The 288,358-nt window shown below is 43.6% G+C and overlaps 1 protein-coding gene across 1 annotated transcript; it reads right to left on the reverse strand.

The window, feature by feature from the left end:
- Positions 1-11,063: 11,063 nt before the first annotated feature.
- ALDH7A1 (aldehyde dehydrogenase 7 family member A1) lies at positions 11,064-241,770 on the reverse strand. The gene is made up of 18 exons (XM_069227229.1): positions 241,434-241,770; positions 223,151-223,204; positions 210,603-210,668; positions 209,582-209,662; positions 196,324-196,447; positions 156,767-156,899; positions 153,110-153,154; positions 152,428-152,505; positions 151,496-151,593; positions 132,819-132,860; positions 121,094-121,188; positions 117,260-117,344; positions 103,352-103,458; positions 69,463-69,579; positions 65,532-65,629; positions 65,318-65,391; positions 22,681-22,756; positions 11,064-11,371 (listed from the first exon to the last, which is right to left on the reverse strand). The coding sequence occupies exons 1-18, from the start codon at positions 241,626-241,628 to the stop codon at positions 11,317-11,319; spliced, it is 1,623 nt and encodes a 540-aa protein (XP_069083330.1). The 5' UTR covers positions 241,629-241,770; the 3' UTR covers positions 11,064-11,316.
- Positions 241,771-288,358: the final 46,588 nt, after the last annotated feature.

The following is a 288,358-nucleotide window of genomic DNA, read 5'->3' on the forward strand; positions in this document are numbered from 1 at the left end:
AGTGAGACAGTAAAAACACCCTGACATATACTCACAAACAGGCCAAAAGTGGGGGTAACAAGGCTAGAAAGAGGCTATCTTCCTACAAGCAGTCAATAAGAAGCATTCACTTCAAAATTGCTGTCTGTGAACTCTTCCTGGTGAGAAGACAAAGAAATGTTCCTGTTCCCATAAAGACATCAAAAGCTGATTGCCTAACTGGGGGAAGACGAAACATGGCAAAAGCTTAGATTATTATGTTTATAAAGATGCATGTTCCTAGATTAGGTGGCCTCATTCCTTTTTGTTACAGCCATTTGCCCGAACCTATGCTGTTCTCAGATGGTAGAGAGTTTCTTGAACCTCTCTTTTTGGGAAGTTCTGCTTTTATATATATTTGACTCTAAAGCTTTATGCTTTAACCTCTCTATTTGGAACACTTTATGGGTTCTGACTGACACCTTTTTCTCATTCTCACCAAAGCCATCCTCAATCTTAGAATAGGGTTTCTTTCCTTTATGGAATCCACTTAATGCACTTATTATGACAGATTGATTGCTTATTTTGATTAATTGATTAATGATTTTTATTGCAGATATGATATATGGTGATCTCAATAAAGATGTTCTATAAAAAGGCTGACAAAACTTTGAAACTCACACCAGTTCTCACTGGCTGAAAACATTACTTGTAATCATTGTGATTATTTAATTGATGTAAGCTCCTTGTTAATCTCATCTAGCGTAAAAGGTCCAGTTGCCTAAGGAGCTGGGTTCATTCCCTGATGAGTTGGTAGCTTTACCTCATAAACCAATATTCTACTGAGATCCCTGTTCTGGTAGTTTCAAGAGTGAAGGAGTTCAAAATAGACCTCATAAAGTCTTAGCCGAACCATGTTAAGGTTCCATCCTGGGGCTGCAGGTGTTACTGGGGCATCACCTGCATTACCTGCATTAATCAAAGTAATCATGAAGGGAATGAGTGTTCCCTATTCTGTGTCGGTACGGCTACAGAGAGGGGAACAATAGACGTACATGTAAGATATGCCTTATAAAGATGTAAGCAGTAACAAACTGTACCTTGAAATCAGACTCTGAAGGTGTCTAGTTGCTTTGAGATACAGCAGTGAACAAATCTCTTTTATTAGGCTGCATAATATGCTTGCATAGTGGATCTAAGTGCCTCGTGCAATATGGTCATGCACTTCAACTCTAAGAACCTGAGATACCAGATAGCTTAGTTGAGCTGCTTGGGATCTATGTGCCTGATCTGGCTGTGTTGTGTGAGAATATCTACCTGATCAGTATATTCTCATGCAGACTGATGGACAACTCCAGGAACATTAAGTACCAGGGTGGTGTAGCCCAAGTTGGGGGCCACAAGGATGAGGATCATTGACACCTTCCTCATTTTCTTCTCCACATACAGGATGAGTAGGTGAGGAAAAGAATAAGTTAATATCAGTGACCAGTTCATCCATAGTGCATTGCCCATGGAGTGAGGGTTTGGGTACCTGGAGGCAAAGCTTCAGCATTTTACATATTCTATGGTGGTGAAAAGGTTGATGGCTTGGGTTCTAAACTGCTGGAAGAACCTATGAAGGACCTGCATGTTGAGTTCCCATTTGTGAACTACTTGACGCATCCTACCTAACAGGTCTGCAAATGTTAGTGTCCATCCCTCTTATAGGTGTTCTGCTAAAAGGTGGATTTTTTGTGGGCTGGCGCTGCTAGTGCAGACTGCCGGTGGGAGTAGGAACCCCGGTTTCTGTATGCAATACATGGCTGTCATGCCATCAGTCTTTCAGGATCACTTTGCCATAAAGCTGCTATAAATGGCTTTGAGGACTAGGGAGATGGCCAGCAGCTCTTGGTACCAGATGTGTTAACTTTGCTGGTGAAGGGTCCAAGCCCCTTGCATAGTCATGTTGCGGAGATATGAGTCCCAACCACTGAGTGATGTATTAGTGGTAATATTCATCTGCAGGAGAAGCTCTAAGAAAGGACTGCTGAGAAAAGTTGTTGCATTTCCACCACTGCATCTGGAATCTCCTGTAGTAGAAGTAGAAAATGTTTTTGTATGATTAAATAAAATCTTTACAAGCAGTTAGCTTCTTCTTGCATCATAAAAGTAAGTGGTCATAACCGGTTATCAGACAAGCGATAATACATGCATTCAAACTCAAAGCAGTGCAGCAGGTTCCTTCTCATATTAAAATTATAAAAATGAAAAAAAGAGATAAGGTAAAACCTCGACATACAAGAAAGAATACATAAAAGGCCTCTGGATAATTATAATACCGATCAGCAACACTTTACCCAGGACCAACGGTACAAGCAACACCACCCTCTCAAATAGAATTTGATGAGGGTGTGCTCCAGATAATACTCAATAAAAATGACCAGTATTCTAGTTAGTGTTCTGGTCCACAGTTTGTTTTACCAGGGTGGTCAATCTAGCCAGTCTTAGTTCATTATTTCAAATGTTGTTGTAATTGATAAATATACTTTCCAAATTTGGCCAGAGCAGATGGCTCCTTTTAAGCGAAAACTAAGTTGCTTGCCTCATTACAAGTTCTGCATTCAACAAATTCGGGTAGCAGCATACAGGATCATTAAAAGACTCGGACTGGTAGCTACAAAACCTGCAGGTCGTTATTGTGGAAAGGGAATGCCATTTTGGATTCATGTCCTTCGTTTGGAGGGCCAGCAGCCTCACAGCCATGATGTGTCTCAGACAAGCTTTCCCGATTGCAAACTTTTAGTATGGCTGTGGCAACAGAGGCTGCGGATTTGTGGTGTAAGATAGTGTCACTGCTTCCATCACTGGTGTGCTGTCCAATTTTGCCAGATCACTTGTCGTTGAGAGAGTTCTTATCTGCTTTTTCAATGTCACTTTAACCACCACATAGGAGGGCATCAGCTCACAGGGTTCCTTCTGATTTATCGGGAGGGTTCCAAATGCTTTGGCTAAATAGTCAGTCAAATATTGGACACAGAGCTGCCGTCAATGTATTGGGCAGGGCCATAATGATTCTGTAGTAGTACTTTAAACAAAGCACCCATATTGACTAACTTATGTTGCTCCATGCCATGTTCCAACCTGATCAGGCAGCCTCTTACATATTGGACGGATTAAACACTCTCTTATATGCTTTAAGTTGTAGTTTTTCAACTATTGTAGTAAACTGCCCAGGGAAAGCTTTGTTACCAATAGTTAATGCCAGTAGGAGTGAGGACCTGAACACTTGCGGTATTGGAACTGATGAGGGGCTTTACAGTACAGTATTAAGCTGACATGTTCTTGTGATTATCTATTCAGCATTAGATTTTCCATTCGTAGACAGCCACACTCTTAAGCAATTGTATGATTTTGCCACACTTATTTTTAAGGGGCCCATCCTCCAGTGGTAATGTGTCTTTTTGGGCAGCCCCCGAAGCTTATTCCTTTAACTTTAGCTGCATTTGCCTTCATTTTGTTTAGCTCATTGTAGCTGTTAAGGGTAGATATTGCTTTTTGGAGCCCAATTTTAGAATGATCTAGCAGGACAATATAATCTGCATATTGTAGCAGCATGACTTATCTCCAATTTTTGGTGAAATCAAGTTAGCAGATTTTAAGGCCAGGGGCATGTCCGCTGTGTACAAGTTAAATAACAGTGGGGCCAAAATGCAGCCTTGCTTTAGGCCGTTGTTTGTGCGAATGTTCTTAGTGGTGGTGGTCTGTGCCAGCTTGCCCCTCACCCAGCTCGACATATAGAGTGAAACTATTGCCCGCAGCACCTTATTTGGAATGCCACAACCTTGTAGCTTCCTCTATAGATGGTTTCTATCCACCAAATCGAATGCAGCTGAGTAATCGACAAAGCAGGCATAGGCGGCAACTTCCTTCTTGTTGCTTGGTATATTCGATTAGAGAGCGCCACTGTGTTATCCGTGGTCAAGGAGTTCGACCTGAAGCCTGTTTGGCACAAATTTTCCACCTCTTTTAGGAGGACAGAGACATATTGCCCTTCTTGACATCGAAGCCAAGGCATAAGGCAACAGTTGGCTGGGCCCTTCTTGTCACCTTTCTTGAGTAATGGATGGAGCCTCCAGCTGTTGGGGATGTCCTTACTCGTCACGCATGCGCAGAAGAGTGTAGAAAGTGTAGCTAACCACACTGCTATGTCATTCTTGAAAACTTTGGAAAGGAAGCCGTTAGGGTCCGGAGCGCCTGTAGCCCTCATGCTGCGCAGGATTTTTGCTACCTCCATAGTCTTTGGAGCAAGCTCATCATCCGAGATGTCTTCAGTGCACGATTCCTCCCAAGAAAATCCCAATTATGGCATTATCTACATATAGTTTTTGTATGTGCAGTACTCAGTTGCTTTCATGGATCACATTCAGTGGGGCTTTCTTAACTCATTCTGTTCTTAATGTACCTCCATAGCTCATCCGGATTACGTGTGTTCAACAATGAATAAATATGCAGCCATTTTTTTATCTGCCTGGGTGCATTTTAGGGACCAAACCATTTGCTTATGCTGTTTAGATAGGGCCTGTAACTTTAATAATATCTCTGATTTAAGTACAGGGTTTGTTGTTTTATGGGACTTTTTCTGCAGCCTGCGGATACTCCGCTTGCTCACTGTTTTAGAATGTATCCGTTGGTGGCCTGCGAGATGCCTACAAGATGGCAAAGTGGGTCCTAGGCTCTGGAGGAGATCTGTCATAATTTAAGGCCAGGCACTCTGCAGGTTTTCACCCTTCTGTGACATGAGAAAGGTATCCCTAGTTGCTATCCATGCTTTCATCTTTGTCAGTGAGATTGGCCCATTTTATTTGATTTACTAGTTGCAGATTTTCTTCGCCTTTTGAGGTCCCCAATGTTTCCTGCCTATCGAGGTAAGATCAACACAAATTCAACACTGCACAAAGAGGTAGGTGATCACTAGCTTTTGAATAAGAAATTTTTAAAATTTCTATACAGTGATGATTTCACCCAAGATAAAAAATTAATCAAGAGTATTTTTCCCCTGAAACATTTTTGGGAACATTTGCACTAGCAAGTGTTTTTCTAAGGTGGAATGGATAGACTTGAGATCACATTATTTAAGCAGGCCTCAGAGCGTTTGGAAAGTGGGTATATGAGTTCAGATCACCCTCACTTCCCCCAAGTACCTTAAGGTTCAAATCACTACAAATTACAACAAAGTGGTCGGTGTAATCACATAGCACCTCTTCTAGAGTGTCAGCTAGTCGATGCAGCTTTTCTGCTCTCCTTGGACCAAAACAGTTGAAGTAGAGTTTGATTAATAACATTTTTATCCGATAGTCCAGTGTAATCAATTGCATAATGTCATCATGGACTGCAACTTTTTTCACTTTCCAGTCCCAGCTAATGTTTATATATATATTAGAGAGAGACGGACGACCTGCAGGTCTTCCAAGATGTTTTGCTTTACTGCTGATCGATGTACTTCTTAGTATCCAGGGGTTGTCATGGGATTTGTTCACTATGTTTCTTGAAAGCAAAGTAAATCGGTGTCCATAAAGGTCAGATTAGTTAGGCCCACTTTCAAAAGTCTAGACAGCCCGAGGACATTCCATGACAGTATTTTTAGATGTTGTCTCCTTCCTAGTGTTCGAATGCTAATTCTAGGAATAGTTTTTTTTTTACTTGCTGGATAATACAGGTGAAAGCCATGCCCAGTGTATACACCTTTCTAACTCTTTCTCCTCTAAGGCACCTCTCCAGATTGGAGCCCTTGTGCTTGAATATGATCACAATATACGCATTTTACTGCATGTTAGGTTTAATTGAGAATGCCCTGCCCCCTTGAGAATGCTATCGGTGCAAACTTGCTATGTTAGCGATTTCATTGCTGTTTTTAGCAGAGATGGGTATTTAGGAGACTTTATTCTTGAGATATCTTCCGCTTGAAATTGTGAGATGAACACCAATTCAGCAGGCGCTGGTCCACTTACAAGTTCACTAGGCAGGTCAGTCAGCATTGATTACTTGAATGTCGTTCTGTTGCTCTGAAATGGGCCGATCTCCACTACTTTAGTAGATACCCAAGGTTGCTGCCATAACAGGTGTGTTTAATTCAGTTTCCTGTACCTTAGCTGCTTGAGTGCTTGACTTACATGAGGCTAACTGAGATATTCAAGTAATTCCGTGACGACGTAGGCGTTGCTGGTTTGTACTGCACTTGTTGCGAGGAGACCAGAGGAGCGCTGCACTGCTGGGATGCATCACCCTCATTCTATACATTGGTCGATCCTGACACTTGGTCGCAGTCAGTGCCTTGAGTGATCTTAGTTTATATGTGCGGTGATGCCTTCTGCCACCCTGAGATCTTCATACCACGCTTTCTTTCCCTAAAAATTGGGAAAACATTTGTTACGCTGCAATGCACCAGCCTTTGTTCTTTAGAGTGTTGAGACTGCAGGTGTTGGTTTGCGGTCTTATTTCTTTCCTTTAATCTTTTTTTCACCCTCTTTGATAGAATCTTTGACCACTGCCACTCAATATTGTCGCCATGATTTGGCCGAGCCTCCGGTCTAATTTCGGGTTTCATGAGGAGTTGCTGGACAATGACGTGGGCCTAAAAATGGGCTTCTGCCTCTTGTGGGGTAGGACGGATGGATCTCATATCCTGTTGAGAAGAAGCCCTTATGGGCAAATTTTATAATGTTTATGCCAAGCCATCACAGGTTATTAAAGCATTTTCTGTAGGGTCTGTATGCAAACTTACCAGTTGTTATACTGCGATTTCAGATTCATGTAGTTGCTGCCCTGCTTTGGCTCTAACCTGAAAGGCTAGTTTCCAATGCAAAATCATTGAAGTCAGGACCTCCGGGAGAGTGGATAGTTTATTGATAATTGGGAAGCAAGTGCAGGTTAATGGATCTTTACTAGCAAGACCAAGGGTGGTGCTTGGGAAGCAAGTGCAGGTTAATGGATCTTTACTAGCAAGGCCAAGGCTGGTGCTGAGCCCTATCTTAGTGATTGATGCGGGTAAAGCTTGAATGAGATCCAATTGTACCTCTAGCTTATCTGACTGCCAGGTGACGGCATTTAGTGAAGCAACCAGGGCTGCGTTAATCGAGGCCAGTAGGTTGCCCTTGTCACAGTCACATAGGAGAGCCGGGGACACTGTCCTCTTCTGGCCTGTTGAGCAGCATGTTTGACTAAAATCCTGGAAAAAATGCAGCTGAGTGTGTTCCTGCAGAGAGTCTGTTTCGGGTGACACTGGAACCATCCTCACCGTAGGTGACTGCAATATGACTTGCCGGAGTGCCTACTAAGAACCCCTCTTGCTCTCCCACAAAATCGGACGATTCCGCTATAACTGCTGATGTTGAATCTCCTGCCATGGACCCCCCCTCTGGATGCACACCCTTGTTCTGTTAATTTATTGAGCTGGGCTGGAGAGTCAATTACAGTGGCAGGTGCATCAAGTGAGACAAGTGAAATAAGTGATTTGCATTGCTGAGCGAAGGCATGGGGGTGAAAAGTGCTTAGACTGCTGTTTGTGTTAATAAGATCCATGTCCTGCTCTAGTTGCTCCTGAGAGTTGGAAGCAGGGTCCGATGCAAGATCTGCTGCCATGCTATCTGAGAAGCTTTCTGATGATATTTCAATGAATGGGTAATTCCCCGCTTTTGTAGCTCGTTATTTCTTTGTTCAAGCAGTACAGCTGACTGCGGGTTAGTAGCTACTGTAGTGCTTACAATAGCTGTGGGGCCAGTTGGGGGCCGCTCCATGGCAAGCTTTCGTCTTTCTTCTAAAAAAGTCCAGTATTGATACTGGTGCTGGTGTGGTGTGTTCCGTCCCCTCCATCTGACACTGGCCATTTTGCCTGGCACCTTTTCATGAGGCCCTGTAGCACCGTCGCCAGAAACACAAGATACACATTTGGGCTGCGCACGTGTCCACGTGCTTCAGCTCCTGTAGCCCTTGAGCTGAGAGTTGGTGCCATTAGTTCAGCTCGGGAGACCTCCTCAGCCGCCACTGCCTTTGGAGCAATAATGAGCCTCCCATGTACACGATGTTCCTACCTTCTTGACACTGCTTGTTCTCCTACGAAAAGGCCACAGATAGTATATCCTCCACTCAGCGCAGCATGTGGTCAGTTTGTTTGACGTTTTTGACAAGTATGCTAAGCTCCTTAGATTTGCATCCTTGGTCTTGAATGACCCTTGCGTCGGGTGACGCACCTCGGGGACAACAGAGGTCGGTGTAGCTACAGATATCTGTGGGTTAGTGTGAGTGGGAGTCGGTGGACAAGCAGACCTCGCAGATGCTAATGGGATACAGATTCAGCCGGCAGATTCTGACAGTCCTGGTAAACACAGATCTTGTCTCTGGCTTCATTAATGGTAGCAGTGGGAGTACTAATTAGCTTCAAGGAATCTTTTGGGGAGTTTAGAGTTTTATAGTATGTGCTTTTGTACTTTTAGAAGTCTTGCATCAGCCACAGTAGGTACGCACAGCACCTCATTTCAGGTGCCTTAGGATGCCTTTTAAAGCGTATTTTGAGCGTCCTTTCCACCTCTGCTCCCCTTGAGGCGGTGGCTCTTCCTGCTCCTGTGTGGGTCTGCGTAGCTCAGGCCTATCACTGATGCTACACACTGCCAGGATGCCAAGACAGCGAAGATACCACTGTGAGAGGCGGGATCCCCCTCCGCCACAAGCTGCACCTGCACCTAGCCAGGCTGCTTCTCTGAGGGTGGCCCCCCTCTGCGCCGCAGCACCTAGAAGCTGGGCTCTCACAGCGAAAACACTGGACAGTGGCTCTGCTGCAATCCGTGGCAGTGTGGCGGGCGTCTATATGGCAGGTAAATTAGGCAGGTGCATAATGTGTACAAAGTAAATCATGTGTCTCGGTCGATTAAAAGCCGTCACCAATTCAATCACTCTTGATTACGTCCACCTTCTGTAGTCCAGTGCGCCCGTCCTGACATGCGAACACCCCTGCTACAACACTACCAGTGTACCTCCATCCTCCCCTGCAGTCCTCCTTTCGTACCATCACCGGGACCCACGCACAACCTTCTTAATGAGTTCAAATCAGCCCGGCAGCACCCGCCTTCTATAGCGACATACACAGCTAAATCCTCACCTCATAGCTACCTGCTGCACGAGTCCACAAGTGCAATTAATTAGCATAATTTGTTTATTTGCAGTGCTATCAAAAAAAAATGAAAAGTACAGTTATACATGCATCGCGCAGGACACCTCAGAGCTGCAAATCCATCTTTCCAGCAATCTTGTAGGCAGGCGCTGGCCCACAGGTGCTCCCACAGACTTTAATTATTACTGGGCCAAGGAGGACCATTCCACGCTTCGGTCTTCTAACAAACGGCTCTGCTGAAGAGCCTCAATCTTGCTCTGGGACGACCTGTTCTTTCATTTGTGACCTCCTGCTACAAAGATGCACAGAGGTGATCCACGTCAGAGGCACTATGGTTACATTCAGTACAGAATCTGAAGCGCCCCCAGTCCTCCCTCCACATGCCCTCTTACCCTCCCTCCAGCGCTTGGCACAGCTCCTTTTTTCTGTTTCTTCGGGCCCATGCTGCGCTGGAGCCCGAGGACCACGAAGTGGGCGTACTGTTCCGATAAGTGGGTGACGAGCAACTCCACCACGTCACAGGGCAGGGTGGCCTGCTCCAGCCTGCACTGGCACAGGGAGCCACAAGATCGATACTTTGTGGACTTCTGCAGCATCTTGAAGGTGTGCCGTTCCTCGGCCGTCAGGGCCTGCAGGGTGTTTAGCAGGCAGGTTCTGATGCCCCAGGCCTCTTGTGAGGGCACAGTCTGAAGAGCCAATAACTCACAATAACTAACTGCGCTGGGGAGAGCGATGCAGTGTAAAACTCACCCCCGAAATTACTATCGCGTGCTGTGTCTCCAGACTTGGAAGACTGGAACAAAAGAGGTACAGTAAGTAGCTGTTGTGGCAGACCGACTGCCCTAAAACCAGCACCATCCCAACCCCTCCCACTGGCAGGAAAGTTCTGCCCACCTTAATTCATCTTACATTGAAAACAAAAAGAATGTAGGAAAAGTCAGGCTTTCGTCTCAGGGACTAGATCGAATGAGCTCACCCCCAGTCAGTCAGCCTCAGAAGCAGCAGCCAGGTGGGGTTTGAGTAGAGCAGGACATGGCTCTCTGGGAGGTGTCTACGGGTTAAGCACACGAGTCAGAAATCTGTGCCATTCTTGCAAAGTTTACTCACCTTTTCCGGTCTCAAGCTATGGGATGGAAATATCGCACATAGGATGCGCCTGGAGTCACAACACGAGGCCCGGGCTGTACCTCCACTATGGTGGCCCGCATACTGTACCACCACCCACCCTAAACCAGAGGAGAAATGAGCTTGAAGCAGACAACATAGCCTCCGGCTCAAAAAGCGCTCAGAGTGAGAAGGAAAAAGTATTCCCCAAACTGATGCTAATATTGGGACAAGTGGAAGGATAGAAGTGAAGTGGCCCTGCTTCGTGGGAGTGAACAACCCAAGTAAAGGAGGGGCAAAGAGGAAGGATTGACCACCAGCAAGCAAGGCTTTTTAAAGGACATTGAAACAAATGAAAACAGTGTGCAGGCTGTAAGCCGACAAATAACTATATACTAAAGTATATACAAGAGGTCTTCAAAGCTCGACCTAAACATGATATTTACTGACAAGGATCCATTTAGCGGCTTTAGCATCAGCTACCCATTTATTTTTCTGGGCAGTATTTGTGCCCTATGTTAATGCCAAAGTATCCCTGCACTCATGGTATTCATAACAGATGCTCCTATTTGTGATTTCGGCAATTTAAAATCTTCCGAACTGTGATACTCATTTACCAGTCAATATATCTTGTCAAATACAAAAACCTTCATCCCATCAACTTATTCTTCTTGTGCTTTTTTTTTTTTTTGTTAGAATGACTGTACAATTTTACATTCTGACAAACATCTTAGAACCCTTCTTTACACTAATCTTGTTCTTTCTTTCCTTAACAAGATGATGTGAACATTCGGTCTAAAAAAAGATGCAAATATTTGCCCATTCTATTCAGAATACACTTTCATCAGTGCTAAAATAGAGCCATGTTTGCTTCGTTTATTTTCTTGATGCTTACATGATTGTTGTAAGAAACAAAACAGAGAACAAATAGTGCAAACCGTTGTGCTGCACATGAACACCACAGCAGCAATTACTTTAGTATTTGTATTGCATGTTTGTTGAAGGAAGTACACTGAAAGCAGTCGAGGATCTCTCTTCCACTTCAGGTCATTCGTGGGAGGCCAGGTGTTAAAGTGCAGAGTATCCACAAGGTTGAATCCAAACCGTCTTTACTGAAACTTGATTCCTTGAGCCAGGGGTAAATCATTGCTATAGTTGATTGTGCTGAAAAGACAGGAATGACGTTTACATAAAAAAAAAGTGAGTACTTGTGTTGTAGTCAGCAGCTGTTTAATATACAATAGACATGCGCTGGCGAACAATGAGAGGGCTGTTAGGTCACAAAGGAAGGGTCTGCGTTTTCAACTTAAAGGGCCATTTTTTGTATTTCTTTCACAAACCTAAACTTCTTTACTCCATTCACTTTTTCTTCAACTAACCAAATTAAGAATTAGTTCCAGACAAACTCCTTACAACTTGCTTTGGTTATTTCCAATATCCCACCTGATAGTTCATCTGCTCTAATGATATTTCTTTTGCTCTGTGCACTCACTTGAGCTAACACACATTAGCAGCATTACCAACAGCTTATGACAAATGACATTCGCCAGATATTCCTCACAAAAGCACTTAATCTCTTGTTAAAGTCCCTACCTGCCTCAGTTGTGATTTAATTAGGTATCTAAAAGGCACCAGACCTCACATGTTCTCCTAGTGACTCAATCCCCTACGTCATTAGCTCCTTCACTGCTACCATCACCGGGCATCTTTAGGCTACCAAACCTCACTTCTCACTACAAGTCCACATCTCTATGTCTTCAAAGGTCCATCTCATAAGATTCAGAAGCACTATTGCCCTCACCATTTATCTCATGGCACCGCCATGCTTGTCCAAGTCTCCCTATGTCCACCTCCTTGGCGCCAATTTCTTGACCCAAGTCAGGTTGTATTGTGATGTAAACGGATATCTTCGAAGATCATCCCTTGCAGCTGTCCCTGTGGACAGACCAGCATGATAACCAGACTACCATAATTCAAGATTTTCTGATAAGCACCGACCCCTAGAGTGCATCCAGATGTTATATGAAAATCACTTGATGCTAGACTTGCAAGTTGCTTCTTTTCAATAAATGTGAGCCTCTAATCGTAGAGATGCAGCAAACTTATGTCTAAGGAGGTTAGTGATGGACGTAAATCATGAAGTAGGATTCAGAGCTTTGGGTTTGAAATAGGAACACTGCAGTCAACAAATGCATAGAGAGCACAGCTTGCAACATCTTTCTTATTTGTATCACCTAAGTCGCAATGCACTGAAGATGTTCTTTATTCGCTATCAAAAGCTCCTTAGCAAGTAAAACTCATCAAAATCGTCATGCCAGAAACATTGTTTGAATATGTCCAAAAGCAGAACATACTTGGGCAATAAGACTAGGTAGTACAGGTTAACAATGTAAATCATGCAAAACAGCTCATGCAAAGTACATCCCACTGCGTGCCAGAGACATGACACAAACATAAGCAAGGATGACCACGTAAATACCAAGCAGTCGTCAGCAACAAGGACTACTAATGAAAGAAGTGTGGAAGTTCTTTTTTGACTAAGGCATAGCAGATCTTAATACAAAGGATGCCACAATGTGGATTAGTGCATTCAGTCAGTGTCATGTCTTTTGTTGCACAAGGTAAGCCCACAAAAAGCTGTTCCTCAACCATGTCATGCCACATTTGTCTTCCCTGGTTGGATGCAGAGTAGGGAAGAAGGATAAAAGTCCTATAAAACGAGCCATATGGAATTTGGAAACCCAGTTGGGTATGAAGGAACGGGAGGTGTAAATAACACATTTATAGAGGCATAAAACTGTGAATGCTGGACAACCTGATAAGACCGAAAGTTCACCAACCCTATGAGCTGAAGTAACTGGCATCAACAAAACAGTCTTGTAGGTAAGAAGTCGCACTGGACAACTGTGCAAATGAGGATACAATCAATAAAGACAACATGAGATTAAAATCCCATAAAAAGATAATAAATGGAGTGGGAGGAAACAAGTAAAGCAAACCTCTTAAACTACACCAGTAGTTGTCATGTAAACATAGAAGATTGAGCAGGCAAACAAATGAAAGCAGACAGCATTGCCAAACAGCTGATAACTGTAGCCAGTGCCATGTTCCACTAAGCAAGGGACAATGCAAATTCCATGATGTAAAAAAGTTGAGACCGAAAAGGATTGATTCTTCTTTTCGACTCCCACCACTGAACAAACTTATTCCAGCGACCAGTGTAGACAGATTTAGTAGCAGGCTTCCTGACTGCTGCTGATGTCTTCGACCACATTAGAAAGGCAAACAGACTCATATTGGCACCATTTAATGTCCTAGTGTGCATGTGCAGAGATTCGTGTGGAGTACCGGATCATCCTGCTGTGTGAACAGGTCTGCTCTGTGCACCACAGGAACAGGCTGCAGGCCCCTCATCGACATACCAGATCCTGCTCGTCCAGTCTGAGTCACCTGTGCTCTATTCTCGCTCACTTTTGCAGTACATTTCACAAAAGCAGGACCGGTGTAACCCGTAAAGCAGGCCATGAGACGAGTGGAACCGGAAAGCATCCTCCAGGGAACCTTCAGAGGGAAATGCATGGCACAAAATTGAGGACACTTCCTGTTCTGGGTTATGGCAAAGAGATTCACGAACGGAAACTCCAACCTGAAGATAATCTCTGACATGGTGTGGTCCCTCGTACTCATGGTCCCTCATAATGAGGCAGCCTGCCAGGTAAGCCACTACTTGGATAATCCCTGTGACTACTTTTACAGATGACTTAACACGTAGTTTACAATCCAACAATGCCTTGTTGGATGGGGGTGGTGCTGTCCTAGAGAAGTAGGTTGTCACAACTCCCCGCCACAGCCATTCCAAGATGATGGATTGTACAACCCCTTCAGGCCAAAAACACTCCTAGAGCACATGTATGTGCAATTGCTGCTTTGCACGGACCAAAGACCACAGGCCGTCATGTCACGCAGATGAGCTCCTCAGCGAAGCCAAAAGACATCCTTAACGATGGTAAACAGAGCTTACTGGGGGCAGATGGGTATTCCCCTCAGAATGTTGGAATGGTCCACTCACCCGTGCAGATCCTGATGCACTGAACAGAAGACACAAAGAGAAGCTGAGTGAACTCCTTGGTGCAGCAGCCACTGCCTCCTCAGATACATACTGGAGGGTTCTCCTTGCCACCTGCCAGGAGGCACCAACACGATGGATAAGGCCATAAGGGACAGCAGGCAAACAGCCTGTATGACCGGGAACTGAGCTTGAGTCAGACATCAGAATCCTAGCCTTAATATCTGATCTTTTGAGAAGGGGGTGAGGGTGATCTTCCTATGGGCTTGGTAGGACACCTCCCCAATAAACGGGTCTGTGTGGGGCCAACTGAATACTTGATGATAAAGAGAAAAATCAAGCATTTCTGTGCTTTAATACTATTGCTTTATTATGAATATGGCAGTATTTGGGTGCATGTTAACATGTTCTGATACAGTGTGTTTTTTATTTTCACTTACTTTTTTATATTAACTGGAACAGTACATTAAAGGTAATATGCCTGCTACATTTCATGTATTTCTGAAGCTCAGAAGACGTTTTTATTTGTATTATACATTTGCACATTTCTGCCTCTTGTAGTAAATGTAGGCTTCTTTTCTGGCAGTGCAGTGTAATGATGAGGAAATGACAGGGGCAGCACTTGTGTATATCACTGTATGTTGTTCTTATGGACTTTTCACATTCTTTTTTTTGTAAGAAGCTCTTATCATGCGCACACAGTCAGTTTTGCTTAGCAGTAACAGTATCAATCATGTTCTGCTTACATTTATAAAATTGTACTGACAAAAAGTGTCTGAAAATGCAACTGGAAGGTATAGATTTTAGCGTTCCATGCTCCAAAGTGATTTTGGGAGGATACTCTGGTCCGTTCAGACGGCAGTTATTTATTGATGTTGCTTGCCTGATGGCAATTTTTGCTTTAAAATGCACGTTAGACTTTCATACCTCCTGAAGTGCTGCATTGAGATGTTCTTGGGCCAGCATCTGAAGCTCCACTTTCACCAACACCCAAGTACGGAAAACCAAGAACTCGTGGCCTTCACAACGAAGCTGCCACGACTGCCGCCTCCTTTACAAAGGTCCCAACATGAATCTGAAGAACTGAAAGATGAAAATAGATGTCCTGGAGTTCCAGGGCCACCAATCAATGCCCTGCGTTCAACAACAGCAGCATCTGACTCGAGAACTCATCTTGAATTTTGTTTTTGCCAGATGAATAGCTTCACGAGGCAGAGATCCTGAATGGGCTTCAAGCCTATATCCTTCTTGGGAACCAAGAAATAAAGGGAATAAAACCCATGTCCCTCGTCCCTCTCCACCAGAAGCACCACCCACTTCTATAGCTCCTTTTGCCATCAAAGCCTGGACTACTACCTCCAAGATTGAGACATGAGCCAGCGAGTACGCTCTAAAGGATGGATGATTGCTGTTTTGGGGGGGGGGGGGGAGGGGGGGAGGGGGGGGGGGGGGGAAGATGGGTAAAAATATGAGGGCTGAAAAGGAAGGACATAGCCCTCCTGGATGAGCTGACTGCCCAGTGGTCTGACATGATCACCTCTCAATAAGCAACAAAACTGAGACACCACACCCTCCTCCCCAGGAATGTGATGATCAGCAGAGGAGTCGGAGGTGTTTGGAGGCACCAGAGCCCTCAGAAGGATGTGTTGCTGCTACGCAAGTCATCTCGATCCATACCCGCATTGAAAGGAGTGATGCAGCTGATGTTGCATTTGGGTGGCCTTAGACGGCTGTTATCGGGACTGCACAACCCTACAATAAAGCACAGCATTTCAAATACTGGTGGTGTAATTATGCGAAGGGGGAACCAGGCCCAGGTCACAGCTGCAGCTCTGTCCTTGAAACATTGCAAAGATGAGTCTGCCTCTCTGAATAGCTGCTCACCGGCAAATGGAACGTCTGTCAGCGGAGGCTGGCTGTTTTCTAAAAATCCAATGGAACGCATCCATGCTTGCAGACTCAGAATGATGGCTGTACAGTTCCCATAAAGCATGGACATATCAGCCAAAAAGTAAGTTGTGGCATTAGCTGTGTACACAGCCAAGCTGCTAGAGGCAAAAGCTTAGGTATCTATCTTCTGGGATTTGCTGTCTGGGACTGCCATAATCATTGCCTTAAGGTTCTGCTTTGAGGGTAACGTCTGAACATCCAGACTCTGGTGATAGGTGGTAGGACAAAAAGTGAGTCATGTAGTCAAGTGAGGCCATGTAGTCTGCTTATCTGAGTATGGACTGCCAAGCCTGAAAGGTTCAGGGGAACCTCATTAAACGGAGGAAATTGCTGCGTAGCATAACCTTCTCTACCACATAAGGCACAGTAAATTGTAAAGCCTTCTGAAAGACTGTGCCAAAAGATGACCTCTCTTCACAGGTAGCGCTATACAGGTAAGAAATGTTCCTTCTGCACGTCAACATAGATGCCACATCAGTATTGCAAGGGGGCATCCTCAGAGTTGTCATGCTCTGTATGACCATAGTCCTGATCATCCATAACCTAAGACATGAATCTAACGCAGAAAATCTGTAAGTGGGCAGATCTTAGTGGAGTTTCTGACAATAAGGTTTTACATTTAAATTAGCCTTAACCTCGTTTAACTTGCAGATGATACTTTCCAATATAGACTTCTTGTCCAGTGCCAGAGTAGGTTCTATGGAGGGCATTACCACTGGCATCGAAATAAGCGCTGAGAAGAACCTAAGTGAATGGGGGATGATGCCACAGCCAATTTGGACTTCACCAAAGATCCCAGGGTCAAAGCTGGTGGAGGTTAGACATTGGAAGGGACAAGGGTCAGAGCCGCTGCAGTCACAAAGCACTTGTGAATGGACTATGCTTTGTGAGTGGCCAAAGGGTTGTGGAGCGGGGTTGAAAAGAACCACTTTCGCTATTTGGAAAGTCTCGAATTACATGCAGTTTGCAGAACAATTAGAAAACTCAGATCCCTTCTTTTTAGCCCCCAGGAGACTCCTTCCGTCAAGGAAGAGTCTGGCATTGCGGAATGTTTTCAAGACTTTGTTTGGTCCTGGGAACGGGATTCCTGCAGGGTTAAATACATTTACTACAGTGGATTTCCACGACGCAAGTGCAGAGAATCCACTGTGGTAAGCCCCACTCAAAGGGTGGTGGGGAAGTGGGCATATCAAGGAGTCGTTGCCCTTGGAAATTTGTGGGCATTCCTAAACTACAATTTAAACCTCTTCACACCAGGAAATCACTCCAAGGGCAAAATATGTTCTTTGCAGATAAGGTATGCATTTGCACAGGAGGGCTGAGTTCTAGGCTAAGACTAATACCTCACAGACTGGTATATTTGCCATTATGTTCCCAGAAGCACGCCTGAAGAATAAATTACTAAACATCAGTAAAACTCTTTCTGGTGGGTACTCTAACTTAATTCTTCAGTTTTTGGATCCTCCCAGGCACTAGAAGGGATCTGGAATGTTTTCTGCAATACCCTCTGCGCCAGGTGGAACTATCTGCTATGGTAACTTTATCTCACCTCTGGAAAGGATAAAAAGGAGCCACATATAGACACCACCACTCTGGTCTGTCAGTTTAATAACCAATTACGTCTGCGGCCTCAGACACAGTGCAACTGACCAATTGGGATGTCAATAATGTGCAATCTCTAACTTGGTACATTGTAACCTATCCGACGCTCACACCACAGAACTGGAAGGTGGATGGGTAATGAAGAATCTCTGGTTAGAATATCCACTAGTAAGAAAGCTACTGAATTTAAGTAACTTGGGCATCTTATGAATACTTCTAACCACACTCATCATCCTGTGAATCAATACTAAAGCAGTACTTTCCCCAAAGGTGGTGAGACTGAGAAGTGGATTTTACACTAGGAAGTCCTGGAGGACCAAACTGGTGATATGGCCCTCACTGTAGACCCGAGAGTCAATACACCAGTGGCTGGTGAAGGTATAGACAGGAGCCCATGTAGCACCCTGGCATACCAGAATGCCTGTAGCCAGGGCCATAGTCACTACTTTCACCTTGGTGGAATGAGCATGAAAGGTCCCAGAGGAAGTCTCTTTTCTTGGCAGGAGCATAGCACAGTTTCATACAAAGGACAATCTACCTTGCTAAGGTCCAGTTTGGCAACTGCCTTGCTTTTCTTTGCACCAGAACCTCTCTCCCCCCCTTCCCTCCCAGAAAAGTCCTCTTGGTGTTCCTTAGTCCTGTCTATGAAAAATAAGGCCCATTTAAGATCCAAACAGTGTAGCTTCTCTTCTTCCTTAGAGAGATGTGTTGGCAAGAAGAATACAAGGAGCTTAACAGACTGCTTCAAGTAAAAAGGAGACCCTTCCTCTGCAGAAATGACGCTACAGTCTAAAGCACCAGTTTGTCAAGGTAACAGCGGTGTACAGCAGCTGAGCAACCACCACAGTCTCAGAGCCTTTAAATATAAACAGGGTGTAGAATGTTGATGCTGCTACACAAGAAATCTCTGATCTCCATATCATCCAGCTTGCTTCACCAGCCCTGAGAAGATGTGACAATTAACACGGTGAGCTCTGGATCGGGCAGGCAGATGATATGCTGCAGATCAGGCTCACATCTGTCACCCACCATAGAAGGTTTTGGGCTGCAACTTCTGATATATGAATGATGTCTAAGCGTCGTCCTCAGAGTTGGGCTCATTGAAATTGAAGGATCCACTGCAGAGCCTGCAGAGGCTAATGAATTATGCATGAGGCCAAGGGCCAGAGAAGCCGCAGGACAATTTGAGTCTGAAGCAAGACACAACCCTGATATATGTCCCAGACGTATTGTGGAGATGGAAAGGCCTTCAAAACCACCATGTCCAGGATGGTTGATGTGAAGGCAATCCTCCACATCAACTGAAGAAAAGAAACCCTAAGGCGGACAGCAATTAAACTGTTGATTTCGAGTGGCCCAAGATTGCAAGCTAGTGAGACAAGCAAAATCTGATTCTGCATCCTATATGGCATGTGCAGGGCTAATTAAAGCAACCTGGTGACAGGTGCATTGGGTGAATTGGGTGAATAAGAGGATGAGGACCGCTAAATCAGTGACTCTGGGCTCTACCACCGCCTCTCCCGTTAGAGCCATAAAAAAGCTGGACAGGCTGTGAGGGCTGCCTATGTCAGTAGGCAAGGGCTCTTGATTACTGCCAGATTTTTCATTACTGCTAGTGGAACTGCCTAGCTGGAGAAAGTAATCCTAAGGAGCAGGCTGGAGTAGATATCCCGCAGGTATCCTTAAAGCTCCCCACTACTAAATTGCCTGTGCTCTGAAGAGCCTGGTTCCATGAAAAGGCATATCCACCAATGCCACTAGGGCATATCCAGAAAATCTGATAGAAAGCACCCTAATAGGTTATCTTACAAAGAAGCTAGTGACTGTGGCATGCTCGACAGTCTGTAGTGTACTGGTCTCACTCCGACTGTCAAGTATGGTTTGGGAAAATGGAGCCCAAAGATCGTCAGGAAGAACCAGCAAATCTCCCTTGCCATGTCTGAAATGGTGTGTATAATAATCCAGGAGCCAGACTGTTTAATGAGCATATTGCTAAGCTGGCAGAAGAAAAAACTGTGGCTTAGTGCATCAATGATCTTCTCTATCAGGAATACCTTTGGAGAAAATACCAGGGGTAAGGTGCTCACTGAAGCCTGAATGGTGACTCTCCATAGTCAGACGTTACTTCAGGAAGGTTAGGTTCCCAGAGGCAAACCATGCCATGCAATTGAGTGGTTCATGAATGATGCTGAACAAGACACGCCTTGACAACAGCTCTCAAAACAGCAAAGAACTCTTCACCATCATTAATGAACTTGCCAAACCCAAAGAAAGCAACATTGACCCCGCACACACACAGCCCCTATGTGACGCCCTCTCTAACCACTTCCTCCACAAAATCCTGGACATCCACAACAGCTTCATACCACACACACACCCGCCACACACACCCCTCACTCACCCAACCCAACCCCCACTCTTGACCCCCCCACCACACTCTCCACCTGGACCCCCACCACACACGAAGAAACCGAAAAAACCATGAACTCCATCCACTCCAGATTCCACTCTGACCCCTGCCCACATCGCATCTACAACAAAGCCAGCCCAACCATCGCCGCCATACTCTACAACATAATAAACTCCTCTTTCGACTCCGACACCTACCCAGACCCCTGGAAGCACGCGGAAATCACCACTCTCCTATAAAAAAAAAAAAAAAAAAAGCCCACCTGGAGATCCTCTCCAACTACTGCCCCATCTCCCTCCTCCGTTTCCCCGTCAAGGTTGCAGAGAAATTAGTCAACACCCGCCTATCCCACTTCCTCGAAGCAAACAACACTCTTGACCTCTCACAATCCGGGTTCCGCAAGAACCACACCATGGAAACCGCCCTGATCGCATGCACTGACGACATCAGAACCAAAGTCGACAAAGGCGAGACTGTCGCACTCATCCTCCTAGACCTCTCTGCAGCCTTTGACACAGTCTGCCACCACACACTCCGCACACACCTCCAACAACATAGGAATTTGCCACAAAGCCTTAAACTGGCTCACCTCCTTCCTCACCGACCGGACCCAGAGAGTCCGCCTTCCACTCCAACACTACCAAGATCACCTGCGGAGTCCCCCAAGGGTCCTCCCTCAGCCCCACATTCTTCAACATCTACATGATCCCCCCTAGCCAACATCCTCCGAGCACACGGGTGTCATCTGCATTGGAGAGGATAGTGATTCCAACTCATCCTCTCCCTCACCCGCAACCCCACCACTGCCAAAACCAACCTACACGCTGCTCTCCTCGACACAGCCAACTGGATGACCACTAACCACCTCAAGCTCAACTCCAACAAAACTGAGATCATCATCTTCGGCCCCAACAAAACCACATGGGACGACTCCTGGTGGCCCACCGCCCTAGGCCCCGCACCCACCCCCGCAAATCACGCACGCAACCTCGGCATCATCCTGGACCCCTCCCTCTCCATGACACAGCAAATCAATGCTCTAACCCTCCTACTGCTTCCACAAACTCCGCACTCCAAAAAAAAAAAATAATAATCCTTCAAATGGATTCCCCCAGAAACCAGGAAGACAGTCACCCACGCACTCATCAGCAGCAGACTGGACTACGGCAACGCCTTCTACGCCGACACCACACTCAAACTCAAACTCCAGAGAATCCAGAACACAGCCGCACACCTCGTCCTTGGCCTCCCCCGCCACGAACGAATCTCACCACACCTCAAATCCCTTCACTGGCTCCCCATAGACAAGAGAGTCACATTCAAGATCCTCATCCACGCACACAAATCCCTCCACAACACCGGCCCAACCTACCTCAACGAAAGAGTGAACTTCCACACTCCCACACGCAACCTCCGATCAGCCGACCTCGCCCTAGCCACAGTCCCCCGCATCCAACGCACCACCACAGGAGGCAGGTCCTTCTCCTACCTCGCCCCCAAAACCTGGAACTCCCTCCCCACCAACCTTCGCAAAACCAAAGACCTCCTTCTCTTCAGAAAGAACCTCAAGACATGGTTGTTCGATCAGTGACCCTCCCTGCCCCCCCCTCACATCCCCTGCCCCCCCCCTGCGCCTTGAGACCCTCACGGGTGAGTAGCGCGCTCTACACATTTTTTTGATTGATTGATTGATTGGTGGCTTGGGCCACGTAGCTATAATAGCCTCAGCAAGGACCTTGCAAAATTATAGCGCAAGCTCAGTAGAGTTGATGGCCCAGGTTTCAAAATGTCTGTTTTTAAGTTTGCCTTGGTTTCCATTAAAGGAAAATGCACATCCTAAACCTCTGTGGCTCTCTAAGCAGCAACCGCAAAAGGATACACTCTTCTCAGAAGAGGGGGCAAAATGGTGAATTCAATTCAGTTCAAGTGTCTCATCCGCTAGCATTCTGGAGGTCGAGATAGAGGCCAGTATCAGTGTAAGGAAAGAGGAAGTAAATAGTCTGCCTTCTCATTGTCATCTCTGTTGTGGAGAGCCTGTCCGAGCCCCTTGAAACTGATGTGAACAAGTAGAGAAACTGTTCCTGTGCGACCCAGTTACATAAAGTTGCAAAACACATAAAGGGAATGAGGTGTGAACAGAGGAATTATCGCTTTCACAACTGTAATCTGACAATACTATGTTCAACTGACCCCAGGGCAGATTCCATTGTTTCGTGTCAGAGCAGAAAATGCCTGGGAGTTTAAATTATTATTCACTAATAAGATGACTAGAGATGCTACCGTGTATGTCAACAGCCACAAGCACAAACAAGTTTCTTGAAAATTATAGTTAGCGAGTGCTTAAGAGTCCCTTGCAGCGAAGCTGCCGTTTACCACAAAGAAGTACTTTTTCTACCTAGTGATCACCCTGTACTTTAAAATACCCCACACATAGATGCCACTTACCAAGTAGATCTCCTCATATAATGCTTCCATGCATCGCTGCCAGATTCCCTTCCGCCACCGGTATGCTTCTCGCCACCTACAATGCACCAAAGCTATTACTTTACGCACTGCCAGTATATACGCATATACAAAACTTTATTTGAATAGTAGGCACCCAGAAAGAAGACTAGACGATATTTAATTGAAAATAGAAAAGAACTTTAGAAATATGTGATTTTCTATGTATTTATTTGCAACAGCGCTTGTGCAGCTACAAAGGTTTCAAGAAGCTAACGGACAACAAGCACTGAAGAAGCCAATAGGTCTCACCTTTGGCATCTATTGACTTTTCTAATGCGTTTTAGTCCTGCTGCACATCATCATCATCTCCATGTGCAGCATGGATAAAGAATTTGAAAAAAGGCCTTTGACACAGCCGGTGGAGCCATTTAGATTACGTGCGCATCACGCATGCGTAGCTGTGGTGGGATGGTATTTTGTTGCGCAATGAGTTTGTCTACGCAGACATGAAATACATATCATCTGCATATATAGTACGTAGTACTGGGAAAGAACCCACACCAGGGGTCGCATTCGGATGTTAAAGAACAAGGAAGGTAGTGATGGACTTTGTTAGATGCTGGATAAGTGATGACTTTCATTGACAAAGAGGATGCACAGATTCTGACGTGACTCTAGTTTAAACAGAATGAATAGCACGACTGAAGAGCAGCACCAGTAACTCCCACCCACTGTGCCAGGAGCCTCAGAAGTATTTTGTGGACCAGGATGGGGGAAAGCCACAAATAAATTGAGCAGAATTAGGATTTCTGGCATACTTCGTGTTAAGAGATGAAACAACACTTTCAACGATGGTCGCTATTGTGGTTTCTTTCCCATTCCCTGGTTTGAAGCTTCTTTTTTTGGCTGTTTAGTAGATTCAATATTCTTGGGGCCGACACGTGACTGCTTCCTTGCTGATTTTGCGTATGAATGGGAAATTCGAGATAGGTCTGAAATTAGCCACTCTAGCTTACCGGTGGTTATTAATTTGTTTAATAAGTATTGGTCCAATCTGCAGCCAACACAGCCTCCCTTGCAATACAGAGCTTACATGGTGATTTCAGTCTTGTCCGGGACACATCCTTTCGTGCACCAACCTACAGGGACCCCGCTCTCACAGGCAATCCTTGAGTGCGTCCTAGAGACCCTAATAACACTTACACTCTAGCGACTCTTGTGGTTTGAGGCCCTTTTGAAAGCTCAGTCACAAAACGGAGCCATGACCAGCACCAACCACTCAATATTATTCCATCTCTCCGACTGCTGGAAGCTGCTGAGCACACTAATATCCCTGTCCCATTGAGTGTGACTACTGCTATTTATTTGGACTTCCTGATTCACTAGGAATATCGCTGGAGCAAAGGGCCAACGAAGCAATCTGTTTGTAGTGGGGTTGATTATGGTCTGTCCCTGTAGTCACTTGAATCCTGCTCTTGTATGCACGGTGTCCTCGTCGGAAGGCATTCATTGCTCTGCCTTGCTGACTTTTAAAAGAACCTGGTCTTGACTGTCAGATGATTAATAATATCCTGGGCGCTATATGTACACTGCTCCTTAGGCGTCAGTGCAGACTACTTCAGGAGTGGCTTAAATACCTCCATCTATAATTACTAAAGATTACCCTGTTGTGCAAGAGGTGGTGAAACAAAACGATGGATAGCAAGTGGCTCTAATTTAGGAATGTTCACTATCAGTTTGGCAAATATCAGAATGTGCTCCAGGCTCTGTATGAGGGCATCAATATCTGCAGGGCTCAGGGCGTTATTAACCTGTGAATGTAACTTTCCAGCGCTAACACGTCTCAAACATGTAAATGCATTATTTTGACTTCGATCTAGGAATCCTTAGAATAGTAAAACAGAGCAGATGGAGTATATTAGGCCAACCAGCCGCTGGGTCGGTCTTCCGTGAACAACGAACGACAGGATGGGTACAACACACCTAGACACACATGGAAATAACTGCACACAACCACAACTACCCAGAGGCCTGAAACAAGTCAGGTCAAACATTATTATATAAAAGGTACCGAACTGGATTATTACAGATTAAGCTTGGAGAGCCTTTTGACCTGTTAACTCTGCTGCTACCTATAAACAACACTAAGTCTTTATCCATTATACATTTGTAATAACACTTTGTACATTAGGTTTATGGAAAGTACTTTTCACCACACGGGGGGAATTTTGAAAGAAAGCAAGCAGCAAAGTTAACAAGTGATCGGCAGCATGAACTACACATTCATTTTATGCAAAATCTTCTAGATCGTGGACGTTTCAAGAAGCTGAGAGTCCTGCTCAAAAGGAATATATCCATCAAAATTATACAGCAGAACTTCTGCCACATGAAAGTACAAAAATGCTTGAATAAACACAAAGTTTTTAGAAAACCCCAATCATCAGAGCTGGAAGAAGGCAAAGTGAAAGAGCCTGGGAGCTGCAGGGGAAAAGGTCTGGATGTTAGTGCAATGGAAGTTTCAACCGAGCAGCGAACTGCTGCCATTGTAAAAAGGCATAAAAAGCTCCCAGAATCCGACCAAAATATTAAAATAGGGGTACAAGTACACAAACAGTTGTTGAATCGGAAGGCATGAGGGCCTAATCCCAGCTAGGGGTACCCTCCATTTTGGGAACGCACAGCACTAAGATGTAAACCTTTAGGGTGCCGAGGGGCTAGTGGAAACACTGAATGTTATGAGCCCACATCGTGGTTGGAAGGGACAAGAGGGCAATCACATTTTCTGCTGTTAAAGCCCTGCGCCAGTTGATCACAGCTTCAGCAGGCACAGCCCAATACAGGATTATCACAACATGCAAGAACAGCCCTGACTGGGCCTTTGCAAACAAACTATTTTGGAGCCATGGTTCCAATGTGGAACCATAGGGAGAGTTTGGGGACCTTCTGACGCCCAGCATGCTTCAGCCCTCTGCTTCTCTGGGCACCAGACACCAGGGACGTGGTGCCCGTCTCTCATTTCCAGACAGTCTCTCCTCCTGCAGGGTGGGCTCCTTCTTTCTCTCAGCAGACAGGCTTCAACACCTCAGGACAATTATACAGCTCTTCCAGCAAGAGATAAGGACTTCAGGTTATGTCACTCTCCCCTACGAGAGACCGGCAACCTGGTTGTGCAGCTGCCTTCTAACTACTCTGTGGAGCTCTCCCTTCCTTGGCCAGAGGACTTGGAACTGGACCAACAAGTGGGGTAGTGAGGGTCCCACTTTTATACTTAACTGCCAGACAAAGTGTGAATCCACTGTCTGAAAATGTAGGACTGATTTAGGGCGATTCTCCTTTCAAATGTCCTTTCGAGGTTGTTTTGCAGCGGGTCTTTGGGCAGAGTGAGGTTCCTCAAAGCAGGGCTGTTTTCCTCCTGGAGCACCCACAACAGAAGTACAAATAGGTGTACGGCTTCTGCACAAGGCTGTTGTCAGCCCAACTGAAGGTGTAAGAATAATCAGGGGGAAGGCAAAAGGGGACGCCTCGTTGAAATGTTTTCTACATTTCACAATAGATACTGCACAGTTCCGCTACTCACCCACCAAATTAAAGTGTTCCGAAAGACTAATTAGCAAATGCTTGATAACAAACGATCCTATCTCCCTTCCCTCACTTCTGTGTTTAGGTCTCCCCCTTCTAGCTACAAGAATATGAGCAATACCCTTTATGCGACCACAGCTCTCACCTCCATCTTTCATAAGGTCATGCCAAGGGTGTGTGTGTGTGTGTGTGTGTGTGTGTGTGTGTATATATATATATATATATATATATATATATATATATATATACATACACCCCCCCCCCCCCTTTAAGATGAGGGACCTATATAAAAAGGGCTGGGCACACTATTAGTTCTCAAAACATGATGTTGACACTACTGCTCTACATGTTAAATGAGGGCAAACTTGGTGCACCTCTTCAGAGAACTGGACATATCCAGGACCTACAATAGACAGGGTCAGGTCTAGATCACTGTGCATTTGTTACATTAGTGCGACACTATAACCAAAACGTTAGGTTCTTAGATATAAACAGTCAGGCACTCATGCCAGAGGAACATGCCCTTTTGCCATATAGGGGCCATTATTGTACCAACAAAAACTATGGGTCTCAATGAAACAATTAGATATAAAGGATGTATCTTGGACACAATTGTTGTGACAACACACAATTAAGTGTGACAGCCTTACAGATCGCAATTTTAGTCTATGAACACATTCGTACTACTGGAAATTATATTCTACATTTGAGTGCCCATGATCATATATTTTGGCCTTCCATGGATTGTTTGGAATTGCATACATCATACTCAAACAATACCCCAGAATAAATGTAACTTAAAAGAAAACAACAAATAACAGTGAATGCTGAGAATATGTTTTTAATCACAAACAAATCTATTGTTTAATTGGGGGAGGGGTTGGGGGCGTTCAAAGAATAACACACAGGCTTACAATGCTAGCAGCTCAGGGTAGGAGGAGGAGAAACCTGCTGGAAGGGTAACAAGTATTGGCAAAACCAATACGTCTCCCTTCTTTTGTGTTGTTATTTTTAAGAATAAATTAGCATTCAATTGAAAAGCTACAGTTGCACTTTCCTGAGAAGACTGCAGTACCTTAAGCCATTACTAGAGATCACTAAATAAATATAAACATAAACGATTGCTGAAGCAGGATGAAGTATCTTAGACTGTAACAAGAGATAACTTAAATCAGACACAAAAGAATGCTGGAACAACCTGCAATGCCTTGCAAAGCCATTATTAAAGGTCTCATATGATTCAATAACAGACTACGCAAACTCCGGATACCAGAGAATTATGAACAATGCAGATGAAAGAAAGGAACAATTGTAAATAATCGCGGATGTGCAATCACAGTGAGAATGTGGCTTCAACTTATAAATGTGTGCATTCGCCTTTGCGAGTCTTACGACGTTTACTTGTTTTCTGGGGCCCAAATAGGTACCTCACTGCTGGTTACTGCCGGGAATAGTCTTTGAGCCGTTGGGTGCACCTATTGTACACTTCTCAATAGGTCACTGTAATATTTATATGTAGTACCTATAAATACATTCTCAACGAGCATTTTCCAGAATGTAATGGCAGCAGCCACTAATGTGAAGTGAGTAAAGTGAGAGGAGGGGATGAGCATACAACAGAGTGGGTCAGAAACCAGATACAAGGCAGTGATGGGGATGAACATAGGAGTGACAGGCAGAGGGGAGGGTGCCTTACCTCCACTTGGCTTCTAAAATCATTTTGACGATTCTTGAACTTCTCTTGTTGGGTAATGGTGCCAAAACAACATTGCAACAGATGACATGATGTGGTACTAAAACGTTTATGATTTGATTTCCATGTCAAGATTGGTTCTCAAACAGAACATGTTTGAAAATGCCTTTTTGTATGGCAGTCTATTTTTTTTTTGGTTGATGCTACTGTTTTTTTGGCTGTACATTGAAATACTGCTAACCAGGCCCCAGTGCATGTGCTCTGACCCCTAAACCATGTTGCAATTGGTTACCCTCCTGACTGACATTTAACTTAACTACAACTCCGTAGTACATGGTACAAAAGTGTACCCAGGGCCTGTAGGTCAAGTGACTATGCAAAACATGTCTCCAGGCCTGCTTGTGCAGACCGGGTGTGCGGTTTTAAAACTGCCAATTGGATGTTTATTTTGGCAGGACTAAATCTTCCTCTTTAACACTTATAAGTCAGCCCTAAGGTAGAACCTAAATGCCCATAGGGTAGAATGCATTGTACTTAAAAGTATGACCTGTATATTTTATGTTTTGTGTGTCTTGGCACTGAAAAACCTGCAAAGTAGTTTTTCACTATGTCATGGCTGGTTCTCCCATAGGAAAGCATAGGGTTACATTAGAACACCTTTTAATGCATAAAATGATTGAATGACTCACTTTAATAGTAATTAAAAATCCAACTTAATGGTCAAGTCTAATTATTATTACTATTTTGAAAAATACACTTTTAGAAAGTTGTATATTCCTGCTGAGCAGAATGTGCCTTTCTGCCAGTGTTCACTGTCAACCAGGAGCTAAATGGCTCTTTGATTAGGTGTGATGTGGCTTCCAGAGCAGAGACAAAAGGAGATGGCCTGACCTTCCCTTGACAACATGGCCATATTGGCTGTGCCCAGCAATGTAATTAACTTCAAAAGGATGCCTATCCTGTCACAGGCAAATGTGGCTCACACCTAGGCCAGCCCTCTTTTTTGTCCTACCAATGGCAGAGGTGGCGCCCCCCAGAACTTGTTGTGAGTAACCACAATGGAGGGTTTGCACATTATCAACCCCACACTTCTGGTTGAGTACCTAAATCTCTGCACAGGGCAAGGAAGGTTCTGGAAAAAAAAGGTTCTGCACTGTTGTATTTAAGGAGAGAGGAGCACTGTGGTATAGTTTACAGAAAAACACGAAGTAAGTGCTGCAAAAGTGGATAGGGTCATCCCTGGGAGCTTTCTCCCCATTGTTTAGGGAGTGGCAGGTGTTTCCCCTGCCCATGGGCGTACATTGATCATAAATGAGGCACCCCTAGTACCCTCTCCAGAACGCCTCTGGATCTGTGGAAGACAGAAGAAGGGCTGGACCTGCTCCCACTTGTACCCAGGACTGAGAAGTGGACACCAAGGGCCAGTTGGCTGACGTGGTATGCCATAAGGACACAAATGCTGCAAGAAGCCAAATTTCCTGAAGAGTCCAGCTACCCAGATCCAAATTGACCTGCCCTAGACTCTGCTGGTGACTTCTACTGAAATGATACATGGTGTCCTTAAGGTTCTGGGTCCATCAGATAAATGTTAGTGTGTTCTTCTGTAGAACCATAAAATTTGTGTCTTAGAAACATTTTCAAGGATTTTTGCCTGGAAAACTGACAGAAGACCCGGACAAACCTGGAAATTCAATCCTCTGAAGGTGCATTGCCACTGGGCCAAAGATTTAAGTTGCTACCACTCAGAGCTTTTCACAGAAGCAAATCTAATTCAGAAAGACATTGCAAAAAAGGTATCAAGCCTTATTTGGCTACAGCTTGTAGCCTTGCCATGCTGAAGGAATCCGAGCTCCAAAAAATGAGGCTAAGTCCAATGGGCTGAATCCTCATAGGAAAGAGCCAAAAGTATCTGGCCGGTGAAGGACCTCCCCTTCGGTGTGAATTATGAATTTCTCCCGCTCAGAGCTTTCTTACCAAAAGTCAATGGCTCCAACAGAACTTTATTCAATGCTATCTGGCCTTGTAGAGCCCATCTCGACAACAGCCTGTTGCCTTGCCGAAGACTTTTTACTTCTATTACAGAGACTAAATCAAAAGGGTAAACTCTCCGTCTAGGACAAATCTGCTCTTTTATCCAACCAGTGCTCCATCACAGTGGCCATAAGCCTTACCCTCGTCCTGGTCTAGTGCACCAGTTGCATGCGGTTGGCGCTTTTTTGTGCTGTTTTTATTTAAAACTTTAAAAATTGATATCTCTGGTTTCTCTTATTGGATTTTTGTAGTTTTGGCATCATGCTGTTCATTAAAATATTCTCTACTTTAATCAATCGGAGTGGATTTCTATTGTGTTGTGTTTTCGACTTTGACTGTTGTGGCATTTCTAAATGCTTTACAAATTTTCTTAGTTAAGCCTATGTGCTCGGTGCATTAGCTCCTAGGGGTTGAACTCAGGTTTAAATAACTGAAATCTTTACTGGACCTAACCAGAATAGTAACATTATTACTTGTGGTAGACTACCATCCACCCCAACTAATAATCCAATTTCTCAAAGAAAAGTTATCAAAATCAACTGTTAAAATACAGAAAAGGTTTTCCAATTGACATCAGGTACATGTTCGAAACCAGGCACATTTTCGAAACTCAAAAAGCTCAAAAACTACAGACTTGGAGTAAACCAAAAAATGTCCTGTTCAGATTGAAGTTTTATTTTGAGCAAAGTTTTGTCTTAAAGTTTAAACACATTTTTGTAATGCAAACATCTCACAAGCTCCTGATTTACAGTAAATCAAAAAATGAGCCAAGATGCATCTTCATGTCAATTTTAGTGTCATCCCATTCAGCAGTGCAAAAGAAAGCACCCATACCATACATAAAACAGGCAATGCTACTTTTGTATCATTCCAAGTTACATCACAGATCTGCCAAATTTTGAATGGAAGAATCTGAGACGAATGTGTCTAATGCAACCCAAGTTTTGTCCTGTTTGACACAAACATGCACAATCTATTTTCACTGAAAAAACAAATGTTAGAGAGATGCAATAGTTAGGTGAAAATGTAAGCTACAAAATACCATTTGAAAAAAACAAAAAACAAAAAAACACTGATATTCACCAGGGTGGTGTCAGGGTAGATTTGTTTTTAGGGGCGAGTTGATGGGGTCGGGGTATTTTTTTTTTTTTTTTTTAGGGGCAGGGTGGTCGGTATAATGTGGGTTTAGGGGCGGGGTCAGGGTAGTTTTGTTTTGAGGGGTGGGGGGTCAGGTTAGTTTTTAGGGCTCAGGGTGGGGGTGTCGGATTGTTCAGTTTTTAGGGGTGGGGTCAGGGTGGTTTTCTTTTTAGGGTCGGGTGGGGGGGTCGGGGTAGTTTTGTTTTTAAGGGTGGGGGCGTCAGGGTAGTTTAGTTTTTAAGGGCAGGGGTCGGGGTTGTTTGGTTTTTAGGGGCGGGGTGGGCAGTCGGTTGTTTTTGGGGCACTGGGGGGTTCGGGAAGGATTTAGGGCTTAGTGGGTGCGGGGTAGTTTTGTTTTTAAGGGGATGGAGATCGGGTAGTTTTGTTTTTAGGGGAAGGTGGGGGAATCAGGGTAGTTTGGTTTTTAGGGGTGGGGTTGGTTGTTTTCAGGGCAGGTGGGGGGTGTCGGGGAATGTTTTAAGGTTCAGGGTGGGTGGGGGTGTTGGGGTAGTTTTGTTTTTAGGGGTGGGGTAGTTTTGTATATAGGGGTGGGGGTGAGGGTAGTTTTGTTTTGAGGGGCAGGGTGGGAGGGGTCGGGAATGTTTTAGGGTCCAGGGTGGGTGGGGGTGTTGGGGTAGTTTTGTTTCTAGAGGCGGGGCAGCTTTGTATTTAGGGGTGGGGGTCAGGGTAGTTTTGTTTTGAGGGGTGGTGGGTCGGGGTAGTTTTGTTTTTATGGTGGGTGGGGAGGTCAGGGAAGGTTTTAGGTCTCAGGGTGGGTGGGGGTGTCCGGGTAGTTCAGTTTTTAGGGGTGGGGGATTGGGTAGTTTTGTTTTTAGGGGCGGTGTGGGGGAGGTCGGGGAAGTTTTTTTTTTAGGGGCGGTGGGGCAGTTTTGTTTTTAGGGGCAGAGATGAGGGGGTTGGGGTAGTTTTGTTTATAGGGTGGGGTCAGGGAAGGTTTTAGGGCTGTGGGTGGGTGGGGATGTCAGGATAATTTTGTTTTTAGAGCTGCTGGGGGCTCAGGGAAGATTTTGGGGCTCAGTGTGGTATGGGGTGGTTCAGTTTTTAGGGGTGGGAGGGATCGGGATAGTTTTGTTTTCACAGGCCGGGTGTGGGGAGTCGGGGTAGTTCAAGTATTAAGGGTGGGGTACTGGCAGCCTCAGGACGGGTGGTATGCCGTTCCCACACATGCCTTTACTAGGCATGCTTTTACAATGAAAAATCATTGTAAAGGCATTCGTAGTAACGCGATCGTTGTTCAGGCATGAGTGGTTCCCGCATGTGTTGTTCCATCATACATTCCAACATGCACAGTGATGTCATTAATGGTGTCACTTCAGATGTCATCTGTGATTTTATCAATTATATCATAAAACATGTCATGAGTGATGTAATATGTGAGGTCATAAACCATGCATGGCAATTGTGCAAGTTAGAGTTACGTTAATTTCAGAGTTTTTTTTTCTTCAATTTAAATGGTATTTTAACTGACATTTTTACCTAATTATAACATTAAGTTAGCCTTTGTTTTTTTTCAGTGAATTTTGAACATAGAATAAGGTATTAAAATGACTAACTACATCACTTTAACCTTTTTTCCTGTGAATTTCTCTGGATTTCTGTATCATAAAATAAGAGTTTATTACCATAACTATCTATCCCTATCGTGCATAGCTTTTGGGTGTACAAGGAAGGTAGTTGGAGGCAGGGTCACCACTCTGAAGGCAGCCAAGCACATTTACCCCTCCCCACCTCCCAAAAGAATTGCTGGGCAATAACCCAAGGTTGCTCAACATCAACAGACACCCACCCAAATTATTATTTAAATAAATCTATATATAGTCCCACTGTAATCTTGGGTTAAGTTTGTGGTACTCGTGCAAATTATTGCGGGGGTGAGAAGGAAGCCGTGCTGAGCACTGCAGAGCCACCAAAAATACAAAAGTTTGCACTGTGACCCCATTTTCCCTCACAAGGGCCAGGGAGTCAGGTACCCCTAACCTGCCCCCTTATATTTTGTTTTATTGTAATTTTTAGGGATGAGGACAGAGTCCTAAAATGTCAGCAGCACCATTTCTCTTTAAGTTGCAGGCTGCCAATCAAAGCACTAGTCCTAGCCCCATGGGACCAGCTAATAAGAATTTGTCATTCTTTTCCCTTTGCACTCACTCTGTGTTATTGGGTCACTAGATATCTATAAATATTGATGTTTAATTTCTCTCAAACAGCTAAACTGATTCTCACCAAATCACAAAAAGCACTCTTTCCAGTTAAAAATCAGCCCAATTTGGTGTACTTCCATTCAAATGTTTTGGCTGTTGTGTGGTCTAAAGCTCCCATGGGAAATTTCATGGGAGAAGCATGTTTTGGGACTCCGCTCTATATTGCAACCCCAAAACATTACAGGAAATGAAGGCGGTGGATGAACCTCTTATGGTAATAAAAGCCACAACTTCCCAACTAGACTGCTTATGACCTCACACACGATCTGACAGTTGCCATCCAAATAATCACATAAAATACCTTAAACAAATTGGGTTTTGGAAAGGTGTACATAGAGATGAAAGCTGTAAAAAGTGATTGTAGGCTAGGGGAAAATGTAAGGGCACACAGACGCTGCAAGTCAGCAATTCTACAGAAACCTCCGTGCTCAACAGGAATGATTCCTCCCAGGATCAATATATTCGATCAGACTGATGTAAAGACTTGAAGAAAGGTGCAAAGGACTGAAAAACAACTGAGCTTCTGGTGTTTTTGCTTTTATAGGATAAAGTAAGTATATATTACAATGTGGTCGTTGCCACTATGCAGTTATGTTTCAGCTACACTTTCCACTGAAAAGGTATTTTTTGATTTCCCTGTAACTTTTTACCCTTGTTGATGGATTTGCATGAAACGTAATCTATTAACTTAGGGCCTGATTTAAAGTTTGGTGGATGGAGTTAGTCTGTCACAAACATGACAGATGTCCTGTCAACCGTATTACGATATCCATCACATTTTTGACGGAGTAATCTGGCCGCCATTCTCTAATTAAGGCCCTTTGTGTTCTAGGGCTCGACATACTAAGTTTTGTAATGATTTGTGCAGGGGGGAAAAATTAAGTGGAATGAACATTGATGTGTTTTCCTATTTCAGCTCCCATAAGAAATTTTGCTCAGGCTTACAGCTCAAATGGATAAATGAATTTAAACCAAACGTGTCAGAAAAGCAGACGTTTACTCAGAAAACGTCCTTGTGTGCGTTTGTTATAAATACATTTTGTAGTTTTAGAGATAATACTACTTTAAAAAGGAGTTGGGAAGGACTGAAAGGGTTAACGGTTTTGTATCTCTACCGTTTTAGTCCCTAGAGTTTCAAAGACTCTAAGCCACAGAATAAGATTAAAAGAAGAGGAAGAATTTTTCACTGATTGACCACTGCAGGTCCTCGGACAACAAAACACGTCCTCAGACTCCTCTGACTGGTTGGCTGCATCAGTAAAGTTATTATAGAGTCTGCCATTTCTGGGGCAGCTGCATGATCCCCCCGTGCATAAAAAAGGCAGGAGGAGGCAGGGTAAACATAACTTCATTCCCAATGCATTGATGAAAAAATATATATATAAATGAGTGCAGAAGTGTGGGAATGTGTTAAAGTATACACCAGCGCAGGAACATTATTTAGAAGTCATGTTTATTCACCAACATCGGACATCATAAAACACAGCGTCTCCTGGCTCCCTCCTCCTTTCAACTGTTGTTCCAACATTCCACCAGTTGCCAGGTGGCCACGTCAGTGTTAGAATATCACTAGGTCATGTTGGAGAAAACCCATAACACATCTTTCTCCCAAAAAAGAACAAAACAATTATACATACTTTCCCCAGGTAACGTATTAAACTTAGTATCCTAAGAGAAGGACAAAATGACTGTGTTGAAAAAATATGTTTCCCTACAGTAATATAAGCAGGTAGGTAGGAATTAATGCTCTAAATACTTTTTCTTTAAAATTGTTGCTCAAAATTTCTTTGGTTCAATATAACAAAAACATGTGGACATGGCATCCGAATAACCTGTTTCTACATTGTCACAATATTATTAATACCACTTTAAACTCTCAGTTCATACTCTAAGAGATGCGAGGGTGTCCTTGTTTGTGTGATTCGACACAGAGGTTACTCACTCTTCTGAAGATTCTCATTGGGGGTACTTTCACAAGTGATCCTAATGTCACACCTGGCCAGTCTCGACATACTCCATACTCTTCCATCACACACCTTGACCACATCTTTGTTTTACTCTAACAATGCGTTTAGGGCCCCGGTACTTGGATTTCCCTTTAGATGACCACCCTTGTTTCTTTATGAAACACAATCACCCACACGCCAATTCCTCTTGTAAACCCTGATCTTGTTGTCGAAGAACCTCTTAAACTTAGAATAATGTTCCTCCACTTCTTGAGAGTCCAACACTTTCAAACCATCCACTCCCTTAAGCCAGACAGGATTTAGTTTAAATCCTACTAGTCTTCCCCTCAAACACTGAAAAGGGGAAAGTTTAGACATCATACTAGGTGTGTTACAGTGTGCTCACAATTTCTCTCAAAGTACCCCTTTAGGGGGAATTTTCCTTTCCATACCCAATTGGGCAGCTGCCCTGACCAATGTGTTCATGGCCTCCAACAACCCATTAGCTTGTGGAGAATACCATGCTGTGCGTAAATGGACAACCCCTATATCTTCCAAGAATTCCCTCATTTCCGCTGAGACAAACTGTACTCCACTGTCTGTGATCACGGTTTTGGGAATAACTTCTGAGGCAAATACATCTTTCAAGAACTCTATCACACTCTTGGTGGTCACCATATTTATGCCACACACAGTCACCCAGATTTATAGTCAATAAGGACCAACACAAATCTTTCCTTTTGAGCTACCATCTCAAAAGGTCCCACTGTATCTAGACTTAGCTTGAACCAAGGCCCTTCTGGAACTTCTACTGTTGCGGATGGAGTCATTCTAGTTACTCTTGTTTGGTCATTGGAAGCACACATAAAACAGTCCCTCACCAGCACTTCAACTTGGCTGTCCACTATTGGCCACCAGTACCTCTCCCCGACTCTAGCCATGGTCAAATTCCTGCCCAAATGGCCCTTGTGTGCAAGATTGATAATCTTGTCTCTTAACCCAACTGGAGAGATCATGCTGTGTCCTCTAAATAGATTCTCTTCTTCAATGCATAATTCTTGGCGAACCTTCCAAAGGGCCTAGCTCTTGCATCAAGATCTCTAAAATTAGGCCACCCTGTAACCACCAGTCTCTTGATCAGCTCTCTAGTTTCATCCTTGGCTGCTTCCCTCTCCCATTCGGGTTTCCCAATGGCTGCTTACACACCCACCTCATAGCTTCTCTCTCTACAACTTCCTTGTATAATTTGTTTGAGGGCATCCTGGACAAACAATCAGCTGGAATATTTTTCATATCACGTAAGTACTTAACCTGGTAGTTGAATTCCATGAGACATTCCACCCACCTTTTTATGAGTGGTGAAACATTATCCAGACTTCTGCATCCAAGCAACTGAACTTGGTTTGCAGTCTGTTCTAATGACAAATGGTAGCCCCTATAAGTAGAATGTGAAATGAAGAACAGCCCAAAGGCAGGCCAATGCCTCATGCTCAATCACCGAGTAGCTCTCCTCCGCTCCCTTGAGTGATCGTGAGGCAAAGGCTATCACCCTTTCTTTCCCCTTCAACCATCTGGGACAACACAGCCCCCAACCCTTTAAGGCTTGCATCTGTCGTAAGGTATGTCTGCTTTGTTACATCGAAACGACCAACGGAAGGTATTCTCTCAATTTCATGCTTCACCAATTTGAATGCCTCTTACGCTTCATCAGATCATTCAAACTGTACCCCTTTCTTACAAATCACTCTAATAGGTTGAACCACACTGGCAACTTTTTTAACAAACTTAGAACAAAATTCTGCCATGCCTAGAAAAGATCTGACTTGGTCCTTATTTGTCGAAGATGACACTTAATGGCATCAGCCAGTTCTACCTTGGGACTAATTCCTTCTCCTGAAATTGTGTCCCCAAGAAAACTGACTGACCCTACAGCAAGCTTACATTTCTCTCTCTTGACCGTTAGACCATTATCCCTTAGTCTGGTAAGGACTTTACTGAGGACTTCATCATTTTGTTTTCTGTCCTTCCCAAATAAGAGTATATAATTCTGAAATTACATTTCTGATTCAATGTCCTCCAATACCATTTTCATTAACCTCTGAAAGGACGCAGCCACCGAGGCTAGACCAAATGGCAACCTCTTAAACCTGTAAGCTCTTAATGGTTTGACAAAAGAAGTAAATGCCCTAGATTTTTCATGCAGCATCACCTGGTGATACGCCAAAGACAAATCCATCACACTGAAAACAGTAGCATTTATGATAGATGCCCTGGCTTCCGCTATATTGGGCAAAGGTTTCCGGTCCTCCCAAATTAATTGATTAAGGTTGCTTAGGTCCACAGACATTCACATTTTGGTGCAATTGTCCTTCGGCACAATCACTACAGGAGCAAACCATTTCGAAGATTATTTCTTCGATGAATACCAAGTGTAACTATTTACTGATTTCTTCTTGCAATGGCTTTATCATTAAACTAGGTACTCTCCTCACCTTGTGGACCACTGGCTTCGCCTTTTTTTTTTTTTTAAAGATGATTTCATGTTCGAATCCCTTGAAGCAACCTAATTGTTCTTGGAACACTTCAGGAAACTCATTTACTACATACAGTTCCTCCCCCAATATTACCACCATCATTCCTTGGTCAGGGGCATTTGGGTTACGTATGACCACCAGATCTATTTGGTGCCTCCGCTATAGCAGGTTATCTCCTCTTTTTGCCACGTAAATCTTCCCTACCGTCTCTCTCCCTTTGAAAGTAATTGTCATGACAGTATATCCAATCAGGTCAATCTTCATACCACGCTACCCTTCTGGTGAAATGTCCGGTGGAATGAGAGCAATGCTGCTACTTCCGCAGATCTCTTCCCAAATTTTATTTCTTACCATCTTAAAGGGGGAGCCAGAGTCCACTAGAAGTGTGAGGTTTTTCCCAACAATCTCCACTAGACATTTGGGCATTGTTATGCAGCCTTAATTAATATCTTTATGGGAAGGTCCAATTTGTAGGATTACATCTCCAGAGTCTTGCCACTCATTGACTTTCACACTTCTACATAGGGGTGCAAAAAGGCCCCCTTTTTCCACAATTGCGACACAACAAATTTCTAGCTATGCAACTCTGATTGTTGGATAAATCTAGTGCACTGCAACAGCTAAAACATTCGAATTTAGTATCTCTCCCATTGGTATACCCCCCACTTGTGCCTGGTGCTTCGTCCCTACTGGGTTTAAGAGGACGCTTCTTTGAATTTGGGTTTATAGCTTTCTCTGATATTCTTTTATCTCTCCTACCAGGCTTATCAGACGCTATTGTGCCACAGTTGGAGACTCGGTCCACTCCTACACAAGATGTATTGTTTTTCATTTATTTGACCCACCCTAAGGCACTTTCTACACCTTCCACAATTTCCATTGCCTGCATGTGTGAATGGTTTTTCGCTAACAACTTCTCTTGAACGCTCTGATCATTGGTACATCTCACCAATTGATCTCTGATCAAGGTGCCCGTTAACTCTCCAAATTCGCATGTCTGTGCTAGATATTTTAAGGCTGCAATGTAGTTTGTAACTTTTACATCCTTTGCTTGAATCCTTAAAAACAAATTGTCTCTCTACATGACCACATTTGCGCATGCTCCAAAATGTCTCACTAACATTGTCACAGACATCTCATATAAGTCCCTTAGTTCCCCTTCTACTTTGCCAATCCCTATTTTATCTAGACTTTCATAAATGTTGTGTCCTTCTAATTGTGTAAAAGTACTGCTTGTTTCCTTGCAGCAGAAAATTTCTCCCCACCAATTGCTAAAAAATAAAATAAAATAAAAGTCAAATATTTTCTTCCATTTTATCCATTGTAAAATGGGTTCTCCAGCTTCTGACAGAAATTAAGGGGCTTGAGACATATTGTTTACTGACATCTTTTACACCTGATAAATAATGTAAACACAAACTAAAATATATAACCGATTAAAATAAATAGTTAACACAATAATCTAAAATAACCCAATAAAAAAAATAAAAGGTTCTTTGAGCCAAAGTTACTGGAGTGCCACAAATTCACCAAAATAAAATCTTCAATTCTGCTACCTCTATAAGGCGTTAGAGACTTGCAGTTTTATTTTCCAGGAGCAGACTAGTTGTGCAGACAATCCTCCATGCTTGCTTGAGCTACTGTAGACTCTTGTGATGCTTGCTCAATGAAAACAAGCGCAGAGACACAGGTAATCTTTGTGGGATCGATGATTGTCGGCTCTGGCACAACTCACGAGCCTGACACCGATGTCTAACACTGGAATTTCAGCGCGTGTTTCTTTACGCTAGCACACGCAAGGCACAGACATTTTAATTTTGATTTTGCTGCGCACATTTATTGCCTCGAGCAAACTCCGATGAACGCCATGAAAGGTGACAGTTTGATGAGCATTACCTTTTGACCTTTCCTGATAAGGAATTATGTGCTTACAATGCGGTGCCAGTCTTTACACCAAGATCTCATCCACAGACTATTTAAGCCTAACTTGGCACCAGGAGTCCACAGCCTTGAAAAATAGCCCCAGACTATGGGCATAATTTAGGTATGCTGAGTTCGCACATGAGAAAACATTCTGTTTTGGGTTTCTCCAACGTGACTTACTGACATTCTAACCCTGATGGGGTCACCTGGCAACTGGTGGAAAGTTTTAACGATATTTGAAAGGAGGAAGGAGCCAGGAGATGCTGTGTTTTATAGTTTCCGATGGTGAATAAATGACTTCTAAATACTCTGCCTGTACAGGTGTATACTTTAACATTGTGACAAGCTTTCTGCAAGGGGCATACATAATTTACCAACACCTCTCTGAGTTCACTGAAGAAACGAACATACGTAGGAAATTCTACATGTATCAATCTAGTGACATGCGAGTCCCATGCTTTAAATGTGCAGCGTGTTTAAACTTTTTCTTCGTTAAAAGGGAGAAAAATAATGGGGAGGCTTCATTGTCTCCGAGTAGAGAAGCGAATCAACTTCAAACTACTCGCCCACACCTACAAGGCCTTGCATAACATCGGACCAGTCTACCTGAACCATTGCATCTCCTTCCATAACCCTGCCAGACCCCTCCGTCTGCCCAGCAGGCGCTAGCTACCGTCCCATGCATCCGGAAAACCACTTCCGGAGGAATATCTTTTGCATACCTTGCAGCCAAGAGCTGGAACAACCTGCGCACGCACCTCAGACAAAACCCATCTTCAGGAAAAAAAACTCATAACATGGCTCTTTGAATGAGGCCCAGACCCACCACCAGCACCTTGAGACCCTCAGGGGTGAGTAGTTACGCTTTACAAAAAGTGATTGATTGATTGTGAGCACTTCACTCATGATTAATAGCTCGCTTCTCAGTTGGCCTGGAGACAGAATGATAAGGAATATGAGGATATTACAGAGGTGACTGCAGACACTTAAAAAAGCAATTAAGTAAAAACAATTAAAGGTTTGTTCATGATTAAGCCCCACTACAACTGCCTAACATCCACTTATTAAAACAAGCATAGGTAAATGCATTAAGTTTCACCTATGTGACTAATCTCAGCTCCTGGACATTTTACAAAACCATCATAAATGTTATTTTAAAGTAATATGTATAGTGGAAAGGTGTCATAGGCTATTTGTGCAGCATGTTATGTAACCAAGTCCATGCTCACAGTACTGGGATAACACTTTATGTAGCTTCCAGCCCCATGTGTACCCGATTAAGATCAACCCTCAAGACTGAACATGACCCTCAAAATGTAAGTAACAAGATTTTGTGGCCTTCAATTGTGAACTAGAAGCACCAACAAAATGGGTATCCGCACCATTAGTAGATAACTAATGTGTAAGGTGTGCATCAAGAGCAAGCACAAAAAGGGCCACCTGAGTAAGTGCACTGGCCATCAAATACTGAGTTTGTTTCCAAATCTCAGGGTGGTGGGGCAGTTTTTTGCAGTTCTAAGCAGGCTGGAATTTCCAAGCAGGATCCTCCTTCGGCCAATGAACCTCTTTGCCGTTTTACATCAAACTTATGCCAAAATAAGATGCCAATGGCAAACACATTAGCCTCTTCTGATTAGAAGAGCATGGCTTAATGCATTTCATAAAATTTGTCAGAACTAAGTCACTGTTCAGAGCTGCGAGCTGGAGATAGCAATAAATACTGGACAGCTCTCAAGAGGAGAAAGAAATAGATCTGTAATCTGAAGGCTCGAACATTTTGCATATCCCCAAACCCCGGCTCCAAATGTCGCAGTACAGAGACATTTGGTGGAGAAGACAGTCATCATTTCTTTGACAGGTTTGTGTCGGAGTCTTTTCGCGAACCTAAAAACTGCTTCTATAGCTTTTTGAAATTGTATTGAGCATATATTTACTAAAAATTTCCAGTTAAAATCTACATCAATGGGGACCCCCAAATACGTAAAATGTGGGACCTTGAGTATCTCATGCCCATCTAAAACGATTTTTTTTGTTTTTGCTAGCTTGGGCCCGGTCTTCATCACATATGACTTAGATCTATTTGTTTGGAGTCCAAGGTTCCCCATAAATGTGTTAAAAGCATTCAGTAAAATCTGGAGGCCATTTGCTGTCCTAGAAATAAGTACAGCGTCATCCGCATACAGTAATACCGGAATTGGGGAATTATTAAGAACTGGAGAATCCTTCCCCGATTCACAGATAAATTTCTCGAGCCCATTTATGTATAAAAGAAAAAGAAAAGGGGCCAGCAGGCAGTCCTGTCTAACCCCATTTAATGAGGGGAAACTTCTCTGTTAAACCACCCTCCCGAGAATAGCGAACCCAAGCCATAGTGCAGGCGTGGAGTCTACTAAGTAAAATGATTATATCTTTATCCACACCCATATTCAACATGACCATCCACAATTTCTCTCTGTTAACTGTGTTGAAGGCACAGGGCAGGTCCATAAATGCTAGATGTATGCACCCCCTTTTGGCTTTAGTATAGTTTTGTACAATAAGAGTCAAGTTAAGAGTTTATTCTACTGTGCCCACACCGGGCCGAAAGCCAAATTGAACTTCTGAAAGAGGGTGAAATTCAGTGGCCCAATTTTCCAACTTATTTAAAATCACTCGGCCTAAAATTTTGACCGAGCTGTCCAGTAAAGAAATTGGCCGATAGCATGAAGGATCTGCCCTGTCCCCCTTCTTAAAAATCGGGACGATAATCGCCTCTCTCCAGGTATCTACTAATGGGCCTGTCACAGCAGATCTCAAAACGTTGGTAAGCAATGGCCCCCAAAAATCTGGAAGCGCTTTATATAAATCAGCAGGGATTTTATCTGGGCCCGGGGCTTTCTCAGAAGGACAATCTTGTATAGCTTGTTTTACATAATCCACACTTATGACATTACTAAAGGCCACGCTAGACTGATCAATTCCTCTTGTCTTTGAACAGTTTGTCTTGTCTAGTTGAGGATTAATCTCTATTGCAACAATTTTTTTAAAATAGTTCACCCAAATTTGGGCTGGAATAACAGTGTCCATAGACATATCATGCTTGTCATTGAACAGTGGAGAGTTGACCACACGCCAAAATGCAGTTGTATCTTTGGTTTGGCTAGCTTCCATCAATTCCTCCCAGGCAGACTTGCTTAATTCAGCTTTCCTCTTGACAAGGAATTCCTTGCAATTTTTCCTGGCAACTTTAACAGCTTGTCGGTCTAGGGGAGATGCGTTGGTTGTTTTCTTTAAATTATATAAGGATGCAGTACATGCATGATTGAACCATCTCAGACCGTGTGCTCTATTAGTGCCAGAGGACTAATTTCTCAGCCATATATTTTGTCAAAGAGGAGAATGCACAGACAATTTCATGGGGGGACCTATCTTCGTCCAAGGTTATCATAACATCTGACCATCTTTTCACCATTAGATCTTTAAAAAAAAACTTTTGCAATCTACCTTTTCCCATTTAGTTGTGAGGCCTTTTTGGGCTGAAAACGTCATATCAGGGTGTCGCTTCTCTCTTCTCAAATCACTATTCAGATCCAAACTTATTTCAATAGATAAAGGATTATGATCACTAACACAAGTTGGAGACACCCTAAACTGCCCAACAAGGGAAGATAATTCTCTGGAGTAGATGATAAAATCAATAGTAGTATGAACATCTCCTCTTATAAACGTTGGTACCCCTCTGACTGCTGGTATGGCAAACAGTAAAGAATTTGCTGTTGTCCGGGAGTTAAGAGCATTCCCGTATGGAGAGTGTTTGAAATGCTGGATGGGACTCATTTTCATCCAAAAGTCCACAACAGTCCAAATATTCTGGCTCACACAAATGAGCATTAAAGTCACCAACCCAGATTATTCTTAAGTCCTTTTTGCTAGTGTTTACTGTCTTATGTATTATCATCTCCAAACTACCAACCACACTAGTGTCTGAATTATCAATGGTGTTATTATAATAATTAATCAATAATACATCAAATGGTTCTGCTAGTTTCAGTATCAAGGCCAAAAAAAAAGGGGGATATGCCCACAACACGCGCATCTACCCCCTTAGCCGTTACTGATACAAAAGTGGCCAGGCCTCCCTTAGCCCTGCCTACAGAGGTCTTGATTGCCGGGACAATATATGTGGTATATCCATTAATATGCGGTGGCTCTACAAGCCAGGTCTCCGGTCAGCAAATGAGGAGATTTTCCGTCACTAACTCTAGCCAATCGGGATTTCCAATTTTTGATTTTAAGCCTGCCACATTCCAAAAAATAATCCCTGAGGCTATCATACCACGTGTGTTGTGTGTCAGAAGCTCCCTTGAACTGCAGGAGATTGATGCAGTATATTTGTCTCTGAGGGGGCTTGCAAGAGGGGCCCAAATACTGGTGGTCAATCTATCTGCTCCAGTGAAGCAAAAGGCTCAAATCTTTTAGACAATGGGAGGGCAACATCAAAAGAGTTGGACACCGAAATCGCCAGAATTCTGTTTTCTTAAATAAATTGAATCTGAGTGACATGAGTTTGGTGTTAAGGGAATAAACATAGATAAGCGTTGTACACTTATAGACCCTAAAGTTAACCTTATAGATGAAAAAATATGATACAGATCATTAACTATCCAGGGACTCCTGAAGTTTATAATAATACAATCCACCTGTGAGGCTTTAGGGGATGGGCCGATCCAGGGGACCATTCTTACAGTTAAGATGTCCCAATGGAAGTCTACCCTCCCTCCTGAGTACTTTCCAACCCAGTGCGTCACTTTGTTTAACAGTGAAGCATGAGACTCATGGTGAGTATTTCCTAATATAGGAGCATTTTCCAGAATTAAAATATATGGATCACATGCCAGCGGGATCCTTGGACAAGCTGATTGAGTTCTCAGTCATCTGACCCACTGAACCCTCCCATTTATTTATACCTCGCTGAGGCTGTGCATTTGTGAGATTTTGTATTGCCTCTGGATTCGGGGGTATTGGGGCGGAAATTAGCCTACAATTTTGATGTTGGTGAATTACCGGGACGGGTGAGCATGCAACAACAGTGTGGATCTTCTGAGGTTCAACCCTCGAGAGTGTGGAATTCGATGTCGTTGTTATTGATATAAATTCAACCTTTTCCTGGAGAACGGCCACTTTCTCCAAAACCAGAGAACATAACTTTTTTTATATCCCTGAGTTGGTCCTCAATCTGGGAAAGACAATTATTAGAGGACCCATAAATGGTCACGAGGTCGAAAAGGACTCCGTAGGAATAGAGAAAAAAAAGGGGACCCATTTACCGAGTTTACTGAAAAAAAAAAAAACTACAGGAAAACAGAAAAAAAGACAGAAATATCTTGATATTTCTGTCTTTTTTTCTGTTTTCCTGTAGTTTTTTTTTTTCAGTAAACTCAGTAAATGGGTCCCCTTTTTTTTTCTCTATTCCTACGGAGTCCTTTTCGACCTCGTGACCATTTATAGGAGACCAGGTTGAATCCAAGGAATGTGGTATGGTGTGGGGGGGAATTATTTGCCTACTTTTCTTTGGAGGTGGACTCTCTGGGGTCGTAGGAGTGATTAAATCAATTTGAGATTCCTTGTCGGTTATTACACAAGGATTTCTTGTTCTTGTCTTGTCTGATGGAAATTTTGCAAGAGGTATCCTTTCCTCCCCCCCACCCTTCCCTATTTTCTCAAGGGATGACTAAGGTGGCTTCCACTCTCCCTATCTCAGACTCAATAGCACCCATCACTGAGGTTAAGTAGCTGGTTATCAGCCTGGGGGGTGGGGGGGGGAGAACAACTCCTGGGTGGGATCCCTTCCACCACAGTCTCCTTTACGTTTCCCCATCAAACGGACTGGTCTTTTAACAAGAGGAGGAACACCAAATAATTCTTAACGAGATCCTATGCCCAGTGCTAGATGGAAGTGAAAAACTATTTTATGTTTTTATATTTCCAGGCACAACTTACTGGCACAAATACCCTAAAATTATGGTGCTATAATTTCTCGCCATCTCCTAATGCATGTATGAGGCAGCAATGCACTACAAGGGCTAAGTAAGAAAAAGTCTTAGATATTCAAGATGGTGCTGGCTCTTCCTCTCCTCCCTGACATCAACAGCTCTCCATATATAAATCTTACCCACCGGGCCCCTGATGGCAAAGTTGAAAGGGGGGGGCCCAGCCCAGTCTCTTCCTGGCGGAGCGGGAGCGCGATGTAGATTTAAAGGGCTCCTGCCCTCTTTGACACACCTGTAGCAAGCGTCCTGTGGCGAGCGCGACCCCAGAGATAGATCTAATCTGCTAAGGTGTGCAGTAATGACTGATAATTATCACACTGTCAATTGGACTCCAGAGTCATCGCTATACTATGACCAGCTGTATGGAAACTGGCAAGGACGAATAACACCCTAATCTACCACGTTATTCCATCTACTCTGAGTGCAGCAGTTATATCACAGCTCACTGCATTCAACTGGAAACCATGATATACCCGAGATCAGTGGTTTGTCTGAAGAATACTCTCAGAGTTCTCATTCTAAGACCACATCGTTAATAGATTTAAAAAAAAAAAAAAAAAAAAAAAAAAATCACACATATGGCTTACTTGGATTTCCAATAATTATCAACAGTAAATATATCTTTGTTTTCCAAATAATCTAAAATGTAACTGACATGAATTGTACTTTCATGTAAACAGCCCACCGGCTAATATTCCTCTAATGTCCATGATTAGCAAATGTTGTTAAATCAAGTATCCAGTTCACAAGCGAAATGGGGAGGGGGTAAATGAGCCATCCGTAGAGTTGTGGGCTCAGTTGGAACCCACAGTAACACATTAAAACATACCTTTCAACTTGTTGGCCCGAGAATGATATTAAGGCCGATATTTAATGGGGAGGTTTTATAAAAGGTAATGAAGGATTATAATTTTACGAGGGCGATGCAAGATGGCATAGAGGTTGACTCTCCTAAACCATAAGGAAGCACATTGCTACAAGTGAATTTCACTGAAAAAGACGTACACAACCTTCAAACGAATGTGCAATGACAGGTATGAAAAGTGACGTCACTCCAACCATGATGGGATAGCTCTGCATTTTTGCTTTACTGTCCCTAGGTGGTAGTATTGTGTGTACATGTTGAATAGCTGAAAATTGGCGTTACCTGAGGATGCTCTGAGTGCTGTAAGAAGAGCCTCGATGCACAAAGAGCAACTCTCTCAATGAGGAGCGACTAGCCTGTCACAGGAAACGACTTTACAGTGACTTAGGGCCAAGCATGCAAAGCAGTTGCGCATGCGCATATGCTTGGTACGGCACTGCCTACAGGAGTTCACGTGTATAAGAAAACTATGGTTACTCCCTTGTTTGATAGCGCAAGGGGCAGATGCATTCCGCTGTAGCTGAGAAAGAGAACAAATGAGCTAGAGTGCCGCTCGGAAGACAGTGATATCTGCCATCGGCGACAAGTACTGCTTCGTATACCTCATAATGAAACCTGAGCCACACAATGTCTATCGTCAATTCCGCCCTCCCAAAAATCTCAGGAAAAACTGAATGTATGACTTACAGAAGGTAAATCAAGCTGGACCATGTATGACTGTGTAGAGACTTGGAAAATGAGGGAAAGAGTTTGTGGTGAATTCTGTGGAAATCGCTTAATCACCCCGTACTTAAAAAAAGAATGAGTGAATTAATGAAAGAATGAATGACTGTGTAATGCAACTAGTGCTCATGTAGAGAGCTTTACTATATCGGGTAGAGTTTTCGCCAAATAAAACTGCAAAAAAAAGTGAATTGTGCAATTGCACAGAATAGAAATGGTGAGGCGCAAGCTCCAGACATAAGGGTTGTGCCGGGTTCCAGATGAACCAGACTTCTCAGGGTATTATTTTTGGCTGTTTGTAACTCTTTGGATTGTATACAGCTCCAGAGTTTGGCACAATAAATTGTAGATTCTATGTCAGGACCGGAGGCTCCGATTATGCTATCTCTTTCTTTACGGTCTTAAAATAGCAGCCAAATACAAATAAACAGAAAAACTATACATCCCATGATGCCTCACACAATGTCACATGGTATAATCACCAAGCATGACTTCTGTCCATAAGACTCTTGACCTTCGACGCCACTTCCTCTTTGCTGCTTCGCAGCAGATAAGTAACCCATATTTCTCCTCTTCATTTTATGTGACTTATTGTATTTAAATTGTTTACAGTGTGCTTATTCGGCGTCGCGATTTAGCGCGCTCTGTGTGTTTAAAGCACGTTAAATTAGTAGAAGCCCTTGATACTAGGGTTCAGCAATCAGTGAATGATGCCCTAGTGAGAGCTTTGGGACCCTTTTCAGGACAACTTTTTGATTACGCTCGCTCCCAGGGTTGGGTGCAAGGACAACAACCTCAACCCTAGGGAAAAAAGGCAAAAACTAAGGCAAAAAATTTGGAGGAGTCTCGTGCTGTTAGTGGAATTCACGCTGATGCCTTCGAGAAACATTGCAGGAAGCGTAGTGGGGAGCATAATTATAGTTCTAAAGAAGATGTCTCTTTTTCCCCTTCTTCCTCTGATAAAGATTCATCCTCCGAGGATTCGGATGACTCGGATACCGGGATTCCCAGTAAGAAAGCAAAAAAGACGGTCCTCCTTGTCAGGTTTTGGACTTTGATCCCACAGAAATTATGCACCCAAGAGCTTCCATTTGGGTTCCTCCTCCTGAAGTGGCCCAATATGTTCAGTCTAACCTTAGGAAGAGCTTTGATAAAGAGGTACGATATTGATTGAGAGCGAAATGGCCCAGAACAGATCTTGAGGGTAAAGTTGCTGATACCCCAGATATAGACCCCACTATGGTTAAGTTTAAGAGAAAATTTGCAAAGGATCCTAAAAAAGGTTTGAATAGATCATGGCTTAATTGCCAGGACAAACTTTTGGACCTGTTCGGTCCCCTGACTAAGATTCTCGAAATGGCTTACATGGCTAAAGAGTCAGGGTCTCCTGTAGACACTGATGTCCTTATTGGTTGGGCTCAACGGGCCATTTGTCAACTAGGAAACACTAATTGCGCTATTTCTTCAGAGCGTAGAAAATCTATTTTGATGCACATCGATCCTAAACTGTCAGATCTAGCAACTTCAGAAGCAGGCTCTTCTGAGGGACTCCTTTTTGGGTCCTCCTTTATTAAGGATCTGGCCAAGTTTTGCTCCACCTTTTCCTCACTAGACAAAGCCCAGATGTCTCTCCAAAACGTTTTTAGATGAGGCCTTTTTGTCAGGGCCGGTCATACGGAGGACGCATGGCCGGCCGAGGAACATTAAATATTCCCCAGAACTATTATCCCAGAGGCAGGGGAGGGTGGTATGGTGAACAAGATTCCACCTTCTACCCCACTCGTCCCAGAGGAGGACGTCCACGCTTCCACAGAGGCTCTCGCAGAGGACAACAAGGAGCTATTCGAGACACAAATTTCGCAGGTGAGCATTGTTCATTTTTCTCAGGTCACACTTGGGGGCAGAGTGGCTTTGTTTCTAGGAAATTGGAAAAAGATCACTGGAGATCCTTGGATCCTCCAAACAGTCATGGGTTTTCGCCTAGAGTTTATCAGTACTCCCATACAGCACAAACCACCGCTCCAGATGTGTTTTTCCCAAGAAAATCAAGTTTTTATAGACAAAGAGGTGCAGGCTTTATTAGACAAAGGTGCTGTACATTTTTCCTCCCCTCACCCTTATGGTTTTCTCAGTCCTATTTTTGTGGTAGACAAAAAAGGAGGAGGACACCGCCTTGTCTTGAACTTAAAGGAATTCAACCATTGGATTCTGTACAGACATTTCAAAATGGAGGGCATCCACATGTTGAGAGATATTCTATTAGAAGGAGATTGGATGGTCCGCCTGGACCTAAAAGATGCTTATCTGTCGATTCCAATTTTTTCTCCTCACAGGAGATTTCTTCAATATCAATGGAAAGGCCAGTGTCTGGAGTTTCTTGCTCTCCCTTTCGGTCTGTCATCAGCCCCCTGGTGCTTCACAAAGTTACTGAGGCCTGTGATGTAATGGCTAAGAGCCAAAGGAGTCCGACTGATAATTTATCTAGACGATATTCTTCTGATGGCTCAGTCCCCCCCAAGTCCTTCTGTCTCATTTGAAATGGACCATCAGTTTTCTGCAAGATTTAGGTTTCCTTATCAATGTGCAGAAGTCATTATTGAAACCGACTCAGGTGATAGACTTCCTGGGTTTTCAGATAGACTCAATCCTATGTCAACTTATTCTTCACTCTCAGAAAATTTGCAATATCAAGAGAGAATTGAGGTCGATATTGATCAGTCTGACTGTTTCTCTGAAAAACATAGCCAGGGTAGTGGGATTGTTAGCCTCGTCTATTCAGGCGATCTTCCCAGCCGCGTTACACTACCGAGCTTTACAGAGACTCAAAATCAGACATCTTCAACATGAGTTATTCGGAACAGATTCCATTGACACTAGAAGTAAGATCGGAAATTCAATGGTGGCTTCATCATATGGAAGCCTGGAATGGCAGAGCGATTTTCAGGTCTCACCCAGAGGTAGTGATCGAATCCGATGCCAGTCGTTGGGGGTGGGGAGCCCGTTGCAACTCCCTGGTGACAGGAGGCAGATGGTCGGAATGGGAACAAACCTTGCATATCAATTGCCTGGAACTTCTTGTGGGTTCCTTTGCCATAAAGAGTCTTTCCCTTCAGAAGACAGATTGTTGCATACTTTTACGGATGGACAATGTCTCAGCAGTGAGATATGTCAACAAACTGGGGAGGACGAAATCCAGAATTTTGGCAGAGATTGCCAAGGATTTTTGGCATTATTGTCCGACACAACGCCTAGTGGTTATAGCGGAATATCTACCGGGAGACCAGAACACTATAGCGGACTGGAATTCCAGATACCTGACAGATTCCAGCGACTGGAAACTAGATCCAATGATTTTCTCTCAGATAATCAGGGAATGGGGCAGTTGCGAGGTAGACCTGTTTGCCTCTCGTCTCAACTGACAGATTCCAAAATTTTACAGTTGGCGCCCATATCCTTGTGCATTGAAGACAGATGCATTTCTCCAGGACTAGTCTCAGTTTTGGGGTTATGCCTTTCCACCGTTTCTGATGATTGCCAGGGTGTTGTTTCAGGTTCGGAGACAGAAGACCAAGATTATTCTGGTGACACCCTTCTGGAGAGCACAACCTTGGTTCCCTATAGCTCTGCATTTAACTTGTGCCTCTCCTCTTCTCATCCCTCCTCGTCGGAATCTTCTTCTGAACCCGGAGGGCCTTCAACATCCAATGATCTCGTCAGGGAAGTTGACTCTTCTAGCTTGGTTGATTTCAGGTCAAGATGGAGTACCCCAGGTATTTTGCAACAAGCTGCGGATTACATCAAACAGTCCTGGGCCGGTAGTACCCATAAAAGATATGAATCAGCCAGGCACAGATGGAATAGTTGGTGTGATGGAAGAGGTGCCAATCCAGTGGAAGCACATATTGAGTTGGTCATTAACTTCCTAGCAGAATTAGCAAGTTCAGGTTTAGCATATCGGACAATCAATAATTTTAGATCAGCCATTTCAGTGGGGCATATACATGTTGAAGGTAAACCACTAGGAGAACATCCTTTAATTTGTAAATTACTGAGGGGTATACGTCTCACTAAACCTCCTCAAGCAAAATATTCAGTGTTATGGAAAGTAAATGTTATTTAAAAAATTTTAGATTCTTGGCCTGCCAATAGGTATTTGTCTCGCAAACAGCTTTCGGCAAAATTGACCATGCTTTTATATCTCATTTCTTGTAAGAGTGTCAGATGTCAGAACACTAGACTTAGCTGGTAGAGTATATTCCCCAGAGGGAGTTACCTTAATGGTGACAAGAAGGACTAAAACAAATTACAGGTCAGTATCATATCCAGTGTATCCTGACAATTCCAAGTTATGCGTAGTTCAATGTTTAAAGGAATATGAAGTTGTTACAGAATAGTTTAGACATGATGTTAAAGGTCAATTGTTAATTTCTTTAAAAAAGCCTTTTAAACCAGTCACTTCAGCTACTATGGCTAGATGGATGAGATGGTTAATGAAAGAAGCGTGTATTGATACCAATCTATTTGGAGCTCATTCTGCTAGAGGAGCTATGGCCTCTAAATCATATGCTCTGGGTTCCCGCTTGGAAGACATTATGAATGCTGCGGATTGGTCTTCTGAAAATACATTTCGTAAGTTTTATCACAAACCTGTGTTGGATGTAGCCTCTGTAGTAATGGAACAGCTTTAAACTAGCCTAATCGGAGCCTCCGGTCATGACATAGAATAAAAAAAAATCTAGTTTACGCGTCAAGAATTTTCAATTCTATTAAGGACACGGAGGTGAGGATTATCCCACCCTTAAGAACATTGGTTATTGAGTAAATAATTAACTGTTGAAGTTGTTGAATTATTATTAGTCTTACCCTCCCAATTTTATGTCATTTATATGGATATCAATTTTATTGAAATATATTCAATTTATTTTGGATATTACCTATCTGTTTTATTATTTATGGGTTCTGATCAGAAGAACTCCTGAATTCTTACGACTTCATGAAAAGTTTTGTGCTTAAGCTACTTTAGGGGCTGTTTTTTCCTTTCAAGTTGGATTCTTCGAGTTCTTGTTATCTGATGGGAGTGGATGTCCCTGACTCCTGAATTTCTAGTCTGATGTGAGAAGTTTCGTTTTCAATTTGAACTGTATCTGATTTGATCAAAGAAAGATCAGCTGCCGTTTGTCTGTGTGCTTGAAGGGTCACGTCATGCTGAGCTGCTGATCACCGATCCTCCTATTGTGTCTGAACACTGTGGTAGGAGTCAGTTTCAGGATGTTAGTAATTTTCATACCAGTGCTTAATTTAAGCCGGTGGTTTCTGGTGCGGGCACTTATTTTTCTAACAATCATTTACTGAGAGCAAAAGCCACATATGGGAAAGGTGGAGGAAGAGAAACGCGAAGAAGCGTCACAAAGAGAGAAAACAGAAAGATTCAGGAGTGAGCTGAGGGGACAGGGAAGGGCTGTAAATGGATTAAAGGGGCCCGAGATGCCTCCAGGATTACACTGCTTCGGTATTCCGTGCTTGCACATTTAACTGCAGCAGCCGCATGTTTCAGAGGAGAAGTTTGGGCACTGGCGCATTTTTATTTACATGTAAAGCACTGTGTCATACGTGCCTTAAGTGGGATAAGAAAAACAACCCTCCTGCAGAGTGCTAGTGTAATTTGAGATAAGGAGAGGGGCAGCAGTTTAAAGGAAGGTATGAAAGGCTGTGCGAGGAGCGTGGCGAGTCACCGAGCACAGAGCCTCTCAGAGCCAGTGTTGAACTACAAGAGCCCTTCCCCTCGCCAGTGAACTGTGGCTACGTACGCTACCAGTAGTTCCCATTTACTCATTCTATATTAATGGACAATATGTATTTTCTTTCCATTTAAGAGCAAATCATTATGATAATCTGGTATAGTCCCAAGGGTCCCTTTTCAGGTTTTGCAATTCCAACAGTGCTGCATTACAAGTAGGAACAGAGACAATTGCATTTCTGGGTATCTATCTCACAAAACTATAGATTACTAGTGTGCCACTCGCTCGTATTTTACCATTTATAAATAACCTTAAAGTAATTGCCAGCATGCCACCCTGTCAAGGCCTGAATGTCACTTTCGGCACAGCTCGAACACATGTTAATATTCACTTGCGGGAAACAGAGGTACTTCCGGACACTGCCGCTAGCACAATGAAGTGAGTACTGGAAGCGCAGCCGCGTTCTTATGAATATTGCGCCCACAAGGAAGGTGCCTACGTGCATGTAACCTCTAACTTGAACGCTTATGCCACGTTTGGGATGAACTGTGACGAATGACCTGAGACTGCCTGGGTTGTCAGATCACAGCAGTCTTCAGCAAGCAGGGAGAGAGGGAGTGCGCTGCCCGAAGCCAATGCGAGAATACAAAGTGGTGGAGCTGGGCTCGAGCGGAATTGGGAAGTCAGCGCTGACCGCCAAGGTCATGAGAGGCTCCTTCATGTAGAAGTATGACCCATTGGATAAAGAAAAAAAATGCAGCCCACGAGCACGCTGTAAATGTACACTCTAAACGCATGCACTCAAGACAAAATAAGTAAAGGTAAACAAATGCTGTGCAGCCTGAAGGTAATAAAAAAGTTCCACCCACCAAAGCGGATTAGAATGAGAACTTCGGCCACAGGATACTGATAAGAGAAACAAGCATTGGTAAATGCAGAAAATATGCTACGGCCGGTTGAAATGGAGAAAAAGTAAGTGGCAAGCACAGAAACCAATGAAGAGAAAAGGCAAAGCAAGGGCGTGATGTAAAGTTCCTTTTAAGATTTATATTTAATACAAAAGATTTCCCAAACACAGCGCAGGCAAAACCTAAAAAGGAGGGCCCTCATACTGAAAGCAACTATTTTTGTTACCGCAATTCACTGAGTCTACAAACACGGTTACAAGTTTGAGGACTCAGCGGGCCTAGTAACTTCCTCAGTGGTCCGCAAACTATGTAACTTTTGGCAATTGTTGATTGGCTGCTTGCTAAGGTAACCAAACTTCAGTGCCATTTCTTTGGCAACAAGTCAAAAGGCTCCCTTTTGTGAGAGCCAGGAGAAATGAAGGTGTCTCAGTTCCTTGGAAAAAAAAAAAATCATATGGCTTTCCCATCCATTGTGTGAAAAGAAGATTAATGCATGAAAGATTATATGTAAAATCCATGACCAGAAGCTGAGTCAGGTGACGCCTGGACATTATTCCTTTCGGAAGTTCCCTCGTGAGAAAGCACCAGAAGTCATAACATGTGGAGTATGTGCGATGGCCTCAGGAGAGAATATGTGCACCTTACCAAGTGTGCCAGTAGAAATTTTGCACCTACAGCAGGATGAGGTGAATCCACTCCTCAAAGGCTTTGTATGGAGGCCAAGGTGTATGTGTGATTAACAAAATCGTCATATAGGCAAACAGACGATCAGTGAAAATTTCAAAAAGCTCCATCAATAAAAAAAAGAAAATAAGTTTGCAATGCCAAGAGTTGTAATGAAAAAAAGTAAACCCAAAAAATGCAAGTTAAAATCAAAAGGAAAACAACAAGTTTGTACACATTTACAAATTCATGTTGCAATGGCCAAATTGAAGATGGGGTATCCCATGTGGTGCTTGGCAAAATCTACAAGTTTTTGTTTTAAAGAACAGGGTCCTATCAATGTAGTACATGCGCACACTCAACAACCAGTGTGCGTAAAGCTCTTTCCAGTAACCAGTCAGAGGGCGGGAAGAAGCCAGGCAGCTCAATTCATCGATTCATGTGAAATGGTGACACAATCTTTGGCAGGAACCTGGGACTAGGTCAAAGAATCACTCTGCCCTATGAACCCTAATTAAAGGGTGAAAACCCTGTAAAGACACTTATGCATCAGAGAGTTGATTGCTATGGCTGCCTTACATAAGAACTGGAGATCATAGGAGTGGAGTGGTTCAAAGGGTGGGTCCATGAGCTGTGTAAGGACTACATTTAAGCTCCAAACTGGGGCCATGGGCGTCTTGAGAAGTATAACCTGTAAGGTCTTCCATGAAAATATTAATCGCAGGGATTTTAAAGTGGAACTTTTGTTCCCTGTTGTGCACGTAAGCGGTCACTCCTGTGATATGTAGGCAGATGTAAGTGTATGCTAACCCTACCTTTTAGAGATGTAGTAGTTAGCAAATGATATCATGAACAGAAACCTTAAGGTGGGTATATGTGATTACTGGTTCCGTACTGGACAAACCTATCTCACTTTGCTGCATAACAGCAAGTATAGTGGGCCTCCACAGCTTGCATAAAATGAGCATGCGCTCCTCCCGGAGCTTGAGGTACCCAAATCCTATATCATCAGATGTTTAATTGCTAGGCTTTGCTGGTTGGGATCTGTGTCTCAGCTGGCCGTGGTGCTGTGAGCACAGGGTCAGCATCTTGTCTTCTTCCTGTGTAGGACAACTCCAGAAGCCTGAAGTTCCTAAGTTGCCGGGCCTAGGTTGATGTTACAAGGATGAGGGCCACTGGTATCTGCCTCATTTTCCTCAACATGTGTGGAATGAGTGGGACAGGAGGAAAATCGTAAGCAAATTTCCCAGACCAGTTCACTCAGTGCATTGCCCATGGACTGAGTGTTGGTACCTAGAGGTGAAGCTTTGGCATTTTGTGTTATCAGGGGTGGCAAACTGGTCAAACATTGTGGTGCCCCTCTTGTAGAAGTACCTGTGGGAGATGCGAGGGTTCAGTTCCCATTCATGAATTTGTTGTGTGTGTGCTTAGCAGGTCCACAGTCAATGTCCACTCAGGCAACTGTTCCATTAACAGATGTATGTTGTTGCAAATTGACATGGCAAATCTCTTGTGCCAACAAAGATCGCTGTTTCTCGATGTTATACATAACTGTCATGTTGTCTGTGTTTATGAGGACTGTTCCGAGTTGAGTCTCAGGAAAGCTGTGAATGCTAGATGGATGGCCAAGAGTTCCAGGTAGTTGCAACAGCCCTGGTATGGTGTGGCCTAAGTGCCCTTAAAAGTCATCAGTAATAGTCAACTGCAGAAGAGGGCCGATGAAAGGCCTGTAGAGCAACACGTTTTTGTGGTTCTAGCACAGCAGAGTAGGGTGGGATGTGGCCATTATCAACACTATATCCTTCCACTGAGCCTCCGCTTGTGACCACTGCATTGCAAGGCACTCATGAAGTGGGCGCATATGCAGTTTGGTGTCCAGAACTATTGCAATGCATGAAGAGATCACTCCAAATGTTTCATTATTATCCTTACAGGGAGAGGGTAGTCTGTCTGAAGATGAAACAGTAGCTTTTAGAATGCCATCGCCATCTGTTCATCGGGGGTATGTTTTTCCATCGAGCGCATTCAGGATGGCTGGATCTGTTCAGGCTGGATCTGTTCAGACTGGAGGTTTTTATTTTTGCCCTTGATGGTGAACCCTAGCCTGTGTAATAAGGACACTTTTGAATGTGTGCTAGGCATTGGTGGGTGCTGCTGCTCTCGATCAGCTAGACATTGACAAAAGGACAGACGTGAATGCCGTTCCTATGGACGCACAACCACTGAAAACTTTGTGAATACCCTTGAAGCCATAGAAACTGCAAAAGGGTAGAAATATGAACTGGTGGTTGTCCACTTACCACAGATGTGAAAGTAGGAGCTTTTTAGATTCAATGTCATCATATAACGTCTCTTGTCGGAGCAGAGGAATGACATCTAGCAGGAGGATCATGCTTAAAAGCTTCAACAGGGTGTAGTGGGTGAGTGTCCAGAGTTCTAGAATTTGCCTTCGAGACCTGTTCTTTTTAGGGGATTAGAAAGAGGAACTACACTCCTTGTCCTTGCTGGTGTAAAGGCACCAGTTTGATAGAATTTTTGCAAGGGGCGCTTGTAGCTCTTCTTTGACTAGCCAGTGATGGTCTGAGCTGAGAATATGACAACAAAGCGGGATGTTTGGGAGCTGCTTGTGTTTAACTCAAGGCAGTAGCATTGCCTTATTACTGACACCATCCACCGAGCTCACTTTAATTTCCTTCTAGTGGGAAAATAAATACCTCAGCCATCCCCAGAAAAGTATTCTGTGGTGGCCGTGGGGGGGGATGGCAGAACAGAAGAAGAGTGACTCATAGGAGGTGAAGGTGCCCCCAGCTGCCTCACCTCCTGCCTTGACCATTACTCCTCCCCTCATCTGTAACTCTGGGAGGCCTGAAAGGATTGCTTTGGATGCTGATGGCCCTACCCTGTGCAAACACTGGAGTTTTTGGTTAACCTCTGGGCTGTTGCTTCCCAAAGGTGGATCTCAGAGTAGCAGCTTGTAAGGCACCCACAGATTTTGCAATGCTGGTACTCTTAGCTATTTTTTTTCTTTTTAATCTTTTCAAGTATCTGATCAACCTGTAGGCTGCAAAGATGTTCCCCACTGAATGGTATTTTCAGAAGCTGCTGTTGCACCTCCGTTATGAATCCAGAGATGCAGAGCCATGCGTGGCGGAGTAACCGGGTGCTAGTAAGAATGCCTTGGGAAGCAGAGTCTGTTGAGCCTGGAGCACAGTTGATATTAGAAACGGAAATGATTTTCCTTTAACAACCAGCTGCCATCACCTCTTCTACTTACGTCTTAGTGGTGCCTTATGAGCTCTAACATTTGCTTCCAATCAGGTCTATTGTAGCCTGTGAAAAGGCACATAAAATCATCCAGAGAATGATGGGGCAGCCAACACCACCAGGTGCTTGCCAATGGCATCTATGCACTTGCTGTCCTTGCCAGTTGGAGGTGCGTCGTCTGTGGCTTGTGCAGAGCTGCATTTAAGTGCTGTGTGCAGCGCAAGCAAATCAGGCGGAACCTGGCCCCCGATGTAAAGTGGCTCAGAAGGGGGTGAATAACGCAGCTTCTCTATGCTGGGGTAACAACTACAGCCTTTACTGACTTCTTAATATTGTGAGAGCGGTCTTGAGCACACCCTTTAGCAAGAGGACAGGCTTCTCAGTTTTTTAAAAAGTTGCCAGGAGAAATCCTCCTCATCTTGCACGATGTGCATGTCCAAATTGTGTTGTTAGGCAGCCCTCGGAATGACTGTGCGATAAGCAGTGGTGTCATTAAGCTGAGGGCCACTCATCGACATAATAACTTTATTTCGATCTGCAGAATCACACAAGTACGTTTGCATAAACGACCATAAAAACATCCAAACAAAATCCGAATAAAAATTCTTCCGAGATCCAAAGCACTTTACAGTAGTGCAGATTGGGTTAACATACAGGTTCAAGATCTCAATGTGCTACATATTATATGATTAAAAACCTTTTGTGAGAGGTCTAACAGAAATTGTAAAGTGCAATTTTAAACACAAAAAAGTGCAAGTCCTCATTAACTTTCGTATAAGCACTAGGATATCAAAGTAAAAGCGGGGAGCCCTGATGGGGGTATAAAGCTTCATGAAGTTACAAAGTTTACATTATGCATGGTAATCACAAGCGCCCATTTTGGGACAAGGACAGTTTTTTTTTCCTTTGGGTTTTTCCCCTCAATTAATGAGCATGCAATTATAAATAAGGTGCTGAATCAGACATCCAAAGGGGGCATACGTTACTTTAGGTTATTTCCCCCTCTTAGAGATGTACCATAGGTAATAAAGTGCTGATTCCAAAATACCAAGAAGGACATGCAATCTCACATTTTATTATTTACATCAAGAATATTATAAGTAAAAAGACATTAAAACCATTACCACCATGGGTGAATTGATTTGCCATTTCCTAGACTACTCCTGTCTGTAGACACTTGCAACGCCCGATCCAAGCAGACATTACAAATCTGAAAAAACATCAACCTGCTATTATCAGTATGGAGAATTCTATATGCCTCCATATACCGATCTGTAACCAGCTTCTTACAAAGGGGACCTACCCACTTTCTTCTCTGGTTCCCCTGTATCTGAAATGGATATACAGTGTTCGTGCCAAAAGTGGGGTAATTTCGTCCATGACAGCCTCGTATGAGGGAAGCGGTTTAACATCAATGAAATCCCTTGTCAGGGAGCATCTGCTAGATACAGTCTGTCGAGTGATGGTAAATTCCTAATAGATTTGTTTCAGATTGGGTTTCGCAAGTGACCACGTCTTCGGGAGACTCCCAGATTCCTTAGGCCCGATTTCCCCAGGAGTTTTATGTAACTCAACAACGTGATTTTACATATGCAGACGGGGACAAAAGGTCTTTCAGTCCCCTACAACAGGAGCTTAATTGCGCAGTTGATGCCAAACATACGAACATTCTACACTCCACTTTTCGTTTGATACATCCTTACAGGTAATGCCAGGAACGATCTAATTAATTTATTTTCTGCCAAGGATTATATGTGGGTATTCACACATCCCAATATTTCGCAGCTATACAAAGCTGCACCTAGGGCCTTGAAGTTATAGATTTCAAGGGCTGGTGTGGCACTCCTAGAAACTGTGCACCTTAGAATTTTGGCTATAGTAGCCGTGTTCTGAATAAAAACTGAATGTGATTTGTGAGTTTGCAAACCCCAATTTAAGTTCGGCATCAGACGTGCACCAAGATAGTCAAAGAGGGGGACTTGCTCGATGGGATTACTACCCACAATCATTTGCTGCTGAGTAGCTTTTGCCTGGTAGAGCTAAGGACCATAAGCTTGGTTTCTAAAGTGTTTTATTCGTTTTGCATGGAGAGCAGCTTGGAATATAAGTGACTTAAAAGCTGCTGGGGACCCTGTGGAGATTTTGAGAAAAGCAGTGTATTGTCTGCTAAGAGAAGGGCACGAACCCTCTGCCCACCCACCTTTAGCAAGTCACAGCCATCCTTATCCAGGTATTTCACCACCCCATTGACGTATAATGAAGAGCACAGGGGGAAAGAATAACGCCGCCTGACTCCACCATTTATTCTAAAGCTCTGTCAGTTGACACTGTTCGCCCCACATCAATTATGGATAATTATCATAGTGGAGCCGTACCAGTTACCAGGGATGCCCATTTCCTAGAGGACCTTCCAGAGCTTATCCCTAGGGACCAGATCAAAGACTGCTCGTAAATCAACAAAGGTGACATGAAGTTTGCCTCAGCTGATTAATAATGTTTTCCATTACACGCATATAAAACAAAAGACCTGATCTATGGTGCTAACTTTCTAAAGCCCACATGGAAATCGGATACATCTGCATGGTACTCTGTCCACTCCTGCAGATGGGCAAGCACTTATTTACAAAAAAAACAACTTTTTGTACAGCCTCTACTAGGCTGATGGGCCTGTAATTGACAGAATCACTACGTTGGCTTTTTTGAAAATTGTGAATATATACGCCAATTTCCATGACTATGGTATCTCCATACCTAGCAGGATGGCATTAGACAACAGCTTAGTGTATGGTCCCCAAATTTTGACAACAGCCAAGTACAAGTCGTTGGGGATCTTGCTGGGCCTGAGGCTCTTGTTGCCAAGCAGGATTTAATGGCTACAATCGTTTTATTTAACCCAAATTCCAGCTTGCTGAGGTCACTACAAACTGTGAGTTCCTGATTTATAGGCGAATCTACACTGTGCACCATCATTACACCCATGCAGGGGTTGCTAAAGTGGGTGATCCACTGCTCTGGTTCTACACATAATTCTTTCTAAGTTCCTTCCAGTTCCCCTGGTACATACTGCCACAGTTTTCCAAAAGGCTTTGTTGTCTTTGGTTGTTAGTGCATCGTTTAGACTTGACCACATGGAACTCTTCCATATTCTTTTAGCCTTTGCCAATTCCCTCCAGTAGATCAGCCTGCAGTTCTACAGTTTGCCTTGGCAACTTTCAGGAGCTTGCCTTAAGCTTCTTTGCAAGCTTTGTAGTACCAAGCCACATCCTTGCAGACAAGGGTCTTAGCTCTTTTTTGTATGATATTGATCCTCTAAGGTAGGTGTAAAGCAGATCATGTTCTTCCTGTAGGGCCTTGATTCTCATTTCGGGGGTCCATCAGTTACGTTCCCTACTACCGCCTTAACCTTAGTTCAAACGCCCTCAAGCAGATCTGGGATCCCATCGTTGGAGCGCATGAAATCCCCAAAGTCTGATCGAGCTGTACTCGAAAGCTTAAGTATCATACTACCCTTCATGGTTAAAGACAGTGAATTTCCTCTCCAGGACATCCATAGCCTTTAAAAACGGCCAAAGTCGAACATTAAGAAATAATTAGTTCTGCTAGCGTGCCCCTCTCTAGTGTAAGTAAACTTGCCATCTCTATCTGATGGAGTCCTCCCATTCGCTGCTCTAAGGTCATGGTTGAGTGTCAGTGCCACAGCTTGTGCTGCTCTAGCTGTCCTCTTTATGTAGGGAAGATCAATCTGGGGGATCTGCCATTGAGAATCTTGTTCTAAGGTCAGCTCGGGACTATATGCTACTAGGGGGTCCATAACGGTGTTTAAGTCTCTAGCTACTATAACAATAGGATCGGTAGGGAGTTCTGCCAGAATGGACTCTAGTTCCATTAATATTCTTGGATCAGACGTGTGTCCTTCCACACAGTTATATACATAAAAAATAGACAGGGTCATATCTTACGGGACCTTCTAGCTAACTACCAGGTGATCTGGCAAAACTGTGCTGATAGGGGAAATGACACAAAGGAGTGAAACCTTAACCCAGACTGCTAGCCACACCCGATGGCCTGCCCCTTCCTAGTTGTACTGCATTAGTGCAAAAGGACCAGTACCCATTCCTGTATATGGGGTCCATACTCAGTCTATTTGAAAGAGACAAATATTGTGAGCTTCAAACAACTGCCGTAGTCAACTTCCAGTAGCATACTTAGCATCCCTGCCACATTCCATGAAAATATTTTAATTCTGTTTAATAGATCTTCATTATGACCTCCCTTCTCTATGGGGTCAACTCTACCACTCAGGATCCCCACCAATTTTGAGGCTGATTCTCTGTGGGAATATCCTGTATTCCCCACCATACCCTTCCTGTTAGTCATATTTTCTATTAAACTGGGTGAACCTGAACCTTTAATTCACTTGGGTCTGGCGGAGGCAGCTGGTTCAGGTTTGTCGGGTTTCTCGTGAATTGAGGGGGCTTGTAAGTCATTGCATAATCAATTGCTGATTGAGATTTGTGTGTGTGCATTACAGATTGTACATGCATCTATAGATAGGAGGCCTACCATAAAACCCTTACTAATGAGTACTTCAAAAGGGCCGCTGGAAGGTTGATCCTCTCTACGAAACTAATGTCACTCCTGGTTATAAAATAGGGGTGCTTTACTTCACAGAACCATTGCACCACTTTGTTTATTAAAGAATCCTGATCTTCCATGACACAAACAGATAGTTTGGGGACCTGATTAAGAACGATAGCTAGATAACTAACAGGCCACTGATGGCTGGAATAAACGCCATCGAGCACCCTTCCACGCATGCCAAGAGGCTCTGGTGGTAATGAATAAGGGTCCCGTGCCGGGGATAGATTTACAAAGGGAAAGTTTTTCTGAATAGCCATCCCTAACCCCAAAGGACCCCCCCCCCCCCTTACCACTCATTTTTGATGGTCATATCTGAAGTACCGCTGCAGGTGGAGCTCAGGGTTCTCTCTCTTGTTGCACCCCCACGGCTAGCTTGTTAGCGAAAGGGGAGGGAACTCGTACTGTGACATGCTTGAGTGGGACCGAGGGACCACAAATGCTAGATACCGAATTCTGTGGCAAGATTCTCCCACTATTAGATGCCCCTGAATCCTTCCGAGCACCCCCCCCCCTTACAACTAATATCTCATGGCTGAGGCTTCCCTAAATTTAATTTACAAGCATTCGACTGTTTATTTTGACTTCCTCTTTCATGCCCCTAATTAAGTCAAGGAGACAATCAATGGTTTTCAAACCCCCAGCGTGGACGTCCCGACTGTTTTGGTCTCTACCTCAAGGTTCGCTTTGTTACCACAAAATGCAGAGAAGCGTTTGTGGCACTCCACTAGGCTGTTTTGCTCCCTAATCGGATCCCCTGGGTCAATAAGATTGTCAGTGTACTGTCAAGCACTTCTCTACAAATTAGCTAACACAGCTGAAACAGTCTGCATAGTTTTCTTCTCAAACATTTGGGGTATATGCTTATTACTATTACTTGGGAACACTAGTGGAAGGAAAGTAGCTAAGTTAGAAGCCCTTGGGTAGAGAGTATTAATATCATGGGTAATAGTCTGAATCTGGGTCCTCAGAAAAGCAGACCCTATAATCCTACCAAGGGTCCTTTTCTGCCTTGAGACATGAAGCCTCATGATAGAGGTTGTGAGGATGGTAAGGACTACCTGGGTCAAAATTCCTGAGGGGACTCTAGAGACTATGGTGGTGCAGGTGTGCAAGGGACTGGCAGTGGACGAGAAGAGTGTCTTGGACTAGGGAACAATGGTGGGGGAAACTGTGCCCCTAGCTGTAACCTTTTTAGGGAATGGAGCTGTGGGTGTTTCAACACTAGCGCTTCTTCAAAAGTTAAAATATGCTTCTTTGAGATGCAGAAAGGTCTATGCAGAAGGTCGGCTGGGGAAGGTTTGTGAGGATCTTACTCATGGTAGGGTGTCTAAAGAAAGTATTTTTTCTGAAGTCAAGGATGTCTGGCAATTGCTCAATGATACAGTCCTTAGTGGTGTGAGATGCCGGCGACAAGTGCACTTCTGGCATAACTTTCGGGGTCGACATTGTCTCTGAAGGTTGATGGTCAGAGCCTCAAGGTCAAGGAGGTGTTGATGGATGGTGTGGCTTGTTAGGAGATTGTTTCTTGGCTTTTTTGCCTATTGCGAGCAGAAGGGTTTTGAGCAACCTTATAATGCACCACAATTCTCTCTTAGATATCAGAGTCATTTTACAGCAGAAGGAGAGGCAGAATTTGTAGAAGGCGTCACCATGGTTGAGGAACAAGCAAAAGTTGCATATACCAATTTGGTCTGACTACAGGTCCTTGGTGTTGCACTTAGGGCAGAATCGAAAGGGTGATGTTTCCATAATACCCACCACAATCATATTCCGAAATAAGACCTGAATTTCGTTGAAGCCACTGGTTGAGCAAGACTCTAGAGGTGCTACTTTGAGTGGCTGTCAGTCACAGTGCGTCAAATCACGCATCAAATCATGCTTTAGCAATGTTCAAAGATTCTGGAGACTTTTTGTTGGTATATTTGATTTTAGGCTTACAACCACTTGTTTGAAGGCTTGACCAGTTGTTCCGACTCTTGAGGTTTCCAGTGACTCTCCTCATATTGATCTTTAAGGGGAAGTGACTGAGATAAACCTGGATGAGCCTGTCATAAGAGAAATTAGTTTTTTTTGTGTTTTTTTTTTTTTTTACACAGAAGTTCTAGGCTTCATCTAAAGTTTATCGCAGGCTTAATACAGCTGAGTCCCTTTATGACTGTATGCAGTTTTCTTCCCATGTAGGGTTATACAGTCATCTTTCTGGAGGGCCGTAAAGCTGGATATTGGATGAGAGTAGATGCCTTTCCAATGATACTGTCAGCCTCGATATAAGAGCGAATACTATAGTTAATAGGTTGTTGGGTGATGTGGTATGCACACTCTTCCATAAATACCATACTTTTCCCTGGCTAAAACAGTGTTCAGCAGCAACAATTCCAAGAGGGGCAATTTCATATTATGGGTAGATCACCAAATGTAAATCGAGTTTAACACTGAATATGTTTGTAGAAAGACACACGTTTGTGAAGTTGGGTGATCCTACCATTCAAGCAGCAACAGAAACACCACTGCAGTTTGTGTATACATCAGATATTAAGTAGGATTTCTGGTGTTCATAAAAACAGAAAGGTGGAAATCCTGCACAAATAAACAGGGTGTCTAGAATCCCCTTCTTCCTTCAGTGCGTATATGGCATGATATGAAAACAAATATCAACCTACAAACATACCACACAAACCCATTTAAAAACGAAGCACTTGAGGTCATACTACGGACTAGTTTCACTGCACATATTTAATACATACCAAAGGCTCCCCCGATCTCCGCTCCACTGGTTGGAATGTTGACATTCACAATACCACAGTCTGAGCCTTTAGGCCTAAGAAAGAAGGTAAATTAGAAGTCATTGTGTGCATTTACACTTTTTTGTTAATTGGTTTGAGTTAAATCTGAAAATATGTATTTTTAATATGCATGTGGTTCAATTTCAATGACTACAAAAGTGAATTTGAACAATACCCGAGCCAACGGAAAATCCTGCCAAGATCCTTGGTGAAGATGCTGCTGGACAGTCCTTGTTTCACCTCATTATTCCAAGCATAGACCTCCTCTTCAGACTACAGGAAAAACAACAGCACCACATCGATTCTAGATTTCCACTGTAGACATTTAGCACTTTTAGAACTTCCAATGTATTGAATGCATTGTTGATTTATCATGATCCCATGTCTAAACCTGCATGCACAGCGTCAGTCATTTTACAAATGCATGAAGTATTTTTGTTTAAATATTTTCTTCATCACTGTGTACTTGGGAGTTATTTGTTCATGCTGCATAACTAAATTCAGATAGGATGGAATTACCAATGATAAGGATGCCCTACACATGTGCTCTTCTAAATAGAAAAGTAACTCTCTCGATATGCAGAGCATGTAAATATTATTCATTTCAGTGCAAGGGACATGAAGGTACCAAATCTGCCAACAGAGCAGCGCCATGAGTATCCGCTTCCTTCTTTGGGCTTTGTAGGAATAGGTTATTCTATGACGCTAGTTAGTTACTTACTAGTTAGTCTGCGGGTTATATGGTTGTGATAATGGAAAGAAGAGAGGGCAGAACTATTGCTGAGGTTAGTGTACGGACGGGACATTTTGCAAAAAAGGTGAGGAAGCCACAAAGAGGGTCCAAACAAAAAAAATTGGTATAGAACACACATGCATCCTTTAAAATTCTGATATCCCAAATGTACCAAGGCAGCAGATGCACATGGCTCACTAATGCCGCTAAAAAAGATAAATGAAGTGGACAAGTCTCGTGCTTTGGCCCAGTGCCCACCAGTGTGGCCGAGGGCCTTTCCTGGGCTGTTTACGCCCCTGATTTGGCCTCTACGTATAGGATTTCAGTTCGATTATCAATTTGTGCCTAAAAAAGTAGGAGGACTGTAAAGCAGTACGGGGAACGTCTTAAGTATGGGTGAGGCATCCGAGATGGATGGAATGTGGCAGGGTAGCATTCAGAAGACTGGGCAATGCCACTTCTCCTGCTAAAATAAGTACATGGCCCGATCAAAAATTGTACAGCAGGGATATCAGACCTCATGCGATAGATAGCAATGGAACGAGGCTTGAAGTTACAAGTTGCAACAAAGAAGCCCTAGAGCAGTGGTACCCAATGTGTAGCTTGTGAGCAACATGTTGCTCACAAGACCCTAAAAAGTTGCTCCCCTGATTATTTAAACCTCTTTTTGCCACTGTTGCACTGGACGAGCATTTTTCTTTTGAAGGGCGCGTGGAAATAATTTTCTGATTGGTCGTCTTCAGTGCAGCTATTTTCCCAACACGCTTGGTCCTTAAGTATTTTAACTGGACCCTCTTTAATGGTAGGCTAATTCTAAGAAAACGAGCCCCTCTCGGCCAGTGCGGATGCCTTCTCCTGTGCTAGCAGATGAAGCAGTGGGAACCACGGTCCCAATAAGACGCCATCAACACCTCAAAAAGGCTGACCAAACTAAGAATGTATACTGTTGGCATTGTGGAAGCTTACAAAATGAATTGGAGAATAAGGAAACATGCAAAGACACAGCTTGGGCATTTTGCAAAACTGCAACGTCTCCAACGGACCATTAAAGAAAACTGCAGCTGTAGCTGGCGAAATGGGAAATTCTAATCCCCACTGCTCATTTTTGGTTTTGGACCTTGTAATGCGGACTCCTGCCATGGACGGTGCTGGAACCACCATTGCTTCTACACAATGGCTCACACTGATGGTCACGGGGCAGTTCCTGTCTTGGCTGTCTCAGGGTCTGAGGTTGACACTAGCAAATAATATACTGAAAATTAGCCAGTGAAAATACAGTCCCCCTTGCTAGGAGGCTCTAGGTAAATTGTGGAACTGTTGAGCACAGCATTCTGTCCCACAATGTAAAGTCCATGTTATGCATCTTACAGTTCTGCAACCCTTACTGTTCTGATGCAGGGCCCATTAGAACAAAAAAATAAATAAATCTAAATTTGGATCATGGATTGGTGGAGCCCGAGTGTGGATTTCTCCAATATGGGCTATTATGTAATTTGAAAAGTCTGCACATAAGGGATTGTGGAGGCTTGCAGAGAATTATGGAAAATAGTAAATGTGCTAATACGTGGATTTAAAGTGGGCATACACCCGAACAAGATTTTAAGATGTTACCTTCCTAATGGGTTATGGCAATTTGCCCCCCAAATGCACAATCTGTCTATACGCTAAACAACCTCCCAAAACTGTGAATTACTACTCATTTATAGGGGCTAACGTTATACATTATTGTTCATTAGTGTTCATGCTTCATTCATTTTACCATGAGATTTGCGCTCACAAATACCTTTGTGGTTCGGTTTATGCTCACCATTTCGAATGACGCACAAATGTTGCTCGTTGCTTACAAAATGTTGGAGACCTCTGCCCCGGAGATTACTTTGTTGTCCCCCTTTTCTCCCAGGGGATTTTGACCTTGGCAGGTTAGTCTAGGACGGCCACATAGGATCAACAGGAAAGTCGAACGCAAGGGGGTAGTGAGCACGTGTGGGGGTACCAGAATAAGAATGCTGTGTCAAGTGAAAACCGGCGGAAACACCACCTCTATAGCGAGCATTACAGTGCATAAACTGTGCAGAGTGACAAGCAACATCTTGAGTTAGAGGCCATATAGTTGGCGTAGAGCTGCCCAATTGTGGAGGAGTGTGCAGACTGGATGAAGTGACTGTCCGGCTGGCACGGTATCAGTAGTTTAAATAAATTAAATACAGCCTAAATACTAAGATAAAGAGCCCAGGTGTAACTAAGAAAATTAAAGCCAAAGGTCAGTCGGTACCTTTAGCTCATGAGAGGTTTAAGACTGGAAGACACCAACAGAGCAAATGAGGAGACAATGTCACCCTTCACAAGATCAGCGGGGTACAACAAGGCTACGAGGGGCTTCACACCCAAGCCCAGTTTGCCACTGCTCACCAACACGTATGACAGGGTGCATCAGGTGCGCACTGATAGATGTTTTTAAGAAATCATTCTACTCTGTTTCAACTGATAGGACCTGGTGCAGCCTTTTCTAAACCTGGTCCATCACATCCAAACATACGTTTTTAATTAATCTGGTATAATAAGAGGTCTTCATAGGTTGCTATTTGATAATCAAAGTTTGGAGATAAAACCAAGAGTTAATTAAATATGCAGGTGGAAACACTGGCGAAGATAGGGTTTCTAAACACGATTCTAGAAGGCACATAATCCACTAAATGCACTCTCAGAAAAATCTATTTACTAAGACACCTGGTTGTTTACTGAAGGTCTGACAAAGAAATCTAAAATAACACAGCTAAGGAGTGACTTCCTGCAAACGTATTACTCTTGTAATAACTAACTATTAAGTGGAGCACATGAAGAGGACAATTTGGGTCAATGCAGGCTCTCCCTTAGCCCTCATTATTGAGAGTTTTTCCTCCAGTTTCAGATTGGGCCAAGCTACCAAGGGTGAGCCATGGGTTCATTAAAGAAACCAGTTTCTTTTAGAAGGGGTCAGATTGTGTGTACCTTTGTGAGAGCTCAGTCATAGGTAACATCTAGACTATTGCCTCTTCCCAAGTTTAACAATAAGAGTTATTTCACTGTAAATAAGAGCATATTTTTGAATGAATTACACATTTTTTACCGAATTCCCTAAATATGAATGGTTGAGCCAATCCACTAGGAGTCAAATCTATAACCAACAGCTTGGATAGAGATCTTTGCAAAAACAAATTAACACACTGAGCGACCCTCTATTACATTTGTGTAACGCAATGCAAGGACTCAACTTTGTTTCCAGTTACTTGGGCAAAGCTGCTCTTCGACAAGTGTCTGCTATAATACTTTTTTTTTTTTTTTTTAAACTAAGTGAAAGAGATACAAGCAAACCCATTTCAATATACAAATTTACCTTGAATTTAATAACGTAAAGAATGGGAGCAAACGTCTCAGTGTGCACTATGGGTGAATCGTGGGCCAGCCCAGTCACAATTGTTGGCTCCACATAGTTTCCTGGACGATCCACAACCTGCAAGAGAAGCAAAAGAGAGCGCAAACGTTTCAGTGCTGGTAATGATGCGAGTACACCTTTGCAAAAACCATGCCAACACATAAATGAACCAGGTTATTGAATTTGGGCATGCTGGGTTCGTGTCCTTAATCTCATGTGTCAAGCTATCATGACATTATCCTTTTAGAATCTTCTTTCAGCCAAAGATTTCCCCTGAGTGGGGTTTTTATGGGGCACCTGTACAAGCCAGGCTGTCTAGATATGCTTACATTATTTTTTCTCCGACCTCTGCTGCACCCAGTACCATCCAGCACAGTGCTGCAGAAGTGGCTGTGCTACCACTGACGGCGAACACTTCCTACTTGGGAGTACTTGAAGTTACTATGAAATGGAATAACCAGACTACATTTGGGAGACATGGGGCGGTTCTGCTGACAGAGTGATTGCCACCCTGTCACCATCCAGCATTCTCACACACAGACCCTTCCTTAGGCAGAGGTGCTAAACCGAGGGTTATACCTTTATGCAATAATGGTGATGTTGAAACGCGGAGAGCCCGATTTAGAGATTTCTGCTTACAAAAAAAAGACTAATAACTCGCTGAAAAAAGTGTCCTCATATCTTATTCCATTTATATCTGTGGATCGTTCTGCTTGTGGTAACCCAAAACTATCACGATGTAACGTGGCTTAGCCACACTGTGATGTGGCGCAAGCCATAGCTCAGAATCAATGATTTAGAATGTCACTACCACTTAAACGAAGACTCTCTACCAAGCAAGTGTAGGCCGATCTGCTGCCAGAGTCCCATAAACTCCTGCACAATATGTTCTCCTCATGTGAGAATTTCACATGCACATGCTACGTATTGAATGTGGCACAGTTATCTCTCCATCCACTATTGGGAAGTCTACAATCCTCAGCATAGGATAGTCTACTTCTCCACTGTGGAAAGGAGGAGGGGGAAAGAGAGAGACAGAGGGAGTGTGCTCAAAATAGAAGAGAAAAGTGTGCATGTGTCTGGAAAAAAGCGAGCGCGCGCTCTCCATTTTCCATAAGTATGCAGATCTTAAACGGGTATACTTTTAGGGCGGGGACATGGAGCGCAGTCTCGTTTCTTAGGCCCCTGATAACAATGCACTCTTCTTAAGGTAGGCCATTCATCTTCTCAAATAACATGCTGTCGATGCCATATAAAACAGGCATTAAGTTTAATATGTGAGCTTATACCAGAATAAGAAGGGCCCCTATTAGCCAATTAGATACCTAAAAAAGTGGCCCATTTACAAACCAAGCCACTTTTGAACTTGTAAGGTCACACTGTACAAGTATTTTGCAGGCTTTGAGAAAACGAATGTATCTGCGTTTGCTGCAGGCAATGCTTGTGGTAATACAAGGCAAATCAAAAGTAGCAAGCATTGGCAATGCCAGTAGGCTTGGCTTTAAAGGAATGTTCTATGGTAATGTGAAGCATTACATGCAGATAGCATTGAAATTTATATGTATTCGTGTGGAAGTAAAGAACAGTAGAATTATAAGAAGGAATGTCTCTGCATTTTTAGGGTACAGGATAGAACTAGACAAGTACCTCATTTTATCTTCAGAAATGCTGTTTAAATAAATGACGACTAGCTTCTCTGCGCCTCTCCACCACTCATTTACTCCACCTGGTTTTCCTCCACTGCCCACTGTTATGGCAGAGGCATACACATAAGAGTTATTTTCGTTCTGTGAGTTTCAGTCACATAAAGATCGAATTGATACCACAGAGCTGATCTGTACTGCCATGTACACTTAGGCTCAGTTGTAGAAGCTCGAAGCAGTATCACGAGAAAAGGGCCTCTTTCTAGAACTACGATTTTCCCTCCTACCACAAGAAAAGATCTAATTCAATCCATAGTATCCCTTCTCTCAAAAGCGCATTCTTTTATTTAGCTTTGCAAAATATCTTCCTTTCTTCTTCGTGGAAGAATTCATCTATTTGGGGACTAGGTTTTAGAGGTATAATTTCCATATTCATCAATCCTCAATCATAATCCTTTCTACGTAACACAATATAATACTTAAGCATGGCAAACATATCTTAGCCTGCACCAGCTGATGGCGCCACAGACTGGAGCATAAGACTCGAACTGTCTCGATTAACATGCATACTAGCACCTCGCATCCTCATTAAAACACCTACGGGCTGTGGGGAGAAGGCCCAAGGCAAACTACTTGCACGGTTTTCGCTGAATGTAAAATAGGCCGTAAACTGATGGTGAAGTAAGACAAACATGGCACAAACTCATTTCACATTATGGGAATACAAGCGGAAAATCCAGGTTTTCATTTGTGAAATAGGGACTGTGCGGCACAATCAGTCTACTCCATTTTAGAATACACTCGTAGTAAAAACAGTGAGGGATCTAGTTCTGATTTTTTAAGTGGCTGCTACTGAACCAGGGATAATTTAGTAAACTCCCCTGACACATGTAGAATGTTTTTTTAATATAGCCCGCCATAAAGTACAGTCCCCAATACCAAGCATGGCAGGCAGGCAGGCAGTGTGTTTGACCTACCTATGGCAGTACAGTTTGCGGAAGAGCTCGGTCTCAATCATGCCACAGACATTCACCGCCCTCTTATCCTCTTTCCATGTCGTAAGAAGCTATAATAGTTATCAGGTCCGGTTCCAGGAATTTTCATCTGGATGGACCGAGAGTACATTCGGGTGGGCCAATATGGGCCCATTTTTATCAATTCTGGAGATAGCCTACAAGCCCAAGGTCTACATCATATCTTCTTCCAAACAGGCATTCAGTGCATCTAGAGAGTTATTTGAGATTATGAGCTGATGTCTGTACTCAGCAGCGACAACCCTTATAATTTCAAGCAGGCCAGGCTTCAACACAAGCACATGGATTCCAAGAAGACTGACAGTTGTTCAAGGCTAAGGAGGTCCCTGTTACCACACCCAAGCCTTGATATTTCGCACTAAGACTGGCTACTTACCCCTTGCAATTTGCACGACAACTATTGCTTTGCATATTGGGAACTTAAGTGTTTATTTTCATGGCATTCTTTTGCGGTGTAATTTCATTGATAAAAAAGTTTTTAAAAAACAGCAACACATTTGGAAAACAGCAGTACTATTGACAACCATGAGCAGTTTTCATAACCGACAAGCGTAAAACCAGTAATTGCAATCATACAGGTAACCTGGGGCTGTATTACGCAGAGTGCCCCGTTACAGAAGGGGCTGCAGATGCTTGCGTAGCCTCTTCTGTAATACTGATTCATGTATAGCCAGTGCTATATTCAGAGGATGTTCCCTTATTTGCATGGGGCGTAACCACACACAAACGAGGGAATCACTTTGTCTCTGAGCCCAGCCATATTATGGATGTGGGCAAAGAGGGAAACAGGCACATGACATGGGAAACAAAAGCAATCATCCAGACTAACAGAATACTCAAGTATGGTTAGGTTTTGTACCAGTCTGAACTGAATGCTCCATAAAGTGCATTTTATTCTCTTGTGCCATGTTATGTTGGTTTGTAAAGCGCACTGTCATAAAGCAGGGTATCCTGGCTCTGAGCGGGTGTGAGATTAGCCAAGCCTAGGGCCTAATGTGATGACTTGAAAAGCCAGGTCTTCAGCTTCTTGTGGTTTCAAGAAGTGAGGGGAAGGCTCGGATTTGTAACAGCATTACATTTCAAGGTTTTGGAGTGATGCAGGAGAATGCTCAACAGCTGGGTCTGGTTTTCCATATGCGTGCGGTGTGTGTAAAGAGGAGTGTTGCGAGCTGGGGTGCCTGGAAATTTTGTGAAAGCAGATGGTATCATTGAGGTATGCTGGGCCAGCGTGCTTTTAAAGTTTGGATGAGATGTTTGAAATGTGCTCATTTTTGTACGGGTAGCCAGTGTAGTTCCTAGAAATGGGGTGAGGTGTGAGTGTCATGAGAGGTTGTGAGCGATTCTGGCTGCTGAGTTCTGGGTGTTCTGCAGCCTCCTGTTCAGATGCTCGTTTATCCCATGTAAAAAGGTGTTCATGTAGTCTAGGTTGCTGGTGGCAAGAGTGTGGATGATGACTTTCTGCATGTTGGCTAGGAGCCATTTGAAAATCTTCCTCAGCGTCTTCAGTATTTTGAAGCACAATACAATTATGGCATTGACTTAGACTTGGATTTTGAGCTTGCAGTCGAGGAAGATCCAAAGGTTCTTGGCTTGGATTATTCAGTTCTGAGGTAGATCTAGGTAAATTGAATTTATTGCCCCCATATGTATATCATCCTGCATTGTAGACCTATATTGAACTGAATTATGATCAGTTCCATTGCGAGTAGACGGTTAGATAGGGTATCACCAGGGCCACTGAATTTATGCAGTAGGGGAGGCCCAAATTATGTGACAGAATAGACTAAATTATGCATCTAGAAAAGGCAAATTATGTGATGTAAAACAGTGACATTTTGCGATAGTATTCATTGTGTGTCATTTTTTTTTTTTACTCTTGTTAACACTATCTGGGGCTAGGTTGCACCGACTTAGTACAAGTTTAACATGCATGTGTAGCAATAAGCAACTGAAAGGTCAAAGGCAACTTTGTAAAGTGTCTTCAACTGCCCTACAACATGCATTGCAGCATTTTTTGTATCTTTTAGTCCTTTTAGGATAGAAACATTTATTTAAATCTGCTGTTTATGCAGCAGATGATAAATTATGTGAAATGCGGTAAGAGCATGATTTTGAGGAAAACACGACAGCCATAAACTGCATTATACCAGTGGCGCTGACTATAACCTGGTAATGTGCAATGTACTTTAACAAGATACCAGAATATGAAATGCTCACATTTGTAACTGCCACACTAGTGAGAACAAATTTAGCCCAACACAATATCTTATTCGAGATAGCAGTTATTTACTTTACCTCAGCATCCGGCACAAAACATACAAATATGTTTAGAGCCTGATTCTCGAAGGTAAACGTACACCTTTGTGTAACTTTACTAGTTTTTTTGGAATTCATAAACTACAGATTTGACAGTAACAATAGTGGTTATATAACTGTGGAGATTTCGCCCTCATGGCAGACTCTGCATATAAAAAGTTAGGCTTGTCCAATCTTTTTATGTGCTGAGCTTCCCACCTCGACTGTGGCATCTCCAGAGTTGTAAAATTCCTGCTAGTACAGATAAACTCTTAGTAAATAGTAAACTTACACAAAAGAGTAAGTTTACCTTGTGAATCAAGCCCTTATGCTATTATGCATTTTAATTCCACATTATTCTTGGGGGACATTTATGATTCCTGGTGGCTGCTTATCCAATGAGACATGCACTGCAGCTTTCTGAATAGTATAATGCATGCCCCATCTTACCGTATGTCCCTGCGTGCATCTCACAAGCTAAAATAAATAAACTCTCAGAACCCCCACACAGACTATAATTGAGGTGCAGAAGGCTGTTCACAGGCCTGGGTCCTAATGTCAATGTACCTGCTGCATAAGGTAAACCTCAGTCCTCACTATCCCAACTAGAGACGGGGAACCCAGTGAAAGCTCGATCTGGGCTTTAGCCTGAAGCCTGGCTCTGACTCAGCTTGAGGTCCTGTTGGAACTTTGAGCTCATAAAGAGCTGAGCTTTTATGTATCTTCTGCCTGCCACCCTGAATCTACCCAGGATGTGGTTTACAACAAGAGCTTCCACTTTTGGATCTGAACAATCTAGATTTGAGTCTTGGTGTTGGCTCAACATCCTGTGATTCTAGGCAAATATCCAGTGCCTAAAAGAAATGAATATGTGTGATGTAACTGGTGTTCATGTAAAGTGCTTCAATACCGCCAGGTTGATTTCGCAGGGTATAAAAACTGCACACAAAAAAAAAAACTGCACAAAGAGGTAAAACAAAGCATTAACAAACGGAGAGACAAATAGCCATTTAGTGGCCGATTTGTACAAAGTGAAAAACATAAAACCTGGATGAATTGCAGCTTCCCCACTTAAACTGTGTGATCTTGGGCACTTATTTCTCTAAAACTCACTTTTGTTTATATTTTTGAAAGAAAGCACATTCAAATACATGAATTAGAAAACCAGTTATACAAAAATATATTGTGTTCGATTTAATAGACTAACATTGCTCTATATTGTGGGCCACAAACAGAGTCCATGTGACAACTGTCTTACCTGTTGGTTAACTTATGGCACTGTCACCGATGTGAGGGGGCAAGGATAACTAAACTCCGATTAAAAACTATCACTTCAGTGCAGCTTTATATTCTGACATACTCCCAAAGCTTCTACGTGTTAATGAGATACACTTTTTAAAGCGTGAAGAGACTATCATATTTTACTTGATGTTTGTTGTATGTTTTTTCGTGGCGAACATTTTCAGGCCTTGGCACGTGCATGGGCTTGAAGAGCCAAGCCAGGCACTTAGGTTGGCTCAGGCTCGGCTCTCCCTGTTAACCTATTGCTTCGCCCACCTCTACCCCCAAAATACACAGTCCAATTGCAGTTTTAAAGATAGTAATAAAAATTACAACGTTCTGATATTGTGAGGGAGGAATGACATAACAGATGCCTTCTCCATGGCCTCTTCTGCCATGACTGTGGGCCAAAGCTCATGTTTGGGTGGGCCTGGCCCACCCCGGTCCCCCTGCTAGAACTGGGCCTGATAGTTCACTAGCCAGGTTTGTTGAAAGGATAACTAAGTTGGGAGGAGGGAGGTTCTAACGTCAAGGGGGATTAGTTAGTTTCTTAAGCAAAGTTACCAAGTTTGCCATGCCCACAGTAAGATTCTCATTTTTCCTGAGAGATTTCATCAGGCTCTGTTCTGCCGTGGCCCATTCTATCATGTCCATCACACAGGTATGAAGCGGAGGGGCTTGGGGCCTCAGAGAATAGACGGCTGCTAGTCGTTTGGCTAAATCTGCCCCAGAGCTGTACACCTCTGATTCATACTGGCCGCCTTTTATCCTCTTTAACCTCTAATCAATAATTTTATAAATGGAAGCAAGTTCATGAAATGTTAAGAAAGTCAGCTTCTGGCATCGTGAGCAGTTGTTGGAGGGCTCAGAGCACACGCACTCGAAGTATGGGGTGCTGTAGCACCCCAAAAATAAACATGCTGGAATTCAGAAAGTAAACCAGCTGTAAAGATAAGATACCTTTACAATTTGTTCTTCTCTTGCCACATTTGCAGTGCGCTCAAAGAAAAAGGTCAAATATCAGGCTACTCTTCTGACAAATTGCTGCTTATTCTTTCAAATGTAGAGTAGGGTTTACTTTTCTTTCTCTAAGCGCAAATGGAGTGTTAAGATAAAGGCTATAGAATACCCGTTTTTTTTTTTAAATAACTTTTATAAAACAACATTTTAATACCTGTAAATGAACTGTCCAAATATTTCAAAACGTAGGAGTTAGGAAAGCACAAATGTAATTCTGTAATATTTGTAATTCTGAAATGTGATGAAAATAAAGATTTAATAGGATCAAAACAAATCTAGACACTCATTTTTTTTTTTAAAGAATCTCTTTATTAGTTTTATTGCTTGAACTGCAAAATCACATTACAGTAACGTGAGTAGCCATGAAAGTTAGTAAAAGCAACAAATACAGAAAAATAAACATTTGCTGTCATTCCAATGTCGCCATTGTGCGGGGCCATCATGTATTGACTTATATGCATATCAGGGTCATGGGAAATATAAACAGAATTTTGCATTCTATGTTTGATAGCAAAAGTGACACAATAGGAACCCATCTATGCAGTTCACACTCAACTGCAACCTCACTGGTGTCACCGTTCCTCATCTGACTCATTTCCTCTCCCCGTCCCTCAAATCTCTGTAGCAAATTTGCCCATTTTCAAAGATCTTCAGCTGCACCGCCATCTCGTCTACATATTTTTAAACAAATCTCTCTGCCACCCATACATGCCAGGGCCCGATAAACCCATCCATGTAATAGCCACTCTTCGTTTGGCTAAAAGCAATGTTAACTGCGTGAATTTGTACACTATTTTCCTGCCCTTGCATCGTTTAATGGCTTCCAGCAGATACACCACTGGGTCTTGTGTAATAATTAAATCGCAGCGGTCAGGTAGATAATCTATTACTGTGTTCCAGAATTCCATGACCAATGGGTATTGCCATGCTAAATGTAGAAACGTTGATGATTGGGTGGGACATCTAGGACATTTACTCGGCCTGGCTTAGTCAAGTCTATGGCGCAGGAGTAGTGTATGTACGAAGGTGATAGTTGAAGTGGACAAATTTGAATTACGTGTTACAAGAAAATGTGCGGATAAGCGAGCATGGTCTACCCTATTCTTCATTCTCCATGCAGATTCCCAGCTCCTCCTCCCATGCTGTCCTCGCTGGGAACTCCACCCTTGGTCCATCTGCCAACATGGTTTGATACAAGTGGGAAATCAAATGTTGTGTACCAGCGAGCTCCAGCAGAGCTAGGAAAAGAAGCGAGGACGGAGGGGGGGACCAGGAACTCCAGCCAGAGTCTCGGATGATATCTACAATACTGGCATATCTCACGAATGGACCCTCCCCCACCACAAATGTGTCCTGTGCTGCCTCCAAAGTGATAAATGTTTCATTTGGATCAATGTCGCCTATTGGACACAGCCACCCTCCCTCCAAGTTGTTACAGTCACAGTGTCTGCTAGGTATCGAAACGCTGGTAGATCCCAGAATTCAAGCTCCCGGGCAAATTGCGCCTTCCTCAGGATTATCTTTACCGCTCTTTCCCAAAATGATGCAGTGTGCTTGATAACAGAGGTCTCCATCCTTGGCGTGTCCACCAGAGTATGAGAGTTGTGTCAGGGTCGTACAGCGTGTTGTGTCCGCCAATAGAGTCTTCTCCCAGTTTTCTCCTTTTGCAAGCCAATGGGCTGCATTTTAGAGTTGTGAGGTGAGATAGTACAGTTCCATATTAGGAACAGCCAAGCCGCCCTGTATTGTGGGACAATGCATGTACTCCCTAGCTACTCGGTGTCTACCTCCTGCCCAGATAAGGTCTGTGAGCATAGAGTGCAAGTGTCTGAAAGTCGTCCAATACAATGCGTCAAAGGAATGTTGCAAAGTGGCAAAAAGACCATCTTGGCCACCGTCTTTCATCCCTTCATTGACAATGGCAGAGAGATCCAAAACTGTACAGATGCTCAGAGACTGGCCATGGTCCTATCAATATCATATTGTTTTTGTTTCTGTGGGGTGGGGACCACGTTTATTCCTACGAATCGGAATTGCTCGCCCTCCCATTTGAGGGGTAATGCAGGCAGTGTTGTAATGCCCCTTCCCATTAGTCCTCCTAATGCAAACAACAATGATTTGCGCGGGTTGGCCTTCAGTCCCTTAATTTCACCTAATTGGTCTAAATAACTTAGCAGAATGGGCAGTGTGTGTCTTGGAGCCATAAGATACAATAAAGTGTCTTCTGCGTAAAGGGACACTATATGCATAGTATCTCCAACCTGTATACCCCACTCCGTCATATCACAGTGAATCTTTATCACCAAAGGCTCCAGAGCTATGGCAAATAACAAGAGGGATAGAGGACACCCCTGGTGTGTCCCTCTACCCACCTCCCATGGAGTATAGTCAATCCTACATGGACCCTTGCCCTGGACTTGAGTGTACAATAATTTTATCCACGCACTGAATTGTTGTCCGAATCCAATCGTCTGTAGGAGAGTTAATAAGTATTGTCAGTTTACAGTGTCAAAAGCCTTAGTCATATCAACCGAGGCAATTAATAGCGCCTCCTTTCTCCCCTCAACCCCAGGCATTACATGTATCAGCTTGCGGAGGTTCATAGTCTTATTCGCCCGAGATAAATCCACACTGATCAGGGTGTATTAAATGAGAAAATACTGTCCGGAGTCTGAGGGCAAGACGTTTGCATAGGACTTTGGTGTCTGTTTTTATCACAGTAAGTGGGTAATAGGAACTAGGGTCAGACGGAACGGTTCCCAGGATGGTGATCAAAGTAATGCACCCCTCTATCACAGCAGGGGGACAACAATGCCTGGCATACTTCCTCCAGGGTAAGAGCGGCATCTAGCTCCTGCGGGTGCACCTCCTTGATTCGCTGCAGCGAAAGGGCTGCCAAGTAAGTGGAAATCGGTCCCCTTCTGAATTCCCTGGAGCGGCATAAATTGTCTAGAGATAGTGCCTGAGTGTATTCATAATATTTCTTTGTGTGAGAGCCTCAGTTCCCCCTGGAGTCTTAAGATGCAGAATTGGGGTATTAGGCATTTCGCGTCTAAGTATGCAAGCCAAACGGCATCGATTAGTATCGCCTTCTCTGTGTAATAACTGTCGGTATGATTTAAGAGTGTATTGATCTAGTTTATCCTTTACAGTCTCCAACTGATGTAGCAGAGCTGCCTCCTCACTCCGTAGAGACTTTTGAAATTGTGCCAGTGCTCCCTCCTTAAGAAAAAGCTTTGTTTGTAGTGTCTTTCGAACCTCGCAGGTAAGTCCCAAACATCGGCCCCACAATGTGGCTTTCATTGCCTCCCACTCCGTCATCTGTGTTCCTGAAGACAACCAATTGGTGTCAATATATTTTGTCAAGGCCCCTGCCCCCTCCAAGGGTCTCCCCGCCCACACTGTCTTGTAGCATTTCAGGTGGTAATCTCCATGCGCCACGACCTAGTGAGGCCTGTCCCCATTCGAGTGTACGTGTACATGTAAATCGGGCGTGATCCGACAGATAGTGGGATAAGTGGGTCATTTCTGTGACCCAAGCAACCCATTGTGTGGTCAGTAATATGCAGTCTAATCTGCTATATGTACATTAAGTGGGGGAGTAGCAGGTGTATTCGCATTGACACAGGTGTTTCTCCCTCCATATATCACAGATGTCCGGATGTGTCATGGTCCCCCGTAATTGCACTTTCAGTTTTGGCTTGGCGTACTGTTGCGACAGGAAGCAGTTTAGATCATCATCAAGTATGCAGTTAAAATCCCCCAACCATAGTATGCCAATGTCCGCCGTCAGGGACACCACGTCTTAATCCCATATCTAACACTTGGACCATAAGAATTGATAAGCATCACATCCACTTCATTCAAACCTACCTTGCAACACTATATTTCGTCCTTCTATATCTGCCATATAGGCTAGTGCAAAGGGGACTCCCAGGGCAAAACAGTTTGTTTTATTTGAGTATGGAAGGCATCAGTCTCCGGAAGGGTTGTGCATTCCTCGTCATATCCAGCCAGGTCCACACCTCTGACTAATTATCAAAAAAGTGTGTTCTCCCCTCATGTATTATCTTAAGTTTGGCAGGGCACAACAACATGTATCGGAGGCCCATGGTGCGTAGCCGATGCTTACTTTCCGTAAATGTTTTATGCGTTCCTTAACTTGCAGTGTATAGTCAGGATAGCTAGCTATATTATGACCCTAATATTGCAGCAGCGTTGTTCTCCTGGTCGCCCCCAATATCTCATCTCTGTAGTTCAGTAATCATGCGATTATACGTCGTGGCGGGGCCCCAGAATTGGCATGGATGCAAGTGCTCCGTATGTGCGTTCAATAAAGTGCGCCGATAATTCTTTAGGTTTCAAAATATCGATCACCCATTTTTCCAGAACTTTTTCTATTGATCAGTCCTCCAAACGCTCAGGAAACCCCAGGATTCCCACATTATTTCACCTTGAGTGGCCTTCCGCATCTTCAGCCCTGTCCTCGAGTAGGGCTGCAGAGGAGTTTAGACATTGTACCTATTGTTGGAGCTGGTGCACGTCTTTATGTAGGGCCGCAATGCTAGATTCTGCTTCTCTGACTTTAACAGCCACTTTGCATAAGTCGGCCCGTAATACGTTTACTTCTACTGATACTCCAGCGATTTGTTCTGCAAGGGCCAGTCTCGACCGTTGTATTGCTTCCATGAAGGCAGCCCTTGAGGGTTCCGTCACATATTGTGTGATGGTGTTGCTCGTTGTTGACTTTAGGAGTTTGTCTTTGCCCATGGTGCTTTAAGAGTGATACTGTCGTCGTCAAGTGGCAGCAGCCAGACAGTTGACACCGGTACACCTCAAGTAGGTTGGGCCATGAATTACTCCTTTTTGTCCACAGTAGTTTAGCTAGTTTCCGCTCAGCGTTTACAGAGAGTCCAAGTGCACAACTTTCATTCCTCTATGGCCCCTGATAACCCCGTCAAACGCAAATCAGACTGGTCCCATCCTGGTGCAGGGTATCGTGCACATGTTTGCGGGGAGGGGTTGCACCGCCCTACCGCAGTCCCCCCTCACACGAGGCCAAATGCTGCTCAAGGTCTTCTCAGTTCCAGATCAATGTCCCAGAAGGGCTGTAGGGGAGAACCAGCCATATTCTCAGTACCCTATGTGGGCCCAGTGACAGGAAAATTAAAAGAAAGACTAAGCTGGAGCAACGTACTTTGCTCTGCGTAGCACAGAATCTGTTCACGTTCATCATGTACCTCTATAAAAGTAATCAAGGCATATGTAATACCTTATTAGTCCCCGCGTAGTATGAATCTCATGGAGACCTTGGTCAATTCCCCCACTCCTCACCTGTAAGTGTCTGCAGCCCCCGTGGCAGGTGGAATTGAAAGGCCACACTCACCGTTGTTTGGTACGCTTATGGGCCTGGTCTTCTTCGCAGCTCCGCGTTCAAGGCGGCCTCATTCGCGATCATAAATTCAGCTCCCAGAGGCCCCAGTCGCAAATGGCTCCTCGTTTTACACATCAGCTTTGTGATGTTGGAAGGGGGCCTCTATTATAACTGTGGTCGACGGTTGTAAAGTGCCTCGCTAGTCACAAATGGAGTGAGGGTGTGAAAGCTGTGCTTCTTATGCTGGTCTTTTCACAGGGTAGGGCGTGGGTTGCACCCTTTTCCCCTCAGCATGTTACCCTCTAGATGCCTTCCACGTCACTCCCAGTCTGCCGGAGTTTCAGGGTCTGCAGGGGACTGCCGGAGTCACTCCACTTTCTGCCTTCCCCCGCAGCGGCAACACATCAGGAGGCCCCCCACTCTGCAGCCAGCCAACTGACACAAGGCACCCCAGCCCCAAGTAGGTCCCCGAATCTCAGCGCCGCTCCTCTTTAAGTTGGTCACAGAAGGGCCCACGTTGCCGGTTTTGGTGCCCGTGCAGTGGTTTTCCCAATTTCTTCGTACAATGCGTACATGGGTGTGCATCTGTGAAATAAGAGGGCTGGTTTATGAGTCCTCGCTAGTCAAACGTGACCAGGATTAAGCAGGATCAGGCGGTTGGGAGCGGGAACTCCCCAGGGACGCGTCCTATGGGCCATGATGTTGGCCATGTCCCCTACAATCAATAAAATGGCATGTCAGTGCAAATTTTGTTGCCAATTCAATGGAAAAAGTGTTTTTTGTAACCAAAAGGTGCTACCATACCATGCTGTAGTAATATATTTGAAACAGTGCTCTAAAATGCACCACTGGCTACATACCACACTCTACACATGCTTGCTGAGTAGGCGTGGCTAATTTGCTACACTTGTTCTTTGTGCAACGCTTGAATTTTTACAATGCCTATTACTTCAGTGATGTAACATTGATGCCAGCGCCATCACTCTGAAAATTGTTCCAGCAGCACTGGCTCACAAGAAGTTCAACTAAGTTTGAGGGATGCTAGGTAGGTTTTATGTAGCTAGTTAAATTGAACTAACTGAAACCTTGCGCTGCTAGATAGTCTTTTAATCTTGATACACTTTGTCACTCCTGGTCAATGAGTGGTTCCCAGCATTCTGAAACTCATCTAATCCTAGCTTCAGCACCGTTGCCTTTATTGTCCTGGTCTGAGCGCCCAATAGATGTTAGCAACTAGCTACCCTTCTTGCACCAAACTAAGTTTACGGTTATGTTGTATGATCTGACCAATGGTTGCATGTGATTTCAAAGAAAAACGATTTCACCGAAAACCATTATTGATAAACCATTTCATCTAATCTGTTTAATGGACATTTTCAGAATGAATGGAATTTACCTTTTTGTGGAAACCAATTAGCGTATTTTTTTTGGGTCGAAACTGGCTTTTGAATGCTTATTTTTAAAGTGTAAAAGCAATGGTTGCAGGTCTTACTTTAAGAAACACTTATTTTGTTGGAGATATTTATTTCAGTGCTTTTTACTTCAGGGGACATTACTTCAGATTTATATATTACACTGTCGAATAATTACTTCAGATGCTTTTAATACATTAACCCATCCCCACCTGTAAACACCATCCACTCCTCACAGGCCCTAAACACCATCAAATCCCTGCCCCCTAAAGCCCCTCACGACACACCTAAATTATCATGCCGTAAGACTAAAACCCTTTCTAAACCCACACATCCACCATCCCTGAAACATAAAATCACTCACCCTGCCCACTCCTGAACCCTAAAAACTCCATTCTATGCATTAACCCCACCCATCACATATCCAATAAAACACCTCAGCACACCCAAACTCCACATCACTAAACCCTGAAAGACCCTTACTGCCCTTAAACACCACCTATCCATGACTCATAAGAACTCTTCATCACCCTAAACTACTGAACCCTAAAAACATTTTTACATCTAAGCTCCACCTCTCCCTGAATCCTCAAAACCCCTCTCCACCCTAAAAGCCACCCCTTCCTGAAACCCAAAAACCTCTATCCCACCCAGCCACTATCCACAATTGAACCTTAAAAACCTTCACTAGCCCTAAACTCAGTTTGAACCCTAAACCTCCGCAACACCCTTACACTACGCACATCCCTGAAACCACCTCCTATACTTAAACACCACTCATCCAATAATCCTAAAAAAAAAACCTCAATACCCCTACACTTCATCCATCTCTGAACCCTAAAAATTCTTTCTACGCCTGAACTCCAAATACCCCTTACCCTAAAAAGCACTCATCACTGTAGAATAAAACAATGTATAAATAAGGCTTACTACGGTTTATTTTGAGAGGAAGCTTTACTCCGTCCTTTCAACAGCTGTTCCTAGCATTCTGGAATCCCCCTGTATCGTTGCTACGATACCAGTAGCCTCGATACTACATTTCCCCTCATTCAAAATACATTAAAGAGTAACGAAAACATAAACATACAAATAATAAATACACTAAAAACATTACTGCGTTATTCAATAACTAATTTACCCATGTATAACATGAACAATTATACATACATTCAAGTATATTTAATTCAATATAAACTCCTATCTCATAGGGACTTTTACATTCCTACCAATACGTGCATTGACACATTTCCTTGCCAAACCAGATGACCCATTGTTGTTCAAACCCTCCTTCACATGTGAATCCACTCGGGTTACATTTGCCTCACCTCTGGTATCAGGACTCACCTCCATTGCATCATTCCATAACCAATCATTCATGCAATATCTAGCCAAGTCCTTCTTCATTACATCCCCCCAATCCATAACCTTGTTGCATCTGGACAACCTACTAAAATGCCACACATTATTATCACTTAGTCGTGCAGACCTCCCATAAACCTTGCCGACTTGCAAAGGCTTTGAAAATTTACTGCACCCCTTCCTTGGTTGTGTATCCCACTTTAACTCTTACCCAATCTCCAGGATCCAACTCAACTTCCTTCACTGCATGTTTCTTGTTATGATACTCCTTGTACAACATTTGCATATTTTCTAAATTCCTTCCCACTACTGATGGAGACCATTTCCTATATAATTTCATATCCATCCAAGCCTTATTATCTTTCGTGAACGGTTCTCTTCCCCTTAAAATCTTAAAAGGGTTGTAACCCTGTTAATGTCAGGGTAATTCTATATGCCCAAACAGTCTTGGCTAATTCTTTCTCCCAATCCAGTCCTGCATTTCTGGCCGCCTGAACACTTCCCATTACAACTCTATTAAACCTTTCCACTGTACTATTCCCTGCAGGATGATAAACCGGGGCACGTCTACTCTTGATTCCATTTCTTTACAAGAATTTGTTATACTTTCCAGCTGTAAATTGTGGCCCATTGTCACTAATCAATACCTTGGGGATTCCTCCCCTCAAGAATGTCCTTTCCAAAAATGAAACTACTGTGTTAGCATCCATTAATTCATTTATCTCAGTCTCAGGCCATTTAGAATAATTATCCATCAGGACCATAATATACTTAGCAAACCCTCCATCCATCCAAAATAGGCCCACAAATATCCACACTCAAATCCTCCCAAGGATTTCCCAGATATACGTGTTCTCCCATTGGTGGTCTAAATGTAGTCTGCGCCTTATCTGCACTTGCGCACACTGTACAAGTTCTGACAAATTTCTCAGTCTCAACATCTATGCCCGGCCACTGATTTTACTCTTTCTTTTTTAATTTAACAATACATAGGTGACTCATGATTAAGCTCCAATATTTTGATTCTTAAACCTTTGGGTGGAACCAATCTATCTCATCTTACAATGTGATCTTTTTCACTAAGATAGTTCATCCTTAATTTCCCACAAACATTTGCACTCCCCCTGCAACTTGCTTTCCTCCTTCCATCTGCTTACAATAAATTCTTTCACTTGAGATAAGGTCTCATCTTTGTCCGATTCATTTTTCCATTCATCCTCCAAAATTACAGAGCTGTCCTCATTTATCATAGCTACACCATACTCACTCCATCTATCCTCAATGTGCGTCGTAGGTTCATCTAGAGGCAAAGATGGCCTACTCAATCTGCAATCTTGTTTTTTTATACCTGGTAAATACTCCACATCATAAACAAAGTCTAAAAGCCTTAGTGTCATTATAGCAATACGTGGTGTTACTTTAACGATGTTACTTGATGTTAAAACTTTCACCAAAGGTTTATGATCTGTTCGTAATCTAAATCGAGAGCCCCATATGTATTGTCTAAATTTTTCCATGCCCCAAACTGCAGCCAACATTTCTTTTTCAATCACTGAAAATGTCTCTTCACTTGAGGTTAATGAAAGAGAAGCATAAGCTATAGTGTACTCTTCTCCTAACTCAGTTTGGCTCAAAACAGCACCAAACCCTTTGCTATTAGCATCAGTGGTTACAATGCTGTGTGCATTAATATCAAAACCATGTATTGGTGCAGCAGTACATATGTCTGATTTAATGTTCTCAAAATCCTTCTGAAGATCCTCGTTCCAAACAAATTTTTCTCCCATTTTTATAAATTGTCTTAAACCATATGTTTTTATTGCCAAGTTTTCCACAAATTTAGAATAAAATTCTGCCAGCCCCAAAAACGATCTAACTTCATCTGTAGATGTTGGAGCAGGAGCCTCTCTCACAGCATCAACTATGTCTTTCTTTGGAGAAATGCCACTCATCCCCACTTCATGTCCTAAATATGTTACTGATTTTAGTCCAAATTTACATTTCTTTATTTCTGCTGTTAACCCACTGATGTTCAGTATTCTTAACACCTCTTCCAATCTATTGTCATGTTCCAGTTTGTCTCTTCCCATAATCAGAATTTCATCCTGGAAATATGTTACACCATCCATATTTCTGAATAATTTATGCATCAACCGTTGAAATACTGCTGCAGGAGACGCAAGGCCAAAGGGCATGAGTACGCATCTATAACAACCAAAGGGTGTGATAAATGAAGTCAAACTTCTATCAGGATGTAATTCTACCTGGTGGTAGGCTGATGTAAAATCTATGGTAGAGAACCATTTTACCCAAGTCGTTCATTTGTTTTTGGAAGAGGATGTTTGTCAAACACAATGTTATTGTTGAAGTCTCTAAGGTCAATGCATAACCTCAATTGTCCGTTAGGTTTTTTGGCCACTACTAAAGGTGCCAACCATTCTGCACTCTCAACAGGTTCAATTATTCCTTTCTCCTCTAATTTATTCAACTCTTCAATTACCTTCTTTTGTAATCCCAAAGGTACATTACTTGCTTTGTGGCCTATTGGTACAGCTCCTTCCTTTAACACAATCTTGTTCATTTATCCTTGTAAATTTCCTACTTTTGCTCAAAACACTTCAGGAAACTTCTTTACCACTTCTGCATGTATGGAGTTCATAGATTCATCCAATAATAGAACTTGTTCATTACTGTTAAGATCCAAGGTTATACCTAAATTCCCTTGGTCCATCCACTATAACACCGAGGGTCCTTTCTCCCCTACATATAACTTTCCTTGAGATTTCCTTCCTTGAAACTCAAATGTGACCCATTTAAAACCTACCATAGGAATTTTTTTTACCAGTAAAGGTAACGGGGTGCACATCTGTATCCTTTAACTCAGTTCCTTAAACCTTTGCAAATTTATCCTTCCAATAAGATTGTTGTAGTTTCGTATTTGGAGACCCTGAATCAGCTATTATTTCAATGCCCACTCCAGCAATAGTCATGTTGCACATTGGTCTTTTTTTACATTTGTCAACAACATCCAAAATTGCACTATCTTCAATACTCAAAATACCATCCTCTTCATCCGATTCATTCCCTTCTCCTAGTGTCTTTTTTTCTTTCTCTAAAATGCAATGTAGACTTTTCTCTTCTTTTCCTCCTTCTGCAAACTTTCGCAAAATGACCAATTATCCCACAATACAAACATTTACTTCTCAAAGTAGGGCAGTTCTGATCTCTTGCTTAATGTCCTTTATTTCCACATCTGAAACATTCCTGGTCTTTCCCAAGTAGTCTATCATCATCCTTACTCTTTCCCTTGAATATCCTTTCAACCGATTTCTCTTTTTGCTTATTCTTGAAAGCACTACTGTGCTTAGTCACTTTACAGACAGATTCCACTTCAGTCTCAGTCTTCTTTGCCGCCTCTGCACATCTTCTAGACATCTCCGCCTTCTTTACTATGGCAATCATCTCATTAAGTGTTGCTTCCCCCACATACCCACAATTTGTCTTGTATGTTGTCATTGTTCGAATGCATGGCAATCTGATCTATGATTAGATCTTGTAGTGTCCCAAATTTACAGTTTATAGCTTTATTTCTTCAAATCAGACACATAGTCCTCTATAGATTCCGTCCTATTCTGCTTCCTCTGAAAGAAATTATATCTATCAATAGCTACACCCACTGTGGGTTGATAGTAAGTATCTAAATCTTCGAAAGCATCTTTGAAAACTTCCCTAGTTCCTTCCTCTAAGTTTTTTTTTTTCCATTTGAGTATATAACTGTAAGCCTTCAGGCCCTAAACTGTGTAATAAGATAGTTTTCCTTTGTGATGTAAATTCTTCACCATATTCATCTTCTATTGCAGATAAATAGTTCTTAGAATACTCTTTCGAGTCTGCACATTGCAGTTGCGGCTCACCAGGATGTGGTAAAAAAGGTACTGGTGGTGTTAATCCTAAATTCTGCATTTATTTTCTTATTTATTCTTCAGTATTATTCCAAATTGTCTTCCTATTTGTCTTCACACACTTCTGCTTCCGTGATAGACAATTAAAATTTAAATTCAGTTTATTCATTCAATATACTTCACACTTTTTACTGTTTCCCTAATAAACAATTTTTCCTTAATAAACGGTTCCCACAATTCACAATTATTTTTTCCTTCCAACAGTATCCGTACCGTTCCCTTAACTGCCAAGAGTTAACTGTGCAGTCGAGATCGTCACTTATCCAGGTTGCTCAGCAATGCATCTCCTCCAATCTCCTTCCACTCCGCTTTGAACACTTATCCCAGCAACAACTCAAGTCTCAACAACAGGGGATTTCCCACACTTCCGATCCTTTGTCGGCTCACTGCCTTAGAATTAACCTGCTGCGATGACGACGACTCCTAGTCTGTCTTCATAAACACAAGGATTTTCCTTCATCCTGATCAGCGCCATGCCTCGACAGCAGCACTATGTCCCAACAGCACTTCCGCTCACCATCTGCGCTCCGCGGTAAGTGCTTCGTTGTATTCCATCCTCCGGTCGCCAAATTGTAGAATAAAACGATGTACAAATAAGGCTTACTACTGTTTATTTTGAGAGCAAGCGTTACTCCGTCCTTTCAACAGCTGTTCCTCGCATTCTGGAATCCCCCTGTATCATTGCTATGATACCAGTAGCCTCGATACCATAATCACACTAAACATTACCCATCCCTGAACCCAAAAACCCTCGCAGTAGTCCTAAACTCCACCCAAGATAAATGTAATTTTTGACTTTTACTTAAAATTATCTTTTCTTTAAAATGTTTCCTTTTATTTTTGATTTTTTTTTATTTCCTCAAAATTGACTTTCCATGATTTGGTTTCCTCCAATGTGGTTTCTCAGTTTTCGTTTTCCATTAATTCAATCACATCATTGACCAGAATCAGTACCAAAACATTCCTGTGGTTCAGCAAGCATAACAAATTTGTGATCCAAGCTCACCCACACAATGGTGTATCCTCTTCATCTTTCAAAAGGGCCAAATAGGCCCTAGCTGCTTTCTAGTCATGAATTGGAGGGGGTGTAGGAGGCTGGACTGGCTTGTAGTGAGTACCTAGGGGTACTTGCACCTTGCACCAGGCCCAGTTATCCCTTATTAGTGTATAGGGTGTCTAGCAGCATAGGCTGATAGATAATGGTAGCTTAGCAGAGCAGCTTAGGCTGAACTAGGAGACGAGTGAAGCTCCTACAGTACCACTCAGTGTCATATGCACAGTATCATAAGAAAACACAATACACAGATATACTAAAAATAAAGGTACTTTATTTTTATGACAATATGCCAAAAGTATCTCAGTGAGTACCCTCAGTATGAAGATAGCAAATATACACAAGATATATGTACACAATACCAAAATATGCAGTAATAGTATTAGAAAACAGTGCAAACAATGTATAGTTACAATAGGATGCAATGGAGACACATAGGGATAGGGCCAACACAAACCATATACTCCAAAAGTGGAATGCGAACCACGAATGGACCCCAAACCTATGTGACCTTGTAGAGGGTCGCTGGGACTATTAGAAAATAGTAAGGGTTAGAAAAATAGCCCACCCCAAGACCCTGAAAAGTGAGTGCAAAGTGCACTAAAGTTCCCCAAAGGACATAGGAGTCGTGATAGGGGAATTCTGCAGAAAAGACACAAACCAATAATGCAACAAGGATGGATTTCCAGTCGAGGGTACCTGTGGAACAAGGGGACCAAGTCCAAAAGTCACAAGCAAGTCGGAGATGGGCAGATGCCCAGGAAATGCCAGCTGTGGGTGCAAAGATGCTGCTACTGGACAGTAGAAGCGTAGGTTTCTGCAAGAACGACAAGGGCTAGAGACTTCCCCTTTGGAGGACGGATCCCTCACGCCATGGAGAGTCGTGCAGAAGTGTTTTCCCGCCGAAAGACCGCCAACAAGCCTTCCTAGCTGCAAATCGTGCGGTTAGTGTTTTTGGATGCTGCTGTGGCCCAGGAGGGACCAGGATGTCGCAAATTGCGTCAGGGGACAGAGGGGGTGTCGAGCAAGACAAGGAGCCCTCTCAGCAGCAGGCAGCACCCGCAGAAGTGCCAGAAACAGGCACTACGAGGATGCGTGAAACGGTGCTCACCCGAAGTCGCACAAAGGAGTCCCACGTCGCCGGAGAACAACTTAGAAGGTCGTGCAATGCAGGTTAGAGTGCCGTGGACCCAGGCTGGACTGTGCACAAAGGATTTCCGCCGGAAGTGCACCGAGGCCGGAGTAGCTGCAAAAGTCGCGGTTCCCAGCAATGCAGTCTGGCGTGGGAAGGCAAGGACTTACCTCCACCAAACTTGGACTGAAGAGTCACTTGGACAGAGTTGCTGGATTCAAGGGACCTCGCTCGTCGTGCTGAGAGGAGACCCAAGGTACCGGTGATGCAGTTCTTTGGTGCCTGCGGTTGCAGGGGGACGATTCCGTCGACCCACTGGAGATTTCTTCGGAGCTTCTAGTGCAGAGAGGAGGCAGACTACCCCCACAGCATGCACCACCAGGAAAACAGTCGAGAAGGCGGCAGGATCAGCGTTACAGAGTTGCAGTAGTCGTCTTCGCTACTATGTTGCAGTTTTGCAGGCTTCCAGCGCGGTCAGCAGTCGATTCTTTGGCAGAAGGTGAAGAGAGAGATGCAGAGGAACTCGGATGAGCTCTTGCATTCGTTATCTAAGGAATCCCAAGAGACAGAGACCCTTGTCGCGTGGGCTCTCATTATTCTAAATGAGTCTACTGGATTTCTAGGTAGCAGGATCTATGACGGTGTGGGGGACTGAGTCTGACCCACGTGTAAAGAACTCTGTCACCCTAAATCCGTTTTTTTGCTCCGGCTAACTAGCAGTGCCTCATTTCTCCCATATGGAAGGAATGATTTGGCAGCCGAGCGCATGACATCTTTGGAACTTCTCAGGGAAGTCGTGGTTACTCAGATCCAAACCAACTCTCTTATTTCCAATATGATCTCATATACAAATGACAAAGACAGTATAAGTTTTATATAATGTTTTAATAAAACGACTGTATTTGAGATATTAAGGCGTGAGCCGCAATAACCAGAACGATACAACACAGTAGGATTGTAATAGTTACCAGGAGAGTAAAACATAAAAACAAAGCTATCATATTGTCAAACAGTTTCTACTCTCCCTCTGCTTGTTCTATCTAGAGCACAGCATGTTAAGCTTCTAGCTTGCCTATTAGAATCACTGTGGAGACATCAGCCCTCATACCTGAGCAAAGACCTGTGATCTTGGTTCAGCATCTGCAACGAGGCAGTCAGCGTCAAGTTGTGGTTCCCTGGTCGGAATCTCCCTCTTGCGTGTATTGGGACAAGGAAGTGATTTTATAACTAACATGTCATTGTGATCACAAAATGTCCCTACGCAGGAATGCCAAGTCTAAACTCTTACCACGTCTATCGGCAATGTACCAGACTGTATCCTTGACTGAAGCACAGAGTAAATATGTTATGGAGAACTCCAGTGCTGAAGTAGGCAAAACAGTGTGATATGAATAAAAAACAACACCGTAGAACTGGCTATTTGAAAAATAACAGTACGAAGCCTAATAAAAAGCATGTAGAGCAAAGTACACAGAGGCTCTAAGCTGTCAGCAAATGAATAAAATATATTCAGGGCAAAGTGCACAAAGGCCTAAAGCCTGAAGCTAAAGCGCAATGAATACGTAAAACTAACCACACTACACCCTAAATAGCCAGAAAAGAGGGTTTGGCTACCTAGGAGAGAGGATAGGCTAGCAACACCTGAAGGAGCCTATCAGAAGGAGTCTCTGACGTCACCTGATGGCACTGGCCACTCAGAGCAGTCCAGTGTGCCAGCAGCACCTCTGTTTCCAAGATGGCAGAGGTCTGGAGCACACTGGAGGAGCTCTGGGCACCTCCCAGGGGAGGTACAGGTCAGGGGAGTGGTCACTCCCCTTCCCTTTGTCCAGTTTCGCGCCAGAGCAGGGCAGAAATGGGCACCATGTGTGCCCATGAAAGCATTTCCAGAGGCTGGGGGAGGCTACTCCTCCCCTGCCTTCACACCATTTTCCAAAGGGAGAGGGTGTAACACCCTCTCTCAGAGGAAGTCCTTTGTTCTGCCATCCTGGGCCAGGCCTGGCTGGAGCCCAGGAGGACAGAAGCCTGTCTGAGGGGTTGGCAGCAGCAGCAGCTGCAGTGAAACCCCGGGAAAGGCAGTTTGGCAGTACCAGGGTCTGTGCTACAGACCACTGGGATCATGGGATTGTGCCAACTATGCCAGGATGGTATAGAGGGGGCAATTCCATGATCATAGACATGTTAAATGGCCATATTCGGAGTTACCATTGTGAAGCTACATATAGGTAGGGACCTATATGTAGTGCACGCGTGTAATGGTGTCCCCGCACTCACAAAGTCCGGGGAATTGGCCCTGAACAATGTGGGGGCACCTTGGCTAGTGCCAGGGTGCCCACACACTAAGTAACTTAGCACCTAACCTTTACCAGGTAAAGGTTAGACATATAGGTGACTTATAAGTTACTTAAGTGCAGTGTAAAATGGCTGTGAAATAACGTGGACGTTATTTCACTCAGGCTGCAGTGGCAGGCCTGTGTAAGAATTGTCAGAGCTCCCTATGGGTGGCAAAAGAAATGCTGCAGCCCATAGGGATCTCCTGGAACCCCAATACCCTGGGTACCTCAGTACCATCTACTAGGCAATTATAAGGGTGTTCCAGTAAGCCAATGTAAATTGGTAAAATTGGTCACTAGCCTGTTAGTGACAATTTGAAAGAAATGAGAGAGCATAACCACTGAGGTTCTGGTTAGCAGAGCCTCAGTGAGACAGTTAGGCACCACACAGGGAACACATACATATAGGCCACAAGCTTATGAGCAATGGGGTCCTGACTAGCAGGGTCCCAGTGACACATAACAAACATACTGAAAACATAGGGTTTTCACTATGAGCACTGGGCCCTGGCTGGCAGGATCCCAGTGAGACAGTGAAAACACCCTGACATACACTCACAAACAGGCCTAAAGTGGGGGTAACAAGGCTAGAAAGAGGCTACTTTCTCACAGGGGGGTAGTGTTTCATGACTACCTTCGTAACCCTCCAGTCGTCGTCCCAACTCTGAGAATTTCAAACTGACAGGGGCAGTGTGTTCCAAAATGCATTAGGACACTTCAAACCATTTAATACACAGCCCACAATAACACTTCGCTTCACCATCATGAGTCACATAGATGAGAAATACTGAAAGCAGGTAGTTTCCTACTTGAGGTCTACTACCAAGTAGGTATACTCTTATCCTTCAAACCCGACCAATGAGAACAATTTCTATTTAGCTCTACTGGTGCATAATTCCAACACTTCACCAAGCTGTTTCAACCTTGTTAAGAGAATTGGTATTGTCTGCACAGGATTCCGCAAGTATAAAACATCAGCATACACGGATGCCACATGATTTCATGTTATACTCTAGATTCAACATCTCTCTTACAGACAACAGCCCAGCAATTAACCGCTAACACAAGCAGAAGAGATAAGAGGGGACATCCCAGCCCCGTTCCTGGTTAAAGGGTCAAGTTTTTGGAGCTCTTCCATGCCTTCATAACTCTGGCAGGTGTGCATGACCGTTTAACCCAGTTCAGGTACGTTTCACCAACCTCTGTGCATTCTAGGCCCACCTAATAGTATGAAATGCCTTCTCAATGTTCTGCACCATCAAGTTATTTGACCTTCCACTGACTAGCTCTGCGCAAGACGTTTTAAGTTGTGCAGCAAACTTCTATGGGGAATAAACTTCCATCAGTCATTATTTCCTAGTTGTTCTACAACAATCAACCTATTTGCCAAAAATTACCTGTAACTGTAGTTCTCCAGTGTTGGAATCTTTCCTAGATTCACTCCCAGTCATCGAGATGGAAGTCAGACGATATCCTTTAATAGCAGTGCAATGTTAAACAGGGACTTCAATTTTTTAAAATATCACAGTTATTTTTTAAAATATAAAAAAAATAATAATAATAAAAAAAAAAAATGAACAATCAGGCTGCTTTCCCTTCTAGAATACCCTAGAGCACTCCTGTGAGAAGCTCCAGTTCCTCAGATTTGAACAGCACAAGTTTAGGATATACACAGAAAGGTGAGCTTTCCAGAGGAGGAAGGGGGTTGCATCTGATTCTATGAAAGATTCCAGGACTGGTGAACTATAGTTACAGGGAAGTAACTTATTTTCTTATTCCAGTATGGAAACTTTCATAGATTCACATGCTTGAATCAGATTACATAGCAGTAACGAAGTACATTTAAACAGAAATGCCAAGCATATGTATAATATATATCTGATAAGCGATGTATGTAAACAAACAGATATATTTCCCCATATACATGAATACAAAGAAAAAATGTGGATAACAAGAGGATGGTGGGAAGAAGGAGAGAGCTCACTTTCACTGAAAAAGATGTCCTAGCACGGTTTGAACCACTGATGCATCGCTGTGAACTGCAGATTCCAAGCAGTAATGTTTTGTAAAGGTGTGCCTATTTTTCTAGGTAGTTTCCCAGCAAATCTTTTGAAGTGGCCCACTAGCAAACAGCCCCATTGACGTGGGTATAGTTCTTGTAGAGTGGGTGCGCACTGATGTTTGTAACAGTTTGTTTGCTGCCTGATCGCAGAAGTGCATTGCCCTGCATATCCACCTTCCAATGCTCTGTTTCGTAAGAGAATACCCTTTCCATTGCATGCTGTAAGCCACAAATAATTGATTAGACTTGTCTAAATAGAACTTAAAGCACCTCTTGCTATCTAAAGAATGTAGTGCCCTTTCGGCTGGTGTTGTAGGATTTGTAAAACAAATTTAGGATGACAGGTTCATTGAGAGGAAAGTCTGAAGGGACACAAAGAATTTACTTTGCATTTGTGTGAAGAATCACCCTATCATTCCTAAATTGCAAGAGAGGCTCCTGTATGGTGAGGGCTTGAAGTTTGCAGACTCACCTGGCAAAGGTTAAAGGTACAAGGAGAGCAACCTGCCAGGAAAGTTATTTAATATCCGCTCTGAAGGGGTTCAAATGGGTACTTCATAAGCTGTGAGAACACAATGTTCAGTTGCCAGAGGCCTGACTGGCGGGAAAACTGTAAATAATCTTGGAGGAATTGTTTAACTATTCTGGCAGGCCATAAGGATTATGGCGAAGCGGATTGCCTGAAGCGGGAGAAAGCAGCCAAATTTGCTCTGATGGATGCGTGAGCCAATCCTGAGCACGCAGACTGCAGACAATAAGAAGGACCTCTTCAGGCAAAGAGGAAAGTGGATGTAAGTTAGCACGTTGGCTCTGTGCAGGCTCTGGACAGTATGGCCCTGCGGTCTGGTAATATGGTTAAATGGGCGAATTCATTGTACTCAAGAGCCAGGTCGATGAGTGAAGACAACTGGGATCCAGATGCAACACTTGTTCATTTGTCAGTAGAGAGATTATCTTCTTGTAATGCTATCTGTATTTAACCACAGATTCCATCTTGACCACTGACTCAATTTTGTGCTTAGCTTCAAATGCAGTCAGATCGGTGGCACAGGTAATTTTTCCACGCACAGCTTGTTAACGTGTTTTCGTTTTTCTCACCAGGGAATGGAACGTAACAGAGGATGAAATGCTGATAAGAGTGTACAAGGATGAGAATGTTTATAGCAGATAAGGGTACGGCTCTGTCTTGGGAATACACCCTGGGATCCGGCCAATCCTTTGCGTTTTTTTCAACACTGACCAAGTACAGCCAGCGCATGAATTGTACAAGTAACTCGAAAGGGGGTGGGGGGCAGGAGGGTGCAGGGGTTACCAGAACCTTCCTCTTAAGTTTGTTTAAAGTATATAAGGTGGGTAAAAGCTTGGTGCTGAGGAAGAAGGAACTCATTTCTGAGGGTGGATGCAGTGTTCAGGAAAATCTGAGTCCCATCAGGGAAATTCCTCCTGTCTCAGCTGTCCAGGGTTCCACAACTTGAAGTTAGCAAAGACAAGGATGATGTTGGAATCTATCACCATGTTCATTGTTGATATAATGAATTGTCTCTGATTATTATTATTCAACTGGTGTGATTATTTTAGTAGCTGTACAGGTTCTGCTGCATTCAAATTAAATGCTCATGTTAACATTTGCGTATGCTTATGTTTGAACTCTGGGAAGCACCTTAATAAATTCATTACTCAGACTAAGAGTGCTGCATTCTTTAGCCTTGTCCCCTCTTAGGTTGAAGCAAAGCAGAACATGTCTTCACCGGATGCGAGTTATGCCTGAGAGGAGAAGCAGCTTCTTAAACCAATGCTGGTGTGGTCACGTCGGGGCAATGAGAATTATCCTGCATAGTTCAGCCTTCATTTTCCTGACTCTCAGAAAGAGAGGTATGGGAGGAAAGTCATAAGCAAAGATTCCGGACCATGCAATCGAAAATGCATTCCCCCATGATCCCTGTGACGATGCCAACTCGCGAAGAATTAGCATTTTCGGTTCTTGGGGGGGGGGGGGGGGGGGGTTTGCACTGAGAGCGTCCGCTATTGTGTTTTACTTTCGGGGTACATGTGCTTGCAGATGCACTCTGTGGAGTAAGGGCCACTCCCAGATGCTTTGTGCCTCCTGGGACAGGAGGTGTGATCTCATACTGCCCTGCGTGTTGATGTAGTGCATAGTGGTTGTATTGTCCGTTCAGATATCAACTGCGGAGTTCCTTATTCTTAGAAGCAAAGCCTGCAAGGCTAGGCGCACTCCCTTGAGCCCGAGGAGATTAATATGGAAATGCCGATGAGACGTTTGCCACCTGCTGGTGTCCTGCAGGTCTTGAAGGGATGCTCCCCATCCTTCTAGGGAGGTGTCGATGGTGATGACAAATGGAAAAGCTAGACTTAGGAAAGAAAGGCCGACTGACAGATTCGCCTGCCGCTTCCACCAGGATAGGGCACTGACCATAGCCGGAATGACTTAGATGAGGATGTTGAAAGACTGTTGCCTGAACTCATTGCCTGTGCAGTTCTTCCTGGAGCCGACGTATCTGTAGACGGCAGAACGGAGCTAGAGGAAAGTATAATGCCACCATTCCTGGTAAATCTTTCTCTGATGTGGGGTATGCTTTGCTGAGTGTAGTATCGAGCGTTGCTCCCAAGAATGTTATGTGCTTCGATGGGTGAAGGACTTTTTCAGATTGAGGGTGAGGCCCAGCTCACTGAACAGGGTTATGCAGGCGCATGTTCATCTTTGTGCCGCTTGACTGGAAGGTGTCTTGACTAACCAACAGTCGAGAAACCTGGTGTTTGTGTTTCCTCAAAAAAGCTGCTGCAGGTGCTAAACACTTCATGAATATTCGAAGGACAGACCTCGGGCCAAAAGGAAGAACCTTGACCTTTTAATGGCTGCCAGCTACTTTGAATCGTAGGAATTTCCTGTGCGATGGGTGGATGGGGATGTGAAAATACACATTTTTGAGGATGAGGGTTGACATTCCATCTCCCTAATCTAGAAGTAGGAGAACATTCTGCAATGTTACCATGCAGAATGACTGCTTTTTGAGATAGGTGGTGAAATTTCTCAGGTCTAGAACTGGTCGTCACGTTTTCTATTTCTAGTGGACCAAGAAGAAAAGGGAATAGAATCCCTTCCCTTGTTGTGATGGAGGAACTCTTTGTATTGCCCCTTTCTTGAGCGAGGTTTTGACCTACAACTTACGACGTTGTAGATGTTTCAGAGTGAAGATTTGAGGTGGGCCTGAAGGTGGTGTTTGGATGAGCTCTAATGTATGGCCAAACTGAGCAAGGGCTAAGACCCATTGGTCTGTCATTATCTCTTGCCAGCATTGATAGCTGGATATTCTTCCTTCTAGTTTGAATGGGGAGGAAAGAGGAGTAGCCAGAGCCTATAAGTGACCACGGACGTTGGCCAGTGTTCTTTCCTTGGTGTCCCGCTCTGCCGCTTGGCGAGGACCTATTATAGGCTGCTTGTGGTGGTTGCTTTTGTAAGTCCTGGGGACGAAATTGCTGGGAGGTAGATGAATATGAGGGGTAATGATACTGTTGGTAACCTCCCCTGGAGGAAGGAAGTCCTCTTCCTCGGGCACCCCGAAAGGGCAGTTACCATTTTGAAGTGTCCCCACTGAGTTAGCTGTGTCTGCCATTGAAGGGCAGATTCAGTATTTTGTTTAAGACCTCTGGTCTAATAAAGAGGTAGCTTTCAGCCAGCCCTGTCTGAATGCAGTAGCGGCAATGTACATGGCACAATCTATCACCTCCGATGATGTGCGCTCCCCGCTTGTAAAACTTTCTTGGCCTCTGTTTCAATGTCCTCTGTGAGCTGGTCCAGATATGGAACGATATTGGATTACATTTGGTGCTCATGTCCGAGAACAGCTAGAGAATTTGCTGCCCTTACTGTAAGAGCAGACATAGATGAAAAGCGCTTGCCAAGGCACCTACCCTTCTTGTCCGGAGGTGCCGAGATTGGTGCTGAGGGGTTCTTAGATTTGCGCTGGGTTGACTGTGTGATAAGTAAATCAGGTATCGGATGGCCAGTGAGACATGCAGGCGCATACTACGGAGCCTTCTAGTTCTTATCTATGTGAGGTAGAACCACAGTCACCCTGGCTGGATTCTACATTACTTTTAAGCCTTTATCCCATACATAGCCCATAATGGGCATAGCTCTCACACTCTTTTGAAAGGGCTCTTTAAAATCATAAATAGAGCAGTCCATCTACTTCGCGGACATGGGTAGCTCAAACCTCTTTGCTGCTCATTCTCACAGGTTATAGACTCCCTAAATGCCTTCAAGTGGGGAATATACTGGAGTAGGCAATGGAGATAATGGTTTAGCAATAAATCATCCCATTCCATGTGTAGCCGAGCTCCCCGTTAACTGTCATCTTTGGAAGTTGCTGGGTCCTGGAGCAAAGCTGTTGTGAGTATGTCTTCCCGACGTAGGCAGTAACAATGGTCTTTGCTGTGGAGTAGATGGCTGCCCAAATGGAGATTTTGCAGGAGGGGGAAGCATGTGCAGTAGCAGATGAAGATGGTGGAAAACGCCTTCTGTAATCTGTGAGCATGAACTGTAGGTCCGTAAACAATGAGGACGGCAGACACCATTTCCTTCTGGTATTTATCTTGACTCGTGGAATATTCTTGTTTCTCATATTTACCTTCATCGTACTCATCGTCTTGGCACTTGACAAGCAGGTAAGCTATGCTGTGGGCAACCCCAAAAGGCCCCTCCTCATCAGAGTCTTCTTCATTCAACAGGTGGGCTGGTATCAATGGTGACACCCTGCGTGGAGAGGTATGTGCAGGAGTCAAATGTCTTATCTGTTCTTGTTTTTAATTTTTTTCTCTCATCAACGAGGATGTAAGCAACGACGCAGCAAAAGCTTTGTCTTCCATTGACGGGAAAGTCGCTGTCGTTGGGGGAGCCATCATTGACAGAGGAACCATCTTCACTGCCGTCGACGACAAGGTCAGGGTAATCTTCAGTGTCGATGGTCTAGGTGTAAGAGTTGTCGATGAGGATGTTGTCGTCGAGAAAGACAAGGTCGTAGACAGTGTAGAAATAGTGGTAGCTGTTGTAGACGCTGACACGTATTGCTTTGTTGTCGATTGCACCAACAACAAGATTTTCGTCGATGGAGAGATGCTAGTCGATCTGTCAGTAGATGGTACAGATCAAGGTTTCTTGAAGGAGTGACGAACCTGAGTAGGTGGTGTAGGCGGTTCAAAGCTTGATTTCTCTGGCGTTTTTGAGGAGATAGATGGTCTCTTTCTCCCTTGGCCTGGAAGAAACCTCACCTTCCTGAGGAGATTTGGAAGGACTGCGTCCTCTGAGAGACCAATAAGTGGCCTTTTTTTAGGCTTTTTAGGCTGCTATAGAGGGGAGTGAGAATGGGATGATCTCTATCTCTTTTAGGATCTTGTTGAGGACGATGATGAACAGCCCTCACTCCTTCCTGGTTTTATATTTTTTGAGCCATAGCAGCAGCAATCCTTTACAGTCCTTCAGTGTCTGAGTGAAAAAAGTATAACATATCTGACATTCTTTGGTCTTATGCACTGGGTAAAGGCAGTGTACAAAGTCTTTATGAAGATCATGTGAATGAAGCCTCTTCTTACTCCAGGTACCACAGGCCCTGAAAAGGCTCTTCTTTTCCTTTTCTGACATGATGAAGCCAGATGTGAAGTCCAAAATACAGCAAAAATGATATTAAGGATACAGCTCTTTGTTCTCTGTGACAATAAAAAGGTTTGGGGTTCCCTAGAATAGGTATAACTGAGCAGAGCTTAGTGAGACCCTAACACTGCTAGGTAGAAAATCTGAGGGACTGGAGCTTCTCACAAGAGTGTTCCAGAGGGCAAAGCAACCAGATTGGTTAAATCCTAAGTTTAGTCTCTTTTTTTAAAATGACTATATGTTTGAAAATTGAAGGGCCTAGGGCCATTCTAGTGTATGTTTAACATAGTAATGATATTATAAGGTATTGTGGAAATCATCTCGACAACGATTCATACATGTGAATTTATGAAAGTTCCTATACGGGAATAATATGTGTGCATATGTCTTGATCATTGATCATAGGTGGTATGCTTTAACATCAGTGGGGTGTCTGTCTTTTTTTTGGGGGGGGGGGGGGTGGGGGGGGGGGGAGGGACTAAAATGAACAACGCCTCTCACACAGTGGCTAGCAGATGTAGTGTGTCATATGCTTTCTGGAATATTTCCAAAAGCCTTTCAGGTAGCATCCTAGAAAATTACTTGTACAGTTCAATAAGGATGCCTTCCCTGTGCGGGGCCTTTCCCTTTAGCACATCCTTTATCCAGCATGTTTTTCCCCACCGAGAGCCACAGCAGGGTAGGTTCATCAAGGAACATCTGTATCCAGTGCCATTTTACCCCATTCTGTACACCTCAGCTAGATGAGAGTAAGAAGCTTTCTTAATGCCTATGTGGGTGACAAGGTTCTCCCCACTACCAACTTTCACAAATATTATTGGGATCTTGGGTCTCTCTCTCTTTAGTATTAAGTCAACACTCGTCTTGTTTTCACTCTCTGAAACACCACTATTTGTATACTGTATTAGTAAGCTTATCAAGTGCATCCCATGTATCTCCTTCATTATTTTGTGCCACCATAGCCAGTATCTTCTCTGGACGGAGTACTACTTCCTTCTCAAGCTGACATTTTCTTCTCTAGCTTTCTGAGGTCTTATTCAAGTTAGTTCCATATATTCTGGCCATACATTTCCACAAAGAACTGCAATGAATACTGCCCACTTATTTTCCCAGTGTTACCTCAGTTGTGGGCAAAGAACTGTTCTATAGTGACCCATATCATACTGGAAAAGCCGGTTGGGAATCCAGGTTCTGCGTTGTATCCTCTTGGGCACTATCATCAATGAGGAATGATCTGATAGGAGTTTGGCTTGATAAAGTCTGCTTTTATATTGATGTTCATGCTAATGTTCATGCTTTACCGTAACATAATCCAAGTTGCTATAAGTGTTGTGTGTTGGTGAATAACAAAACGTAGACCCAATTATTGGATACTGCACCCTCCAAATATCAACCAGATCTTTTACATAGCTTCTCTTGAGTACCCGTTCATGCTGGGCTTAGAGTTGACTTTCAGAGGAAGTCTGTCCTTAAGTTCATCAGGACACAATTCACATCACCCACCTACTCAAGCTCTATTTCTATGCAAGTCACTGTAACAAAGTGTTTTAAAAGCAATTTGCATTCAGTATGTCAGATGTATTTGTCATCCATCACACCAGGTACCAACACACATCTCACCTCTGTGTCTGCCTTAACCTTCTTCATCCTAAAGAGGACATCCACAGCCACTCATGTCATCATATCTCATGTTTCTTTGGAGTAGTTCACCATCAACAGATGCTGTGCCATTTTTTAACTATCTTTCCTATCTCCTTTAGGCACACGTGTCTCCTGCTGCACAGCAAGTGTAATTCCATTCCATTCAAGTCCCAATATGTTTATGTAACTAGCAGTAGCCATTGACACCTCCAACATTACACGTGACAGCTTTCCATGTTCCACCAATTACTTCACTAATGCAAAATGTATCTCACCTATCATCTCACTTTGGCAAACAGAAGTTATTTCCCCACCAATGCAAAGCTTCTGTAACCTGGTGCCGACATTCGGAACCCTACATTTGTCTGTGAAAACCCTGCTGCAAGAAATGTACAGCTTCCTGTCATACATACTGCTGCGTATAGGGGCCTGTTAAGGCATTTCTAACTATGCGACCCATCCACTGCCTTCGAGATCACCGAAGTCTACAATGCATCTTTGGTGAAAAAGTGTTCTTTCAAAGTTATCTGAGGGTAGAACAATAATGTCCAACATGACCAGTATGCACAGTAGTGGCTATTACCTTCCCACCGTAGACCACTGTGCCACCTTCCTGTTTAGCATGTTCTACAGCACCAAGGAACATCTCTACAGCATGCTTGGTGTGGAGAGGTCCATACAAAGTGTTAGCTGAAAGACAAGAAACAGAAAAGTTAAGTGACACCTAGGAAAGTGAAGCATCCAGCCCGAAATTCAGGGCCTTAGTGTCCAGTGAACAAAAAAGTACTTTCAAAAGAAATTGGACATCGAAAAAGTATATTTAAAATAAGTAGAAAAAGCACTGTCAATGTCATTAGGTTTCACCTTTAGAATCTATAAGCTTTGCCAATGGAGATACTGGAGGGCACAAGTTATAGTTACTTGACACAACTAACTACAACAGGCAAATTTCCCTGGTTTTGTACGTTTAAAATTTTTGCCTAACTAAAACATCCCCTGTAACATGTTAATACATACACACAATCACATCACTTAAATATAAAACACATTCACATCAGATAACACATCACGTACACACCATCCCACACATGAACCAATCCTAATTAACAGCCAGATGAAAACCCAAACACCAGTCCACACTCGCACCATCACACATTATACCGTAAGACACCATTTCAAACACACACAAATCACCCTTACAGACATGTTAACAACTGAAATCATCACACATTAGATTAACATAATTGCACATACAATAGGGCATCATCTAGATTTGCCAGCCACTGCAAATACAACACCCTGAAAAAACACAACATTGCAAAAATGATAGTCTACACTAACATAGATCTTCAGAACACGCCAAAGATATACCATTGCACATGCCAACCCATCAACATGCACACACAATGACATCCTAAAATTCACAAACAAAGGTCTCCAGTGATGCTGCCTATGCTGCAGTAGGCCTGTGTCTACAAGCAAAGTCTGTATAATATTAAAGATGCTTCTTTCAAACTGAAACAATGCACTCTAAAAGCAGGGGGGAAGATTCTGAGCGCCAATGCAATCCAGATGGCGAGAATACAACTTGCCTAGTAGGCTAAGATGCAGCCTTTCGCAATGCTGCAAAGATAGGCTGCCCACGTGTGCCTCTACATCAGAACTTAGATTACTCCTTTCTCCACAGAGACATAGCTAGTGCGGGCCAGACCATAGCATGGAGGAAGGAGGGGGGGCTACATGGACGGAGAGTGTGAGGGGAAAAAGTGATATGATGCAGCCACAACTGGCCATGTCAGTTTTTTTTGTTTTTTTAACACGGGGTAAGGGCCAATGAATGGGGCAGAAAGCAACAATATGGACAGTGGGTGGGGTGGAATGAGGTGGGAGGGACAGCAACAATGGACAGTGGTCAGAGGAAGAACAAAAAAACAGGCAGAAGAATGGAGCGAGCAACAGACAGCAGTAGGAGTAAGAAAGAGGGGACAATGGGAGGGTGCAAACAACAGCGACAAGTGTAGGAGAAAAGGCGGTACCAAAACAGATGAGAGAAGTACACAAGAGAGCCGGTAGAAAAAGATGCACTGGGGCAGAATGATTAAATACAAAGAAAAAGTAGCACCAAATTAAAAGAGCAGTGGAAGAGTAAAAATAACACATCCATGCTCCAGTTTAAGGACAAACACAGGAAAAGCAAGGACACCTACGGCAGGACCAATAAGAAGCATGGTAATGAGACTGATCATGAAGACAAACAATAGTAATTAATGGACAGGTCTAAGCCCACTGTATACAGAACAAAAGATCTTGTGCTGTCGCAGGCAATACCTAAAAAGCATCTAGACAGAAAATACAATCAGGGGCATCAAGAGATGTTACATAAAATATTCAGGTACAGAATGTGCAAAAGAAAGTACTACGCGATGAAGGTGTGCTTTATCAGGAACCTAGGTCACCTTCTGAAAGATTCTGACCACCTGAAGCTGCTTCTCTTAATCACTTGAAGTGGACAGTTGAGCACAGAATAGTTTAATTGAATGAACACCATCAATTGGAAATAGACTGCTACATAATCCGAGATTATTTCTGGGTGATTAGTCAAAATACAGAGGAAAACATAAGGGTAAAAAACAGGCCATGTGTAGATGTTATGGGAAGGAAGGGGGTGGGAAGTTTCCATTTGGTTTCATTTTGCTACCTCCTCTCTACTATTTTTTTTTTACATGGAGGAAGACCTTAACTCCTCCCCATTTTTTTTTTCATTTTTTTTTTTTTTTTTAACCAAACTTATTCACACTTGCTTCACACTTTTCCATTGACCACCACTTCGTGTATGGGTTGCTTTTAAAATATTTATGTTTTTAATTATTATTTTTTTCTAAATATAGGTAATTTGAATTAAATTATTTAGAGTAATTAGTGCGATTCTTTACTTATGTTTTATTTTATTTGAAAAAAGTTATTTTTCAAAACACTTCTATGTAATTGTGGGGTTCCGCCACACTTTTCCTCTCTCTCTCGACTTCCCCCCTCCTTATTCCACCTTCTACAAGAAGTATTGTCATCAACAATACCACTGCAAGGATGTCACAGAACATGTCATAAGCAATGTAATATGGGAGGTAATTAGCAGTGTATGGCAAGGACATGAGTTATGGTTACTTTAGGCAAGAGTTATGCTAACTTGATGTTAGAAATGGGGTCTCTAGTTGGTAGTGGTTTGTACCCTGTCCAAGCTAGAATCTGCACTCTAGTGAGATTAAGAGAGCCACACAGCTAAGAAAACCCCAGCTCACCCCCTTGGTAGCTTGGCACAAGCAGTCGGGCTTATCTCAGAAGCAATGTGCAAAGTGTTTGCGCGCACACACACACACACACACACACACACACACGCACATGCACGCACATGCACGCACGCACACACGCACGCACGCACGCACACACGCACACACGCACACACGCACGCACACACGCACACACGCACACACGCAGTAAAAAAGTGAAAACGCCACAAAAGTACTCCACACCAGTTTAGAAAAATAGCCAATATTGATCTAATTAAAACAAAACCAAAACGACAAAAATCCAACATATACAAGCAACAATACGAATTTGTAAAGATTAAATCTTAGTAAAGCGCTTATAAACACAATAGCTCAAACTGGGGCTATCACAACGTCTTGACAGTATCGTTCCCAACAGTCCAATGCCACTAGTGAGGGAATGAGGGGCAGTCACGGAGGCGCAAGGACCCCAGGTACTGTACCTTGGAAAACAAGGAAACAAAGACGTTGCACGGAGTCGAGGAGGTGAACCGTCATTGGAGCCGATGCAACGTTGGTTCCTTACTGCTACCGGGGAGGTGAGATCTTGGTTCCTTACTGCTAGGCAGGGGAGGTGAGGCATAGGTTCCTTATGGCTGCAGGGAATGCAGCATCCATCGTGAGACCTCTGTTCCTTATGATCCAGTGGGGTCCATGACTCTAGCAGATGAAGACATGAGGCATTGACTTCATAGAGTCGCGATCACACCACGGGGCCACAGGTGAAGCGGTGGAGTTGGAGTCAGGTATCGCGGAATTCGATGACACAGCACTCGGACACAAGCTGTGGCGGGGCTTCGGAGGTGCCGTGGCAGGCCTGCGGTGTCAATCGCGGTAGTTGCACTCAGCAGGGTCTACGGCTGAGATGCAGGCAGCAGTGCAGAGTCTGACAGCAGCACCAGTAGCAAGTTGCTCTGGAGTCGATGTGCTTGTTTCTTCTTGGTTACACCAGAACTCACTCAGGAACTGGATCTGGCACCAATTGGCAAATCTGGACTTTCAGCTAGAGAGCCCTGGTGCTGGCAGATGAAGTCTTTGATGTTCTTGAGACTTCTTAATAGGAGGCAAGCTCAGTCCAAGCCCTTGGAGACGTTTGGAAGCAGGATGTAGAAAGCAAAGTCCAGTCCTTTCACTCTCAATGGTATTGGTAGTTGGTTTAACCATGGTTGGCATATTTGATTTACTAGTAAGCCCCCCAGTATAATGCAGCATGTGTGCCCAGGGCCTGTAAATAAAATGCTTCTAGTGGAACCAAACAAACATTCAAACCCAGTCACAGATCTGGGTTTAATCCATCAATTATTTTGCTCACTATGCCACCCCAGTTTGGACCCATCCATCTGCAAATCAGCCTTGACCCTGTTCCCCATGGTAACAGTCCAGCCCGAACTGCCAGGCCAGGTCCTCCCTGGACTGGAAACAAGCATCCTGGGACCGGTTTCAGGGTATCCCCTTCATCAGCCAGGCTAGCTTGAATCCAGTGGCATAGTGAGCCTGGGACCCACATCTGGGCATACCAGGCGCACTTAGGGCATCAAAAGCAAAACAAACAATTGAGGAATTTAATGTGGAACCAATCTGTAACTGGGGGGTGAATATTTGATTGGTTACGCATTCCGTCCATCCTTTGTGTTTGTTTATTAGTGGGCCTGCAGCACGGATTGTGCCAGCCACATGAGTAACACTGTAAACCTGTCTCAGACCTGCCACTGCAGTGTCTGTGTGTGCAGTTTTAACTGCCAGTTTGACTTGGCAACTGCACCCACTTGCCAGGCCCAAACCTTCCCGTTTACTACACATAAGTCACCCCTAAGGTAGGCCTACGATAGCCCCATGGGCAGCGTGGAATGTATTTGAAAGGTAGGACAAGTACTGGTGTTTTTTTTACATGTCCAGATAGTGAAATACTGCTAAATTCGGTTTTCGTTATTGCAAGGACTATCTCTCCCATAGAGTAACACTGGGGAAATATTTTTTAAGTGTAATTTCCCAGTGGGAGCAGATCGAGGAAGTTTGGGGTCTCTGAACTCACAATTTAAAAATACATCTTTTGGTGAAATTGGATTTAAATTGTAAGTTTGAAAATGCCACTTAGAAACTGGGTAGTTTCGTGCTTAACCATTCTGTGCCTCTGCCTGTCTGTGGAATACACATCTGGGTCAGGATGAGAGTTGGGCTGTTTGTGAATTCACTAAAGTCAGTCTCACAAAGTGAGCTGAGCTGTGCCCTACATATCCTAACTGCTCTCCCTGGGATAGACTAGTAGGAGAAGCGGACACTTGCACCTGAATAGGGCTGTGCCTGTCTTTACACAAACCAGTCTTCAACCCCCTGAGTGTTTCTGGGGCCAGGGCAGGAAAGGCAGGGTCTTGTGCACTACAAAGACTTTGCTTTGAAGTTTGTCTAGTTCAAAGGCAGAAATGAGTATAAGAATTGGACCTTTGAGATTACAACTTTAGAACACTTCTGGACTAAAGACATTCTGCCAGGGAGAAGAGCTGGATACTGTAGGAAAAACTCTGCCAGTTGCTTTGCTGTGCTGGCCCGCTGATTGATGCTTTTGCCCGGAGAGTGAAAGGACTGGACTCTGCTTTCTACATCCTGCTTTCAAAAGGTTCTCCAAGGGCTTGAACTGAGCTGGTCTCCTGTTCATAAGTCTCAGGGACATCAAAGACTTCATCTGCCAGTGCCTGGCCTGGCCAGAGTCCTGACTTACCAAGTGGTGCCAAATCCATTACCTAGGCCCTTGAAAGTAGAAGTTGGTGACCTGAAGAGAAATACATGCACCTGGCCGAAATCGACATAGCACCTGTACCACAGCTGAAAAACTGACGTGGTGCCTGTCGCGTGGCTAGAGATTAGACGCATCTCCAGCTTCAGCACAGATTCATATAAGCCGCGTGTCTAGATTTTCCAAGCATCATCCCATGGCATCATTTTCTACATCTACAGTGCACCCAGTAAGAATTCCATGCATCACCTTTCCTGCGAGGAAAAGAATCAATGCATCGTCCATCCGGTGGGAAAAGAATTGACGCAGCACTTGCTTTTTCAACACATCTCCTCCTCTGTGGCCCGCATCGTCTGTTTTTGACGCATCCAAGTTACTGTTTTATAAGGATACAACCCTTGATTCTTAAGGATTAAGACTCTTTTAAACCCTAAAAAAGTGATTTCTACTTGAGTATGTTGGAATTTTGTTGTTGTGGTCTTGTTTAACACAGATAAATATTGGCTATTGTTCTAAACTGGTGTTGAATGCTATTGTGGTATTTTCACAGTTACTGTGTGTGTACAAATACTTTACATACTTTACAGATTGCCTCAGAGATAAGCCTGACTGCTTGAGTCAAGCTACCAAGGGGGTGAGCGGGATTTATCTTAGGTGTGACTCCCTTACTCTGACTAGAGTGATGGTCCCTACTTGGATAGGGTGTAAACTTAAATAAAACATGTCTCTCCGCCCACCACTGCAGACTGGCAGAAAAGTCTTGCTAACCAGACTTTGCCATTTAAACCAATGACAAAATCCGAACCTCCCGTTTTAATATATAAGGCACCCATAAGGTAGGCCTATTCAGTCCTAAAGCACGGTGCTGTATAATAAAGCAGGACATTACTTTTTCTGTGTCCTAACAGAAAATAAATACCAAATTGTCGTTTTTACTGTGGAAAGGCTAGTGGCCCCATTTGGCAAGTTTAGGGCTACATGCTGACTATTCAGCTGTGCTAGCTCCTGAATGATACTACCAAAGTTAGAACTTCAAGGTAACTAAAGATTTGTTACATTAAATCCAATTTGATACCCACATCGATTTTAATGTAGCTTTTCAGTAATAGCAACTTTAAAGAAAGTTGCCACTCTGCTGCTCAAGCTTTCCAGTGTCCATTTGCAGATGCTAGCCACAAGACAGCCCTCTACCCTCCTGGGAGAAGTGTGAACGACCCCTCAAAAAGGGAACAATAGAAGCCTGCCATGGAAGAGGTGTAACCTCTTCCTTGCAAAAGCAATACAGGTTGAGAGCCCAAAAGGTGAAATTCCAAGCAGAAACTACATTTGAATGGCAAACCGTGGACACACAAGTGGGGTTACTCTTTTGACCTGGAAGACAGGGTGCATTAGGAAAAGAGAGAGTAAACCAGTTGCTAAATGGGTTTTCCTTTGAGTGTGTAGCCCTCAGGCAGCCACACCTCTAGGGTGGGCTACCAAGCTCCACACACCAATAGAAGGGGTCTACCATTGTGGGAGTGAGTAGAATAGTGCAAACTGGGCTAGCTAGATAACATGCATTGCAGGAAGTCCTCATCAGGTGGGAAGGGATCTAGTAGCCTATTGGCTAGTAACCACTGCATCCCCCACAGACACTTTCTGAGCATAAATATGGTACTTGTGGCACCCAGACCTCTGATCACATCTGGACTGGAGAGAGGACTGAAGGACCGCCCTGGTCCTGCTGTTCCGTGGACCTGGCAAGAGAGGCTGGACTGCAACTGCTGATCCTTGGGCTAGCAAAGAGAGGACTGTGCCCGTCGTGTCTGGCTTGAGGAAACGTTGGCTGACTAACTTTCTGTTCCCAGCCACAGGGCCACAACAAGCTGAAGAAGCCTGTCTGCCTAGTCAGTAGCCATTATCGCTTGATCACCACTGGCTGCTGCCATGCAGCCTGGGAAACAATGCCGACACTCAAAAGTTGGAGACTAGTAGTCCAATGAAAACTAGACTTTTGCTGGACTCACCAAGACTTCAAGGGACATCGACCTCTGTGGCTAAAGTAGTCCCCACCGAACTGTGGAGTAGGTCCAGAAGACACCCTTTAACTGCACAGCAAGCTCAGCATCCTGTATCCCTCATATCAGGACCACTCCACTAACGTCTATTAAGGATCACTCATAGATCTTAGAACTAGACTGGAGATTACTTTGGTGACAAGTTAACAGTTCTCACTAGCACCCTTGATTTGCTAACTGCCGGAGCAGGTCCCACAAAGTGGGCCAGAGAACCCAAACATAACTGTATAAAAGTTTTACAAAGTTTCCAAACTTTCTGCTAACCGCTGTAAATACATTTTTGGCCCTGGTAGGACCCCTTTGGGACCCGCCCCACTAGGTCTAGGGGTGCAGGCATCACAACCCTGCCCTCCATATGTTTTTAAAAAAATGTTTTACTTGTTTTCTCAGGACAGAGTCTCCAAGTCCTAAAATGGCAGCTGCCACATCTTTGTTTATGTGGTGGCAGCTAATCAGATCCACCATGCCCATTAAATTTACATATATTCTGAACCTTAGATTCTCAAAAACTACTGAATGAATTTACACTAAAAAAATCACTAAAGACACACTTCCTGGAACAAGATTTGGCCTTCTGGCAAATTTGGTATAAATCAATTCAGCTGTCTGGGCTGTAACTCGGTCTAAATTTCCTATGGAAAAACACATTTTGGGACCTTCTTTTTTCTCGGCCACCGTCTGACGGATCTTTCTGAAGCATTCTAGGAGTAGTGGTGGATGAGACTTTTTTTTTTTTTTTTAGTAAAGAATTGGGAAGATTTGTCAAACGGCGCAAATGTACAAGCAAACCAGAAAATGCATTTCCTACGGAAATGTGGTCAGTGTGTGTGTGGAGTGAGAGCAGATCTGTAAATATATAAAAGCAGCCATCAGCAATTTTTGCTTTTACACCTTTAATGCATGCAGAGCATTTAATTAGCAAACTTTGTTTTGCAAATCATGCCTCTATAATGAATCCATGCAAAGATTCACTATATAGTTTAATGCCTGGTACAGTCCTCTTCATTATATCGAAACTGGGTCTAGCTTCATGCCTCAAGCTGCTAGCAGTAGTGATTCTGCTCTACTAATGGGTATTAAACTCATCTTAATTTGAACCAATGGCTGTACTTGATTAAGCATTTTGAGGATTAAAGGGCACTGGACCTGAACCAGATGTGCTCCTTTCACTGTGGGGGGAAAAAGAAGGTTGAACAGAAAACATTTATCTTGTAATAGAAGCTGCTGTTTTGCGGTATCCCCAAAAGGTTCATTTCTGTCCTTCCCATTTTTGATTGTGTATGCTTCATCACTGAAGCAGGAGGCAGTGCATTAATTATCTTGTCAGTTGTGCAGTATGTGGATATAACTAAAATCCTCTATTTAGCTTCTCATTTATTTGGCCAACATCCTGATCCCTGTGAATATGTTTGATTCCAGCTCAGCAATACCTATCCAGATTTGGAAAGTAGCTGTCATCAGTTCTGATACCCTGCAAAAATCAATGGATTATTTTGCATAATTTAGTCACGATTACTCAAGCTCTCCTAGCATATTGTAATACATCAGTACTTCAACACCCATCTTCCTCATAAAAGGCCCTACATTACAAGGTGTGCTTCATTCAATGGAAATTTTCAATGAAGTCCATTCACAACAACCATCTGAATACATTAAAGGGTGGAAAATAAGGTATTGAAAAGATTGCTTATTTGTTCCGTGAACAGCAAGAGGACTAATGGACCCAAGAATCCGACTGGTGGAGTCACGTGTGCAGAATACCTAACACCAGAGAAGTGGCCTGCCCTAGCTGGCATCCTGCAATCAGTGAGCAGAAATGGACTACCTTCTGAAATCAGACAATAACTAGACTGAACCAAGAAGTCTGCATCCTTGGTGTAAATCTAGCTTGCCTAAGTAGGAGTGTGGTTCCCTTGTAAAGAAAGCATTCATTTGAACTTTTCCAAATGGTCTGTCTACCTGCCATCATCCCTTAAATTAATCTATCGTCCTACATTTTGGTCTAATGCACACATTTTTCGCAACAACGGAACCGGAGGAGGCATAGCCATCGCCCACAAATCCTCCCTCTAAGTCGACACCCACACCGACGACTCCCTCAAGACTGCCGAACACCTACACTTCCGCATCCACACCGACCCCAACACCACTCTCAGAGAAATGCTCATCTACAGACCCCCCGGACCACGAGCACCATTCAGCGAATCCCTCGCCGACCTCACCAGCACCCACGCACTCACCTCAACAGATTACATCCTCCTCGGAGACCTAAATTTCCACCTGGAGAACAACAACGACACCAACTCCACTACTCTGATTGACAACCTCGCCAACCATGGCCTCAGACAACTCGTCAACACACCAACCCACATCGCCGGCCACACGCTTGATCCCATCTTCTCCTCAAGCGCCCACATCACCTTCAACTATACCACCGTACTCCACTAGACCGACCACCACTGCATCCACTTTACCTACAAAAAAAACATACCGAGCACCAACAACCACCCCGCTGATGCTGGAACAAAGTTACGGAAGACCAGCTTACCAACGCCCTCGTCCAGAACCAACCAGCCGACTCCACCGACCCAGACACCGCCTCCAACAACCTCACCCTGTGGATCAACGACTGCGCCAACACCCTCGCGCCACTCAAAAAACCCACCGACAACCAAGCTAGAAGAAAAGCCACCTGGTTCACCGACAAGCTGCTAAATTCCAAACGCAACTGCCGGAAGCTAAAAAAGGAATGGCTCCTCAAACGCACACCTGACAGCCTCACAGCCCACAAGGACGCCACCCGCAAGCACCACCAACTCATCAGACAAGCCAAACGATCCCACTTCAAAGACCGCCTGGACAACAACGCACACGACAGCAAAGAGCTCTTCAGCATCGTGAAAGAACTCTCCAACCCCAGCGCCAACGTCAACGACATCCCTCCATCCCAAGAACTCTGCAACGCACTGTCCACCTTCTTCCACCGGAAGATCATCGACATCCACAACAGTTTTGACGCCACTCCCACGCCAGACCCCACCCCGAACACTCCACCTGTGCAAGCCACCTGACCTCCTGGACCAACGTGAGCGACACAGACACGCAAGATCATGAACTCCATCCACTCAGGATCTCCGTCAGACCCCTGCCCACACCACGTATACAACAAAGCTGACGCCACCATCGCCCCTAACTACGGAAGGTCATCAACATCTCCTTCGAAACAGCGACATTCCCTGAAAAATGGAAACACGCCGAAATCCGCACCCTCCTCAAGAAACCCAAAGCAGACCCCAACGACCTCAAAAACTTCCGACCCATCTCCCTGCTCCCCTTTCGAGCAAAGGTGATTGAAAAAATCGTCAACACACAACTAACCAGCCACCTCAAAGACAACGGCATCCTAGACCCCTCCCAGTCCGGCTTCAGACGAAACCACAGCACCGAAACCGCCCTTCTCGCCGCCACAGACGACATCAGACGCCAAATGGACAACAGCTAAACATCAGCCCTCATCCTCCTGGACCTATCTGGCGCCTTCGACACAGTCTGCCACCGCACCCTGGAATCACACCTTCATGAAACCGGAATTCAAGGAAAAGCCCTCGACTGGATCGTCTCATTCCTCTCCGGCAGAACCCAGAGAGTCCGCCTACTCCCCTTCCGCTCCGAAGCCACCGACATCATCTGCGGCGTCCCCCAAGGCTCATCCCTCAGCCCGACGCTGTTCAACATCTACATGGCCAGACAACACAACCTCAACATTCTCACCTACGCCGATGACACCCAGCTCATCCTCTCACTCACCAAAGACCCGCGCACAGCCAAAACCAACCTCCACGAGGGGATGAAATCCATCGCCGAATGGATGAGAATCAGCCGTCTGAAACTGAACTCGGACAAGACGGAGGTCCTCATTTTCTGATCCACCCCCTCCGTCTGGGACGACTCCTGGTGGCCCACCGCACTAGGAACCCCACCGAAACCGACCGACCACGCTCACAACCTGAGCTTCATCCCAGACTCCTCCCTCACCTTGTCTAAACAGGTCAACCTCCTCCTGCTACAACACACTCCGCATGCTCCGCAGAATCTACAAGTGGATCCCGACAGAAACAAGAACAGTGACACAGGCCCTAGTCAGCAGCAGGCTGGACTATGGCAACGCACTCTACACAGGCATCCCAGCGAAGACCTACTACGCCTCCAACGCATCCAAAACGCCTCCGCCCGACTGATCCTCAACGTACCCCGCCACATCTCCCACCACCTGAGAAACCTTCACTGGCTCCCCGTGGACAAAAGGATCACTTTCAAGCTTCTTACCCACGCTCACAAAGCGCTCCACGACACCGGGCCAGCCTACCTAAACAACAGACTCAGCTTCTACAGCCCCACCCGTCAGCTCCGCTCCTCTAACCTCGCCCCCGTCCCCCGCATCCGAAGAAAGACCTCCGGCAGCAGATACTTCTCATACCTCGCCGCCAAAACCTGGAACACCGTCCCCACCAACCTGCGACAGACCCAAGACCTTCTCACCTTCAGAAGACTCCTCAAGACCTGGCTCTTCGACCAGTAACTCCAGCAACCCCCACCCTGACCCTCCCCCCCAGTGCCTTGAAACCCTCACGGGCAGTATGTAGTGCGCTTTATAAATCCAATGATTGATTGATTGAAAGTAACATTTGTTAATCTCTAAATAGGATTTAACAAGGTATTTCGAAACCAATCTCAGTTTCAAGTGTTTCACTACGTGTAACCCAGTCAATGTGTGAGTATGTATCCGCTGCTACCAAGAAACTTTGTATTCCAATATGAAGATTTAAGGAGACGGCTCCTGTTCCTGTAGTCAGTGGTGTGTCCATGTATTGAAAGTGCCCACCAAAAATGCCAATGTCTATAGTTTAACATTTCTGTCTGCATATTTTAACAGCATGAGCTTTTGTCTATATATAAAAAGCCCTTTCATTGGTGATTGATTATTAAAAACAGCATCACATGTACACACAGATACGCCTGACTTGTAAGGCTCGCTCCTTTCATCCGTATGTAATGGGTAATCCATTTCAACAGGACCATAAGAAGGCTTTTAGAGGAGGTCAGATACAGATATGAGATGTAGAAAAAAGATTTGCCGTTGTGAGGTGGGAGAGGTTGGGAGGTGAAGGGGGAGGTATCAAACCAAGCAGATGGGATCCTTACAGATGTGAAAGTAAACGTGGAGTCTGTGGGTGTAGAAGACTCCTTGGTCACCACTGCAATAATGATGGATTCACAAACCGATGGAAATGTCATGGAGATATTTATGGCATGATTAATTAAATACAATAATGTTTTGTGGCATCTGCTAAATCTCAACTATCATTACACTCAGGAACTAAAATGCTTTGTACTGCTAATAAGGCATAACGGCTTGGTTTGCTTATTTGGATAACAAGTTGTTACGTTTCAAAAGAGATTGTTTTCTACATCTATTCCGAGATGTTCTTCCTCACTAGAACCAAACAAACACTAAAATTGATGTTTTGGGTTCTATTAAAACAATGTCTTTCATGTTTATCCTGCTCCAAGGATGTCCTTATTGTATTTTTATAACCTTAAATGGTAAGGCACAGGCAGTACAAGTATATGCAACAAAGAAATCTATTATACGTTAAGTACAAAGTAACAGCCTTCCCTTTGCACTCTCGTCATCCCTGGCTTTTCCCTTTGACCTGACATACACTGAATTCCTCATAAAATACACTCCACTGCATGCTGGGGAGATGGGGGGAATCTCTTTCGGATGTTCGAGCTTATTATTGGGCTGTGTATCCGATATCAATAAATGACTGGGTGGTCTGCACCTCTGGATCACTCAACCTACACGTTAGAAAGGGCCCAGCTGCTACTACGTTCCCCTTGCACTATTCTTCAAGCATTGTTTAATAAAGCTACATTTTTTTTCCAGTTGGTACAGGTCATCATCTTGGTTGTGGACTTGAGTATCATCATCGAAGAGACATCTCTTTCTTTCTAATCTTTTTGATGTCACTAACATATAACATAAAAAGGATGAGAAAAAGCTGTGTACAATGCTCCAGACTGTCCAGTCGTTACCAAGGGCAAAGTATATTAACATGAGTTAATGTCTTCTGCAGCCAATTCTCAGACCAGCGCACCTTTGCCGAGCAGTGTCAAAAGCTTTCACAAAATCTCAGCGAAACAAATCAATACAGTTTCATAAGCAAATTCTCTTATCACAGGTAAAATAAATCTGTTTATTTAGTAGTGTTTAGTGTAACGGGTCACAAATGTTTCCACTTTCATGATACACTGCTGCCTTGACTAAACAAATAGGAGTAATGAGTCAGTTTAAAACAAACATAAAATGTACTTACGGTCCCAAGGATCTCCAATCCGCACTTGGGCATATGCCTTTGCTAGCTTTCCAACAATTTCATCATGAATATTTTCATGCAAAAACTGTGCAATGTAAAGAGATGTAGTTAGTATTGTGTACAATTAGCATTAAACTTTATTCACAGCACTACAAAACAGCAGAAAGGTGGTGCAGAGTGCTACATAAAAGCATAATATTTTGTTTTGCTTGTGTTTGATGGTGAAGACAGAATACAGGAAGCTTTCTGTGCATTAAGTACTTGTACGTAATCTGATACCACGACTCTGCAGCAACTACCTCTCCATGCCGACTGTCAATTCATGGGGTGCTTTTTAGGGTTGACAGCAAAGCGCTCTGACCCTGGTGTAATATATGTATGGGCTTTTAACCATGCCATCAGTTTGGTTGGTTCGTAGGCTTGCCTTTTAAACTTCACTTGATTTCATTAGTGAAAGGCATGCACACGTCATGCCTTTTCCGATGATTAGCCCTCCTCGAGCGCAGCAGCCAACTACAGAAAACATACGAGGCTCGATGTTTTCAGTATGGTTTCTGGGCTATTTGTTCTTTTTATTTCGTAGGCAGTGCAATCTCGAGGGCAGTAATCGAGCGCTTAGCAAGACATCGACCCTGTTACATGGATAGTTGCACTTTTGCCGGTTACATGGATAATTGACTTTTGCCGATACGTTTCACTGCGAGTGAACTTGAGTTTCCTCTTGTGTGTCTACTCCATGCTCATGGCGGCCATCGGCTCGCTTATGTGAAACTGTTTTACTTTTCAATTTATGTGGCAAGAGAAGTCTGTTTAGGAGTTTAAAAAGCTAATAGCTCTAACTTGAGCAAACGCAAGACCCACTGCATTGCAAATGCTTGTTCTTTCATGTTTTATGCTTTTGACAAGAAGGTATCTTGTCCTGGCAAAAACTTTACCTTCAAACTGAAACCTAGGTCGACTATCCAGCATGGTTTGTCGTCCTCCTCCTCTCTCCAGTCCCACCTATAGCACCCTAACAATATAAGAATAAGCCACTCATGTAAAGGTGCCTCTCCAATATTGGTACCTATTATAAAGTTGTGTGCCATTAGAACAGTCCTTAATATCACTTTGGGAATCCCCAGGTACAAAAAAAAGAAGCAACAGCTACAAACTGGAGGTGGCAGCCAAAGGGTTGCAAAACACCATGTCCTTTAACACTGCCAGTCCCCCAAGCAGTATCAACCTTTCTGTCATCATCCAAGCAGTTAGAGGTTAGGGCCTTCAACATGCAGAGCAGGTTCGAAAACAAGGCTGCCTCAATAAATTTGGGGTCATTCAGCATTCGCTGATATCGGATATGATGTAGTTTTGATATTTTTTCTCATTGCTCCTTATCAAATTTCAAGACAACACTACTGTATGTTGCTTTTTATACCTTATTCAAAAGTCACCGTACTCACCAGTGTCATGTCTGAGTCAGGTTCTCTTGCTTATCTCCTCTTCTGTCTGCCATGGGCATCTTATACTGCTATCAAGCAGACACCACGCCATGCACCCTACCTAGAAGTCTCAGTATCCCTTCCTTGCTGGGTTTTGAAATCTGGATTTTAAGAGCGTTTTAGGTGCCACTTTACGATCTATTCTTTACTTTTCAGGTTTTTCTCTAAGTTGGCGTGCATCACCATCATGGTTCATTCCCTTCTTGTTACGGAGGAAAAGGACTCTCAAATGTTCCATTCAGTAACATAATGGCCATGTGCGTGACTTTTAGGCAACTAGCCCTGAATACAGTATTTACTTTTTTACGCTTTCGTCATAAACACACTACCTAGTACAGAAACTATGTGAGAATGCCCAGACACAACCCATAGACACAAGGCCCATTTAGTCCACGCAAGCAGATGGAACAAATATGAATTCTTGGAAGACTCCAAGGCACTAGCATTTATGGCAAGAATCTGAACAGAGGATATGCTAAAAGAAGGGGTTACTACAAGACAGTGAGGTATGAGGATGAACTTGAATGACTACAGAAGAGAGCTCCGTCCTGAAAACAACACATATGCCATGCGTTTCTTTTTAGCAGAGGATTCTCAGCTTGACCTAGGGGAACAGTCAACAAGTATGTGAATCTATTAGGGATTACTGCAAGACAGTGAGGTATGTATAGATGAACTTGAATGACTATAGAAGAGAGCCCCTTCCTAAAAACATAACATGTACCATGCATTTAATTTTTTTTCAGGGGATTCCCAGCTTCACCTAAGGGAACAGTCAATAGGTATGTGAATCTCTAAAACATCCAGTACTTGAGAAGATACAATATTGTATATTTGTCACTCCATTATTTTTTTCCACGTACAGACTGCATGGAGTGCTATGGTCAATTTGTAAAGCATTATGGGCCTGATTACAACTTTGGAGGAGGGTGTTAATCCGTCCCAGATGTGACAGATATCCTGCCCACCGTACTACTAGATCCATAGGATATAATGGACTCGTAATACGGCGGGTGGTATATCCGTCACATTTGGGACGGATTACCACCCTCCTCCAAAGTTGTAATCAGGCCCTCTGTGCATATATCCACACCAATACATTATGTTTCCCACCATCAAAATAATCAAACAATCCTGGGGTTCAGCTACCCCTTTAATTCAGGGGCAGTGAAAAAGCTTGCCTGCTTTGAGCAATGGTATCCTGTAATGGATATTGTAAAGGGCTAGAGAAACCTGCAGTCATGAAAAAAGCAGTAGAACCTGCCAAGGCAATGACTCTCTGACCACCCAAGACATGTCTGGGTATGTCTGCATAACTGTGCCAATACTGTGCTCTCTAATCAAGGGGCAAAAGATATGCTATGGCTGAATTTGTTTCACCACCCTACAACCTGAAGTGCATTGAGCAATCTTTAACAGCAGCCTTTACTAATGGCTTAGTGAGTCAATTGGCGCGTCTATGGCCCTGGCCTTGCAGACCTCCCTGGAGGTGAGGGAATCTCATATCACATGTGTTTCCACCAAGCTGCCCTTCCTTAAGAGATCAGGTGTATACCACTGGTTGACTTCTCTCTGACTAAACTGTTCAGAGAGAAAATCTTGATTGCTGGAGCCATCTCCTGGCCAAAACATATTTTAAGACACGTTTAATGATTGGGTTTATTCTTCCCACCTTTTTAACAATTCAGTAACAAAGTGCAGGGTTTCTACTCTGATGCTTTATATTATCATTCACTTTATATAAAACAGCTTGTTTGTATCCTGTATACAGTGTTTATTCTTGAGCTTATAGTGGGTTCTAGTGAATACATTTTGAATAAGTTTAAATTACCCTTTATTTACACCTTAGGCTCTTTATCTCTTGACCACACTACACTGTACTCCCCAGTTTCTGCATTCCTCAGCAGTTCCACTTTGAGCATGGGGGTTCCCTGACAAAGTTTAAAAAGTAGTCTTTCAGTGAAAATGCCAACCTCTAGAGCTGTGGAGGTTTGCACAAGCTTTTCTTTTCGCCACCAGTTTCTCTCCCACCAATTTCCTCAAAAACATGCAATCTACACCTCTCCTGAAACCTCCCACATTACCTCCAGACACACCAGCAGGGGATACAGATTTTCTTGGGCTTAAGCCGGTGAATTCTAGATCAATTTGCTCACATGTAAGCAACCTTGGAAAGCACAGAAAAATGTCTCTTCACTCAAACTGATTATAATTAGAGGATGATTAAATGAACAGGTGGCAGAAAGGTGTGACAGCAAATAGAGGCAATTAAGTTCATAGGTATAAGTAAAAAAATAAAAAGCCATTTAGTGACTGTGACCCAAACACAGAATAACACACTGAAAACACTTACAAGTCGTCGTGCAGTTGTACATCTCTGACCTGCTGTGCCCACGGCAGCAAAAAGAACGGATGGGGTAACGAGGCTAAGGTCTGCATCATCAAATACTTAAATATAAAAAATAAAAAACAAAAACACCAGAAAGTCAACACAATAATGGCTTCAGAACTCTAAATAACTTCTGACAAAGACATGTTTTTGAAAGCTAGAGTAAGGCCACAGACAGCAATCATTTGTAAAACCATAGCTAAACCATTTTTTTCACAGCGCTCCCCAACACTATTAGCAGAGCAATAAGGATTGTTTTCAAATGAAAGAAGTTTCCAACCCACAATAAGTTACAAGTAACTCCAGATAACATTTTCAATAATAAATATCCTAACGGGAAAGTAAACAGGCCTTAGCTCTTTATTTGCCACTAGCCTCAAGCGAGATCACAATAGCAAAGTCCAGCAGTTACAAAACATTGTCTAATAGTCTTTCAGATTGCTTGCCAAGCATTCCAATACAAAAGTACCAACAATTAAATTTTTGTTTCTACTTTATCATCCCTCGTACAATTCTTCTGTACTTGGAATTCTTTTTGGGTTTCTCATTTTCTAGTTGGCCTGCTCCCTGTTCTGGATTTCTTTGTCTTGATTATCAACAGAATTTCTAATGCACTGATTCTGCTTAAAATTTAGAGCATTTGCAAAGTGCAGCACATATTAGCAATGGGGGCATTTGATGCAAGAAGCGAGCAGATCTGGGGAAGGACAGGAACAGAAGTGTGGTGTTGTGACAGGAGCAAGGCTGCACCATTGCACTACATGTAGTTACTTAGATTATGCACCCTAAGTTTACGTTTTAGTGCACCAGCCATCAACCTGGTCCTATGCCTACATCAGTGAGAAGTTATAACAGTGTATTGATATGCACCGTTTTATGACAAGTCGTAGATTTTAGATTAACCCTGCTGTTATGTACCTGTGGACGGTCCCACCATGGTGACTGCATGATTGAGTGAGGCATCTTGTGTAATATTGTTCATCTGTGCAGGGTCATCTTCCTGCTACTCTTTGCTTTGTGAGGAAATGCAGTGAGTAAAAGTGACAGTCTTAGTGAGTTTTAGTTTTCTTGGAACTTTTTAAGTATTTAGTGAGTCTTCTTAGAGTGGGACAAGCATGCGTCACCAAAATGCACAAAGGGGAGGGCATGTTGTGCAAGGCGAAAATGGAGAACGCTAATGGGTTCAAGGAGTTCTACGAAGGACTCTACACAAGGGAGCATATGGACAAGGTGGAGAGAAATTCTTTCCTGGGAAGGGCTGCACTATTACAAGTGTCAAAGACTGAACAGGGACACCTGGAGGCACAGATTACAAAGGAGGACATCCTAAATGCAACTTGAGGCAATCAAAACAATGAACCCAGATGTCTTCAGCGTTATAGCTAACATCAATAAGACATTATGGAGACAACACTCTGATTATTAAGTTGCATAAGCCCTCAACAGAGGGTACCTCTGATGCCAAGCTGCTCATTTCCATACTAGCAAATGGTGTATAAAGCTTGATACTGTCCTTACTTTATCTCACCCAACTAGCCTGGGTGTTCATGGGAGATTTGCTAGGGATAACGTGTTTCCAGAGTTGGGCCTAGAAGCTGAAGATAATGATTCGGGTGAATTGCACTTTTTCCAACTAAATATTGTTAGGGAAGGCAACCAGACAGGAGAGTCTTCTCTTAATACTTACTGCCACAACAAATCAGGTCAAGTACACAGACAAGTGTATAAGGTTAGGCAGTGAATAATTCAAACTCACCATATTGTGAGGACATCTTGTTGACTGTCATAGATCCAGTGTCGGACCTCATGGCAATGGTGGTGATGTTTCATACATATAGGCCTATGTTGCATGTCTATATTAAGGTCTCATATCTAAATATTAGCATGTTGCATGCAGAAATTTGCTGGCTGGTTGATTAGACCTCATGTAGATAGTCCAAGGAGATTAAATGGCTGGGGATCTGTTCGGCCCCCAGAATAATGCCCTATACCCTGCAGAGAATGGTTAAAGAAGAGCTGACATGCTGGAAATATTCTATCCTTTCCTGGGTAGGAAGAAGAGCAGCATGTAAGATATCAGTTTTGCCAAAAATTGTCTATATCAACCAGACAATCCCCTTGAGGTTTGACAGGGAGAGCATAGCAAAACTAAAAGACTGCTGCTCCGATTACATTTTGCAAAGGAAAGGTCTAAGGCTGGAAATGATTTCTCTCCCCCCCCCCCTCAAAGTGTACTGTGACCTAAAGAAGGACGCCTGGTGTTTTGAGACCTGGCCAGATACCAGCAAACAGCACTCCTATGGTACATATATAACTGGACCAAACAAGACATCGACTAAAGATCGTACATGGTTGTCAACACCCTAGAATGTGTATAACACATCATCAGCTGTGAAAAGTTTGGGCGAGGAACACTGATGCCCAGCTCTTTATGGTGCAGGTTTTGTCCACACTCCTAACCTGCTGCTATCAACTGTGAATACTTAATGAAGTATCAGTCTATCTAGACGCACAACATGGGTTCCGATTGGCTTGAGGCTTTATTATGGCAAAGCAACATATCTGGCATTGCCCCAGGTTACATATTGTCCTGGATTTGGCAACAGCCCCTGTAGCTGGCAGCTTGTGGGTGGATCATATCTAACCCATCTTGTATAACCTTTACTGTCTATCAAACAAAAAAAATCAGTTTATACGGTGTGGGTCCCAACTTCATTAAGAATGCAATGTTGAGATGTTAGCTTACGAGAATGCTGAGATCTTCAAGGGGGTCATTTACTAAAAATTCCTAGAAATTCGCAAAGCCCGATCAGACGGCCACTTCTTTTCTGTGTGTGCCCCTAGACTATGGAATTCTTTACCCTATCATCTACATCGTTGACGAAGGTTAGACCTGGCCTGAAACCATGGATTTTTGGTCTAGTTATTCTGTAAGTTTAGTTTGCCTCGGGATCGGTATCTCCTACCCATGCCCCTAGAGACTGTTAGTGGTAATATGCAATGCAAATACCAACCAACATAACAACACCCTTGACAATAGATCCCTCTCTGAGGGTTCATGGGCACCCAGAGGGCTGTAGACTAAATGAGGGTCGGACCCTCCCCCCCCCACCACACACACACACACACACACACACACACACACACACACACACACACACACACACCCCAACACCCAACCCCTGACACCGCTAAATGGAATCACACCAAATTTGGCAGAAAAGTAGTGTATGGGCCACAGATCCGTTCAGAAGTTTGAGATATTAAAGGAAATCCATATTTGCATTTCTGGGTGAGACTAAGCATAGCTCTTATGGTGAGATCTGATTGGCTGTCAGCACTTCAACCAGAAAGTGATGGCAGCCATTTTGAGACCAATATACAAATATAGCACCAACTGAAATGCATTGTAGTAAATGGCAGGCTTTGAGGGTCACAAAAAGGAGACCCAGAACATAGAAAGGGTCATAACAGATTTTAGTTACAATATACATCATTTGTTGCTAAGGTGATTTTATCCTGTGAAAAAGCCTTCTGCTGGGATTTCATTAATCATGTTTGAGCGAAAACTGTTTTCTTAAAATATTCCCATAGAAGTTATGGAAAGTGCTCCAGGGGCTAAAATGACAGCATATTTTCTGTAAATTCACACTAGGTTTCTCAGTCATATGAGAATGAAGTCTGACATTCTCAGTAAAACTAGTACTTCTAACAGAAGCAGCCTGTCAGTCACCTCTGTGTTCTACTGCAGCCTCCCAGAGTGTTCTAAAGAACAACTAGAGAGCTAACAGTCTTACTTATGACAAAAGTGTGGCACACCTGAAGCCATCGTGATTGAATCAAACAGGTAAAACATAAAACGTTTAATTTCGAAAGCAACAAAATGAGGGGTTTCATTTTGTCACAGAAATTGTGGCACATCTGACCACCATCTTCCACTGAGAATACTGCTGTAAATGGGGAGATTAGGGAGCATCATAACAAAGGACTCTCCCAAGATAGCCACCAGACACAAAAAGAGCCCAAATGTAGCACAAACGTACCCCAACCATAGCCCAATAACAGAAGTGTGCAAAACACTTAATTGCTTTTTTTTTTTTTTTGCAGTTTTATATAGTGCAGACTTGAAACGAAAGCATTGGATTGCTTTACATTGGCATCAGTTACATTACACAAGAGTTCATTCCTTTTGAGCTTTAAGCATTGGGAGATTAAGTGATTTGCCCAGAATCACAGGATGTTAAACTGACGCTGAAACTCAAACCTGGTTCCACAGTTGCAAAGTCTGCAGCTCTGGCCATAACACCATATTTCCTCCCCTAAGTGTGACATATAATCAAATGACCAACCGAATAAGAAAACATCAAGATAGCAAATAATTTAAAAAGGGTTTTGTTGCTATTTGAGAACTCAGAAAATATGTCCTCATTTTATTTTTTTACAGCACTAACCATAATTTCTATGGGAATACGACCCATTCATTTTTATAATTTCTAATGGAAATGCATTAAGTATTACAGTTTTGATTCCTTCAAGATGATGTCAGGCGTGCCACACTTTGTAATAAATATAGAATGCTAGCTATCTAGTTGTTTATTAGGATACTGTTGGGGGGCAAATGTCAGGGGCACGGACTCAGATAACGGAGGGTAGGGAGGATGTTGCATTAGCAACAAGTTGACCAAGCTGGGCAGGCAGAAGGGGCAGAGGCAGCACAAGGGACCAAGGAGGGCGGGAGGAAGGGGTCCAGGGGCAACAAACCTACCATGCAGGACAGACAAGAGATGCTGTGGCAATATAACAGACCATTGAGGGCAGAAGGGAGAGGCAGTGGCAGTACAACCATATATGCCAACAGACCAGATTCAGGCAGGAGATTCCCGATGTTTTTAAGCCCAAAAAGGCTTTATTTTATCTGTCTCCTTTTTTTTTCTTTCAAATGTACGTAAAGGGGAAAAAAAATATTTTTTCATAATCCCCCTCTTACAAAGTTCAAAATGTTGGCACGTATGGTACATTGGATCACTGAGGGCATGAGGAAGATGGGCAGTAGCACAATACAATCAATTAATCAATCAATATTTGTAAAGCGCTGCTACTCACCCGTTAAGGGTCCCAAGGCGTGGGGGGGCCTCATCCAAAGAGCCACATCTTGAGGTTCTTCCTGAAGATGGTGAGCAATAGGCTTTGATTGAGGTGCAGGGGGAGTCTGTTCCAGCTCTTTGCTGTAGTGTAGGTGAATGATCGCCCTCCGGCGGTGGTTCTGTGGATGCCAGGGCTGGTGGCCAGGGCCATCTGGGCGGAGCAGAGGGATCTGGCGGGGTTGTGTAAGGAGACGCAGTGGTTCAGGTAGGCTGGCCCTGCGTTGTGTATGGCCTTGAACGTGTGGGGGAGAACCTTGAAGGTGATTCGCTTCTCGACCGGTAGCCAGTGGAGGGTCCTCAGGTGTTGGGCGATGTGTTCTCAGCGAGAGAGGTCTAGAATGAGTCTGGCAGTGGCGTTCTGGATGACTTGCAGTTTTTTGATGTTCCTAGTTGAGGTGCCGGCGTAGAGGGTGTTGCCGTAGTCGAGCTTGCTAGTGACTAAGGCGTGGGTGACTGTCCTGCAACAGCCTACTGGGATCCATCTGAAGATCTTCTGAAGTTTGCGGAGTGTGTGTCAGCAGAGGAAGCGACAGTTTACCTTGCGGGTCATGGATAGGGAGGAGTCAAGGATGCGGGCATGCTCAGTCGGTGCGGGGCATGTGGGAGTGTTGAGGTATGTGGGCCACCAGGAGTCGCCCCAAGCTGAGGTGGCGTTTCCGAAGATGATGAGCTCAGTATTGTCGGAGTTGAGCTTGAGGCAGCTTTCTCTGATCTATGTGGCGAGGGCTTCCATTCCTAAGTGTAAGATCCTTTTGGCCGTGTCCCAGCCTTCGGCGAGGGAAATGATGAGTTATGTGTCATTGGCATATGACACAATGTTCATATCATGGCTTCTGATGATGGCAGCAAGAGGGGACCATGTATAAGATGAACAGTGTGGGACTCAGTGAGGATCCTTGGGGGACTCCGCAGTTGACTCCTGTGGGTCTGCAAGTGTAGGGTGGGATTCTAACCCTCTGCGTCCTCCCGGAGAGGAAGGAGTGGATCCATTCCAGGGTTCTTCCGCGGATTCCTATTTCGTGGAGTCTGGTGCGCAGAGTGCTGTGGGAGACCATGTTGAATGCTGCTGAGAGGTCGAGGAGTAAGAGTGTTGCAGTGTGGCCGCAGTCTAGGAGTAATTAGATGTCATTGGTGGCTGCCACGAGGGCTGTCTCTATGCTGTGGTTGCTGCAGGAGCCAGACTGGGAGCTGTCCGGGAAGTTGTTGGTCTCAATGAAATTCCATAGTTGTGCGTTTATTGCTCCAGTAATTTTTGTGTGTGTGTGGGGGGGGGGGGGGGGAAATGTATGGTGGCAGCGAGATGGGTCGGAAGTTCTTTATGCAAGGCAAGCAGGGCGGCAGTGCAGCATAACGGACCATGGAAAGCAATAGGGAGGGGATAAGGCCATGCACATGAACAACAGAGAGCAGAGGGGAAAGAGGCAAGAGCAGCAAGATGATCACACCCAACAGACAGAAGGGACAGTTGCAGCATAACAGACCCTGAAGGGTAGGAGGGAAGGGGCAGGGGCACGACAACGTACCAGATAAGCCAGGAGGGAGGGGATAGGGGCCTGCACATGGAAAAAAGGAGGACAGGGGGCCAGGGGGCTGGGCTGGGGCAGCAAGCTGACCATGGAGGGTCGACAAGATCAACAATGGAAGCACAACACACCATCGAAGGCAACAATGAGCCTATAATGACATACACACCGGCAAAAGAGAGAATGTGGTAGGGTGTCAGAGGCAGCAAGCTGACCACAAGGGCATGTGGGAGGGGCTGTGGCAGCACCGAAAGCCATACATAGCAAGCGGGACTATTAGTGGTAGCAAAACAGCCATGGTGGTCAAGAGGGAGGGGGCACAGGCATGCACAAAGGACCATGGAGGATTGCAGGCATAGGTAGGGACCTGGACACAGGCAAGAGAGCAGGAAAAGAGCTTCACAACAGACCACGCAGGGTAGGCCGGAGGAGGAGTTGCAGTTCAACAGAGTATGGAGGGCAGAAGGGTGTGGAAGCAAAGTGGACCAAGGATGACAGGAGGGAGTGGATAGGGGCATGGAACTCGGACAGGCAGGGTTGTGGTGGCTGGGATAGGCATCAGTCATCTGACCATGATAGGCAGGTGGGAGGGGCAGTGGGAGCTCAACAGAACACTCAGTTGATAGGAGGGGCAGTGGCAGTGGCAGGTCCATGGAACACGGTGAGCCAAAACAAGGGAAAGGGGCAAGCACACGGACATCAGAGGCCAGGAGGAAGGAGGGTAGGGGCAGCGAGCTAAGCATAGAGGGTAAGCAGAAGGGCAATGATGAGGCATAAAATTGGGCAATGTAGGGCAGGAGGAATGGGGAGGGACATCAAGATAAATGGAGGACAGCAGCAGCACATCGGACCATGCAGGGCAGGAGGAAGCGGCCTGGTGCATGGACTCAGACAACAAAGGGTAGGGAGGAGGTGGAATGGGGAAGCAAGCCAACTGTTCAGGGCAAGCAGGAAGGGCAGTGGCAGAACAACAGCCACCCAGGGCTGTAAAGAGGGAGCAGGGGCATTGACCTGGACAATGGATGGCAGAGAGGAGGGGCAGCTAGATTGGGTGAGGGCAGCACAATTCCAGGCCAGGCAATGCGTCTAACACCCCCCCACCTGCAATGTGATGGGCATTTTAATTAACGTTAATAAACCATACAAATTCACTTTAAAAAAAATTACGTTTACAGGGACGTTATAGTTAGGCTCACTTTGCAAACTGGATAAAACTATAGAAAGTCAGCAGTTAGTTAATTCAAATAACTATAAACTCATGCCCTTGCTATGCATTGCTAATTACCCCAGATCTTACAGCACTCCCGACATCATTTATAACTTAACTGACAATATTGCTGAAACATCTGCAGTAACATTATTGATGAGAATTCTGCACGTGGTGGGGACGCAAGTTATAGTTCCCTTAGGGCACATGTTAGTTACTTGCAATAACTATCTATAACTGCTGAATGGTTATACATACATATATGAGTCATCACCGGGGTGGCACTTAGGGTATGGGACAGCATCTACTTAAACCTTAACGGGTGGTCTAATATCTTTCCCTTCCATGTTTATGTCATTGTGGGGAAATTAACATCTCACACAAGGCTAACTTTGTGCAGTGGCAGGAGGGAGGTGGCTGAGCCTAAGTGAACAGAATAAAGCTATTGGAACAGGTTATGGATGGCTTTGGTTTGCCCAAGACAGAGTATTGTTGTTACTTAAAGATTAGTCTCTGTATGCAGTTCTTTAAAGTAAAATTATGAACCACATGGAAACTCACTCAGTGTGAGAGGTGGCAGACCAATGCAAACATTCTCCAAGACATAACAAGGAGGACAAACAATTCAGATACATAAAAGCATTAGAGATAAAGGAATCGTACTCAGCCAGGACCAACTGAAGGAAATACGTTTTATAGCAACTAACTTTTCCTGACATGCAGAGGAAGCACTGACTTATATAAAATCCTATACTGTTGGTACTACACAGTGGAAAGGCTTCCATATTCTCCACAAGACCACAAGCAGTAAATGTTGAGTGGCTGAGGAGAGAAAGGAACTCTGGCACATATACTGTGAACCTGCCCCAACTGACAGAATTCTGGGAAGAGGTACTAGATGTAATCAAAGAAGCAACATGGTCATGGTTGGCAGAATGTTTGAGGGTATACTAGTGGGATGTCCTTAGGAAACATGTCCACAGTATACCAGCAAAGGCAAAATGAGATTCCATCCAACTCTGGCAACGAAACATATACTGGTTAACTGGGATTCATCAAAGCTCCTTAAAGGTGAATTCTTGTTACAGTAAGTTTGGTGGCTCTCATGGAAAAACGTTTGCAAACGGCACAGAGTATGGAGCAGGAGTTTAGTAGGCAGTGGCATATTTTACAGGAGTACCTTATGAAATACAACATAAATATCTACTGCCCTGATAGGTTTCAAACATACTGGAAGTTCCAACATGATCTAACAGGAAGAAGTGGCAACCCAATCAGAGACAGGCAGGCCAGAGAGCACAGAACCTGGACTACCTGAAATATACTTTGGTGATCTGTTTGCAGGGTGTCTTATCACAGCTCATCAAGGCTGACAAACACAGCAGACATGGGAGGAGCAGCGGGTGAAGTAAGGGGGAAGATAATGGTAGTGATGTTTTTGTTCATTTTATTCTTCCAAGTAAAGATAATTCTCAACATAATCAAGCAGTAAAACTTTGGTAAAATGTATTGAAATTTACAAATTAGTTTATTTACCCTCCCTCTCTTGTCTACATTTTTGTGTGAACCCATTGCCACGCCTGCGTTTTTTTTTTGTATCCATTTCCAGGTCCTGCTTCCCCTCTACCTTCGTCTGCTCTGTGCTATTATATTACTCCTATGTGGCCCAACATGGATTCATAAGGGAACCACTTAAAATATAAATACATTAATATCAAACATTTTACTCTGGCTGAGGATCTTATTTTTGAGTAATTGTATTTCTATTACATTGTTTTGCCACTAAATGGGTTTTTGATTGTTTGGATTTTAAAGGATGTTTTTTTTTCCTGGACCCCAAAGCCAAACTGGCAGGTGAGAAGACCCTTTGCCTTACTACATTAATGTGCTTTCAACACAAAGAGGCACTCTCCTTTGTAAGGGGCCCAAGCAGAGAGTCCAACTCTGTCTCAGTAAACGTTCTAGGCCACTGTCATTTTGTTAATAAAAATACAGGCCAGTGCAATCACAGGGAGAATAAATTACCTGTGTCCTCATTATGATTGTCATCATACAAATGTTTTGAAGGCCATTAAAAAAGTCCAAATCTGACCCAAATAAGTTTGCCACCTTCAGGAGTACTATATCATTGAAGTAGTGTTACTGCCTGGGAGTACTTCCAAGACAGGGGCCTCGCCTTGGTTATCTCATAAAGGGACATCGACTCCAAATCTGCAACAGGACTCTGGGTTGGAGCTGGATATCACATCAACCCTACCCTGATGAAACTCCACTGGCTCCCCTGGCCAGCTCAGACCATCTTCAAAATCAGATGCATCATTTACAAATCACCAGCACCTCCTAGTTGTCTTACAGACAAGCTCACCATGAGAATGTAGACTAAAAAGTATAAAAAAAAGAAAAGAACAAGGCAATAGACCCTATTTATCTATAGACCCAGGATGTGGAACAACATTCCCATTTCCATCACTACAGCCCCAATGTTGCTCTACTATAGGAAAGAGCTGAAATCTCGCCTATTTAAAGAACACTGCATCACAATGCATTAATTGTTCACAACTCAGCATCCTCTCTCATTATTTGCTGACTTTAAGGTTGTTTTTGACAATGTGGAGTGATCCCTACTTTTGGCTAGAATTGCACTAAAGAAATACGTTGATGATCCAGGCAAGAGCCTGGGTTTAAATAAAATATAGTAAATCTTGTGTCAACATCATGGTGGTGATGGGTAAATGGCTCCGGATAGGACATAGGGACACCACGTTTATAGATACAGAGAAAGTTTTGCTCTGCAGAGGCATTGCAGGGGCAATGTGGAGCTGGACCTCTCAGGGGTGCTGGCTTCACCTACAAAGCACAGAAGCTGCCAAACAGTGCCTGCTCTGAAAACCAAAGAGGGGAGAGCTCTCCGAATTCGTGAAGTCTGAAGATAGGTAAAGGGCAGGGTTATGGAGAAGCAAAGGATCTATACAAATTCAGCACAGTGCTTTTCGATCATTTGGTTTTCAGCCTTTTTACATCACTGAATTCTAAGCGGCGCTTGACCCTTAATTTGTCATCTTTATTAATGCCTAAAGGGGTAGTGAATAGAAAGGGCAGTCCCAGAGAACAGAAGATTTTTGTGATGTAGTCCAGCCAGGGGATTGTGCGTCCCTTGTCCAGGCTGAAGTAATCTATGATGATATCGCTACATAATGACGCTTCTGGGTTAACCTACACACTAACCTGTAAGAAGGGTGCTAAATTTACCTTATCCAGTATGTATTGAAAATTTAGCTCTGAATGCAGGATTTAGTTAGAGCTAGACGGCGAGTACAAAAACCTCCAGCAAATACAGTATTCCTCAAGTTGGAGGAGTTACGATAGCCCCAAATCCCTGTCTCATACATGGCGGGCGGGACGCACTGGGCATTGCGTTTAGCAGAGGAGAAATTGACCCTTTCCCCGTGGGTCTTGGCAAGTTAGAAATCCTCCAGCCGCCCTACAAAGTTTACTGCTTTTCAATTTTAATACAAAAGGCAGCAATGACAATTTGTTTGTATCATTATGTTACACTTGACAGGTTGTTTTGCTCAACATCTATGCAAGGCTTCTTAGGGAAATCAGATTCCCCAAACTTGTTTGTGACCCCTTATAGCTGGTTCAGGTTGGAGTACCAACTGAGACAGAATAGACAACACAACCTGGAGCTTCAATGGTTTTAGCCTTCTTCACCGCACCTTCTGTTTCTAACAGACGCATTTGTAAAGTATTTTCAATAATTACTACTGTGACTGATTGCAATCTTCAAAGAAAAAATAATTCATCAGCTTTACCAATAATGGCATTGTTTCCTCCCAGCTCCAGTAACTTTCTTCCTGGCAATGCAAGGAGAAAAAAAGTCAGCATAGAGAGAGCAGTAAATGAGACAGACACAAACTACAATTGAAATATAATACATTTCAGATCTGACATAAATAAACATATACAAAAGTCAGGCTGCCATCATCAACTGACTGCTGCATAACAGCAGCTACCTTTCACACCAGCAATGGAAACTCCAGCGATTCACTTTTTAAGTCTTGCAATACAAGGCATTAGCTGTTGCAATGGCCTCAAGTCCTCCATCTTTCAAAGGTTTACAATAAGAACTAAGAGAAAAGAGGGGCTTTTGGTCAGCTCATTTGAGCCATTAACATTCATGCATTTTTCATGGTTAATCATTGCGTGGATGGTCTGTCTAACAAGGACAAATATTTCGTGGATGGTTACTAAGTCCCATTTGAGTCCTTATTGGGTTTTGGTAATGTAATTCTTTTGTTAGACTGCAAATGCGATGTGACAAGTAAATGCCAAAGTAGGTCTCAGACATGTTCGCTTTGTTAGCATGGTGACATTTTAACTGTGGGTAAGTGGTGTGATTTAGAAAGTTGGTGTGGTTTACATGAAATAGCTGCAATGTTATTCGCTAATAGCCTTAGTGTGCTCACTTTAGTTTGCTGTCATAACATCATTGTTGGGGGTACTTATTTAATTCACAGTGAAGATGCTACACAAATACTGCCCTTGTTTGCCACATTATTAAACATACCATCATTTGCAACTAACATTCTGGTATTATTTCATACATGAACATATACCACTTTTATATTGTAAAACACAGACTTCCACTTTCGCAACAAATGTGCTCACGCAAATCCGTCTTAATAAAATGCCCGCCTTCTTTTACTGTTTTGGGAAACCACATTTATGCCACACATTGTTTCATCAACAATAAAAAAAATACATGGTAGGTATACATTTCACCTATGGGTCGCAATTCAAACAGAAGTATCAACTATGGTATATATTACAGTATATGCTTCTAAAGTCCCCCACTTACAACACAAATGTCATTTTGATATAACACTCATCTCTGAAGGTAAAGCTTAACTCTGTTCAGCAAAGGGGCCGTACCCCCAGGCACCATATTGCTGTAGCCAAAGATACTGCTTTATTATTTGATTTTCTTTGTAGGACTGCTGCGGGGTATGGGGTATCACACAGAAAGTTGGCCAACTATTATTAAACATTTCCTCCAGTACAAAGCCAGACCTAATTGTTTTGCTAATGCTTGTTTATATCAAAGCTACATACTTCCACCACCTTTCCCTTTTCTGCCAGACTGAGGATGTAGTTCAAAACATCTGTACATTCTTTGGGGTGGCGCCATTTTTACTGCACGGAAAGTACAGTTAGAAATAGAAAGGCCTCACATGCAAGGCTTGAGGTCCGTAGCAGATAATTTAGGCAGATCATCTAGGAAACAATGTTGGAAACTTGTCAAGACGGGACGCTGAGAAGGTCTGCAGAGTACCCTTATTGTTTGCCAGAAGAAAGGGAGACTCCACAAATAGTCGCTGTTTCACCCTCCACATAATAATATTCACGAAAGGTGTTAAGTGCTGCCTTAGCTGCCTGATTGCGCTTGACAAACCGTTGAAGTATTACCTTTGAGGTGCGCTTGACGTGAACAGTTCATCTAGCGGACCAACCAGGAAAATCATTTAATAAAAAATAATGATGGGACACAAGGGAAGCACTTCCCTCACATCTCTGCATATGTGCTGCTACCATACACTGCACTGGTGAGGAGGCAAAACCCCTTTCCCAGGACGGCACCATATGCATGTGAGAACCCATTTGTCATCATGTGTATGTCTAGGGATTCAAAGTCCTATTGTTGGAAGCCACAGGCAGTGTTCATAGCAATATTAGGCTGATCCCTGCACTCGGGAACCCAAGAGACGTGTGAGCCAACCACAGATTATCACGTTAGCTGCATCACTTGGGGATTATGTTTTTTTGGGGTGGGGGGATCCAGTGGCATTAAGGGGTTCCTGGACTCTCTACGTCAGAATCAGAGATACTTTCCACTGATGACCTGGGGCTTAACCCTACTACTGGGCACAAAACCAGTTACCAAGTATACTTCTTTAGCACTTGACTCCCTGGGTAGCAAAGTCAAACTCTCCAAGGATTACTTAGGGAGGTGTTGAGGGGTTAGAGATACAGCACAAACAAGAGCTTACATACGTTAACAAATCACTGTCCAAGAAGTACTCTGGTTTATAAAAAGGAAAGTACTTTATTGCTATTACCACAACTAAGACACTGGAATATTAAGAGAGGACAATTCTTTGGGATACTGATAGAGTATTCATGTTGTTCAAGGGGACATTGTCTGGTAGTGAAAGTAACTTGGCCAGTTGGCCTAGTGGTGGGAAATCTCTGGGGCAATATGGTTGACCCGTGTAGCTAAATTTTACTTTACAGTCACTCGTTAGACCCAATAGTTTCCATCCGCTCTCCCACCTCCTGCCTGGGTCCAATGTCACAATACCCATCCCCCCCCATCCTAAGCTCATGTCACAGTCGTGTCTGTCAGTGTCTCTGTAAGGGAACATTGGGCACACCGCTATGGTGGTATACAGCTTGCATGGCCCACAGAACTGAGAAGATGCTGGCACTCTCCAGTCCAGCCGAGGAGTTTAAGCTCTCGCACCTGTAACGTCGATGCCTGTAGATCAGGTCAGAAGCATTAGCACCAGCAGCGGTGAAGAAAAGGATATGTCGAAGTTACAATGCTTGTGGCCTTGGCAGTCTTACAGCTTGGGATTCTTCCTCTGGCTCATTCACAATCCATACCTAAATAGTTAGGTGCCCACACGGGTCACAGCAGTAATGTCTTTGTGAAGCTTCAGTCTTTTTGTGGGTGTTTGTAAGCCTTTCTCATGTGTTCCAACAGCAACATCGGTCTGCTTCTCCAGCAACTGACTGCTTTATGGCACTATATAACTTCTTTCAGAACTTGATGCAGGTCTCTCCCAATACCTCTCGTCCTCACTGAGTTGAATAACTGGGTTGCGTCACATCTCATCTTCATAGCAGCATCTTCCTCTTGCAAATAACCTCCCCTCAAAAGCAGTTATTCAGCTTGGTCCTTGAAGCAGGACTCAAGCCACCTCTCTTGTTGGACTTGCTGAGTCCCCCAAAGTGAATGGTCTCAAACCTGGAAAAGGGAGAAGGCAATCCTTACTCCAACACTGGCGCACCAAGTAGTCTCCCAGTCTCCACTGGTGTAGAGCAACAGGCGTCTGATAAAGAAATTGTGGCACACTGACTGGACGTTTCTGTTTAATCTTTAACCCTAATTGTAGAGAAGCTGTGTTTATTCCAGCAGGACACTTCTGTGATTGTTTCTGGGCAATTCTGCACATTTGTAACTTCAGTCATGGTCTTTGTTCAGATAATTATCAGGAGGGTTCTGAGGTCTTCAGAGTCTCTTTCCAGAAGAAACTGAAAACAAGGGAACAAAAGATATGGAGGCTGTCCCATTCAGCTACCACTCAACCTGTGGGGCACAGCCCTCTCAGAGAAAAAAGGGCTAGGAAGAGGTAAGCAGGGGGGATACTCCTTGACTTCAATGGGACCTGCTGTCTTCTCTTCTAAACACTTATCACTCTCTCTGGCCCACTGCCAAGAGGCCAGGAATCCCTAGAATATCTGAAAGCGTCCTCCAATTCACATCACCGGTCTGGGTTTTCTCAGAAGGAAGCCAGTGTTGTCATTGCCATTGCTACATGCCATTGCTGCATGCACCACACATACTCCATTAACTCCTGCTGCCCATTTAGACAATGTTGAATGAGGGAGGGACTGAAAGTAACAGAAGTTGGAGACTGATACACTGTGGGGCTAGTGCACTGAGGGCACTAGAGCACTGTCCCCAACACAAACGCGCATTACTGAAACATTTGCTACTGCAGTTGCAGGAACAGAAATTAAAACACACTGACAGATAAGTCACTTCATGCCCGATGTCTATGTGAAATGGAAGGGGGCATCAAAGTTCTGTAGACTGCACACTTCTGAGGGGCACTTTACATTTAATCCCCTTCACAAGCCACACACATACTGCTTGTGCGAAAATCACAGTAGCATGTCTCTAGATACGAACCTGCTAATTTCAGCCCAGTAACCCAATCAGAATGAATCCAGGTTAGGGGAGAGGCTGAAGCCAAAACAGTCCCAAGCCCCATACCATCTTCTGATAGGGCTTTCAATAGGCCTGTTTTGAGTGAATAGGTATGCGGTGCCCAATGGGTGCCTAGATAAGAACAACATGACCTGCCATTTCAATCTCTTCCCCATTCCCTACCTGCTGAAAATTTGCATAGCACCCCATCCAAACAGCTGTCAAAAGAAGCTAAAGTACAGCTGGAAAAAAAGTTACGACTTGGTAGATGGTCACTTCCTTTTTATTTGGCACCTCAAAGTGGTAGCAGTTACCATGATGTGGCCACTTGCCTACTTCTGTCTTTACTTCTCTGAATGCTGTCCACTAACAACACTACCATGCCCATGCCGCTCTCCTGTTGTCTGCAGGATATGGCTAAAGATTTAGGGCATCTGGAAACACACTGAATCCTGACAACACAGCACCTCAGAAGTTCTGTGACTGTTATAACTGGTTGTGCCATTCACAGCTTCCAATGTGACTGGCTCGATCCACTGAGTGTGGGCATCAACTCTAAGTACAGCACAAGTATCAATGCGTTCCTAGTCGGAGACAACCTACTGACGACATACATGCGGCATATGGGAGGAAGACGGATGTGGTTTAACCTTGTCTATGGAATAACACCAGTCATTACAACATCATGTAGGTAAGTGAAGGCCATCCAGAAAACAAGTACTGGCAAACAAACCGGCCTCTGCTCTAAAATGCCAAGCTACTACCTTTGCCAAGACCTTTTTCATTTGCATTAACATGCCAAACTTGCCACCAGTGAACCATATACATCATGATGCATTTTCACGCATGTGGACACACTCCTGTCCGTTTTGCAATTGGTTTTCTATTTAGGAAAAGCCATTCCAAGATTGATGCTTATCTACATGTATGTATTTTGGAATTTTTTTCTTTTCTTTTCTAAGATAGTACATGCCCTTTTTAGTTGGGTAAATTAAATATACACACACACATATATACATATACATATATATATACACACACACACACACACACACACACATCTGTTCGTGGCATTAGTCGCTGCAGATTCACATGCTGTGCACATCCCGCCATCTGGTGTTGGGCTCGGAGTGTTACAAGTTGTTTTTCTTCGAAGAAGTCTTTTCGAGTCACGAGACCGAGGGACTCCTCCCATTTCACCTCCATTGCGCATGGGCGTCAACTCCATCTTAGATTGTTTTCCCCCGCAGAGGGTGAGGTAGGAGTTGTGTATGCTAGTAATAGTGCCCATGCAATGGAGTAATGTACATAATGTAGTTTAAAGTAATATATTTACAGATATACAGATGTTCAAGATCAACTTCTAAACGGCTACAGGCTCCCGGGGAGGCGGGTGGGCGCATGTGAATCTGCAGCGACTAATGCCACGAACAGATGTACACTGGGTAAGTGACATTTTCCGTTCGATGGCATGTGTAGCTGCAGATACACATGCTGTGCATAGACTAGTAAGCAGTTATCTCCCCAAAAGCGGTGGTTCAGCCTGTAGGAGTTGAAGTTGTTTGAAACAATGTTCGTAGTACTGCTTGGCCTACTGTGGCTTGTTGTGCCGTTAGCACATCTACACAGTAGTGATTGGTAAATGTATGAGGCGTAGACCATGTAGCTGCCTTACATATTTCGGTCATTGGAATATTTCCTAGAAAGGCCATGGTAGCACCTTTCTTTCTAGTTGAGTGTGCCTTTGGTGTAATAGGCAGTTCTCTTTTTGCTTTAAGATAACAGGTTTGAATGCACTTAACTATCCATCTAGCAATGCCTTGTTTAGAAATTGGATTTCCTGTATGAGGTTTTTGGAAAGCAATAAATAATTGTTTTGTTTTTCGAATTAGTTTTGTTCTGTCAATATAGTACATTAACGCTCTTTTGATGTCTAATGTATGTAGTGCTCTTTCAGCTACAGAGTCTGGCTGGGGAAGAACACTGGTAATTCTACTGTTTGATTTAAGTGGAACGGTGATATGACTTTTGGTAAAAATTTAGGATTTGTCTGTAGAACTACTTTATGCTTGTGTATTTGAATAAATGGTTCTTGTATGGTAAATGCTTGAATCTCACTTACTCTTCTTAAAGATGTGATGGCAATTAAAAATGCAACTTTCCATGTTAAGTATTGCATTTCACAAGAGTGCATGGGCTCAAAAGGTGGACCCATGAGTCGTGTTAAGACAATGTTGAGGTTCCATGAAGGAACTGGTGGTGTTCTTGGTGGTATAATTCTCTTTAGACCTTCCATAAATGCTTTTATGACTGGTATCCTATATAGAGAAGTTGAGTGCGTAATTTGCAGGTAAGCTGAAATTGCTGTAAGATGTATCTTAATGGAAGAAAAAGCTAGCTTTGACTTTTGCAAATGTAGTAAGTATCCTACGATGTCTTTGGCAGATGCGTGTAAGGGTTGAATTTGATTATTATGGCAGTAAAACAAATCTTTTCCACTTATTTGCATAGCAATGTCTAGTGGTAGGTTTCCTAGCTTGTTTTATGACCTCCATACATTCATGTGTAAGGTCTAAGTGTCCGAACTCTCGGACTTCAGGAGCCAGATTGCTAGATTCAGCGATGCTGGATTTGGGTGTCTGATCTGTTGTTTGTGTTGCGTAAACAGATCTGGTATGTTTGGTAGTTTGACATGAGGCACTACTGAAAGGTCTAGTAGTGTTGTGTACCAAGGTTGTCTTGCCCATGTTGGCGCTATTAGTATGAGTTTGAGTTTGTTTTGACTCAACTTGTTTACTAGATATGGAAGGAGTGGGAGAGGGGGAAAGCGTAAGCAAATATCCCTGACCAACTCATCCATAATGCATTGCCCTGAGACTGATCTTGGATGCGAAGTTTTGGCATTTTGCGTTTTCCTTTGTTGCAAATAGATCTATTTGTGGTGTTCCCCAACTCTGGAAGTATTCAGTATTTGGGGGTGAATCCCGAGAGAGATTTTCTGCTAACGGATTCTGAATTCCTGGAATAAATTGTGCTATTAGGCGAATGTGGTTGTGAATCGCCCAATGCCATATTCTTTGTGCCAGGAGACACAACTGTGTTGAGTGTGTCCCTCCCTGTTTGTTTAGGTAATACATCGTTGTCATGTTGTCTGTTTTGACAAGAATGTGTTTGTTGCTTATTATGGGTTGAAATGCTTTCAGCGCTAGAAATACTGCCAATAGTTCTAACTGATTTATGCGAAACTGTTTTTGGTGAGTGTCCCATTGTCCTTGGATGCTGTATTGATTGAGGTGTGCTCCCCACCCTATCATGGAGGCATCTGTCGTTATTACATATTGTGCCACTGGGTCTTGGAAAGGCCGCCCTTTGTTTAAATTTATACTGTTCCACCATTGAAGCGAGGTGTATGTTTGGCGGTCTACCAACACCAGATCTAGAAGTTGACCCTGTGCCTGTGACCACTGTGATGCTAGGCACTGTTGTAAGGGCCGCATGTGCAACCTTGCGTTTGGGACAATGGCTATGCATGAGGACATCATGCCTAGGAGTTTCATCACCATTTTGACTTGTATTTTTTGTTTTGGATACATGGCCTGTATTACATTGTGAAATGCCTGAACCCTTTGTGGACTTGGAGTGGCAATCCCTTTTGCTGTGTTGATTGTCGCCCCTAAGTATTGCTGTGTTTGACACGGCATAAGGTGTGACTTTGTGTAGTTGATTGAGAAACCTAGTTTGTGGAGGGTTTCTATGACATACTTTGTGTGTTGTGAACACTTTTCTAGCGTGTTGGTTTTGATTAACCAATCGTCTAGGTACGGGAACACATGTATTTGCTGCCTTCCGATATGTGCAGCTACGACTGCCAGGCACTTTGTAAAAACTCTTGGCGCAGCTGTTATTCCGAATGGCAACACCTTGAATTGGTAATGTATCCCTTGGAATACAAACCATAGGTACTTCTTGTGTGAAGGATGTATTGGTATATGGAAATATGCATCCTTTAGATCCAGTGTTGTCATGTAGTCTTGTTGTTTGAGAAGTGGGATTACTTCTTGTAATGTAACCATGTGAAAATGGTCTGATTTGATGTATGTATTTACTATTCTGAGATCTAGTATGGGTCTTAGAGTTTTGTCTTTTTTGGATATCAGAAAGTACAGTGAGTAAACTCCTGTGTTTAGTTCTTGTTTTGGTACTAACTCTATTGCTTCTTTTTGGAGCAATGCTTAAACTTCTAGTCCTAGAAGATTTATATGTTGTTTTGACATATTGTGTGTTTTCGGTGGAATGTTTGGAGGGAATTCGATAAATTCTATGCAATAACCATCCTGGATAATTTCTAAGACCCAAGTGTCTGTTGTTATTTCCTCCCAATGTTTGTAAAACTTGGTTAGTCTCTCCCCCCCCCCCCCCCCCCCACAGATGTTATGTGTTGGGGATGTGTGACTTGGAAGTCACTGCTTGTTTTGAGGAGTTTTTGGACTTTGGAACTTTACTCTATTCTTTTGGAATTGTCCACCTCTATATTGTCCCCGAAAACTTCCCCGCTGATACTGGCTCTGGTAAGTGGGTCTTGTTTGGGAGGTTGTGGGTTCTGTGCTTTGTCCTCGAAACCCCCCTCTAAACTGTGTTTTTCGAAATGTGCCTCTGTCCTGTGGGGAGTAGAGTGCGCCCATGGCTTTGGCTGTGTCAGTGTCTTTTTTTAAGTTTTTCGATCGCAGTGTCCACCTCCGGCCCAAACAACTGCTGTCCGTTGAATGGCATATTCAGCACAGCTTGCTGTATTTCTGGTTTAAATCCTGATGTACGCAGCCATGCATGTCTCCTTATTGTTACTGCTGTGTTGACAGTTCTAGCAGCTGTGTCTGCAGCATCCATTGCTAACCGTATCTGATTGTTGGAGATACTCTGTCCTTCTTCTACTACCTGCTACGCTCTCTTTTGGAACTCCTTGGGCAAATGTTCTATAAAGTGTTGCATTTCGTCCCAATGGGCCCTATCGTATCTGGCCAACAAAGCCTGTGAATTGGCAATACGCCACTGGTTTGCTGCCTGTGCCGCCACCCTTTTGCCTGCTGCGTCGAATTTTCTACTTTCTTTATCTGGAGGTGGTGCATCTCCTGAAGTATGTGAGTTCGCTCTTTTGCGTGCTGCCCCTACTACAACTGAGTCCGGTGTTAGCTGTTGTGTGATGTACACGGGGTCTGTTGGTGGCGGTTTATATTTTTTCTCCACTCTTGGAGTAATGGCCCTTCCTTTTACAGGCTCTTCAAACACTTGTTTGGAGTGTTTCAGCATTCTGGGTAGCATAGGAAGACTTTGATACTGGCTGTGTGTGGACGACAGTGTGTTAAAAAGAAAGTCGTCTTCAATGGGCTCAGCATGCAGGCTGACATTATGAAATGCCGCTGCTCTCGACACCACCTGCGCATAGGCTGTACTATCCTCTGGTGGCGACGTTCTAGCTGGATAACATTCAGGACTATTATCTGACACTGGTGCGTCATAAAGGTCCCATGTGTCAGGGTCATCTTGACTCATTCCTGTATGAGTTGGGGATTGCATCATTGGTGGAGTGGCTACCGGTGATGGTTGCGGAGAGCATTGTGGAGATGGTGGCAGGGTTACTTGTTTAGCCACCTTTGCCTGTGGCTGCTTGTCTTTTTCCTGAAAGGCAAGTTTGCGTTTCATTTTAATGGGAGGGAGAGTACTGATCTTCCCTGTTTCTTTTTGGATATGGAGCCTTCTTTGTGTATAGTCTGACTCTATTGTTTCCAATTCCTGTCCAAATCTATGTGTCTTCATTTGTGTGGACAGTCCTTGTTCCTCAGTGTAGGAACTTGTTTTCGGTTCCGAGGCCGGATGTTTCGGTATCGAAACCTTTTCGGCTGCTTTTTTCGGTTCCGATGACACCTTCTTTACTTTCGGCGTCGTGGTCTCTCTGTGCCGACCCATTTCGGTGCCGCTATCTCGGTGCCGGACCTGCACGGAGCCACTATCTCGAGCCAGAGATTGCTGTGTGGCAGTATCTCGACCGGAGTCGGATGACTTCGCCCCCAGCGTGCCCTTTTTCGGTGCCGATGATCGGTCACCTATTTTCCGGGTTAAGCCATGGCCTGTTGGCGGTGGCGTCCCCTGGGCTTTAGTGTTTTTTTCGTGAGTTTTGTGTTTTGACGTCTTACTCACGGTTTTCGCCGTTTCTTCGGGATCGATCACATCCGAGTCTGATTCCTGGATGGAGAATGTTTCTTCCTCCTCCTCGAAACGCTCTTGTCCTGTCGGCGCCGACGCCATTTGCAGTCTCCTTGCTCTTCGGTCTCTTAGTGTCTTCCTGGACCGAAACGCTCAACAGGCTTCACAAGTATCTTCCTTGTGTTCCGGCGACAAACACAAGTTACAGACCAGATGCTGATCTGTATATGGATACTTGTTATGCCATTTTGGGCAGAAGCGGAATGGGGTCAGTTCGATCAGCCTTGAAGAGACACGTGGCCGGGCCGACCAGGCCCCGACGGGGGGGGATCGAAAAAAAAACCCCGAAGGGCCACCGGAGCTCTTCAAAAGTAGGTGTCGATCTGTTGTAACTAACCCGATACCGAACGCAAACAATACCGACGATTTTTCCGAGATTCTAACTAACTTTCCGACCCGAAACACGGAGCGAAAAGGAACACGTCCGAACCCGATGGCGGAAAAAAAACAATCTAAGATGGAGTCGACGCCCATGCGCAATGGAGCCGAAATGGGAGGAGGATGACGGGTCTTCGGAAGCAGGGGAGTAAATAGTACAGGGTAGCGGGACAGAGAAACACGCAGCAGAAAGATCAAAAACTAGCAAAAAACATTAACTCCCATAGGGCGCTGAAAGCAAAGACAAAAATAGTCCCTTGATATACAACCTAGACAACTACTCTAATCAGAACACTCTAAGAATAAAATGCTCCTGGGTAAGAAAAACAGACTACTGAAAGAAGAAACAAGAGCAGACACCTCAGGTAGGCAACAAAGCTATCCATTCTTTAGCAAGGGGCTTGTCCTCCAAGCACTGCTGCCTTAAACTCAGCATCAGCAAACAGATTTCACTGTGACTAGAAGCAGCCCTGCATCCCTCATCACAGCCTGCGAAACTCTCAACAGTGACGCCACAGCATAACAGAACAGCAGAGCGCACTGCAAAATCCCCCATTTTTGTTACATTCATCCTCTTGTCGTCGATGTTGATGTTTTGGTCCATTCCCAAAGCTTCTTTGGAATGGTAGTTTTACTTTAACGTTTAATGAAATGGCTGCTGCATAATAAAGCAAAAGAAGTTAAAGCATAACCCTCACATCCGTGTCCTTAATAGAATTGAAATTTCTGTATGACAGCTAGGTCATTTCTCATTCTGGAAAATTTAGGCCTGTTTTATAATGAGCTAACTAAGACATTAGGGCCTAGAATGCATAGAAAAAACATTGCCTAGAGCAGATAGCCAAGCACGGACCTGGGAATCTTAGACCAGTCCCACTGCCTCGCAAGCAGTGGTCTGTTTTGAGACCTAGCATTTTGAGGCCTCTGCCTGATGAACATCAGAGTGACACAAATACTAGACAGCCATTTCTGAAAACTGGTTATGTAGTATTTAGTCAAGGCTTCTCTCTCTTAATGCCTCAATAAACCACATGGCAGACAGGATTTATTTAAATTGGTGTCAGTGTCCTTTCAGATTTAATAGATTCTTCTGAGGAATAATTGCAAAAACATTAGCAGGCCAGACATACAAACTAATATACCGTGATGAAACCTAGGCTAGTTATTTTGTTTTAACTACTTACTTAGAATAATGAGGACACCATTGAAAACGTCATCACACAACCTTTGGCCAGTGACAAACAGTGGAAATCACATTGCACACAAAGTTAGCTGGATAACCATTTGACATAATAATCAAAAGGCACTATGAGAAATAAATGTAATCATATAGATGAATGAACCATAAGTGCACTGTCCTTTTTTAATCTGTTAACACACCTCTTCATCGGTATGAATGAACAAATGAAAGACATGGTTTTATAGACTGTGACAGCTGCTGCAGCAGGAGCACCTTGGCGCCAACTGAGGATATAAGTAAGCATGAGGACTAGTTAGACTATTTGAGAACAGACAGAGGGAGCATTCACAATTCTTTAAAAAGGTGGGTTTTTAACTGGGCTTTAAACATGGTCCTGTAGGTAAATTCCTGATATAATCAGGAAGCGAGTTATGCAATTTGGGTGCCAGATAGGAGAAGGCCCAGCCTCCAGCTCTCTGTATCCTTGGGCCAACTAACAAATGTTTGTGAGGATGGGATCTTTTAACCTTGTTCTGAATGTAGCTCGGCCTGTCAAGTTCACAGCTCTAAAGGTGAATAAAAGTGCCTTGAATTTAATTATTTGGCTGATAAGGCAGTGGAGTATTTTTAGCCCCTTTCGAATTGAATTCTATTTTGGGATATTCAGGACCAGGCAAGCCGTGGTGATGTGGACCTGTTGTAGTCCATTCACCAGTTCTTGAGGAGCAGAACGTTAGCATAATCCAGCCAGGATGTTATTAGGACATGACTGATGGATTTGCGAGTGCTTGCTAGTAGAAATTTAAATATTTTCCGGAGAGATTTCAGTATTGCAAAGCATGTTCCGATCGTAGCACTGACTTGCGGTTTAAAGGACAGTGAGGTGTAAATTATGGACACCCAAGTTTTTGACCATGGAGGTAGGAGCGGGGGGGGGGGGGGGTCGAGTTAGGGGAGAAATACCCAGCTCGGACTGCCAAATTCTTCCATATCCAGCAGGGAGGAGGTGCCAAAGACTAGGATCTCTGACTTTTCAAAGTTTCGTCAGAGACTGTTCTAGAAAACCTAGTCTGCCACTGCCAGAAGGCAGCTCTGAAAATTGTCTGGCACAGAATTGTCTAGATCGCTGAAAAAAAAAAAAAAAAAAGAAATCAATATTAGTCCTATTTGGTCAAGTAGGACCAATATTGATTTTTTTCGCAATTTGAGAGGAGTCTTAATGAAGTCTGTTACTTCAAGGAGTGCCGATTCTGTGCTGAATCCAAACAATTATTTTCAACTATAAACTTTGTCCATTTTCCCAAGTTTTAAGCTTTTTTCCTCATTGCCGGAAGTAGGGAGATTGGCCTATGGTTACTTGGGTTTGGAGGGTCAGAGTTTATTTTTTTCAGCAAAGAAACACCATTGCTTTTTTCCCTTTTTGTGGGAACGGTTCAGGTTCTAAAGAAAGATCAAACAAGTCATTGATCTGGGGATTATTAGCATTCGCTGCTCGCTTGATTCTATGTGGAGGACAGACATCTCATGGAGTGCCAGACCTAAACTGTAGGGTAGTCCTCTCAGAAATCTCTAATGACAGTGATGAAGCAGATGTTAATTTAAGAAATTTACTAATGATTAATGTGTGTTTACTAATGAGAGAACTGCATAGAGAAATTAATTGTAGAAAAATAATGTGTGCTCGAAAATGTGCCCTCGGGGAGTGGTCACCGTATGTATTAACAGATGCAAAATGATGGAAAAATGTAAAAGAAAGTGTACTAATATGTCATAATGAAATGTATAACCTATGTTTTATATTAATTCATATTCTTAAATTAGCCGGACTAAAGGCCTGGTTTCACTGGGCCGTGCATGCTCTGAACGTGAAGAAATCAATTGCTTCACAAAGGACTGGTAACTGGAAGGAGAGGCCTTGAACCGCTCAGAGTTCAGACGGCTCAGCTAGAACATTCTGCAAATGTACCAACGGACAGGAGATGATGAAGACAATTTGATACAATTTTGTGTAGTGTAGGCTAAATGTACTTTCCCAGGACTTGAACAATAGAGGCAATGACTAAAGACTCGTATGCAACAATTTCATTCCCTGAAGAGCCGGATGATGTTCTCATCGCAAGAAGAACCAATCAGTTTTATGGGACATAAGCCTTATGCAAAAATAAAGATTTGGTAAACAAAAACTATAGGTTAAAGTCATAACTTTCGATGGACTGACCAATTAGCAATTAGTGGGATGGACTGGGAGACCCTAATAAAAAGTCATGACAGTGGAAGAGAAATCAGAACTGCGAGGAGAAAGTTGGTGATGTCAGGAGACGCTGTCCGAGGTGCTGACATTAGGCCTGATCAGTAGCTGTCCATTGATGAACTGAAGACAAAGACTGACTTGTTGCTGATCCATTCTGGATAGGTAGCTATGAAAATGTGACTGACAATTTGTGCCTTTTCTTCTAGGTACCAACTGCGCTGTTTTGTAGATTTTCTCTTTAGGTAGATTTTTTTCCCCCAAATTAATGTTTTCACTAAATTGTTTTCGCATGAAGACCCACATGCTAATGCTAATCTTGGTTAGGTAGGCTGACGGGAGACGTTGACTGTGACAAATGACTGACAAATTAATTTGCTGAATTGCATCATTAATGCTGATATTCATTGACTTATGATCTGAGTTGTTGCTCATGTTTTTCCTTGGATAGAAATGTTTTTTTTTTATTGACTAATAAAGATTGATTAATAAAGATATAATTAACAGTGGATTAGAATTGAAACCAATAGGGAATAAAAGTTGTTAACCTTTTCCACAAGTGATGGTTATTATTGATTAGTATGGTTTTCTTTGTGGTTCCTTAAGTGTTTTATCTTGATCAATTGATGTTGATTGTTCAGTGATCACTGCATGACTAGGATACTCCATGCGATTCAAAAGGTTCATCGACCTATACGCGTCCCCTTGTAAGTTTACTTACTAAGGACCGGGCGCGCTAATAACATTCTATCGAAGGTGGTTAACTGTGGTCTGATGTCTTGTGGTGTCTGTGAGGACATGGGAGAAACATTAGTCTGTCTTTAAATTGGGAATAAGTCTTGAGTTATTTTTCATGGAAAAAGCACGAAAGACTGTCAACAAGTGTTTGTCAAGTAGGTGCATTGTTTACCTGATCCCGGATTTAGGATGGACGTTCTCTGCTTCCTCAATTTGTTTAGTAAAGAAACTGGTTTGGCTTTTCTAATGTTTATCCTAAGCCGTTTCAGTGTCTCTTTGTAATGATGTTTATACTCTGCAGAAAAATTGCATTGTCATTTCCTTTGAAATTTCTTGCACTTTCGTTTTTCCTCCTTTAGTTCTGCAGAGAACCATGGAGCAGAGGACAAGGCTTGTTTTCTGTTATGAGTTTTTAAAGGTGCAATTGTGTTAAGGTGATTCAAAATTAGACTCGAAAGTCATGATGGCCGTGTTTATATCGCTCAAAGGATCAACCTTAATTGAGGAGCAGGTCATGTTCAGTACTGTGTCTGAAACTACATGCCAAAGACGATACCGCAGAGCTTTATGTGCTTTACAATCTGTGGGACAGGGTTAAAGGAATAAAATAAAGATCTGACCAAGTCACTGATCAGGTGACTAAGAGCCTTCACTGCGCTCTTGAATATATGTGGAGGACAGACATCTAATAGAGCCGGAACTAGATTGTAGGATAGTTCTCTCAGAAATCTCTAATGACATTGTATCAAAGGTGGTTAACTGTGGTCTGATGTCTTGAGGTGTCTGTGAGGACCTGGGAGAAACATTAGTTTATCTTTAAATTGGGAATTAGGCTTTAGTTCTTTTTCATTGAAAAAGCAAGACAGACTGTCAACAAATCTTTGGCAAGTATATGTGGATTGTTTACCTGATCTCGGATTTAGGAAGGAGTCTACGATTTTAAATATGTTTCTTGGAACGTTCTCCGCTTCCTCAATTTGTTTAGCAAACAAACTGGATCTGGCTTTTCTAATGTTTCACCAAAGCCATTTCAGTGCATCTTTGTAACTGTGTTTATACTCCTCAGAAAATTTGCTTTCTCACTTTCTTTAAAGTTTCTTGCACTTTCGTTTTTCCTCCTTTAGTTCTGCAGAGAACCATGGAGCAGAGGACAAGGCTTGTTTTCTGTTATGAGTTTTTAAAAGTGCAATTGTGATGCATTTTCCACAACAAGTGAAGTCAGCAACCTTTTGAGCCAAATTAAAATCGGACGTTGCCTCAATCAGCTGTGGGGTGGTCAACATGTATTATCAGTCCCGTAAAACCATGAAATCAGAATATTGTAAAAATAAATGGTATAATGGCATAGGCTAAAATCTCGCTAAACTGAAAGTCAGTTTTTGGCGGGGCGGTACACGTGAATTCCAGAAAGGGTGAAACTGTCTGAGATCTTCAAGGTGAATTCTACAGCCCCAGTTTTGTTTTGCAAATCAACCTGCTGGCAATAGCAGAAGAAATTAGAGCTGTAAATCATGGATACCCCTCCTCCAACTGCTACAGGTCTACATGAGAGATCGAGTAACCATTGGCAATGGCCGATTTGAGGTCCAGATTGGAGCTTTTATTCAACCATGTTTCAGTGAGGAAAATAAGGCCCCAGATATTGTTGTGTAACATATTCCAGAGCTCAATTTTGTGTCATTGACAACATGCAGAATGTATTTTCACCCCTGAATGCACATGTATACATTAATATGGAACCACTGCTTTTGAAACAAATTCTCTACTATGTGGAGAAGTGTGGTTTTCTAATCGAGGTTAACCAGACCACAATTTATGTATAAACATTAGACTTTCTAAAATGGAAGTCAACCCTGCCATTTATGCTCTCCCCCCCCACCCACGTTTCTCCTTGCAAATTCTGCAGCACAAAGTCAAACTGAAATGTACTGGTTTACTTCCACTGTTACTGTTTATTCTGCTATCAAACTCTCTCCAGCTCACTCACAACTTGTAACATTATACCTTCAGCTGGTTCACTGTGGTCTGTTCATTCAAATTACACATCATTGCTAATGCATCTAATTTTGTTCTACCATATCCGGACAACCTTAGCATAGAAAGTGCCGAATAATTATTCATGTAGTGGGTTAGTGCTTAGGTTTTAAGAAAATATAACGCTTAATTATCATGCACTTCGATTTGCTGATGTAATTATAAGTGTGCTCATACCACAATGACTCTGGAGTTTCTGTGCTATAATATGTGAAAATAAAGCACAAAAAAGCCTTGATTTTGGGGGTGAGCCAGAAAGATTTTCCAGTTCCACTCGGGATGCGGTCCCTTTCTCTCCCGGTTTTGCTGCCCACTTGGGACTTAAAATGCCCTGTGATTTTGCAATCTATATATTTTCATTTCTTGAGTCTCCATGACACTGACTCTGCATTCCTTGTTTTTTTTAATTTTAGTAATAAAACCTTTTACCTTTTCTATTGACCTAGGACCCAGTTACTCATTGAGCCCATTTACTTGAGGTTTGCTGCAGTGAATGTGTGCGTTCTGATTGAGGTAAAAATTGAGTGTCTAAAAATAAATGAGCCCTCTTCCATTTCTGTGAAGTCTGTGCAGCGGGGAACTGTAGAGGTGGGTACATCCAAAGGACATGAAACCAAGGATTAAGAGTACAAAATCACTGTGATAACTTGTAATTTCTGGTACAAACAGAACACTTTCCTCCAAATTCATAGGAAGACCGAAACAATCATTAGAAGGCATACAGACTAATTAGCAGCAGCAGCTTATCCACAAACGTCCTTAACAAGAGCTGGGCAACTCACATCCTACCTAAACCACATCTGCAGCAGTCCCACTCTGGACTAGGACCTCTGCAGAAGGCATGTATTGCTTGACGTGTGCATACACAGAGCAATGCACCTAATTCACTACCTTTCAAAGGTAAATATGGACTAGGAAAATACTTCGCTTTGCCTCTTTGGCACCTCCCATCTGACTCATAGGTCAACGTCAATGATAAGCTGCATGCACATCAAAGCAGGATAAGCGAAAGTGAGAAGCACAATCATTTTCATCCAAAGAACCCCAGAATGAGTGAGTGAATGAATGAATATGTTTTTTTGTACTTTATTGTTAGGAAACATGAATGGGCCTACGATGTCCTAGTGGATCCTTTGCTCTTAATAGACCACTTTCCAAGCGTTAGGATTAACATTTAATTTCGGTTGCCTGTTGTACATTAACAAGAACTGTACTCACTGCTTGATGGCTTAGTGAATAGGTTTACTGGATTTGAACACACACACACACACACACACACACACACACACACACACACACAAAAAGTCTCTTTGTGGACTTATATAATATATGACCATATACAAGTTCAAAATTCTGTGTGGAAAGACTCCAAGATCTCCTGATTTATCAGTGATATTACAAAAGATTTTGTTAAAGGGAATGCATCCCAACCACCTTTTTGGAAAATTCCGAAAAGTCCTGGTGGACAAAAAAGATTCACCACCGAGTGTGTGGTTTAAAAATATATTATTGTGATAATTATCAATGTATGAATCTTTCTACTCATTTTCTAATAGGCATATTCTACAAAGAACTGTAAGCAGATAGGTTTTAGCTTAAATATTTAAACACATTTATTATCTAATTAAAATGTTACACAACGCGAAAAAGTTTTTCTTACCAAATCTTTCTTGAACCAGGAGAGCCACCTGCTTTCCCACCTGAGTGCTGCCCGTGAAAGACACCAAATCAACCCTCTCATCCTTAGCCATCGCTTTCCTGTTGATTACAGTATCAGTGGTGTTATTGCCTTCATTCGACTGGACATTTACACATAACTACTATGGTCATTTTGCAACAACCAGCCTTTGCAGTGCCCATCAAATGGTCACCAGAATGGTTATTGGTTTCTATTACTTTTGTGTGCGAGATCCCAGATGCATGCTCATTTTAAACATATTATTTAGATTGCTTGGCATGCATACAGAAATTAAGCTTTGGTTATGGGAATCACTGACACGATGTCCCATGCTATGCACTACCCACCCGTGCGCTGTAGAAATGTTTTCTGATAGGCTTTCTCTTGAATATTTCAGTGCACAAACTGATGTAGTCCAAACAATTTTTATGACACTTCTTTATTTTGATTTTAAAAATCAATGGTCTTGTGAAAAAATAGAGATTACACATCATAAAACATGAGAACATTTCCATCTGGAAAATTCTCAGTTCAATATTACTCAATCCACTTTATGCTTACATACATCAGGAGAAAATTCATTATTTTTCAGAACAGCATTTTTTAAAATCTTTCTAGTTTCCGCTCACCTATGTTCCTGTTAAATGCATAGTGCTCATCTTCGGAAGAGGAGGGTAAACACACTCAGACACACAACATTTCCATAGGATTGTAGAGCACATACAAGAAAGTTCAGAAAGCACTTTTTCAATTAAGTGTCTCTTTTGAAGCAAAAATGCCCATCTATGCGAGCTGCAAGAGCTCTAGCTTACTGAAAGAAGCACTTGTCTCCAGATAAGACGGTAGACTTGCAGTTTAACAGATATAGATATAAGGAAATGCAGCTATTTAAAACGGAGAGATCATCAACTCACCCAATATCAGCTCCCCCACATGTCAAAGAACATATGGCACCAGGCAAGTTATTGTCTTCCAGAACTTGGGCAACAATTCTAAAAGAAAAAACATTTACCTAGTTACAATACAATAGCTTCCAAGTGCTGTTAAGAAAGCAATGAAATAAAATCCTTGCAAACATAATCAAGTGAGGTGAGAATGTACACTCAAGCCTTCTGCCATATCAGTACTAAACCGAAACTACAAAGCAGAAGAGTTCCACCTGCAAACAATATTTCCTGCCAACCTATGAATTTTCTTTAGCTGGTATTCTGAGATCCCACAAATGACCCTGAATGGCGGGAATAAAATAACATTAGTCCTAAATGTATTACCTTAATCTGAGGATGTTTTTAAAAATTTACTTCATGGGTTGGTTCTTTAGTACTGAACAAAGGCATGCAAATCCATACTGGGTTCAGCCCATCATTTCCAGTGATGGCATTAGGCAGGCACTGAACGTTTCTGTTTTTGTTATGTTGGCCTGTCTAGTTTACAATTACAACAGTTCTAAAGGATTACTGTTCAGGGCTAATACAGTTAAAAATGAGAAAAAGTGCACTCCATTTAATTCCTCCTTAAGCGGTCATCAATCAAACAACAATGCTAAGGCAGCATGTAACATAAATACTGGCAAAAGTAGTAGCTATCCAGACTTACTTTGTGACAGCAACACTGGTCAGTGAAGTGGTAGGAGCACCTTTCCTTAATGCAAGAAAAAAATACATCAGCTTTTAGTCAAATTTGTGCCTCAGTTTAAGTTAATACATAGTGTAATTTTATCACTCAAACCGGTCATTCGAACTCAAATTAAAAGGAGTGGTCAGAAACACAAACTTCTAACTGTACATGCTTAAAATGATCCAGCCATTTTCTCCGCACACCCAGCAGACAGAACTGATTAGACTGTTGAAGATGGCACTGTTGTATTACTGTAAAAGTATCACTCATGGTCTCCAACAAAAGGCTGATCTACAAAATTCAATAAGTCCAGAATTAAGCAACAAGGTTTTGCTTCAATATTAAAAATGCAATACCTTCAATACACCTCCCCATTGACTATCAGTAGAGGCTCGAGTTATTTAATAATCCTATGTACAATACTCACAATCTGATGAATCGGTTCATGATCGCTTCAAAAGCTATCAGCAAAGATAGGGCAGCCCAATTTTTTAAGTCATTTGATTAAAATGGGTTAAAAAAATATGGAGACAGACCTTCGAATCCAACGACCACATCTCTGGAGTGTCGTAAAAACCGTTCTTAACAGCAGAGCAACAGAGTCAAGACACTCAACTCAAAGCCACCCTTCTTAGACAGCCAAAACAATAATTAGGTGCAAATGTTGTCCTCTCTAGTTCACCAACTCTGATCAATAGATTAAGCCAAATAGGATTACATAACTGTGTTGTTGACCTCAACAGCAACCCATAACTCCAAAGACTGATGATTAAGCAAAAACATGATGGAATTTGTAAACCAACCATATTACCCTCTATCTAATGATGACTCAAGTTCACAGAACTGGACTGAATTAAAAAAGACTGAAGAACAACAAAATGAAGTACCACTCCCATTTCAACCTCACATATGGACTCTTATCTACAAGCGTTCATTAAGAGAGCCTCTATTTTTTTTAATCACCCATTTACCAATCCCCCAACAATGAAATTCCCATGCATACAAGGTTCATTTTGACACATTAACCAGTGTTATCACTTCCCCACCTTCACATTTCCCTCCATCTCCTGGATCTCCACATAAACAAAAAGGTGATGGCTGCAATGCATGGAATTACTCTCTGCCACTACTAATTACCCTAGCCGCATTCCAGTCTTTTGTTCACTGCCACTATGCCACTCCAAACAGGTGAAGGCCATATGATAATCAGAATTGGTCCTGCTCCAATTGAAACGTCTAGCCATACGTGAAATGTCAGGTCCATTTCCGACAGAACAAAAGCAACTCGATACAGGCTTTGGCCTTTTTAGGCCTCATTGTTGAGGTGCATCTTGAATCTAATAGCATAGGGAGGCTTTCTACAATATTAGCTCTTGGTTTTGGCTGCAACCAAGATCAAACCTACATACATGGTATCCCACAGCCAACAAGATTACTTTCCTAACCCTAAGGATCAGGACATGCAAATATTGCTATTTTAGAAAAAGATATCAACCCTCATGATGTGAATTTTTATGCAAAATGTATAGGAATTATCACAATAATGAATAATTAAGTAATACCTAATATTTTTAGAGTCAATAAGATATAATAGCAGCCCCCTTCACTTCACGTCAACCACTGGAAATTGTTTGTCAAGACCTCTCTGTAAACTATACTTTCGTACAGTTTATCTATGATAGATGAGATTCCTAGACACTACAAACTAATGCTCAAGTTTTGTACCACCAGGAGTATTTTTTAATATAAAATAATTAAAATATAATTTATGAACAGAAATGCATTGAATTTCTGAACTGTAGAGACAAATTTCAAACACTTCCATCACAGCAGCTGCTCTCAATGTTTAATGAATCCAGATTATCCATTCATTCTTTTAATGGCTGAACTCAGACTTCCTAGAGAGTTGCACATTTGTCATCTAAAAAGGAATGTAATGCTTAGGTTCCACGGTCTGTAACATTGTTCAAACAGTTATGAAGTTTAACAATTTTTTTCATATTGGGGCTTATGTTCCCATAAATATTTTGGTGTGCCGTTCCACAAAATCGTTCACATTCATGGTGAAATGCATTACGAGTACAACCTTCCCTGTGTAGGTGGTTGAAAACCTACAACTACCCAGCCCCAAGGCGTCTCTGCCAACTTGCATCCACATACAGATTCTGCCTTTGGTCACCCAGCTTTTCACAGTGACTTGCTGACAGCTTGCAAACAGAGATAGAGTATCTGCTTAACAGGTTACAGGGGAAGGGCTTATGCTGTACATACCACTCAACTGTTACCAGCAACAAGTGTCTTTTCCCTTAGCTGCCAAGACTCCATTTCTGCACACTGATTAGGACCAATACAGACTGCTGATGGGAAAGGACTACGAGAAGGTCAAACGTCTACCATCTTTCTCATCCTTGACAATTGAGTTTAACAGCGTCCCAAAATGATGAATCTGGAAAACTGATGTTTATTTATTTTATGCACTGAGAGAAAGGCCACACCAGAGGGACATAGGTCTTCACCTGCATGAAACCAATCATGAAAGTAAATGCTGCAAACCCTGCACCAGAGGTTACTGGTTCCAATAATGCACTGAAAGGAACAAGGATACTTGTAATAACTACCAATATCTCTCTATCCCTAAGAAGAACTGAGTGGAGAAGATTCCTCATTAACAAAGTTATTTGGGTCAAAAAAAGGATGAGAGACAGGTATTAGTTAAATTAATAGTTTGGCTGCAGGCAGCACCTGATTGGACAATCACTGACCTCCAGGTCACACGTGTCATTCCACAACAGGCTTCAGTTGGGGAAAGAAACTGCCATCAGGTAAATTTAAAATTTGCTGAAAATCTTTCCCAGTAAAATTGCAATCATGGCTCTAAAAACTACACTCAAACACACTTCAATGAAACTTGGTTATTTATCTTGACAAGGATGTTAATGATGACTTGAAAGCCATTTAAAACTATACCGATCTACTGATTTCATAAATCCATACAAAGTTAAGGTACACTGGGACTGTCCTGCTCTATGAATTGCAGGCCTGCTGCCCGTTTTACCCATTCCTGCAAGAGGAGGCAATGTGTTTCCAAAAGCGCCATCACCTTCCCTCACTTTTAGCACTGCATGGAGATTTGATCACTAGCGTGTCCAACACTGCCAGTAATACAAATGTGTTATAGAAAGTATGGAATTTTTGTTCTGATGATCCCTTCCAAGGCAGTATTCTATATTCTAATTGGGATAGTTCTTATTATCTTACCAAAATTTCCACAGGCCAGTCACTCTTTGGTTGCCTCAGAGAACGGACAATCGCAGTAAACTGCAACATACACAGCTGCCAAAGAACTGATTTAGTAATATCAGATTTTTGCAACATATTTGTTACTTTTTCTAAAAACACAATTAACTTCTCTTGTGGGGTATGTGTTTTTCCTTTAAAGCAACAAACAGGAAATAAAGACACACTATAAAATAGTGTGCCAATGGAGTTTAACGCATTTGGTAGAATTGATGGGACTATTAGTTCAGCTAAGGAGAGGTAGATCACAGCAGATTTAAGATCACATGTTCCCATGGTCAGGTGATTTCACATCTCAAATGGAGCCAGATCTGTGACTAAAGCGTCACATCATCTTACCAGAGGCAGACATTCCCACAGATCAGAGCAAGGGCATTGTTCCAACCATAGACTGCAACAGGAAAGTTGAATGCAGTGATGATGCCAACCAACCCCACAGGATTCCACTGTTCTATCAAAGCATGACCAGGTCCTGGAACAGAAAAAGGGTGGAAAATATCAGTTATGTGGTCAATAATGCCTTACTCAGCAAATTAGAAGTGAAATGAATATTTATAAAAAGGTTGTCATGTGCAACAGTCCCACTATCACACTATATATATATATATATATATATATATATATATATATATATATATATATATATATTATAGGCCTCATTTAGATTTGGCAGAGCAGGAGAACGCAGTAAAATGGAGATTCTCATACCTTGCCAAATCTGACGTTTTCAAGGATTATTTAAAGCTGGGAAAACTACTGCTTTACCACTGCCTTCCTATTGAGTAGGAGTCAACAGTCACTTATTTTCACTGAAAAGGTTAAATGGTCTCCAAAGGCAGGTAAAACAAAACATCAACAGGGTCATTTACTTTTTGTTCAGAAAAAACAGACTCCTACTTTGGAAGTTTGCATGCTAAAAAATAAAATAATAAAAAAAAGGAGGTTTTTGAACCTCTTTAATGAGGCTGTCAGCCTATGACCAACAGCCGCACTCCCTCTCAAGTGAGTCTCGCAGTCTTTGGCAGACACTGGGAAGGATTAGAAAGGTTCCTCTGGTGCTTTGCACCAGTGGGTTTCCTTTTTTTCTGCAGCTTGGGAAGAGCACCACAATATGTGTTTTCACCTGCAACAACTGCCGGCTCTAAAGCAGCCAAACACCCACACACCCCCAATAAAAATACTAACAATGCCCTTATCACCCCCAGCCCTACACCACAGCAAACTAGCACGTCAACACCTACTCACATTCATACCTCAACACACAATCACTCAGCAAACAAACAACCAAAGTATGGGAACTGCTGAGTAGCAACACACCTCACATCCTCTTTACCGCGGAGACCTGGCTCAATGCCTCAACCAGCTCCCGATATTGCCTCAGCAACGGCAGCGGGCTACAAGATTGTTGACAGGGCTACCTGTACAAGCCAGGAGGAAGACTTGCTATCATCTATAAGGTATCCATCATATGCACAACATCCACAGAACACTTGCACGTCAAGCAGCACCCCTGGGGCAACAGTCTTTCGGACCACCACCCACCCGCCCATGGGAGAGGAGGGGGGGCAAAAATCCCACTGGAAGCCAGGTAAAAGGTTTTTTTGTTTAGGCTTGTTTAATATAGGGGTGATGGCTGCCCACAATAAACATGGCTATGTCCCAACCCCAACTAAGTGGAGTAACCAATGTTTTTTTCCCTTTTTAAATACAGGGGTGGGGCTGCCCAGAATGGGCATTGCCATGGTCTCACCCCAAATAACAGGGGAACCAGTCTTTCTGTTCCCCCTAATGGCTGATGGGGGTAATTACCACCTATCTGCTCCGTGGGGGCAGAAAGCCTACTAGATGCCATGGAATTGTTTGTTTTAAAAGAGAGGGGTGGGACCTGCCCAGTATGGGAATAGTCATACCCTGACCCAAAGAAATGGGGCAACAGTTTTAATTAACCCAGATCTGCCTGCCCCCCCCGCCCCCCTGGGGTGGACATGAAGCCTACTAGACACTACGTACTGAGTTCATTAAATAATTATTTTGGGGGAGCCCCTGCCAGTCTGGGCCCGTCCTCCTCCCCCCCCCCCCCCCACCCTGGGGCCAATTAGACTGTACCCCTCAAGGAAGGTGGACAGGGTATTCACCCCCAATTGGCCACCCCACTAGACACGAGGGATTTCAAAATAGCGCCGAAACCAACAAAAGGACGGGGCAGCTTATAGCTTACCCTGGCACTGCGCCATACCCCTGCCCCACTGGGGTCAACAGTGTGCCTTTCTGTGCCCCTGGGGACAGATAGGAGGCTTGTCCCAATTTGGGAGGCTGTCCTAAATTTGCCCCCAGGGACTAGAAAATCCAACACACACCAGGGATTTTGCCTTTGGGTCAAAAGAAAGTGGTGCAGTGTCTGGCATTGGCCACATCCAACCCCAAAAGAGACACGCCTGTCCTGTATCCTCCCCTCCCCTCTGGAAACACAAGAGGTGTGTCCCCAATTTGCTCCGGGGGGTGGGGGAGAGAAACCCCACTTTATGTCAGGAATATATTTTTTCTTTAAGAGAAAATGGGCTGGGTCTTACACAGCTAGTATCACTGCGATACTTTGAACTCTTTCTGGGTAAGATAATTCACTTTTCACTCTTTTGCCGGCACTGGAGGGGAACTTAATTTCAAAAACACTTAAGTTTTGAAAAATCGACTGACAACGACCATCGTGGGATGGTCTTAAGAAATTTCTTTGTTTACCGTTACTTTACGAGTAATATATTTCACACATTTTTGACAAATGTATGAATGCCATAACAATGTGTTTTTTTTTGCTGGATATATATATTTTTGGGGGACATCTAATTTGGTACTCATTGCCTATGTTTACCGTTACTTTACGAGCCATATATTTCACACTTTTTGACAAATATATGAATGCCATAACAACGGGGGGCTTTGGCCGTATATATATTTTCTTGGGGACATCCCCTTTGGTACTTATTGCCTATGGCCTCCATTATATTGATTACATAAGGGTCAGGTTTATTCCCCCTTTTTTCTTTTCCATCTTTTTTCATTAGACTCATTAAGGATATTTACTTGAAGAATATTTAAACCATGACCTACCGGATAATATATGCTCATGTTTTTAAAAATCGGCTATTGCATGATTACTTGAGCACCAATTAGGTTTTTTACACTGGGTAACACTTTACTTTCCCTAGCATACCAAACATCTCTTTCCTTCTCTTTCATCTCACATACTTTTTAACTTACTTTTCACTCTTCAGCTTTGAACCTATTTCTTTGGCAGTTTCCTAAGCTACACTATGTTTTTTTTTTTTACATACCGGGGATTTTCAATATACTTTGTGGACTTACTGTTGTGTACCTATTCACACATATATATGTTTATACATTTCCATGTATTGTCCTACGATTTTGTTCTGTTTTTATTATGTATTCAAGTGGTGTTGGTGTGTTTATTATTGTTTTGTTACGTTACAGCCCTGAAGAAGCCCAATGTTGAAGGGCGAAACGCATTGGCTGTTACCATTATGTATATCATGCTTTAACAAGATCATTATGGAAGAATTTAATGGAATTGGAAGAAAATAAAAGATTTGCTTTACTTACACCATAAAAGAATTGCACTCTCTCTACATTTGATTAAATAATTGCTAATAAAGTGGTGCACCGCCAATATAGTCTTAAGTAGTATAGGATATGTTTATCATTTCTGGGTCAACACTGGTAGGGATTCCAGTACTGACCCCCCCCCCTGGTTCTCCGCCCACTTTTGGAGTGCAAAGATTGTGTGGGATCTTGTTAGACGAGTGTTTAACAAAGGTCACCATTTGTACCTAGATAACTTCTACACTGGAGCGTGGTTGTTCAGAGAATTGTTCAGAGTGGACACTGTTGCTTGCAGCACAATCGGTTCTAACCGGAAAGGCTATCCAAGGGAGCTTGTCTGTAAAAATCTAGAGGGGACAGTGCAGCACCTTGCGTAATGATGAGCTGCTAGCTCTGAGATATGCAGACAGGAGGGATATGTACATACTGACTACCATCCATTATGAGCGTACTTTCCCTGTGACGGTTTGGGGTCACGTTGCCGAAGTGCGCAAACCTGTGTGCATTTTAGATTATAATGACCATATGGAGGGTGTAAATAGAGTTGATCAGAGGTTGGAACCTTACACTGCTGTTCATAAGTCTTACATTTGGTATAAGAAGTCAGCTATTCATCTTTTTCATTTGGCAAGTTTTAATGCTTTTGTTGTGTTCAAGAATAGTTATCCAGAGTCAAGGATGACATTTGTGAAATTTCAGGAGTCTGTGATAGAGAGCCGTGTTGTGGTGGAACAGGCAAAAGTTCCTAGAGTAGCAGTGGTGGAGAATTTGGCTGGATTGAAAGATAGACACTTTTCTGGTCACATTCCTCCTACTACAAAAAAAGGCTTTCCAACTAAGAAATGTAGAACCTGTACCCGAAGAGGTATCCGGAGGGAGACTCTTATGTACTGCCCAGATTGTCCTTCTAAGCCTGGGCTGTGTGTGGCCGGCTTTTTCAGAAGTTACCACACCCAAAAGAATTATTGGGAACTACCGTGAGCGTAAACTGCCTTTCTGTATTATTTTATATTTTTTGTTTAGTTTCATGGTTGCATTACTGTCCTGTATTTAGTTAGAGATTTTGTGCTTGTAGGTTTCTACTTATTATTGGTTAGTGTTTTCTTTTTTGTTAAGATAAAAGTGATGGCAGTGTGCGTGGAGTGGCGCTTGGATGGCGGTGTGTAGAGTAGCACATGGCTGGCGGTGTGTAGAGTAGCACATGGCTGGCGGTGTAAGTAGTCGCTTCCTAATGGCTACCATACACTGCTAGCCAAATGCCAGACCACAAACTCCGTCAGTTGGTGCGATTGCTGTGTCAGGCATGTGGGCGTACGACAGTGATGGGCCTTTGAATGGCGCTGCCTGTTGATGTGAGTGTTGTAATGTGCTGGGCTCGCAGCTGGCGGCGTAAATGGTCTTGTGCATGTCACGTATGAAAGGTGTGAGAATGGACAGCAAAGCGGTTGGTGCCTTGAGGTGGCTTTACAGCTCACGAGCTGTGAGTCATTGGTTCAGTTTTTTGGTCTTTCAGTTAATAACCGTGCATTTCATTTTTGTGAAATCTCGTTAATAAAATCTTATCTACTGAACCATCACTCACCCTCGTGCCAAATCCAACCAGTATGTGTGCAAGAAATGAAAAAACTGCTCCGCTATAATCAGGCGTCAAAGCACACCCGTGACAAGCTAGGTGTCTCGGGTGGGACCCCGATGATGAAGCATGCCACCAACTAGGTTGGTGGGTGAGGGGCCTTTTTAACATAACCTAAGGTGTTTCTTTTCACAATTTTCGTTTTTGGAACATCACAGAAGTCAGAGTCTTGGTAGTAGGCTTGCTTCTTCTCTAGGGAAAAACTACCAACTCTAGATAAGTTCAAAAACTAAACACCCGATCCCAACAAGTTTCATAGCCACAATGCCCTGTAAATTCTAGGATGTCACTAAAATCATGCACTTTTTGTTGCATTTCTGTACCATATTCTTCCACAAGCAAACATAAACCAGAAGCTAATACCACCCACTGTTCCCACCGGTCTCCTGATAAGAATGCTACCTCACTTGTGTGGGTAGGCCTAGTGCCCATGACAGGAAAGGGTCCACGACCTGGATGGACAAAAACAAATTATCTATTACAAAACTACCTGTTTTTGCAAGGGGGGTACCCGAGTTTTTGGTCTTAGGCTCGGCAGCCATCTAGGGAAACCTACCAAACACAGACATTTTTGAAAACTAGACACCTGGTGGAGTGGAATTTGAGGTTTGCAGGGGATTCTGTGTAAGGGCCAAAAACAGGGAGTTTTGTAATAGATAATTTTGTTGTATCCACGTTGTGTTTTGGACCCTTCCCTGTCGTGGCCACTAGGCCTACCCACACAACGAGGTACCATTCTTATCGGGAGACTTGGGGGAATGCTTGGTAGAAGGAAGTTTGTGTCTCCCCTCAGATTCCAGCACTTTGCAGCACCGAAATGTGAGGAAAAGGTGTTTTTTTGCCAAATTTTGAGGTCTAAAGAGGATTTGGGGTGCCAGAGCCTGGTGAGAGCCCCACAAGTCACCCCGTTCTGGATTCCCCTAAGTGTCTAGTTTTCTAAAATATATGGGTTTACTAGATTTCCCTACGTGCCGACTGAGCTAGAGGCCAAAATCCACAGCTAAGCATGTTGCAAAAAACATGTCAGTTTTCTTTGGGAAAATGTGATGTGTCTGTTTTGTTTTGGGGCGTTTCCTGTCGCAGGCACCACGCCCACCCACACAAGTGAGGTATCATTTTTTAATCGGGAGACTTGGGGGAACACAGAATAGAAGAACAAGTGCTACTGCCCCTTGTCTTTTTCTACATTTTTTCCTTCCAAATGTAAGGCAGTGTGTAAGAAAGACATGTATTTGGGAAATAGCCTGTAATTCACATGCTAGTACGGGGACCCCCCGAATTCAGATGTGCAAATAAACACTGCTTCTCAACACCTTATCTTGGGCAGATTGTGGAAATACAAAGGTTACCTCGATACATATTTTTGACTCTTCATATTTTACCAAATGAATTGCTGTATAGCAGGTATACAATGAAAACCCATTGCAAGGTGCAGCTCATTTATTGCCTCTGGGTACCTAGATTTCTTGATGAACCTACAAGCCCTACATATCCCAGTAACCAGACAAGTCCAGCAGAAGTAACAGTTTATTGCTTTTGAAAATCTGACATAACAGGAAAAAGTTGGAGTAAAAAGTGGAGAGAAAAGGCTGTTTTTTTCATCTAAATTTCAATATTGCACACCCGCTAGAAAGGCCTGCCCCGTGGTACTCGGAGGCTTGCGCCTGGGCCAGCACTGAGAGCCTATGACGCTCCTCTCCATGGGACTGGGGACCCGACGGAAGCTCTGCGATGCCCAACCACTCTGCTGCAGGTAAGGAGGCAGCGCTAACCAGATTGGGTGACAATAGTTCTGAGCCACATGGGGTCGTTCTGCTATCAGTTGGCAGGGAGCCCGATATTTGCTGGGCAGCTTGTTAGGAGGGCAAGCTGCTGATTTTTCGAAGCCCACATCTGCCTGTGATTCTTACCTACCAGGACCTTCCGCTCGGGGGCTCGCGGGTGAGCATGCTGGCGCCTGCCACACCTAAAGATGTTAAAGACTGCGCCCTTGGGCGATGACTGGTGAGTGAGGACTAGGAAGGCCACGCTTCGGGAGACAAGTGTGGTTGTGGCCTTTGCAATCCCTCTAAGGGGTACACAGATGGTTGGAGTGGCAGGGCTCCTGGACCAGCCCTGGAGCTAGTGATAGTGAAGAAGGGTGGCAGCCCACTGAGGGCCAGAGAGGATATTGTCCTAGGTAAAGGGGAGCTCCCTGGGGCCCAGGGGAGCTTTGATTGACCTGGTGTGCAGCTGTAAGCAGCCGAAGCGGTGTCGACGAGCAGCCAGCCCAGCGAACTGGCTGATGCCCCATACCACTGGACCACAGGGGTGGCCAGGGCCAGCAGAGACGTACCAGATATTTAGGGTGGAGGATGGCAGAGGGAATACACAAAGGCGTCACCCTTAACTACGTGCCCTGAACCTTTATTTCCCCTTTCTAGGGGAGCTTCTCTCAGTGTCACCAAGAGTAAACTGCGGTGAGGCCTGGGCAGATTTCGGGTTGGGGCTGTAGTGGTAGATTCTGGGCTGGCATTGCCTATGGATTGTGAAGCATTCCCGGGGTTCCTGTGGGCAACCGAGGGCCTGTGTCAGAATCTGTGGTGCTGAAGTTGCGAGCACCGAACGGTGCCCCAACAGACCATGCTGGTCACCCACACGATGCCCTGAAGATCACACATTGATACTGGTGGTGGGGCAGAGTGAGAGAAAACTCATGCCCCTGCGACTTGGGGGGGTATGTGCATTGGCCACTCACCTCTGCTCGATCTTCCCCGGAGTACTCCTGATAAGAACCTGGGTGCTGCATCTCCTTACCCTGGTCCCCCAGTCCCTGTGGATGGCAGACTTTGGGTGCATGGTTAGACCTAAAACCTTCGCCCCCCTCGAAAATCGATCATGGCTACGCTGGCAGCCTCCCTCACACTGGTGGGCCTGATCCACCAACTGGAGAGTACTCTTGAGAAACATACTGGAATGTTCGACAAGGTGCTGAAGGCCAATCAGGATTCAAACCGCCACAGACTCAAATGGGGAACATCAAGATGGATACCGGGCTCCTGAAGGCAGCTTGCTGAGATTGGACGAGGTGGAGTACTCCGTAACTTCTATGTGACCCTCCTGAGTGGGTGTACAAGAACAACAAACTCCTGAAAACTAAAGTGTGCAACATCAAGGCAAGGACGGAGGATGTGGAGGGGCGCTACAGACGTAACAATAAATTCTTGGGCTTTCCCAGGAGGGCGAAGGGCCCCAATATGGAGCTCTTCCTTGAATACTGGTTGTCTCTATCAGTGCCAGACGGCTGTATCTCTAAGTTCTTCTCTGTGGAAAGAGCATACTGTATGACAGGCCATCCGTCTGCTCCAGGGGCCCTCTTCCGTCCAATGATTACACGTCACCAACTACAATGACAGGGATTTACTCTTGCGCTGTTCCGTGCAAAGGGCCCCTGGACTCAAAGGAAATACCATCAAGGCATATTCCGACTAAACAGCAGAGGTCCAGAGGTGACGCAATACATTTGGAGCAATAAAAACGCAACTGCAGAACCTGGGACTGACATATGCCCTGCTCTTCCCTGTGAAACTCAGGGTGGTGGATGCCGACACTACTCACTTCTTCACTTCCCTAGACGGGGGCTGAACATGGCTGTGCAACAAGGGAGTGCAGGACTAGCCAGGAGAGATGGCTGAGGACCTGGGAGGATGGTCTGATGGGAGATGGTTTGTTTAATTAAACATTAAGGCAGGGAGAGCAGTTACGGAATCAGGGCATGACGAAGGTCTCTCAGAGTAAACTGCAAAATATTGAATTGAAGCAAGTTTTATACATTTCTCTGTGTGCAATAAAGTGATAAAACATTCCTTCCTGGGTAACAAAACTAAATTAAATGCGAACCGTTGTGAAGGAGTCGTAAATACGATTCCAGATAGGGAATGCAGGTGGCCCTTAATTTAGCGTGGACACAATGTGGGCTAGCGAGTACACAGCATCCAGATGTCAAGCCTGAGGGGCTTGTGGTCACTGCATTTGCTATGTCCTGATTGGCAAGTGTACCTAACTATATGTGCCCTCTAACTTTATGGTGTTTTGGGAATACACGCATCCCTCCGGCCATGTGTGCTTTACTGGGGTCAATCTCCGGGGACCATTGTAGTGTTGCTGCTTATCTGTGGGATCTGATCGAGGTTTTCATGTTTGTGCATTTGGCTGCCAGGTAAGTGTTACCCGACCTGTCAGCCGGTAACCTTCAGGTCAGGGTCGCAGAGCCTGCCTTACCATGTACCTACGTGCTGGGGTTGACGGAGAATTCATGACTGGGAATCCAATAGTGGTGATGCGACTTTGTTCATGCATGAAAATGTATCGCTCATGTCTAAAAATGTCTTACTGTTGTGCGCATAGTCATTGATTAATCCAATATTAACACTGTTTAGCATTAAAGTCAGATTCTAGTTACTAAATGCTTTGTTGGGGAACTTGTGGCATGATTCCCATTGGTATCCAAGGGAGTGGGTGATATTGTTTTGGTGGTTGTTATTAGCAAGGACTGTGGAGGGCGTCGGAAGGGGGGACATCAACTATGTGCATTCCATTGAGACCGATATATCAGTGCCCCCTCCCCCCAGGACACAGGGCTTGCAGGAGACCAGACATCTCAGACTATGAACATCCACAACACAACTCCATATCATCTGGCGATTAGGCCACCCTAGAGAACAGAATACTCTTATTATGCCCCAAGGCATCCAATACACACTAGATTAGATTACATGTTCTGCAATGCGGAGTTCTATCCCCCGGTGCAGAGCTTGGAATATTTAGGCCACAAAACATCAGACCACATACCCTTGAAGGTGACCTTTTGCTAAGGGGTGCTGAAGGGGGGCAGGGGAAAAGGATGATAGTGCCCCAGTACGCACTTGGCGACTGCGAACAGTGGCCCTTCTAAATACATTGTACAGGGACTTCATCAGCGCTCACTTGTTGCAATATTTCAAGGGCGAAAAAGGCTGCAGGGGATCCAGGGGCTTAAAATGGGATGCCATGAAGGTGGTTATGAGGGGACATTGCATTGAGACCTCATGGGGGGAGGGGGGGAACGGTAGAAAAAGAGCCAATCCGGGATCGGGAAGTTACCTCTGCCCACAGGTAGGCAAATGACCCTCTGGTCACTACTAGGAACTCCCCTAAACACCCACCAAATGTAGTATTTAGTGGGCAACCCTCGACCAGAAGATCAGATTACAAGGACACAAGGCGGCCAGCAACAAAGACGACCCAAGGCTCAAGAACAGAAGTCCTCCTGAACAAAGATAAAAGGCGCCAAACCCTGCCTGCTGCACCCAGGACTTGGCAATTGCCGCTGAGGGATTGACTGGACATCGGACGGACGCTACAAAACCCCCAGAGGGCCGCCATCCTTCTGAAAATGCCAAAGACCTCCCCTCCAGAGTGAAGACATCACTCCCTGCAACAAAGAAGCAAAGACCAGTGAAGTCCAGTTCACGGACTGACCGCTGACCAAGGAACTGGACACAGCAGCTGTCCTCCGGGTCTGTCCATCTGACAGACCCGGAGGACAAATCCGGCGAGTGTTCCAAGTTTAGCAGCACTGCAACCTCCAGTGGCTGAATCGTGCAACAGCCAGGGGTACTAGGCACCTGACACCCAGAAAAATAGTCCACTCCAGACTCTCCAAGGACCACAAGCAAGCTCCAGTTGAGGAACTTCAGGATACTTAAGAATCACCCCACAGAGTGGCCCTGCTGACCTGCAATCCACCGTTAAACTGACCTGCCTCCTGATTCTAAAGGCACCTTTGTGCACAGCTCTTGGCTCACCTATCTGCTCTGCACCCCGCCTCCCTGGCCCCTGCACCGGAGAACCAGCTGTGCTCTAAGGGTCCCCCAACCCTTGTGACCTCTACCCTCCAAAAGGGACCCACCAGACTCACCTTGAAGTCCGCCTGTGCAATGCTTTTCCAAGTGGTCCCCCGCAGTGGTCCTGCACCATCTCCAAGGACTTTCAGCAGCTGCTCCCGCCGGAACCGGGAGCCAGCCAAACTTCTCCGGCTAGCCCACAGGACATCTCAACAACATCAACTTAAAAACGTAAGACATTGGTAAACGTATTGCCCGGTTTTATATGCGTTTTTAAAGGTTTTCTCACATTGATTCCTATGGTGCGTAACTATGCAGAAAAGGTTTTTCTAAACTTTGAAAAATCATAACTTAAAAAGTACTTACCCAGTTTTGATGATCTTGGTCTTTAAAAATGTATAAAAATCTGAAATGTTTTTATAAATTGGTCTTGAGTTATTCTTTTGAGTGTGTGTGTACATTTATTGATACTGTGAGTACAAAAAATGCTTAGCAGTTCTCCAAGATTAGCCTAACTGCTCGACCAAGCTACCATAAGAATTAGAGCATTAGGTGGTCTATTTCTTACCTCTGTACACCAAGGTGTGGATGCTTGGACACCCTACACAGTGCACATAATTTTTGTACAATATATAGGATGTTTTCATATGCTGATATAAATGTTATTATTTCCCAGTATTTTGATCACTGTTGTAACAACTTGGAAAAATGCCAATAAATAACTATTTAAAAAAAAAAAAAAAAAAATTTGCCCAAGCATGGTAATTGCTAATCAGATACTTATAGCACGCCCCATTTTGCAGACTCCACTATGGTAAAGAATACATGGAAAGGAAGGTCAGAGCAATACTCCTATCAACATATACAGACAGGAGGTGCAACAATGGCAAAATTATGTATAACATTTAAAAGTGGTTTAGTAAGCTAGGCTGACAGTTTTTTTACGCTCAAGTCTACCAATCAGTGCAGCAGTCTAGTTTGGGGACACTTGGTAATCTTCCCTAGGAATGCATTCCACGTATTGCTTACTATTGTCTTTGTGTTTTGTAACTCAAAGTTGCTTGTTTTCTACTTTCTGGGTATATTTGTTTTAGGCTGTTGAGTATGTCTTTGCCCAACTCCCCCACACTGTGGAGCAAAGGCATTTTACTGCATTCTTCTACAAGTTCTCCCCTTCTGTAAACAGGCCTTTAAATTGTGTCCCTATCTGTTACATTTGCTGTGCATTTAAAGACAGAGGTTGAATGTGTGGCTCTATCTTCTGGGGGAGCTTGGTCTTTACCTTTCTTTCTCTGACTTTAAAGGTGAGAGGATTTACATGACAATCATGATGGGTAATAAGGTGTGCTGGAGAAAGGTTGTACGATGTTTTCTAGCAGACAACAAACTTCAAATGTCTGTAAATGAACTGTGCAAATAGTTCAGAATATATCAGAAATAGGAAAGCACTAATGAAACACTTTTTTTGTAATTCCAAAGTGTAGTTAAAACAAATATTTTAATAAGACTGAAACAAATTAATACACTAGGTGATGCCATTTCTACATGCTATTCTTTATGTGCTGTATAGTTTGATCAGTAAAGTTGTTTATCCGTGCAAATGTAATGGTCATTTCAAATGAAAATGTGGTGTCTGTAATTGCAGTGCGCTACCACACCACATACTCCACTCTACGACACTCCTTTTTAGCCATACTGAGCAGCAGCCATGCTGGCTAAAACACATTGGCAAAGCCAATAGCTGTTGCGTAGGTAAGGCCTATTGGCTTTGTCAATGCTTGTTTTGTAGTGCTAGTCACATGAAGCTGTAACTTGATTCATTTATGAGACTTCTGCCAATAGAAATATATGTTAAAACAAAGAAAGTCGCCCTTCGTTAATAGAAAACCAAAAGAACAATGGGTTGAAGCTAGTAATCCGCATTGCATTCCATACTTAATTCAACCCTTTAAGAGTATGTTAAGTTAGAAAGTAATAGAGAGTTGCAAATGCACTACAGAGTGCACTGGGAATTCTGACCAGCATCTGCTAATGAGAGAGACTCCAAGAGCCAAGTTTTCTTGACTAAAACAGTACAAGAGATGGGAAGGGACTCACAATGTTCTAAGAATGATTCATCTGTGCTTAATAAGCAGAGTGCAGGATTGTTTTATGAAGGAGGAGCTTAGCTTGGGAGTGCAAGTCAGTAAAACTGGAATCTATGCTCAAGATAAATGGGACCTGAATTGTTTAGCACTCTGTGAACTAGATGGAAAGATTTAAACATCCAGTGTTTTTTTTTTTTGGGAAGCTAATGTAGGTGTCAGAGCGGAGATAACAGACCAAGTAGGAGAAAGATTCAGAATCAAAGAGGCAGTGGCATTTCGCATAATCTGGGGGTGATCGGAGATCCTTTGGAAAAACGTCAAGCTGAGAAGTGATGAAGGACTGGACAACTTAGAAAGGGAGTATCTTACTTAACTGTTTTACCCATCTGAAAATGCTTACAGTGACCCGATTCATCGAAGTGTAAACAGTAAGTTATGATCCATAATGAAGCCAAGCTTTTTGGGTGATTTCACTGATGCAGGAGAAGGGCTGTGCTCAGCCAGCCATTTTGTGTGTGACTAACACAAATTAGCAAATATCAGGACAAGGAGAGTTTCTAACAAAGTACTAATTCCTATCTCTGAAACTGATAGAACCTACCTTGCATCTCAACTTTGCAATCATCTGTGTTGAATGTAAAATTTAGAAACTTACTTGTGCAAATACTCTGTCAGGAATTGTGAAGAACTCTTTCAGCCAGTAAGTTGTTGCCAGAAGCAGAAGCTCTGTAGAGCAGGTTGGTAGCCTGTGGCGGGGATGGTGCAGAACCTGACATTATTGATGACATCTTACAACCACTGTGACACCGTCCTATAAGGTTTGCAGCCTAGAAGTAATTCAGTACGCTACACATGTGGACAATTTTCTATTCACCTTAATAGGATTACCATCTTAAACTGGTCACTTCACCTTCAATGTGACAACCCATATTACCTTACCATTCATGCCTTTACAACAAAATTTGTTGTAAAGCCACGCGTGGTAAAGGCATATGCGTAAAAAAAAAAAGTGGTAAACTCCATGCATGGTAATGGTGCATGGGTGGTAACGCATGCGTGGTAAAGGCTATGCGTGGTCACAGCGCGTTGTAATGGCTGTTTCCCCACACATTTTATATTCTACATGGATTATACATGCTCATTTATTTAGTTATCTGTTTTAAATGCAAAATGCCAATGTCCTTAAAGTATTTGTTTTATTGCAATGTAATAATTCAGCTTGCTCAAATATATTCCTCAAATTGTTTTTCAAGTTATTGTTTTTAAATAACGAACAAGATTTCATGAAAATGAATATCTTCATTTTTTCAGTTATTGCTTTTAAACAGCAAGCAATATTTCAAAGAATAGAAGATGAGCGGCGAGAGAGGCTTCATTATAAATGTTTATCCAGAAGATGTCTAGGAACGTGCACAGTATGTAAATTGGAACAAAGCATTTTTAGAGTAACTGTAATCCAGGGACTCGAGGCGGAGGGTAAACCAACAGTCAAACACCTTTCCTTGCTGGAGGTCACAAAGAAGGCACCTGGAGTCCTTCTACCAGCTTATCTGCCAGTGTGAGGACAACAAATCCGCTCAGACAAGAACAGCTTACGTTACTGAACATTACTTTTATTGTTCAGACACGGTATTCAGATGCAGGCCGTCTATGAAACTTGACTAGTTCGATATTTAATGTCAAGGTTAGTAAACATAAGGAAAGGAGGTGTTGGGTACATTCATGTAAAGAAGCCCTAAAATATAGACAGAATGTTACAGTATTTTCGTTTATTTTGCCTTTTAAACAAATATCGTTGCCACCAACTTGCTTATTTTTTATAGCAATTACTGTTTATATTGTGTGCATTAGGATAGTATTTTAATAAATCTTGAAAATGCATTCCTAGTTACATAGCGTTCTTGAGTGGGCCTATTCATGATGAATGTTTAGCTAACTGTTCCGGTGAAATGTCACAAGACAGATTGTTACCTATATCGCCTCTTGCTCAAGAGATGTTCAGTGTGTTGCAGTCCACCAGGTTCTCTGTCCAATGTCAGTACCTTGACTAAGTCCTTGGTGCCAGAGAAAGTGACTAGAAAACGTATTCACAGGCCGTGTTCTGGAGAAGAATTCCACAAAAAGCACGAGTTTCACACTAAGGTAATCGTTTCCACGTGGAGGAATTTTTCTTGCCACTATTTTGATCATCTTCATAGTTATAATTATACGCAGTATATGCATTTATAATAGAGCACTGATTTTGAGTGTAGATACTCTAGCGTGACAACTCTAGCTGAAAAGAAATTTGCAACTCACCAACAACAAATTGTCTGGGAGTCTCACTTGACTGACCACTACCCAGAACGCACCACACGCAAGTTATGTTCAGAGTTCTGTAGGTTTTCCATTTCTAGTTCACATCATGCCTGCACTTTTGCCTGAGTGTTAGAAAATATAATCCCAGGCGTGTTTTTGTACAAAAATTACAGAACCGTATTACAGCCCTTCAGGTCTTCAAACAAGTCAGACAGCAGGTCCACTCTTCAGATCCTCCGCAGGTCCAGATGTGTTCTGCAAAGGAGATGCCACATTTATACAATTCACCAGCCAGTCAAAGGGGTGGCTCCTCTACACTCCTTAACCAATGGGTTAAGAGAATCCCAAGGTCAAAACCTCTCCTACCTCTATATAGCCCTCCCTGTTTGCCTTACAGAGTACTATCCCACAGTGCAACATTCTCAGGGAAAACCAAGACGGCAGAAACTTTCTGCACCTACGCAGAGGCTGGTGGCTCACCGAGAGGTTTGTCTAGGGAAACGAGCAGTCGCTTCTCAACCACATCATAGTTCTGGGATCATCTCTGCCTCCGACTGGAATAGACCCAAGCTGGCCACAGTTGGCTCTGGGATCAAAGAACCCCTCTTCCCCATGTACCCATGTGGTCATATTGCAGTAAAAATGTGAATGGGCAGGTCTCACCTTGGCCCCTTTCATGTTAATGAAGTTCCTGAATGCTCCTCAACTGCCTTTTCTAGGAGTCAGTAAGCCACGTATCGCTAATCCTCATAAGCCTACTAAAACTTCAGGCTAAAAAAAAATATATATATATTTTGCCTGTATATTTATAAGAAATCCAACTTCACCACTGAATTGGAGCATTAATAGGTATTAAACTGAGTGGCTGTATAGACAGCTTATTACAAAACATAGGGCCTGATCTTGAGTTTGGCAGAGGGGGTTACGCCGCTACAAACGTATTACAATCCCATTATGGCCCATGGAGATCGTAATAAGGCGGATGGGCTAACCATCATGTTTGTGACAGAGGAACCCGTCTGCCAAATTCTAAATCAGGCCCATAGTTGCCAAAAATGTTATCATTGTACTTTATTTTCGCTCATAGAAAGAACTTCCGCCCTACGCAGTAAAAATAGTTTGGGGGGGGGGGGCTATTCACTTTAAGAACATGCCAACCCTAATTTATTATCTATTGCATGTTCCACTTTTAAAAACTAGGCACCCTACCTCGCGGGAAATAAGGCCTACTTAGGTGTGACTTATCCAATATTTAAAAGTAGGGTTCAGTTAAGGCCAGAGGGTGATTTTCACAGGTCCACTTGAAGGTTTGAACACTGTAGTAGTCAGGCTACACAGATGCATCTGAAGCCATGTTTCCCTCGACAGCCTACTGGATGGCATAGTATTCGTTTCAGTCCATCGATTACATTTAACCTGCACGCCACTGGTGTATTTCCTGCACCATATACAATTGTCTTAGAGGAAAGTGAATTATGCTAAATGAGCATTCACCAATTTTACCATGGTTTAAGGGTAAAAGCAGTCAGCAGTGGCACAATGTGCAAAGGTTAAAACCAAGCAAAACTAGTCCGCACAACCAAACAAACAAAAAAAGTTACACGCAAAGGAGGGATTTTCACTAAGAAAGTATATCTGCAAATCATATTTATATAGATACATAATATACACTGCACAGTTTGTACCTCAGCTACGACTAGAAAGGAAGGCATGATAGGTTGAGACAGCACTCCTAAAATAAAGTTACAACTACACAATGTCTACGCAAACTAGTTCACCAACGAGCTTTCTAGATTCAACGAAGGGCAGCTAAGGTGTCTTCTGCAGACTGGATGATGTTACACAACATTTATGAATGAGTGTTCTATTCATGATTCTGGAGTTTGGGGCAGACACACAACATGAAGTACATGAACAGGGGATCCAAGGGCCGTGCGCCTCATCTGGCCTCTATGTAACTATGTATATGACCCGGGGCTGAACTCCAACAATAATGTGATTAACTTGGTTTACATGTTGCCAATTACAATGCTAGGTTTCGGTGCTGCATGCAATGCTGCCTCATAAGCATCTTTTAAAAACTAAAGCCCTTATGCAACAAGACATTTACCCATATACACAGAATCGGGAAACCCCTTTGATACATCAAGTCCTAAATGGTATCGGAGCACACAATCAAGGGGAAGGAAGAGTATCCAGATGAAGATGGATAAGCAAGTAGTTAGTTAATGGTTGCTTTTACAAAAAATGGAGTATAGAAGTACAAGTACTGTAGTGCTAACACTGGTGTTGTCCAATCTCCCAGAACAACTATTCTCTCCAATTTCCGCAACAATTTACTATCCATTTTCATTTATGAAGGAAATTCAACAGTAGAACCAAATGACAAGATTGTACCAATTAGAAGATACAGCTACCGGCATGAATTTGTCCCAGAGGTTTAGCTGGGTGATGCAGAAGCATCTGTGACATTAACAGAAGGTCACCGTGGCTCTTGACAGTTGATACATTGCAGCAGAAACCTGAATGGTGTAAGGGATACCTGGCACACCTTCTCCAAGACCTGCATTGGCCAACATGCTAGACATGTTAATAAACCTACCTAGGTAAGGTAATCATAACGTTGTACAGGTCTCCTATAGCAGACTTACAGGAAAGCCAGTTAGGAGGCTATAGAAAGCCAATTGCAGTGAGGTGACCACGGAAAATGATTGGGATAAGGACCCATGCATATTAAGAAAAGCCTGAATCAACGTCACATTCTGATTCAGTTTACTATACTGCAACACACATAAAACAAGCCTAAAACCATGCATAAGACGGACCTCAACATAACACCATGATGCCTTTGCTGTGAAAGCTTATGCTTTATAAATCAAAATAAATTTAGGTCATACTTCAAAGTGCAATGCCCTGAAGCATCTTTCTTGCATCTCCCATGGTTCTGCCCTAAAACCTCGACATATATGGCTAGATACACCTTACAAGAATTAGATCTTTGACAGACAGGCACCAGCCTCGGATCAGTGAAGGGCAATGTTTTTCTCCCAAGACTGGATATTCTTGTCCCACTCAATTATGAAAACCCTGTCTCTTCTCAATTCAAGTGTGGATAAAAAGTTAAATTTTCAAAACAATCACCTGTAGTGCTATAAAAAAATTTATATTGCCTCAAAGGTTTACCATTTTATTTTAATGTGCATCACTATTTATCTGGCCACCGGTACGGCCTCCATCAGCAAAAATAACACCAATCGACAATCCTCCAGTGGTTACAAGTAGAGGTGGGTGATATATTCCGCTAGGCCAGTAGAGTTGGCGGAATTCTGGCCAATCCACATTACAAGCATAACGCAGAGTTCTGGCTAAATTCCACCAACCACTGCATGAGGGAGTTTTTTTCTAGTGCAACTCTCACAAATAGTAAGTTGGCAAGTGAGAAATGGCATACCCTACAAGCTTTTCAGGTGCTAGGAGGGCACCTGGTAGGATTTTCCCTACGCAGACAGTTGCAACCGTTCACGTTGAGAAAGTTTCAGCTGAAGCAGAAAATCTACTCAAGCAATAGCAAGACCAGAACCCTCTGGGCATGCCGCATTGTGCCATTTGCACAGATTTTTCAATGTGGAACGAGCTCCAGGGGGACAAAAATCAGCACAATGTGCCAATTTCCTCCCGTTCGCAGAACTCCGCTGAATCTGTGTTTTCTTGTAATCCCACAGATTTTCATGGAGTGAAAGTCGATGAGTTCCTTCCACCCCTAGTTATGAGCACAGATTCTACCTGGAGGAAGTCCCGATCTGCCTGTGCCAAAAGCACTCCTAATTGCACCTCCACTCTTCCAGCCAGTGCTTAAATTATGCTTGTGGTAGCAGTTGGGACCAAGACTAATTTTCCATCATCAGAATTTGAGCAACAGAAAGTAAGTTAAAAAAAAAAAAAAAAAAAAAAAAAAAGGGAAAACATAAGGAGGAAGAGAAAGACAGAAAAACAAGACAAAAAAGAGAAAATTGGGAATTGCAAGAGTTAGATAAAGAGGCTAGAAGTGTAGGGTGGTTAAAGAAAGCACTCAGTAGAATCAAGACCTTGCAGCCTCGGTAGCCCCCCTGGCATACTGAAGCACAAGCAAATTAAGCACTTCTGGCAGCCTGAAATGCCAAATTTGTATACCAGAACAACTGAATCAAAAAATTTTTTTTTTTTAAAACACAACATCACGGTACAGTACAGCTCTACTTCTAAGTGCTGCACATAGTGATTGCCAGCGCGACCGTCTCTCTGTAAAGCATAGCTACTTTTAACTGGCTAAAAAGAGCTGACACTCTGTAAAATAGACTGTCAAGTGTAGATGGATTATTACATTATCTAATCCTGTTCTGCTTTTTCACGAAGACGTCTCAGTTTGGTTTTAGGGTACACAATAAGAGATACTCGGAATAATTCCACCAACAAGGGGATATAGGGCTGCCCCCTGAAAAACAACATTTTTGCATTCTGAAGGAACATTTTGGGTGGTTGCCAAGGCTGTGATGTGTTCCAAGAAATTCGAGTACAATAGGACAGTTTAATGGTGGGTTTAAAATCGTCCTTTACTGAAAATAGTAAAATGTTGCTTATGCTTGAGCAACATTCTGTCATGTGCTGAATACACGGGCGAGAGAAAACAATGTGGTGGAAGAGTGGAGTCCAATCCAGATTTCAAAATATAAGCAGATTTTTTTTTTTTAAATAACAAACAGCAAGAGCGCATCTGCTCTTTGCACTTTTTTGCACTGCAACAGAACTGGTCTATAATCAGCAACTTACAGTGTAAAACCAATGGCCAGATTCCACATTTATGTGAACGTCATATCCGGAAAGCGCAAGTTAAACATCTTCACAAGTCTTAAAAGTAATTAGCTACTTGTGTTCTTTCTTCTAAAGTTGAAAAAAAATTAGATGAAAGATAAAGTCACCTGCCCAAATCAGTTTCAACAAATACAGTGTAGAATATACACTTTTATATCATGACATGAAGGCGGTCATTAAACATCAATGTCTTAAATGTCACTCAACTCGGGAGCAAACTTTGTAACATCATGTAATGTTAAAGACTGAAAAGAAAGCATACGAGGCTGGAGCCCTAACAGATCCTTTCTGTTTTTGCTGCTCAGCTCACAAAAGCATGCCAGTCGGTATCCACTTATGAGCTCCTTAACCTCCCGTTGTATAATTTGCAAAATGCTCTTTTAATAGTACATTCTACTGGGATTTCTTGATGGCACTATTTGCCTTCTATAGTCACTATATATGTGCACCTTTTGTTCATTACTTTAAAGTTATGAACAAATCCTACTTCTTTTCCAAGCACTAGTATGCTATTGTGATGTTACTTCTTTGTTTATCGGGTCTCTGTGATAATCCATCTGTTGCTTAGGAGCTGGCGAGAAAACAGAAAAGCCAATAACGTCACACAGGTAAATTGCCAAATGTCAATCATCCCCCACTAGAACCTCAGTCTCACCACTTTCCAATTGGTAAAATTGCATGTATTTTATACCACACATCATGCAATACATTCCATACACACTTCTCTCTCCCGATTTCAGCACACTACACCATTTTCCAATGCTCACACAGTCAGTGTGATTAGCCCAAAAAGGCTGAAACTGGCCTGAGGTTGCTTATGTTCGTTTTTAAGAGGCAGCCATTTCGTGTTGGACGGTTCAGTTTATAGCTGGTGTCTGTCTAGAGTGGTACAATGGACCATACTGTACATTGGAAAGCAGCCCGAGAAATTACCAGTTTGAGATAGTTGTAAGCATTACATCATCACTACTTTATTCTAAGGGCAAACGTGCAGCTGAGCAAAAAGCGCGAGGATACAATAAAGGAAAGGAAAAGTGACAGTTTTTAAGGCCTAACGTAACCTAGGCAACTAGTCTCATATACACCTTTATTAGAGGAAGCTTTCTGTAGAGGATGATTACTTACCTTTTACTTCAGTCTGGAATTGTGGGAGGTATGTTCTGGAGTGCTGCTCAGCATTTTGACAGCAGCAGCTGCTCCAGATCTGGTGGGCCTGCAACAGTTGTGGGCTTCATCAATTAAGCTACTACTACTTCTTATAACAAACTTGATCCATGAAAATGTCCTTTACTTACCACATTGTTGGCGACGGGATTAATGACCTGCAGAAGTCCATTGACAGCTGTTTGGATTATAGTGCTTAGCTGTGTTCTGTTCAATGCATGTTGTGGCAGGTGGGCCAGTTCATTCAATGCATTTAGTGAAACTCTGCCACAATCATTTTCTAAGAACAAGATGAATCACTCACGCGTGCTGTAAGGCGGAACTAAAATCCCTGTGCGCTGAGGTATCTCAAGCTCACGCCTCCGCATTCTGAAGGGGCTTGCGCATGAGCAGCAAGAGATCATCTGCAATGTGCACATAGGTTCATCATACAGGTGGCCATTTTGGATTGGTTGTCCTGCTCACAAAATATGAAGGCAACCTGTCTGGTCACACATCAAAGCTTGAGGAAAATAATATTGTTGATTTTAAGAACTGCCGGCTGCCTGACTGAAACTGCTGAGAAAGAGACCATCATAACATTGGTGTCTGACAGTAAAATGTATTTACATTTTTTTTTTGTACTAGTGCTATTTGAGGTACTTCAGGAATTACTGCTCAGATTAACAGATTAGTAATTTGTAGAAATCAATAACTTCAAAGGAGGTACTGCAAGGAGCACTGAGCATTCAATGTTTTCTTTAAAAGCAATTGCTTTTCCTGAAGGTTTATCCCATACCAACTCTGTTCAAGAGTTCATGCCAATTTGTGCAACAACAAGCAGAGAAGTCATTTTAGAATGCCAGCAAAAAAAGTATAATTCTTGCTTACAATGTGGGTCAAAGACTCATATGGATAATAATCTAAACTGTCTAGTTTAAGGGAAACACACACCGCAAGAATTGTGAAAAAAGTGGGCATTTCCAACCAACCTGTTTTTCAAGCATGGGTGCGAATTCGAAGGTCAGCAAGATGGAGGTTGAGGACAGTGATTCTGTGGAAAAACTTAACAGCGTTGTTTTAACTGTGCATTCTAATTTCTATCTTAAAGACAGAAAAATGGGCAAGGGACTAATGTGTGAAATTTGTAGTTGTGATGCTGTGAAATTTAAGTGTACAGTTATACATCCCAAAGCATTTGGGGAGCATGACATCGAAATGTTAGGGTATTTTGTCAGTTCTTTGGAATGTTTGGGTTGGAAAGTAACATAAATCTATGTTGCTGTAAAAGACAAGGGCATCTTGGGGAGGCAGGATTTGGCAGAACTAGTATTGTTTTTAAAGCCAAGAACAGATATCCCCGTAATCTAGGGGAATACACCCACTTCGTGGGTTCATTTGGACTTCGTCATTGTGTAACTTTTATTTACTAAAATTCTCAGAGGTTTTATGAATTGAGTTGTAACTTTGTATTTGAGCATACCATCAAGTTGAGGAAATGTGAGGTCCATTTGAGTATCAGAAATGATCTTAGTACAACTTTAAGACTATCTGTGTTTAGGTGGTATTACATAACCAAGAGACTCATCTGAATGAGTTTCACCTGTAGTTTTGACATGCAAGAGGTCTGGGGATTTATATTTATTATTTTCTGCACACTAATTAGACGTTTTTAGGGTTGAGCCTGTGTCGCATGCGCTTGCGTGACACTTTAGGAGTTAGAAAAGGGCTCGGAGCCCCGTCACGGTCTTTCATTGGTTAGTGGGCTTGCCTATTAAAATCTGCTTGCTTTCATTAGTCAAAGGCATGCATACGTCATGCCTTTTCCAGTGGTTAGCCCTCCTCGAGCGCAGCGACCAAGTACTGAAAACATGCGAGGCTCGCTGCTTCACATCAGGTTTGTGGACTACTTTTTATCTTTTGTTCGCAGTGCGATCTCGATTGAGACGCAAACTGCAGAAAAAACTAAATGCGCCCAGAATTGTTTCACATCTCCTTTTATTCGTTGTGGTGTATTGTTTTTAAATTCGGTCCTAGATGTTGTATCAGTGGGTAGCTGGTTTTGTCGCAACGTGTTTATTTATTTATTTTTGCATGACCCACAGTGTCCTTTTTTTTTTTTACTCTTAGATTTGTTTGCTTCCCGAGGCGCCCAGCAAAATACTAACACCCACCTTTTGTGGTCTCGGTCCTGCTGCTTGAGAACCACCTTACTAGCGCCTGGGACATGTTTTGCTCCTGCTAGTCAGAGAACTATTTTTAGGCACCTCCTTGCTTTATGGCTCAATGAAGAGTGCAGCTCACACATCCCTCTCCTCCCCCACCCCCTCTGGTGCCACCACATTTGCCCATGGAGCGCCCCCATACGTAATTCGTCCCTGCCAGGGTGGGAAGGAGCTCCCCTCACAAAATGGCAACTTGATGCTACAAAGCTTTTTAGGGCTACATGCACCCGTGTAGATGTAGCTATTCAACAGGTCAGTGGGCTTAGATGCACAACTTCCAGCCTAAGGCTCTACTGATGCACCTCACTTCTGATCTATACCCAGCCTCTTCTACTTGTGCACTTTGGCCCAGAGGCATCTCGGCAAGTGCCACCCTTGCAGCATTTCAGTAGATGGCCCCGCTCACTGTTAGTGATCCCCAAACCTGATCTGCAGCGTCCTCTACTGTCTGGACATGGAGACATAATCACAGTCTGTCAGTGTGCATAAGTCCTGACCTGAACATCTGTTGGTATTCCAGGCGTACAAACTGTCAGTGGATCTGTAGCCTGACTAGTTAAGACAACATCTTGCTTTCCGAAGAAAGAATGCGAGTGTTTACCCGTGCACCTCAGGCTCGCTTTCCCTTTTATCCTCGGTGCTGCCCTCCGCCATCCCAAATATTCCACAACTCAAACCTACGCACAGTTTTACCAGTGGGCCTGAAACTTTTGTGGCATTCCCGCTGTCCCGAAAACGAGGCCCAACTGTGTCAGTGCTATGATAGTTGTGCCACCGTGTTTACCAAAGTTCCTCAATGCTACAGCACCCCCTGCTTTTCTGGTATTGGGATACATATGTGCTACCAGTACACCTCAGTACCCCTCTGCAGGTGCCATCCCAGTCCTTCTATCCCTCATGCAATTGTTCCAAAGAGTCATAAGCCTCACTGGCTGCATAACCACTGCTGCACTTGTGCTGTGATGGGACATAGGCCTTTCTTTCAGGTGCACCTCAGTCCTCTGCAGCAGCTGTGCAATTTTTCACACAGTGGAAACACAGATCTGTACAAATGCTCGTTGTACGAAAGCAGCTCTGTGCATTCTGTCAGTACTGAGACCCACACTGGGCTATACCTTGTGGGCTTCAGTCCTTCCAGCAGAACCCACCCCCATGCCAGGTCTGGGGCAGGTACTATTCACTTCTTTGGACACCAGTCTTGACTTGTAGTCACCCCCACCCCACTACCCTAGTACTGAGACTCAAACTGTGCTGTGTTGATGCACCTCAACATTGGCTTCTGAACTTCACAAGACCTTACTCTCGAGTGCCAAGCAGTTTTAAGAGACTTTCGAGTTGGTTTCGGCTCCAAGCCTCCATTTGGGCGGCTCTTACCCACCTATCCTTTCTCTCTTAAGAGTGCTAATTTCTCCCAAACAGCATAGGCTCGGCCTCTGGTGAACTTTAGTGAGAACTGAGCCTTGCATCCACAATGCTTCCCCCCCTCCAATCGAGCCTTATTCATTTCTAAGTGAAACTTGCTTTCAGATGTACTTTTGTAAAATGTCCCACTGCAGAATATAAGCTCTGTATTTAAGAAATATGGTACAGGCATGACTTGGATGCATCGTGTTACCACTGTGCTGTGGGCTTGCGCAGCACAGAGCTGTAACAGTAGAGAAAGGCTCATGTAGTATTTTGTTGCACTCTTTGTAAGCTAGTAGTTTCCCAGCAATGTCTGCGCTTTTGGTTAAAAGAGTGTGTTTACTTGGTGGATTGTCATTTAACCGCAAGGGGTATATGTTGGAAATAACAAGCATTGTCACCATGTCTCAGGTGATGTCACCATAGAAGTATTACGGACGAGTAAGGGTGCAGTAAAGGGATGGTCTCTAAATCTGACATGCTTCTTTTTAGGTTGAGCGCAGAAGCGCTTTGACCTGTTGTAAGTATTGTGGGCTTTTAATCACGCCCACCGCAAACCCATCACTTTCATTTGTTCCTGGGCTTCCCTTTCAAAAATCCTTTATCATCATTGGTAAATGCTTTATGTTTGTCCCTTCTGGAGGTGGTTTTACTGCCTTGGACACCAATCCTGATACATGGATAATTGAACGATTGCCAATATGTTTGACTGCGAACAAACTTCTTTTTCAGTCTCTCTACGCTCATGGCGGCCGTGGCGCTTTAAATTAGCTCACATATGTCAACTGTTTAACTTTTCATTTTCAGTTTAAGTGCCAAGAAAAGTCCAGTTAGGAATTTACAACACTAATAGCTCTAACTCAAACAAACACGAGACCCATTGCATTGCAAATGCTTGTTTAGTTGACTGTCATTGATTGCCCCATATTCAGAAAAGAACACTGAATCTTGGTAAAGCAAAGTATGTTTCAATTGCTGATCTACCAGAGTATCACAAGAATCACTTAACCAAAGGCGCAAAGGATCTTAGGACAATCTTAACGTCATTACATATGCCAATTAGGTTTGCCCTAGAAGCAAGTGTATTACAAAGGATTATGGATAATCTATCTAGAGAGATATCAAATGTGTAAGAGTTTCAGCATAACTTTACTGAATGTTGTGATAACACACCTTGGTTTCGCGATTTCCTAATTTTTAATTTTTGGAAATCGCAAACACTTTTGTACCAATGTGTCTTTGACACGTGTGAGTCTCAGTTGGTCATAAATAGACCTACCTCATTAATATTCATGAGGTAGGTTTCACTTTGTGACCCACTGTGAATCACAAGAGTCACAGGGATAATGGCCTGCTGGGGTCAGTAGACCACCATGTCGGATTGTTTTTTCAATAAAGCATTTTTTTTAAAAATGCATCCCATTTTCCTTAATGGAAAACGGAATACGTTTGAAAAAGTAAACTGAAAAGTTTTCTTTTCATTTTTTAAGAGTAGGCAGTGATCCCTGGGACCACTGCCTGCTCTTCAAAATGTTGTCACCCAAATTCACAAACAGGAAGAGGTCCCACTTGGACCCATTCCCATTTGCAACTGGGTTACCGCCTCCTTTAAGGAGTCAGTGAAATGTGAATGTTTTGTGACCGCATTTCGGTTGCTAAACATTCACACATACCAGCGTGATTCGGTATTAGGATGAGACACCCTAAACACAGCCCTTCCTAATACCAAATCGCAAAAGCAAAATGAGATTTGGTAATAAGTTACCGAGTCCCACTTTGCTTTTTTGTACATTGGAAAAAGCCCATTTCGACCAGAAAAATGCTTTATACATCTGGTCCCTTGAGGATCTAGAAGAGTACTGGGAATTTGGAAAGACTGCTGTATGACAGGGGAAGACTGAAAAGTTTAAGGTATTTCCAGAGGAGATGAAGTATTTAGGACACCCCATTACGCCCAAAATAATTAAACCTAAACTTAGTTTAACTGAAGCAAGTAGGGAGGCACACCACCAACAGATAAAGACACTATCATTATTTTTAAGGCTTTGTGAATATTATGCTTGGTTTATTCATGGCCATGCCCTTTTTGTACAACCATTGAGGGAATTGAAGCGCTAACGGTCTAATGAGATAAAAGAAGCTTTTGAAAATGTTATGAATATGGTACTTGACACTCCAGCATTGAAACCATTTGTTATTGGGGGGGGGGGGGGGGGGGAGTGTGTTATTAGTGTGGCTGCAAGCTTGCGTGGTTTAAGAGCGGTGTTGGGGCAGTACACTGAAAAAAAAAAAGAGCATACAGTGCTTTTGCTACAAGAGCTTTAGGAGATTCAGAAATAAACTATAGCTTAAACAAAAGTGTGTGTATAAAAAAAAAATAATAATAAGAAGAAGAATTTCATCTGGGGATCATTTAATGCTTTCACGGACCACAAACCTTTAGTAAATGTACTTAAAGGATGTGTAAAACTTAACAGCACAGCAAAATTAGTTACAATGCAGTCTCAAATTCAGGAGTTCAATTAAACTGTCAAATATGCACCAGAGGGAAACAATGTAGGGCAGATTGCCTTTCTGGAATGCCTTTACCATTTGATTCCATGTCAGAACCAGAGCCAAGGATTATGCATGCTTTCCTCATTCAGTAACTCAGCTGCCATCAAAGGACATTAACACAATGAATTACTACAGAAACCATGTGTTCTTAGAAAAAGAAAAAAAAACATTTTCACAAACAATTAGCACAGTCCATAAGCAACATAACATCCTCAAGTAAGAACACTTCCTCTTTCTTCACTGCTCAGCCGCCAGATAGGTGCAATTTCTCGAGTACAGTTGTACTACTTTTGTAGTGCATATTATTGTTTATAATAGAATTTCTAAGTAGCATTACTGGGGTAGTTAAGTACATGCTAAGGCGTTGACATTCCTTTAATACCGTACCTAGACATCGCACCTCAAATTAACATTTTTTTCCTTTTTTTTTTCTCCTTACAGCACTCTGTCAGATTTGCTCCAATTGGGAAGTCGTGACTACAGCCTCTGAGCACCCTGACTGCTAGATTGGAGTGCAGAGGCGCAGCTATTACATGATGTAGAGCTGCTGGTGTGCAGTGCACCACACAGATCACCACGATTACCTGCACGTCCGCTAACTATCAGCTCACAGACATTGTTGGCAGGATGTGGAATTCCTCTAGCTCGATGCCAAGGACATATTGTTTGGTGTCAATGAGAACATATTTCCATGTTTATTTTGTCCTTGGGATAAGCAGGCCCAACCCCCTGCTGTACCAACCCTTTGGCTGCAAGTTTACAGTAAAACTTTATTGAGCAGGGAAGGGAATTGTCCGCAGTTGGGGCAATATTTGTGTCCATATGTTAATGCTGTTTGAACTTGTATTTATGGGTCAACACTGCAAAGCCTTATTATTGGGGTCTAGGTAAGTGTTGTAAACTTGGTCTGCACTACTTAAAAGGGTTCCAGAAAAAAAAAAAAAAAAGTGTACATGCGTTTGCAAAGTTTAACAATGCAAGGCTACGTGTAATGCTCCCAGAATGCTCTCTGATTAGACACACATTTGCAGAAGCTGGACCTCAAGATTGATGATTATTTGCTTTCAAAATAAAATGTTCACAAACAATGCAACTAGGAAAACATGTTTTGCTAATTTACTGTGAATTTCTTTGAAGCATCATTTAATAAAAAAAAGTGTTGATGTATGCTAATGTTCCAAAACAGTCATAAAGAAAAGTTAGTGTAACCAGTTTCAACATGATTATGTAGTAAATTAAAATAAACAAGCATTAACAAAACCAATAGGTCCAACACTAGTGGTCACTCTTTTGGTTTTGTCAATGGGTGTCTTGTTTTGACATGGCTTTTGTAAGCTTTATTTTTGTGAGAGCTGCTGGGCCCTCATCAACATTGTCAAGAAGCACAAATATTTATTAGTCTTAAAAAAGCACACATGGACAGTAGTTCCTGGCACTGAACAAAACTACTTTCTGTGCCAATATGCTCCTTGTGAAAGCAGATTGCTGTCACTCACAGTAAAGCCAGCCAACACATGGATAGAGAGAGACAAGAGAGAGAATTTTAATAAAAACCAAAAGGCCTTGGTTAAACACTAGATCTAATTAGTGGGCCAATTCTTAAAAAAGGACATGAAAGTGCAACCATGGTATAGGTCTTTGCATTAGTGCAGGTTTATCTATTTCTTGAATTCACAAGAATGTACTGAATTAGACCAGGAAACCGTACTCCTAGAAAATAATTGTGAACTGTATTTCGCACGAGCAAATATGCATGTGTAGATTTGCTCATGCAAAAATCTGTTGAGCATTTACAAGTTCACTTTCTCTCACCACTTTTTTCCTCCACCATGGAAGAAGTTTTACTTCTGCCCTTGTCAGGAGTAAATTTACAACAGTATTCTCAGTATTGGAAAAGATTACAGAAGAGCTTGTGAAAACCTGAACTGAGTCGCTGACCAGGAGAATTATCTGGGGGGGTGCACACAATATCTGGGTTATGGGAGGGAGGGCAAGTGTGAACGAAGCTAAGAACATGCTGAACTACTGTGGAGAGTTTGTTGAGGAGGGTCATCTTATTCTTGAAATGTGGACTGCACAATAACATTTACAGTTTTGCATACTGTAGCAAGAAAAAAAAAGAAGAAAAAAAAAAGAAAAAAGAAAAACAACTTCTTCTGCGGAACACTTTTTATCCCTTGACAAGTTCCACAGTCTATGAAGCATGTATCTGACCAAAAGGTTTTCAGAGAGGACGGGTACACTCAACCTAGCTTCTCAAAAATCAACAGTCAAGGCAAAGTGTTAAGTGGCATTATAAAAAAAAAAAAAAAAAAGGGGGGTGGGAGAGGGAGGAATTAGGGAGGTGATTCTTCCCCTCACGAGGTGCAGAAGAGGCCATGGCAGAGGATCCTTCTGTGGGGCGATGCTGATGCCCCAGGTGGTACAACAGGAATGGCTCACCTGTTTTTCCCTTCTAAAAGTGGGAGGAAGCCTAGGATGAGTCTTACACAGCTGGAAGAAAATAATAAGAAATGTCTGACTTCACAGATTGTTCTGGGTTTCCAACAGAAACCACAGTCTTTCTTGTTGCCAGACAAGCTCCTTGCAGACTTGGAGGGTCAATCACTGCATCAAAATGGAGTGGTGATTTAATCCAGTTCACAGCCAAGAGGATTAACGATCAACATGTTTTTGTACAAAAAGTAGTACAAAGGACATCAATCAGTATACCTTCACTTCAAAATGGAGGGGATCCACCTTCTCCAAGATATTCTCCATTCAAAAGGATTGGATGGTAAGACAGGACTCGTAAGATGCATGCCCTCACAGGGGCGTGGATGGACGCCATGACGGTATCAGCCTCTTCGTGAGGCTCCCGTTTTTTACTCCCAGTCTCGGGGTGTTCAGACCTGCGTGGGCCCAACAAAACGGCTTACAGTGGGGCTGAAGACTTGGGGAACCCAGCGGCCGCATTACCGGAGGCTATCTACGCCTGACTATCAACTTTCAGAGTTATTCAACTCGAGCGACCCCGGGCCGCGAGCAATCCTAGATGGCAGCCGTCATTTTGAACATCGCATCACCTCCACTAGCAGCAACGAGAAACACCCAGAGGCTCGGATTCGGAGGCGGTGAGTCCGGGGACTGCCGGGAGTGAAGGACCCGCCAGGGGGGGGCTGCCCAGGTGCCTGGGAATACATGGTGCTCCTACAGTGCTGAACCAGAGGAGAGTCCCCCACACTGGGGGGACTCTCGAATGACTCCGACGGCTGTGGGGGATCCGAGCAGCTCGAGCTGGAAGGAGCGGCTGGACCGCGGCAGACACCGAGATCTGACGCCTGGACCGGAGATGCCGCATTTGAACGAGGCATTAGCTCAGTAAACTCAAAACAGCGGCTTTACCCCACAGTTATTTTAAGAACTGCTGAGAACTGTACGGGAGACATATGCTCTACTTGTCACGAAAGGAAGGTTGCAGAACCTTCCGAGAGCCAGGAACTGCATCAGAACAAACATCGTGCAACACTGGGCCAACAGACAACTAATGGAGACCGAACCCTTAAAACAAGTGGCCACCGAACCGCCCCTTGGCCCCTGGAGGAACCCTTGAGCGAAACTCTTAAACCTAAGACTTGCATCTTAAGTTCTGTGTATGCAGGAATGAAAAAGGCCCCTTAGACCCCATCTTTCTGCTAACAAGGCGGTACTATAGGCGATTGAGAGAGAAAGCGAACGGGGCACATCTGCTGCCCTATTGAGGTGGATCACTGCAGCGGTTGGAACACAGTCGCCCTGTGCGGAGAGTCAACCGAGGTACAGCTAGAGACCTCCCTTACAGTTTTGGTGGACAGGGATTTACTGTAAAAAGAGAAATAGCGCCGCAAACAGTATACCCAGATCCTTTGAGCGAATAGGCCGTAAGGAACCCGAGCAGAGCTTCCCACAGTGTATACATTAAAAGTCACATATGATGGGAAGAACGGGCAAGAAAAAAAAAAAAAAAAAAAAAAAAAATAAAAAAAGACCCTGAAACTAAAAATGGACCATCCCCGAGAGAGATGACTGCTCTGGGGGACCCCACCCTCGAGGGGAGGGGAGGAGACCTTACTTTTCAGGATATCCTTTCTGCTATCTCGGCATCCCGGGCGGCACTGGAAGGAAAAACAGACTTGCTGTCCTCCAATCTCAGTGCTCAGGGATGATCACCGCCGCCTGGCTGAGAAAGTGATCACTACAGACAAGAAACGTGAAGAATTACACCCTGAGATTAAAGGCAATACCAAAGCAACACAACAAATGGAAAAACGAATCCGGGCACTGGAGCTACGCGCAGAAGACGCTGAAAACTGATCTCGCCGAAACAACATTCGGGTGATCGGACTACCGGAACAGACCGAAAAATCTAATCTGGTGGAGTTTCTTGAGCTTGAATGCTAAAATCATATAAATCTCTCTCGTGGAACGTAAGAGGCATGCATTCGATGGCCAAGAGATATTAAAAAATGGCATTCCTAAAACGCAGGGGAATTCAAATTGCAATGCTCCAAAAAACTCATCTGACACAGGCAGAGAGGAAGGCATTACAAAAGAGATGGCGAGGTCAGGCATATTATACTTCTTATTCTGCATTTGCGAGGGGTACTTTAATCTGGATCCGAGCTGGGGTCCCTTTCCAGATGCTGGATAGCCTCTTAGACCCTGAGGGCAGGTTTGTGGCAGTTCGGGGCAGACTGGAGGGTAGGGACCTTACACTGATTAACATATATGCTCCCAACACTGACCAGGGAGAATTCTTTACAAGCATATTAGGAATATTGGCCCCTTACTTGCAATCCTCAGTCATACTAGGGGGAGATTTCAATTGTGTAGGGGATCCTATCCTGGACAGATCACACCCACCTCTACATGATTTGCCACTAACAAGAGCGTCTCGTCATTTCTCGACCTGGCAAAGGAACTGGGGGCTGATCGACGCCTGGCGTAGGCTACACCAAGATGAAAGGGATTGCTCATTCTTTTCTCAGCTACATGAGTTGCATGTTAGACTAGATACATTCCTCTGTACCTCAGACGTATTCCCCCAGACACACAATACAGAATATTTAACCCGCACACTATCTGATCATAGCCCCCTGTTATTATCAATGAGATGGGGGTCTGCTATCCCCAGCATCCCCACTTGGAGGCTAAAACCTGACACCCTGGAGGACCCACTCTTTGGGGGGGGGGGGAGTTACGGCAGCACATCACTCAGTTATTTAAAGAAAATGACGCATCTACTGTTAACCCCTTGAACGAATGGGACGCTTTTAAAGTGGTGATAAGGGAGAGATGCATAGTAGGCGCGGTGGGGGTGCGTACGACCCTACTAAGGGACACAGAACGTGCCGAAGATAAACAGAGGGAAGCCAAGAGAGACCAACCTGAGAACCCACACCTGCAGAAATCCATTTTAGAACTTAGGGCGGAAGTGGCAGATTGTACAGAACGCCTCTGATGCTTCGACTTTAGAAGTTACCTCGCCCGCGTGCATGGGGAGAGACACAAGGCGGGCCGTCTACTTGCATGGGTAGTATGACAGTCCAACAGGTCCCTAATCATAGTAGATATAACCACGGAACAGGGGGCTCGCATATACGGACAAGAACAAATTAATGCGCGTTTTGCATCCTATTATGAACACCTATACAAGAATAGAACTGATCGCCCCTTGGGAGCCATAATGGACTATCTAGCAGGACTGCAAATTAGCTCATTACCGCCTGATGCCCAGGGACTACTAGATGGGCCCATCACACAAACAGAAATCAATGAGGCCATTAAAAGCCTGGCTAGAGGGAAAACCCCTGGGACAGACGGCCTCCCTATTGAATTTTACGCTGCTTATACAGACATACTCTCACCACGTCTAGAAAGCCTATATAAGATGGCCAAAGAGCAGGGCGAGCTACCAACTACGGCCCGGGAGGCAATTAGAATTCCCCTCCTCAAACCTGGTAAAAATGCAGCAGAGGTGGGAGCTTACAGGCCATTATCCATGTTAAACCTTGATTATAAAATTCTCAGTAAAATTTTAGCAACCAGACTGCTCCCATTTATGACCACATTGATACACCCTGACCAATCAGGCTTCATCCCAGGGCGCAGCACTGCCAGCAACATTCGTAGACTCCTTGCCATTATGAGAGACCAGGCAGCTGGGACCTCCCACACCGGAGTATTGGCAGTAGACATTGAGAAAGCGTTTGACAGTTTAGACTGGGAGTTCCTTTACACAGTAATGGCACATCTGAAAATAGGACCTGACTACATCTCCTGGGTGAAACTCATATACTAAACCTGCGGCTAGAGTGTGCACTGGCCAGATGATCTCCAGAAGCTATGGGGTTGAACGAGGAACTAGACAGGGGTGCCCATTGTCCCTGCTTCTTTTTGCCCTGGCGATGGAACCCTTAGCAGCAGCTACAAGGGAGGGAGGAGGAGGCCCTGGAATATTGGCAGGAGGTGAGAGACATCGTACTGCCCTCTATGCAGACGACCTGTTAATATTTTTAGAAGACATCCAGAGAGATCTACCTTGGGCACAACGTTTGTTATCCCGGTTTGAGGAATGCTCGGGTCTAAACGTAAATTGGGATAAAACTGGTTTGTTCCCACTGGGGGGACCCCGGGTTCCCCCCCGGACTTAGAACTAGTCCGATGGATCCCGACTGGGCTCCCTTATTTGGGTGTAAGAATCTATCACGAACCGCAGGATATTCTGGAGGGCAACACTGGTAGCTCCATACGTTCTATAAAAACTTGCATATCATTCTGGCAGACCTTACCACTATCAGTGATAGGGAGAATAGCAATTCTCAAAATGATTATACTCCCAAGGCTGCTGTATCACTTCGTGGTGTTGCCAATTTGGATTCCCAGAATAATCTTTAAAGAATTAGAAACAACGATGACATCATTTATATGGGTAGAGGGAAGGAGGAGAGTAGCCCTATCCAAACTTCAGCGACAAACTTCAGACGGCGGTCTAGCAGTACCAGATTTAGAATTTTATTACTTAGCGGCTCAACTTCAGTGGTTAGCGCAATGGAGGTCGAATTGAGCAGAGGGGGGTCAGCTGTGAAAGCATTTATGCATACAGAACTCAGATTGTTTGAGGTCTTATTGAGAATCCCTGGGGATGGTAAAGAAGACCCTATGGAATTGAAAATCCTGACTCGGTGCTGGGGGACTTTTCTACGCAAAATTGGGGTGAGGTTCCCATACTCCCCAGAATTACCCCTTTTGTCATTTCGAGCTCTCCCACACCGGGACTCATGGACGGAAGTTAAGTGTTGGGCTGAGGTGGGGATCCTAAAAGTGGGGGACCTTTTTAAGGACGGAGAGCTAATGCCTTTTGAGGCCCTTAGGGCAGAATTTGGAATACCGGGGGACATTTTTTGCTGCATGGGGCACTGGTGGCCTGCATCCGCAGACACTGGCAGAAGAGAGGGGGGGGGGGAACCCACAACTCAGGTTATATGCACTTACTTGACTTCTGCAACTGGTACACACAAGGCAGTCTCGACTCTCTATGGCCCATTACGGGAAGACAGAACTGCCCCCCTGACCCTACTAAAATAAACGTGGGAAAAAGACCTAGGCCTAGATATTCCGGAAGAGGAGTGGGAGCGTATCCTAAAGGGACTTCCTAGATGAACAGGAAATGCCAGATTCAAACTCATAAAATTCTATGTGCTCCACCAAGCATACCGGACGCCAGCACGTATTAAATACTTTGGGAAAGTAACAGAAGGTTGCCCTAGATGTGGCTTGATAGGGGCAGAATTCAAGCATATGTTCTGGGAATGTCCCATCCTGGACCACTACTGGACCGAGGTACTCCTCATCTTATCGTGACTTTCAGAAAAAACAATACCCCGTACTATGGGTCACTGTCTCTTACATTGGTTCCCACACCGCGCTAAGACTAAAGTCTCCGACAGGTTCCAGGACTTGGCTCTTTCATTGGCCAGGCAAGAGATCGCAGCATCTTGGAAAAACTCAAGGGGGCCCAGAGCGTCCCATTGGAAGACTGAGCTATCTAAATGGGCAAATAGCGAAGGGACTATTCTGCACCGAGAAGTCAGGCGCGGAATCAGATCCCCAGAAGTGGCGGAGGGGTGGGAAATTTTGCTTGAGACTTGAAGGCCAAAACCCAGAACTGAATATTCCACCGGGGGAGCTCAATCCACACATGAAGATTCTGTCCTTAGATTGTCTTGTTATGCACAGAACCCAAGAAACCTTAAACAAATCATAGAGCTCGCTAGGGAGGGAACAGGGGTGGGATGTTAAAGTGTTGTTCTAAGTTAATTCTAATAATTTATGACCATTGAATTGAGAATCATTGTAGCCATATGACTTGTTTGTAAACTGAATGATCAAGACCACTCGAAGACTGTATATTTGCAAATAATAATAATAAAAAATAAAATAAAAAAAATAAAAAAAAACTTAAAATCACTATAAAATATGGTTAAAAAAAAAAAAAAAAAAAAAAAAAAAAAAAAGATGCATACCCTCACATTGCCCATTGTTTCCCCTTTATTGTAGTTTCCTACAATTCCTTTGGTAAGATCAAATCTTCGATTTTGAAAGTTCTCCCTTTTGGGCCTTTTCAGTGGCCCCTTTGAGTTTCTCCAACCTCTTGAGGCCGGTGGTGGAACTGCTCAATACAGAGGAATCTGACTGGTAATTGACCTCAACAACATTCTGATTCTCACTCAGTGTCTTTTTCGGTTGTCATCGGAACTACAGGAAGCAGTTCCCCTTCTGCTGGAGCTAGGGTTCATAATAAACTAGGACAAATTGTTTTACCCACCAACTCAGAGGACTTGGAGATGTTTCTGCTGTGGCTTGGCACAGGTTGAGAGTCAGAATTAGCAGATTCGGGTCCACATATAGGACCATCAAACCACACAGTTCAGCTATTTCAGCAGGTCATAGGCCAGTCACTGGTACCCCTGTGGGGGAGCACCCTTCAGTGTGTAAACTTAAGAGGAATAAGGTTTTCTTGTCCACCAGAGCCTAGACAATTCAATCTAGGCTCAGAATCCTTGTCAGGTGGCCCACTAATGGGTTTCTGTCTCAGAAACAGCTATCAGCAAAGTTAGTCATGCTTCTCTGTTTAATTTCGGGTAAGCGGGCTTCACATGTAAGGGCTCTAGATTTAACATCTAGGACGTTTAGTCCTGAGGGGGTTACCTTCAAAATTTCCAGAATAGCATAATCTAATACCAGGTCTGTGTCTTATCAGGCAATTCTGGATAACATAACATTTTGCGTTGTAAATAGTCTGAAGAAGAATGAGTATGTCACATAGCAATGGAGGACTCCAGGAATTTGTCATCTGTTCATCTCTTGAAACCTTTTGGACCAATCGTGAGCCCTCAAATTGCCAGATGGGTAAGATGGCTGGGTGGGGAAGCACGTACAGATTCTTCTATTTGTGGGGCTCATTCCACCAGCTACGGAACCCAAAACGTTTTCCTTGGGTGGCCATTTAGAAGGTATCATGAATGTAGCGGAATGGTCAACATTCTATTTTGAAGAAATTCTAGTTCAAACCAACAGAAGTAGCTATGTTGATGGTCAGTAAGTTTTAAATGAGCATAATCCTCCCCTTCGGGTCGTGATATAGCATTAAAAAGTTCCTAGCCAATGTGAAGGAAAGTTTCAATACTATTAAGTACACAGAGGAAAGGAAGACCCAAACCCATTCTTCTTCATCAGAACAGTCCGTCACCTAAAAAGAAAAAATAAGGAGACATGCTACCAAATGTATTTTCTGTGTCACTGGAACAGTATTAAAAGTGGACATTCTGCATCATAATAATATATATTTTATTACTAACAGGCATGGAACAGAAGATGGAAAACCAATAACACATCAAGTAATTCTGTGGGTGATGTCAGCTATCTGGCACAAAGTGCTACTTCTTGAGGAAGGTTATATTGCCAATGTGCTGTGCTGACTGATTATGAGACTAATGTTGTATTTTTCTAAGCACTCACAGGTTATATTTAGTCCTTCATTATGGAAATAGTTTTTTTGACGGCTGCTGAGTTAATTAAGAAGGAAGGATAATGCATAACCCTCAAGCTGTGAAAAGCTGGATGATCAGGAATGTGTTGTAGAGGCTGTAGATGCAGAACTTGAAGGCATCGGTATTTTTCAGAAAATTATTTGCTTTATGCTAGTGAAAAATATGTCTACTCCAACTAGTTTTGTAATACATTAAGGAAAGTTGGTCAAAGGACATATGTCTCAACTTGGACCTAAAAGGGGAGCATGCTCAAGTTGCTTCAGAACCAACTGCACGGTAAATGAGTTTATCAGGAGACATGACTTTTTTGGGGCGCCAGTTTCTTTGTGTGATGAATTGATTAGATTGGTTCGAACCACCCATAAAGGTCATCTTGGGGTCTCACCCACTTGGAAAAATTAAGGCAATTTTACTACTAGCCATTCAAGTGCTGACGTTTAATGTCTGTAAAGGGTGCCTATCGTCAGTTAAGCAATGAAAAACAAGAAAAACCTTTAGAACCTATACAATTACCAGATGGTCTACAGGGAAAAAAACTGATTATTGATCTTTCTGGTCCATATACACTTCTACCTTTTAATATGAGATGCCCATTTGTTCTTGTGGATTATGCTAAATTGCGTTAATAATTTGCAGAATCAATCAACGCAGTTTGTGTGATTACATTTTTAGGACGTTTTGATTCTCCCAAGACTGTCATTGACAATGGTACACATTTTAATCGGACATTGTGTGGACTTATGAAGTCTAAGGAGATAAACGTTTGTGGGTGGCTGTGTACAGCCCACCTTCTATTGACTTGGTCGAAAGGATAAACCACTTTCTCAAAGAAGTTATTCAAACAGCTCTAGCATCAGGGTTAAATGCTGATGATTATCTCAGACAGAAGGTTTGGAGTTAACTTATTACCCTACACATTGTCATTGGCCTTTCTCCATTCAAACTTTTTAGAGGACCTAAAGGATGATCAATGGCTTCCTCAAACAATACTAGAGAAATGAATAAGGATATGTGTGTGTGGGAGAGGGTAACAAACACCCAAAGGTGAAAAGGTACTCTGATGAAAGGCTGTCGATTTTTGTGCATGAGACAGGGTTTGGAGTACAAAACCTCGCAAAGTTTGTAAGGAAGAATTAACGTTTTCTGGATCTGTTCTAGTTTTCAAAACTAACTACCAAATACTCTGCTTTTCTGAGGGACACAGGATGGCGGACAACTTGTTACACTTACCACTCAGCAAGCAGAAATTATTAGCAAATCTGCTATTCCTAGTCACTATTTTGATGGGTTTGTGTTGTAGGTATATGTGAACGTGTGTGATATTGTTGAGAAACGGTTATCATGTGATAGTGTGGGTTCAGCTGAATCTTTATTTTCTCTACAGTGTAATAGCTATTGCAGTACTGTACCCAAATTGTGATTGCATCAAGGACAACTCCGTTTCTTTCTCATCTTCTCCTAAAATCAAGGATGTACCTTCAACTGTTCAGGGTAATCTTTGCTTTTAAATGAATAGGACACTTTTTAATCTGGTTAAAGTACCATCACAATTCAAAGACTTTGAATTGTAATAAACATTTACATTAATTTATTTTAGTTCCATATTTCGGTTAAGGTATAGTTACTTTGATATAGAAAGGGGGTATGTATTATGGCTAGCTTTAGGTAGGAGTTGATTACTTACCTTTTATTGTAAGACACAGGTTCTGGAGCAGGGTTCGGCGTTCTGACAGGGTTAGTTGCTATGCTGCTCCAGATCCTGTTGGTCCTGTTGTAAATATGGGCTTCATCAAATAAACTACTACTCCTTCTTATACCAACCTAGCTACAGGAAAGTGTTTTTATTTACTACAGCACCCGTGCTATTTTTCTCACAGGCAGCTAAACATTCAGAGAGTCCAGGTCTGCTCCATATTCCTATTTATGTTTTTCACTGGACTTAGACTGTTTGACTCAAGCCTCACATTTCAAACACAGTGCTAAAGAATGGTAATACCTAGGCTGAGTCAAGTGGCAATAAGCGCACTGACATTTAATACTTCCTAAGGTTTTTTTCCAAAAATCAAGATCCCCTACACAAATTACAGTAATACCACATTTTAATTACATTTTGAAACAAATCAACGGTATCTAGTAATGACATACGGGCTTACTTTCTGAAGGCAACACTGGTCCTCCAATCATTCTAGACAAGCCAACAGCATAGTCACAAATGTCAACATACTCCTGAACTTCGCCAACACCTTCTACTAGAATCTTTCCCATCTCCAATGATTCCTAAAATATAAAAAAGAAATGAAGGCAAATATGCTTTGTGGTGGTTCAAAAACAATATCAATATACTTAAAATCTAATTATGCTTTAATTGTATTAAAAGAAATAACAGAACTCAGATTCTACGTTTTATTAATGAAACAAGCCTTACAGGAGGACTCTGATTTGGCAAAGTCACACAAACATAACAAAAAAGTGAAGTATGGAGAAAAATGCAAGCACACACATTTGCGGTATACTTGTTTTTCACTGTTAACAGTTTACAGGGTCAACAATGGGATTCACTTGCATCTTTATTGTCCTACTGTATTGTGAAAAAATAAATATTGTGAAACAGAGAAAAAGTAAAAGTATAAATATGAATAAGGAAACCCTGCAAGCAACGGTCTTGGCCATTTGTATGAAAGCCACAACTCAAGATAAGGTGCTATAATTCCAAGAAAGTATAAACTACTAAAATGCAAGACAACAAACTGACTAAATAGTTTGAGTTGATCTACTGTCTGTAACTTCTAACCGACTATCCTTTAAGTCCACATTCGAAGACTTAGAAACGTTTTGCAGGTTTGTCTCAGTCGAAAATTACAAGGTCATTTTTTGGTCATGAAAAGTTAATACCCGGAAAGGTAAAATACAAGGAAATTAATAAATACAGCTACTCCAGTGTGGTACAGCATGTGTTGAGACAAATGTGACATATGATGGATGCAGTTGGAAAAAAAAAAAAAAAAAACGATTTTTCGCATAGTAGAAAACATGCATGGTATAAGAATGGAGAATATCTGATTAATAAGGACACACGAAGGTGCTGGTACTCATTTGCAATATTACACATTTCCAGTTTTTATGTTTTTAATACAAGGTTGATTTAGCTTTTGGAAAACAACGGAGTTGGAGATACTCTTTCCCAGTTCTGTTCTACATTGATGTGATATGTATTTCAAGAAAGGGAGGCCTGTAATATGTTTTAATCAGTGCCTAATTTCAGCTGATGGTTTCCGGTGCCGGCACTTATTTTGGGGGGCCAGCACTTAGTTTTCTGTATCAGGCATTTATAGCGAGCAAAATACACCAATGGGAAAGACAGAGGAAGAGAAAAACGAAAAAAAAAGTGTCACAAAGGGAGAAAGTAGAAAGCTGAAAAAGAGTGAGCTGAAGGGGCAGAGAGTTGCTGCAAATGGATTAGAGAGGCCCGAGATGGCTTTACTATTACACTGCCTCTGTATTCTGTGCTCGCACATTTAAATGCAGCTGCCACATGTTTCAAAGGAGAGCTTTGGGCACCGGCACGTCTATTTACAAGTTAAGCACTGGTTTTAAAGCAGAATAGCTTGGATGAGTACAGGTAGGCTTATGCGATTCATGAACAGCATCAAGTGTGGGGAATGGTACAGCAATTCTGGCCGAAAGAAACAAGTTAATAGTTGAGCTAACAAAAAGATGGTTAAAGAAATGTTCGAATTCCTAGTATATGGCAGTCACCCCTGGAAGGAAGCCTAGTTGTCATGATGAGTTTTGCCCATCTTTAAAGCACAGTATGACTGCGAGTTAAGCATCTGCTGCTGAACAAGGCTTTATTTGTGGGTCTAAAGTTCGAAACTTGGACAGGCCAATATAGCATTCTATCCTTACAGGAGTGTTAAATTAAGAGCCACTACATCATGGTAATTATAGTACTTACAAACAGCAGGCATGCGATTTAGATTGCTATATGAAAATGGCTTCTATAATTAGAAGTCTGAAAATGATTGTCTATTATAGATTAAACAAGAAGCTCTTGAGGACTTCCCACTTCCCTGGAGCTCTTGCCAGTCAGTGGCTGGTCAGCTTGTTTTATCTGTTTCAAGTAAAAGATTTACAATCCCACTGGTGTTCACTACAATGATCTTCAATCTTTAAAATGTTAATTATAATTATTATAGGTATGAAGCACTCTGGACAATTGGGATCATCATTATTTAAGTTGGAGCGCCATAATGAATACAAAGCATTACCCCTGGCAGCCTCAACACAGTGAGCTCCTACATAAGATAATCATCAGGATACTGTCAAGTTGAGGCATACCAATAAGTCACACAAACAGAACATTTCTTAAAGTAAACAGGCAACACCAGTTCACCTGATCTGTTCAACTTCTATTGGAACATTCTGCATCATTACACTACGAAATAGGCTGTGAGAATACAACAGTCCAACACCTAACAGCATTTTCCATAATGAAGAAGAGAAATAACTTTCAATGGTGAACCAGTTATAACACCATGCACAACGGAACACAACTAGCTCAACAACAACAAAATTAAAGCCATGGAACATTAACCCCTTGGGTGCAGAGGATATGCTAGAACCATGAGGACGGCTCCAGCACTTCCAAGCACCCACCCACAGGAAAAGTGCTGGCACTTCTCCTGTGGGCCACACCAAACATGCCCCCTTCAGGGAGTGGCATCAGCAGCTCTTCCACTGCCACCTCCGACCACTCCCCTGGCCATCCGATGAAGTCAGTGCACTGCTGTCAAAAACATGCGCTGGGTGCACATTGAAAACAATTTTCCCCAGCACGCCCAGGAAGGAGGACTAGTTTTAGTGGAGTCCTCACAGGAGGAAATGATCGGGAGGGCAAAGAGACACCAAGGTAACAGAAGTTTTTCCTTTCTCCCTGGTGTCGCTCTAAAGTACATTCCTGCTGCAGGATCATGAGTGATCATGAGTAGGACTGCAATTGCGCAGTATGAATGCACCCACTAGACAGCAGTTATGTCTTTTCTGATGCAGGGAGCGGCCCCCAATTCTGGGGCATAAACTCTGGCCATTTTCCATCCGTCCAGGGGCGGAAAGCCATTAGACAGCATAGATTTTTCTTTAAGCAGTCAAGGAGAGGCCTCTTCATCACGGTTCACTCCCTTAATACAACAGAACATGTTTACTCCGCCCCCCCCCACCAAGGACAATCTGCCACGAAGGGAATAAAAACCACTAGACACCAGGGATTTGTTATTTATCAATGTCACAGAGCAGCCCTTCAGGCAAGGGTCGCTCCCCATTTTGAAATGAGCATCTTAATGGTTTTCCACCCACCGTTTTAAGGCTACTCAGCCCAAAGGAGGGCAGAAAACCACTAGACAAGGGTGGCTGCCCAGTATTGCCCACAAATGTCCACGACCATGGGGACAGATCACATTTTTTTTCAAAGGCCAATCTGCTCATGCGGTTGAACTGCTAGACACCAGGGAATACGTTTCTGTATGTGTTGGGGGAGGAGATTACCCTTGTGAAAAGGGTTACTCCCCCTCAGGGTGCCAATTTTGTGCCTTTGCTTTGTGCTCATCTTTGGAGCAGAACAGACATCTGTGATACTGAGCTGCCCCAGGGGCGGTCTTCATTGTGTTTTATAATGTTAACAGTTTTATACATGTTAACTGTTTCATTTCTTGTCATCATTTGTATTTGTGAACTTAATGTTTTATTTCTCATTTCTATTGTAGTGCAAAAGCTTTTGATTTCCTTGGTGGCGACTCCTGCTTGTGGTTTCAGAATTGGTAAATCTGCAGTTTGTGTAGTTGCACGCATCTGGTAAGGAATCTTATTTATAGTTGGATGTTTTATTTTTTCCTGTTTGTGCTTTGTGTGTGCAATCTGATCATGGGGGGAGTGTTTTAGAAATGTAAGTGGTGTAGAGCTTCATGATGATGTCCAAGTGGCTGGCAAGTGTGTGTGGACCGACAGCTGGCTGGCGGAGTGTATGCACTGGTGTTTGGCTGGCAGTGTGACCAGCAGTGTGAAGAAAAAAGAAAGAAAAAGAAAAAAGAAATAGAAGAAAAAAGAAAGGGAAGAAGGAGGAGGAGGAGAAGGTGTGTGGTGTGTGTACACGTACACGTGTACAAACACGAGCAGTAGATGGGTCTGCAGTAATATATGTATTTCCTGGCTTTTACTGCCAGAGTTTATATTGTCTCTAGGGAAAACCAACGAAAATCCGGTAATATTTGTGCAGTCTAGACACCACAGTGGTGTCTCATATGGATCACACAAGATCTGTTTATCCAGAAGTCTTTGCAAATGTTAGCTAAAAACATTTTCTTCATATTTCTGTGAGTGAAAGTACTGGAATCTGCAGGGAGCCACACATTTCCTACCATCCAGCATTCCCACCTTTCATGTTGAAAATGGAACCTCACCTGTGTGGGTGTGCCTAGCGCCCCTGAAAGGAAGGGCGCTAAGACACAATGTGGCAACATCAATATTTGGGCCCGGGCTTGGCACAACCCAGAGAAACCTACCAAATGGAGACATTTCTGATAACTAGACACCCTGGGAAGTCCAGGGTGGTGTGACTCATGTGGATTTCACAAAGTTTTCTTACCCACAATGCCCTGCAAAGTTCTAACTTAGTCGAAATTAGCAAATTTTCCTTTCATTTCTGTGGCATAAACATCCGGAGTAAGCAGGAATCCATAAGACTTTATACTACCCAGCATCCCCCTACTTACTCCGATAATAAAAATGCTGCCCCACTTCTGTGGCTGGCCCTAGTGCCCACAACAGGAATGGTTCAATTGTCCTTGTGAATTCACCCAAGTTTGATCCGTGTCTGTTGCAAGCACTACACCTAGCCACACATGTGAGCTACCACTTTTTATCAGGTAGTTTGGGGGAACTCAGGATAGTAGGATAATAGTGGAAAAAAGTGGTACACTGCAGATTCCAGACCTTTGCCTCACAGAAATGTGAAGAAAATGTACGTTTTTAGTCAAGGTTTGGGGTTTGCAAAGGCTTTGGGGTGAGAACACCTGTTGAGAGCCACACAAGTCACTCTACCCTGGATTCCCCCAGGTGTCTACTTTTCAAAAATTTAGAAGTTTGCTAGGTTTCCGCAGGTGCTGGCTGAGCTAGGGCCAACCACATTGCAAAAAGGGGGGTGGGGGTCAGTTTTCACTGGAAAAATATGATGCGTCTCTATACCGTTTTGTATGGGTAGGCCGCCTCAAGGCCTACCCATACAAGAGAGACACCATTTTTATCTGGAGATTTGTGGGAATGCTGGGTGGTGGGAACTTTGTGAAGAAAATGTGTGTTTCTCGTGAAAGTTTGAGGTTTGCAATGGCTTGTGGGTAAAATTACTACTTAAGACCCATGCAAGTCACCCCACCCTGGATACCCCTAGTTGAGTAAGTTTGTAGTAGAAATGTTAAATGTCCATGTTTATTTTTGGCACTTTCCTGGGTCGGGCATTAGGCCTACTCACTCAAGTAAGGTACCGTTTTTAATCAGGAAAAATAGAACAGTATAACATTTGTATTTCCATAGGAATTTCTGTGTTCTGCCTTCTAAACGTAAGCCAGTGTGTATGGAAGACGACATATTGAATAATGACTTCTGAGTCACAAGGCAATGGGGTAGCCACAAATTCAGAGATGTGCAATTAACCACTGCTCCTAAACTCCATGTCTGGTGTCCACTTCAGAAATACATAGGTTACCTTGATACCCATATTTCACTATTTTCATGGTACAATGTGAATTGCTCTACACACTGTACACAATGAAAAACCATTGTAAGGTTCAGCTCAGTTATTTTCTCCGAGTACCTCGGGTTCTTAGACAGCCTACAAACCCAACATATCCCTGCAACCAGAAGAGTCTAGCGGGTGTAATGGTATAGTGCGTTTTTAAGTCAGACATCTTGACAACAAGTTACAGAAACATAAAACACTGGTTATTAAAGAACAAGGTTACTTACCTTTGATAACGCCTTATCTGGTAAAGACATATTCTAGTCGTAGATTCCTTACCTTCAAAATTTCCCCCATGTGCAAAGATGCCCATGTTACCGCCTGACATATCAAGGACTGGAACTCTGTGTGCTAAAGCAGTGGTTGCAGCTGTAGCTCGAGTAGAAAGAGCACGCTTTCCTTTTGGGAGTTGCTTCTTGGTCAGTGCACAGAAAATCTTAATGTCCAGTACGACCCTCGTGGAGATGAATAGTCTGCTCTGCCCTGACCAACGTTTATTAACACCCACATAACCGACAAAGTTGATCATCCACCTATAACTCTTTTGTACGATCAAGGTAGAACCTCAACACTCTTTTTGGGTACAGGCAGTGGAGTCTTTCCTCTTCCTTAGAAGGATGTGGGGTGCATAAACAGTAGACAAGGTGATGGATTGGCCTACATAAAAGGGTGTCAAGATAGATGGAAGGGTAGTGTAGCTTAGATGACAATGCCTGCAGCTCACTCACCCTGTGGGCAGATGTAATGGCCACAAACAAGTGAGAAGCCTGAGAGAAGAATTGTGGAGAGGCTCAAAAGGAGCATATATCATAAAAGGTCCAAACCAAATTCAAACCCCATAGGGGCATGATGAATGGGGACGGAGGAACGAGATGTGTAAGGCCTTTAAGGAACCTATTAACAAAAGGAGACTTAAACAAAGAAGGTTGACCAGGCAAAGTCAAAAACTTAGAAATAGCTGACAAATAACCTCAGAGGGTGCCCATAGCAGAGCCCTGCTCGGCCAGAGAATGGATAAACAATAGGACCTCAGAGAGAGGGTCAACAAACTTGTCTGTACACCATGCCACAAATGTTTTCCAATAGGCGTGTATCGTTCTGGTGGAGGGACGACTGTCTGCCAGCCAAGATTAAGTTACAGACTTCAGGCAGAAGGTGAAAAGTGGTCATCTGTCGCCTCTCAAATTTCCTGCAAAAAAGAAAAGCGTGAACAGGTTTGGGTGCAGAGCCCTCCCGTGCTGCTGTGAGAGAAGATCCTCCTGAAGGGGCAGTCAGATCAGAGGATCGATGGACAAGCTCAGCAGCTCGGGATACCAGACCCTCCGTGCCCAGTTCGGAGCCACAAGGATTACTTGGGCCTGGTCATTCTTGATCTTCTTTAGAACCCTGGGCAGATGTGGTATGGGCGAAAAGACGTACAGGAGGCCCGAGTTCTACTAGGGACGAAAAGCATCTCTGAGCGGTTCATTCCTTGGAAATTCCAACATGCTAAACTGCTGACATTGCACGCTCTCTGTGGAGGCAAACCGACCTAACCAAGGCTCTGCCCACTGCTGAAAGAGACCTTGTGCCACATTCGAAGGAGCCACCATTCTTGATTCAGTAGACATTTTTGGTTGAGTTCACCTGCTCTGGCGTTCAGAGAGCCTGCCAGATGTTGAACCACCAGGCATATGCCCTGCTCCCCAGCCTCCTACAGAGGCACAGAGCCTCTTGACAAAGGGTCCATGACCTCCACACCGCCCCGCTTGTTGCAGTACCACATGGCAGTGGCATTACAGTGAAGACCTGCACCATCTTCCCTTTGACAGAGAAAGAAATGCCTTCAATGCTAGCCAGATTGCACGGAGTTCCAACAGGTTGATGTGGAGTCCGGACTCCACCGGAGACCAGATGCCTCTGATCTCCACCTCTCCCAGATGGCCGCCCCATCCCAGGAGTGATGGATGTGTCGCTATTGTGGGATCTGGTTGGGAAGGGAGAGGGATCTGCCTCTGACCCCACTGCGGTTCATTAACTACCACTGCAGATCTTGCACAGCTTCCTCCGGGATTTGGACTGTCAGAGATTCCCCTGATGCTGCACCCACTGGAATTTCAGCTCCCACTGCAGAGCTCTCATATGCCATCTGGCACGTATCACCAGCAGGATGCCATGCGGCCCAGCAGCCTCAGTCATTCTCACAAAACCCAGGATAGAGGTGAAACATTGGTATCAAAGCCTGTATATACTGAACCGCTTGGGAGGATAAGCCAAAAACTGCACTGTGTACAGAACAGCTCCTATGGAAGGGAGAAGCAGGGTGAACTGAAAGTGCTTGTGGCCTTCTGTGAACCACAAGTAACGTCTGTGGGTAAGCAGGACGAGAATATGAAAATAAGCATTCTGCAAGTCCAAAGCTACCATCCAGTCTCCTGGATCCAGGGCAGATAGAACCAGAGCCAGAATGAGCATTTTGAACTTCTTCTTGAGGAAGAGACGGACGGATCGAAGGTCTAGGATAGGGTGGAGGCCGTTGTCCTTTTTGGGTACTAGAAAGTAGCAGGAATAGCAACCATGACTTGTGGCACAGGAACCCTCTCTCTATGGCTCCCTTGGTCAAGAGAGCCATAACTTCATCCCAGAGAAGGGATAAGTGATCTTCTGTCATTCGGTCGCAAGGTGGTGGCATGGATGGAGGGGTAGTTTCAAAGGAGTTGCTCCTTCGGACTACTTGCAAAACCTACCTGTCTGACATGATGGATTCCCAGTGCAGTTGGTGATGGCGCATCCTGCTTCTGACTGGCCCCTCATGGGGTGTCTAGGAAAGCTTAGAACCTGCTGCAGAGGGGGTGGCAGACTGGCCAGACTGCTGGCTTCCTGATCCACCAGGTCTGTGGATCCATTGGTCATGCAGAGGCTGGGCAGTACATGCTGCATGGCGGTTTGCTGGGAATGGACGCAATTGGAAGCCCCTTCCATAGCCGGATAAGGCAGACTGAGGGGGGCAAAGAGTGCCGCAAGGCCGAACAACCTGGCCATAGCATGAGAATCCTTGAAGCGCTTGAGCGCAGTCGGCCTTGTCTCCTAAGAGACAGGTACCACCAAAGGGCATGTCCATCAAAGTAGCCTGGACAGCCCCTGAAAAGCCAGATGTCCTCAGCCAGGATTGGCACCTCAGGGCCAATGTTGACAAAACAGCCCTGCAAAGCGAGTCAGTTGCGTCGAGTCCACAATAGATACTTAACTTTGCTGTGTCTTTCCCATTGGCAACTACCTGAGAGAGTACAGCCAAAGTCTCTTCTGGCACCTATGGCCGCACTAGAGCAATCTTATCCCACAGCGTGTGGGAGTAACGGCCCAAAGGCATGCGGTGTTCACAGACAGCAATGCTAAGCTGATGAAAGAAAAAAAAAAGAAAAAAAATCTTCCACCGAAGTGTGTTCAATGTTTTGGATTCCCTATCAGGGGGTGAGGAAGCAAGCATGCCCTGGGACGTAAAAGCTTGGATAACCAAGCTCTCAGGGGTGGGGTGGGGTATCTTATCAGAACGCTTGGGTCCCCTGGAGCAGGGCAATGGCAGCAGGTTCTGGAACAGGTACCCAGTAGGCCATCCATGAGGACTTCATTAAAGGGGAGCATGGGTTCTGAGGAGAAAGCTCCAGGTTGAAGCAGCTTTGTCAGGATGTTAGTCCTGACGGTCACTGAAATCAACACAATGTCCAAGACCTCAGTTGATCTTCTCACTGGAATATGGAATAGGAAGCTCCCTCCTCCATAGCCCCAGTAGGGGAAGAAAACATGCCAGTACCTGGAGAAGTATCCAGTCTGCTGGCCTCACCCAAGCCTGTACGTCAGTCCACAGGGTCTTGGAGCTGGTATTCTAAAGGTCCAGCAACCCCTCCCATTCCTCACTGTAACCTAGCCCATAAAAAAGGGGCTCAGCATCTGACATAAGAAGCAATGCTCCTGCCGGCGTCTGGGTTGGTGTCGTACAACACCCATCTGGCTCTGTCAGAATCTGCAATGAAAAAAGGGGTGGCGGTGCCGAGACAGGTCAGGGTAGCATGGCCAACGTCAGTCCAGGACTAGATCGATGGGTGCCCCTTAGTGCCTAAGTCGCTGGTTTGGAACCCAAAGGGGCTTTTTCTGACTCCATAAGGCACGGAGGTGCGTCAGTGGTGTTGGGCTGCCCAAAAATTAGGCGCATGACCTTGTAAAACTCTTAGTTAGGCAGGGGTTGCTCCGGCTCCCAGAAACTCAGGGAGGTGCTCAATCTGCCCAGGTTCCTCAGAATAAGGCCTAGAGCACAGACACTCCCTCAACTCAGCCAACGGACAAGAAGTCAACTTCGACTTCTTGCTTTTCTTCTTGTGCCTCGACTTACCCGATCACCCCAAGGAGTTGGAGTGTGATGACAACAACTGAGGACTCCACAACCAATCCTGGAACCTTCCTCTTGACCTGGACTTGCCCAGAGTCAAGCGTCAGGCAAACATCAGCTTCAGGGACCGTTAGAAACTGGGTCTCTAGTAGGCAGAGGTATGCACCCTGTCCAAGTAAAGACCACAATACTAGTCAGGGCAAGTCAATGAAGTGTCATAAATTAGCCTGTGCTCACCCTGTGGTAGCTTGGCGCAGAGCAGGCAGACCTAACTTAGAAGGCCATACATAAAGTACTTGTACCACACCCAATCATACGATGTACACCACAATAAAAGACTTCACATGGGTATATAGAAATAAAGCTTGTTTATCTGGTTACTTTTACATTCAGTATGATACAGATCTAACTGTATAAAGAACAAAGTATTAGGCTTTGTGGGCACAAAGATACTAAGATTAAATGCTCAAAAGAGAATATATCGAATCATTGGTGCCAGGGACTCTTCAACACGGATGATCAATGTCTTGGGTCGTACTCCTACCAGGAGCGGGGGGTTTGGTATTGCAGGGCAAGAGTCAGTCGGGTTGAAGCTGACAAGGTGCAAACAGTGAAGCTTTGCAGAATCCACTCGGGTGGAGTTGAAGAGATGTGAGCAGCAAAGCAGGGTAAAGGCCCCTAGGACAAAGCTGAAGCGATGAGTGACGAAGCAGGGCAGAAGCTGCTCGGGTGAAGTTGAGGTGATGCAAGCAGCAAAGCAGGGCAAAAGCCACTCGGACGAAGAGATGCGATGGGAGCAGCAAAGCATGGCAGAAGCAGCTCGAGTGAAGTTGAAGGATTGCGAGCATCAAAGCTGCAGAGGCCACTCAGGTAAAGTCGAAGAGTTTGCAATGAGAGTGGCAAAGCAGGGCAGAGGCTGCTTGGGTGAAGTTGAAGAGATGTGAGCAGCGAAGCTCTGCAGAAGCCTCTTGGGTGAAAACTGAAGCAATAACCTGTGTTGAGGGTGCCTGAAGGGAATGCTCAAGTGTAGCTATCACCTAACCCATGACAGACATGCAATGGAGATAAACTGTGGGCAGAAACACAGCAGTGAGTGCAGATAATTGCCTACTTTCTAAAAGCGGCATTTCTAAATTAGTAATAATAAATCAAACCTTACCAGGAAAGAGGATTTATTATTACCATTCCAGTGGTACTAAATATGATGCAGCGACTCCTCTCAGATCAGGAATTACAGCTAAAAGATAATATAAGGAATTCCCAAAGCTTGCCTATGAAAGGGGCAGGACTCACAGTAATGGGAAACGACTTTGGAGAGTTTTCAGTTACAAGAACATGAGAATTGAAAACATATGTCCTGCCTTTTGCATACAGGGTGCCCTGCCCTACGGGCTACGTAGGGACTACCTCAGGGTTGATTTATATGAGTAGGGGTTTTCAATGGCAAGTCAGGGTGGCAGTTGGACTGCACACACAGGCCATGCTGTGGCAAACCTGAGAATTGTTTAAAGGGCTTCTTAACCCTTATGAGGGTGGCACAAGCAGTGCTGCAGGCTCACTAGCAGGGAAGCATATGCACTTTAGCATTGGTCAGCAGTGATAAAGTGCTCAGAGTCCTAAGACCAACAAAAAAATACAGCGACAAAACAGGCGGTAAAGGCATAAAGTCTGGGGACAGTCCACACTAAGAATGACAGGTCTAACAGGGACCGCTCCCTCAAAGCCTTTGGATGCATGCCCCGACACCCAGAGCACGACTTTGGGTTGTGGTCGTGCTCCAGGCACCAAAGACACAAAAGGTGCAGATCCGTCAGACATCATCCGATGACAGGAACTGCAGGGCTAAAACCCGGTCTTCCGTGATATCATCCTCAGCACACCAGGAATTGAAAACTCAAAAAAATCTTAAACAAAAAGTAAAAAAAAAAAAAAAAAAAAAAAAAAAAAAAAAGACTGAGGGGTAGCTCCCTTCACATCAGTGCTAGCTGGCACGGAAACAAAAGAACTGACGCGTCAGCGTGCCAGGGTGGTATCTATACAGGACCCATGATGTCATATCCGGTGCAGATGACGCACACGACCAACGCCGAGCGGATCAATGCCACCTAACGGCCCGCAAGGGTACTGCTCAGAAAATTCTTTGCATGCAGTCTGACACCTGGGAGAAATTTAAAGGTAAGGAATCTGCAACTAGAAGTCTATCAGGTACAAGCACACATGCAGCGATTTGCAACCACAGATAGTGTTTGAACCTAAAGTGCATATGCTTTTATCCTCACAGTTTGAGTTCAGCTTAAATAAAAGGTCTATAAATTCTTTCATTTGTGTAGAAATGGTCATTCTCAACGTTGACAGTTATTTCAATCTAGTTGCTTTCGCCTCATCGTGGACATCACCACAAAATAGCCCTGTTTTAGCTCCATACAGGCAGCAATATTTCTCCTTTGTGAGGATAAAAGGAAGTAGTCCACATATTTGCAATATCGTCCATGCTTCAGAAATATTTTTTCCAGAGGGGGAAGGATTTTTAAATCCTCAGTGTACATCTGTTTAATAACCTGTGCTAGTAGGCACATACAGAAGTTGCTGACAGAGGAGGAGCCCTGTTGTGTGCATTTAGGAAATTCAATCGATCCAGCTGTTTCTTGAGATTCTCATCCACCGTTTTGATCGGGATGCCATTATTTAGTGTTGCTTGGAAGTGAGAGGTCAAGAAAAATGTGTGGCAGCGATAGCCTCCAACTAGAGACATGAATAGTTCATCTTCAGTGTTGTCCAATGAGGTCTCGTTTCCACAGTTTAACACAAGAATGATAAGCCTTAAATAGTCTGAAAATAAGTGAAAATGGCTGTGGTTTAAAGAGCATTTATACACATATGAATTTTGAAAAGCGGATTAGATTTATTTAACATCTTTAGGTTTTACAGATATAGCCAGCCGTTCTACCTCATTTTTAACTCCTCTACTCATGAAGCAACAACTCTTACTTAGAAAAGTTCAGTCCTCATTGTGATTAGTATATGTAGGCATTAATGGAGTTTTTGAGTGATCAAGAGGGTGCAGATGTTCCAACCACTGTTTCATTATTGCAAATGACACCAGAAAAGCAGATTTTAACCCAGACATACTTAAAAGTACAGTCTCTGCATGGCACCATTTATGCAGCTGCCTTTCAGAAGAGAAATACTCTCATTACCAGTCAAATTAAATTTGTCCAAGTCTTTATTTTTTAATTTACATTAATCGCTGAATAAATCATACCAGACTTCCTAGAAGTTTGATCTTCTTTCTCAAGGCATCGCCAATTTGTCGCACTATTTCCCCTCGTTTTGGTGCTGGAATCTAAATAAGGGAGATAAAAAAAAAAAAAAAAAAAAAAAAAAAAAATCAGAAAGCATGGAAACAACAGCATGGAAAGAAAATCATAAAGAATGCATATAATACATGCAGCACTGTCTCCCTCAATCAAAGCAAGGTATAGACAATGGCAGCATAAGCAGAACCAATGCTTAATGTGTAAAAGAAATAACTGCAAGGTCCCAAAGATTCAGTCTGGAGCCCATTGTTAGGAAACAACACAGTGTTGGGGCTCCTAATAGCAACGCCGTCTAGTCTTAATTCCACCTCAAGTATCTTTCTTCCAGCACTGTACATTTAGAATCTGTTCCTAACTCCTGAAGGTTCAATTTCACTTCTGCTTTACCAACTTTTCTTCACCCTTTTTGCTAGATTTCTGACTCTTGCACTGGGTCAATGTCAAGCAATATATATATATATATATATATATATATATATACACATTCACACACACATACACACACACACACGCACACACGCAATTCTTGCCTGAGGGTCTGTGGGAGAATAATTAGTCTTGCTGCTGAAGACTCATCCCCAGCAAGCAGACACACATCAATAGACTGGGCCATGAGGTGTTTGACAATGAACCAATGAACATACCCTCAAGTTCACCTATGAGGTCTAGCAATTATATGCAGGAAGATACCCTATTTGGGATGCTTTGGTATCAGTCTGAGAGACAACTACAAGTATGTATGAGAATCTGCAGCACCGAAGAGATAGCATGCCTCAGTAAAGTGATAGGGATTGACAACAAATCATTACAAAAGAACAGGATACAGATATACAATAAAGGCCACAGCATCTCTCATACCAGAAGTAGTGGAGATATGAAAATAAGACCAAAAAGAGAGATTCTAACACGAACATTGCCAAGAAATATCCATTACCTATTAACAATATGCTGTAGACAGGTACTTACATCTGCCCAGATTTTCCAGGCTTCCTTTGCTTTCTTCACTGTTTCTTCATAGTCTGCCAAGCTAGCCTAAAGTCAGAAATTAACGAGAAAATGCTGAATTTTAGAGTAGGTATTTTTATCAACACTATTACTTACTGTACATTTCTGTATTATTTCAACAATAACATCTTCAGGATAATTTACTCATAAAAATTGTATTAAAATATCATCAACTCAGACAACAGAACCATATAATATTCTGGGCCAATTAAACACGGTTTCCAATCTTGGTTTAATTCCCAAAGCAAAAGTTAAAGGTTAAAATAACACCTCAAGGATTGTACTCTGTAGTTACTAAAAGATTTAGGGCCAGATGTACAAAAACGCAATTTTGCATTTCCTAAATAGCAAAATCATAGAAGTCGCTATTTAAGAAATGCAAAACACAATGTAATAAGATAATGATTTCCTAAGAGTGATTCCTACAAATCTAATTGCATTTGAGTCAATGGGCCGGTTTTGCATTGCCTAAATAGCAATTTCTTATTAAGAAACAGCTATTTAGGAAATGCAAAACCAGGAATGGCAATAGGAACAAGGTCCCCCTTGGTGCACTAAAAACTAGGGGTGCACCTGTAGAGCATACATATGCCTAAGGGGCATGCGTGTGCTCTATTGCACTTTTTAAAGAAAACACCTTGGGGTGCTTTTTTGTAATTGCAACTGGTTACCACCACCTTCAAAAGTTGATGGTCATTGCATCTCCTAAATGCCCAAGTCACATTTATGAAAATTCATGATACATTGGACTAGGAATAGCAAAACGGAATTCCCTATTTGCGATTTTCTATTCTGGGAATCGCAAATTGCGATTTCTACAGGGTAGCAACTGTAATCTGGGATTCCTTAAAGGGCTTAGAAAAGCCCAGTTTGCATTTCTCAACGGCCCGAAATAGTGATTCGGCCCTTTAAGAAATGCAAAGGGGCTTTGTACATCTGGCCCCAAGTTTGGTTTCATGAAAACTTCTTCTTAATTGTCATAAAATAAATCACTAGAATGACCACCAATTCGTCAAAGTACTTTAGACACAGCAATTTTGTGAACATGGTGAAGAGATCTATACATGAAAAACAGCAAAATGGTAAAGCCAAAATAGAGGTAGGTGGTAGCTAGAATATATGAAGGGTAATTACTAGGGGAACCACCTGAACATGTCTAGAAGGGGGCATGTAGTTAAGATAAGGGCAAATAGTAGTAATGGTAGAAGAGTGATAAAAAAAGATGCAATTAGGAAAGGGAGGGAGGGAATAATTACACTGGAAGGAATAGAGGGGAGATCTAAGGTGGGAGGAAGAAATTGAGGAGACAACCATAAGGGATAGACAAGTCGAAAGAAAGAAAGGGTTGGCAATACGAGAAAGCAAGAATAAATAAAGAGAAGGCCCGGTAGCAGACAGAAAGACATAAGGAATAGGAATAAAAAGGGTCGCCTCCAAGATTAGACAAAGGAGAGAAAGAAAGGAAAGCAAAATGCATGAATGAATGGCAGGCATCTAAACCAAATGTCAAGCAGAAATGCTCGGAGCATAAATAACCTCTTTTGACTACCATGGGATGACACATAAGAAGTAAAGAGTCTCTATCTTCCCAAGACCAGACAAGAAAGTAGTAAATAATGAAAGACCAAATAACAAGAAGGAAGATCAGATGGCAGAAAGGAATGGTTTAAAGAGGGCCATCAGCAAAAGGTATAAGACCAGGCAGGAGAAAGTAAAGGAGGAGAACAGAATATCAGATGACTGGATAGAATGAATCAGCCACAGCAATGAAGAGTGAAGGCTAGATGACAGGAAGGAGGAGTAGGTGGTGAGGGAGGGGAGACTGGACATGAAGGGGAGTAAAGATCAGAGCAATGGAGACAAAGGCCTCCAGGCTATCCTGAAAAACAGAATTACAAGTATGTGTGAAGGTTTGTGCACGATTGATGTCTGTTGCAGTTACCAATTTGGAGATCATTTCTACTGACAAATGCTCTTTTGACAAGACAAACACAACTATCGCACAAACTAGCTTTCAAGTCAACAGTACACAACAATGTTAACATAAATATAGAGACCCAATCCGTGTGTGTGTGTGTCAGCCAATGGCCGACACTCTCCCTGCTGCCAGCCATGACCACTGGACGACACCAGAGAGGATTTCTTTTTTTAAACCCCTGAGGAGACTTGTGTGTCTGCCTGACTTTCTCCTCCCCCCACCCCCTCCGGCCATCTGTGACATCAGCGAGCCAAGAGGCATGCTGGCATCACAGTTGTTTTCCCCATCTGGGCAGAAGCAGCAGGTAAGGATGCTTTCTATTCTGGTGGGTAATACGGGCACAAAAGGGCCTCCCTAGCTTTCAGGAAGGCCTCATTTGAAAGGGGAGGTTCTCCGCTTTCAAATGAGGCCTTTCTGATAGGGTTTCCTGGCCATGGGGCACTGCGATCCGCAGCCAAACCCTACTAGACACCAGGGATTACATTTTGGAGGGGGGGGGGGGGAGGAGGGGGGGGGAGTCCAGCCCTCTTGGAAATAGGACACCCCAGGAGGCATAATTTAAAATGAAATTATATATATATATATATATATATATATATATATATATACACACATACATACACACACACATACACTTATAAGTTAAACCCAGGGGTGGGGGCGGACTTGTGATTGACCCCCCCAGGGGTGAAAAGTATAAACAAAACAATCACTTTTGTCATTGCCTGGGCGCCACCAGTGCTAAACACTGAGATGATGGGAAGAAGAAAAAGAGAGAAAACAAAAAGAGAGAAAACAAAAAGAGAGAAAAAGAGAAGTGTGTATTTTCCTCAGTGTTTTGATGGAAGAAGTGAAGGTACGGTGACTGATATGTACTCTTGCACATAGCTCACACACCCACCCACCAGCAATTTTGTGACCATATCTGCCACCTACACAGGCCAATGCTTTAGAGGGACAGTTTAGCCAGTAGCAGAGATTTCGCCTTGTTTGGTGACCGCTGCTGAAGCCGTATCTTGGGTTATGGTGGATAGCTCAGAGGCAGGTTCAGAGACTGAGACGCATCGGAGGGAAGAGGACAATGGAGCAGTATCTAGGATTGATTTTTCAGTCGGCGGGGTTCCATCTTACTAAGTCTCTTACAGTGATTCTGAGGGAGACGATGAGGACAGTCATGCTGTCCTTCGCAAGCTAAACAGAGCAGGTGCGTGCTGCAGCAAGCACAGACAGAGTGCTCTCTTGGCAGCCCCCCAATTTAGTTGAGCCGCAAATTCCACCTTTAACTGGTAATGCTGGATGTAAAGTCGATACAGCCAACTTTTTGGCAGTCGACTACATACATTTTGGATGTTTACTTCATTCAGCAAATTGTGCAGCAATTAAATCTGCATGCAGAACAATTTTGGAGGGAGCACAGAGGCACTCTAATGACCCATTTTTGGGAACACCAGTGGACTCCCTCTTTGCCGGAGTTGAAGATATTTTTGGGTCTTGCGCTCAAAATGGTGTTAGTGCAGAAACCCATCATGCAGCCCTACTGGACGACTCGCACGGTTTGGGCAACCCCAATCTTTGCACCGTATATGAGCTGATTGCTATTGCAGCACATGCTGCACTTCAATGACATTTCTGCTGCGTTTCCACAGGACCATCCAGACCACGACAGGTTGTTCAAAATTTGGGCTGTTGTGGAACATATGCCTGCCAGGTTCCCAGTGATGTATACTCCTGGAAACAATATAGCAGTCAATGAATCCTTGATCCTGTACAAGGGGCGGCTGCTGTTCAGGCAGTACATTGCAAGCAAAAGAGCTCACTACGTCATCAAGCTGTACATTGTATGTGAGAGCTCTTCTGGGTATATGTACAGCTTGAGAGTGCATACAGGTAAGCACTTAACACTAAACCCTATATGTTGCTCTCACACGATAGGGGTCACAGGGAAGATTGTATGGAGCTGGTCCAGCCACTCCTTCACAACTGTTATAACCTTTATGTGGACAATTTATACACAGTAGTAGAGCTGGTCAGTGAGCTCTACAAACTGGCATTGTGGCCGGCAGTACAGTTTGTTGTAACCGCAAAGGATTCACACAGAAGCTTGTTTGCAAGAAGCTCAAGAAATCCCAGAGTACTGCGTTGCATTCCAACGAACTACTCGCAGATAGGCGTGATGTATATATGCTCACTACAATTCATGATAGCACTTCTGTCATCACGCTTTGGGGTCAGAGATGGCTGAAGTCTACAAGCCCACCTGTATACTTAATTACGATAAGTACATGGGCGAAGTGGACAGGAACGACCAGGTTCTTCAAACATACAAAGCGTGTCGTAAAACTCGCCCTTGGTACAATAAGCCGTTTACCCACCTGATCCAGATGGCAATATACAATTTGTATGTGGTTTATTGCAAGACAGACACAGGAAGACTTGTGTCTTTTCTAGACTTCCAGCTGTCTGCAATTGAAAACCTCACTGCTGCTACAGAAGTTACAGAGTTGTTACAGAGTTGTTACTATTGTCCCCAGTGCCCATCTCAGCCAGACCTCCGGTTCCCTACTTGCTTTACGTTGTATCATACTAAAGTAAACTTCTGGGAAATCGACTGACCTGGAGCTGCCGTTGGGTAAACCTTTCAGTCGCTGTGCATGAAAACTGAATGTCCATGGGCCAATGCTTTGTTAGGCAAGTAGCCACAGAATTTTAGTTCATCTACTTCAGGAAATCATGGACTTCCTTATAGCCTGCTCGACACATTTATCCACTGTCAGAACGTGGTAGACGTTCTGGTTGATTAACGTGCATTATAGTCCCCACACTGCACATACTAGTGGACTGTACTTCTGCCACATTGTCACGGAGTACCCTGTGTGGCAAAACGTTTAAGGCGGAACAGAATTTTGAAGTGCTTGTTAGGGGACTTATGTATGCTACACAAGGACCAACCTGATTGCCAACGAGAACCAGAGTAAGTTGAATAAGACAAACAAATGTTGTGTGGGACATATTCACCAACATTTCTACTTTTTGAAAGTGTGCAAGATCAATTTGTAGCTGCCCTTTCGAAGCAAAAGTAGAAGAGTTGGTGAATGAGTCCCACAGGACATTTGTTTGGCTTTTTACTTTTGAGACCTTAGGTAGTATTCACCATCATCTCTGCCTTAGTTTCAATGGTAGATGTGCTTGCTCATTTCAAGGAATAGGCCTCACAAGGCATACTCGGACACCCCAACTTGCATCCATAAACTGGAAAGAGTTGGATTTAGCAAAGTAAGTGGGCTGATGGCGCATGAAAGACATGTTTTCTTGAGCTTAAAGTAGCTAATGGCGGAAGGCATTAGTATAGGTTCACTTGGCAATTATACAGGATTGGTCAGGACTTTGATGAGGACAGATACATGAACAGGTAAGAAAAGCTTAAGATAGGTGTGGTTTCCCAGGGATAGTGCACAGGTAGAAGGCAGATAGCAAGGGTAGTACAGTTGCACATCATCTACACCTATCAATTCAAACCCACTGGTGATACGCTGGCACTGAAGGACAAGGACATGTATGGGTCACTGTTTGATCTGCTTGCCATGTTCATTCTCCATCAGAACTTAGCAGATGTTCATTTTGCTGTGTAATAGGTGCATTACAGTGACAGCACTGCACATAACAATGGCTGGGACATATACTACGTTCCCACAGACTACCCTGTGTGCCAAACACTACCATTCTTCATAGTTCATGACATTCTCTGTAGGCAACTTTGCAAAAATTCCCCAGCATGTCTGCCTTAGTTTTGAAGGTAGATATGCTCGCTCAGTTCAAGGGATAGGCTTCACAAGGCATTCTTGGAAACCCCCAACTTGCATCCACAAACTGGGAGGAGTTGGATTTAGAACAGTGAGTGCGCTAAAGGCGAATGAAAAACATGTCTTCCTGAGCCTCATGTGGCTGTCATGGGAGCCATTAGTAAAGGTTCCATATGCATGCCTTCGGTAGTGTTCAGGAAGAAGGAGGTGGTTACTTGACAGGTGGTAAAATGTAGTCAAACTTATTCCCTCCTGTGGTGTATGAATGCAATGGGCCCTTGTCTGGCAGCGATAAATTGATGTGAGTGCAGCAATTAGTTGGATTGGGCCCATAGCTGAAAGTGTGTGAAAGTGTTGTGTTTTGGGCGTAAATGGACCATAAAGCAGTTGGTGCCGTGAATAACTTTATGGCTCTTCTTCAGAAGGCTTGGTTTCAATATTCAGATCCTGTGATAAGTAGTCATGCCTTGAAACCATAATTTCTGAAGGTGCTAAAACCAACCAGTGGGAGTGGTGGATTAACTAACATACTAGTACCAAGGGAGTCCAAAGATGCAGGACTTGCGTGGTTCTCACCAGTTTACCTTCACCCTGAATCCCCTTCAAATCACAAACTTTGCTTAAAAAATACATTTTCCTTGCATTTCCGGAAGGAAAGTCCTGGAATCTGCAGGCAGCCACAAATTTCCTACCAACCACCGTTTCCTTAAGTCTCCAAAGGAAACCGTTGCCTCACTTGGGTGGGTGGATGGTCAAGTGACCCTGAGAGGGAAGGGCCCAAAACGAATTGTGGAGACATCAAAATTACCTATCACAAAACAGCCTGTTATTTTAAGGCTGCCACTTATGTCTTTGGTCTTGGGCTCAGCAGCCATATAGGCAAACCTACCAAACCAAAACATTTCTGAGAACTAGACACCTGGGGCAGTCCACGAAGGTGTGGAATGTGTGGATTCCACAAAGTTTTCTTACCCAGAATACCCTGCAAAGGTCAAACGTTGATTAAAAACACTTCTTCCTTGCTTTTCTGTAATTTAAACTACAGGAATGCACAGGGATCCACAAAATTCCTACTACCCAGTGCTTCCCCACGTGTCTTGATAAAAACACAGCCCCATTTGTGTGCCTGTGGCTAGTGCCCGCGTCCGGAATGGATCACTTCAGGGTCAACAGTAGCCCTCATCCAAGGACTACCATACGCCCCTGTGTGATCCATTTCTGTCACAGGCACTAGGCCCAGGCACACCAGTGGGGTAGAGTTCTTAATCTGGACAAGTTGGGGGAACGCTAGATGGTATGATGTTTCGGATCCATGCATATTCCTGCAGTTTACTTCACAGAAACACAAGGAAAAATAGTGTTTTTCTTTAACGTTTCACCTTTGCAGGGTATTCTGGGTGTACACTTTGAGGAACCCACACAAGCCACACCTCAGTGGTCTCCCCTGGGTGTCTAGTTTTCAGAAATATCTGGTTTTGTTAGGTTTCCCTAAATGGTTCCAGATCCCAGGAGTAATTAGTACACTCAACTCAGTTATCATTATCGCCACATTATGTTTTGGGCTCTTTCCTGCTGCAGGCACTTGGCCTACCCACACAATCCGGAGGCTTGAAGGAATGCTGTGTGGAAAGAATTTTGTGGCTTCCTTCGGATTCCAGAACTTCGCATAGCTGAAATGTGAGGACAAAGTTTTTTTTAGACAACTTTTGAGGTTTACAAAAGGATTCTGGGTGACAGAACCTGGTGCGAGCCCCACAAGTCACCCCATTCTGGATTCCCCTAGGTGTCTAGTTTTAACAAATGTATAGGTTTGCTAGGTTTCACTAGGTGCCAGCTGCGAAAGACGCCAAAAACCACAGCTAGGAACATTGCAAAAAAGCATCTGTTTTTGTTGAAAAAATGTGATGAGACCACTTTGTGTTTTGAGGCATTTCCTGTCACGGGCACTAGGCCTACCCACACAAATGAGGTACCATTTCTATCAGGAGACTTGGAGGAACACAGAATACAAGAAAAATTGTTATTGCCATTTGCCTTTCTCTACATTTGTGCCTTCCAAATGTAAGACAGTGTGTAAGAAAGAAGTCATTTTGAGTAATGCCCTGTAATTTACATGCTAGTATCGGTACCTACACATTCAGAGATGTGCAAATAACCACTGCTTCTAAACTCCGTATCTTGTGCCCATTTCGGAAATGCATATGTTTCCTTGATACCTATTGTTCACTCTTCATATATTTCACCAAATGAATTGCTGTATACCTGGTATACAATGAAAACCCTTTGCAAGGTGGAGCTCATTTATTGGCTCTGGATACCTTGGTTTCTTAATAAACCTACAAGCCCTACATATCCCCGCAACCAGAAGGGTCCAGCAGACTTAACGGTATATTGCTTTAAAAAATCTGCCATAGGTGGAATTGTTACAGTTTTTTTTTTCAACTCGATTTCAATATTTTATGTCAACGGTTACTTTCTATAATAAAACATTGAAGGATCTACACAAATGACCCCTGGCTGAAATCAGAATTTTGTCCACTTTTCAGAAATGTTTAGCTGTTCGGGATCCACCATTGGTTTCATAACCATTTCTGTCACTAACTGGAAGGAGGCTGAAAGCACACAAAAATAGTAAAAATGAGGTATGTCCCAGTAAAATGCCAAGACTGTGCTGAAAAGTTGGTTTTCTGATTCAAGTTTGCCTGTTCCTGAAAGCTGGGAAGATGGTGATTTTAGCACCGCAAACCCTTCGTTGATTCCATTTGCAGGGGAAAAAAAAAATAAATAAAAAAAAAAAAAACACAGATGCTTTCATCTGCAGCACATTTTCCCAAAAATCCCAACTTTTAGCTGTATTTTGGCTAATTGCTCGGTCTCCTTCAGGGGAACCGACAAACTCTGGGTACCTTTAAAATCCCCAGGATGTTGGAAAAAGGACACAAATTTGGCATGGGTAGCTTACGTGGACAAAAAGTTATGGGGCCCCGAGTGTGACTTACCTCAAATAGCTAAAAAAGGGTGCAGAACTGGGGGGGGGCAGGAAAGGTCCAGCAGCTAAGGGCTTAAGTGCTGATGGTGGGATGCAAACGCATCATTAATGTATGCTTAAAATAACTCACATAAGGGATCACTCAATGTGTATGAAGGTCGCATAAAGTATTTTAAAAAAAATTAAAAAAAAATCTTATACCCTGTATTCCCTCGCACTTATCTTGCTCCGCTCATGATTTATTCAGGCCGAGACCCTTCCTGCTCTGCAAGGGTGGGAGAAAGGTTGCCCTTGCGTGGGTGGTGAGCTCAAAGAGGCTGTCTGCAGCATCTAGTCAGTTTGGAGGGCAGAGGCGGGAACATCCTGACCTTCAGGCAATTTTGTTTATCGTCCGGTCCTTGCATAAAAACGCATTATATATTTTCCATTTACTCAGCAATGAACAGATAAATTATTCTTAACTGAGACATGGACTAACCCTTCCTCTGCCCCGGATATTGCTCTGGCTGTACTTGCTAATTACTCTATGGTTCACTTTAGCAGAGTTAGCGGCAGAGGGGGTGGTGTAGCTATTGTATTAAAGAACTAACTTAAGTGCTCAACCGTTTCCCTTCCCACCTTAGCACAAAGGCCCCAGGTTTCTGTATTTCTACCTCAGCACAACTATCCCTTGCAGGGACCTTGGTATATCGGGTACCAGAGAGACTTTAAGTCTCTGAATGACACCAATGCAAATCATCTAATGCAGCTCTTTAATTTCATTTTCCTTGGGACTGCAATATAAAAATCGAAAATGCGTCAACAACAACTTTGCTAGAAAAGCTGGCATCCCCAAAGTTCAATCAATTTGTTAATTACTGACTCATCAGGTACACTACATTCTCGACCCCATTTTCTCAAATATGGAACTTAGTGTTCGAAAGGTAGAAGATATTCCATGGTCAGACCACTCTCTAATTACTTGTGACATAGATATGGGCTTTACGTAAAGAGATGCTCCAATCACCCCTAGATATTCTGGGGGATGGGAGAAGGCTAAAGTACCAGAAATAGTCAGTGTTAAGGTGTTCAAAGCTAATATTGACTGGTGAGGTGGAGGCTGATACCTTAGGTTCGAGTACATGGCTTCTAGAGATGGCATACAAGGTGGCCCCCAAAAAACATAGTGGCACCTTCATTCCCCCTGGTTTTTGATGGAATTGGTAGAAACAAGGAAACGCTGTAAACATCTGGAAAGGCAGTGGGGACATTATTCAGCAGAGGATAAGGAGTTCTGTAGGCTAGCACTGAAGCATTATCATGGATTGATAAGACAGGCTCAGAAAACCTTTTTCTCTGAACTAATACTTTATGCTGGTAATAGGACACGCAAAGTCTTCAATAGGGTTAAATATTTTCTCCAATCCATGACCCTCTCACAGCCTATTACTGCGCTGGCCACACTATATAAGTATTTTTCATGCAAAAGACTGTCAAAATTGTGACAAATCTAAAACTAAACAAGGCTCTATAGGGCATTAAGATTATATCCACAGGCAACTGGCAGGGGAGCACAGATAAGCTGTGTGAATTTTCTCAGATCTCTCACCAGGAGTATGAGCAAGCCATTCTGACATGCAAGTCAGGCTCAGCAAAGGATCCTTGTCTTCCCAAGATTATAGCTAGGTGATTACATCAATTAACCCATTTTGAACTATTTATTCAATCATCTAGGTTCCCGTCTTGATGGAAAGTAGCTAGACTGATTCCTCTGCTAAAAAAGCAATTGGTCAATTCAATTTTAGGCCTATTTTGTTACTACTCGATGCCTCTAAGATGCTTGAAAACCTATTAATGCAAAGCTATCCTCTTACTTACAACAGCATAAATTTCTTCACTCTTCACAATCTGGGTTTGGACCACAACAGCACGGTGACTGCAGTGGCTGAAGTGGCAGACTATTAAATTGGCACTGGATGAGGGTAAACAGATCACCTTCATCCTGTTGGATTTATCAACTGCATTTGACATGGCTTCCCACACACTCCCGTTACATGTAGAGGGCATTGGTGTGGTTGGCGCTGCTCTGGCATGGTTCCACTCATTTCTGGAGAATCAAACTCCAGCAGCGTGGCTGGCCCCATATTCCTCAGAGCCAAAAGTGCTTAAATGGGTGTGTGTTAAAGGGCTCAGCCTTGAGCCCTCTTCTTTTCAATATCTATATGGCTCTCCTGGCCTCATTTGTGGTACCTTTGGGGTCCATATTACATCTTATGCAGATGATACCCTGCTCCATATTTCAAATGGACAAGGATACCCCAGAGTCCTACTAAGCCTTTAAGAACTGTTTGGCAGCTTTTTTAAGTGGATGGGAGCCGGCAATCTTCAGTATGACACTGGAAGAACAGAAATCATGCTATGTGGGTCTCCCGTGCCAAGATGGGATCAGGAATGCTGGCCAGAGTGGGGGACCCCCAAAAACGTAAACCACCACCCTAGCACGGAATATAAAGGTTAAGTTTGAATCTAATCTCTCCATGCACAGGCATATCTCTATTGTAGTCAGGTCATGTTTTACCTTATTAAGATCATTAAACAAGTTTTTGTGACGGGTTCCTTTTCTGGCACAGAGGACAATAATCTATGCTGCATGCATTATGCTAATATCCTGTACCTAGGTCTGCCTCACTATCCGCTAAAGAGATTGCAGATTGTTCAGAACGCAGCAGCTAGATTACTCTTAAAAGAGCCTAGGCATCTGTCAACTGCATCGGAAGGACCTCCATTGGTTATCTGTTAAGGAAAGAATTAAGTTAAGGCACTGGTCTTGGCTCAGAGCTTTCTATGGCACATACCCCCGCTATCTTTCAATGAGGCAACAGCATTATTATCAGTCTAGAACCATCCGTTTGTCTGATGCAAACTTACTATTGTTGTCAAGGATCAAAAAAACTGAAATGGCGAAGCGCGTCATTCTCCTATCCTGCAGTTCAACATGGAACCAACTTATACTTCAATGTCACAAGATCGGGGGATGTATATCTTTATAGGAGGGCTGTAAGTGCCTGGCTAGTCGATCAGACCTTTTTAAGGCTTTACTCAGTAGACTGGGTGAATTGCTGTAGTATATTTAGCACCGGGACACTCTGATGAGGATCTATTGCACTTTAAAAATTCTTGATTGATAAAACCCAGACAAAAGCATTTTGATGTTAATAAGGCTAAGATGGACAGGGAAGTATTCATATAGTGATAAGAATGAGAATAGGACTACTGCATGTGTCATCTGAATCTCCACCTCATAAGGAATTAAGCAAAGGAAACACTTAAATGTATCTACAGGTGTATGGTGTTTTATAGGCAGAAACAGGAGACAGCCTGGTTCGATTATTGAGTGGTGAAAACAAGGCCAGTTACTGTTGTTTGCTGTCTATTATGTGTCTACATCTGATGAGTAAAAGCTTTTATACCCACCCAATTTCTACCACCCTCCTGCTCATACACTATTCCAGAACAGAAAACAGAGGAGAATTACTGTAAATGTGGGAAAAATATTAAGGAGAATAGAGCCAGAATAGAATATCTAAAATTTCAGTTAATTAGCAATATGGTTAGAATGTATTTCAAAAGAATGTGTTAAATGTTGGGAATTAGAAAAAATTTGAATTCCAAAACCTTTTCAACATAATCAGTGCATACACTTAAAATAAACAAGAAATACAAATTAAACAGTGTATGCAGATTACAAAGAGGATATACTCACTTGTCGGACTTTCGCTATGGGCTCGTTGTTAGCTGGACAATATGAAGTCAAAACCTAAATGGAAAAAGTAACTACACTTTACAACTTACACATATCAAAGAGACATAAATGTTAAAAATATTTTAGGTAAAGGCCATGGATTTGGTAGTAAAACAATCGCACTTCACTGGCAAGGTCTCCTCCCAACCTGATACAGTTCTGCTGATTGGGAAAACAACATCACCACCATCTTGTGGAGAGGAACAGGCCATGGGCTTTAAACATGGAACCTATAGGCCTCCATAACTCGGCTTCGCTTATAAGTACAATGCGTACAATATAATAGCCACATACACAAACACATGCAACATACACCTGGATGGGATTAGGCAACAGGGTATAAATCTGGCTGAACATTGGATAGACTGTCTCAGCCAGTGCCAAATAACTAGTTTTTTTGTGTGGGAGTGAAAAGAAATATAATTACAGAATAGTGAAAGTAGATCATTAAATGAAACTTTCTTTTTTTTGGTGCCAACTCCACTTGTGTGGCAAACAGACCCTGTACCAATGTTGGGATACTCCAAACTATGGCCCTTTGGGATGTGGAATTCCTATCGCCAGACGCCCAGGACATATTGTTTGAGGTCAAAGGCAACAAGTTTTCATGTTCATTTTGTCCTTGGGACAAGTAAACCTAACCCCCCTGCAGCACAAACCCTTTGGCTGCCAGTTTACAGAGAAGGGATTTGTCTGCAGTTGAGGTAATGTGTGTGTCCAAAAGTTAATGCTGTTCGAACTTGTTTTTAAGGTTAATTAATTAAAAGCTGTCATTATTAGGGTGAGCACTGTAAATAAAAGTTTTAAGGTCACACTGCACTATTGGCAGTGGCTACAGTTAAAATAAAAAAGAAATAAGTGTACACACTTGTTTGAAAAGTTTAACAGTATGAGGCTAGGCATAATGCTCACAGAATGCTCTCTGATTAGATGCAGATGTTTGCAGCAGCTTGTAAGCAAGGGTGATTCTTTGCTTTCAAAATTCAATGTTCTGGAAAAAAAACCAAGCAAGCAGGAAAACAAACGTTTCGCTTCTATGAAATTTTAGGTGATATTTCTTTGAAGCGCCCTGTAGCAAAACATGTTGATGCATGCTAGTATTTCCCAAAAATATTCCTAATGGAAAGTCAGTGTAACCATTTTCAACAAGATTATAAAAAGCATAAAAATAAACAAGAACTGGCAAAGCCAACCGATCCAACATTTTTTCGTGAGTCTTTTGGTTTTGTCTGGTTTTACCATGGCTTTTGTAACACTTTATTCTTGTGGGAACTGCCAGGCCCTTACAATTGTAGCAAACACTGGCAAAAATAAAAAATGTTTTTGGTCTCAAAAAGCATACGTTGCCACCAGTGGCATAACAAAGGTCTTGCTACCCCCTTCTGGGGGGTCCCCTCAGCACAGCGCCTGCCCTGAGTTAGTCTGGAGGGAGGGGCCCTCCATGTTCTTTGCAGGGGCCCGCTCCAGTTTCATTACGCCACTGATTGCCAGAGTGGTTTCTTGCACGGTACAAAACTACTTTGTATGCCAATATGCTCCTTGTGGAAGAGCAGAATGAAATCACTCACAATAAAGCCAGCCAACAGATAGAGAAATAAATGTTTATTCAAAACAAAGGCCTAAATTTAATGATGGCCTTTCTCCATCTAACGGCACATTAGCGTAATTTTTCGTACTCTAATGTGGAATTAGATTGCCAAAAACACTGCACCATATCTACAAAGAGGCACAATGCATGCACTGCGCCACTTTGTGACCATTTGTGCCACATTATGCATGCGCCATGCATAATGTATGCAAAGGAGGTGTTCTGGCACAAGGAGGCCCGCAAAAATGGCACAATGAAGTAGAGAAGATTTCATTGTGCCATTTTTGGTTTCATTTTAAATGCCTGATGAAAGCAGGCGTTAAAGGACGCACCCATTGGAATCAATGGGCCTCCTTGCATTTACTAGTGACAGATATTTTGACGCTAGTGGAGCAAAGCGCTACAACAGAGTAAAAAGGTTTGACACTATTGCATCTAATTCTGCCATGGTGCACCGTATCTTAAATGGTAGCGTTAGGGGCGGCGCAAGAAAAGTGCTGCTTCACAATGTGGAGTGCCACTTTTCTTGAATCTGGGACAAAATGTCTTCGTTAATACCAGACCTAATTAGAGACCCACATCTTAAAGAATGTCACTTAATTACACCTATGGTAATTGTCTTTGAATTAGTGGCTTTCATGAATTCACAAGAACTTACAGAAGTAGACCAGGAAATCATACTCCTAGAAAATATTTGTGAACTGTGTTTTAGCACAAGCAAATATGCATGTGTAGATTTGTTCATGTCAAAATCTTTTGAGCATTTACAAGTTAAATTTCCCTCCAACCTTTTTACAGGACAAGTAGATGTAAGAAGCAACCTGCCCCCTGGACAAGTAGATATTTTATTAAATTCCACACCCCTGGCCCTCATTAGGCGTTTGGCTGGCAGTGGCAGCCACCTGCCAAACTCGAGCTGCTGAGAGACTGCCTGTGCAGTCCAAACACCGCCAGCCCTATTCAGAGTTCATCTCAGGGCCTTAAAATTGCAGCCAGCTCGTAATCGAGCCGGCAGCAAGGTGGCGATGCTGCCGGTGCAGCATCACCCGTCACGTATTCCACTGCCCATAATTTGGGCAGTGGAATGCACGATGGTGCTGTGAATGGAGGGCCCCTGCACTGCCCATGCCAAGTGCATGGGCAGTGTAAGGGCCCCCACGAGGCTCCCGATGCCCCCATTCCGCCAGCCTTTCCATGGCGGTGGAACCGCCATGAAAAGGCTGGTGGTATGGGGACTTGTAATCCGGAGGGCAGCTCTGCCCTGGTGGATTACAACCGCTGGGACCCCCAGGCTGCTGGCTGGCAGCAACCTGAGAGTGTCAGCGTTCCGACCGCCACTGAATCTGGACCCAAAACAGGTGAGTCCTTCTCCTGGGGGGTGGTTGGGAGTAGAAACTGGACACAGGGTAAAGAGAAGAGTTTTTCCTTTCCCCATGTGCCTGTTTTCAATGGATTCCTGCTCCACAAACGCTTGTGAGGTTTGAGATTGTGGAGCAGAAATCCCCCACTAGCAACACTAGGCACCGGGGATGTATTGTTTATTTTATTTTGGGGAGCGACCCCTTAGACAAGTGTCGCTCCCCTGGGGCATTACTATAGCAGTGTTTTGCGCCCCCTCCCCCCACAGGGGCAGATCGCCCATTTTTTTGGCCGATCAGCCCCCCTGGTTGTGGGGGGCGTGAGAGGGGGGTGCATCATGTCCAAACCCACTTGGAACCAGATGATTATGTATATGACAATGCTTTAGGGAAGCGACCACTTAGGCAAGGGTCTCTGCATTGGGGGCAAGATTTTTTTAAAGTATATTTTGCCACTCCCCGGGGCTAAATCGGCCATGTTTTCGGAAGCCCACTAGGCTCCAGGGATCATGATGTGTGTTTTTTTGTGGCTACGGGGCACCCCTTCCGCCGCCCCTCGAAAGGGGCACCTCACTGATGCCCATTTCTGACCCCCTTGGGGGCAGATCGGAATTATTATTATTATTTTTTTTTAGGCCCATCTGCCCCCAAGGGAGGCAGAATCCACGTAGGCACCATGGAAAATTACTAAATGCTTGGCGGTGGGGTGTTTGTCACCTGGCGAAGTATTTGCATTTGTGGTTATAACAGTTTATTTCTCCTCCTATTTGTTCTAGTTTAAAGCTTTTGTTTCCTTTGCTGTGGCTCCTTGCAGTTTTGGCAGTGGTTCACCTGTGGTTTGCGTGGTTGCATGTTTTAGGTAAGTAAAAACAATTTACTCCAAAGGAATATTGTTGCCATGCATGAATGACATGTTTGTAGGTAGTGTACTAAATGCAGGGATTGTGTGTGAAATGGTCTTTAGAATTGTGCACAATATTTGTGTTGTCTTAGGTCTAATTTTATTTTATTTTTAGTGGGATATCATTGGTGATTGCTGTGTCTTTGCAGAGTAGTTGCTGGTGAGTCTAGCTTTTTTCAGTCAAGTGAGTGGTATAGTTTTTGAGTACATAACTTTTTGTAGTTAAGCCACACTTTATTATTTATTTTAGACAGTGCTGGTTGTTGTTGGCGCATTTGGCAAGTTGCACAGCTTGGAAAGGATCATGGCTAGCTATAGTGTGACTGCTCAGCAGGTTGTTGGCATGATTTTTGAGTCATCTTCTGATCGCGATTATGAAACTGACTGCATCTGAGGCAGAGGAGGAACTGAGATTCTGACAGGGAGTTTTTTGTCCGAGAGGAATCTTCTGATGAGAAAGCCACTCTCAGTGCAGATTAAGGGCCTGTTTTAGAAGAGGACACTTATATGCCAATAGTGCAGCAGCTTGGGGCTGAAAGGCTTCCCTTTGGAAGACGTGACACCAGGGTTGCCCCAAACATGGAGCAGCCACAGGTGCCGGTCTTTACTGGTCTCCCAGGGTGTAGAGCGAATACGGAAAACTTTTTGCCTGTCAATTTCTTCCAGTTGTTTATGGACAATGTATTTTTGGAAGAGATTGTTGAGAAGACTCATTTGTATGCGGAGCAGTATTTGAGGGACAACGCTGCCAGACTTAAGTCTCAGTCTAAAGCTACCCAGTGGATTCCCACAAATCTGGAAGAGTTGAAAAAGTTCCTGGATTTGACTTTTTTGATGGGGTTGATAAGGAAGCAGTCACTGGTTTCTTATTGGTCTACTAATCCCTTGATGGCAACGGCTATATTTCCTGCAACCATGACTCATAATAGGTATTTGCTTCTTCTTCAGATGCTGCATTTTGTTGACAATGCTTTAGCCTTGCCACAAGATCACCCAGATTGTGACCGTCTTTTATAGCTTAGGCCTGTCCTTGAACATTTTGTAGATCAGTTTTCAGAGGTGTTTGTTCCAGGCAAAGAAGTGCAGACGAGTCTTTGGTCCTGTTCAAGGGGTGTTTGGTTTTTAAGCAGTACATTCCTAGCAAGAGGGCACGGTACGGAATTAAGATGTATATGTTGTCTGAAAGTAGTACAGGATATGTGTATAATTTCCGGATCTACACTGGTAGGGATTCCAGTATTGACCCCCCTGGTTGTCCGCCAGTTTTGGAGTAAGTGAGAAATTTGTGTGGAAACTAGGTAGACGACTGTTTAACAAAGGTCACCATTTGTACCTAGATAACTTCTACACTGGACTGCAGTTGTTCAGGGAATTGTTCTGAGTGGACACTGTTGATTGTGGCACAATCCATTCTAACCGGAAAGCCTATCCAAACGAGCTTGTATGTAAAAAAAACCTTGAGGGGACAGTGCAGTGCCTTACGTAGTAATGAGCTGCTAGCTCTGAAATTTGCAGACAAGAGGGATGTGTACATGCTAACTACCATCCAAGATGAGAGTACTTCCCCCTGTGACTGTTTGGGGTCAGGTTGCAGAAGTGCGCAGACCTGCGTGCATTTTGAACTACAATAAGCATATGGGTGGTGTTGATAGAGTAGATCAGAGGTTAGAACCTTGCACTGCTCTTCCTAAGTCTTAAGTGAGGAATAAAAAGTTGGCCATACATTTGTTTCATTTGACAACTTTTACTGATTTTACTGTGTTCAAGGATTGTTCCCCTGAGTCAAGGATGAAATTTGTTAAATTTCAGGAGCCAGTGATAGAGAGCCTTTTTGTGGTGAACAGGCAAGAGTTCCTAGAGTAGCAGTGGTGAAGGATGTGGCTAGATTGAAAAATTGAATACAAACAAAGAAGGGCTAATATGTCGGGAGTGTTTAGAGAAAAGTTGGTCCTGTGTACGGTCCTCCCATCATAATACCAAAAAAACAAAAGTACACAGTTCCAGCCAATAAACTAGTACAAATGTAAACAGTAAGTAATAGAGTCTATGAGTCTGCTCTTATTAGAGCAAGAGCCCTCATTCACCAAATGATGACATGCTTCATCATCAGGCTTTTGCTCCTCGTCAGGCCGGCACTGCAATGCCTGACGGGCCCCTCGTGGGTTGGTTAAATACGATATTTCCAGACCTCTAGCCATTTTTATTTTCACATACCCATATACCAATCCCACATACTAGCACTCAGCTACCGGCATTCTTTACACTCAAAAGATCTCCGGCAAAGAGCCCCCACGAAAAATCACCACTTTCCTAATCACATTCCTCCCACTTTCAAAAAAGACTTGCCCACTAAGAAATGTAGAGTCTGTGTCCGAAGAGGTATCCGGAGGGAGAGGCGGATGTACTGCCCAGACTGTCCTTCAAAGCCTGGGCTGTGTGGCTTGCTGTTTCAGACGTTACCACACCCAGAAGAATTAATGGGAACTACTGTGAGACTAAACTGCCTCTTTTATATTTTCATATGTTCAGTTTCACGGTTGGCATTACTGTCATGTATTTAGTTAGAGCTTTGGTGTTTGTAGTTTTGTACTTATTTCTAATTAGTTAATAGTTTCTATGTAAAAAAAAAAATAATTAAAAAAACACACACAACACGGTGTGTGTGGGGTGGTGCTTGGCTGGCGGTGAACTGCAACACACTGCCAGCCAAACTCCAGTCCACAAACTCTCATCAGCTGGTGTGATAGCTTTATCAGACATGTGACCATCTGAAAGTGATGGGCCTTTGAATGACGCGGTCTGTTGATGCGAGTGTTGTAATGTGCTGGGCCCGTGGCTGGCGGCGTGAATGGTCTTGTGCATGTAATGTAGGAAAGGTGCGTGAATGGACTGTAAAGCGGTTGGTGCCTTAATGCGGCTTTACAGCTCACAAGCTGCAAGTCACTGGTTCAGTTTTTTGGCCTTTCAGTTATTAACAATGCATTTCATTTTTGTGAAATCTCTTATTAATAAAATTTTAACTACTGAACCATCACTCACCATCGTGCCAAATCCAACCAGTATGTGTGGTAAAAATGAAAAAACCTGCTCCGCTGTAATCAGGTGTCGCATTTTAGTGTTTGAAACATCACAGAAGGACGTGGGAACATCATAATGATCTATTACAAAACTACCAGTGTTTCGGTGGTGGTGATTTTTGGTGGGGGGGGGGGGGGGGGGGGGGGGGAGGAGAGAGGGGGAGGCACCTGCATTTTTGGTCCCGGTGCGGCCTTCATCTAGGGAAACCTAGGGTAAGATAATGTTGGGGGATCCACACCTCCCTGAACTCCTACGGGTGTCTAGTTTTTAAAAATGTCTAGGGATGGTAGGTTTCCCTAGATGACCGCCTGTAGTGATTTGTGTTTTGACCAATGACTTCGCGTCGCACCACTTTGCACTTGGCTGAGCTGTCCTGCGTCACATTAGTGGTCACCATTTAAAGACTCCATTTTGTATTCAGCTTAGCCTTAGCATCACCGCCACGTTAAAGGTGCAAGTAGTTTTCTGTACAAAACATGTTATGCAACGTGTTTTCTATTCTGCGTGTTCTTTTCTCACCGAAGGGCTAGGACATAACGTGGAGGAGTCAGTCAGCAAGATAAGAATGTACTAGAATGATGTTTATGGTAAAGCAGGGAACGGCTTAGGCTTGGGTGAGACACCTTGGGATATTGGCCAAGTTCAGACGTGTTTCTTTCAAACCTCAGCTAAAACAGCCAGCATTTTTTTAATAGTTCTTACAAAGCAAGAGGTTTTTTTTCCAGAAAGCTCTTTCTTTCTTGGTTTAAGATATGTGAGAGACCCAGGTCGACAGTGGGAGAGTCAGAGACCTCAGTCAGGATTTAGACGTCAAATGCCTGATATATTTCCCGGGATGGTATAGTTTTCTCTTTCTCGTTGCGGTCGAACCGGGGTCAAAAACTTGGTGGCAGGAGAAGGATGAATCACCAGGCAGGCCCTACGGTGATGCATTTTTAATAATTATTTGCTTTGCATATGAATATATATATACACATATCAATATAGGTGTTTTTATCCTTGTATATATATATATATTTGCTGTTTATAGATTGAAGATTCTTTGTACATGGTCTTACTTCATTTTTCCACATTTCAAAAGGTACACTTTCGGTTATACAGGCCTTCCTTCACGAGCCTTGCAAAAAGATAAAAGAAATTTCTTCTTCAGATTCAGAGGTGCGTTCCAGAGAATCTTTACGACTCCTCTCAGTGTGTGTATTTTCACTCAGTCAGCGGTAAAGCAAAACACCGCAGCACCTGGGACCAAATACGCAGGTGCCCCCTCCGCAAAAACAGGCAATTTTGTAATAGATCATTTTGATGTGTCCACGTTGTGTTTTGTGGCACTTCCTGTCGCAGGAACTAGGCCTACCCATACAAGTGAGGTACCATTTTTAGAGGGAGACTCAGGGAGCACTGGGTAGAAGGACGTTTGTGGCTAACCTCTTCTTCCAGAACTTTCCATTACCGAAATGTGAGGGGAAAAAAAAAAAAAAAAAAAAGTGTTATTTTTCACAAATATTGAGGTTGGCAAAGGATTCTGGGTAACAGAACCTGGTGAGAGCCCTACTTGTCACCCCATCTTGGATTCCCCTACGTGTCTAGTTTTAAAAAAATGCACATGTTTGGTAGGTTTCCTTAGGTGCCGGCTAAGCTAGGCACTTTCTAAAAAAAAACAAGTCAGTTTCCAATGTAAAAATGTGGTGTCCATGTTGCATTTCCTTTTGCGGGCATTAGGCCTACCCACACAAGTGAGGTACCATTTTTATCAGGAGACTTAGGGGAAACACAGAATAGCAGAACAAGTGTTATTGCCCCTTGTCTTTCTCTACATTTTTTCCTTCCAAATGTAAGCCAGTGTGTAAAAAAAAAAAGACGTTTATTTGAGAAATGCCCTGTAATTCACATGCTAGTATGGGTACCCCCAGAATTTAGAGATGTGCAAATAACCACTGCTTCTCAACATCTTATCTTGTGCCCATTTCACCAAATGAATTGTTGTATACCCAGTATAGAATGAAAACCCATTGCAAGGTGCAGCTCATCTATTGGCTCTGGGTCCCTAGGGATCTTGATGAATCTACAAGCCCTATATTTCCCCGCAAACTAGAAGAGTCCAGCAGATGCAACGGTATATTGCTTTAAAAAAATCTAACATCGTAGGAAAAAATTACAGAGTAAAACACTGAGAAAAATGGCTGTTTTTTTCCAGCTCAATTTCAATTTTTCTTTTATTTCAGCTGTTATTTTCTATAGGAAACACTTGTAGGATCTATACAAATGACCCCTTGCTGAATTCAGAATTTTGTCTACTTTTCAGAAATGTTTAGCTTTCCGGGATCCAGTATTGGTTTCACACCCATTCCTGTCAGTAACTGGAAGGAGGCTGAAAGCACATAAAATAGTAAAAATGGGGTATGTCCCAGTAAAATGCCAAAATTGTGGTTTTCTGATTCAAGTCTGCCTGTTCCTAAAACCTAGGAAGATGGTGATTTTAGCACCTCAAACCCTTTGATGCTGCCATCTTCAGGGAAAAAAAACCCACAAGCCTTCTTCAGGAGATCTTTTTTTCAACAAAAAAAAAAAAATTGTGCTGTATCTTGGTTAATTTCTTGGTCTCCACCAGGAGAACCTACAAACTCTGGGTACCTTTAGAATTCCTAGGATGTTGGAAAAAAATTAGCTAGCATCCCCTCCCATCCCAAAATATCATTCATCCATCCATCCATGTTGCTTACTTCCCACATTATGACACTTTAAAAAAAAAAACATTTCCCCTCGCATTGTTTTCCCTTTCATTTTCGTTCTTATCGTTTGAAGAGACTAAAAGCATGGCATCCTCCAAGTAGCAATAAAAAAGTATGTACACACTCCAGTCTTCCAACTCTGACCAAAAATAAAATTTGTAGTATCATTCAAAGATAAACTAAGCTGGGGACATTCTTACATCACAGAACTTGACTCAAAAATGTCTATGTTGCTATTTCAAACTACATCCGAGGTAACAGATTGACATATTAACAAATGTAACCATGTCATTTTAAACCCACAAACATCTGCACTTTGTACTAGTACAGGTGATCAGTTACAGATGGCACAGCAGAGGAAGAAGGGTCTGAAAATGACGGTTGCACAACACCAGAAAAAAGTTGATCTGGGTGCAAAAAGAATTAAAGAGACTTAAGTGTTCAAACCATGCCTCACTGAATACACTTTCTACATTTTTTGCATTTGCATTGTGAATTTAGGAGCAAAATAAGCACTTGCTGCCTGAAATTAAATGTAAGAGAGGGAAAAAATAGAAATTCACTCTCCCTAACTAAACGGCATCGAGTGAGTAGCAGCTCGCTCCTGTGCAAACATTTTGACCACTAAAGCTCGCACTCCTTTTAAGCAACACAGTTTAATTACTCAGTGCTTCAAGCCAGATGAAAACGGTAGAGGGGAGTCTCTAAAAGGGGCACGGCCAAAGTGTAACTAGGAATGCTTTCTAAGAGGTGTGGTCTATGTAATTAAAGTTGTGGCTTAAACAAATGTTAACTAAAATCCTATTCCTCAAATGTGTGCCACATTACCACTCAGCCTCACAGTTTTATGTTAATGCAACCAGGTATGTCACAAAACAAGCACACAAACCTAAAACAAACTAGAGTTAATAGCTTTGCCAATGCTTGTTAGCTATATCAGATGAATAAATACCAACGATTTTGTTGCAAACATTTAGAAATGAAAACCTATCGATTCTGAAAATAGGAGTCTGAGAATTAAACATTACTAAAGGCTATTGAAGGGTAGTGGCCTTCAGAGTTTAAGACTGCCATTCTCCACTTCACACCACTTTCCTTAGGAGTCTCATTCTCTTAGATGCTTAGGCACTTTTTCTACCTAGATCTTTAAGAAATCCTCCAACTGAAAAGCTCACATTTACAATTGGCACATGTGCAACCATCGTTCTCTGTGCACTCTTCAAAAAAGCCAAATATTAGATGTGCATGTAGTCTGAGCACCTTTGTGGACCACTGATCGGCCCTGTGAGAAACTCGCACTGCTTTCTACCTCAACATCTGTGCACTCACTTGTGGGCTGTCTCAAACGAACATCCCACAGCCTATACTCACCCAGACTCTGAGAGGTGACTCAGTCGAAAGTATTCTTTACACAAGAGTCATATCGTTTGAAAAAAGAATCACAACATATTGAAAAAAGCAAGTATCCTTAAAGAATGCAAAGATGAAGTAAAACAAGAGAAATGTAGGCGGCATGGCATTACTGATCTGGAAAACCTCAAGTGTTTTTTACAGTAACTGGTGAGAAATGGATCAGTGTGGTTTTCCACTAAAGTTAAGGGCATGAATACACAGCTGGACAGGGACCAGTTTCAAAGTGTTTTTTAACTACTGCTGGGACTGAGGCCTGGCAGGATCCAACCCACTAAAAGCCCTATCATTACATACTCTCAATCTTGTTCGACTTTTTATAATTATCCCGAAAACAGAATACGTGTGGAAAGAAGTAAGCAGCAGTGGCTATCACATGAGTACATTCCCCAATAGCAGCCTCAATCCTAGATCTCACAAAAGCAAACAGAAGGAAGAAAAAAAAAAAAAAAAAGGACAAGTAAAGCGTGATTACAGCAGACTACAATAGAAGGAGTAATGTAACCAAGTAGTCTAGCTCAGATTGCCAATATTTACAATCCAGTCAGACTTTCCTCCTTGCAAAATAACAAATTTGAAACTAGTATACTTTTCTTTGCCACGTCACTCTCAGAGTGGAGTAGGAAATGTTGGTAGGTACCTAGCACTTACCAACACACCCTTATACATCTACTCACAAAGGACAGTTGAATATAGGCATACTGGAAATAGTCATTACTCTCCAATAGATGGCCCAAGCTCAAGCCTTAAGCCAATTAGAAAGAAGAAGAAATGTGGGAATCACAATCGCAACGCATAGAAATTCGAAGACAAAAAGCTGAAAGTCCAGATGAAAATTGTATAAAATAAAAGTATTAACCAGAAAACACTAACAAAATGTCGAACTGTTAACGCGTCCCTCTATGATAATTTTATTACACATCAGGATTCGTTTTAGGCCAATGAATCTTTTGACCCAGTTGAGAGACTCCTTAGGAAGAGATAGCTAATCAGTAGGTCAATCAGTACGTCAATAATGTCATCAATATTTATTACCACAATGCATTTCACTCTAGTCAAAGACAGTGATCAACTCAAAACACTACCATGACCTTGCAGTCATGAATAATCACACCAGTTTAGTAGAATTTTACGAGTTTCATTCCCTATTAATTACAATTCTAAAAGCAGGTGTGTTAATCTCAAAAGCATAGCACTCAATAACATTGTCATGATTTGGCAACTCAAATAAGACTTAACCAAAGCAAGGAACGCAATTATTAGAACATAACACAGCATCAACATAGATCAACTTTAGCAGAGTGTCATTACCGCGTCAGGTCAACAAAGCATAGATTCAGTCATTTGTCTATTTGCGTCAGTTTAGTGAACCCCTGTCCTAACCACTGATTAGCATTGGCATGTTGGGCTTCATGAAAAACAATTTAGAACACCAATTTGGAAAACATCTAGCTATGGTCTCTGTCAAATGTAAGCAGTTGGTACCTAGAAAGGAAAAGCAAACAGAAAAAATCTCAATTTCATGGCCACAGTTACCCTCCAAAGTTTGGGTCAGCACTCAGGTTCAGTCTTCGTCTTTAGGACATCAGTTGATTCGCCATCAGTCAGAGACTCAGCTCACGGGAAAACAGGACACTTCCCTCATAAGGAGGTAAAGTGTAAATGGGCAATCTAAGGAAGAGGATGGTTTAAGTAAACCAATAAGTAATCAAAAAGAGTGACAAAGTTTCTGGATAAAGTCAATAGCATTTCCCTAACCAATCTCTACTGGTCTCCTGCTCCCTAATTCCAATTCACTTCCTGGTGACAGGGGTTTTTATCCCCTTTTAGTTGTACATTCCCCTAAAACTTGATTGGGCAAATATTACACCCCACTATCTTTAGCCAATTAAAAACAGATTATGTCATTAATCTTTCACCCCACACTAGTTCCCAGATAGTTTATTGGTCCATATGATTGACGTCTTCAGGAGGTAGCACGTCCGGTATGATTTCATCTTTCTGTAATTTCTTTGCACATCTTCGGTCAGTAGCTCCATTGTCTGTACCGGTTTGAATGACCTTGTACATTATACTAATCTACACTGTTGCATTTTGACTAAGACATTTTTACAAGCAATATGAATTTCATGAGAACGGATCTACTATAGTTACATTCAGCTTCTAGTTTGAAGGAAAAAAACAAGAGTTCATGTCCTTTTGCGAGTCAGCACACTGTACGTTTAGAAAACACATTCAATAAGAGAGCCAGGTAGCTAGACCTCGACTCATACTAACTAAGGCCTACAAGATTTATTTTGCCTAACTTTAATAATATAATCATTAATAATTAGTACAAAACTATTTAAATGCAATATTTCATAAACATGCGTCATTTTCGTTAGTCCCCGTATATATTGGCGGCCACTCCCCATGGTCACATCTCAAGTGCACGTTTTAGCAAATTATACTAATACAATTTCTATGTGGCATTATCACACATTAATTCATAAACATTTCATGTTAATATAGATTATATAAGCTACGCTCTCTCAATGCCACCAAGTAAATGTTATGGTGTATGTTTGGTGTGGTTAAAGTTAGCCAGTGATTGCGGCATTGCACTGCCCTTATGTTGCAGTACTGAAGCGAGTTATGCTTACAACTGTGTGCAACCAGAAGTAACATCAGTCTCATTTAATTCCGAGACAACAGGGGCAGGAATCTATAACGTTGGGGAGCGAGGGATGGGGGACGAACAGAGTTCCAGACATGGAAAAACGGGGAAGCAAGATACTGAGTTTGTTGCTGCACAGTCAGTAGAAAGGCACCAGTTTGTGTTTCAAAATAGAGAACCGTTAGGTATTTGTGTGTCATCCAACTGGAACTAGAACCAATTGGTAAACCTAGACAATGGGAGGAAGTCTGACCCAATATAAACAAAAAACCCTGCTAACTCAGATTTCTTTGAGCTCAATTCACTCCAGTGAGATCTGGTCTCTGTTGCTTTAAATAGCATCGGAGCAGCTCGACCAAGTGCATCGAGAACAGAATGCAAGATGAAGGTAAGAGCTAGAAGTGAGAGAATTGCTGAAGGTGGCTTTCTCTCAGTCAATTATTGAGTTCAAAGTTCCCTGGACGAGTACATTTTCGGCAGAAATGAGTGGCAGACAGAGTCCAAACACTGTTGCATTGCCTTTTGAAATGGACTAGATAAAACTCACTGTGGAGTTTTTCCAGAAGAAACAAAAATGCCCCCAAAAGAAGCAGGCACTGCTGAGCATCATCAAGATGTGACATCATCAGATTGATATAGTAGTCTTTTCATGACAAATCTTGAGGTGAGGAAATCACACACCAGGTCTGCAGAGATTTTTATTCCACCGCAGGTTTTTTTCTTGTAGTTTTACCAAAGGAGTGTGGCACTGCCAGGAGGTAGGGCTCGTAACACGTTTTATGTATTTTCCCAGCACAAAACAATTGCCCACCTGCTGTCAACACATACAATGCCAATATATTAAGATACCATTTGGCACAGCCTCTAAGAGGCAATGATTTCCCCTCCCCCCCCTTTAGTGTTATCTTCAACTGGTCTCTTCAAGAGGCACTCTGAATTATTCACTGGTTGGGATTTCACATAGTGTGACCATCCATTCAATAATATTTCTAGATGAGCATTCGCCCGCATATTACAGCGGTGTAAGCAAGAAGCTCTATTGATAAATGACCTTTCCAAATGTTACACCACACACCCAGTTATACTAAAATAGCCGACATGAAGCTTAAAGCATGAACCACGGCCAAACTCAAGAAAAGGCTGCATCGTATCCAGAACACCTCCGCACGCCTCATCCTGGACATGCAATGCCACATCATAGGCCACCTGAGAGACCTGCACTGGCTCCCCGTCAACAAGAGAATCAACTTCAAACTCCTCAACTACGCTCACAAAGCACTGCACAACACCGGACCAGAATACCTCAACAGACAGCTGCTCTTCTACACCCAGACTTGACAGCTCCGCCAACCTCGCAACCATCCACACATCCGCAGAACTACAAACGACAGCAGATCTTTTACGCACCTCTCCGCCAAGACGTGGAACACTCTTCTCACCCACCTGCGCCAGACCAAGGACCTCCTTACCTTCAGGAGACTTCTCAAGACCTGGCTGTTCGAGCAGTAGCAGCGCCTCAGCACCCCGCAACCCCCCCCTCCCCCACACCCCAGCGCCTTGAGACCCTCATGGGTGAGTGAGCGCTTTACAAATTCCCTGATTGATTGATTGAATTGTGAAATATTCTCTTTCATCTTAGTGTTCTTGTTTGACTGGACAAACATTGATGACTGGCAAAAAACTTCCAGTCTCAACCACTGTAATATTTTTGAGAGGTAGCATACCAGTCTATCATTTTAACTTGCAAGCGCTACTGCAGGCTGAAACTTATCATATGAAAATCAGCTTTGGTCCTGCCCCAGAATGGAGAAAGTCTACGCTGAGCATCTAAGATACAGTTCCTCTTAACTTCATTTGTCAAGCCCGAGCATTATTTCTCAACTTTTCACAAGATACATTTTTTCTCAATGGGTAAGAAGGATATACTCAGTTAGTAGACCCTACATTGCTGTGCAACAGGGCCCTAGGCTGCACCTCAATAATAAAAGTCAAGAAGGCTAGAACACTTCCAGGGATGTGTGTCTCATTCACTTTCAGAAGGAAGTTAAAGGCTGGAATTACTATTTTTGGGGTGGGGGAAAAAATGTGCTTGGCAAGGCAGAGATCAGCTTATAACAGTTTTCCTGCACCTGGAGAGTGTGTTTTGACCCTACAAAATCAATCACACACCTATTTTGTGAGATTTAATAGAGAAAGTCAGCAAACAGTTAATGAACCCCTTTATTTAAAAATGGAATTTGATGGTAAACAAAAAGGGGACTAAGTGGCATAGCACAATCCCTATGGAAAAGGTCTCTCCTGTCCTTTGGGTGAATAATATTTTTAGCGCTTAATAGCACAGACTTTCAGTTTTGAAGCACTGAGGAATATGCTACTATTACCTGTGTAATGGGAATAACTTTGCTATGCTCAGAAGGATTAAAGACTGAATTGATTTTGATTGCGTGGCCTGAGGCCCACACAGCTGTTAACCACAACCACTCCTCTTGTTCAGCCATCTTCCTATACAATATCAAACATTGTATATCCTAATACAAAGGCATCACTCACTGTGGCTGCCTCTACCACTTACAGGAAGAACAAAGCTTTGGAGGACATAATTACAAAGGGCACATGATTCAGGTTAGTTATGCCAAACATGGGATCTTGTCCCTGTGCAGCCAATCAGGAGGAGTGTCAAAAAGTACTACATCTCTAGTCTGAGCATTTAACTCCTTCACAGAGTATGGCTATACTGTAGAAAGGAAACAAAAGTAAATGCAGAAGTACTCATTTAGCACAGGAGCACTTGGGCCTACAAACCCCGTGTTTGAATCATCAACAATTACAGTGCAGAGATTTCAGTTTTAACCGGGAAAAAAAATACTTATGTAAACGTCCATATGATAAACAACTCATAAATTCGTCGCTGAGCATGGAAATAAGGTGCAGATTAACATCAGCTCAAGCCTGGAATAAACATCTCTGCACATCAAAACAGAAAACTAATAATAAACATGATTGCCGAAGCCTTATTCATAAGGAAAGTCCCGAATCGAATCAAACTGCATTTTCTCACTGTGGAAACATAACTACTTTACTGGTAATATTGCCCCTGACATTAAGGATTTGAGAGGCCCTGGGCCAAACGTATTTCGACGGCCCCTGTTCGCAACAGCTTTGAATGTATGATTCAGTTATTTCATGCCCTTGTCACTGACAGTGCATAGGCACACTTATCCAAATATGTTTACATCTAACAATCTGGGATAGTGACTTGTGTTTTCAATATTGTACCACAGCAGCAGCTCACTGATATTACTGCAAATAACTCTATGACACCCTCCCATTTCTCAGATTCTGTTTTGATCTAAAAGAAACATTTTATAGATGTCGCATGAAACATAAACACAACCTTTCTCTGCAAAATATCTGTAATGGGGTCTGAAACATCACCCACATTAAAAATAAATGAAAGGAAAACGGTATTTAAAAAATCTGTTTAAGAATGAGTCAACCTAATCGGGGTAAGACTCTGCAGAACAGCGCTGGCTCCATCAGGGTCCCTCTGGAAATATGGCTCTGGGCTAGAGACCACTTTGCCCATGTTTTAAAACTGCTTTGACCCCTGATTTAGTATTAAAATCGAAAAGACGTTTCTAAGAAGCAACGCCGTGTTCTCCTAATTTTGCCCCAAATTAAACAGCTGTTGCATCTGGGGGTATATGTTCCTAAATTAATCTTCACTAAAGGGTGTCGTGACCTGGCGTTTCCTCCATTCAGGCGAAGAGACGCAACAGCTGGAAGCAGGTGGTAGGTGCCCAGGTTTTCATTCAATCAAACCTCACGCCCACTCATGGCACAGAAACAGCGACTGCTCAAAGTCTACCAGGGATATTTTAGGTAGTTATGCAAAACATATGAGACATCACTGGGCACAAGCACTCGATCCGGACAATATTAATAATTACAGCATGGCTAGAAGTAGAACGAAGTCAACTACCTATTCAAATATCTGTACATTAAAGGGAATATTTCTGAGGCGGGGAGGATATTAGATGCTCTATTTTGAGAGGTTCACAGTAGCGGTGATGTTTAAAAGTTGCTCTCTACATGAGCAGCCACAACACAGGATCATAAGTAACAAGGAGGAGGAACAGGTGGCCAGTCGTTAAAGAAAAACCCGAGTGTATGAAATGTCGGGATTCCCCATCTAGCGCATGCGAAGCTCATTCGGTCCTAGATTTGTATTTGCCACCTGATACTCTACATGGCTTTCTAGATGTAAAGCGGCATAAAAAGACAAAATACTACGGCTAGTAGACGCCAGCCACGTGGAGATTTAATCAAACGTCCCCTCCATACACATCACACAACTACAAAACAGTAGCCTGTTTAAAGGAGCGTGCCTGCTGTATAAAGAAAACGCGAGAGAGGTTGAACGTGTTACTCAGTGGACATTCTGAGGATGAGTTAAGCTGTCGACCCGTTACACAGCATGCTTCGCTAAACATAGAGCAGTCACTCTGACAGGCGCACACTCACCTCTCCTCTCCCTCCCCACGCTCCGTTGTATACCCCATGGTTCTCCTCGGCCAGCCCCAACTCCTTCAGCCACGAATACTGCGGTTTGTTGATAAGAAGGGTAGACATGAGCGCTGCCGGGTGCCTGCTGCGGAGGAACGCAAGCTTTCTGGAAAGCAAGAGCCGTCTGGCGAAAGTAAAGCTGAGCTGCTGCATGGCGAAGAGAGAGAAATTGTAATAGGCTAATAGTGCAAGTTCACTTGCAGACCCGCCCCCACCAGGGGTGCAAGCTCATTGGGAGCGCCGGGCTCTACCCTCAACTCAGCGGTGCATCCATTTGTAATAGAAATGTGGAAATAGATAACGGACGACCCAGCCGAACCGAGCAGCCATATTAGAACATCAGACCTTCATGAAAATCTGAAGTAGCGGCAATAATGGCTGGCATATTTCATGCGTGAAAGTGTTTCTCCACTGATTAGCAAGTTTGTGTGTCCGGCTGTGTTAGTGGGCCGTGCCAGAATGAGTCAACGGGTAAATGTATTGATGACTGAGTACATTGATGAATGGACGCGTGAAAACTAAGGTGTGTCAATAGCAAAATGACAACCTACAGTCGTCCTAAGTTTTCAAGGTCCATATATGATGTACTGCTCGATTTCAGTTTTTTCTTTGAATGCATGGACTTGGAGTCAATGCAAATTTTACTGCAATATTCAATGTAAATAGTAAAGCACATTAGGCTTTACAATAAAACAAGACAGCTTTCAGAATATTGTATGTTTATTAATGAAAAAAATGCATAGTGAAAACAATTTTAGAAAATAATGTGTGTAATTGAAAATGTGCCCTCGGACAGTGGTCACCATGTGTATTAACAGATGCTAAATAATGGAAAAATGGAAAAGAAAATGTACTAATATATCATAACTGGATGTATAACCTATGTTTTATGTTAATTCATAGTCTTAAATTAACCGGACTAAAGGCCTGGTTTCGCTGGGCCTTGCTTGCTTTGAACATGAAGAACTCGAGTATCTTGCACAGGACTGGTAACCGGGGATGGCAACCTTGAACCGCTCAGAGTTCAAGCCGCTCAACTAGAACATTCTGCAGATGTACCAACGGACAGGAGATAATGAAGACAATTTGGTACAATTATGTGTAGTGTAGGCTAAATGTATTTTCCCAGGACTTGAACAATAGAGGCACTGACTAAAGACTCGTATGCAACAATTTTGTTACCCGAAGACCCGGATGATGTTCTCATCGCAAGAAGGACCAATCAGTTTTATGGGACACGAGGCCTATGCAAAATTAAAGATTTGGTAAACAAAAACTATAGGTTAGAGTCATAACTTCCGACAAGACTGACCAATTAGCAATTAATGGGATGGACTGGGAGACCTTAATAAAAAGTCATGACAAGGGGTGAAGAGATCAGAATTTAGAGAACTGCGAGGAGAAAATTGATGACGTCAGGAGACGCTGTCCGATGTGCTGACATTGGGCTTATACTCTGTGAGCCTGATACGTAGCTGACCATTGATGACCTGGGGACAAAGAATGACTCGTTGCTGTTCCATCCTGGATAGGTAGCTATGAAAATGTGACTGACAATTTGTGCCTTTTCTTCTAGATACCAACTGCGCTGTTTCCGATTAGATTTTCTCTCTTTAGATAGATTTTTCTAAATTAATGTTTTCACTAAATTGTTTTCGCGTGAAGACCCACATGCTGATGCTAATCTTGGTTAGGTAGGCTGACAGGGGTGACGTTGACGGTGACAAATGACTGACATATTTTGCTGAATTGCATCATTAACGCTGATGTTCATTGACTATGATTTGCATTGTTGCTCATGTTTTCCTTGGAGAAAATGTGTTTTCTTTTGATGAACAAATAAAGATTTGATTAATAAAGACATAATTAACATTCAATTAGAATTGTAATCACTAGGGAATAACATTTTTTAATCTTTTTCATGAGTGATGGTTATTTCTGATTAGGGTGGTTTTTCTTGTGGTCTCTTATGGTGGTATATTTTGTCTCATTGATGTTGATTTTTGATTCAATGGTCACTGCATGAACTAGGATACTCCATGCGATTCAAAAGATTCATCGACCTATACTCGTTCCCTTGTAAGTTTATTACTAAGGACTGGGATGCTATCAGTTTTTGGTAGCAGTTTGATGGTTAGTTTCCTTGGGGAACTAGTTATGTGGTGATTACTGGTTATGGTAGCAGCTTAAGCTAGGGTTAGTTGTTCGTATTTTATGAGGTTTGAATTTTGTTTTTCTGAAATGGAGATTGTAGCAAAAATGATGTCCCATTAAGCCCAGAAATGACTTTCCCAGATCCTGGATCCTGCTAGTAAAGTTGGGTATGTTCTTGGCGTGTTTTTGAGATAACGTGAAAGTTGTAGGTTGCTCTTGCACAGGCTTAAGCAAATTGCAGGTGAATTGTGAGGTATGTGAGGTATAGTAGGGAGTCTCTGTGCTCCAATTGAGGTTAGTAGGAGTGTGCGTAGTCCGTAGTATGAGAGTAGGGAAGTCATCAAACTTCATATGTGTGTGGCGATTTGTGCTAAAAAATTATCCACGTGGTTGTTGGTGATGCACGGACCCTGTGTGTTTTAAGACTCTGGAGTATATTGACAAGTGTAGGAGACACTTGGTTATATGTTGTAATCTGTCTGGTTTAGTAGGTTGATCGGGCGTGGTCAACAAGTTGGTGAGTGTGATAATTGGGTAAAAGAAAATTTCGACTGAGATTTGGCGAGTCCTATGTGCACCAGGACAGACCCATTGATCAGTTGGAAGTAAAATTTGCGGGTCGAATTTTGCTTGCGAACGTGGGAGACTTAGAAAGAGGAATAGCTATATGAGCCAAGAGAGCTATTAGTGAAAATCCATAAGGTCTCTGAAGCGATTGTGTCCCTTCCTGTAGTAAACCAGCAGGTTTGTTTTAGTTATTATTTGGTTAAAGGTGCTCGCAATAATTTGCGTTAGTTGTGTGAGTCGAAGTAGGAGGATGAGCCGCAAGACTTTGTCAGCCACAGTGTGTGAGTGTGACGTCATAGTGTGCAGCGCTGGGATAGGTTGGTTAGTGAGAAGAGCCACAAGCGGATTGGCAGCTGTCCGTAAGAGGCAATTGGTTGAGTAAGCAGGTAAAGGAAATCTTGGGAGTAAAAGTCATTTCATTATTGAATTAAAAGCAGACAAAACAGGCAAAATGAAGTTTTTCAAGGCATTTAAGAGTGCGATGAAGAGTGATACTTACATTAAGGCATCAGTGGGGGATCCGACCCCACTGGAGGATTCTCAGGCTTATGTTGTGATGGCAGAGCGGGGTGTAGCACCATGTTTATGGTTAAAGCAATGGTGTAAATTAACAAAGAATCAGGGGTCTTTAGCGGTTCCGGAGCATGGAACATTTAATTTGAGAATTTTGGATCAATTGCGAATGTCATTGTACGTCATGAAGCCATTACTGAGACCAGCACAGTTCGAAGCTTTAGAGATTTAGGAGTTAGTGGCCAGACAGCAACAGGAGATGAAGTTCAAGAGAAGGCTGAAGCGAGTGGAAAAATCATTACCTGAAGCTAGATGGGATTGGGAGCAAAAGAGATGGAGAATGGCGACGTTACAGGAGGTTAAATTGTTTCCTGCAATTACAGAGGGAGACGAGGCAGAGAAGGAAGATAGTGCTAAAGAGGATGAGAGTGGAGGGAGAAAGAAAAGGAGAAAGTCTTATGTGGATGATGACGATTTTGATGTTGAGGATCTCATTACGCAGTTGCTAAGAGATCGACCTCCACCTTCAACAACCTATGCAGGGGGTCCAGGCGTTGGTGCTACTGCCCCCACAGCTGCTCCGCCATAAGCCTAGGGAGCCGGGGGAGCTGTACAGGCAGAAGGCGGACAATTGCCAGGGGTAGTACAGAGTATACCTAATGCAGGAACGACTACTGTAGTTCAAGCGCAGATACATCCACCTTTAGTGCAGAGAATTTATCCAGATGTGCCAGTTCTTGAGACAGTCTCGAACATCATGGTGCCGAGGGAGCAGGTGCTTCCGAAGCCAATTCTGATTCAGACAGATCCAACACCAATGTTGTGGCCTTCAGCTCAAGCACAGGGTCTACCGAAGTTTACATCACTAACAGGAACGCAATCACATCTCACACCAGTTATGAATCAGGCAATGGGGGTAACAATCCTGCAAGGTGCAGGTGTTAGAGCAGCTCCTGGTGCAATATCGCTACCAATTACTGTTGGTCCAGCGGTGCCCTTATTTGCACAGAAGAAGTCAGATGCAGGGGAGCAGAATGAAGTATCACAGAGCCTCATAAGGAGGGGAGTGAGTGATCCTGTGCAGATGATGTCGTCTGCAGGACATATCAATGGATCTAGACCTTTAATGGCTCTTAGTCCACTTGTAGCACTTCCAGATGCAGTAAATGGCCCGAATGTGAGTCAGAGTTTGAGACTTCTGACACTGCAAGCTTCAGGTGCAGTGGTACAAAAGCTACCCGTGCCAAATACAAATAACATTTCATTACAGGGAATATCAGCTCAGCAATTAAGTGAATGGTTAGACAGTCTAAACACTCCTCAGAATACATCCAAGGGTGAGGATCAGATAAATCGTGTTAGGTTGAATGTAGAAGCCACTGAATTAGTTGAGGGAACAATGGGTGTGAACAGATTAGAATATTACACAGAAGAAGAGTTGAGGTATTTATGGCCAAAGATTACAAGAGAAGTGAGTAAAATACATCAGACACTAGCAGAGTTAGCAGAAAAACATGATATTGACATTGAGAAGACAAAGCATTTGAAACGCAGCTACAGATTAGATTTTGAAGCAAAGGATTTCGAACACATGAGATCAGCAGGAATGATAGCACACCTGAGAGAATTGCTACAGAGTGCACAGAGTTGGGGGGCATTGGAGAAGTGGGAAGGTAGGTGGACAAAGAAAAAAGATAAACGAAAACGAGATTCCCAAAAAGGGGCGGAAGGTGTCGACAAGGGGGAATCAGTCAAGATGCTTCCAATGAGAGAAATTCCAGGAGGGCAGTTTGTTCATGTTCTGTGGCACAGGAGTGACATATTGTCATTTACAAATGATTATCCAAAATTGAGAGAGAAGTCGGTTGAGTGGTATCAACAGACAGAGAAATTTGTGAAGCTTTCCAAATGTTTGTGGGAAGACTTGAACATGCTATTGGAGATAGTGGTGCCGGCAGATTTATGGGTTGAGTGTAAGAGAGCAGTAGACTGGCCAACAAGTGAACCAGAAAGGGATAAAGTAGCAGGTGCACCTTCACCTGAGGTAATGAAAAATTATTATAAGGTGATTGAGTTCCTGAAGACAAGTATTTCTCACAAAAACATTGATTGGCAGCGGATTGATAGAACGGTCCAAGAGTCTAAGGAATCCATACATACCTACTACAAAAGATTGTTGAAGGCATTCAAGGAGTACAGTGGTAAAGAAGCAATTGAGCCGAAAGACATGTTGCATTTCGTGTTCAGGTTTGTCGAAGGTCTGAGACCAGAAGTAGGGCAGATGATTAAGAATCATTTAATTTACTGGCAAGCAAAGCCGATTGATGAGGTGTTGCAATATGCAAAATAACGTAGTGATGAAATTGAATTGAAACAGAAAAAGTTGAAAGAGAAGGCGATGGTGATGCAAATAATGGCAGCTCAAACAGGAGTGCAGGGAACTTTATTACCGCCTATGCCGCTGCAGCAGAGAGCTGTTATGTTCCAACCTCAAGTGAGGGGTAGAGGGCGTGGAATGGACATGATGCATGGTCCGGACTTAGGGACTGTGGTTGTTCAGAATGACATGCAAGGTATGAAAAAGATGTTACTGTGTCATTTGTGTGGAAACATGGGACACTGGAAGCGGGAGCGTCCGTTGGTGGTGCAGGATGGTGTGGTTCATCAAGGTGACGTCAGTACATTTCAAACTGTGAAAGTCCCAAAAATGAAAGGATTTATTCCTAATGCTCAGAATTGAGGACAGAATTTCCTACTGGTGCAGCAAATGCAGGTGCTGTGTGCACAATTTGCTCCATTACCGCCAGTACAGCAGCAGGTCCCCATGGTATCTAGACAGCAAATGCAAATACCTCAAGCCCCGATGGAACAGCAACAGGCGATGCTTACTCAACAGGTCAAAGACAAGATAATAGTAATAACACAGTGCACCAGTTTTCATTTTACAGTGAGGATGAAATAAACAAAGAATGGGTGAGTGACAGTTCAGATGAAGGAGCCTGTATGCTTGCCGCTTCCCTAGAAGTAGATCAGAGAGGGCCTTTTGTGAAGGGAAAAGTGATGGGTTACAAGGTCTCATTCTTGGTTGATAGAGGAGTTACGCGTTCTACAGTAAGAAGCATAGAAGTCCCAAATATACATCTTTCAGTCACGACAGTTCAAGTTGTGGGAGTGAAGAACAGACAGTTGACCAATCCAATCACGGAACCAGTGCTGGTTGAAATTGGAAATTATCTAGGAATGCATAGACTTGTGGTGTGTGATTCAAGTCCTGTATCCCTACTGGGTAGAGACTTACTGTGCAAGACCAAACGTTCCATCAATTGTTCAGACACAGGTATAGAAGTCCAGACAAACAGTGATGATGAAGAAGAGCAGGCAACTGCAATGACAGTTAGCAATGCCTATGAAGAATACCCATTGATTTAATTTTTCCCAACGTTCACTGTGAAAGAATTGCATGCAGATTTACAGGGAACTATGAAGGAAGAAGTCTGGGATCTGCCAGGAAAGGAAGTAGGTCTGATTAAGGGAGTGGAGCCGATTAAAATTACTTTGAAACCAAATGCAGTATTCTCACAACTTCCACAGTATAACATGCCACAGGATGTTTTGCTGAAGGTGGTACAAATAATCGGAGACTTTTTAAAACAAGGAGTTTTGAAAGAAGTGCTGAGCAGCCCATGTAATTCACCGATAATGGGTTTGAAAAAGCCACGTGGGGAAGTACGAGTTGTACAGGACTTGCAGAAAGTGAATGACATGGTGGTTAAATGTTGTCCGATAGTGCCCAATCCAGCAGTGATACTGTGTCAGATTCCCTGCGATGCAGAGTGGCTCACAGTGGTAGATCTGTCACAAGCTTTCTTTCCAGTGCCTCCTCATGAAGATAGTCAGTTTCTTTTTAGTTTCAAATTCCTAGACAGAGTCTATAGCTGGTGCAGGCTTCCACAAGGGTATACGGAGTCACCATCACTGTTTAATCAGATCCTGAAAAAGAACCTGGAGGCGTTGGAATTGCCATGCCAATCGACTCTTGTACAGTACATTGATGATTTGCTAATCGCATCCAGAACAAGGGACGAGTGTAAGCATGACTCGATTGCCCTGTTGAATCATTTGGAAGAGTTTGGACATAAAGTCTCACCTGTGAAATTGCAGTATTGCCAAAAGTCAGTGAAATATTTGGGACACCAGATTGAGAAGGGATTGAGGAGAATCTCCAGGGAGAGGATTACTACAATTCTGCAGAGAAGTCCCCTGACTTCACAGAGAGACGTCAGAATGAATGTTTCTGGGAATGGTGGGATACTGTAGACAGTGGATTCCAAATTTTGCTGAAATTATCAAAGCTTTACAGCAGTTGACCCATAAAGAAGTTACAGATCCCATTACCCTAGATGAGGACCAGATGAATGCATTCACTGAATTGAGAGAGATTCTGTGCAGAGCTCCAGCTTTGGGAATGCCTGATTACACAAAACGTTTCACATTGTTTTGTCATGAACGTGATGCTTGTTTTTTGTCTGTCTTGACACAGGTCCATGGAGGTACTTATCGCCCAGTAGCTTATTTTTCAGCTTCCTTGGACCCGGTTGCAGCAGGTTTACCAGGTTGTCTGCGCGCAGTAGCCGCAGTTGGTCAAAGTCTTTCCCAATGTGAGGGGGTAGTCATGGGATACCCTTTGACGGTAATGGTACAACATTACTTCCAAGTGACACTGTTGAAATTGAAAAGTTGAGCATGATTGTCTTGAGGTAACTGAACTATGCACCAAACCGAGGCCTGACATTAGAGACACAAGTTTAGAAGAAAATGACCAAATTGTCTTTGTTGATGGTTCATGTCTCAGAGATGGAACAGGCACATTGAGAGCAGGATATGCTGTGTGCACAATTACATGCACATTAGAAGCTTCATGGCTTCCAGGTGTGTATTCTGCACAAGTGGCAGAACTAGTAGCTCTTACTAGGGCTTTCTACATCTCTGCAAGGTTAAGAGTCACAATCTATACTGATAGTCAATATGTGTTGGACCTGGCCTTTTTACAGGGTCATCCCCAAACTTTTTGCCTCCTTCCTCCTATTTTTTCTGACCTGTTGTTGTTGGCTTTTGAACTCTGGGCACTTTACCACTGCTAACCAGTGCTAAAGTGCATATGCTCTCTGTGTAAATTGTACTGTTGATTGGTTTATCCATGATTGGCTATTTGATTTACTTGTAACACCCTAGTAGAGTACACTATATGTGCCTAGGGCCTGTAGATTAAATGCTACTAGTGGGCCTGCAGCACTGGTTGTGCCACCCACTTAAGTAGCCCCTTCTCCTTTTCTCAGGCCTGCCTTTGCAAGGCCTGTGTGTGCAGGTGCACTGCCATTTCGACTTGGCATTTAAAAGTACTTGCCAAGCCTGAAACTCCCCTTTTTCTACATATAAGTCACCCCTAATGCGTGCCCTAGGTAACCCTTGGAGCAGGGTGCTGTGTGGGTAAAAGCAGGACATGTACCTGTGTAGTTTATATGTCCTGGTAGTGTAAAACTCCTAAATTCGGTTTTACACTATTGTGAGGCCTGCTCCCTTCATAGGCTAACATTGGGGCTGCCCTCATACCTTGTTGAAGTGGTAGCTTCTGATCTGAAAGGAGTAGGAAGGTCATATTTAGTATGGCCAGAATAGTAATACAAAATCCTGCTGACTGGTGAAGTTGGATTTAATATTACTATTTGAGAAATGCCACTTTTAGAAAGTGAGCATTTCTCTGCACTTAAATCTTTCTGTGCCTTACATTCCACGTCTGGCTAGGTTTAGTTGACAGCTCCTTGTGCATTCACTCAGACACACCCCAAACAGGGTACTCAGCCTCACTTGCATACATCTGCATTTTGAATGGGTCTTCCTGGGCTGGGAGGGTGGAGGGCCTGCTTCCACACAAAGGACTGCCACACCCCCTACTGGGACCCTGGCAGACAGGATTGAACTGAAAGGGGACCTGGTGCACTCCTAGGTCCCTCTTTGAAGTCTCCCCCACTTCAAAGGCACATTTTACTATTAAACAGGGCCTCTGCCCTACCACCTCAGACACTTGCTGGAAAAGAAACCTGAACCAGAACCTGCATCCTGCCAAGAAGAACTGCCTGGCTGCTCAAAGGACTCACCTGACTTCTTTCTACAAAGGACTGCTGCCTTGCTGTTGGCCTGCTGCCTTGCTGAACTCTTGTCTTGCTGCAAAAGTGCTCTCCAAGGGCTTGGATAGAGCTTGCCTCCTGTTCCCTGAAGTCTCAGGACCAAAAAGACTTCTCTTTTTCAACTGGACTCCTTGGGCGCTGAAAAATTCGACGCACAGCTTGCTCCGCGGTGAAACATTCACTGAACGCCGATCCGGAAAGACGCGACTTGACGCGACGCCTGCGGTGCAACCGGAACTCTGACACACAGCCTCGCCTGGACAACGCCGCCCAACTTCCAGAGAGGAAATCGACACGACGCCTGCCGTGAGGAAGAAAATTCGACGCACAGCCCACCGGAACGACGCGCAGCCGGATAACAAGCCTAGGATTCCACGCACAGACCCTGAGACATCTGGTAATCCCACAGAAGGAGACGGTCTGCGTGCCGGAAAATGACGCACATCTTCCCAAAGTGAAAAATAACGACGCAAGTCCGTGTGTGAAGGGGCGAAACCGACGCACACACAATTTTTCTTACTGTAGAACGACGCACGTCTCCCCGCGTGGAAAATAACGACGCAAGTCCGTGTGTGAAGGGGCGTAACCGACGCACACACCATTTTTCCACGCATCTCCTCTTCTGCAGCCCTCTGCGGAGATTTTCCACACCAAACCAGGTACTTTGTGCTTGAAAGAGACTTTGTTTGCTTTTTAGAGACTTAAGACACTTCATATCACTTTTCAGTGATATCTCTACAATCTCATATTGCATCTTTTATCGTTTTGACCTGCAAATACCCAGATAAATATTATAGATTTTTCTAAACACTGTGTGGTGTATTTTTGTGGTGCTATATTGTGTTATTGTATGATTTATTGCACAAATACTTTACACTTTGCCTTCTAAGTTAAGCCTGACTGCTCAGTGCCAAGCTACCAGAGGGTGGGCACAGGATAATTTGGATTGTGTGTGACTTACCCTGACTAGAGTGAGGGTACTTGTTTGGACAGGGGGTAACCTGACTGCCAACCAAAAAACCCATTTCTAACAATATGGATTTGGAATTGTTCATGATTTTGGCCAGTTGTGGTTGCAGCGAGGTTTTATGACCTCGACTTGAACTCCAGTGAGAAATGGCGACCGGATAAAAGAGTTGTTGTATGCAATTCAGTTACCTGAAGAAATTGCTGTGGTAAAATGCAGTGCACACCAATAGACACAGGACTACATTTCCTTGGGAAATGGATATGCAGATCAAGTTGCAAGGTTTTGTGGATTGAACTGTATATCGTTTAAAGACAAGTGGGAACTAATGCCTGAAGAAGGAACTAATTGTGCAAGTTTTGCTTTGAAAATAATTGACACGTTAGAGGAATTGAAAATGTTGCAGGAAAATGCAGACAAGGAATAGAAAAAGCTTTGGTTGAAACTTAAATGTTTTCAAAGACCAGATGAGATTTGGGTTTCTGAGGAGGGCCAGATGGTACTGCCAAATAGTTTGTTGACTCAGATGGCCAGGTATTATCATGGCCAAGCACCTATTGGAAGGCATGCCATGGTCGATTGTTCAAAGTTGATTGGTTTAATCTAAAGTTCAGACAAGCAGCAGAGGCAGTATGTCATAGATCTGTAATCTGTCAGCAACTAAATGTGGGACAAGGGACAGTGGTAAATTTGAGCCACATTGGAAGAGCAGGAGGACCATTCAGCAGAATGCAGTTAGATTTCATTAAGATGCCTGCATGTGGTGGATTAAAATATGTGTTGGTGATTGTGTGTGTGTTTAGTCATTGGATTGAAGCATACCCTACACGTAGGAATGATAGTCTCACAGTTGCAAAGCTGTTGTTTAGAGAGTTAATACCACGGGTCGGATTTCCGATCTCTTTAGAATCAGATAGGATAACTCACTTCAATAACGAAGTGATCAAACTCTTACGTGCAGCATTAAACATTGAGCAGAATTTGCATTGCAGTTATCGCCCAGAAGCATCAGGACTTGTAGAGCAAATGAATGGTACACTGAAATCAAGAATTGCCAAAATGTGTGCCACAACAAATTTGAAATGGCCAGATGCATTACCTTTGATGTTGATGTCAATGCAAAATATACCTGACAGAAAGACAGGACTGTCGCCCCACGAGATTCTCATGGGCAGAGCAATGAGATTGCCAGCAATTCCAGCAAATGCTCTTGTCAATATTACAGATGATATGGTGTTGGACTACTGCAAAGGTCTGGCTGATGTGGTTCGGCCTTTCTCTCAGCAGGTGAAGGCTGTTGCCCTGCCACCCATCCATGACCCAGGTCACAACCTGAGAGCTAGAGAATGGGTCGTCATCAAAAAGCATGTTCGAAAGACTTGTCTAGAGCCTCTTTGGAAGGGCCCATATCAGGTGGTGCTGACAACTACGACAGCTGTGAAGTGTGCAGGACTACCTAACTGGATACATGCAAGCCATACCAAGAGAGTGGTGAGTCCGCAAGATCATGAAGAAGTGTTGTTGAGAGCACCAACAGCAGCGAAACAAGTGGCACTTCCTGGGCCAGAGCAAGCTGAGCCAGAAATTGACCAAGAGCTGGTGGACAATGGGTCAATTACACCAGTAAGAGACAAAGGTGCAGGAGTACAAGAAGGTGGACAAGAGTTTAACTCAACAGAAACGACTGGAGAACCAAGCACAGGAGGGGTTCTCCCAGAAGTAGACGGTGCTGAAGCACAAGCAGACTAAGTGCCAGATCAAGAGGGGGAAAGAGTTGAGATGGATCAAAACCAAAGTGGTCCGACTCCTCTTAAACCCGTTGCAGGTCCATCAAGAGAAAACACCATAGAAAGAGGAAAAGAGAAGAGTCCAATTTTGAAAAGAATATTTACAGAAGGATCAAGGAAAGGAGACAATTGGCCTGAATCGCAAATAGGCAGGAAGAAGGAATTGGTCATAAATGAGCCAATAGAGGAAGAAGTAGACACTACAAGAAAAGACAAACTAAGTGAAGGAGAATTAACTGGAGAACGAAGGTTGAAAAGGAAAAGAGTAGCAAGTCGAAGATACGCAGGTCCTGAGTGGGCATATGCAGCAACAAGTGAATGGCAAAATGAGTTCATGTCCTTTTGCTTTGACAGAGAAGTTCGGAATCAGTACTTTGATGCAACCTGAAGGGAATCAATAGACTGAGCTGTGAGCTAATTTGAAGGAGAATTTAAAAAGAGACTGTTGAAATAAACCCGGAAAAGACATTGATAACCTGATATGACATTTGTAATCTGATGTGACAAAGCTGCTAACCGATTTTTGACAAAGGAGAAAAGGGTTCCTGTGTATGAAATTGAATTGTGAGAAAGAAGTATATTTTTAATTTTTCAATTTAAATTGTTCCTGTTGCACCTTATCTAAGAGTTATTTCTGCTTTCTGATTCTTTACAGATCATGTCTGAATTAAATAATTGCGTTAAAAATACAAGATATTGCAGATATTTGAGTGCTGGAGTGGCGATGATGTGTGGGATAATGTTTATAATAATGATTGATGGAATGGCTATTCATGAGATTAAAGAAGCTGCTATTATTCCTGTTCTTGAGACTACTACACTAACAGCTTTAGAGAGGTTCAAGTTAGATGAAAAATATTTGCATGACTATACTAATGCACGAGGAGAGCTTTCTTATAATGTTTTCTATCGGTTGTTGAGTCAGTATGTGGAGACAATGGATGCAAGGAACTGTCTTGTGTGTACGCAAATTCCTTCCTCGGTGGAAGAAGGGGTTACGTACCATAGTCTACCTCTGACTTATGGCATAACTTGTAGTTTGCTATTAACCAGATTCTATAAGTATATTCAGTATTTCCTATTCCAACCACGACTTAGTGTTTTCTTTTGTACTTATTATTAGATTTCTGAGTAAAATAGCTAAGGAGCATGATATAGTATTAGTTAGAGGATTCTTTGAGCCAACACTAACATTCGGAACTGCTCATGCTCACCGTAATAATTTAACCTGCTTATTAACTCCGTTAGAAAAGAGCTTTAAAGGGCATACTGATGGTAGAAGAAAGGCATTGAAGGAGAAATTAGAGAAAGGGCTGGAGAAAAGGATCTATAAAAATGATTATGCTTACATGGCTATTAAAACACAAGGGAGATTAGCTTTAGATGCCTTACACGTGGGGAAGCTTTATATATATAGGCCAAAATCATGCACTGACACATTATTTGTGGGAACGAGTGAATGTAGGCATATGTTTTTGTTTCAGAGAAATTGACTTTTTTGTTGAATGGACAGGATCCTGTGATTCCTGGAATCTATCATATTTGTGAACTTAATGTTTTTTACCGTCTTCCTAGAGGATGATATGGGACATGCTATTTAGGGATAGTTTTCCCTAAGATTGATCAGATAGATGATCTAAAGAAAATACCGAAAGTGGCTGAATAACATCATGAACGACATAGGAGGGAAACCTCTTCTGTAATTGTGGGGGATATTTTTGGTGCAATAATTCCTTCTGTAGGAGTTATTTTGAATGCAAACAAGATACAGAAATTGTCTACTATTGTGGATAATATGCTGACAAGCTTTACAGGGGCAATACTCATGTTAAACACTGAATTGGCTAAGGATAGAACTATGACGCTTCAAAATAGGCTTGCTTTAGACATAATTTTGACGAAAGACAGTGGAGTCTGTAAAATGATTAATGCTAGACATTGCTGTTCTTTCATACCTGAGAATGATAAAGAGATAAGAGACTTACTTACTAATTTAACTAATTCAAGCAAGGATTTGAAAGAATTAAAGGAACCAGGGGCTTGGGAGAAGGTTGGAAATGGTTTTGCCTCTGTGGGAAATTGGTTTAGTCAAATTTGGAATGGAATATAATGGAAAATTGTCCAAAGAATATTAATTGTGATTGTTTCCATATTAGGATTATGGGGTACATGCACATTGTGGCAAAGGCAAAAACTAAGGAAAACTAAAAATTATCAGAGGAGGGAAGAACTATCTAGGAGACAAATTTATAGAGAAAACTCAAGAAGAAGGCAGAATACATCTGAGACAAGTTTGTAAAAGTATTGACCAGAAAGGTGTGATGACATATTTAGTCATCAGAGGGGGGACTGATGGAGCAGATATGCTAATTAAAGAAATTACTAATGATTAATGTGTGTTTATTAATGAGACAAATGCATAGAGAAAACAATTTTAGAAAATAATGTGTGTAATTGAAAATGTGCCTCCGGAGAGTAGTCACCATGTGTATTAACAGATGCTAAATAATGGAAAAATTTATAAGAAAACGTACTAATATATCATAACTGGATGTATAACCTATGTTTTATGTTAATTCATATTCCTAAATTAGTCTGACTAAAGGCCTGGTTTCGCTGGGCCTTGCTTGCTCTGAACATGAAGAACTCAAATACCTTGCACAGGACTGGTAACTGGGGATGGCAACCTTGAACCGCTCAGAGTTCAAGCCGCTCAGCTAGAACATTCTGCAGATGTATCAACCGACAGAAGATGATGAAGACAATTTGATACAATTATGTGTAGTGTAGGCTAAATGTACTTTTCCAGGACTTGAATAATAGAGGCACTGACTAAAGACTCGTATGCAACAATTTTGTTACCTGAAGAGCCGGATGATGTTCTCATCGCAAGAAGGACCAATCAGTTTTATGGGACACAAGGCCTATGCAAAATTAAAGATTTGGTAAACAAAAACTATAGGTTAGAGTCGTAACTTCCGACAAGACTGACCAATTAGCAATTCATGGGATGGACTGGGGGACCCTAATAAAAAGTCATGACAAGGGGCAAAGAGATCAGAATTTAGGGAACTGCGAGGAGAAAGTTGATGACGTCAGGAGACGCTGTCCAACGTGCTGACATTGGGCTTATACTCTGTGAGCCTGATACGTAGCTGACCATTGATGACCTGAGTACGAAGACTGACTCGTTGCTGATCCATCCTGGATAGGTAGCTATAAAATTGTGACTGACAATTTGTGCCTTTTCTTCTAGGTGCCAACTGCGCTGTTTCTGATTAGATTTTCTCTCTTTAGATATATTTTTCCAAATTAATGTTTTCACTAAATTGTTTTCACATGAAGACCCACATGCTGATGCTAATCTTGGTTAGGTAGGCTGACAGGGGTGACATTGACGGTGACAAATGACTGACAAATTATTTTGCTGAATTGCATCATTAACGCTGATGTTCATTGACTATGATTTGCATTGTTGCTCATGTTTTCCTTGGAGAAAATGTGTTTTCTTTTGATGAACTAATAAAGATTTGATTAATAAAGACATAATTAACATTCAATTAGAATTGTAATCAATAGGGAATACAAATTGTTAATCTTTTTCATGAGTGATAGTTATTTCTGAATAGGATGGTTTTTCTTGTGGTCTCTTAAGGTGGTATAGTTTGTCTCATTGATGTTGATTTTTGATTCAGTGGTCACTGCATGAACCGGGATACTCCATGCGATTCAAAAGATTCATGGACCTATACGCGTCCCCTTGTAAGTTTACTAAGGATCGGACGCGCCATCAATGCCATGAAGAGTAAATATTTTAAATAATGACAGAAGGCAAAATAAATGTTTAGAGTCAGCCAATTAGTCATATAAATCAAGAGATAGCATGTAGCTCAGAATAAAATTCCATTAATAAAATAGCAGAACAAGTATGGTTCAATTCAAATAAAATAAATCAGAAGTTAGAGCAACATAGTGTCGCCTCCTAAAGATTCGTAAAGAATGAGTCCAACACCCCCAAGAAAAGCTTCTTTTATCATTCAAAATACAATAAGATCAAACATTCACTGCTTTTGTGCAAGAGTCACACAGTTTGAACCAATCAGATTAAAGAAATAACAATGCAGTTTCTGAAATCATATTATTCAGCATTATCCCACAGAATCACAGTTTCTATTCCCGGTGCCATTCAAACAACTATATTGTTAAAATCAATGTTGCTACTTAATATATAGAGACAAATTCCCATGTGAAACAACTGTGGTTCCAATAGCTGAGGTCTTAGGAACAGTCACTCTCAACGAAACATAGAATTTTAAAGAAAAGAAACGCCATTCTGTACTTTTTAAAGTGACATTAAATCTCAAAGCAGTGTTAACACAGTTCCTTATGCATGAATAATATTTGTGCAGGGTGAGACGGACAAAAATAATTACATGCTGAAAAGATTGTTGCTGACAGCACCAACCATTTTGAAATCAAGGCCTTTTTTAGTTAATGTTAGCATAAGCACAGTTCGTTCAACATAATGGGGGTGATTCTAACTTCGGCGGGCGGCGGAGGCCGCCCGCCGAAGTTCCCCCACCAAAATACCGCTGCGCGGTCGAAAGACTGCTGAGGGTATTTTGGGATTTGCCCTGGGCTGGCGGGCGGCCGCCAAAAGGCCGCCCGCCAGCCCAGGGCAAATCAACCTTCCCACGAGGACGCCGGCTCAGAATTGAGCCGGCGTAGTGGGAAGGTGCGACGGGTGCAGTGGCATAGCAGACACTGAAATACTTTGTGGGGCCCTCTTACGGGGGCCCCTGCAGTGCCCATGCCATTGGCATGGGCACTGCAGGGGCCCCCAGGGGCCCCGCGGCACCCCCTACCGCCATCCTGTTCCTGGCGGGAGTCCCGTCAGGAACAGGATGGCGGTAGGGGGTGTCAGAATCCCCATGGCGGCGGAGCGCGCTCCGCCGCCATGGAGGATTCTGCAGGGTTTCCCGCATCTGACCGCGGCCGAACCGCCGCGGTACATGTTAATTTTCATTCATCATATCAATGCTATTAGGCATATAACTACAAAACTCTTCACCAACCCTCCCCACTGATTTATTTAAATTATCACAGCCTATACTTCATTAACTACATGGCCTTATACTGCAGTCTTCTCTGATTTCAGTTTCTTGCTTCTGGCCTCCTCCAGCTCCTTCATCTCATCATACAGCTTGGATCGGATTTCCTCTAGCTCACAATCTTCCTGTTTTCCTTTTCTTCCACTCATTGCTGACAGCTTCTTCACACACCGACGATTTAAACATCCTTTTGATTGAAGGCATCTAAAAGCGTTTTCAGCAGAACACTACTTATGCAAATTGAAACATTATTAAGTGGGGTAATAGAATACCAAGGATGCGTGCTTCTATTTTATCAAACCACTCGCTAATTTTTTTTAACCATTTTCCAATCACAACAAACCGTTAACTAACAATTTCCCATGCACCATGTTCTTCAAAAACTCTTACCTCACATTTGATGTTAGTGATATTTAACATAAAATTGTTAATCTAATTACTGTTTTAGGGCACATACGCATGAGCATTGTTGTACCCCACAGTATGCATCAGACACCACCTTCCTTCACTAATAATATATCTAGAACAAGCCAATTTTGCATAATCATAGTTCGTATAGCCATTAGCTCCTTGTTAATGATTGTTATCCCTCCCACTAAATTCATCCAGGTGGTAACATGGGGGAAACTAAGCCTAAATAGCAGCTACCCACCCAATTATGAGAGACTTTAAAATAAGCTGTCCTACCTAACACATAAAAAATTCCTTTGATAATGGGCTCTTGCCCAGTCAAAAGTATATGTATATGTAGCATAACTTTCTTCACACTCTCTTCAACTTACTACTTCTGCCGTTTTGTTCTGCTTCTCTTCACGTACCATACACACTTGCCCTTTTCGTGCCTGGTGAAGACTAAATCATGGGTGCACTCTTGCATTTCCGAGCTTCTCCTCTTCCTTTTCCAACTCATCCTTTCTCTCCAACTTTCCACTAAATCTCACCTTATGGGAACATTGCCTCAGTTTGAAGTGAAAAGGCTGGAATTTACATGAAGTGAAAGCAGATCCTGAAATGGCTAGGTATGTAAGTGATCAGACAGGGTCAAGAGACAATCCGCCCTGCTGGAACATCGCATAACAAATCACCATGGTCCGAATAGATGAGGGTCTTTTGAAGAAGCAGCATTCACACATTGGTTCTGGGGTTCACAACTGTCTGTTTCCCACTACAAATGAGATTGGATACACACACAATGGACACTTCAAAGATATCTAAGAAGACTGCCAGCATGCAAAGACAGAAAACAGTCTCAACATTAAGACTGTGAAAAAACCCACAAATAGGGTAATAGTTGCTTCTCTAAATAATCTCTCAAATAGCTATGAGTGAGGAATAATTGAGTTACCAAATTGTAGAAAACTACCCACTCACCAGGGCAATACCCTGATGCAATCTTCCATTTCATTATATAGGGACCGAAGTGTTCCCATTGTTAGTTTTAAAAATTGCATTACTTTTCTAGATATACCACACATTCCAGCGCAGCCCCCCGACTTAGCCTTATGCAAGTAAATACCCACTCTGGGGAAAGTGTTAGAATCACCCACTTTACCTTATTACCATTTTGCATGTGATTGCTTAGCCATGCATATTTTGTTTTTCTTGCAGATCCAAGCAAATTCACAACTGTGAGTAGCCCACTGACACACTTACCTAGATATACTTTGTCCCAGCATAATTCATTTTCTAAGTACATGTTAGTTAGATTTATTGCTAGAACATGGCTTACTGCTTTTTTACTTGTTCTGATGATGACCCACTAACTAAACAAGATCAAAACACCATTGACGCTGTGGCTAATAGAATTTGTTATGGCTTCCCACAACTTAGTGACCTACGACTACTAATACTGTAGAGTCTATTGACAACTGCTTGACATGTTCCATTGCCTCTTTGTTTTTATACACACTTGTTTATCTTTTGTATAGTTCTCACTGTGTAAGCACACATGAGCACTGATTACTTTCCTTTAAGCGTTACAAATCAACTTTACACAAGTACATGTTTATTTTCTATAATTTATTCAATGAATGAATTTCTCTTCCACATAGAATCACTGTTCTAGATGCATCATTTGCCGCCGATTCCAGGGGAATCTTTTTTAAGGGCAGCTCCCTTTTCCCTAATACATGAACGTGCAAAATGAGTAATTGGATAATATAAATATGATTGGGAGAAATATGGATGAAGGATGGTCTTCCGTTATGAAAAGCACTCAAAATGTAACTGATGTCATTAAATCATTATGTGGGCAAATACATGAGGAGCCTCAGTGACAAAATAAAAGATATTGCCATGTAGTTTTGAGAATCCAAAATTACGGTAAAAAGGTGAGAAAATGTCCACTGCTATGGGTTACTTACCAGAAGAACCATACATATTCAGTAGGAGATGACACACTGTAGCGAGGAAGTAGCTAAGGTCCTGGGACGGGTTCCATCATTACATGAGTTGCTGCAAAGTATGCAAATATGTTCTAGTCAAAGGCAACCCCTGCTCTGGAAAGTGAGGAGGCTTGCCCCCGCAGTATCTTGTCTGTGCCTGATGTGATAAAATGTAGGCATACTCGTAATCAGGTTGCATAAAGAAAACGACACATGTCTAAAACAAATCCTGACAGTCCGGCTCCAAGCAAATTAAGAAAGAGACATTAAACCATGTTTTCGAATAGCAAAATATACATTTTTATTTTGATCTTAAATTGTAAACTAAAATTTCAGGCTTCAACAAAATTGTCTGTATTTGAATTCACTTTGGTTGTTCCTTTTCCCTGCAATAAACATGGAAATGAAAATTACTCATCTATATTTCTCCTATGATTCTTTGTTATAATACATTATGATAAATGCACTTTCTCTAGAAAAAGTATGTAGATACGGCGACCACTAAAGGTGATAGGGTGTATTTCTTAGCCTGAATTACAGCAAGCTAGCCTAACTGCTACTCACAAACACTTGCACTCAGTCCTATTCTTGCACTCATTGTCACTCGGTCTCATTCACTTGCTCTGATTCTCACTTGCACTCACTTTTACTTACTCTGTCTCAATCAGTCTCACTGACTCTCGCAGTCTCACTTAATCTCACTCAGTTCCCCTCAGTCTCAATCTGACTAACTCATTCCCACTCAGCTTCACTGTTTCACACCAAGTCTCACTCGGTTTCCCTTCGATTCACTCATTTTCCCAGATTTATTCAGTCCTACTCATTTCAATTCACTCAGTCTCATTGTGACTGACTCATACTTACTCAGTTCCACACATCCTGACTTACTCAGTCTCACTTATTCATAGTCAGTGTCAGTCTGTCTTACTCATTATCACTGTTTCATTCAGTCCAACGCATCCTGATCCACTCAATCTTACTCAGTGTCACTTATTCAAACTAACTCTGACTCAATCCCTCTCTGACTCACTCCGACTCAATCACTCTTACTCACTCTCACTCATTTTCACTTAGTCTGACTTAGTCTCACTCATTCTCACACTGACTCACTCTGTCTCACTCAGTCTCTGACTCACTAAGACTTACTCAGACTGTGACTCACTAAGTCTTACATATAGTAAGACTTGATTTCACTCACTGTCGTTCTCACTCATTCATTCTCAGTTGTACTCACTCTTCCTATCACTCGTTCTCACTCACTTTGACTCATTCCTTCACTGACACACTCTCACTTCCACTCACACACACATGTACATACAGACATGCTCACACATACACACACTATCTCACTAACTCACATTCTGACGCATAAACACAGCATTTAAAATATTTTTTTACCTACTGCGCTGCCTGTGTGGGTATTGTTTGGACTCCTGCTGCTTCTTTCTGCTTCCAGCGCTTGAAACTGAAACCTTGAACCAGCACAGTTGCAGATTTGAAATTTTAGTCTCCGCTATTTCACCGCTCCCTTTCCCAACTCTGTGACGAGTTGAGAAAGGGTAGGGTGACTGGCTAATTGTATTGTAGCCACAGGCAAAACAGGGCTGAAGCGTATAGCACTGTGGCTACCTTTAGCTGTGGCAGTCTACCACACCCCAAATGGGGAGGCATTGAGGTGTGTCAGGGCACTGAGGCCAGGGCTGGGGGTTTCACCACCCTTGGATAATCTCTCATGTCTGATTCAGGTGCCTTTGTGTACCTGCGCCAGCCATCACAGTGCCACTTGCTATCTCAGGCTGTTGTTGTACGGCATTTTCATTATTATACCAAGGGTGAATAACAGATTATTATTCTACCTTGGTATAATAAAAATGGGCCAGAAAATAAGGGTGTAGTACTAACAGTTCCCCAGGTTCTGAAGTTTACTATGAAATATAATGAGAAAATAAGGGTGACGTAGCCTTGGAGCTCCAAAGTGAGTGTCGCCACTGTCATCAGAGCTGTCAACATCAGGCTCTACTGGAAGAACCTTTTTGGTTGTAATGTTGTGTAACACTGCACAAGCTGCTACAATTCTGCATGCCTCGTCAGAGGAATATTGAAGAGCACCAACTCTTTTGTGTACTCAATAAAATCTAGCCTTCCGAAGTCCAGAGTACACTCAACTGCTGCCCAGGTTCGTCTAGATTCAGCATTGTACCTTCTTGACTACATGTTCTAGTATTCATGTATGTGTCATGCTCCAAGTACAGAGAGAATATGCACTGTCACCTAACACAAACATAGGCCTTCATTCTGACTTTGGCGGGCGGCGGTCGCCGCCCGCCAAAATCAGGCCACCGAAAGACCGCTCTGCGGTCAAAAGACCGCGGCGGCCATTCTGGCTTTCCCGCTGGGCCGGCGGGCGACCGCCAAAGGAGCGCCCGCCGGCCCAGCGGGAAAGGCCCTGCAACAATGAAGCCGGCTCCGAATGGAGCCGGCGGAGTTGCAGGGGTGCGACGGGTGCAGTTGCACCCGTCGCGATTTTCACTGTCTGCAAAGCAGACAGTGAAAATCCTGCTGGGGCCCTGTTAGGGGGCCCCTGCACTGCCCATGCCACTGGCATGGGCAGTGCAGGGGCCCCCAGTGGCCCCACGACACCCGTTCCCGCCATCCTGGAAACAGGCTGGCGGGAAGGGGGTCGGAATCCCCATGGCGGCGCTGCAAGCAGCGCCGCCATGTAGGATTCTCCCAGCCGGGGGAAATCCGTCGGGAAACCGCCCGACCCGGCTGGGCGACCGCGCGTCGGAATACTTAAGGAAGCACCGCCAGCCTGTTGGCGGTGATTCCGTGGTAGTCGACCCTGGCGGTCGATGACCGCCAGGGTCAGAATGACCCCCATAATGTTACAGGTTAAAGCAGTGCAAATGTCGATTTAAACCTAATAAATCTACATTAAAAAATACCTAATAGGAAGTCATCACCAGAGTCCTCTGGAAAGGCGGTTTTATAGGCTAAAGTACCTGAAAATGTATGACTCACGCGTTGAGCCTTGAAACTTTGCTAGAAGGTATGTTGTTAAACAATCTGCATTGCACACAATTTGTACTTTTAAAGAGTGCTCCCTTTTCCTATTTCTATACAATTGGAGCAGCATAATTTAGGCTCCATCCTTTATTTCATGAAAATACATTTATAGTGTATACTCATATATAACATTTATATTCAACTTGTGATTTAATTTTATTGGTGTGTGTGATGGATTTAAACCAATTAATAAAACACAATCATTATAGTTATTAAGAATCCATACATAAGTGTATCAGAGCAATTAATTGACCAATGTATTCATATTTTTATACTGACGTTTAACATTTATCCCCATTATATATATATATATATATATATAAAAAAAAATATATATATATATGCATAATCGTGTAACCAAGGTTCATTTTGACCTTTGAGTTAACTTAGCCTGACTTTAGGCCCTAACTGCAATATGTGTTTAAACTTGCCAGTAGGCTGTTTTCTTCCTTTGCAGGTGCATTATCATACTTCTCGTTAGTTAGAGAAAGATTCATTGTTTGTATTAGACAGCTGATATTGAGGCTTTCAGGGAGGAATCTGGCAACAAACTCAGAGAAATAATGGTCAAAGGAGGCCGTCTGTTTATCAAGTACCAGGACTGCGCGCAGCTCAAGGTTGACCTCTGCAGTCCCAGTTGCAATGAGATGGGAAATGAAGGGAGTGTTAACTCCTTTCACTTTCAGCAACTTGGTTGGTTCGTGGTGGTTCAAAGAGAGATAGGGATGTTTTTAAAGCTAATGTTATATCTAATTTGTGTTTCCCTAGTTAGTTAGGAAGACTTTCCCTGACACTGAGAGTGGAAGAGATTTCTCTCTCTTGCTATGCTTTCCTCTAAGTGTAAAGCCTCATGCTGGACACTTATTTTATTTTCCTGAACTTGTATAGCAGCTCTATTCTATTCTATTCTATTCTATTATATTCTATGGTCTATTCTATGCTGGCACCTTCTATGCTCCCTGGGTAGAGTTTCCTCTTAGCAGATTCTGTCCTCAAACTATGTTAAGAATAGAAAAGGGAAGTTGCTTTATGGAACATTTACTTGTGACAATTTGCTTCATTCTCCTTGCGGCTGTTACCATTCTGCAACTCATATTATTATTGACATATTTTGGTCTGCAAACTATGTTGCTGTATCTCGTAAACATAATTTTGCTCTCCATTTGTACTGGATGGATAAATATTTTAAAATAAACCCATTTAATCCTACATTTTAAATCGTGGTCCTTATTTTGGAGTCACATTGGCTTAAAAAGTTGGAATTGTATTTCTCATGTTATCTGCCTTACTGCACTTTAAGTCAACTAACAAAGGTCCATATGACTAATGGGCAAAAAAGTTCATCATTTCACAAAAAGATTAAGGTGTTAGTACCAGCACGCCATCAGATGGTAGCACATCGAATAATTAATTACTGAAGCAAAGGGAGCTAGAATACCCTATGAAATCTAGAGTTGGTGCTACAGGATCCTGTTGTGCAAAGGAGAACCTGCATTAGTCAAGGTGATTTTCTGCTGGAAGGGATTTCATCTTGTGTGTGAGTAGTCGAAAGAGCATTATTCCAGACTATTTCTTGTGTGATTGAATACTTAGTGGAGCAGAGAAAAGTTTTGTTTATTGTATTTACTTGGTTTTTCATTTATCATGTTTGTTTAGCATTGTGGCAAAAGGTGCGCTTGTGACAATTGTTAAGGAGGGTGAACCCCTACGAGGAGTGAGAGTTGCGTCATTGTATGCGGTACTGGATTGGATGGTTGGTGTAAGTGCAGCGCTGCTATTGGTTGTTACGTCGCTGAGAGCCATGCTGTCATAGGATAGAACTGAAGGTGCCAAGCTGAGATTGGCTGTTAGTGCCAGGTACATTTTAATGTGGTTAAGAAAAGCATTATTCTATTTTGAAATAAACTATCCTGTGTGTGATTTCTGGAATTGTTTTTAAAAATTAAAAGTTTTCAGAGCCATTAGAGATTTGATTGGGGGAGATGTGAGGGTTCCTATTCAAGAGGGGGAAGTAGCACCACCAGAAGCTATGCAGGTCATTATATGGCCATAAATGTGGGCCTTCCCACGTGCATTTGGTTGAGTCAGTGGCATAAGATCACATAACTTGAAGGGGCATTGAGGTTTTCTTCCTTTAGCTCATTTGTTATACCTGATAGCCTTAGGGTGGTCATACCCCAACTTTCTGCCTGCCTCCTTCCACTTTTATGACACAGTTTTGGCTGGTTTTAGGACTCTGCGCACTCTACCACTGCTAACCAGTGCTAAAGTGTACATGCTCTCTCCCTTAAACATGGTAACATTGGTTAATTCCCAATTGGCATATTTGATATACTTGTAAATCCCTAGTAAAGTGCACTACATGTTCCCAGGGCCTGTAAATTGAATGCTACTAGTGGGCATGTAGGACTGGTTGTGCCACCCACATAGGTAGCCCCTTAACCATGTCTCAGGCCTGCCATTGCAAGGTCGATGTGTGCAGTTTCACTGCCACTTCGACTTGGCATTTAAAAGTACTTGCCAAGCCTTAAACTCCCGTTTTTCTACATATAAGTCACCCCTAAGATAGGCCTTAGGTAACCTATAGGGCAGGATGCTATGTAGGTATAAGGTAGGACATGTACATGGGTGTCTTATATGTCCTGGTAGTAGAAAACTCCTAAATGTGTTTTCCACTACTGTGAGCTCTACTCCTTTCATAGGTTAGCATTATGGCTACCCTCATATACTGTTTGAGTGGTAGATTCTGATCAGAAAGGGGGTAACCAGGTCATATTTAGTATGGCCAGAATGGTAATAGAAAATCCTGCTTATTGGTGAGGTTGGATTTAATATTACTATTTTAGAAATGACACTTTTAGAAAGGGAGCATTTCTATGCACTTAAAATCCACCTGTGCCTAACAGCCTGCCTCCAATCCACTTCTGGGCTGGGCTGGTTGACAGCTCCCTTGTGCACTTCACCCAGTCAACCACAAACACAGGATACTCAGTCACATCTGCACTCATCTGCATACTGAATGGGTCTTCCTATGCTGGGAGGGTGGAGGGCCTGACACTTACATTTCAAAGGCTAGTGGCCTGCTCTCACACAATGGACTGCCAAACCCCCTATTGGGACCCTGGCAGACAGACCTGTATTGAAAGGGGACCCTGTGCACTTCAAAACCACTCTTTGAAGTCTCCCCCACTTTAAAGGCATTTTTGGGTATATCAACTGGGTCTCTGACACTTCTGGACCTGAACTTGCAAACTGTCAAGAGGAACTGCCTTGCTGTCCAAAGGACTCATCTGGACAGTTTTGGTGAGAAGGACTGCTACCCTGCTGTTGTCCTGCTGTCCTCTGACTTTGCTGAGAAGTGCTCTCCAAGGGCTTGGATTGAGCTTGCCTCCTGTTTTCTTAAGTCTCAAGGTCAAAAAACTTCATCTCTTCAAGGAATTCCTTGTGCGCTGAACATCAACGCACAGCCTGCCGGAAATGACGCACAGCCGTGGTACTACCGAGAAATCGCCACACAGCCGAACCGGTAGGACGCAGCCCGACTTCCAGAGTGAAGAATCGAAGCAGTGCCTGCCTTGCGACCAGAAATTTGACGCCCAGTCCTACTGGATCGACGCACAACTGAACCGGAACAAGGCAGCCTGACTTCCAGAGTGAAGGATCGATGCAGCACCTGCTATGCAACCGAACATTTTACGTATTGGCTACCTGATTGATGCAATGCCTGTGACTTTGTCCTGCATGCCCAGGATTTCCATGCATTGTCCCTGGGCGTCAGAAAGATCCCCACATCGCAGTGAGGACCCAAGACTGCCCACTGGAAATCGACGCAAAGCCCCTTGCAACGTGGAAAGAAACAATGCAACGTCTGTGCCACGCCAGAAATTCGGACTCACACCCTATTTTTCTATGCATCTCCTCTACTGTGGTCTCTGTATGTGTATTTTTGACGCACACCAGGTACTTTGTGCAAGCAAGAGACAATTGTTGATTTCTAAGATTTAAGACTTCTTCTAAACTTGCAAAAGTGATATCTCTACTTGTGCTTATTGAATATTTATCGTTTTGACCTTTATGTAACCAGCAAAATATCTTATATTTTTCTAAACCTGTGTGGGGTTTATTTGTGGTGTTTACACTGTGTTACTGTATGAATTATTGCACAAATACTTTACACATTGCCTTCTAAGTTAAGCCTAACTGCTCAGTGACAAGCTACCAGAGGATGGGCACAGGATAATATGGATTGTGTATGAGTTACCCTGACTAGGATTGCGGTCCCTATTTGGACAAAGGTGAATACCTGTGCCAACTAGAGACTCCATTTCATTTGAGAATTATTGAAAACTTGAGAAAGTTATTGCACCAAATGAAGCCACCTCCAGACCCGAACAGAATGAAGCACTTAATGCTTGGGAACATGCGGCACATACTAAAAATAAAGAAAAAATATTGGGCTAAAGTTAAGAGAGCACTTCATAGATGTGTTGAAGCTAAGTGGGATGCAGAACAACAAAAGTGGCGAGCAAAAATAATTAGTGGATCCAGGGTGTACCCTGGATTAACGAGTGAGGAACCCTAGAAAAGAAAAAAAGGTTAGAAATGGGGTCTCTAGTTGGCAGCCAGCTTACACCCTGTCCAAGTAGGGACCCTCACTCAAGTAAGGGTAAGAGAGACACACACCTAAGATAACCCCTGCTCACCCCCTTGGTAGCTTGGCATGAGCAGTCAAGCTTATCTCAGAGGCAATGTGTAAAGTATTTGCACACACACACAATAACTAACTGAGAGCACCACCAAAGTACTCCACACCAGTTTAGCAAAATAGCCAATATTTATTTGAATTAACAAGACCAAACTAACTAACAAAAATCCAACATACACAAGAAAAGATATCAATTTCTAAAGCTAAAAGAGTCTTAACCTATAGGAATTAATGACTGAGTTGTTTTAGCACAAAGGGGGTCATTCTGACCCCGGCGGGCGGCGGGAGCCGCCCGCCTGGAGGGAACCGCCAGAAGACCGTACTGCGGTCAAAAGACCGCGGCGGTCATTCTGGGTTTCCCACTGGGCTGGCGGGCGACCGCCAAAAGGCCGCCCGCCAGCCCAGTGGGAAACAGCCCTCCATGAGGATGCCGGCTCCGAATGGAGCCGGCGGAGTGGAGGATGTGCGATGGGTGCAGTGGCACCCGTCGCGTATTTCAGTGTCTGCAATGCAGACACTGAAATACAAAGTGGGGCCCTCTTACGGGGGCCCCACGACACCCCTCACCGCCATCCTGTTCCTGGCAGGCGGAACCGCCAGGAACAGGATGGCGGTGAGGGGGTCAGAATCCCCCATGGCGGCGCAGCAAGCTGCGCCGCCATGGGGGATTCCCAGGGCAGCGAAAAACCGGCGGGAGACCGCCGGTTTTCCACTTCTGACTGCGGCCGAACCGCCGCGGTCAGAATGCCCAAGGGAGCACCGCCAGCCTGTTGGCGGTGCTCCCGCGGTCCCCGGCCCTGGCGGTATTTACCGCCAGGGTCGGAATGACCCCCAAAGTACCTGGTATGCATAAAAAATAAAGCAGCAGGAGAGGAGAGGTTATGCGTGAGAAAAGCAAGAGATGCATCGATTCCTTACTCGCAAGTGAGGCCGTGCATGGATTCCTTCCCAGCTGGGTAGGGGATGCGTCGATTCTTTTCCCGCAGGAAAATGATGTGATTTGATTGACTTCCAGCCAGGCAGCCTCGGTTCCTCGTACTGATGTTGAAGATTTGACACCCAGGGGTGATGCGTTGATCTCGCCGGCACTGCGTAAATTTTTCAGCCATGGTACAGGACACTGCGTTGATTTTTCTGCCGCAACAAGCCAAGGTGTGTAGATTTTTCATTAAGTCACCAGCTTCCAATTCCAAGGCCTGAGGGACTTGGCAAGTCAGTATTCTCAGCAGAAGGGTCCAGGCACTGGCAGGTTAAGTCTTTGATGTCCCTGATGTAGGAAGCTGGCTCTCCGTACCATATACAAAAATGATGTGCACTGTGCAGAGAGTCCAAGCATCCCCACTCTGGTTTACAGAGGTGAAAACTATACCATCTAATGCTCTAATTTTATGGTAGTTTGGTCGAGCAATTAGGCCAATCTTTGAGAAGTATTTGGCATTTGTTGTACTCACAGTATCAATAAATGTGGACACACACTCAAAAGAATAACTCAAGACCAATTTACAAAAATACTTCAGATTTTTATAAAATGTATAAGACCAAGATCATCATAATCGGGTAAGTACTTTTTACGTTATGATTTTTCAAAGTTTAGCAAAAATAGTCTTTTTGTGTGGAATTACGCACCATAGGAATCAATAGGAGAAAACTTTAAAAATGCATATAAGATCAGGCAATGCATTTACCAATGTCTCCTTTCCTTTATAGGTCAAGGTCATCGAGCTGTCCTGTGGACCAGGTGTGAACATTTTGGTGGCTCCCAGTTTCAGCGGGAGCAACTGATGAAAAGTCCTTTGAGCTGGTGAAGGACTACTGTGGGGGACTACTTGGAAAAGCAATGCACAGGCAGATTTCAAGATGAGTCCGGTGGGTCCCCTTGGAGTGTAGAGATCGCAAGGGTTGGGTGACCCTTAGAGCACAGCTGGTTCTCTGGTGCAGGGCCCAGGGAGGCTGGGTGCAGAGCAGATAGACGAGCCAAGAGCTGTGTGCAAAGGTGCCCTTGGAAGCAGGTCACTTTGAGGGTGGATTGCAGGTTAGCAGAAACACTCTGGGGGGTCATTCTTATGTATCCTGAAGTCCCTTGACTGGGGCTTTCTCCTAGTCCATTGGAAGTCCAGCGTGGACTGTTATTCTGGGTGTCCAACATTGGGGATCCAATACCTTTGGCTATTGTACAGTTCAACCACTGGAGGTCACAATGCCACCAAACTTGGCACACTTGTAGGGTTTGTCTTCCGGGTCCGTCAGGTAGATTTTGGTCCTGCTGCTGTGTCCTGTTCCTTGGTAAGCAGCCGGTCAGTAAAGTGGACTTCACTGGTCTTTTGCCTCATTGTTGCAGGGAGTAATGCCTTCAGGCAGGAGGGAGATCTTTGGTGATTTTCAAAAAGGTGGAAGTCCTCTGGGGTTTTGCAGCATCTCTCCGATGTCAATGCAACCCCTCAATGGCGATTGTTGAGCCCTGGGTGTAGCAGGCAGGCTTTGGCACCTTTTTCTTTGTGCAGCAGGAATTAAGTTCTCGTGCTTGGGTCTTCTTTGTTGCTCGCCTTCTTGTGTCCTTTGAATCTGATCTGCAGATCTAGGTAAATACTGCATTTAATGGACATTTAGGGGAGTCCCTAGTAGTGACCTACGGGCCATCTACCTTAGGGTTGCTACACCCACTACAAGACCACTTCTGTATCTATGATTGTCTATTTTCTTACTATAGAAGATGGATGGAAATGAAATGCATGCAACACCTTAGGGGTGGTGCCAGCTGGGGGTGGCTACTCCTCCTGTCCCTTGTGCATTTTCCCACCAAAAGTGAGGATTTGAAATGGGGGCGGCCATTTGCTGCTAGCAGCAGGGCTGGAGTCGAGTTTCAAAGGTGGCAAGCCCTTTGAAGCTCGCTGGCAGGACAGTACACATTCCTGAAAGAGGAGGTGTAACACCTCTGACCAGTAAGGGCTTTGTTTTCTGAAACCAGAGAGCAAGGGCTCTCACCCCAGGGTTCCAGAATCTTGTCTGGTGGTGGCAGGCTGGTTGTGACTAGCCAGCAACCATGCCAGGGTTAGTTAGCATTTGCAGGGGACACCTCTTGCAATAAATCCAATACTGGTACCAGTTTGGATTTATTGTCCTTGATACCAAACAATCCAGGTTTCAGAGTGGCCATCATGTAGCTGGGAAAATCATACTAACCAGTGTCCAACCGATGCATTAAAAGGGCTGCTCTGTACATTTACTATGTCCCAGGTTTGGCAAGGACACAGTAGCGGCATATTGCTGAAGCATTTATGCCCACACAAGCAGTACAGTGCACACTGCCTAAGGGTTAAAAGGCCTGCATAGTGGTGGCTTACCTATATTGCATGCTGTGCCATGTCACCCAGGCTGTGTGCCATGTTGAGTCACACAGGTCACCCAGGCTGTGTGCTATGTTGAGTTGTCATTTTGGGATTGCACCAGGACACTCAGCCTGTAATGGCAGTGCTGGGCACACTTGGATGCATGATTCCTAAGAGTGGCACAATCTGTGATGCTGGCCTCAGGGGCCTACCCATAGTACCTCATGCCCTGGGTACCTAAGTACCATTTACTAGGGACTTATAGTGGCAGCTAAAGGTGTTGCCAATTGTGCCAATGCATCACAACAGTTTTTGGGACAGAGATCTGATCCAGGGACCCTGGTTAGCAGGGGCACTAACAACCTTGAAACCACATCAAATACCAGGCAAAAAGTGGGGGCTAACCTTGTCAAAAGAGGCCCTTTCTCACACCTGAGACTTCACAACAGGAGGAAAGCTCAGCAGGATGTAGAAAGCACAGTCCAGTCCAGTCCTTTCACTCCCACAGCAGAAGTAGTAGCAGTAGGCCAGCACACCAAAGCAACAGACAGAGTAGAAGGTCCTCCTCAAGCATCCAGCTCTTCTCCCTGGCAGAATGTCCTCAGTCCAGAAGTGGTCTGAAGTTCTGGGGTCAGCTGTCCATACTTATACTAATTTCAGCCTTTGAAATAGGCACAGGAGAGTCTTTGTAGTGCACAAGACCCTGCCTTTTCCCTTCATGGCCCAGACACACTCTAGAGGGTTGGAGACTGCCTTGTGTAAGGGCAGACACAGCCATATTCAGGTGCAAATGCCAGCTCCTCCCCCCACTCTAGCCCAGGAAGACCCATCAGGACATGCAGGACACACCTCAGCTCCCTTTGTGTGACTGTCTGGAACGAATTCACAAACAGCCCAACTGTCAGTCTGACCCAGATGTGTATTCCACAGCCATGCATAGGCAAAGAGTAGTGAAGCAAGAAAATGCCTAGTTTCTAAAAGTGGCATTTTCAAACTTACAATCTAAAAAACAACATCACAAAAACATGTATTTTTAAATTATGAGTTTAGAGATCCCAAACGCCATATCTGGATCTGCTCCCAATGGGAAACTCCACTTAAAAGATATTTCAAGGCAATCCCCATGTTACCCTATGGGAGAGATAGGCAGTGCAAAAGTGAAAAACAAATTTAGCAGTATTTCACTATCAGGACATGTAAAACACACTAGTACATGTCCTACATTTTAAATACACTGCTCCCTGCCCTTGGGGCTGCTTTGGGCCTACCTTAGGTGTGACTTACGTGTTGTAAAAGGGAAGGGTTGGACCTGGCAAGTAGGTGCACTTGCAAGGTCAAACTGGCAGTTTAAAACTGCACAGACAGGCACTGCAGTGGCAGGTCTGAGACATGTTTGCAGGGCTACTCATGTGGGTGGCACAATTAGTGCTGCAGGCCCACCAGTAATATTTGATTTACAGGCCCTGGGCACCTCTACTGCACTTTACTTGGGACTTATTAGTAAATCAAATATGCTAGTCATGGAGAAAAACAATCACCAACCCTAATTTAGATAGAGAGCACTTGCACTTTAGCACTGGTCAGCAGTGGTAAAGTGCCCAGAGTCCTAAAGCCAGCAAAAACGAAGCTCAGCTCAGGATCATAACAGGAGGTCAGAAGCCAAAAAGACAGGGGAAATCATGACAAGAGCTGACAGGTCTAACACCTGGATTGATGAGTGAGTAACCCCAGAAAAGGAAAAAGATGAAAGGTGAGGACAAAATAAAGAATACAGAGGATTCAGGTGACTGTATTAAAAGTGATGCTAGTGATGACGGTTGAATGTGTTATTATCAACTCTTTCACAACCTTATAATGTGGCCCTGTCTGAAGGGATGAGTAGTGTGTGTCACAGGTGGAAACTCTAAAAGAGGCACCCCCCCTGTGAATCTACATACGATCTCTATGGGAGAAACTTCAGGGATTTGTGCTTCTCTGGATTTCTCTGGTCCTAATGTTGCAGATGTGATAACTGTCCCTGTTACTATTGATCCTGCAGTTCCCTTGCATAAACCTGAGTCATCTGGGAGTACGGCACATGCTTCAGCAGTTCCTACTGAAGTATGGTTACATGTATGGTTTGATTACTTCAAATCATTACAACCATCTAATTCAAAACAATAACAATACTATTAAAACATAGCTTAAAATACATTAGCCTTAAGATATTGATATGATCATATAAGAAGCTTTTGAAAGCAAAATGCATTTTTCCAGGGTTCCAACCCAGATGATAAAAAAGAACAGAGGAAACTTGTGAAAGTGCAAAGTGATTATTAACAAACAAACAAACTAAACATTTCTTAGTTGAGACCAGTGAGTAAACATTTGTACAAAATTGCCTTCCGGATTTATAGTCAAGTAATTCCATGAGTCAAAAAGCTCTAAGTCCACTAAATTATAAACAGTTGTTGCTTAGCGGCAGAACAAGGGCAAATCGTTCCCAGAACATGTGCAAATGTTTTAAAGTTCTTACTATTAGATAATTTTTCCATTTAATAGTCGAGTAACTCAAAGACTCAACTAAAGTGGTATGACGATTAATTTGGGAATTAATCTAATTCAGCCATATATGTAACATTACTATAGGCAGGGCTGAGAAGCAAAATACATTTTCCAGAGTTTTAACCCTGAGAATAAAATATAAAGATACAAGTCACAAAAATGCAAAGTGTATATAAGCGAACTGATAATCTGAACCTTACTTAGCAGCAGAATTGAACCAGTGAATTAACAGATTATACCAATTGCTGCAATTAATATAGCCAAATAATTTCATGAGTCCAAAGCTCTAAGTCCACTAAATTATAATCAAGCACCACTTAACAGTGAGGCATGGGCAAAACTTCGACAAAATGTCCAAATGTGCTAAAGTACATGCTGTTGAATGCTTTTCCTTATTTAAACCTTGAATAACACAAAATCTCAGCAGAAATACAGTGACAGTGAGGCTAGGGAGTAAGTGATTCAGTTACTTGGCTATCAACAAATAAACAGCAATGTTCTCAAATAAAAGGTAAGTTAAATTGAAACATACAGTTCTTTTTCGGCTTCAGCAAAAACATTAACTCCTACTGGAGTAAATACATCCACCACAGTCCCTGTAGCCCCAGGTTTGGGAAGGACAGGAAGGACTCCTTAAATTCCGACTAAGGTAACTCCACCGTATGCTGCCCCTGCTTCTTCGATGTTTAACATTTAATACACCTGGAACCCAAAATGGAACTAATTCACAGGAGATTGAAGATTTGGTCAAATTCTTTTATGGGTCCCCTAGAGAATGTGAAGGTTCAGAGGTATGCAGGGAATTACAGTCTCCTGAAAAGGAGATGCCTGTAAATGTAGCCAAGTTAAAAATAGAGTTAGATGAGATGGTTTTAGGTAATCTTGACCTTTCCTGTTTAGATACTTATCAGGAAAATGAACTCATATACATGTAGAAGGACGTTACACAACACGTAGGGCAAGCTCATGACAAGCTGTCCAAATTGGTCTGCGTGTAAGATATAAATCCTAATAGAACAAAGTTTTTATAGAAGGTTTACTGTGTGTGTTTTGATGAAGGCGATATGCCAAGTAAGAGGGCATCAGGGATATAAATTGCAAATTAAGGAATTTATTATTAGTAAACAGAAGTGGAGTGAGTTTCATAAGTGGGAGTGGGAAGGCAGGTAGGCTAAAATAAAAGACCAGAAGAATTTTAAGGTAGTATCTACCGCAGGAGCAAGGGCGAACCGCCTCTTTCTTTCTAGACGAAGAGGGGGCTCCAAGATTCCCATTTAGGGAGGTGCCTGGTGGGGGCTATATCCATGAAGCTTGAAGTAGAGGTGATCTTGCCTCTTTCACAAATGATTTCCCTAAATTGAGGGAGAATACAGTATTGTAGTAAATCCAGGTTGACCGATTTGTTAAAATTTATCAAGTATTATGGATGGATTTGAATACCCTTTATTGTGGTACCAAGTGACGTGTGCAGAATGTAACGTGGCTATACGGTGGCCAGAAAAGGTGCCCCCAAAGAATCCAGTGACTCATGCTCAGTCTCTCGTGGTGATGAAAAAGTATCAACAGGTGATTAGATTTCTGAAAGGGAAGGTACCTGCAAAAGATATTGGCCCTCATTACAACATTGGCGGTAAATCCCGCTTACCGCCGTGCAGAAAACCGCCAACACACCGCCGCGGAATTCCGCTACAGCTATTACGACCAACAGCTTGGAATCCGCCAAAATCCAGACACCTACACACGTTCGCCACACCAAAGGTCAGTGATAAACTGGCGATAATAAAACCTCTACCGTCACGCCAACAGGAATACGCCCACACTATCACGACCCACGAATCCACGCGGCGGTCTTTCAACCGCGGTAAACCATTGGCGGTACACACCGCCGCGCTCAAAATACACACACATTTACAAAACACAACCACATTGGACAATTCCAAATACACACACATGATACACATACACACACCTCTCCCACACACCAAATACAGTACAAAACACACCCCAACATCACCCACAATCCCTTATGACCAGAATTGCGACAGAAGGCCAGAGAGAGACACCACCATCAACAAACTAGCATCCACAGGCACTCGACACCATCACCCACACAACATCCACGCACCTCACACAACACACACAAACACATCCCCTCACACATCACAACACACACCACCTCACACATCACCCACACCACCTCATGGCACCGCAAAGACACCCCAGGTTTTCTGAGAAGGAGCTCAGGGTCATGGTGGAGGAAATCATCCGGGTAGAACCACAGCTATTCGGATCACAGGTGCAGCACACCTCCATAGCTAGGAAGATGGAGCTATGGCGCAGAATCGTGGACAGGGTCAATGCAGTGGGACAGCATCCAAGAACACGGGATGACATCAGGAAGAGGTCGAACGACCTACGGGGGAAGGTGCGTTCCGTGGTCTCAAGACACCACATTGCAGTTCAGAGGACTGGCGGCAGACCCCCACCTCATCCCCCACAACTAACAACATGGGAGGAGCAGCTCTTGGCTATACTGCATCCTGAGGGCCTCGCAGGAGTAGCTGGAGGAATGGACTCTGGTAAGTCAAATCTTTATCTACCATATCCCCAACCCTACCTGCATACCAACACATACCCCCACCCTTGCCCTCACCCCCATCACTCCAACTCCTCACATATGTCCTATTATCACAAACCCCACATCCCAACACCAAGCCCTGCATGCAACAACAAAGCATGGACACCCATCACCAAAGCATGTCCACTACACATACCCACACAGACCCCAAAACAATTATCACACAAGGTCCTACACAAGAATGTAAGCACTGGGGTACAGGGTCACCCACCCATTGCACACCATGGCACACACAGATGCAATAATCATGCCTTTACACCCCTGCAGGACCCCTACCCAACGTCACCGGACAGGAGGTTCCAGACATGTCCACCCCCCCCACAGAAGAGGCCCACAGTGATGACAGCAGCTCTGTCCAACTGGATCTAGAGGACCAGCCCGGCCCATCTGGGACCTCGGGACAGTCGGTTCCCCTGACACAGTCACAGGCCACCACAGAGCCTCCCCCTCAGGAAACACCAGCACAGCACCCACCCAGCCGACCCATACCTCTGTCCCCAGGACACGTCAAGCAGCAGTGTGTCCACCACTACAGGGAACCCAGGCAAACCCACAAACCCAAGAACAGCAGGGACCTGGGGGCAGTGGCAGTGGGCACATGGTTCAGGGGACAGAGGCCCAGGAAAACCGGGAACTGGGAGGTCTGCTGTGCGACAGGGGGAGGACAGGGCCAGGGAACCCTCTCTCCACGAGGCCCTCTCCAACATCATGGGAGCGTACCATCATTCCCAGGAGACGATGGCAACGGTACTGGCCACGTTTCAGGAGACCCAGCGGCTGCAGAAGGAACAGTATTTGGGGTTCAGGGAGGAACTCAAGTCCATCAATACCACCCTGGGCACCATTGTAGAGGTGCTGAAGGACCTTGTGAACACCAGGAGGGACACTGTGGCACAACAAGGGGCCCCTGACACTAACCTGGACGATGAACTGCCCACCACCTCCGCCGGCGCTAGTGGACAGGAGGCACCGCCACAGGACCACGACACCAGCACCCCACCCCCTGCAGATGGAGAACCACCCCACAAGCGGTCCCTGAGATCCAGGACAAAGACAGAGAACAATGCCAAGACCCCCGCCAAGAAATGAGACCACCCTGAATGTCATCCTTCTGTCCCACTTTGTCACCCTGTCCATCCTTAAACTGCCCTAGCTCTACTTCCTGTGCCCTTTTAGACAATGCACCTGTGAGACTAATAACTGGACTCAGCCATGGACATTACTCCATCATCACCCCTGACCACTTTACTACCCCCTCCACTATTTAGCACTTAAATAAACACCCTTGAATCACAAAACAATCTGGAGTCAGTCTGTGCTTTCACAAATGTGTATTTGCAATAACTGAGGAAAATAGCAATGTCCATTCTATTGTCAACATATCTATGTCACACAGCTCTAGTCCATGAGGTAACATAGCAGAGGTCACACAGTGGGAGCCACATCTGTGAAATGGAAAGGCAAAGTGACAATTCAGGGTCCATACACTGGGTGAAAGTGACAGACAGATGATAGGTCTGACAATGTTATCAGATGTAGGAGGCAGTGATGTCTTCTTACCTGTGTCTCACTGGAAGTATTGCTGGATCACGTTGTTTCTCTAGTCTATGTCCTCTTCTTCTGCCTCCTCTTCTTCACTGTCCACAGGCTCCACACCTGCCTCAAGACCTCCTTCTGGACCATCCTCCTGCAGAAAAGGCACCTGTCGTCGCAAAGCCAAGTTGTGCAGCATACAGCAGGCCACGATGATCTGGCACACCTTCTTTGGTGAGTAGTACAGAGAACCACCTGTCATATGGAGGCACCGGAACCTGGCCTTCAGGAGGCCGAAGGTTCTTTCTATAATCCTCCTAGTTCGCCCATGTGCCTCATTGTAGCGTTCCTCTGCCCTTGTCCTGGGATTTCTCACTGGGGTCAGTAGCCATGACAGTTTGGGGTACCCAGAGTCACCCGCAAATGTCAAGGGACAACTGTTAGACACACACTAACCGTTAGGGACAACCCCAGACCCAGACAACTATTCACAGGGTATAGGGTCCTTGTCCTCACCTATTAGCCACACACGGTGCCTCTGGAGTTGCCCCATCACATAAGGGATGCTGCTATTCCTCAAAATGTAAGCCTCATGCACTGAGCCTGGAAACTTGGCGTTCACATGGGAGATGTACTGGTCGGCCAAACACACCATCTGCACATTCATTGAATGGTAGCTCTTCCTGTTTCTGTACACCTGTTCACTCCTGCGGGGGGGACCAAGGCCACATGTGTCCCATCAATGGCACCTATGATGTTGGGGATATGTCCCAGGGCATAGAAGTCACCTTTCACTGTAGGCAAATCCTCCACCTGAGGGAACACGATGTAGCTGCGCATGTATTTCAGCAGGGCACACAACACTATGGACCACACGTTAGAGATTGTAGGCTGGGACATCCCTGATGCAATGGCCACTGTTGTTTGAAAAGACCCACTTGCCAGGAAATGGAGTACTGACAGGACCTGCACTAGAGGGGGGATTCCTGTGGGATGGCGGATAGCTGCCATCAAGTCTGGCTCCAACTGGGCACACAGTTCCTGTATTGTGGTATGATCAAGTCTGTAGGTGGCTATTACATGTCTCTCTTCCATTGTCGACAGGTCCACCAGCTGTCTGTACACCGGAGGATGCCGCCATCTCCTCACCTGCCCCAGCGGACGTGCCCTATGGATGAGAACAGCGAGCACAGAGTCAGCCAACACTGAGGTAGTAAAAAAATAATGTTATTGCACACATTTGTCAATACACTATGTGCCTGTCTCTGAGTGTATGCAAGGCCTATATATGTGTGACGCATAAAAAATTGATGCCATGTGGCCCCCTGAAATGGCGGCTGCCTGACCTGTAATGTGGGACAAGGGGATATGAGGTAACTGCGCTGGCGTTGTACACCGTCGCGGTAGGCGGTCGAAGACCGCAGCGCAATCCTGCATTGGTTAACATTGGGCCCTATGGGTTCCAGGAGCCAATGACGATGTACGCCGGCGGTGACAGTACGCACCGCCACAGACGTGACCGCCATTTTCTCTCTGTTCACTCACTTGATACCTGATCTTCGACAGGAGAGGGCCTACACTGCAAGTGCTGCTGTGACCTCAGTCGGGTAACGACGATGGCTCATGTTTTGGGAAAGGGCCCCTGCCTTCACATCGGAGGAGTTGGATAAACTAGTGGATGGGGTCCTCCCCCAGTACACGCTACTCTATGGTCCTCCAGACAAACAGGTGAGTACACTGTGAGCATGCTGTATGGGCAATGCCTGTTTGGAGTGGTGTGGATGGAAGATACGGGAGGGAGATGAGGTCAGCATGATCGGACAGTGAGTATATGTGCGTCAGGGCAAGGGTGGGAACGTGGGACAATGACTGTGACGGTCCAGGCAGTAAAAGTTTTACATTTTCCCCTGTACTATTCCGCTAGGTCAGCACCCACCAGAAGAAGGATATTTGGCCTTGGAGCAAGAAGACGGCGGAGGCCCAGCTGGGGATGGCCTCCCAACGTGGGAGGGGTGCCCGTCGCACCATGACCCCCCTGATGTTCCGGATGCTGGCGGTGGCGTATCCGGAGTTGGATGGGCGCTTGAGGGCATCACAGCAGCCACAAGGGGGTGAGTACACTCTCATTCAGCTTACTCTGCACGCATTGGAGGTGTCTGGGTCCAGTGGTAAGAGCCATCTACACCTAGTCAGGCTCCATGTGTGCAGCAATCGGGCATAGGCCGTGTACCCCATGTCCCTGTGATTAATTAAGGAACTCTAAGTGCATGGCGTAGTGCAGAGGGCTGCTGTGTCTGTAGTGTCCGCCAACGGTAGCGGTATTGTATGCACTGAACATGTCTTTCTTCTTTCTTCCCCCCCCTTTTTGTGGTCTCCCTGTTCTTGTGTGCATTAGCATCATCAGGGGAGGAGCTGTGCCACCGGAGCAGGAGGGAGCTGCATCCCACATGGCCCTGGAGGGCCAGACAACGGAGTCTGAATTCACCAGTGGGACGGAGGGCGAGGGGAGCTCCACGGCGGGGACAGGAGCTGAGACCGGCGACACAGACTCTTCCTCTGATGGGAGCTCCTTTGCGGTGGTGGGCCCCTCTGTGCCCACCGCAGCTACAGGTACAGCCGCCACACCCCCTACCAGCACCGCCCTCTCAGCAGCCCCTCAGCGTGGGTCCCGTGGCCGCTCACCCAGGAGGGTGGGCATCTCCTTCACCCCAGGCACCTCAGGCCCTGCCCCAGTCATCCCTGCTTCCCTCAGTGAGGAGGCTATTGACCTCCTGAGATCCCTCACTGTTGGGCAGTCTACCATTCTGAATGCCATCCAGGGTGTAGAGAGGCAGTTGCAACAGACAAATGCATACCTGGAGGGCATTCATTCTGGCCAGGCAGCCCAACAGCGAGCATTTCAGGCTCTGGCCTCTGCACTGATGGCAGCCATTGTCCCTGTGTCCAGCCTCCCCCCTCCAACTTCCTCCACCCAGACCCAATCCCCAGTACCTCAGCCTATCCCGAGCACACCATCAGACCAGCATGCACACAGCTCAACACACAAGGGTGGCTCTTACAAACATAAGCACCACACATCCCACAAGCACTCACACAAGCATCATACCCATGCACACATACCAACATCCACTGTCTCCACTGTGTCCCCCTCGTCCACGTCTCCCTCCTCCCTCCCTGTCACGTCTCCACTCACACCTGCATGCACTACATCTTCAGCCACTACCTCCATCACCAGCACGCCCATCACCACACACCTCTCACGTGCACTCCCCACCCCCACTACCATTCACACATCCCCTGTGTCCTCTCCCAGTGTGTCTGTGAGTCCTCCTCCCAAACTACACAAACGCAGTCACACACCCACCCAACAGCCATCCACCTCACGACAGCCTCCAGCCCATGCAGCTTCACCCAAAGTCAGCATACGAACACCTCCTTCAACCACTACCTCTTCCTCTACTCCCAAACCCCCTCCATCTACCCATCCCAGTGTGTCAAAAAAGCTTTTCCTCTCAAATGTTGACCTCTTCCCTACACCTCCCCCCCGTCCGTCCCCTAGGGCCTGCCTTTCCGGGTCCCAACCCAGCACCTCAGCTACCACATCACCGGGCACAGTGGTGCCAGCAATATCCGGATTCTGGAGTGCGCCAAGCAACAGGGCTGCCAGTGTCCCAAGGAGCGAGTCCAAGGACATTCCCCCACCGACAAAACAGAAGACGTTGCCCACATCCCGGAGGGAGAAGGCCAAAACACCTGCCACCAAGGGCTCAGCCAAGACAATAGTTGGGAGCGGCAAGACAGCTGCGCCACCATCCAAGGTGGGGAAGGGCCTGAAAAACAAAGGCAAGTTAACGTCGCCGCCAACCTGCATGGCGGACAAGACCGCCACCGGCACCGCCACATGCACCGCCGCCACGGGCACTGCCGCCAGCACCCCAGATACTGAGCCCTTCACCAGCACCGCAAACACTGCGCCCTTCAGCAGCACCGTGGTCAGTGCGCCTGCCACCAGCACCGCTGCTACTCACACCGCCGCCAGCACCGCAGTTTGTGAGCCCGCCACCAGCACCGCCACTACTGACACCGCCGCCAGCATGGCAGTCAGTGAGCCAGCCACCAGCACGGCAGTCAGTGAGCCAGCCACCTGCACCGCAGTCAGTGAGGCCGCCACCAGCACCACCGGCCCAATGACCGCCGCAAGCACCGCCGCTACTGACCCCGCCGCAAGCACCGCCAGCGGCCACGCGACATCCTGAGCCAGTGGCACCACCGCAGACATGGCTGCCATCCCCAGTGGTAATTTGTACGAGGCTGGTGGTCAGTTCCACGGGCCTGGGCAGCTTTGATGTTGCCCCACTGTCAGTGGAGTGTCACATCCACTACCTCAGTCCTTGGCAGGATGAAGCACTCTGGGCACAAGGCCCCCTCCAGAACCAGTGGAGATTCACATCCATTACCTTAGTCCTTGGCAGGATGAAGCACTCTGGGCACAAGGCCCCCTCCAGAACCAGTGGAGATTCACATCCACTACCTCAGTCCTTGGCAGGATGAAGCACTCTGGGCACAAGGCCCTCAGTCCTTGGCAGGATGAAGCACTCTGGGCACAAGGCCCCCTCCAGAACCAGTGGAGAATCACATCCACTACCTCAGTCCTTGGCAGGATGAAGCACTCTGGGCACAAGGCCCCCTCCAGAACCAGTGAAGAGTCACATCCACTACCACAGTCCTTGGCAGGATGAAGCACTCTGGGCACAAAGCCCCCTCCAGAACCAGTGGAGAATCACATCCACTACCTCAGTCCTTGGCAGGATGAAGCACTCTGAGCACAAGACCCCCTCCAGAACCAGTGGGGATTCACATCCACTACCTCAGTCCTTGGCAGGATGAAGCACTCTGGGCACAAAGCCCCCTCCAGAACCAGTGGGGACTGTTATCCACTTGAGAGACTGTGACCTTGTAACTCCCCAGGATGCAGCAGTGGGCAAACCACCCACTGGAGAGACTTGAGAGACTGTGGCTTTGCACTCCCCAGGATAAAGCAGTGGGCAACCCACCTACTGGGGAGACTTGAGAGACTGTGGCTTTGCACTCCCCAGGATGCAGCAGTGGGCAAACCACCCACTGGAGAGACTTGAGAGACTGTGGCTTTGCACTCCCCAGGATAAAGCAGTGGGCAACCCACCCACTGGATAGACTTGAGAGACTGTGGCTTTGCACCCCCCCAGGATAAAGCAATGGGAAACCCACCCACTGGAGAGACTTGAGAGACTATGGCTTTGCACTCCCCAGGATAAAGCAGTGGGCATGAAGCCCCCTCGTGGTGCTGGCGTCGTGCACTCATCCGGCTGAGGTGCCCCCCCTTCCCTTCCCCCTGAGGTGCCTGTTTTATTTCGATCTGATGCACCTGCAGTGTTTTCTCCGTTTCGATCGGGTATCGAGTGTGGGCCTCGCCCATGCATTTTGGGCCCAATGGTCCACGGACTATACTGTATAGGTGCAGTACCTGGACTTGAATTATTGGTGTACATATTTGTTTATAGTGTATATAAAGTTTTGACTAGTGGATTTTACATGATTACAATCGTTCAAATAATTTCCTTTTGTCATTGCGTTCTTCTGGGGGGGGGGGTTGGGGGTGTAAATGTAATGTTTCAGCATGTATTGGTGTGTGTGTTGCTGTGGGTGGGGGTGGGGGTGTTGCGTGTTTCGTGTGTGTGCCACTCTCTTTTCCCTCCCCCCTCCCCTGTGTTGTGGGTGCAGTACTCACCGTGGTCGTCGCCACCGTCGGTCGTGCTCCTGGTAGAGCAGGAAGACTATCGCAGGGAGTATTTGGAGTTCAGGCTCCATGGCGTCCGGGTTACTCGTGGGGTGTGTAGAGGTGAGTGTTTTCCCTTCCAAGTCCTGTTTCCGCCTTGTTTTTGTTTGCGTTGAATCCGCCCCGGAAAAGGTGGCGGATTGGCCTGTCATAATAGTGTGGGCGGTACATTGTCTTCCGCCTGTCTGTTGGGGGTGACCGCCATGCTGTTTGTTTGTACCGCCGTGGCAGTCGGAGTGTTAAAGTGGCTGTCTATGTTGGCGGTTTCCGCCACGGTCATGATTCCATTTTTTTTTCCGCCGGCCTGTTCCTGGTTTTTCTGCGGCTTTACCACCGACTGCCAGGGTTGTAATGAGGGCCATTGACTGAGTCAAGACTGACAGAAATGCTCAAGAGCCTGAAGAAACTGTACAAGCATAGCCGGATGGAGAATCTCAAAGGCAAATATATGGGATTTTTTGTGTCCCTATTTGCAACAGGATTAAGGCCTGATATTACTTTGATGATTCAGCAGCATTTGATTAGCTGACAAAATATGTCGACTCATGAGATCTTGAGGTATGCGAAATATTGCAGTGATGAATTGGACATGAAACAAAAGCAGTTGAAGGAAACGTTCATGCTGGTCCAGATGAAGGCAGCACAAAGGAGAGGTCAGAACCTCTCATATAGAGGAAATGTTAGTGACATACACAGTGGTGTGTATCAGTAAGGAGGGCCTGTGATGCCAGGGTGGAAATGGTGTTCCACAGAGTAGGGGTTGTGGCACCCTTATTGACCCGAGTACTGGGATTGATGTTGCAATGTTGAAGAAATCTAATCTTTGTCATTATTGTAATAGGTTGGCACATTGGAGGACGGAGTGTCACCTCAAGATAATCAAGTTCAAAATTCAGGGTTTGTGCAGACTCAGATTGGTAATCCTGTTACAACCACAGAATGCCAAAGCCAAGGATACAAGGTCATAATCTGCCACAAGGTCCAGTGATGCGGATCCCTGAATCCCCTACGCCTCAGCAGAATGTGAATGGCCATAGATTTAATACCATTCAAGCTCCAACTTTTAACCAGAGCTCTTTCCAAAATCAAAATCCATTTCCGCAGTTTCCCATGTTCAACTCGTTTGAGGGCTACTACCCTGACCAGTCAAAATTACGGTGACTGAGGGGGGAGCAAGAGAGCGCACTTGGCGCAGTCTTAGAGATAGACAGAGTGGTCCCTTCGTATGAGCTGAGGTGAATGGTCACCTCATGTAATTCTTAATTGACACAAGTGCTACCAGTTCCACTGTTAGAATAGTGGAAGTTCTAACCTATCCCTCTCGGCAAAAAGAATCCAAGTTGTCGGAGTTGCTAATAAACAAATGACAAACCCTGTCACAATGGGAATACCTATTAAAATAGGATCTTTTGAGGAAAGACAAAGGTTTGTGGGGTGTAATTCCAGTTCCGTAACTTTTTAAGGATGGGACCTGTTACTTAGACAAATCGTACCATAAATTGCACTGAGGGGTGTAGAGCTTCCGCCACATGATGAAGATTTTGATTTCAAATTAGCAAGCCAAGCGCAAGCGGGTGGGTTGTACCCTTTGATGACAAATTATGATTTATCACCAGATCCTAAGCATACAGTGGAGCTTGAGGTATGGGACTTTTTAGAAAAAAAGACATAGGTCTCACAAAAGGAGTTGAGTCTGTCCGTATAAATGTAAAGCCCAATGCTGAAAACCCACAAACTCCTCAGTACAATCTAAGGCCTGAAACCAGTGATTGACTCAATGATACAACAAGGCATTTTGAAAGAGGTAATGGGGAGTCCATGTAACTCGCTCATTATGGGCCTGCAGAACCTCAGCGGTAAGTACTGCATTGTGCAGGACCTTAGAAAGATTAATAATATTGTTGTCCTGTGGTACCAAATCCAACTGTTACATTATTTCAGATTCCATAATAGGCTGAGTGGTTTACTGTGTCAGGCTTTCTTCTCTATACCTTTGCACGAGTATAGTCAGTACCTTTTTACCTTCTGGTTCCAAATCTGAGTTTTGGCATGGTGCTGAGTCCCACAAAGGTATATAGAAAGATCCCTCAATTTTCAATCAGATCCTTAAAAATAATTTGGAGTCCTTTAAAATTCCCTGTAACTCTGTCCTTGTTCAGTATATCGACTACTTGTTAATGGCATCATATACTCAGGAAGCCTATAAACAAGACACCATTTGATTGCTGAACCACTTGTCTTAGAACGAACATAAAGTGTCCCTGAACAAGTTACAATATTTTCACATTGAAGTCCTGTGTCTAGGACACCATATTGAGAAGGGAGTGAGGGAACTGTCGCAAGAGAGAATCTCTGCCATCTTAAAGATTAATCCACCAACAGCTCAGAAAGAAGTCAGGATGTTTCTGGTTATGGTGGCCTACTGTCGACAGTGGATACCCAACTTTTCCCTATTGGTCAAGCCTTTACAGAGGCTGACACACATGGATGTGTCTGATTCTATACCAAGGGACAATAACTGTTTGGTTGCATTCCCAGAGTTGAGAGAATGCCTCTGTCATGCCCCAGCATTAGGAATGCCTGATTACAACAAAGCTTTTACACTTTTGATATATAGACATATATCTGATAATTATACAAAAAGAGTAAGGTGTGAGTACCAGCACACCATCACAATCTTGTAGTGGCACTTACTCTCAAACCTGTCTCTATCCATTCATCTAGACTCTCGCCAGATAGACCCGTGAATAAATACTGATTTGGGCACCACCTAGCCAATTTAAACAATTACCTCAAATAGATCTAACACCCTTTTTCCTTAAAAAGTGCTACCTGGAAAGGAAAGAGGTCGCAGCATGCCCCATACTCCTAGAGGGTCGCTAAGAACTTGATGAGGAAGCATGCCGCTGGATAACATTCAGTGAGTGAGAGTTTCTTTTCCCTATATCCAGTGGGCCCACCTAGATGACTCCATGTTGAATCTCTCTTAATTGTAACAATGTATATGAGGAGGATGAGTCACAACCTTTGTTACCCTCTATCCTCCCTCTCCCGATTTTTATTTATTTATGGGGGCCGGCGCTTATTTTCCCACATCAGACAGTTTCTGAGCAAAGAGAGGAAAACACAGACAGTTCAAAAACACAGAGGAAGATAAAGACAGGAAAACCATCACAAACGGAGAAAGCAGGAACCTGCAGGAGTGAGATACAGGGACACAGAGCATCTGGGAGTCGATTAAAGAGGCATGAGCTGGATTTAAGACTATCAACCTTGGTATTCAGTATGCAGATGTTTAATTGCACCGGCCGCAGGTGTCTGAGCAGAGATTCGGGCACAGTTACTCTCTCTTTTACTAATTAAGCACTGTTTGAGTCTCTTCTGTTTTCATAATCAAGCACTTACAAACTCTATCCATGAATGATTATGAATGCTGCATAAATAAATAATTCAATAAATAAATACAGTATTGCTGCTAGAATACAAGGTTGAAACGTTTGGGAGCTGTGTTCAGATGACAACCAGCTTCTTATTTTATCAGTCAGCCTCGTCCAGTATAGGATACCTGTGTCATAAGTTTCCTGACAA

Source organism: Pleurodeles waltl, chromosome 1_1 (genome assembly GCF_031143425.1).
Source record: "Pleurodeles waltl isolate 20211129_DDA chromosome 1_1, aPleWal1.hap1.20221129, whole genome shotgun sequence".
NCBI lineage: Eukaryota > Metazoa > Chordata > Amphibia > Caudata > Salamandridae > Pleurodeles > Pleurodeles waltl.

Coding starts and splice junctions, on each gene's coding strand:
- ALDH7A1 (XM_069227229.1), bottom strand. CDS start 241,628: ATGCAGCAGCTCAGCTTTACTTTCGCCAGACGGCTCTTGCTTTCCAGA. Junction 117,345..121,093: donor GTACAACTGCACGACGACTT/GTAAGTGTTTTC, acceptor TACATTGCACAG/TTTTTGCATGAAAATATTCA. Junction 65,392..65,531: donor AGGATTTTCCGTTGGCTCGG/GTATTGTTCAAA, acceptor CTTCTTTCTTAG/GCCTAAAGGCTCAGACTGTG.